At 45.4% G+C, this 247511-nt stretch overlaps 5 protein-coding genes, 4 non-coding genes and 2 pseudogenes across 19 annotated transcripts; 3 read left to right on the top strand and 8 right to left on the bottom strand.

Annotated features, from left to right (window-relative positions):
• The first annotated feature begins 13425 nt into the window (after positions 1-13425).
• Positions 13426-92793, top strand: MAP2K1 (mitogen-activated protein kinase kinase 1). Of its 3 annotated transcripts, XM_022579840.2 has the most exons (11): positions 13428-13904; positions 47780-47990; positions 49253-49399; positions 57129-57206; positions 57785-57836; positions 83712-83836; positions 86482-86683; positions 87873-87937; positions 90598-90659; positions 91063-91108; positions 91762-92793. In XM_022579840.2, the coding sequence occupies exons 1-11, from the start codon at positions 13825-13827 to the stop codon at positions 91873-91875; spliced, it is 1182 nt and encodes a 393-aa protein (XP_022435548.1). In that variant the 5' UTR covers positions 13428-13824; the 3' UTR covers positions 91876-92793. The 3 variants fall into 3 exon arrangements, with proteins under 3 accessions (XP_089763212.1, XP_089763211.1, XP_022435548.1); XM_089907086.1 differs by lacking the exon at positions 90598-90659 and having other exon boundaries at positions 13426-13904; XM_089907085.1 differs by lacking the exons at positions 90598-90659; positions 91063-91108 and having other exon boundaries at positions 13427-13904.
• On the bottom strand, positions 75507-98915 carry SNAPC5 (small nuclear RNA activating complex polypeptide 5). 6 transcript variants are annotated; one of them, XR_016392070.1, is made up of 5 exons: positions 97722-98915; positions 96326-96415; positions 82698-82744; positions 81730-81892; positions 79708-79816 (listed from the first exon to the last, which is right to left on the bottom strand). XR_016392070.1 is itself a non-coding variant. In XM_089907087.1 (4 exons), the coding sequence occupies exons 1-4, from the start codon at positions 97809-97811 to the stop codon at positions 79714-79716; spliced, it is 330 nt and encodes a 109-aa protein (XP_089763213.1). In that variant the 5' UTR covers positions 97812-98915; the 3' UTR covers positions 75507-79713. The 6 variants fall into 6 exon arrangements, 3 of the variants coding, with proteins under 3 accessions (XP_089763213.1, XP_022435549.1, XP_022435551.1); XR_016392072.1 differs by lacking the exon at positions 81730-81892 and adding an exon at positions 95416-95558 and having other exon boundaries at positions 79789-79816; XR_016392071.1 differs by lacking the exon at positions 79708-79816 and adding an exon at positions 95416-95558 and having other exon boundaries at positions 81829-81892.
• Positions 98916-99024: 109 nt separating this feature from the next.
• Positions 99025-104000, bottom strand: RPL4 (ribosomal protein L4). The gene is made up of 10 exons (XM_022579839.3): positions 103872-104000; positions 102314-102485; positions 102016-102122; positions 101513-101651; positions 100929-101053; positions 100525-100654; positions 100112-100268; positions 99738-99821; positions 99508-99628; positions 99025-99423 (listed from the first exon to the last, which is right to left on the bottom strand). Exons 1-10 carry the CDS (start codon positions 103872-103874, stop codon positions 99118-99120), a joined length of 1344 nt encoding a protein of 447 aa, XP_022435547.2. The 5' UTR covers positions 103875-104000; the 3' UTR covers positions 99025-99117.
• On the bottom strand, positions 100395-100465 carry LOC115802788 (small nucleolar RNA SNORD18). The gene has a single exon (XR_004023338.1). It is a non-coding gene; the product is annotated as a small nucleolar RNA SNORD18 (small nucleolar RNA).
• LOC115802787 (small nucleolar RNA SNORD18) lies at positions 101145-101214 on the bottom strand. The gene has a single exon (XR_004023337.2). It is a non-coding gene; the product is annotated as a small nucleolar RNA SNORD18 (small nucleolar RNA).
• On the bottom strand, positions 101713-101811 carry LOC115802791 (small nucleolar RNA SNORD16). Its single transcript, XR_004023341.1, has one exon. It is a non-coding gene; the product is annotated as a small nucleolar RNA SNORD16 (small nucleolar RNA).
• LOC115802789 (small nucleolar RNA SNORD18) lies at positions 102195-102265 on the bottom strand. The gene has a single exon (XR_004023339.1). It is a non-coding gene; the product is annotated as a small nucleolar RNA SNORD18 (small nucleolar RNA).
• ZWILCH (zwilch kinetochore protein) lies at positions 102461-149364 on the top strand. Of its 3 annotated transcripts, none has more exons than XM_022579846.3 (19): positions 102461-104478; positions 107653-107704; positions 110885-110980; positions 114037-114155; positions 117514-117713; positions 118240-118310; positions 118983-119138; positions 120424-120495; positions 124540-124633; positions 125146-125195; positions 125852-125957; positions 126488-126567; positions 127756-127912; positions 128425-128453; positions 132794-132930; positions 133959-134054; positions 138067-138179; positions 141323-141440; positions 142546-149364. In XM_022579846.3, exons 1-18 carry the CDS (start codon positions 104426-104428, stop codon positions 141409-141411), a joined length of 1770 nt encoding a protein of 589 aa, XP_022435554.1. In that variant the 5' UTR covers positions 102461-104425; the 3' UTR covers positions 141412-141440; positions 142546-149364. The 3 variants fall into 3 exon arrangements, with proteins under 3 accessions (XP_022435554.1, XP_022435553.1, XP_022435555.1); XM_022579845.3 differs by having other exon boundaries at positions 138067-138188; XM_022579847.3 differs by lacking the exons at positions 102461-104478; positions 107653-107704; positions 110885-110980 and having other exon boundaries at positions 114066-114155; positions 117518-117713; positions 138067-138188.
• LCTL (lactase like) lies at positions 142220-154562 on the bottom strand. Its single transcript, XM_022579848.3, has 13 exons — positions 154445-154562; positions 153871-154034; positions 153183-153270; positions 152765-152874; positions 151985-152113; positions 151787-151882; positions 150349-150403; positions 150092-150253; positions 146625-146899; positions 145786-145912; positions 145413-145612; positions 144471-144534; positions 142220-142822 (listed from the first exon to the last, which is right to left on the bottom strand). The coding sequence occupies exons 1-13, from the start codon at positions 154560-154562 to the stop codon at positions 142707-142709; spliced, it is 1704 nt and encodes a 567-aa protein (XP_022435556.2). The 3' UTR covers positions 142220-142706.
• On the top strand, positions 142666-198333 carry LOC149750172 (uncharacterized; annotated as a pseudogene). The gene is made up of 9 exons (XR_016391825.1): positions 142666-142773; positions 149377-167751; positions 170346-170398; positions 170616-170659; positions 181578-181756; positions 182790-182853; positions 185850-185935; positions 196391-196457; positions 196952-198333. The product of XR_016391825.1 is annotated as an uncharacterized LOC149750172 (transcript).
• Positions 198334-244674: 46341 nt separating this feature from the next.
• On the bottom strand, positions 244675-246741 carry LOC111177901 (adenylyltransferase and sulfurtransferase MOCS3 pseudogene; annotated as a pseudogene).
• Positions 246742-247511: the final 770 nt, after the last annotated feature.

The following is a 247511-nucleotide window of genomic DNA, read 5'->3' as shown; positions in this document are numbered from 1 at the left end:
TGGATAGAGTAATGACAGGAGGAGACTGAGTGAAGATTTAAATGAAGCTGAGCTCTGGATGGGGCCTAAAGTTTGTTTCCAGGAGAGCACTTGAGCAAGTAAGCGCATTATGGTCAAAGGGTAGCGTGATACTGTACCATGCAAAGGTCCAGACTATCAGTTGGGGTCTCCTTACTCCTCAAAGGTTAAGTACAATGAACTCAAATCCCCATCACTTCCACTTTCTGTGAAAGTTGAGGGCCTTCCCAAGAGTTTTATATATACCCAGTGAGACCTAGGTTCTCAGGGTCATCTGGGCCTCTGAGCTCCTGAATCTCATATGTTATTTCTGTTCTGAACTGTTTCAGATTAGGCCCTTTCTCCAGTTACCACAATAAAAGTCACTCATTCAGTAGATGTACCCTACTTTGTGGGGCTCCTAGAGAAAGGGTTATATCATATCTGGCAAAGCCTTCATCTCCATGCCATTTTCCCTACTTTTCTCTCTCCTTCCCATCTCCTCTGTTATGGAGACCATTTTCCATCTTCTTAAGCTTGGAGCCAATTTACACCCTCAGGATAGGGGTAGGAGGCAGTGTAGGTGGGTGCTCACCAACCTGAAGCACTTATTAAAATACAGTATTCTTCCCAGCAAGAGCACTTCTCTCCCTAAGAGGACTTTAGTGCCATCCATTAAGGTAATAAAATGCTCTTAACCTCCATTCAAATAGAATTTCATGGAAACAAAGGGTGATAAGAAAATATACTCAAGGTGTGGTGAACTAGAAGCAAGCCATCTGAGGGACTGAGACCAGTACTATTTGACTTTCAGGTCTCATGTTTTTAAATTATTTCTTCTGTGTTCCCAATAGTAAGGTATTTTGCACTTCTGAAAAAATATTTGATAAAAGGAAAAATGCTTTAGATCACTTTTGACGCTTTCATAATTTTTAAATGTTGTAGGTTCAAACGCTTTAAAGCGCACTCTCACCAGATGAGGGAGCTGGGGAGCCGTTCCTTAAGTGTTTTCATGACCAAGGAGCATATTTTGAAGATTCAAAGTTTAAGAGATGTTATTCAAAATATGAAAGAAAATTTCCCTAATGGCATTTGAATGGCAAAATTTCCTAGATAGATTACAAAAAACTATGAACTGCAAAAGATCAATAAACTGGACTTCATCAAAATTAAAAACTTTTGTTCTTCAAAGAAAATGAAAAAACAAATCACAGGCAGGAGAAAATAGTTGCAAATCATATATTTGACTAAGGATTTGTATCTAGAGTGTATAAAGAACTCTTAAAAAAAAAACAAACACAACTCAAGAATAAGACAAACAACCCAGTTCAAAATGGGCAAAAGAGGGACATCCCTGGTGGTCCCGTGGTTAAGGCTCTGCCCTTCCACTGCAGGGGGCAAAGGTTCGATCCCTGGTGTGGGGACCGGGGTGGGGTGGGGTGGGGAATGGGCAAAAGATTTAAACATTCACGTCACCAAAGAAGATAGACGGATATTAGATAAGCATATAAAAAGATGCTCCATATCATTAGTCAGTAGGGAAGTATAAATTAAAACCACAGTGAGGTACCAGTATGCATCCAATAGAATGACTTACATTTTAAAAGACTGACCATACCAGATACTGGCAAAGATGTAGAACACCTGGAACTCTCCTACACTACTGATGGGAACGTAAAATAGTTTAAACACTTTGGAAAATAGTTTGGAAGTTTCTTTAAAAGTTAAACATACACCTACTGTATGACCCAGCCATTTTACTCTTGGGTATCTCGAGAGAAATGAAAACATATCCATATAAAGACTTGTACACAGATGTTCGTACAACTTTATTTGTAATAGCCAAAAAACTAAAAGCAATACAAATATCCATCAAAAGGTGAATAAACAAATTGTGATATAGCCATAGAATGGCTTGCTACTCAGCAATCAAGGGACTATTGACACACACAGTATGCGTGAACCTCAGTAAGTATGCTCAAAGAAGCCAGAACCCCCAAAAAAGCATGTTAAAGAGTACATATCATAAAATTCCATTTATATAAAATTCTAGTTATGTATAGGATGGATAAACAACAAGGTCCTGTGATAGACCATAATGAAAAAAATATTAAAAATATATGTATAACTGAGTCACTTTGCTGTACAGCAGAAATTAAACACAACATAGTAAACCAACTATACTTCAATAAAACTTAAATAAATAAACAAAATTCTAGAAAATGCAAACTATAGTAGGGCAAAAGGAAGATGAGGGAGGGATTCTAAAGGGGCACAAGGAAACTGTTGGGAGGTAGTGGATGTGTTTTATTATCTTGATTGTGGTGATGGTTTCTCCACATATGTCAAAACTGTTCAAATGTCCTTTCCACGTTTGCCATCTATCATATGATTATGTCTCAACAGATCTGTTAAAAAAGGTTCAAAGTATAAGAGATGTTTTTTAAATACAGAAGAAAATTCCCTCAATAGAATTTAAACTAATTTGAATGTATTTATTGAGTTCCTGGTTCTCAAGGGTATATAGCACTGAATTTGAGACCTGTTACCTTACAGAAATTGAATGAGTAATCACTTTTTTTCTTCTTCTTATTTTTTGTGTTAAAAAAATAAATAAAACCGAAACAAAACCAAACAAGGGACTTCCCTGGTGGTCCAGTGGGTAAGACTCCGCATTCCCAATGCAGGAAGCCTGGGTTCGAGCCCTGGTCCAGGAAGATCCCACATGCCATGGAGCAACTAAGCCCATGCACCACAACTACTGAGCCTGTGCTCTAGAGCCCGCAAACCACAACTACTGAGCCCACATGCCACAACTACTGAGGCCTGAATGCCTAGCGCCCATGCTGCACAACAAGAGAAGCCACCACAATGAGAAGCCCGTGCACCGCAACAAAGAGTAGCTCCTGCTCACTGCAACTAGAGAAAGCCTGCGCACAGCAACAAAGATGCAATGCAGCCAAAAATAAATAAATAAATATATATATTTTTTTAAAGGGTCATGTGAATTAACTGATTATTTTATTTTATAATTGTTCTCTCCCATAGTCTTAATCCTTCAAGGTGAGAATTTTTTTTTTATGTTTACGTTGCAAATGGCTAAATGTCTTGAAGTAAAACAAAATAATTTCATGTGAAAAAATTATATATTTTTTATTCCCTATGAGGGCAGAAAAGTTAGGACAAAAAGTTTTGAGTAAAAGCCAAGAAATATTTCTTTTTTCTAAGAAGGCACTGCAGTACATTACAGATGGAGTTTTTTTAGAAACTCGCTAAGGATTTTTCCTTTTCTAAAACAGGATGATTCAACAGATAGTTTTACAGAGTATAGAAAAACACATGAAGAGGAAGGATTCTTTGGGTTCAGGGAGCTCTCAGGCAGTTAACACATGGCTATGGAAGGAGCCTGGGCAGGTGAGACACTAGATCCCTAAGGAGCCCGTGCCACAACTAATTTGCCACTGGTTTATAGTGTAAACCAAACTTTTCTGGTTACCAATATCTTCTAAAAACAGAGATCACACTGGATCATGCTGCTTAACTTATATGCCCTGAGACTTTGTTTATAGGGTCTGGCCAGAAAGAGAAGGTTTATCTATTCAACAAATATTTATTGATCGTCTGTATGCCAGGTGTGGTTCTCAGAGCTAGTGATGAAATGGCGAGCGTGACAGATGAGGTGAATCAACAGGGAACCAAAAAATAAACAAGTAAATAAACGAAGATAACGAAAGGAGAAAACAAAGTGGTATTGTGACAAAGAGTGACTAGAGGGACAATGTACTGAGGATGAGGAAGTGACACCCGGGCACAGTCTACAGAAAGAAGTAGGCAGCCAAGCAAAGGGTGAAGACTGCTCCACACTGAGTAAACAGGAACAAGCAGGTGTGTTCAGAAGGAGGAAATAAGGTCATGGTGGCCAGAGTTTGGTGACTAAGGGGGAAAGTAGGATGAGGTGAGGTCTGGTGCAGGCAGAGCTGGAAAGTTCTTTTTTTTCTTTTTTAAAAAATATTTATTTATTTATTTAGTTGGTTGCACCGGGTCTTAGTTGCAGCAGGCGGACTCCTTAGTTGCAGCTCATGGGCTCCTTAGTTGTGGCATGCAAACTCTTAGTTGTGGCATGCATGTGGGACCTAGTTCCCTGACCAGGGATCGAACTCAGGCCCTCTGTATTTGGAGTACAGAATCTTAATCACTGGGCCACCAAGAAAGTTCCAGAGCTGGTAAGTTCTGATGAAGGTTTTGGAGATGGAGCCACTGCTGGGCCTTAAGTGGGAGACTAATGTTTGTTTGTTTTTGAAGATCCTCTAGCTGCTCTATGGAGAATGGACAATTAGGCAGCCAGAGGGAAAGCAGAGGCCCAGTTAGGATTCTTATGTTTGGAAGATAGAACTTAAAGGCAGCCCCACTCCTGATGTTTGTGGGACCCAGGGCAAAAGGTCAAATGGAGGCCAAATACCAAATGCTTACCTATGCAAAAGTGATAAATTAAGCTGCAGTTCATGAAATAAAATATGTTTTATCCTCCTATCTTGAAAAATATACCTTCACAACAACATGGAAGTCTAAGATGGAATTGAGATTTCTCAGATTCCCTGGAATGCCATAATGCGCCTCAGGGAGAGCTGGCCCCCCAGCCTTCCTCCCTCTGCTCCCTGTTTTCATCTCCCCTCCAAGTCCATCCCACACTGCAAGGGTTTTCACCCACAGGTGCGTGGACTTCCAACCTATGAGCCAAGCTCTGTCCACACCTCTTTCAAATAGTTCCTTGGCCACACTTGGGCCTAGGGGAGTCCACGCCTGGGCGTAGTGTGCCACTTTGTTCTCAGGAGGATGGACAGGGAAAGAAGCCCTGCAGGCCCTGCACTGTTTAGACAGGGAATTCTGGAGTCTTGGGTGACCAGAGAATGGTCTAGAAGCTGGGGCACAGGCTTTGTGCAGGCATGACCCTTTGGCCCTGAAGACTCCTCATGGTGTGGTGAGGGTGTGGCCAGACAAGGGCCAGAGTGGGGGGACTTCCCTGGTGGCACAGTGGATAAGACTCTGTGCTCCCAATGCAGGGGGTGCCGGTTTGATCCCTGGTAAGAGAGCTAGACCCCACATGTGTGCTGCAACTAAGGAGCCCATGTGCCACAACTAAGGAGCCCACCTGCCACAACTAAGACCCGGCACAACCAAATAAATAAATATTTTAAAACAAAAAACAGGGCCAGAGTGGAAGCTCTGAAGCCCACGGCCAGAGCAGGACTCTTCAGAGTTTTCTGACAGTTTGGATGTGGGTGGTGCTGGGAAGAGAGAAATCAAGATGATTAGAGTGGGGTGAGGGAGTGGAATCAAGTGCTCCAGTTGAGATATTTTGAGTTTGTGATGCCCGCTGAGACATCCAAGTAGAAATTCCAAGGAGGCAGTTGGCTGTGTGTCTGAAACTCAGGAGGAGAGGTCTAGACCAGCAGTAATAAAATTGGGAGCTCATCAACATATAGATGGTGGAGGTCACGTAAGCAGAGAATGTAGACAACAAAAGGGACTGAGTGTGAGGCACTATCAACTAATAAATGCTCACCAACAAAATCTGGAAAATACTGAAAAGCACAAAATAAAAAAGAAAATAGTCTCACCCATATTTTACCTCCTAAAAATAAACACTGTTAACATCTTGAGATATTTCCTTTGTCTTCTCTCTCTCAATCTCTCCCTCTCTCTCTCCATCATGTACATTTACACTGTATTTCAATAATAAAACGGTGCTCATATGTACATAATTTTTATAAGTGCTTTTGTCATTATTTTTGGAACATTTTCCCATGCCATTACATTACTCTTTTAAAGAGAGATTTTTATGCTGATGCATTAAATTTCATCATGTAGATGTATCATAAAATCCTCTATTTTTGGACATTAATTTTTTAACATAATATAATTTATTACTTTTTTAACACAGAGAAATTCAAAGAAGGGAAGCAAAAATTGCCCATAATCTTCCTGCCTAGGAAATATCAGTTCATTTATATGGACAGAAAAATCTAACAAAATACCAAAAGGTACAAAATGAAAAGTGAAAGCTTTTCTTCCCACTCAGTAAGTCATTCTTTCTAAAGGTAATTACTGTTAACAAATTCTTGTATTTTCTTCCAAGGGGGAAAAAAACAAAAAGCACTGAATTCAATAAAAGACAGCAAACAAATTGAGTATAAAAGAAAAATTAATTTGTGTCTACAGCTTGTTATTATGAGTAATGCTGAAATATACATCTCTGTTGTATATGAATCTGTTGTCACATCTCTGATTTTTTCCCTAAAATAAATTTGAACTGTGTGCATTATGGACATTATATGAAATTTTTTTTTCAACAGTTTATAAACTAAGTTTGAATGACGTCTAGATTTGTCAGTTTCTAAGTTTGGCCCCAGATTCATAAAATTTAAAAGAAGTGTGGATTATGATCTATTCAAATCTATTGAACTTACGCCAAATATGGTTTGATACCACCTGCAATTGAAGGTATGTATCAAAATTAGAGAAAGGGGTGGTAGATAAAGGAAAAAGAATTATATTATTGTTATTTATGGCATGACCAAGACCTTTAGTGTCATTATAACTGGAGATACTTGAAAATGTCACAGCCAAACAAACTTACCTGACAACTATCAAATAAAACGAATTTTACCTATCTATTATTTGGCAAGGTACCAAGACATTTTAGAAGATCATTAGCCTGGCAATTAGAAGATGTGTCCCTGTTCTACCCCTAACTAGCTATGTAACCATAAAGGACACCACTAAACACACCGAGGCTCAGTTTTGCTATTTATAAGGGGGTGATTGGATACCCTGACCCCTATGGTCTAGCTCTAAAATTCTAAAATGAACTCAGTCTCCCATTCTCTTTACACAGAAGCCCCATATCAGATACTAGACTAGGATCTAGTTATAAAGGTCTATCTATTCAGAGAAAGCACATGCAGAAGCAAGAATAAATAGCTGTATGGCTCAGTAGTAATTCTAATGACACAACAGTGCTATCATTATAATGACAGTAACAATATTTTATATTTTATGAGAACGTACAGTTAAAACAATCTAGCACATCGCAGAGAAGAGATTCCTTGCTCCCTGAGAGTATATAAAACTCCAAAACACGTTGATGTATCAATCAATATAATTTAAAATATCTTAAAATATACATAAACCCAGATTACATGTCATGCACAGTTCATTGCTGGAGATGACACTTTTTAAGGCAAATCTAAACTCTCTATAAGGTGACCTGACCTCTGAGCAAGAGTGTGGATTATAAAAAGATTGACAGTCAGATGTTATGATGGCTCTACCCATGTAGGCCGGTATATGCTCTTATCACAGCTCCCAAATCTCTGTAGATTAAATGGTCACTTTCATTTTAAATTTCCTGCTTGTAATCTTTGCAAAGCACTTGGCAGGAAAAGGATGACTCAGGGGTTTTCCATTGAGTAGAAGAAAGCATGGAAAAAAAAAAAAAAAGTCCAGTGATGATAAGCATTCAAATAAATGTCCTGGGAAAGATCTGTTTCATCTCAAAACAGATTAGAGATTAAGAATGTCCGGGATCCTGGACTGTGATTCCAAAGGAAGTCAAGACTTCCTTCTCCACAGCTGCCATCTAGGAAGCTAGTATGTCCCAAGTGTATCTTCTTTCACTGTGTTCCCCAAGGGTGAAAAGCAAAGTACCACATCTCCTCTCTCGGATGCCAAGGCAGGGCGAGTTCCCAACACCCACTCCCCTTCAAAAAAAAGTGCCAGATCTAACATCCTGTCTCGTTGAAGCCACATCCTTAGAGAGCAATTGAAATTGCATCAGCCCTCACCTCGTTGAGGCAACTTTTCCTTTAAATGAAGGGCAAGTGACCGTTAAAAGCGGCTCCCAAAATAACCCAGTGGTTTCGTTGCATTTGGAGCGTCTGACCTCCAGAATTGGGGAAGCGGATGTACCTCCTCTGAAGGGGGAGGGAAGGGCGGTGTTACCCTTCCCACTGTGACCCTTCACTCAGTTACTCAATAGGAACAGCTGCCAAACTCGCAGGAGCTTAAAAATCTAGACAATGGTTTATATTCCTTAGCTATTTATTTAAACATTAAATAAAAATCAGCCCCACCCTGAACAGAATGAATTACAGGCAAAGAGAGTTAATGGTAGTAAAAGCCTCTAATAAAGAGTCAGAGTTCTCTCATGACTCGAGAATAGAAAAATGTGGTATTAAAATGAAGAAAAAATGTAAGGTAGAATTGCTTCATATGGATTAACTTCTGTTGACAATAATAACTTTTTTTAATTTTGAATTTCCCAACTGAATTTGTCATAATAAGAGAATAAAAGATCTTAATTTGTAAGAAGAAAATATGGACTTGCCTCTAAAATAAAACTCATAAATTGATAATATCATAAAGTTCACTGATCCTATAATATTAACTGTGTGAGCATGGCTAAGATGAATGAACTCCATAATGTAAAGAGAAATTATCATTGAGTAGTGTATCATGAATGGTTCTTATTATCTTTTTTATACTATTCTAGTTTTTTTTTCCCCACATAATAAGCTGATATTAGTTACATAATTTTTTAAAAACCCACAAAATTTGAAATAAAGCCCACAGGGACTTCCCTGGTGGTCCAGTGGGTAAGACTCTGTGCTCCCCATGCAGGGGGCCAGGGTTTGATCCCTGGTCGGGGAACTAGATCCCACATGCATGCTGCAAATAAGAGTCTGCATGCTGCAAATAAGAGTCTGCATGCTGCAACTAAGAAGTCCCATGCTGCAACTAAAGATCCCACGTGCCGAAACTAAGACCCCGCACAGCCTAAATAAATAAATAACCCACAAAATACTAAGAAGACCTAAATGCTTTAATGTGAGAAAGGCTGATATTTTCTTTCAATCTAAAAAACGAAAGATAAATAAAAATACATTTCAGTCAGTCTGACCTATTTTTTGAGGGAAAAAAAAGTTTTCTCATGATTTCTTTTTTCCACCTGCTTTATTGAGATATAATTGACATATAACATTGTGTAAGTTTAAGGTGTACAATATGTTGAATTGACACAGCTATATGTTGCAAAATGATTATCACCACAGCATTAGCTAAGCCTTCCATATTGTCCCCTAATTACCATTTCTGTTTTGTGTGAGAACATTTAAAATCTACTCTTAGCAACGTTCAGTTAAATATATAATACAATATTATCAGCTATAATCAATCACCATACTGTACATTAGATCCCCAGAACTTATTAACTATAACTGGAAGTTTGTACCCTTTGACCAATATCTCCCCATTTCCTCCACCATAGTCCCTGGTAACCTCTCCTCTACTCTCTATGTCCCTGAGTTTGGCTCTTTAGATCTCACATACAACTGAGATCATACAGTATTTGTTTTTCTCTGTCTGACTCATCTCCCTTAACATAAGGTCCATCCACGTTGTTGCAAATGGCAGGATTTCCTTCTATCTCATGGCTGAATAATATTCCATTTTGTCTATACACCAGGTCTTCTTTGTCTATTCATCTGTTGACCAACACTTAGGCTGTTGCCATATCTTGGCTCTCATGAATAATGCTGCAGTGAACACAAGAGTGCAGATATCTCTACCAGATAGATCTGGTAGACCTTTTTTTTTTTTTAAATTTTTGGCTGTGTGGGGTCTTCATTGCTGCACGTGGGCTTTCACTAGTTGTGGCGAGCAGGGGCTACTCTTCATTGCAGTGCGCGGGCTTCTCATTGCGGTGGCTTCTCTCGTTGTGGAGCACGGGCTCTAGGCACGTGGGCTTCAGTAGTTGCAGCACGTGGGCTCAGTACTTGTGGCTCACGGGCTCTAGAGCACAGGCTCAGTAGTTGTGGCGCACAGGCTTAGTTGCTCCGTGGCATGTGGGATCTTCCCGGACCAGGGATCGAACACTTGTCCAATGCATTGGCAGGCAGATTCTCAACCACTGCGCCACCAGGGAAGCCCTGGTAGATCTATTTTTAATTTTATGTTTTTTTGCGAAATCTCCAAAATTTTATGTTTTTTTGATGTATCAATTTGCATTCCCACCAAAAATACCCAAGGGTTCCCTTTTCTCCATGCTCTGCCAACACTTATGGCTTGTCTTTTTGATGACAGCCATTCTAACAGGTGTGAGGTGATAACTCATTGTGGTTTTGATTTCCATTTCCTTGATGATTAGTGATGTTGAGTAAATTTTTTTTCCTCTAGTAATTGTTTTATCGAAGGGTAACATAGATCCAGAACATAGATTGTTTTACTGAAAGATAACATAAATCGTAACTGGAACACTCTTTCCTGTGATCTCCCCCCAGATCAAGAAAGCAAACATTACCAGTACCCTAAAAGCCTACTTCAACTCATCTTCCTGTTACTTTCCTCCTCAAGGATAATGACTATCCCAACTTCTACCACCATAGATTAGATTTGTCAGTTTTGAGCATATATATATATATATATTTCTTGTGTCTTATCTTCTACTCAACAGGATGTTAGTGAGATTAATTCATATTGTTGCAAGTAGTTGTAGTCTATTTTCACAATGCTGTATTCCATTGCATGAATTTACCACAATTTATCCATTTACTGTTGATGGATGTTTGGGTTGTTTCCCTAATAAGTATTATGAATAGTGGTGCTATGAATGAATAGTCTTATACATTTTTTTTTGGTGAACATATATATTGATTTCTGTAGGTATATGTCCAGGATCAGAATCTCTGGGTCATAGGATAGATGTTCAACCTTATATTACATACTACCAAACAGTTTTTCAAACTGGTTGCTCAAATTTATACTCCCACCATCAGTGTAAGAGAATCCTGTCCTAGTTGCTCCACATCTTACCAACATTTGATATTATTTGTCCTTTTCAGTTTAGCCAGAATAGTAAGTGTAGTATTATAGTGTTTTTTATTATTATTGTGGTAAAATATACATAAAAATTTTACCATTTTGACTATTATCAAGTGTATACTTTAGTGGCATTAGGTACTCACATTGTGGTTTTAAGTTGCATTTTCCTGATAACTAAAGAAATTCAGCCTCTTTTCATGTCTTTTTCTAGTTAAGGTGTAGGAGTTCTTTAGACTTTATACATATGCGTTCTTTTTCCAATATATGTTGCAAATGTCTTCTTTCTTTTTACCCCCACCCCCTTTTTTTTTTTTTGCAGGATCTTAGATCCCTGACTGAAGATTGAACCTGGGCCACGGCAGTGAAAGCACCGAGTTCTAACCACTGGACCGCCGTCTTTTTACCCTTTTTGAAGGTCAAAATAATTAACTTTAATGTAGTCTAACTTATCATATTTTTCCTTTATGATTTGTGTTTGTGTGTGTGCATGTATGCCTTGTTTAAGAAATCTTTGCCTACCCTAATGTCATGAAGATATTCTCCAATATTTTCTTTTAAAAGTTGTGTTTATTTCTATAATCCATCTAGAGTTGATTTGTTATGTATGTGATGTAGTGGTCAAGACTCATTTTTTTTCCCATGTGGATGTTCAATTGACCCAGCACTATTTATCTAAAAGGCTACCCTTTCCCCCACTGCATTGTATTGTTATCTTTGTCATAAATCAGGTGATCAAATACAGATGGGTTTGTTTCCAGACTCTATGCTACTCCATTGGTCTATTTGTCTGTTCTTGTGCCAGTGTCTTAAATACTCAGTCTTAGATGAATCTTGATATATGGTAGTGTAAATCCTCCAGCTTTGTTCTTCAAGACTCTGTTAGCTACTTTATTTTTCCCCTGAATTTCCTTGTTGATGTAGTGGTTGTTTTAATAACAGCTTTATTGAAAGACAATTCACATACCATACAATTCACCCATTTAAAGTGTACAATTCAATGGTTTTAATAAATTCACAGAGATGTGAAACTATCACCACTATCAATTTTAGGATATTTGCATCACCTCCTAGAGAAATTCTTTACCCTTTAGCTATCATTCTATTATACTATTCCTTGCTCAACTGTCCCACCAAACTCTAAGCAATCACTAATCTACTTTCTGTCTCTATAGATTTGCCTGTTGTGGACATTTTATATAAAAGAAATCATAAAATATGTGGGTTTTTGTGACTTGCTTCTTTCACTTAGCATAATGTTTTCAAGGTTCATGCATGCTATAGCATGGATCAGCACTTCATTCCTTTTTATGGTCAAGTTATATTCCATTGTATGGATGTACCACATTTTGTTTATCCGTTCATCAGTTGATGGACATTTGGGTTGTTTCCACTTTTTGGCTGTTATGAAAAATGCTGCCATACATTTGCATAAACATTTGTATACAAGTGTTGTATGGATATATGTTTTTCATTTCTCTTGAGCACATAGGAGTGGAATTGCTGGGTCATATGGTAACTATATTTAACTGTTTGAGGAACTGCCAGATTGTTTTCCAAACTCTCTGCACTATTTTACATTCTCATGTTAATCTTTAAACAATTTATAAAAAATGTTTTAAATCGAACACTTTATATACATAATAACAAAACATTCAAACAGTACCAAGGGCTACAAAATGAAAAGGGAACCTTACTCTCTATATATTGCAAACAGCTGGGTGGCTGATACCCTACTCTGGACCACTAGGTGCAGAGGCTTACATTGTTTTACACACCTAATGCCTTTAGGACTGAATACTTTAGGAAGGGAAAAGGGAAAGAGATGGACTGAACGGGTATTCTGAATCACCTGAATCATCTTTTATCTCATTAAGCTCTTTATTCACATCTTATTTCTTCAAGTTTTATAGAACTGGAATTATTGGTCGAAAGGGCTTTTTTTCCCAAAGGCTTTAAAAATACATTCCCAATCTGCTCTCAGAAAAGGTTGCCCCAATTTAAAGTCTCATCAGCCCTGAACACCCATCTCCCTGTACCCTCGTCAGTAGACTAGTACTGTGTATTACCGTTTTATATGTATCTTTCTACTTGCCTGTTCCTTAGGCACAAGGAGTCTCTTGACAAGTTGTCTATTCCTCGACGTTGCCTCTAGAAATAAGAAGGGGTCCTTTTCTTTATTCGTTTTATTACTTCATCTCCATCAACGTGACTCGGCCCGTGGGCTACAGTCACCCCAGCGGAGGAGACCGCGTGGCGACCAACTGGGTCCAAGTCATCTCCCTTCCCGGTGGGTCCACCTGGGTGCCTCTGTGCGGCAGAGGGCGCAGTAGAGCCAGCGCCGGACCCCAACCCCAGGGTAGCACGCCGCGCCCCGTGACGTATTTCCGCGTCATCTGCCGCCGAGGCGTGTTCCCATTGGCTGCCGGCGAGGCAAAAGGGGCGGAGCCGAGTGGGAGTGTGGAAAACGCAGCTGCCCGGGGGGGGGGCGGGGGGCAAGGCTTCCCCCTTCCCTATCCCTCCCCACCCCTCCCCCGCCCTCCAGGCCCTCTGGGACTACTGCGCCGAGTCGCTTGGAACGCGGCAGTGGCGGCGGCGCACTTTCCCGGGCTGTGGCTGGAGCAGCGCTGTGGTGCGCGCGCGGCGGGGCCCCTCGAGCCCTGGGGACCGGTGGACTGAGGGAGAGCGGGAGGGAATCCCGGGGCTGCGGTGCTGCGCCGGCGGGGAAGCCCTTCGGTCCCCTGTGAGCCAAGCAAGTGGGGCGGGGGTCTCGTGAGACCGCCACTGGCCACTCGGCCGTGACGGGACCGCGCAGAGCGCGTCCCCCGAAGGCAACCCCCGGGCCCGCGGCCCTGACTTGGTCCCGCGAGGCGGGCGCGGGGCAGCTCAGAGGGAGGAAGCAAGAGGGGCCGCCCTCCCCTCGGAGTTGCGAGCGCCTTCCCCGGGTCCAAAATGCCCAAGAAGAAGCCGACGCCCATCCAGCTGAACCCGGCCCCCGACGGCTCCGCGGTTAACGGGACCAGCTCGGCGGAGTAAGTCTGGGGGGAGGCGAGCACCGGGGCCGGGCTGGGGAGGCCGGGGCCCGGGCTCAGGAGCCGAGTCGGGTGTGCGCGGCGCGCGGGGCTCCGCTCGGGTCGTCACGTACGTCTTGGGCTGCCAGGCGCGAGGAACTCCCGGCCGCAGAGGTATCGGTGACTAAGCACTGATTGTGCGCCTGACTCAAGACCAGTCAGTGGACCCAACGAATCGCGATGCCCCCATCCCCACCCTTTTCCCGACCCTTTCACCCATCCCTGATCTCTGGTCATTTTCCTTCTCCCTAAAGAGTAAAAACCGGTTCATCGCCCGCCCCTACCCAGCTCTTTGCCCCCAGATCCTCTGCATTCCTGGCCTGTAACCGGGAGAAGGGAGCAGATGTCTTGGAAAAATTAAGATCGCATCTGCGTCTTTGTGACCAACTCGGTATAGAGTGTGGAGTTGGGACCTGTGAGCAGTCCTCACCTTCGTACCTGACACCTGTGGGCTGGGAGTGCCTAGTTGCGGCCGCTGCCTGGCCAGCGGGGGCGTGTGTACACCGACATCACAGTGGATTTTCGCTTGTCGACTTTGGGGGCTCTCATTCCTTGGCCTTCCTGGAAACTCTCTTGTCTCGAAGGGAGCGGTTTTTCTTTTCTTCATCTGACTTTTTAATTCATTCATTCATTAAACAAATCTCATCAGTGTCTCTCCTGGCTGTTCCTTACTTGACCGTAAGCCCTAACTTCCGACCTGAGACATGACACCATGGTCTTGGAAATCACGCACAAGGTGCTCCATCTCTGCAGCTTACAGTGTTGCTCACAAACCAGTACTTTGTTTCGTTAAACAATGATGCGGCTGTTTCATGTATGTTTCTGAGTTCCCTGCAACTCTTGAGTCCTGGGTAGGGACAAGACTGCCTGAGGGAGGAAGACCCGGCGAGCTGGAGAAATAACCAGAAAAGATTTAGTTCTTAATCTCTTACCTGCACACTGGAGAGTTTAGGAAGCCAGCTGATGAAATGAATAGATTAGGCTTGGATCTTCTGCCCTTTGGTGATTTCTGTAACCTTCCTTTGACTCTCTCAATTTTAATCGCCTGGGGACCTGTTGGCTTGGTGGCTCTGTCCATCCCTGTAATGATCCCAAGGCCAGTGGTGGACAGACCTGTGATGTGAGCTCAACCACATTCCTCAGACAAACTCCTTTCTTTTTTTAAAAAAAATTAATTAATTTTTGGCTGCATTGGGTCTTCGTTGCTGTGCAGGGGCTTTCTCTAGTTGCGGTGAGCGGGGGCTACTCTTTGTTGCGGTGTGGGGGCTTCTCTTCATTGCAGAGCACGGGCTCTAGGCGCTCTGGCTTAGTTGCTCCGCGTCATGTGGGATCTTCCCAGACCAGGGCTCGAACCCTTGTCCCCTGCATTGGCAGACGGATTCTTAACCACTGGGAGGTCCCCAAACTCCTTTCAATACTGTAGTGTTTGTTTTGCATGATATTAACTTGTACAGGTTAGTGGATTACTTTGCAAAGATTGGTTCAGTTTTAGTGTGCAGAATTTTATCCCCTTAAAATAGTATGAAAGCCCCCCAGGGCAGGGAAGGACAGGACAAATTTTGAATGTTGTGGCCTGATCATCGTGCTCCCGTTTGATTTGGAGGAGGGTACTGAGTGGAAGTACCTTCTGTTGTTAATTGTGACACCACTGCTGTGTTCTTGCAAAGGGGAGGAGTTTCGTTATAAGAAAACAATACAGGGAGGAAAAGAAATTCTCCTGGAGTTGGTGGCAGATACGCTTGGGTGGGACTGGGAGATTCTAAACAGTGGTTAAGAGGTGGGATTCTGGAGTCAGGCTAAGTTTGTGGTTTTGTGACCTGGGACAAATCTCTCTCGGGTTAGGTTTAGTTTTTTCATCTGTGAAAATGGGTCTAATGATAGAACCTATTTAGAGTAGTTGTGAAGATTAAATGAGCTATAGTAGGAAACCTTCCATGAATGTTAGCTGCTGGTACCTTTGTTACTGGGTAGAGAAGCCTCAAGGAAGCTAGATGGTAGTTTCCAGTTGTGGTGGTGGATATGTGTGTTAAGGTGCCTTAGCCTCTGGATAAACGACTCTCCCTTGCTCAGTTTTCTGTGCCATGTGCACCTACCTCCATGACTCATTGCTGTGTTACAATAGGAGGCATCTTTGTGTAGGCTACCTGAGACAAACAGGGACTGTTCCCCTACAGTTCCTGCCACTAATGGGGGGAAAGCTGTATACATCTACATTCTTTTTTTTTTGCGTTATGCAGGCCTCTCACTGTTGTGGCCTTTCCCGTTGCGGAGCACAGGCTCCGGACACGCAGGCTCAGCGGCCATGGCTCACGGGCCCAGCCGCTACGCGGCATGTGGGATCTTCCCGGACTGGGGCACGAACCCGTGTCCCCTGCATCGGCAGGCGGACTCTCAACCACTGCACCACCAGGGAAGCCCACATCTACATCTTTCACCTTTTTCAAGCAAAGCTGATGTACTCATGATTTCTGTGATTAGACTAGGGCACAATTTTGAACATTATCATACAGTGTAAACAAAAGAAAAAAAATCCATTGACATTAAAGAACTCTTGGTCCTAAATTGGCAAGGTTGCTTCTCTGTGGCTTTCTGGCACCTTGAGACTGGTCTCTAACATAGCACTTACCCCTTTCAGACAGAGCTGGGTTATGTGGGACCTGATGTCTATGCAAGTTCTGGGGGTCCTTGAAGAAAAAGAATGCAAAAATATTTCTTCTGCAAGTCTGTAAAAATATATGAGCATATTGCAAGGGTGCCAAGTTAGAATGAAATAAATTGGAAATAAGATCATATCATTTCCTTGTTTAAAATGTTTTCATGGTTTTATTGCTGTTAGAATAAAATTCAAACTCCTTATATTGGGCTATGAGCCTGCTGCTATCCCCCTCCTGCCTGCCCCCCCACTCCATCTCTTTAACCATATTTCCTGCTGCTCCTTTCCTACATTACCCTGGTCCTCTTTCACTTCCTCCACGGGATGGTCCATACTCCCTCCAGACCCTTGCACATGCTGTTCCCTTTGCCTGGAATGAATCATCCCTTCCTGTTCCCAAGCTAGGAAGGAAGCAATCTTCACCTCTCTGCATAAATGTCATTTCCTCAGAGTTGTTCACAGACCACCTAATCTAAAGTAACGTCTCTCTTTCTCATGTCATCTGATTTTTTAATGACATTTCTTCGCTGTCCGTAATCTTTTTTAGGGTATTTTAAATATTTCTCTCTTCTGTACACCATAAACTATAAGCATAGGACTGCCCTTTTTGGATTCACTCTTCTGTAAGTAGTACCTAGAATAGTACTGGCACATAATAAGTGCACAAATGTTTGTGGAGTGAATCAGTGAGTGAATGAAAGTTCTAATATTTGCACGAGTTTAACAAACCTTTTAAAACCTTTTCATTTTTTTCTCTTATTTTCCCCTTTACTCTCATTCCCCCTTCCCCATTTACCTTTTTTTCACAGGCACCATCTCACCCACTCTAGGTTATTTGATATATGGTCTTATAATTCCACCCGTTTGTTGGCTGTATGTGTGCCTTTGGGAGGTATTCAGTAGATGGTATCGTTTCGTGTGCTTAGAGTGCTGAATGATACTGTACTGTTATTCAGCCTCAAAAGAGAAGGGAATCCTGCCATCTGTGACACCACGGATGGACCTGAAGGACAGCATGCTAAATGAAATAAGCCAGACACAGAAAGAAAAATACTGCATGATCTCAGTTTGTATGTGGAACCTAAAAAAGTGGAAGACATAGAAGCAGAGAGTAGATAGGTGGTTAACCAGGGGTGGGGAGGTGGGGGAAACGGGGAGATGTTCGTCAGAGGATACAAAGTTGCAGTTAATAGGAAGAATAAGTCTTAGAGATCTAATGCTTAGCATGATTACTACAGTTAATAATACTGTATTGAATACTGGACATTCGCTGAGAGAGTAGATGTCAGGTGCTCTTGTCACGCACACACAAAATAGTAACTTTGTGAGGAGGTGTGTATGTTAATTAGCGTGTCTGAAATAATCATTTCACTGTGTGTGTATATTGAATCATCGTGTTGTGCACCTTAATTATATTCAATGTTTATTAAAAATCCTGTTGTGCTATAAATCTACATCAGTTGGGATAGACTAGAAAATCTCAGTAGTTTGACATGCTTGCAGGTCAGTGGGAGGCTCTGTTGATTGGATTCCATCAGGGACTCAGGCTGACGGACACACCATGCCTGAAATATGCTTAATGAAAAGGGAATCTTGTGAACCACATTCTGGCTTTTAAAGTTTCTGCCCAGGAGTGACACATGTCACTTTTGCTCCCATTTTTGTAAAGCAAGTCACATGGCCATGTTGACCTTCAAAGGGGGCAGGGGCCTTCTTGGAAGGAGGATAATCAACAATATTTGAACAGAAGCAATGACCACCCTAAACTTTTATTTCAGTTTCTTTTGTTTTAAGCAAACACCATGTTTCTGCACTCTGTTCATGCTGTTATACATGTATCTAGTTCATTATTTCTCTTGGTTGCAGAGCAGTGAGTCTTGTGCATGTACCACATTTTACTTATTATTCCTCTAGAGGAGACAATTGTGTTGTTTCCAACCCCTTGCTGCCTCGAACAGTGCAGCCATCGCCATCCTTGTACGCGACTCCTTTTCGACTCCTGTAAGAGTTCCCTGTGGAATGTACTCAGAAGTGGGATTGCTGAGTCTTAGGGTACTTTGCCTCTCCTTCCATGATAAGGCACATACTTAATCTCTTTGTGTTTTAAAGGAACGCTCTTAATCTCCACAAGGAGAAGTGTGAGCCCTGAGTAGAATTCGTGGTGGCCATGCAGGGTACTTCCCGAGTCCTCACTTTTTCTTTGACCTTAGGCAAGTCCTTTGTACTTTCTCTCTTTTAGTTTCCTTATCTGTAGAGTGAGGATGAGAATGGTCTACCAAATCTTTGCCTTAGTGGCCTACAAGGCCCTGCCTGATCAGGTTCTTCGTTTTCCTCCACTGTCCCCTTCACTTATGTGCTCCAGCCATGCTGTTCTCTGTGCTGTTCCGCAGTCGGTTGGGCACATTCCTATCTCAGAGCTTTTGCTATTCCCTCTGCCTAGAATTCTCTTCTGCCAAATACCCACGTGACTTGCTCCCTCCCTTCTTTCAGACCTCTGCTCAAATGTCTCTTCACAGAGACCATCCCTGATCACTCTAATTATAGCACTCTCTGTCATGCTCTACTCCTTTATCTTGCCCTATTTTTCTTCATAGCACTTATCACTAATTAATGTTGCATTGTCCATAAGTATTTATCTGCACCTCACCCCGCCCGCACTAAAATGTATGCTTCGTGAAGGTGAGGGCTTGATTTGTTCCTTGCTCAGTGAGTAGATCAGTATCTGGCCCATAGAAGGTACTCAGTAGATATCTGTTGATTAAATGATTGAACCATTCCCACCTTGAAGGAGTATCATGAAGATTAAACAAGATAACACATACAGAAGTGCTTTGAAGGCCATATGGTGCTGAATAAACAAGAAGGTGCATTGCTTGGCCTTGGCGGCATCCACAGCTTTTGGATTTGGGGCTGAAACCCTCAGACTTAATTATTGCATTCAGAGCATCGTTCATAGCATCAGCAGTTTCTGCCACGTTTGTAGGGACACACATCTGTTAGTGTGAAGGTCCTTAAGGAAGGGGACAGAAACATTGAGACAGGTTGTTGTGCTTTTGGGGGATCTCTTATGGCCTTACCTGGGATGTACACCGTGATAACTAGAAGCTTTTGAAGTGGTTTTAACTGATTTTGTAGTTCTGAACTTGGATGCTTCTACTGGTTTGTTGCTGCAATAACTAATACTGGCACAGTCTTTTGAGAACAACTTCAGGTGAAAAGTAGGGCCAGCTGAAGCCCGTGTCCTTGGGAAGAATGTCTCTGCTGTTGTTGTAGCAGATACAGAAATGGCAAAAAGGTTCATAAAAATGACTTAGCCCAGAGCAAGGAGATGTGTGGGGTGCTTGTTTGAACATAAACACATACAACATTTTACTTTCACTTACTTATGCATCTTTGAAAGAAAGGCAGAGAATACTTCAGTTAGAGCTACCCATCCAGCTCAATTTTTCTCTGCCTGATCCCTTTATTGTCCTCCCATTGCCCCAGCACACTGCTTCTTACCTCTGTCCGGTCTTGCTCACATGGTTTCCTTTGTCTGGAATGCCCTCCTCCACTTTCCTGTGTGATTTTATTTTTGTCTTGTATTTGCCACCACACTTTCAGTGAGGGGAGGGACCTTGACTATCTTGTATACTGATATTTCCCCGGCATCTTGCCCAGTGCCTGGAATGAATGAATGCTGCCCATCTTTCAAGACCTAGCAGAGTTCATCTCCCATGTAGCCTTTTCTGAGTAACTCCATGCTATTCCAGGACCTGAGTTCGAGACTCAGTTATGCCCCTTCTTAATTGTCGACCTTTGGCATGTCATTTAACTTCACTGAGTCTTGGTTTTCCTCATTAGTAAAGGAAGGATGGTAATATAACACACCTGTGAGGGAAGGCGGGCAGGTGCGCATCATCCAAAATAATGTATATGAAAGCACTTTATGATTGTTGGAATGCTATCCAAGTGGGAAGTGTAGTTAGTGGTGCCTGCTTTGGTTTCTTCCTTCTCAGCTGACTATTACCTTTTGTTCTCAATAGCAAATTGCAAATGTTGATAAATCATGTTGATTTAGACGTTTTATATGCTGCCTGTTATTTAAAGCTTAACCCAAACCTGCATCTAATCAAGCCTTGAGATCTAACTTCCTGTTTACAGCAAATACAGGGATGGAGAAACAAATTAAATGATACCAGGAGGAAACAAGCATGCAAATTCAGGATGTGCAACATTCTCTAAGACAACTGACCCAGTCTCTTTAAAAAGTCAATGTCATGGGGGAAAAGTAGGGGAGTGGTGCTGTCAGAGAATTAAGAGACTAAGGAGACATGTCAACCAAATGTAATGCATGAACCTTGGTTGGGTACTGAATCAAAAAATGCGATAGCTGTAAAATGAATTCTTGGGACAATTAGGGAAATTTGAGTAGAGAATGAGGGCTAATTTTTTAGATGTAATAATGATATGATTATGTCATATGTTGTTGTTCATAGTTGTTGTTCATAGTTCATAGTTCATAGTTGATATGTGAAACTTACTTTGAAATGGTTCAGGGAAAAAATACACATACCCACATGGTAGATAAAGCAAACAGGGCAAAATTGTTCACAGTCGTTTAGTTGGTTAGTGTGTGAGTTTCACTGTTCTATTCTTTCCATATTTCTGTGTTTGAAAAAATTCATAATAAATTTTTTAAGAGTACCCAAGGATTAAAGTTCATCCTAAGCCTTATGCCCTTTTTAATTTTAACTCACGTTTTCTCTCTCCCCTTTTGTATTCTGGCCTATATTGTGTAACAAACATCACATTAAATGCAATATCATTTTGAAGTCTTATGCTTTCTAATTCTCTAAATGTTCCTTATGTGTCTTTTTTTCATTAATTTGATTATATGGGACCATACCTTTTTGAACCCCTGGGTCTATATCACTACACTCTTAATATAGTAAATCATTATTGGTAGATTGGAAAAAAACAAAATAATGTTTAAACAAAACAAACCACCACCAACAAAAAACCCTTCCTTGCGAGCTTCCCTCAGTCTGAATTGGTAGTTATTTCTACCACATCCATAGGAAGTACAGGTCAAGCAATGGTGAATCTTTCTGACATGTTGAGAAAACCTGGAGAACCCACAGACTGGGAAGAAGATGAGGTGAGCCTGAGAAGAAAGCTTAGCGTCCCAGTTTTGTTTCTTTTATTCCCTTCCAGAAGTTGCCAGTTTTGAAAAAATCATCTTGGTCTCTTTTGGCCACTTGATTGTGTTTTTTCTTCATGTCCTGTTCTTTGCCTGAAAGCCCATGAGAGCTGTTTGAAGGCTCACATACCTGTTTGCTAAGTTAACACCTCCCAGAATGAATTGCATTTTTGTTTTTAAAAGAGGTGTTTTCTGAATCCTGGTGCAGGGCCTACTGCTAAAAATGCTGATCTTTGCCTCTCATTTCTTGGTGAAGCTCCCAGGGGTATCCTGCTTTGATTCAGATTAAGAAGAGGTTACATGGGGGTTGAAGAAAAATCGGACAAAGGTAGAGTGATTTCTTTTCCCCCCAACTCCTTTTTGCATATTTGCCTGCTCAAGTACAACTTCAAAAGAAAATTGAATGTATCAACACCTTTTTAAAGAAAGAACCTCAGACATTAAATTTTCCAGTTTAACTTTTGGTTATTCCGTTATAGGCATATATAGATAGCTGTGATCAGTTGATGGGTTTCTCCTCCCCCCCATTTCTACACATAGACATAATTCTAATGCTTGTCATTTATTTTTGGCTAAAGAATAGGATTTGGCTTCACAAATGACACTTTGTTGATTATTTAGGTGGCTTTCAAAATTTTATTATTTATTGTTACTCTTATGAATGTTTTAAACCCATTTGTTTTGTTCTTTGAGATTAATTCATACACAGAATCAGAGGCAATGAACCATGTTATGGCTTTTGTTACATATTAACTGAATATGTTCCATAAAGAGACAGAACCAATTTACAATGTATGTTTGAACTGGTCCCTCAAGCTTCAGGAAGTTGGCTTTTTTTTTTTTGAAGTTTAATGATTTTTTTTTTTTTTTAGAGGGGGAGGACATATTACAAGCAAATGATCCTCATTTCAGTCCCTTCTTTTTTTTCTAAATAAATTTATTTATTTTTGGCTGTGTTGGGTCTTCGTTGCTGTGCGCGGGCTTTCTCTAGTTGTCGTGAGTGGGGGCTACTCTTTGTTGCGGTGCGCGGGCTTCCCATTGTGGCTTCTCTTGTTGCAGAGCACGGGCTCTAGGCGCGCGGGCTTCAGTAGTTGTGGCATGTGGGCTCAGTTGTTGTGGCTCGTGGGCTCCAGAGCTCAGGCTCAGTAGTTGTGACGCACGGGCTTAGTTGCTCCGTGGCATGTGGGATCTTCCTGGGCCAGGGCTTGAACCCGTGTGCCCTGCATTGGCAGGCATATTCTTAACCACTGCGCCACCAGGGAAGCCTTAGTGATTTTTTTTTGATAGTTTAATAGGACTTCTCCTCAGTCTGCTTTACTTTAATTGTTTGCCCGTCTGTATTTTTGAAATGGGATTATTTTCTGTATTTCATCGATTCAATCTAAACTAATATTTAATGAATGCTTACCAAATGTAATTTGCTATGCTGGATGCTGTAGGTGGTAAGATTGTCTTTGCCTCCAAGGATCTTAAAATCTCATATGGGAGGGGAGGGAGAGGTTGCAAAGACACAAGAAGAAGGAAACAGATGGCTGCAGAGTAAGAAAAGTGCCCCAGGAGAAGAGGTACAAAGAAAGTACTGTCAGATCATTGAGAGGAGGAAGAACGCACATCCAGTGGGGAAGATTAGGAGAGCCTTCACAGAGGAGATGACATTTGAGCTGGGTCTTGAAGGATGGCTAGGATTTCCATGGGAATGGGGGAGGGGGGGCATGGCAGGAAGAGAGCTCAGGATGAGCAACTTCACACAAGTGGGAAAGCTTGGGATGTGTGGAGGAGCCGGCAAGTAGTTTAGTGTGCTGGGTGCATTGCTGCAGGTAGCAGGAGATGAAGCTGGAGAGGTAGGTGGGATGGTTTTATGGTATCAGCTTAACATTTTGAAAAGTTTCACGCAAACTTTTCTTCTCCTCTGACCCTTCTTTAATAGATACGTCTATATAGCTTTGATGTGCTTTGTATTTTATTTATTTTTTGTTAGTTCATGTCTTTTATTAGCCAGTACAGTTACTTGTCTTCTGGTTTGTTGAAGCAATAGATCAGTGTGCTTTGTATTTTAAAGTTTTATAAATTATGTGGCTACTACATTGTCCCACTGCAATGTTTTCCTTTTATATTGTATTACTTAGGAAAAAATATTTTTTTATTTTGCAAAGCATGCCTTTTGTATGGTGTAGGCTACTTTTCTTTAGTATTAAGACATCTATCATCATGTCATAACTAATAGGAGTATGGGGCTTCATTTTCTTCTAGACTTTTCTCCCCCTTATATGGTCCCATCTAGGATTAATTAATGTTCTTGGTGTGAGGTATGGGTCTATGTTAATTTTTCTACATAGTGAGTTCTAATATCTTCATGGAGTTTATTAAATAGGATTTTTATCTGTTGTATTTTCAGGTTTACTTTTATTTGGTCTTTATGGTATTTTTATCTCTTTCTAAAATTTCTTTTTAACTCTTATTTAGTTTTGATAGTCTTTTTTTTTCCCTTTTCTTTTTTTTTTTTTTTTTGGTACGCGGACCTCTCACTGTTGTGGCCTCTCCCATTGCGGAGCACAGGCTCCGGACTTGCAGGCTCAGCGGCCATGGCTCATGGGCCCAGCCTCTCCGCAGCATGTGGGATCTTCCCGGACTGGGGCACGAGCCCGTGTCCCCTGCATCGGCAGGTGGACTCCCAACCACTGTGCCACCAGGGAAGCCCTTCCCTTTTCTTAAATTGGGTAGGGTTAAAGAAAACTTTAAGAATTGTCATGGTTTATCTTTCCATTTATTAATGTCTCCTCCTCTTTTCCTGTTACGGTTTTATAGTTTCTTTTGAATAACTCTCTTGTGTCCTAAGTTAATATTTCAAATACCTAACGTTTTGATGCTGTTGTGATTGAACATTTTTAAATTTGTGTTTTCTCTTGACTGTGGTTTGATTTGTATGAATTGTTTATATCCTGCAGCTTTTTAAAATTCACTATTATATCTAGTAATTTTTTATTTTTTTGGCTGCACTGCGCGGCATGCGGAATCTTAGTTCCCCGACCAGGGATGGAACCGATGCCCCCTGCAGTGGAAACACAGAGTCTTAACCTCTGGATGGTCAGGGAAGTCCCATATATCTAGTAATTTTTTGATTGAATATCAGTATTTCTAGATTTACTAGTATCATCTGCAAAACATAACTTAATTCTTCCCTCTCAATACCATTTCTATTTTATAGCCATCTCAGCTTGCATTGCTCTCAGTAGCAGTTCTCATGTCCCAGGGGACCACTTTTAAGTATAATGAGGCTTCCCAGGAACCTTCTGGGCCAGGGGCTTTCCTGCTGTCTCCAAGGAGTCATGAAAATAGGAAGCAGCCGCCCAGCTTTATAGAAGCAGAGCCTGTTAGGGCTGGATGGGACCTTACAGGTCCTCCAGCCCTCTGACTCCTTTTGCAAGATGAGGAAACCAGACTGGGGGGGTGGGGGGAGCAGTGGGGAGAACTTGCTGGGAGTTCACACAGCTGGAGTGGAAGAAGGTGCTTGAACTTTTATCCCAACTCAGACATATTTTCACTTGGGATACTTACTTGGTTTGAAAATTTTCCAAGTTTATCCGACACTGAATTTTGGTAACTTTACCTAGTACTCTTAAAAATTTTTAAAAACCTCTTTTCAAGTAATAATCTGAAACACTGGAAAAGGCTGTCCCTCTATATCACCACTCTCCTAAGGTGTTTGAGGGAAAAGGGAATGAGGAAATGGGGGAAGGAAAGGGTATTTTATTTTAGTCCAGGATCCTTAGTAGGAAGGCCTATTTTTAAGCTTCATAATGTCAGTTTTTAAAGCAGTGGCTTTCAAAATAACCACAGACAAAAGTCCCTCTGAAATGATCACCTTTCTAGACTTGACCTGTTTTGAGTTTACCTGTTACCAAGAAAGGTTCAGAATTTCAAATGCTCTTAAGTGCATTTACTTTTCAGAAAAAATGGAACAATTGAGTTGAGTGAATGATCCACATGAGTTCCAGATTCCAGTCAAATCTTGAAATTTGGGGAGTTGTGAGGAGAAGACAAGACTAATCAGCCACATTGTCGTATTTGCAGGTTGTCTGGATCCAGGTTCATTACGTTTCTTTATTGAGTTATAACTTACGTATCCAGGTTATTTTTTAAAAATTAGATTAGACCCTCACCGCATTTGAGAGTTCAGAGTCGAAATTATTTGCCCTGTTTGATTTTATATCATCCTTCAGTAAATAATCCTTCAAGAATATCCTTGTTGGGGGAGGCCTCAGAAGTTAGCAGGAATTCCAAGCTAACTGTAAACCTTTTGTCTAATGGCTTACTCAAATCCAGATCAAAATCCTACCAAAATGCTAGCCTGTATTTCAGCTCTTCTCTCTCTCTCTTTCTCTGAGTCTGAGGAATGCTAGAAAAACAAGAAGAAGAGGGTAGTTTAACATCCCAATAATTATTAACAATAGAAAATATATCCTGCTTATCTTAGGCATCCATTTGTGTCCACTGATAAAACTTGGGCATTGGAGCCACGGAAAAGTTCTATTCACCAAAGGAAGGACCAGCGGAACATTTGGACCAGGTTCATAGCTCATTATATTAGTTTAGATAGACAGTGCAACACTTTTATTATTTTACTAAAACACTCCTTTTAAATATAGTCTTTTGCCTTGTTTTATTTTGGTAACTAAACTAACGCTGGGTTAGCCATAAATGTAGCTTGCTGCATTTTTATTTCTGAATATTCTAAATCACTGAGCAATTATTTTTAAAAAGTCTTAAAGCATTTACAAATAAAAAGCTATAAAATATTGACTAGGGGAAGTCAAGGGGAGAGTTAGTGAGGAAAGTACCAGAAACCACTAACAGGTGTTTTGGCTGCACTGAACAAAGTTTCAGCTTGATAGGCAATCAGGGGGAAGGGTTTTGTGAATTCCTGAAATGTGAGGTGGAGGGGACACAGGGTAAATCAGCAGTTCCGGAGGCACAGAGGACTTGGGTACTGGAGGTGCGCCCCTAGCTGAGGATCTGGAACAGTTCCTGAGCAAGTGGCTTTCTTGAAAGAGAAGCGCTTTATCTGTAGGACCCAGGCGTGGGGTAATAAAGTATAGGTCCTAGATCAGGAAGGAACAGTAGGACGAAGGCAAAAGACATGAAACTTATCCCTGAAGGACATCATAACTGGAAAAATTACCGTTTATTGAGGGCGTATCTGATCTATTTTCATCCATTGTCTTGAATTTGCACTAAAAATCTGTGAGAAGGTTCATAATATTCTATTGTACAGATAAGGAAGATGAAGTTTAGGGAAGTTAAGTAACTTGCATAAGGTTGCATAACTAGTAAGTGGTGGAACTAAGTTTAGAACCCAGGTCTGTCCTTCTCTAACACCCATGCTTTTCCCACATAGCCCTCCAAAGATTGCGTAAAATGCTGAAGGTCTTCTTAGAGCTACACTCACCAAAACTATAGCCACTAGCCATATGTAGCTATTTAAATTTTAATGAATTAAAATTAAATAAAGGTAAGAATCAGTTCCTCATTTACACTCGCCACACTTTGAGGACTCAATGGCCACGTGTGGCTAGTGTTTACTGTATTGGACAGAGCAGATTACAGCATTTTCATCATTGCAGAAAATTCTGTTAGCATCTAGAAGTCATCCAATTTTACTCTTATTATTTTTGCCCCTTTATTTTGCAAAGGAGAATATGAAGGACAAAGGAAGGAAGTAACTTGTTCAGTGTCATACATTTAATTAATCCAGGCCTTTGGACTTATTGCCTGGTGGCTTTTCCTATGTTCCACCCTCTTCCTTAAAAACAATTAGCAGAATAGAGATGGGCAAAAGGAGTGACTCTTACTCCCTTGAGCTTTGCCTGGCCTTCAAACTAGATTCTTCCTCCCAAAGTACAGTCCTGAGTTTTCCCAAGTTCAAAGGGCATGTTATGATTAGCCCCCCAGGGAAACGAAGGATGTTTGTTGGAAAGGAATTCCATGCTTAATGTATGGAATAGCACTTCGATTCCCCTGCTTCTTTCTCTGCCTTCCTACCAAGAACTTTGTAATTGAACCTGCAGCTGCCCACCATTTGTCTTCCAAAGAAGGCCAACTTCAAAACCGTTCGAATGACAGAGGTATATATACTTTGAATGCCACCAGCTGCTTGTCATTTGCTGTTTATTCCAATGACATTTGTGTTAGGGTCAAATAGATTTAGACTGTGACCAGAATTACAACCATAGATTTCTAACTTGTATGTTTAGAAGATTAAGATGTATTAACGTTCATTTAACTGATATTTGGTACATATCTAATATGTACCAGGCACTGGGCTGAGAGATGGACAAAAAGAGGTTTTGCTGAAAATTGGAAAAGATGCCAGTGTTACTATGACTGAGTTGAATGCATTTTAAATACTCTGAGTTTTATTGTCAGTATTTGCTATCCACATATCTACTATTTAGTCCTAAAATCCAGTAAAAGCTCCAGTTTGGAGCATAGCTTTGAAGTAAAGTGAAGAATCACATGGGAATGTCCTTTTAGTAGATGCTATTAAAGACATTTAAATTATACATTCCAGTGTTTAAATGATAGTCTAAAGTGTATGTGTGTGTGCTTGGAGGGTGGGCATGTGGGAACGAAACCAAGGCATTGTGCTGGGGTAATATTTTTAGGAAGCCTAAATGTGATGTTTGATTTCAGTCTGACTCATGGCTTAGAAAGTTGTCTTTCAGAAACTGAGAAATGAAAGTTTTGGGCGCATGAGTATGCTCAGAGAGATTAAAAGCAAATCTGAATGTTGGCAAGGTGTCCAGGAGAGTGCCTGTCTTCCCTGAGAGTGCAAAGGTAGGGGCAGCGAGGACTTTAAAGATGGTGGGGACAGCTGGAAGGGATCCCAGGGAGCTTTGACATCTGGTCTTTCTGTCTGAGATCATAGGGGCAGACGGGCGGGGGAGGCAGAGCACCCAGAGGTCTTCCTGTATTGTTTTTTAGAGTAGGGTCTAATTTCTAGAAAGTTTTCATATCCTTGAGTCTGTCTCCACATCTGTAAAATGGGCACAACAACCCCTACCCAGCAGAAAGGATTCATATGTGTGTGTAAACTGCTTTTGATGATTAACTGGACTCATGATAAGGGCAGGACTAGATTCCCAGCCCAGGGTGCCTTATTTTCTATCAGGCGAGAAGGAGAGAAAATTCCCACCTCCCAAAGAACTTCCAGTGATGAGTCTCTTCAGCTGTTCTTTATCCACACAGACTTAGAATAGAGACAACGCCGGGCATACTTGCAATTTCTGGGGATGTGCAGGAAGCAAAAGAATTATTTTCAGTGAAACAGGAGGCTGCAAAAGGTGCCTAGGAAACAACTGCCTCAGTACAGCCTAATATAGACTCCTCCCAGCTTCTCTAGGCCGCCATCTGCCTGGCAGGCACCACCCAGGAAGCTCAGCTTTCTTCTCCAAGAGTTTAAAGAGGCTTTCCTGGACTGCGCGTGCGTGCATCTGTGTGTGTGTGTGTGCGTGTGTGTGTAGGAATAGGGAAGGGTAGTCACTGACATAAAGGGAAGGTAACACTCCCTTCCTGTGGCACAAACCAGATGTTGAGGGTCAGTTCCAGGTAGATCTAAGGTTCAACTTCTCCTTCATATTTCTTCCAAACATCTTCCTCAGTGGGCCCTGGCCTCTGCTCAGACTGTGTCTTCTACTGGGGATTCCCTTCTCCACCTTCAGTGCATGTTGAATCCTAATCTTGTTCAATTTATAGGTCAGCTCTTCTGTAAATCCATCACAGACTTGTCTTCCACCCCACTCCAGGTAGCAGTCATCTACTCCACCTTCCAGAGCACTCTGTACATATCCCATCACGTGTTAGTTGTTTGCATAACTCTGTCCAGTTGGACTGGACTTGAGGAAGCTTGGGACCGGGTCCTATTCATCATTATCTCCAGTGCACATCATGTTCCCTAGCACCTGGTTTGGTAAAAATTTTTTTTTTTTTTTGCGGTACGCGGGCCTCTCACTGTTGTGGCCTCTCCCGCTGCGGAGCACAGGCTCCGGACGCGCAGGTTCAGCGGCCACGGCTCACGGGCCCAGCCGCTCCGCGGCATGTGGGACCTTCCCAGACTGGGGCACGAACCCGTGTCCCCTGCATCGGCAGGCGGACTCTCAACCAACCACTGCGCCACCACGGAAGCCCTGGTTTGGTAAAATTTTGTTGAACGACTTAAGCCTTGAGATGACAGAGGGCAGAAGATGCTCCTCTCCCAAGGTCGAGACTCTGCTGATCCCTGCGAAGTCTGACTTTGACTTAATTAGTGGTTGACTCTTTTCAGTTTATAATATCTTGGCACAGGAGGGTCACAGTGTTGGTGGTAATCATAGCATTTGTTCTGCGAGGCTCTGTGTACTCTTTATTGTTTTTACATCTATTTATTTCCTCATTCAACCACATGAGGCAGGCGGGATGTGTGTTATCTCTACCCAGTAGATGAGGAAACTGATCCTGGTTAAGGGCTGTGTATGTCACACAGGCAGTTAAGTGCCTGTAGTCCTTTGTACTGCCTTGTCAGTCAATAGTCCCTTCCTAGCCCAGTGGGGAAACTGGCAGTGACATTCTGTGGTGTTCCCTCAGCCCCATGCCTGGCACAGAGGAAGGCTCAGGGAATGTTTGGGGCTGGGTGGATTGGCAGGCCTCTTTTGCATGCTCAGCTGAACACTTATTCCCAGCAACTGCTGGGCTCTTTGATGGATATGTGACATCGGTGACTGAATATACACGGCACCTGTGGCTTTTCACACTCTCCCCCCACGCCTCTCCAGGGATTGGGATAGGACAGATGGCCACAGACGCAAGATTCTCAGCTCTGCATCCTCTCTGCAAATCATATTTGGGGAAAAGTTAAGCCTGTGCAGTAATACAATTTCAGTAACATGGTTTCATACTGCTGGTAAGTACTTTAACACTCTGGATAAATCACACTTCAGCAGAACTCATTTGGGAAAAGAGTTTAATTTCACTGTAGGTGGCTGTGATTCCCACCCACCAGCCCTCCTGCACCCCCACCCCAATAAATCTAGGCTGATAAGGTGAACGCAGCACTAGGCCAGGCCATTTCCAGACCCAGGATAGCATTATGTTATATTAATCATCCTTTTCACCATCAACACCTTTCATTCCCTCTCCCCCAAGCACAGCCACCTGTCTGTCCTTATATGTTAAATGTGGAAAAGATTTTGATAGTTCAGTCTCCTGGATGTGTTGTGAAGAGATTAAGGTCCAGAGAGGCTGGGAAGCTTACTTGGTGTTGTACAGCTGGTGAAGACCTGAATCGAGGTCCGAGGCCCCCGACTACTCTCGAGAGTGGGGCTGTTTTCTGCCCTGTCCCAATGCCTGCGCTTCGATCTGTCTTACAAGTAGGGCAGAGTCTGTATGTTCAGTTTAAAATGAATAAAGGTGATCAGTTGCTCATTGTTAAAGGCCCCCAGCACAGAGTGAGTTCATTTCCTGTTGACCCTCACAGCCTCTCTTGACATACCTTTGGTAACGGCAAGTAAAGTCTTGACAGATTTCTGTAGAGCCAGTGCAGCCTAGGGGTAACCCTGTGTGGTTTTGACTAATAGGATTTAACTTTCAGGAAAAAAAAGAAAAAGAGGGAAGGATGATAAGTATATGTGGAGGGAGAGAAAAAACCGTGGTTAATTTTTCTCTTCATGGTGTACCTTTTGGCTCTTTGGATCTAGAAATCATCTGATTTTGATGTTTCACATATGGCGAATAGATACATAATCCAAAGTCAGGTGTTGAGACCGCCGAAGATTAGTAAAATGTAACAGTAGGTCCAAGTCTGGAGCGTGAAAAAAATAATACTCCTCATTTGTCATAGAAGCTTCAGTGTTCTACGTCTCCTGCCAGCGGACTCGGGGATGCTTGGGAGCTCAGCAGTTGGTGTGCCGTCAACTGGTCTCTGGTCCTCCCTTGTTAGGGGTGGGGCCTATTGTCTGAGTGGGTATTTTTGGGAGGGGCACACATGTCTGGCCAGCCAGAGGGGCCAGTTGATGATGTGCACTGCACTGGATGGTGTGTCTAGCAGGAAGCCCAGCTGTAACAGCAGAAGGTAACCGTTCTCTGCATAGGATTCACCTGTAGTAGGTGGTCAGTGTTTATTGATTTCTTGATTTAAAAATATATCTGTATCTTCCTCTATTTTCTTTACTACGAAGATCTCAAGTCTCTTTAATTTAGGGGAAGAAAGGAGCTACTGATGCCCTGCTCCTCTTTTGATACCATGACGCGCTTCCCCACAGATACAAACTCTGTTCTGGCTCTTAGTGGGTGCTCCTTGCTCTGCAGGAGTGTGATCTGCAGAGGCAGACGGCTGAGGTTGGAGTCCTGGCTCCACCCCTAAGTTGTTGTGTCGATTGGGCTCATTACTTAACCTCTCTCACCCAATTTTATTGCCAATGTTTGGGAGGCTACCCCTCCTTGAAGGCTGAAGTCAGATATTATTTCGACCGTGAAAGTTTGCGTGGTCTTCCTTGGAAAAGCTCCAGTGGGACTGTCCATGAACTACTCAGGAGACAAACCACTTGGGGGGGTGTGTATGTGTGGTGATCTTCACACGAGTCTGTTGTGTTTTACCACCTGCACCGTGAGCTTCTGGAGATCAGGAGTTCAGTCTTGATGCCCCATCTTTAGCCCAGGCCTGGTGCGTAGTAGGTAGTCTCTAAACATGGAATGAATGAATGTCGGTGTTAGCTTACAGAGCTCATGTGGGACAGGAGATTGGCTCCACTGGGCTTTCACTGATATCAAACGCAGTGTTATGTGCATTGAGTTTCTTGATACCTGTGCTTGAATCATTTCTACTTTTTGTCCTTTTTAACTGATTAAGCAAAGCTGGGCTAGTTGGAGACCCCAGATAGGACCAAGAGATGTGGCCTCTGCCTGACTCTGTTGTAGGTAAAGTGCTTAATTCCAAGCCAGCACAAAGAAAGTTGGGAGTATTAATTATGTGATCAAATAGAGTCTAGTTACTAGACTGTAAATGATGATGGTGGGCAGGGATGTCATAAATGTCCTAGGGTCTGGGGGCCTGAAGGAGTTAAAGCTCCTCTCAGAATAGCCCAGGCAGCTCTTAGGAAGTAGCTTCTGAGGCAGGATGTGGCAAACCAGTGAGTAAATGAGAGCCATTCTCCTTTGGAAGAAAAGAAAGTGGGTGGGGAGAAGTGAAGAGGAAGAGCCTGGTGGACAAATCTTTTTTATCTTCTGCTGTTAAGAACATGCTTCTCTTTTGAATGCCAGGCAGAGCCTGCAGAATTTTAACCTAAAGTGACCAAGGTCCAAAGAACGCTTAACAAGGCTGTTTTTGCCGTTGTCTTGTTTTTCTCCACAGCTAATAACTCAAGTTTAATGTGCAGTGGAGTACCATCTTAGTAAATTTTGTTTTCTAATCTTAGTCATTGGCGTATTCTTTAATGCTCTTTGAGGATTCGCAATTAATGTGAGGTGTCATCCACAGTCACACTCTTTTTTAACCAAGAATAAGTTAGAAGAAAGGTATTTTTGTTTGTTTGTTTTAGAAAAGTGTCTTGTTAGTGTGTTCAGCTATTTGTTTCAGAACACACTCTCACTGTGCGTAACAGTCTTTTGTAACACAGGACAAGAGGATGCTTCCATTTAATGCAGGTGAGAGATCTTGTTCAAGGATGGAAGGCTCCAGACCCGGGTTAATTCCACAATCTTGGTGTCTTTTGTTAAGAGCATGGTTATAGATTGGAGGCAAATTATTGACAGAGGGTGCAATTTTGCAAATAAAAATAGCCCTCTGGAATTCAGTAATGTGTATATGAAATGAAATAGGTGAACTGAATTTGTTGAGTTTCAGGCATCACTGGAAAAGCAACCATCATTTATAACTGTATTGCATAGATAGCAATAATGTAAATCAGTGTTGGGTTCAGGAATTGGCTCCAGGACTGTGGTTTGTTATGAGAGAAACACTTCTGTCCTTACAATGAGCTGGTATGCATGATGGACTGGATTTGACTTTACTGTCAAAGGCTTCTGTGAGCCAGTCTTTGGACCAGGTAATGAGAGGTTAATTATCTAAAAGAGAACTCCCCAGTGGACTTTCAAGGACCTGGAAAGCTGAACTCAGCAGTTTTTAGACTTCAGGTTTCTACACACTCTTTCTCTCAAGGAAGCCAATATCTCCTGAGTTGTGCAGCTCTTGATTCTATTTCTATGAAGGTTCCAAACTGGAATTTTTTTTAAATTGAAATATAGTCGATTTACAATAGTGTTAATTTCAGGTGTATAGTGTAGTGATTTGGTTTTTTGACAATTATATTCCATTATAGGTTATTACAAGATATTGAGTATAATTCCCAGTGCTATACAGTAAAGCCTTGTTGCTTATCTGTTTTAGGTATCGTAGTTTGTATCTGTTAATCCCTTATTCCTGATTTGTCCCCTCCCTTCGGTCACCATAAATTTGTTTTCTATGTCTGTGAATTTGTTTCTGTTTTGTATATAGATTCATTTGTATTATTTTTTAGATTTCACACATAAGTGATATCATATAGTATTTGTCTTTCTCTGCCTGACTTCTTTCACTAAGCTTTATATTCTCTAGGTCCATCCACGTTGCTGCAAATGGCAATATTTCGTTGTTTTTTATGGCTGATATTCTACTGTATACACGTACCACATCTTCTTAAGCCAGTCGTTTGTTGGTGGGCAATTGGGTTGTTTCCATGTCTTGGCTATTGTAAAGAGTGCTGCTGTGAACATTGGGGTGCATGTATATTTTCAAATTAGAGTTTTCTTTTTTTTGGATATATACCCAGGAGTGTAATTGCTGGATCATATGGTAGCTCTATTTTTCATTTTTTTAAGGAACCTCCACACTGTTTTCCATAGTGGCTGCACCAATTTACAGTCCCACCAACAGTGGGATGGAGCCTGGATGGAGTGCTTTTCCCTCTGTTGCAACAACTGATATCTTTCAGGTCTAAACGTGGACATGACATTTTCTCACCTTCACTTTCCCTTCCTCATCTTAGATGGAGTTGTCTTTTTTCTGTTCCCATACCCCACTGTGCCCACCTCACTTTCAGCATTATTGTCTCCCTTACCCTGTAGCTGTTGCTGTACTTGTTAGTACCATTCCCTGTTTTTGGCTTGCACTGTGATATCTCTCTCTGTCTCTCTCTCTATCATCTCTACATCTCTGTCTCCCTGTCTCTTACACACACACACACACTGCCTGGTGAGGGCAGAGACCTTGTCTTCCTCATCTGTACCTCCCTAGCCTCTAGCGTAGATGGTGCCTGTCACATTGTGGATGCTCCATAATGAATCTGCATTGCATTTTCACATCTGTAGACATCACAGCTATAAGCTAGATGTCTACTCCAGTTCCTTATCCCCTGCACTCCTCTAGATTAGAACGGTCTTGGAGACTTATATTCTCATGGTCACTTCTGCTTCTTTGGGGCTCACATTTCCCTTCCTGTGATTTTTCTCTTCTTTTTGCTCTATGTTGAACAAACTTGGAATTTGGCCTCCTTTCTCTGCTTTCCATCAACAGCAGTAAGAACAAAATATACACAAAGCTATTTGTGTGCATGGCAGATTGGACTGAAGGTCTGGGGTGGGGAGGATGTACTATAGCAATAAAGACAACTTAAAATCTAGTGGTATTAGGTATCTTTGGGCTTAAATGACCTTTGCCACTCTGCCATGGTGCATTCTTTTCTTCCTTTCTTGCTGCTTCACAGCCACTCCCAAAAGAAGTCTCTCCCATTTTATTCTGCAACGTGATTCAGCTCTCCAGCTCCACCCCTGCGTGCTGTTCAGGGCTGCTTCTGCCTATGCCAAGGCTCAGAAGCAGGCCCTTTTAAACTATGGGCCAGCCTTCTGGTCCTCTGGTATCCTCTGCTCCGAGGGTGTTCATTCGCACAAACACTTATTTCCCCGCCCTTTACCTTCTTTTGTAAGACTTAAGCAAGCACTATCAGTTTTAGTTTTCATTAAATTTCATTCTCTCTGGTCCATGATGTTACTTCTACCAGCTACCTTTTGACCCCACGAGGCCAACTGCTCTTAATTGGAGAGCCTGACTAGTAGTTTTCCACACTCTAGTTTAAGAAGTTGAGTGCCTAAGTGAGCACTTGGTTGGACCTGGAGCCCTGATCCTGATCTCAGGATTCCCTGAGAGTTGCTAGAAAGTCACCTAGGGAGTGGGATTTTCCCCAGAGGTGATGGGTGCTCAGAGGAGAGGTTTGCTGACCTCTCTTGTGTGTAACTTTGGGCAAGGAGAAGGGCCTAGCTGTAACAAGCATGTTGGTCGTGTATTTAAGGAGGGAAACAGGTCTGGAGAATTGAAAATTTCTCAACATGGACTAGTACTGGAGACGTGTTTTGAGTGCTGTGTTTCTCCTGACTGCATCTTACTGCTCTTAGTTGTGCTTCTGGGCACTAGCTGTTGGTCTTTTTGCCCTGCGGACTCAGCTGTCCTCATGGTTCTGGGTAAGACTGTGGTCACGTTGGGTCCTTTCTCCCTGAAGAGCAAGCTGCACCTCTCATTCACAGAGCAGCATGGACCATTATTACACAGGGAGTTTCTAAAAGGTCTTTCTCTAGAGCAGGGAGTGGGTAGGGTCAAATACATCATCTTAATAAGGCCACAGTACACCAGCTTGTCCTTTCAGGAGCAGTCAGCCACTCCCATTCTGTGGCCACCACCAGACCCAGCACTGCCTTTGTTTTTCTGATGGTGACCACGCGTTTATTGAATTTTCTACCTGGGTTATCCTTGGTGCTTTCTTCCTTTCAGCACTTCCTGCCCCGTCCCTGCCAGCTCTCTTATGCCACCAGACTGTTTACTGCTTGTCCCGTGTGCTTCACCTGGGCAGTGTCCTATTGCTTCCCTTCCCTCCCCAATCAAAATGTATCAGCCGGGCTTCCCCGGTGGTGCAGTGGTTAAGAATCTGCCTGCCAGTGCAGGGGACGCGGGTTCGGGCCCTGGTCCGGGAAGATCCCACATGCTGCGGAGCAACTGAGCCCGTGCGCCACAACTACTGAGCCTGCGCTCTAGAGCCCGCGAGCCACAACTGCTGAAGCCCGCGCGCCTGGAGTCCATGCTCCACAACAAGAGAAGCTGCTGCAATGAGAAACCCATGCACTACAAGGAAGAGTAGCCCCCGCTCGCTGCAACTAGATAAAGCCCGAGCGCAGCAACAAAGACCCAACACAGCCAAAGATAAATAAAAGAAAAATAAATAAATTTATTAAAAAAAAAAAGTATCAGCCTTGGATGTTCCGCTGAAAGAATTTCCTTTTTGGGTAGATTTAATTTGTTGTCCTCTCAGGGATTTTACCTTTTAGCAGAACACAGTTCTTACCTCAAAGGAATGGGTCACTAATGGGTAATTACCTGGTGTTAGGGATGAGCTAAGTGGGAGATTTGTTTAAAGGACATGAGCTCTTCAGCTGATGTGGAGAAAAGATCAAACTTTGGAATTCCAACTCTAGCCTTGGGTAAGTTACTTAACTACACCTGGCCTCCATTTCCATATCTGTAAAATGGGAACAACATGTCTTTTTTGCTGTTGTTTTTTAAACTATTTATTTATTTATTTGGCTGCATTGGGTCTTAGTTGCAGCACGTGGGATCTTAGTTGCGGCATGCAGGATCTTTCCTTGTGGTGTGCCGGCTTCTCTCTAGTTGTGGCCTGTGGCGTGGGCTCAGTAGTTGCAGTGCGCGGGCTCTCTAGTTGTGGCACACGAGGGCTTAGTTGCCCTGTGGCATGTGGGATCTTAGTTCCCCGACCAGGGATTGAACCCACGTCCCCTGCATTGGAAGGCAGATTCTTAACTACTGGACCACCAGGGAAATCCCAACATATCTATTTTTAAATGTTGTGAGGAACAAATGAGTTAATGAGTGTACCATGGCTAGCATTTAGGAAGCTCATCTTTTAACTGCATCTAAATTTTCATTCTTTATCAGACTGTTATATCCCTCTTTTGTCTCTGTTAAGTAAAGGTGATGCATCACTTTTTGTCCTCTGTCTTATCTTTTTTTCTCTCTCTCCAAACTCCATCACTTTTTCCTTTCCTTTTTGTGCTTCTACGGAAGACTGGTCCTTCAGGAATTAATTCACATGTGGCTAATATGAAACAAATTTTGCCCACTGGGGTGGAAGGAACATAGGCTGTCAGTTCTTTCAAGCAACAGTATGACACCCCCTCTCTGATTCAGGATGTTGTTCAGTATTTAAGAAGAGTCTATGTGAGTGGGTGGTCCTGTCACTCCAGAGGTTCCTTTGTGTGTGTGTGTGTGTGTGTGTGTGTGTGTGTGTCTGCGTGTGTTTTTCAGCGTGTCTGTCTGCGGAAACGTGCCGTGGGAAGGTAATTTATATGATTTCAGAAGGCAGTTTGATCCCAAGGACTAAGTGGGGTTTTTTTTGTTTGTTTTCTTAAAGGATAGGAACACAGGATTCTTATCTCTTTTTTTTTTTTAATTTTATTTATTTATTTATGGCTGTGTTGGGTCTCCGTTTCTGTGCGAGGGCTTTCTCTAGTTGTGGCAAGCGGGGGCCACTCTAAATCGCGGTGCGCGGGCCCCTCACTATCGCGGCCTTTCTTGTTGCGGAGCACAGGCTCCAGATGCGCAGGCTCAGTAATTGTGGCTCACGGGCCCAGTTGCTCCGCGGCATGTGGGATCTTCCCAGACCAGGGCTCGAACCTGTGTCCCCTGCATCGGCAGGCAGATTCTCAACCACCGCGCCACCAGGGAAGCCCCTTATCTCTTTTTAATTGAACTCATCCTCTCCACTTTTCATTTGTTTATTGGCTTGGAAGCTAGTTGATTTAAAATGAAATTAAAGATAAACATCTGTCCCAACTCTCATTTTCTGATTTTTTTAACTTTTTTTTGTTTTTTTAATTTGGCCGTGCTAGCTTGTGGGATCTTAGTTCCCTGACCAGGGATTGGACTAGCACCGTTGGCAGTGAAAGCGTGGAGTCCTAACCACTGGACCGCCAGGGAATTTCCTGATTTTTTTACTTTTAAGTTTTATTCCTCCAATACTCTTTGCTTATAATATTCTTACTCCCAGTTCTATACCACTGTCTACATTGTAGACCCTGTTGGAATGCCCTTTCTCCTTTTTTGCTATCTAAATTTTATATGTTCTAGACCAATTTAGGTCTCAAAATCCTATAAAATTTACCCTGATTGCTCAGCACATCCTGAACTACAGAGCCATCTGTGTCCGAAGCCCTTTGTGAGAATTGGGGGAACTGTGGGACTGTCATTGCTCCAGTCTTTTTTGGGAGTGGTGGTGAAACCAATTAAAGACAATAAAGGTAGTATTTAATTACATTGTGCATTTTTTCTAGATTACTTATTTATTGCATGAAAATGCAGGAATCTCATCAGTAAAATGGGGCTAACAGTGGGAATTACGTCATGGTGGTATTAGGCATTTAGGAGCTCATCCATATTTAGCAGAATACGTGGCATACAGCAGGTATACAATAAATCAGTAGTAGTAGGTACTATCAAATCAAATCTTATTAACCAATAATTACTTGACAACAACATAAAATATTAAATATCACTTTTGGTGATTCCAGCATTTTTTTTTTTTTTTTTTACATTGCACTCTCATTTAATCTCTGCAGTCACTTTTTTTTGTGTGTGTGTGGTACTCGGGCCTCTCACTGTTGTGGCCTCTCCCGTTGCGGGGCACAGGCTCCGGACGCGCAGGCTCAGCGGCCATGGCTCATGGGCCCAGCTGCTCCGCGGCATGTGGGATCTTCCCAGACCAGGGCACAAACCCGTGTGGCCTGCATCGGTAGGTGGACTCTTAACCACTGCGCCACCAGGGAAGCCCCTCTGCAGTCACTTTTATTTACCATCACATCATTGTCTTAAACTGCCCTTAGCTGTCTGTATTCCTTTCACTATTTCACTAAGGGTCTTGTAGTGTCAAAATGCATGCATTCTCACAGAAGACCTGGCAAGATGAAACAATTGATTTAGTATCAAAGGAAAAAGCAACGAGGATGGGATAACTGTCAGTGGGGTTTATATGTGGACAAGAAGTAATGACTAGGGCCTCTAACCATACAACACAGGAAGCCAACCACTGTGCTTACAGATGTCTATGGCCTTGGTACTTAGCTGCAGAGTTCTATCCTTGGAATACTACAGGAAGAATCTGATATTAGGATTGGAGAATTTTAACCCTGAAATGGACTTTAAACACCACTTAGCTTAACTCCCCTATTTTACCTATGAGAAAAATGGAGGGAAATTGACTTGTACAAGTTCACAGACCAATTTACCATCAGAGTTGAACCCAGGTCTTCTGCCTCCCAAAGCCTTCACACCTATTTCCCAAGCACAGAGTGTCTGGCAGCCACATGCATGTTTTTTTCCTTTCAAGTAGTTTCATGTGCATTGTGAAAGACCAGCTCTTTACTGACCCAGAAGCAGCAGATTTCCTGTATATATTTCTGGTCCTAGAAGTGGGTCTGGGGGCTACTTTCAAGAACAGTGACTTTGAAGTTTTTCTCATCTACACATCTGTCAGCAAGCTTAGAAGAGTAGGTGCCCAAGATGTGAGCAGCCAGCATCAAGGAAAAAGAAAAAAATACCTCTGCTAAATTCAGTGAAGCACATTATAAACGATACAAGAGAATGGCTGCACTGAAGCATTGCTTCCCATAGCTGCTTTAGAATATAAGCCCAAAGCTAGGCTCAGCACCAACAAGCAGAGATCTACAAAGGTCTACTATTGCTGGAGGAGGTATAGAAAACTTTGTTCTACCCAAGAACTGCCACAGACATGTGATAGAGTTTGGCTGCCATGGAGAGGAGGGGAAGTATATGCTCACAGGGCTTGCTTAAGACTAACGCTGGACAAGAGAGAATTTCTTTACCCCTACCATAAGCCTAGCACTAAATTAAAGTAATTGCAGTCTACCCCTGGAAGAGGGCCAAGAGCATGGAGAAAGACCCCATTCTGTGGCCAGGCATTAAGGACAATTCAAAGCTGAGGGAGGAGTAGGAACACAGAAAAAAACCTATGCAGCTCAGGCTTCACTCTAAGCACGAGATACGACCCATCACTGGAGAAATTTGTAGCCTGTGGTGTTAGCATTAACAAGAAAACCCCGACTCAGCTCAACTTTGACTAATAGCCTAACACACACTAACAGTATGACAGAAGAGTATGTCCATTACCAAGTATAAAGATGATTACCTCAGTCTCTGTTCTATCACAATGTCCAGCGTTTAATCAAAAATCAAGAGAGAAAAAAACCAACCTATTATCAAGAGAGAAGGTAATCAGCAGAACCAGACTTAGAGATGACCCAGATGTTGGGTTTATCAATCAGGGGCTTTAAAATAACCATGATCAATATCTTAAAGTTACACAGCATACATGGACAAATGAGGAATTTCAGAGGAGGTGGAAACTAAAAATAGATTCAAGAAGAAATTATAGAAATTTCAAAGAATATGACATCAAAGGTCCACAGGCTCATCAGCAGGCCGGACAGAACTGAGGAAAGAATCAGTGACTTTGAAGATGAGTCAGTAAAAATTATCCAAGGTGAAACACCTAGAGGACAAAAAAGAATAAAAGGAAATCAGAGCACAGCTTCCAAGACTGATAGATTGATCTGACTATCGAGAGATAACTGAGATTGAGAGAGAGAAAGGAGACAGACAGACACTGACTGGAACTTTTAAAGGAATTGGCTTATGTGATTGTGGAAGCCTGTTAAGTCTAAAATCTTCAGGTTAGGTTGGCAGGCTGGAGACCCATGGAAGAGTTACACCTTGAGTCCAAAGGCAAAATCTGCTGGAAGAATTCCTTCTGCTTCAGGGAGGTCAGTCTTTGTTCCATTAAGGCCTTCAACTGACTAGATGAGGCCCACTCATATTATGGAGGGTAATCTGCTTTACTCAAAGTCTACCAATTTAAATTTTAATCTCATTCCCCCCCGCCAAAAAAAACCAAACAAACCCAAAACCATTTTCGTAGAGACATCCAGAAAAATGTTTGACGAAATATCTTAGGCACTGTGGCCCAGCAGTGTTGACACATAAAATTAACCATCGTATGCCCCCTTCTAGTTACTACCCTCCCCCACCAAAGTGTGATCACTTTTTAACTTTATTTTTATTTGTTTTTTTGTTCTTGGATTTTTTAAAATATTGAAGTACAGTTGATTTACAATGTTGTGTTAATTTCTGCTATACAGCAAAGTGATTCAGTTATGCACATATATTCTTTTCCATTATGGTTTATCACAGGATATTGAATATAGTTCCCTGTGCTACACAGTAGGACCTTGTTGTTGATCCATTCCATATATGATAGTTTGCATCACTTTTTAACTTTATAATAGCCTAGATCAGTTTTGAATTTTACATAGAGGCAATGACATCGTATGTATTCTTTTGCATCTGGCCTCTTTCACAGAGCCTGTGTACATAATCCTGGAATTTTATTGCCTAGTTAGTTAAGCAGCCCCTCGCGGAGTGGCCTATAGGGTTGAGGTGTGAGAGGGTATAAGCCCCTTTCCACCATGTTGTCTGGGGCTGTCCCTGGTTGGCACACCTACACTCTCTAACACAGATGGGCTAGTTTAGTTGGAGTCTGGAAGTTGGTAAGCTACACCTTCGGCCCCCTTGCCTTCCTCGTTCAGGCCCATTCTCCTTTCCTTTCTTATTACTCTTTGTAACGCCTCCCATCTCCTGCTGTCCGTGGTTTGACTGTGTAGAAACCCCTGATGCCAGTTCTTATCTTTTCCTCACATTCTCCCCCTCTCCCCTCACCCACCCGGTTGAAGCTCCTCAACCTGAATACACCCTCAGCCTTATTCTGCACCTCCTCAGCTGGCTGTCACATTGGCAGACTTCCTTAGAGACATCTAGACAAACTCCCCACCCTACTCCCCATATACTTTTTTTTATGGGTATGGAAACAATGGACCAGAAAAGGAGGTAAGTCCCAAGATATCTCAGATGGGAATGGTATAGGGTGTAGATCAAAGGGTTGCAGCCTTAGTCTCTGGGTGCTGTTCCCTCTTAGCTTGGGTCTTTCTGCCTTTCCTTCCCTCTTTCTTCCCTGCCCTCTTGCCAAATGCCACAGGGAAGGGAGAACTTCACAACTCCTGGGCTCTCTGGTGAGGAGACCCGCCTGCACTGGGACCCATTCTCTCCTTCCAGCACAGTGATGTGTTGTCATCCCCTGCTCTTCCCTCTGTGCTTCCTCCCAGTGGAGGTGGGGCCTGCCACCTGTAGCAGCCTTGCTTAGGTTGGTGACAGACAGCTGGCTGGTGTTTGGCATGCATTTGTGGCCCATTCCTGTTTGGTGTGTGGCAGTTTGAAGACCCCATTCCTTGGTCTGGACATCACCTGTCTCCCCCTTCAGTCATTCCTTTAGGTCAGCTTCCTGTTGCAGTGACCATCAGAGTTGGATGTGGCAGTGTTGCGCCTTGAAAGGAGCTCTATTTCAGGAGTCGGGAGACCTGCCACCAGTAAGCTGTGTGACTTTGTCCTTTCTGGACCTCCGTTTCCTCACTTGTAAAATAGGTTGGATAGGGTGGTCTTTAAGGTCCCTCTCTGCGCTGCATTTTATACTGCTCCTTGATTTGAGCCATTGAGCCACGAATGAAAGATTCCTGCTGTGGTAGTGTAATTAGGCTGAGCAGATGGGTGAGATGAGAGAGAGGGAAGGAGAAGTTCTTGCCCAGGATCATCCTTTCCCTACCCATTTCATTGTGCCTTTCTGGTGTTTTCAGAACACAAATGACAACTTGTGTTTTTCTCCAAGTTCCTTGTTTTTCCTCTGCGTTCCCATTTCAAGCCTATAATCTTGTATCTGGATGAACTTGTGTTTACTGTAAGACAGCCCTGGTGCAGAATTCATGTTACAGCATGTTGTTTCCTTTCTGCTGTGGGGAATGTGATGGGGGTTGGAGCCATCAAAGCTGGTCCCTGGAGAGGGCTGTGTGTGTCAGAGATGTATTGTGCTGGGCTCCAGTTTCTTTTCTCAATCCCTAGTTCTGATTTTGCTGATTTCAGTTAAAACCAAAGATTGTGAAGGAGGCCAGTTCTTGTCCTCTGAGTGTTGGAGATTTGTGGTGTGGTTGAGGGGTGAGGGGCCACTCTCTTCCTGTTTCCTTTGCTTGAAGCATTTCACCTTGCGAGGGCACAAGTGAGCCTTGTTGAACACCATCCACTCCCTGGGTGAAAGGAAGCAGTACTGAATACCGATACCTCATTGATTGATTTCTTTTTAATGAGTCATGAAAGTCATTTTGATGCCAGAATTTTCCTTTCACCTTCAGATAAAATCTTTTGTCTTTCATTCCCTGAAAAATTTTTAGGGGGTTTTAATAATTATTAAATTACAGGAAAGACAGTAATTTTTGAATCCTGCTGTTGCTGCTGTGGCTTCTCCTCATCTTCCAACCCACTCCCACCTGCCTTAACATTTGTGTAGAAATGTGTCAAAATTCCAGGGTTTCGTCCCATTAGTTTTTTATTTTGATCCTCTCCTGGTGAAGTAAGCATCTTGTTACCCCATTTTACAGAAGAGAAAACAGATGTCGAGTTAAATGACTTGTTCATGGTCACACAGCTAGTTGTCTTCCAATTTGGGATAAGAATCCAGGATTCCTGATTACTGATGACTTGTTAATTTGGCAACTCTGTCCCCCCACCCCCCCATTAGGAAAGCCTTGCCACCATAAGTGTCTCTTCTCTCCCTGGCTCCACCCTCTGAAAGCACAAATTAGAAGCCAGTTCCTTAGCTGATGGGGTAGGCGGTTGGACCATGGAGCATAGGAGAGGGGTGGGGAGGAATGTGGCACAAAGCCCAGACTTAGGGTTTTTTCCCCCCGAAGGTGGGAGAATTCCTTCTTTCTGCGGAGTCAGGAAAATGAGCAGAGTCAGCATCCCTCCCACCTTCCCACCATCCCAGCCCCCCACCACCCCCAAATGGGTGTAGTTTCTTGCGGCCAGTGTTACTTGCAAGGCAGTTGTTCAGATTGATGTACAGGGGAGACAGGATTGCATCTGGGGCAAAGGACTCTTCCTGTAGGTACACCATTTTCATGTCTGATTGAGCCCTGGTGTGTTACGAGCTCCACACTAGGATCTTACCCATGTTTGCAAGTTGCCTCCCTTGGACGTATTGAACTTTTTGAAGAGGTAATATAGCATCATGATTAAGGTTAGAGATTCCCTCTGCCCAGGTTTGAATCCTGGCTCTGCCGCTTAGATGTGCGACCTTGGACAAGTTACTTCACCTGTCTGTGCTTGAGTTTGCTATGTGTTGTAGTCGTAAGGTTGTGGGTTAAATGCATTAATGCACGTAAAACACCTAAAAAAGTACAGTGTTGTAAGGAGAGTGATTGTCCTTTCATCTAGCCCTCCTTCCCTCTCGCCCTCGTACACATTCAGTGTGATGTGTGATTGTGTGTGTGTGTGTGTGTGTGTGTGTGTGTGTGTGTGTTCTTGACAGCAGCTTTTTGGAGTCTGCATTTCCAGTCAGACTGCTGAGCCCTCCAGGCAGCTGTAACCTCATCCAAGTTTTAGCTGTAGGGTCTGTCTGTATTTGACATGTGTTTCTAAATGTTGTCATCAATGGGCTCCTTTGTGGAGAGACCTTAGAGAAGGGAAACCAGAGGGTGTGCACTGTGCACTCCCAGCCGCACTGGTTCCAGTCCCCACACCTGAGGGACTGTGGGTAGCAGTGAGACTGAGTTCAGCCTTTTAGCAGGATGAGAATATTGACCAGCTGTCTTAGTCTGCTCAGGCTACATAACAAAATGCCATAGACTGGGTGGCTTAAACAACAGAAATTAATTTTCTCATAGCTCTGGAGGCTTGAAGTCCAAGATGAGGACTGGTTGGGTTGCCAGCATGGTTGGGTTTTGGTGAGGCCTCTCTTCCTGGCCTGCAGGCAGCTGCCTTCTTGCTGTGTCCTCGCATGGCCTTTCCTAGGAGTGTGTAGGGGGAAGGCCACCTCTCTTATAAGGCTATCAATCCTATCTGATTAGGACTCTACCCATATGACCTTATTTAACCTTAATTACCTTCTAAAAATCCTATCTCTAAATGTAGTTACATTGGAGGTTAGGGATTCAACTTACAAATTTTGGGGGGGACCAGGCACCAGGCTTCTTCCCCCAAGAGTTACCCAGTGAGGAAGGTTGGGAAAGTCAGCCTTGTGTCCTCTTTGGCCCCATGTACTGTGTTATTTGTAAGGCACTATTGGATCCTCCCATACCCTGGGGAGGCATTGGGTCTCCATCTCCTTGCCTTCTTAAGGTTTGGAGTGTGAATGAAGAGTGGAAGATTATGCTTGCTCCTACCCCGAAGCTCAGAAATGGTGTGTATATTGAGGGAAGGGGGTCACCAACATTCTGATGTGTAATGATTGCCTGTCTTGTCACCTGTGTTGTTTGTTTAGACTAGGGACAAAAGTCAAATGAAACACGGTGGAATCTCTCTTTACCACCCTTCTCTTAACAAGCTCCCAGGAGTAATGAACACCTCAGTTCTTTATGTAAAACACACTAGTAGGCTGCTGTCTGCCATACCCACTCACTCCGGCGCCCACTGGTTGAATTATGTGCTTACCAAGAGCTGGTTTGTTCCGAAAGTCATTTGTACAGTTGTAGCTGGTACTGTAATTAAGCAATGTATGTATTTAAATATCAGAGAAACTGATGAAATACGACTGCAAACGAAGTGGTTTTCTTTCTTTTTTTTTTCCCCCACCTATGAATACTAGTTAAAAGCTGTGGAAATACTCAGTGAGTCCAGGTCACTAAAAAAATTACTGTCAGGAACTTCCCTGGTGGCGCAGTGGTTAAGAATCCACCTGCCAGTGCAGGGGACATGGGCTCGATCCCTGGTCCAGGAAGATCCCACATGCCGCGGAGCAGCTATGCCCGTGCGCCACAACTACTGAGCCTGCGCTCTAGAGCTCCTGAGCCACAACTACTGAGCCCGCGTGCCACAACTACTGAAGCCCGTGTGCCTAGAGCCCGTGCTTCGCAACGAGAGAAGCCACCGCAATGAGAAGCCTGTGCACTGCAATGAAGGGTAGCCCCCTCTCGCTGCAACTAGAGAAAGCCCACGCACAGCAACAAAGACCCAACACAGCCACAAATAAATAAATAAGAAATGGTAATTAAAAAAAATACTGTTAAATTAGGTGAGCATTAAAATTGGGGGAAGTCATCAAACTCTTAAAGTTTTATTCTGAGATTACTCTGTCTACATTTTTATGCTAAAGAATCAGTATTTGGAAATTATAGACATTGTATTCTCTTCTGGTTTATGTAAGAAAGATGATGTGGGGCTCTTAAAGAGAGGGTCTCGCCTTGTGTTAGCAGGTGGGTGAATGAATGCACTTTCATATGTTTTGCAAAAATAAAAATTTAGGTGTATCCTTTTTGCTCTATTTTGATTGACGTTGTTCCTGATCTGATCACAATGGAAGGGAGGGTTTCTACTGTGATTCAGTTTAGAGCCTGTTTTGATAATGTGCTTTGGTTTCAATTTAGTGGTTTTAGGAAATAGATTTTATTTTGTATATGGTGTTGTTAAAACCAACACTAGTGGGTCTTTTGATACTGGGGTTTTAAAACAAATTAAGGTGGCTCACTCTGGATTTTAGTAGATTCTGCAGTTCGTCTCGTAGGCTCATAGCATACTGAGAGAGAACTAATTCCCCTATTTTACAAATGAGGAGAGCAGGCCTTGAGAGGGGAAGTGTGTCTGTGGTGAGTTGTGTGGGGTGGCGGAGTGCAGGGGGTAGAGCCACAGCAGATGGGACCTTCCCCCAAGCTTCCTCGATCAGTTCTCTCTCTGGCCCCAGAGCTGGAGCTCTCCACAGCAAGGGTGCTCCTCTGGGTGGACTTCTCTGATGACAGTGTTGACCTGTGCTTCCTACTTTGGGACAGGACCAACCTGGAGGCCTTGCAAAAGAAGCTGGAGGAGCTGGAGCTCGATGAACAGCAGCGGAAGCGCCTTGAGGCCTTCCTTACCCAGAAGCAGAAGGTGGGAGAACTGAAGGATGACGACTTTGAGAAGATCAGTGAGCTGGGTGCTGGCAATGGAGGTGTGGTGTTCAAGGTCTCCCACAAGCCATCCGGTCTGGTTATGGCCAGAAAGGTGAGGCCACTTTAAAAAAAAAAAAAAAAGACTGAATCAAGCTTGCCTTGGTGAACAGGTAATTGGATTACCTTTTAGAAGACCTGGGGGCCTGGAGACAAGGGTAGAAAGAAGACTGACTTTTCATTCAGTACCCTTTTGTGCTGTTTGAATTTTGAACTCATGTTACCTATTAGATTATAGATAAACACACTCATGATGTGTTAGGGTATTTATCCTGCTGCCCAGACTGGAAAATAACAGCAAGTGACCATTTGTTAGTTTTCTCTGTGCTCTGGAAAGAAATCTGAGATGCTCGTTTGCCATTTATCAAGAGCAGAAGCTGCTTTCATTTACCCAGCCCCAGGGACACAGAAAAAACACTGATTTCATGTTGTTTCTGCGAGTTCCACCCCTGCCAGTAGTTCCCCTTCATCTCCCTGCAGTATGACATCTTGGCTCCCCAACATGGCCTGCGGTCTTTGAGCTGGACTTCCCTTCCTGGTGTCCTCCTCTTTCTGGACAGCGAGGTTGGACTCTTGTGTGTTTCACAGCACGCCATGTTCATTTCTGTCCACATATTTTTGCTCATGCTACTCCTTCCATCTTTTCAAACACTGCCCATCTTCAAGGCCCACCTCCTGTCTAGCCTTCTCTAGCTGCTCCCACCCGCGCTGGTAACCACTGCTTCCATGTCCTCTGACACTCATTGTCCATGGCTCTTTTTAGAAGCTCAGCCTTATCTCGTAACTATTTCATGTATCTGTCACATGTCTCCCCAGCTGAAACAAGGGACAACATTGAGGGTGGGGTGGTGGGGAACATAAGGTGGCCCCTAAGGCCTTGGCTAAATCTCAATCACATCAGACCCCTAAGTCAAGGGTAAATCTCTAGGGCAGCTTAGATTGGCAGACCCAGTTCCTCATACCTTTCTGGTCCTACAACCCTTGAGTATCAACCAAGTCCTTAAGGCCACTTTCCCCATATCTCGCAGTTGCACAGGTCCTTTTGTTCTTGGGAGGGGTGAGCCCCCTCTTCCTCAGTCTTGGCTCCCAGGAGTAGAGGCACAGCTGGCCACTTCTCCAGTGCCAACACCTGCCTTGGTATGTTGGCACTCAGTGCTCTGGTTGGGCAGAAACTTGTTTGTTAAAACTTGCCTGTTTCCTCTCTTCCTACCTTTAAGAGTTTAAGCATTTAAGAAAGCTCCTATCCATCCATCCACCCATCCATCATCCATCCATATATTTTTAAAGCTTCTCTTCCTTCTACCTTTCTTTTCCCAGCTAATTCACCTGGAGATCAAACCTGCAATCCGGAACCAGATCATACGGGAGCTGCAGGTTCTACATGAGTGCAACTCCCCTTACATTGTGGGCTTCTACGGTGCATTCTACAGTGATGGCGAGATCAGTATCTGCATGGAGCACATGGTATGTGGCAACCTGTCAGCCTCTGAAGCAGCGGCCTGGGAAGTGGGTGGCTCTGGTCTAATCTTTGGTCTGAGATGTGACCGGCTGCTTCCTTGTTCCTCCCTGGATCCAGATCACTGTCTTGGGCATGTGGGAAGCCTGGCTGTAGAAGTTGGAATAGCCAAGAAGATGACAGGCCTCCTTCCTAGGTCCCTGTCTCTTCAAAGAGAGGTGGCAGCAATCAGGTGTCCCTGGTGGTTGTACCAAGAGCACATCTCCCAGTTTTCTTGACCCCAAGATTTTGATGTGGGTAAAATCTGGTTAATATAGTTTAAATCCATTTATTACATGCCATGCTGTGTGCTAGGTACATGTTCTGGGGTTATGAAGATAAGTGAAACAGTCCCTGTTTTCAGAGAGTTTATAACTGGCTTTAAGAGCAGGGTTAGCAAAACTATTACTGATAAGCTAGTATTTATTGGGTGTATATCATATCAAGCACTACCCTAAGCAAATTAATATTTTATTACATTTTTATAACACCTTATTGAGTTGGGTACATTATCTACATTTTAAAAATGAGGAAACTGAGGCTCAGAGAAATGCAATAACTTACCCAAGGTCATACACAATTCCATAAGTGGAATTGGTAGAATTTAAACTAAGGCTGTCTGACCCCAGTGTACTTTGTTGAATCTTCCGGATAGTGACTGGGGCTCTGTTTCCATCCTTGATGGCCAGAATTTCAAAGAGAGAGGCTGGCTTCATGGTTGCTAATGCTTTTCTGTCCCCAATAGGCAGCATGGCACAGGGGACTTTGGAATCTGAGATGTTTATTCATATCTCCCTTCTCCACAAAAATCCAAGTGGACACCTTGTCTTGTTTGCCATTGTGTCTCCAAAGCCACAGCAGGTGCTCAGTAATTATTTGTTTGTAGATTGTCACCTTCTTGTCATGACCTTGAGCAAGTTTCTTTATCTTCCTGATTCTCAGTTTCCTCATCTATAAAATGGCCATTATTATACCTGCCTCATTGTAGTGAGGATTGATTAAAATAAGAGTTGCAAGTCTTCCAGCACACTGTGTGACTCAGAGCATGCCTTCTGCAAACTTTAGCTTTTGCTTTATTCTCACTGGGGCTGACAGTTCAGAGACAAGGGCTGACATGATTGAGTCTACATGCTTCGTGGTTGCTCTGCTTTCAGTCCAGGCTAGTGTCCCTCAGCAACTTCTCCACTTCCTTTCTGACTCTCTAGACCTGCCCTCACCTCTGGAATGAGAGCCCCAGGGCCTGGTCTTAATGAACTCCAGGAGAACCCTCCTGAGAGGTTTGTCCCTTGCTGGTGCCCCCATTATTTTGAACATCTCTTCGTTTCAATGATCAAGAAGTGCCATACACAGTGTTGCAGTCATGTGCTGACTTTTGTGGCGCCATATGGAACGCAGATTCTGAAAATGTCTTCTGTGCATCTGAAGGTCACCGAGAAAGCTCTCGTTCCTTCTTGCTTCAAGGAGAGTGAAGCAGTCTCTGTGGGAAGCATGTGAATGTTTCTGGCTTGGTCCTAGCCCCGGCCTGGGGTGCTGATTATTTTCCACTTGGGTTTTAACCTCCCTTTGGTGGGGCGGGGGGAGGGGCCTGCTCCTTATCCTTTGGGTTTCTTGTGCTCTTTGTGCTGATGATGGTTGGTTTTCCAGCTTTAGCCCAAGAGTTGGATGAAGATGTGTAAATGGCACTGGAGGTCCTTGAAAACTAGAAGGGGAAGAGGGTGGAGGTGATGGTGGTCAACCAGTGATAAAACAAGAGAGGCCAGAGTAGCCTTTTTTCCTCTTGGGTCTTGCCAAAGTAACGGAAGATGGGTGGTGGCATGGCTGGACATAATAGTAACTAGCTTTTCCATCTTCTGCCACTTGTTGGGTCCTTTCCATGTTATGTGACTTCTTAATCACATCAGCCCTGTCATATGACATGGGTTGACCCCCACCCCCACCCCAAGCTGGTAGATGGAGAGAACAAGGCCTTGAGAGGTTTAGTAAGTAGTCTAAGTTATATAACCGGTAAGTGTCAGAGCTGAGCTCTAACCAGTGTCTCTAACCAGGTCCGCTTTCTTTAAATTTCATAGTCTCTCCATTACATAATGTAAGTCATATACTCTCTCAAGATTTTCTCATTTCTGCAGAGAAATGTTTGGACCGGATGTTCTCTAGGGACCCCTCCCCATGCTAACATTCTGTGTTTCTATGGTTTTTGGCACTTGTAGCCAGTCACTTGATTACATTAGTTAATCACCATGGGTTCAGCTTCACAAACACTTATTTTAGTGCCTATTAGGGCAAAGTGCCACATGAGCTGCCAAGGGGATGGAACCATTGAGAGCAGCGTCTCTGCCCCCAGAGCTGTTCACAGGCCGCATGGCTGTATTCTAGGGCCTTCTCAAGTGAGGAGTATCAGGGCTTCTGAGCACAAGGTATGCGTCACCTCATGTCTGCTGTCTTCTGAACCATCAGAAATTCTTTCTTAAGTAACCTCCAAGTTCTGTTCCTCTCCCTTTAATAGAGGAACCAGGAGGCTATCTGTAGGTTTGAGCATGGTTGAACTCCAGGGTGCTTGCTTCAGAGGTTAAGATCAGGCCCTAAACGTTGATAGTCAGTGCCCTATTCATTTATTTAGATCCTGCTGGAACCTCTTTTATTGGCCTTTTGTGGCCTCTTGCCATGTGGAGTTCAGTCTTTCTGTCTGTGTTAAATTGACCTGTGTTGAGGCTTCCTCATTCTGGAATCCTTTCTTTCCTTTTTTTTTTTTTTTTTTTTTTTTTTTTTGCGGTACGTGGGCCTCTCACTGTTGCGTTGTGGAGCACAGGCTCTGGACGCGCAGGCTCAGCGGCCATGGCTCTCGGGCCCAGCCGCTCCGCGGCATGTGGGATCTTCCCGGACTGGGGCACGAGCCCGTGTCCCCTGCATTGGCAGCCAGACTCTCAACCAAGGCGCCACCAGGGAACCCCTGGAATCCTTTCTTCACTCTGTATTCATAGACCTTGATCACAACCTCATGCTCCTTGCCCTTGTCCAGCCTTTCCCTCCTGGAGGAGGAGATGACACAGGATGTCACAAGGGCTGGTTTCCCATTCTCTTGGTCCATTTCTAGTACCTGCAGGTCAGTTGTTTTCCCCCATGGATTTGGCTCTCTGGGGATATTGAGATCCTCCCACGTAAGTCCCTGAAGCAGAAGATATCTCTGGAATTACCCTGGGAGGCCTGAGTGTGGAAAACTGGCTGTCAGAGACTGGGAGGGTCAAAACCTTTCTGAGGGCCAAGCAGAGTGTAGGGCACCTATTAGGTGATATGTGTTGAATGACTGGATAAGGGAAGTAGGATGGGAGAGTGCATGGTCAGAGCTCAAGAGAGAGTTAGGGCTCAAGAGAGAGTTAGGGTCTTCTGTTCTTGGGTATACACAGGCTCAGAGGGCAGCTGGAACTGTCTGCTAACCCTAGTGGAGAGGCTCAGAGTTGCCAGGGATGGGACCCTGTAAGGAAGCATTTGTGGCCTGAAGTTCAAGTAGCCATGCTCCAGAGTAGCTTTCTACTCTGGGCTGGGCCCTCTCACCTCTCCTTGGTCCCTGAGCAAGCCCTCCTGCAGGAGAACTCCTGCGCTGGCTGCTTGTGATAGGAAATTCTCTGACCACTGGCTGCCACTTCTCTTTAGGGATTTCTGCTTTGTCTCAGCTTCCACATTTCAAAGGTGTTGTCATATATAGAGCTCTGTTCATTAGCCATATCCCAGCTTCTAAGATTCTTTGGTTCTCTCCGTGTCACAGTCTTTGCATGATGTTCCTTGTCATTGGCATTTTCCCCCAACATTTTACTATGAAAAATTTCAAAAGTACAGAAAGTTGAAGGAATTGTGTAATGTACACTCTAAAGCCACCACCTAGATTCTACCATTAACATTTTGCCATATTTGCTTTACCACGTACTGTCTACTTACGCACTGCTCAGATTGTTTTTTGGATGCAGTTTAAAGTAAATTTGTCATCAACGTGTATGGAGCCCCATCTTCTTAATGCACCTGGCTAGGGGCTGACCTTTTCTAGACATAAGGTGTGTTTGCACTGCCCAGTCTGAGTTTTGAGACCCAAGGGGTACATGGATGCTGCCTGATCAGAACAGGAATGTTCTTGTCTTTGGGGAAGTAGATTCCTACTCAGGTGGTAGCTGAGCAACCAGAGAACTGGGGACTCAGGGTTGATGTTTCTCATGCAGGAATAAAAGCTTTTGAGCTCTTTTTTTCCATAAAGCATTTGTCTCTTCTGTAGAAACCTTCACAGAAGCACCACTGACTTAGTTAATAATTGGCTTCTAAAAATAAGCACAGTTTCAGCAGCTTTAGTCAGCAAAGGCAGGTCCTTGGCAACAGTGCAGTGGAATCGAAAGGTTGTGAGGTGAGTCGCAGGCAACACTGGCTGATCCTGATGTGGTTCATGCTTCTTAAATCCTGCTAATCCCGTTGTTCTCTCTGTAACTCTGCTTGTAGCGCAGAGGAGGTTAAAGGGTGGAGAGCCAGCGTTTCCTCCTTTTTGACAGAAATGTTTACCACAACCCCCAGGGAAAGTGTAAACCAAGACAGTTAGCTGGGCCGCCCTGTCCTGGCTGTGGAACCTGAGAACCACAGGCTAGCTCTTCTGCCTCGTTTGCATCTGATTTGGACAGAATTGCTCTGTTACTTAGTTTTAAGTGTATAGTCCTCCCTGATAATTAGGCAAAGTCGTTCAAACAAAGAGTCTGAAACCACATTCAACTGAAGGCAAAACAGAAATGGCTGGAAACTTTCTGCACTGGAGTCCCTGTTCCCGTCAGTAAGGGAAATTGAGAGGCGCTGTGGCATTTCTCAGAGCCTGCTGACTTGGGTGTGGTTACCTGGGCTGTGGCGCTGTCCTGATTTGGCCAACAGGGGCCTGTGTCATTGTGGAGGCAGCCAGGCTCAAAGGATGACTCAAACCCCAGCCTGGCTCACTGCCTGGGTTAGGGCTCTTCCAAGGGCTCTTGGAAAATGTGTGTTTACAGAGGAGTTCTCTTTGACTCTAGATTTATAATTCCATGCTCATATCCGTGTGGAGATTATGGCCCATTTGAATTTTAGGTTGAAGTTTGAAATCCTCTCCTGTGCTCCTTGGTTGTCTGACCCACCATTAGGTAGTTGTGTTAGGGAGTTTATTATGATGAGAAGTTTAACGTATTCAGGGGTGTTAGTGTGCATTTGAGTATACACCTGTACTGTTTTCTTTTTCTGTCAGCATCCATGATCCAGAGTTGATCTGCTATAGAAAGTCATTGGTCCAAACTATCCTTTTTATAAGCATAGAACTTTTAAGTTGATAATCTATTTTTAGCATTGTTTTAGGTAACATTTCCTGAGAGCTCTGTATCCCTGAACGAGTCTTACCTATTTTCTCACCTCCTTTAGGTAGTGTTGTAGCTACCTAATGATGCCTTTGTACAAAATGGGCGCTCAGTAAGTATCTGTTAATTGATTTATAGATTTAATTCTCCACTTTCATAAATGAGGTCAGTAATTTTAAAACGTAAGACATTTATTTATTGTAGAAAATGTATAAGCCATAGAAGAGCACAAAGAAGAAACTATCGCACAACAAAGACCCCTGATAATCTTACTATCTAGACTGGAACATTTTGGTAACATTTTTGACATTCTGGTTTTGTGTGAGTATATGCACACTTTTTTATTTTTATAAAAATGGGATTATTCTCTGTCCTTCTTTTCTTTATTATATTATGCATTCTTCTGTGACCTTATATTGCATGGCTGCATCTTAAAGGCTGGGTGGTTTTGGAGGCACGATGTCAGTGGGAACACCTCTCTGCTTCTCCGACCCAGATCTCGCCCACCTCCAAGGCTCAGCTTCCGTGTGTCACTCTTGTCGTGAGCCCTTCCCTTGGCCGCTTTGTCCAGGAATCGCTTCCTCCTCTGGGCACCTGTAGCAGTGTGTGTTCTCTTCATTCAACTGTTTGTTCCCTGCCTTGTTCAGAGGAGGATTTAAGGTGCCTTGCCCCTTTATGAATATGTTCTGTCTCCCCAGGCAGAGGGTATTTTTTCCTGTACTTACAGTTTTTCCCATTCCTAGTCCCTCATGTATCCCTCTGCCTTACACAGAGATGATTAAGAGATGATCGTTGACGATGGTAGCTGTCCAGTGTAGACAGTGGACTTTAGAAAATCAACCTGAGTTTGTAGGAATTATCTCTGCTTCTAGGGTAATTTTATATTGTGACTGATAATTGGCTACACCCGAAGCCATAGAGGCAGGAACATATTTCTGTCTCAACACGTGAGGGTTCCTTGAGTGAGCATTTTTTCAAGATCTCAGGTTAAAATGTAGCCTCCACAGATGGGAAGGCCCTTGTATGCGAGCCCTACAGAAGCCAGCTTCACTCCACATGTGTATCCCCTCTTGCGTACTCCCCTTCCACCGCCTCTGCCCTGGGTCCTGCTCACGTCATCCCCGCCTGATCAGCTGCTTGCTAACTGCCCTGTCTCTTTCTCTCAGCTGCTACGGTTTGGGTACCTTTCCTTCTGCCTCTGTAAAGTCAGGTCTTAGTTCCTTGGTGGGGCTCCATGATCTGGCTACAGATGGCCATATCCAGCCTGGTCCATCCCTGCATTTCTTCATACGCCTACAGTGAATGAACCGCATGTCACCCCAGGAGTACTAAGCAATTTAATGCTTCTCTGCTTTTGATCTTGTTGAGATACCCTGTTCTTGGGAATTCCCTGGCGCTCCAGTGGTTAGGAGTGTGCTTCCGCTCTGTTCTGTTGTCCCCTTGCCCCTCTCCTTTTCCAGGTATGGAAATCATGCTCATTCTTTGAGTAAGATTTCAGCTCAAATGCTATCTTCTAAGTGAAGGCAGAATTCTCCCTTCTTCTGTGTGTGTGTGTGTGTGTGTGTGTGTGTGTAGCACTTTTACTATACATTTATTCTGTTTTGTTATATTTTATTAAGTCGTATGTTTCTCCTACTAGTTTGTAAATTTATTGAGGACAAGAGCTAGGTCTTTTTTGTATCTTTATTCCCCATAGAACCTAACACAATGCATGGCATTTTGTAGGATTTGTGGAATGAATGATTGCTTTCTATGACATTTTTCTTTGGATTTTATTAAATATCATTTGTTAGGATAATGCCAAATGGAAGTTGTGACTTACACAATGGTGACAAACTGGCAAACATTTATTGAGCACTTACTATGGGCTAGACATTGTTCTAAGGGCTTCATATATATATGAGCTTGTTTAATACTTATAATAGCCCTATGATATCATAATAGCCTTATAATTATTATCATCCACATTTTACAAGTGGAGTAACTTGTTCAATGTCCACTAGATAGTAAGAGCTGGGATGCAAATTTAGACAGTTTGCCACTAGAGCCTGCACTCCTAACTGCTACTCTATTCTGTCAGTTCAGTAGAATTAGTAATTTGACCACTGCATTAGTAATTTTTGACCACTAAATTAGTAATTTATTTAATGATTATTCATAGGATTTGAGTTATTAGTTGTTTGGCAGCTCCCACAATGTTTTGCGTTCATGTCTTACTTGATATCTGGAACAAACCGAAGGGTGCCCTTCTAGGAAGATTTTGTCATGTGTGAGATTTACTTTCCTGCTGAAGTTTAACACTTGAAAGAGTAGTTAGAAACATTGTCACTAAATGGGCTGGTATTCTTGTTCTTAGGATGGGGGTTCCTTGGATCAAGTCCTGAAGAAAGCTGGAAGAATTCCTGAACAAATTTTAGGAAAAGTTAGCATTGCTGTGAGTATATTGAGAAGTTTTTCTTCCAGGTTCCCTCACTGATAAGTTGAGTTGGTAGGAAAAGGACAAGGAGGAAGGTAGGAAGTCAACAAAGGGAAGGTTTGTAAGAAAAGTTTTTCACCAGAATTTTCTCTATCTAGATTCTAGATACAATATCTCCCCCCCTACCCCCTGCTCTTTCTCGCTAAAACTAGCAAAGTAGATTTCTGTATTTTAAAATCTGTCTTGAAAAATAGGACAGGGTATCCAAAAGAATTCCCATTTGTGGCATCAGAAAGCCTCTTTTTTAGATTGCAGATTTGGAAATAAATGAATTCAAGCAAAGTGGGGTTTTTTTACAGTTGTCTAAACTTGCAATAATCAATTTTGCTTAAAAATCATACTCTATATACCATGTAAAAAGATGGTTTCTTGATAAAACAGGTTAAAAAATCAAAAGAGAGAAGAAAAATAAGGGAAGAAGGCAAATTTGTGATGTTAGATGAAATATTTCCTAGATCATTTTAAAATAGAAAGGTTGAGTATTTTCTAAACACCGCTATCTCAGTTTCCATCTTTTTACATTTCCTTTCCCCTAGGTAATAAAAGGCCTGACATACCTGAGGGAGAAGCACAAGATTATGCACAGAGGTAAGAATTTATTTGCTAGTTGTTACGTTTTGGATTTTTGCTGAAGTCTAAAAGTTGTTGCAGCCTCTTTTGTGTTTTGTTTTGGTATCAAAGCCATTTGCTAGTATTTTTGATTTTTACTACCACTCTTTGACTATTTAGTTTGATATCTGGAGCAGCAAGAACCATCGTCTTTTTAGTATGTGGTATACCTGTTACCCGGAGCTATGACAGACATAGTCACCCAGCATGCACAGACCAGATGCCCAGCTAGTACTTAGCTACCCAGCCCCCAGTGTCCCAGGCTGCCCACTGGACTAGACTGTGCATAGGCCCAAAGCCATGACTAACTGGATATGAGTTTGACTCTAAAAGAAACTCTGGGTTCTTTTAATAAAGGTACACATACACTTATCATATAACCATACCACTCTTAGATATTTATTCAAGATAAATGAAAACATATGTCCATACAGACTCATATACACATGCTTAAAGCAGCTATATTCATAGTAGAAATAACTAAAATGTTCTTCAACAGGCAAAGAGATAAACAAATTACAGTATATCCATACAAGAGAGTATTATTCAGCAATAAAAATAACAGGCTATTGACACATGTAGTTTTGATGAATATCAAAAACACTTCTGCTGGATGAAAGAAGCCTGACCCAAAACAGTACAAACTGTTTCTATGTATATAAAATTATAGAGAAAACAACACAGATCTATAGGGACAGAAAGTAGATCAGTGGTTACCTGAGGTAGGGAGAGATTAACATCAATGAGGCATGACGGGACTTTCTGGGGTGATGAAATGTTATATCTAGATTGTGGTGGTAGATACGTGGGTATATGCGTTTATCAAAAGTCAAACTTTCCGCTAAAGTGGTTGCATTTTACAGTATATAAGTTATACCTCAATAAAGTTTATTTTCTTTTAAAAGATGAAGAAGCCAAAGGAAAGACAGATGGAAAAACACAGTGCTCTCGGCCATGTCCCTTTAGCTACAGTGTGCTAATAGTGACAGGTCTAGGGAGGGATGGTGGAGGAAGAGAGGAGTGGACTGGTGAAATTGACTGGCCAGCTTATGAGCCACTATATATTAGGTAATACATTCTAAATTTTAGAATAGGTATTGTTTTTTTAATTAAATTTTTAAACTTGTAAAACATACATAACATAAAATTTATCATTTTAACCATTTAAAAATGTACAGTTCAAGTAAAATTTAAAAAAAAGAAATAAAATATACAGTTCAGTGGCATTAAGTACATTCACATTGTTATGCAACCACAACCACCATCAGTATTCTTAAGATGTCAGTTTTGCTTTATTTGATCTGTAGATTCAAAGCCATCCCACTGAAAATCCCAGTAGCCTTTGTAGAGTTGACAAATTTTGTCTAAAATTTATAGGGAAATGCAAAGAACCTAGAATAGACCAAACAACTTTAAAAAGGAAAAACGAAGTTGGGGGACTTAGACTACCTGACTTCAAGGTTTATTAGAAAGCTACAGTAATCAATAGAGTGTTGCATTGGTGTGAAGCTAAGCATAATAGATCAAATAGAACATAATGAAGAGTTCAGAAACAGACACATACATAAAGAGTCAATTGAGTTTTGGCAAAGATTCCAAAGTAGTTCAATAGGGGAAGAAGAATCTATTCAACAAATGATGCTGAACAATTGGATATCCGTATGCACAAAAATGAACCTCTACCATTACCTCACTCTATATACAAAAATTAACTCTCAGTGGATCGACTTCTAAAACTTCTAAAAGAAAACATAGGAGACTATCTTAGTGACTGTGTTTTAGCAAAGAGTTTTAAAATGGGACATAAAAAGCACAAACTATAGGACTTCCCTGGTGGCACAGCGGTTAAGAATCCGCCTGCCAGTGCAGGGGACATGGGTTTGAGCCCTGGTCCTGGAAGGTCCCACATGCTGGGGAGCAACTAAGCCCGTGCGCCACAACTACTGAGCCTGCGCTCTGGAGCTGGTGCTCCGCAACAAGAGAAGCCACCGCAATGAAAAGTAGCCCCCACTCGCCGCAACTAGAAAAAGCCCGCCTGCAGCAACAAAGACCCAATACAGCCAAAAATAAAATAAAATAAATAAATTTTTTAAAAAAACCAATGAAGTTTTAAAAAAAAGCACAAACTATAAAGGAAAAACCAATAAATTGAGCTTCATCTAAATTAATAACATTTGCTTTTCCAAAGACACTGTGACAAAAATGAAAAGGCAAGCCGTGGACTAAGAGAAAATATAGGCAAAACATATATCCATCAAAGGACTTTATCTAGAATATATAAAGACCTCTGACAACCTAATAATAAAAAGATAAACAATGCAATTTTTAAAAAATGGGTAAAAATATATATGCTGTCTACAAGAGACCCACTTCAGACCAAGGGACACATACAGACAGAAAGTGAGGGGATGGAAAAAGATATTCCATGCAAATGGAAATCAAAAGAAGCCTGGAGAACAGTATGGAGGTTCCTTAAAAAACTAAAAATAGAATTACCATATGACCCAGCAATCCCACTACTGGGCATACACCCTGAGAAAACCATAATTCAAAAAGACACATGCACCCCAATGTTCACTGCAGCACTATTTACAATAGCCAGGTCATGGAAGCAACCTCAATGTCCATGGACAGAGGAATGGATGAAGAAGATGTGGTACATATATATAATGGAATATTACTCAGCCATAAAAAGGAACAAAATTGGGTCATTTGTAGAGATGTGGATGGATCTAGAGACTGTCATACAGAGTGAAGTAAGTCAGAAAGAGAAAAACAAATATCGTATATTAACGCATATATGTGGAACCTAGAAAAATGGTACAGATGAACTAGTTTGCAGGGCAGAAATAGAGACACAGATGTAGAGACACAGAAATAGAGACACCAAGGGGGGAAAGTGGCGGGGATGGTGGTGGTGTGATGAATTGGGAGATTGGGATTGACATGTATACCCTAATAAAATAGATAACAAATAAGAGCCTGCTGTATAAAAAATAAATAAAATAAAATTCAAAAATTCAAAAAAAGAAAAAAGACAAGAAATAACAAATGTTGGAGAGGATGTTGAGAAAAGGGAACCCTTGTGAAGTGTTGGTGGGAATGGAAATTGGTGTAGTCACTATGGAAAAGAGTATAGCATTTCCTCAGAAAATTAAGAGTGGAAATACCATATGGCCCAGCAATCCCACTTCTGGTATTGGGGTATATCCCACTTCTGAAGAAAAGGAAAACACTAATTTGAAAAGATATATGCACCCCTATGCTCATGGCAGCACTATTTACAATAGCCAAGATAGGGAAACAGCCCATTGTCCAATGACAGATGACTGGATAAAGAAACTGTGGTACAGATATACAATGGAATATTATTCAGCCAAATAAAAAATGAAATCTTGCCATGTGATAACATGAAAGGACCTTGAGGGCATTATGCTAAGTGAAATAACTCAGACAGAGAAAGACAAATACTGCATGATCTCCCTTACATGTGGAATCTTTTTCTTTTTTGCATTACACGGGCCTCTCATCTGTTGCGGCCTCTCCCGTTGCGGAGCACAGGCTCCGGACGCGCAGGCCCAGCGGCCATGGCTCATGGGCCCAGCCACTCCGCGGCATGTGGGATCTTCCCGGACCGGGGCATGAACCTGTGTCCCCTGCGTCGGCAGGCGGACTCTCAACCACTGCGCCACTAGGGAAGCCCCATGTGGAATCTTTTAAAAAAGAAAAATCCCAGCTCATAGAATAGACTGGCGGATGCCAGAGGCAGGAGGTGTTTGGGGTGAAATGCCTGAAGGTGAAAAGGTACAAACTTTCAGCTATAAATAAGTCATGAGATGTCAGAAACAGCATGCTGACCATAGATAATAATACTATATCGAATACGTTAAAGTTGATAAGAGAGTCGACCTTAAAAATTCTCATGAAAGAAAAAAAAATGTACTTATATGTGGTGACAGATCTCATTTAGACTTATTGTGGTGATTATTTCACAATATATACAAATAATGAATCCTTATGTTGTACAGCTCAAACTACCATAATGTTATATGTCAGCAATAGCTGAAGGAAAAATAAACTATGATATCCTTGGAACAATAAAGTATCAGAACTAGTTGTGACTTCTGAAAACAAACGGGTAAAAGATTTGAACAGACACTTTACTAAAAAAGATATGCGAATGGCAAATAAGCACATGAGAAGGTATTCAACATCATTAGGGAAATGTAGGTTAAAGCCACAATGAGTTACTGCTACACACCCACTAGAATGTCTGTGGAGAGTAACTCTGTTATTGAGGACGTGGAACCACAGGAGCTCTCGGTCACTGCTGATAGGAATGTGAAACGGTGCCGTTGTGCCGGAAAACAGCTTATCAGTTTCATAAAATGTTAAGCATGTATCTATGATACATTCAACCATTTCACTCCTAGGATTTTCCCTAAAGAAAAGAAGAAAGCAGAGGTCCAGTCAGGCCCTTGTACCTGAATGTTCATAGTAGTTTTATTTGTAATCGCCGAAAACTAGACACAACCCAAATGTCCATCAACAGTTGAATGCATAAACAAATTGTGGTATATCCATACAATAGTATACTGCTTAGCAATAAAAAGAATAAACCGTTGATAACTTGCAGCAGTATGGATGAATCTTAAAAGAGTGATGCTGCATGAAAGAGACAAAGAGCTGTGTCACATACTGTGTGAATCTATTTACATAATTCTAGAAATTGCAGACTAATCTGTAATGACAAAATACAAATCAGTGGTTGCCTGGAGAATGAAGGAAGGGGAGGAAGGGAAGAATTGCAAAGGAGCATGAGGAAACTTTGGGGGTTGATAGATATGTTTATAATCTTGATTGTGGGCATGGTCACATATGTACTCATCAGGTGAGTATATGGAGTTAAGTATATGGAGTTTATTGTATGAAAATTATACACCAATAAAGCTGTAAAAAAGCAAGAAGCAAAAAAAAAAAAGAGAAGTCAAGTTGTTGAAAATCAGTGATAAAGAGAGATTCTTAAACACAGCCAGGGAAGGGAACAGTCTCTTTGGAAAACAGTTTGGTAGTTTCTTTTAAAATTAAACCGTACAACCCACCAACTCCATTTCTCAGTATCAACCTAAGAAAAATGAAAACATTTGTCCGCACGAAGACTTGTGCACAAATGTCATAAGCATCTTTATTCATGATAGCCTCAAACTAGAAACAACCAAAATATTTCACCAGCTGAGCAAGTAAACAAATTTTAATATATTCGAACAGCGGAATACAGCTCAACAGTAAAAATGAACAAATTGTTGATACACACAACTTGGACAAATCTCAAAAACATTATGCTGAGTGAAAGAAGCCTTATAGAAAATAGTCCACACTGCATGATTCTACTAGAACTGTCAGATTTAATCCATAGTAACACAGTAATAAAGTAGATCAGTGGTTGCCTGGGGATCTGAGGGGCTGGAGTGAGGGTGAACTTCAAAGCGGCATGACAGAACACTCTGGAGTAATCAAAACATTAAATTTTGATTTGGTGGTGGGTTCACAGGTGTATACGTTTTTTCAAAATGCATCAAACTATACACTTAAAATGCAAAACTGTAGAAAGCCTTCTGCTTTCTAACTACACTGGCTACATTTTGTCTTCTTTCCACTGACAATTAAGAAAGTGTCAGTAGGAGGTATGGTATGGCTTGAGGCGGGGAGCAGTTTTCCAGCAGTTTATGGACCTTAATCTGTGTTTTTTTAAAGACCTCTGTGTTTTATGTTAGAATATTTTAGTGTGTCAATTTCTAGGAAATAGGAGTAGCTGAGAGGAGAGGAGGAATCAACATTTCTTGAGCATGGGGCTGTGTTCTGGGGCTGCGAATAATATGGGTAATCTCACTTAGAGGGACCCATGAGGTCAGTGTTGTAGAAGGATCTGGTGGAGTAAAGGTGTTCCATTCCATTCCATCTATAAAATGGAATCCTCTTGCCTGCTCCTAGGTTGCTGTGAGGATTAATGAAATTACATATGGAAAGCATCTGGCAAGGTGTTTTGCATATAGAAGGGCCTAACAAATGCTAATTGCCCTTCTTATTCCTTTATATAAATTGTGAGGAAACTGAGATCCAGTGAGATTGAATTCCTTTTTTGAGCTGCACCTTTGCTCCTATTACTGCCTTTCCTGGCAATGCTGATTTTCTAATCCCCACCCCACCGCCTCACACTCATAACTTTGTTAGACTAAGTCTGCTCATCCTTTTTTTTTTTAATATATCAGTATATCATGTCTATGTTTTTTTTATTGAAGTATGGTTGATTTACAATGTTGTGTTAATTTCTGCTACACAACAAAGTGGTTCAGTTATACGTATATATGCATTCTTTTTTTTCATCTTCTTTTCCATTAGGGTTTATCACAGGATACTGAATGTAGTTCCCTGTGCTGTACAGTAGGACTTTGTTGTTTATCCATTCTGTATGCTAATCCTTTTTTAAGTATTATGGCACGGAGGCTTGGGAGTCAGCCAGTTAAAGTTGAAATCCTAACTCCCTTACAGATAGGGTGTATAAACTCTCTGAGTTATTTATTCATCTGTAAAATGAGGATAATTCATGCCAAAGAGCGATAATTGCAAATTATATACTTATATAGTCGTGAAAATTAGTCAAAGTCGTTAATGAATGATAGCTAATTGTAATAATGTTACTGTTTAGCTCAAACATCTCTTCTTACAAGAAGCTTTCCCATGAACCAGCCCCTTCCCTAAGTGGATTAAGTGTTCTGCCTCTGTATTCCTTTGACACAGTGTCCATCCCTTTCTTGTAAAAAATAATGATCATTGTTTACTGAGGACCTGTTATGTGCCAAGTGCTGTATTAGGTGCTTTATGCAACTTATCTCACTTACTATTCCAAACAACCTTCTGAAATAGGTGTTTTTCCTGTTTTATAGATGTAGAAACCAAAGCTCAGAGAGTTTATATGTCTCTCTCGCTACTCTGTGAATTTCTTCAAATCAGGGAACACGTCGAATTCATCTTTGTATCCTTAGTCCCCAGCATGATAGCAGACTAGCTCCTCCTGAAAGGTCTGTTAAATGGGTGGGTGTGTGACTGACTTGTGCCAGAACACACAGGAATCAACAGTGAAGCTGGGCTAAGAACCCACGTCTTCTGCTTTTAACCCAGTCATGAATCTAGTCCTGGTTTTTTCTCTACCATGTGCCTAGTATGTGCCATGCTCTGCGTTGCTGATGGAGGGCTCACTTTATTTTCCTTGCAAAGAGAGGAAGGTTTCAGCTCATTCCTGGAATAACCAGCTTGCTTTCCCCTTCCGCCTGGTGCTGCTGCTCCCACTCTCCCAGGAATTTCTTTTCTGGCTCCACCAGTTATTGCTGTTTGGCATGCAGAGCTGCTTTGTGAGCCAGACGGGTCTCTGGACAGATGTCTTGGTGGAGGGTTCACTCCCTACCCAGCCGAGAAGGGGTAGTAGCTAGAAGGACTTCTGCTCCAGTGAGCAGTGTGTGTGCAGGCAGCCCTGGCCTGGCCGCTCAGCTTTTCAGCATCCTGCTGTTTGTGGGTCTTCTCCAGAAAGAATCCTGAAAGAATTCACTGGAAGGCCTGGCCTGGAAATGGTACTCTTACACAACTCGATTCCTTAGCCAGAAGCACAATGAGTGAACGATTCCTGGAAGCTGAGTTAGGGTGAGAATGAGAGAGAGAGACTCTCTGCCTCTGTCTTTAGGCTTTCTCACTGCCAGTAAGTTCCACCTCTGCTCTAAATATATTCTTTCCTGATGAAATTTAAACTCCATTTCTTCTCATTCTGTCCTTGAGGAAAAAAGGGGAAGAATAAAGAGGCTTTTTCTCTGCCTCAGGTTTTTTAAAATTCTTTACTTGTTGATACTGACTTAGTGGGGATAGCTCAGTGATTATTTCAGTTAGTTTTTGCTGTGTAATAAACCACACCAACACTTAGTAGTTTTAAAACAACAACAGCTTATTACCTTGTACAGTTCTGTGGGATGGCAGGGCCTTCTTCCCCATGTTTTCAGTCATCCTCTGGGAGGCTAAACCCTTGGCTTCTTCCCATGACGGTCTTAGGGTTTCAGTAGCAAGTATTGGTAACCCCAATACCCAAGCACCATTTAAGCATGTGCTTGTGTCAGGTTTTTTTGTAATGTCTTACTGGCTAAAGCAAGTCACGTGGCCAAGCCAAGATTCAGAAAGTAGAGGGATGCACTTTATCTCTTGTTGGGAGGAGCTACAAAATATTGTGGCCAGTTTTTTCACCCTGTCACAGTGATAGAAGTTCAGGGTTCTAATGCTGACTGTGCTACTTACTGTGTAACCTTGGGCGAGTAATTTAACTTCTCCAAACCTCAGAAAAGTGGAGAAAATAGAGTCTACTTAAAGGTTGTGAGGATTGAGATAACGCCTGCAAAGCACTTAGAATAGTGCTTGACACATGGTAGACACTTAATGTATGTTAGCTGCTGCTTAGCAGATGAATTAGTAGGTTTTTATGACTGCCAACAACAGAAACCAGCCTAACTTGGTTTAGGCTTCTCAAAACATATTCACTGGAAGGAGCCTGGAAAAGTATAGAGAAGCCTTTGAAAAGCTGAACCCCCAGACTGTGTTGGGATAGGGACCAGGGAGGGCTGCTCTGGTTTGGGTGGCTGGGTCACTCAGGCAGAAAAGCAGCTGCCCGAGTCCATGGCTCCCGCAGGGATGCTGCTGCTGGGCCAGCGGGCCCTTCTTCGCCTCACTGGGGGGGGGGGGGGCTGCAGGCTGAGTCACCTCCCACAGGGGGCCACCGTGACTGCCCCTAAGCATACGCTCCCACGACAGTCATGCAAGTATCAAGCGACCATCCCTTCCTACTGAGTGTGGGTACGGGTTGGCACATCCGTGGGCAAAGGTGACAGGATTTTAAATTATTAGGTTGAAAGTGATGTCTAGGTGTGCCCTGTTCTAAGTAAAACTAATGTACAAAAGTAACTTTTAGCACAAGTTGCCCTAGGGGCACTTCTTTGCTTTTTCAAAACATTCACTAGAGGATTTTTCAAATCCAATTTCTCACAGACTCTTCAAGAAGGCAAGCAAATTATATCAGTTTGATTCAAACTTTTTTTTTTAGGGGGTGGGAATATGTCAGTGACACAAAATTAGGCATACCTGCACTTACAGATTACTTTTTAAGTGAGAGGAAGTACAATAATGGTATTTGGGGGGTGAGCAACTGTTTTCAGGTACCGTTTAGGTCCTGTTTTTCCAGCTAGGTAGTAGCCTCTTGAAAGTTTTTCAGTTTCCTTTCTCCGACCAAGTGAGCGTGTCCTGGTGCTAGTGAGCTGCACTGCTGTGAGTGTGCCTGTGGCTGCCTTTCCTATGTTTCTGATGTGTCCATGCTGTACGGGAACCCGGAGATCAGGAGGTTCTCACTTTGGTTCCTGAAGTGCTTGATCTCTGCCATCGCGGAACAGGACTTCTTGGGCAGGACAAGTAGAGGCAGTATTCCCCGTGTCTGAAGTTGTGGCCAGCTATTCTGGATTTCATCCATGGTGAAGCGGTCCACTGTGATCTGCCTTGGTGTCGTGCGGACATTGTATTCTGTTTCCTCCGGGTGTACAAAGGGAGCAGCCGTCTGTGCGGCTCAGCCTGGTGTGCGTGGCTTATGGGCTGTTGGTCGGGAGGTGGGGATTAGATCTGTGGTCCCTCTGGGAGTGTACGTTTTCTCTGAAATCTCTGGGTGACGTTCTGGTGGATAGTCGTGGGTAGGTACACACACATGTTCCTCTGTGTTTACTTGCCCTTCTCGTAGACGTTTCCCCCATCAAAGAAAAGTTAATTCGTATTGTAAAATATTCACTGAGTACCTACCAAGTGCAAGGTACTGGGTGAGTCACTGCAGAGGGCATAAAGATGGCTCATAAATGACTTGTGTCCTCTGGGGGCTTAGAGTCTAACAGGGGAAAAGAGACATATCTGTAAGTGATTCTAATGCGTGCGTGGTGGAGCACAGCCAGTGTCATTGTTCCGTGCATGAATTGCCATGCTGCCAACTGTCAAATAGAATCTGATGTGATATGATTAGTCAGGATTCTTTGGCTGTGTCAGGCACCTAACTCAAGATTACTTAATCAAAAGAGGGAGTGCATTGGCTTGAGTTACCAGGAGGTCCAAAGGCAGGGATGAATATGGGGTTGAAATGATAGCCTCAGGACTCTGGTCACCTCTTGGCTTTACTCCTCCTTATGTGGGCTTCCTTTTCAGTCAGATTCTCTCCACTGGGGGCAGCACGGACCTCACTAGCCCGATACTTCTAGTCCTTAGTGCTCCGTATCCCAGAGAAAGCTCCGCCCAGCCTCTCAGCATCTAGGTCAGCGCTTGAATCACTCGTTGGCTCTGCTTGGAGACCCCGCCCAGTCCTGGACCATTTGTTGTGTCCAGGGGACTAGAGTAGTGTGGTGGGCCATCCTGAGTTACGAAACCACCTCTGGGGCAGGATTGATGGGGTCCCTTCATTGGCACCTTAGCAGGAACACTCGCTATTGTGGAGGAGCATATCCCAAATGAAAAAGAGGAGTTCTATAACTAGACGATGGGAGGAACAGATTCTGAAAGCAAGCAAATTACGGTGAAAAAAGTTGTCCCACTATAGATAATATTAAGCATTGGGTCAGAAAGACAGAAAACTGCTAACACAGGATCAAAACAATAATTAAGCGTTTAAGGCAGGGGTGGGCAAAATGGGCAGCGCACAGCCTGCTGGCTATTTTTGTATGGCCTGCAAGCTAAGATTTGTTTTTCAGAATTTTGTGACACATGATAATTATGTGAAATTCAAATTTCGGTGTCCATCAAGACGTTTTATTGGAACACAGCCAGGCTTATTTTAAGTGTTGTCTGTGGCTGCTTTTGTGCTGTAATGGCAGAGTTGAATAGTTGCTTGTGAAAGAGATTGTGTGGCCCTCAAAGCCTTAAAATATTTGCTCTCTGGTCCTTTCACAGAAAAAGCTTCCTGACCACTGAGTTAAGGGGAAGAAGAATCCCCCAACTGAGAAAGCTTTAGAATTTAAGCACAAAAGTCAGCTGTGAGTTGATTAACTTGAGGTGCTTCATGAAAACGGTGTATGACATGGGTAGGAGAGAGGGTATTTCCCCGATCCTGGAGCTCTGAGAGGGCTTAGCTCCAAAGGTTTCTGTGTAGTCTTTCCACTTACTGTGGCAGGAGGTCAGAGGTCTAGTTCAACCAAAGCTGACCTAAGTAGTTAGGCTATGGGTTAAGGTGTGTATGGGGGGGCTCAGATGCAGCTGTGCTTCATGCCATTTAAAGCAGTGATTTGCATTGCCAGCCCACCATGCTTCTTAGCCCCCTGTCATTATCAAGATCTTGTTTTGGGACTTCCCTCGTGGTCCAGTGGGTAAGACTCCATGCTCCCAATGCAGGGGGCCCGGGTTTGATCCCTGGTCAGGGAACTAGATCCCGCATGCATGCTGCAACTAACAGTTTGCATTGCCACAACTAACAGTCCTTATGCCCCAACTAAGAAGCCTGCATGTTGCAACTAAGAAGTCCACGTGCCACAGTTAAGAGTCCACGTGCCGCAACTAAAAAAGATTCCCTCATGCCGCAACTAAAAGATCCCAGGTGCGGCAACTAAGACTCGGTGCAGCCAAAATAAATAAACAAACAAACAAAAAATCTTGTTTTGATTAAGACCCTGAAGAAGCATTACGTGATTTAGATCAATGCAGAGTTCATACAACTTAGCTGGTGAATAATTTCTGCCTTGGAGTTGCTGGCAGATGAAGAGCAGTAAACGCTGAGGACAGTGTTAAATTAAGTCTCAGCTTATTTTTCTCTAACTTCTGTCAGATGAAGCGGTGTGTAATCTCCCTGATCTTTATGCCCAGCACTGAATTAGTGGCCTGGGCTGTAGTGTACCGAGAAAGCTGGCCTGAGGGGACGCCCAGCCAGACTGTGATTGGAGCGAGCTGCGATGGTTCTCTGCAGAGCTAGAGTCGTTTGTACCTTGGGACCTTCCGGCTCCGAGGACCCTCCAAAAGAGTTCCTAATTGCCTGGGATGAAGAGTTCTGTGAAAACAGGGAGCTCTCAGGTCAGGATGAGATTTAAGCCCTCTGCAGAGACTATGAGAGTGTTTTTGGATCCTAGGCCTGGGGACAGCTGGGAGTCTCCAAGGCACTTCGAGGGACCCCAGCAACAGCCTCCAGAGGAACAGGGTCCTCACAACAGTCAGGATTTCAACCTCTAAAGTCTTCCTCTCCCTTCATTCAGACTTGCCATTGGCACCGATAGGCAAGATTTGAAGTGGCCCAAGTTTGTTTTTGTTTTGTTGTTTTACAAGCTGTTGGTGGCAGACGCGCATGTAATGAGTTTCTGAGTGGCTGCTTCAGTGACCCTTGCAAGGCACTGTCCTCCCTGCCAGAGCTTTCCTGGCGTCCTGCCAGCCAGGCTTCCCTGAGGAGAGTCAGGGTGGCCCCTGAGGCTGCGCACAGGGCTCTGTCCTGAGCACAGTCCCTGTCCGTGTGTGGCAGGGGAGAGTCATCTGAGTCTCAACCCATAGGTTGCCCGTGGTGTCCAGCGGGTGGCCTTGGCTACACGTCTGCTTCCTTTGCCTGCCACTCTCATCCCCCAGCCATGTGGTGACAGCCTCAAGGGGGCAGTGAATTTACAGGGAGAACAGATTTCTTTGGACTCTGTCTAGACTGCCCCACCTTACAGATGGAGAGAAACAGAGAGTGGCTGATTGATAGCTGGAATCCAGTATGTGGTCTCTGGTTAGAAATGTGAGTCACGGGGCTTCCCTGGTGGCGCAGTGGTTGAGAGTCTGCCTGCGGATGCAGGGGACACGGGTTCGTGCCCCGGTCTGGGAAGATCCCACATGCCGCGGAGTGGCTGGGCCCGTGAGCCATGGCCGCTGAGCCTGCGCTTCCCGAGCCTGTGCTCCGCAACGGGAGAGGCCACAACAGTGAGAGGCCCGCGTACTGCAAAAAAAAAAAAATGTGAGTCATGTTCTCTAGAATTACCTCAGTGCTAGACCCACAGCGATGGATTATGCCTCCAGACAAGTTTGTTTCTTAGCATCTCAAGTGAGGCAGATGGGACGCTGGAGGAGGGAAAGCGCTTCCTCAGATCCCTTTCGGGAAGCATCGTGGAGGAGGTGGTATTTGGGCTGAGCTCTGAAGCATAGGGAGAAGTTACGCAAGTGACAGTGTCAGTGAAAGGAATTCCAGGTAGAGGGAAACACATGAGTCATGATGACACACAGGCAGGGAAACATAGATATATGTCCTTGCAGGAAATAGCAGGTCGTTCGGGGTGTTTAGAACAAAGGATTCCTGGTGGTGATTGGTGGGAGTTAAGTGAGAATTAGTTGAAGCGATTGAGGAGGGTCTTCCCTGCCATGCGCAGGGACTGGATTTTAGCCTGGACAGTGGGGAGCTGAGGGGCACTCCTGCACAGGGAAGGGAGGCGGGAGGCAAGCTGTCCTTGGAGGAGGAGGCCTCTGGCTGCTGCAGCTAAGGTGAGGCGAGAGGGGAGAGAGGTCAGTTAGGTGGCTGTTGACATGGTTCCGGAAGAAAGAACGTGGGTCTGAGTCAGGGTTAGTCACCGAGTGGAGGGTGAAGAGGACACAGGTTGGGAGAGATTATCCTGCAAAGCCCCTGAGAGCAGAGGCCAGGTGCTGGTATGGACGGATGGGGAAGGCAAGGGAAGGAAGCCGCAAGGTTTGCCCCGTGGCCCTCCCCAAGGCGGGTGGTGGAAGGGACCCAAGGCCTAAGGCTGTGCCTCTTCACTCTAGGAAAGGCCTGCTACCCTAGGCTGTGAGGTGATCCCGGCAGAGCTGTGTCCCGTTCCTTCTCACATCACAAAGCCTCATTTCTAAGGGAAACTCGGGGCTGGGGGTACTGCCGCTCTCCCCAGTTACAGATAACTTCCTGAGGAGGACTGTGGGCCCAGGAGAGCCGGTTTGACTTGGAAGTCTGGTGACCTGGTGACCAAGGAAGGGGCAGATTTTGTTAACCACTGCCCTAGCAAGGCGGAGCCCAGCTCACCATGCCCAGCGCTACAGAGTGACAACGTAGTCTATTGGAGCGTCTCAGCTTGAGGGTGGGAACCAGCATTAGGCTTAACAGCACCGGGTTAATTAGAAACAAACATGGTGGGATTTGCTTTTTCCATTTGGAAACAACATGTTTCAAAATTTATTGTTGGAGGTGCCTGCCGCCTTGTGAAGTGTGTGCGGTGCTGTCATTGGCTGGTAGTGGCAGGCAGTGAGTCCTCAGAAAGCTGCTACCCGCCAAGTGGCCTCAGAGCCACTACTTCCCTTTCCCTTTAGCGTCCTGGCTGCGGACAGAACCTCATGGAAGGTTCCCTCAGGCTCGGCCATTGGCTCCCTGAGTGATCCTGTCAGAGTCCCTCATCACTTCTGAGCCTTACCTTCATTCATTTAGCGGTAATCTTGCTTCCTTCTCCATCTCCTGGAACTGTCCTCAGGACCAGATGAAGAGGAAACTCGTGGACCATGTGTGTGTAACAGAGTCAAGTTTGTGGCGTTTAAAAGCACATTGAGGGGCTTCCCTGGTGGCGCAGTGGTTGAGAGTCCGCCTGCCGATGCAGGGAACACGGGTTCGTGCCCCGGTCCGGGAAGAACCCACATGCCGAGGAGCGGCTGGGCCCGTGAGCCATGGCCGCTGAGCGTGCGCGTCCGGAGCCTGCGCTCCGCAACGGGAGAGGCCACAACAGTGAGAGGCCCGCGTACCGCAAAAAAACAAACAAACAAAATTTATGAATGAATTGACATAAGGTCTGGAATTTGCCTTAAAATATTTGTTCCCTCCCACCCCACGAAGGAAAAACTGAGGGTTTTGGTTGAAACAAGACTGGCAATGTGTAGATAATTGTTGAAGCTGATGTTGGGTACATGGTTACACTCTCTCTACTTCTGTGAATGTTTGGATTTTTGAAGAGGAAAAAATGTGACTAAAAGAAGGTGGCAAACCTACTGACATGATAAGTGACATACATGGTAAGAGCTCCAGGGAGAAGGGAGCCTTGTGGGTGTAGAGGGGTCAGGCGAGGCTTCCCGGAGGAGGTGGAAGCCTCTTGGTGAGGATTCTTTGTTACAAGTAACAGAAACCAACTTGAGTCAGTGTAAACAGAACAGAGGACTTCCTTATAAGGATCTGGGGGCCCTTGGGCAGCCCAAGGGCCAGATGTTGCCAGTGCTTAGGAAGGGACGGGGCAGGGATGGAAGACCACTGGGATCCCAGGCCACCTGTCTCCGTGTTGGGCCGCCTTGTCCTGCATGCTCTGAAGCTTGGCTTTCTCTGCTTTGTCCAGGGGCAGGAGGAAGGGCTCCCACCCCCACTGCAGCTCCCAGCGAGCATCACGTCCATCCCAGACACAGCCCAGGCCCAAGTCCCTGAGTATTCTAGCAAAACGTACCTGGAGCAAATAGTTGGTGGAGCTCCCTCCTGTAGGTGAAGGGAGGTAATTAAGGGGTTACTTTTGAGGTAACCCTTTCTCCCCCCTCCCCTCCGACAAACAAAAAAGACTAGAAGGATGGTAGAATAAATATGAATACAGAAGGCATCTGGATTAGAGACTAGCAAGAGTGAATGATTCAGAGACTATTGGGGAACAGCATGGATCCTCTTGGCACTGACGGGGTGGGGTGGGGGCTTGGGGAGGGCCCACATAGGTAGGAACCCCACCCAGCAGGACCTGATTCTCTCTGTTGCTTGTGTTTTTTCTCAAACAAATGTTAGCTCTTATTTTTCCCCCAAGCTTCAGAGACATTGAACTCTACATTCTGTGTATCTCATATGTAGTTCCTCTTATTTACTGAGCCCTTAGTACCTACCATCAAGTAGGAATTACTGTTCCCACCTGACAGCCAAGGAAACAGGCTTCAGGAGGCTCTGTAATTTGGCCTCCTGCAGGGTCACACAGCTCCTGCTGGTAGAGCTAGGATTCAAATCCAGATCTGCCTAACCCCAAAGTTGGTGCTACCATTTCCACACCACACTGTATACCTACTTAATGTAATTTTTGATGCCAATTGATGGTAAGAATCAGTGGATGTTAGGGTTCTTGGTTGTTGGTGAACACGAATTAGCTCAAACAATAAAAGAGGTTTTTTGTTTTTGCTTTTTGGCTTAGCTCACCAAACCTCAGGAAGAATAAGAATGCAGCCTGGCCTTAGGGAAAATTGTGTCCAAGCACTCAAATGCCATTAGCTGCTATACTTCAATTATGGTGTGCAGTCGGTTCTCTATACCTGCATCCTTGGATTCAACCAACCTGCAGATCGAAAATATTTGGGAAAAAATAATTCCAGAAAGTTCCAAAAGGCAAAACTTCATTTACATAGCATTTACATTGTATTTATAACTATTTACATTGTATTGGGTATTGTAAGTAATCTAGAGATGATTTAAAGCATTCAAGAGGACGTGCATAGGTTATGTGCAAATACTGCATCATTTTATATAAGGAATTTGAGCATCTGCAGATTTCGGCATCCCCGGGGGTGGGCGGGGGTGGGGGGTGGGGGGGAATGTCCTGAAACCTGCGAATTCTCTCTCATTTGTTTCTCTTCTGATGTTGGCTTTATTCTCTCAGGACAGCCGTCTCTACCACATGGGAACCACTGCCTCTGGCTTTAGTCTCATTATCAGGGAGGCAAGATCTTTTCCCAGCTTCTGTTAGAAAATCCTAAGGAAGGGCTCTAATTGGACTAATAGTGGTCACATACCCAGACCCGCCAGATCACCATGCCAGGGGATGGGGGAATTGGGAGTGGCCCAGCCTGCATCAGGGGACAGGGTTCCGATTGTCACGCGCCGCCTGGAGCAGCTGGTTGGAGTCAGGGAGGAGCACTTCTCCCAGCTAGTGTATGTGGTGGGGAGGGTCCTTCTCAGTAGGTCACACAGGATGTTCCCGCTCCACTTAGCTTACGTTTGTCCTTACCTGGCAAGAGCGAATGACTTCCTAGGCATTTCCTTTAGGGCCTGTCTCAAGCTAAGCTAGGAACGACTGGTGAGTGACCTTGACTTCACCGGTGAATCATGCTGACCCTGACCCAGGCACAAATGGCAATGCCTTACTTTGGTGCAGCTTGGATCACCATAACTATGGTGATATTATTAGAAATTCTCTCCCACTTTCCATTTAAAAATGAACAGATCTCCGACCTACCTCTACCGTTCCTTTTTCCATCTTTTTTTTTAAAATTTCCTCTCCTCCTGCTGAGCAAAATTAGCTTTCAGCAGGTCAAAGCAGGTTTTTAGCTAATTTCTCTTTCTTGAAGTACAGATAATAAGCATCCAAGTGAGCCAGTGTTGTTTTTCTGCCCACAGGCGGTTGATTGGCTTTGTGATAGACTGGATATCTGCTTGTCTCCTGAAGTCGCCCACATAGTCTAGAAGGGGAAGTATACTGCTCTAAGGCGTGTTCTTTTAATGGGAAGGTTACTCTGTGGTCTTTGGCAAGTGGCTTGTATTTGAGCCTTAATTTCCATATCTATAATATAGGGCTGCTCTGCCATGCATTAGTATGGGTTCATTAGAAATGAGAGATCAGGGAATCCAGGATCCATAAACTCTTGCCTTTACTGCCCCCTTTTCTCTTTTCTTTTTCTTTTTTTTTTGCGGTACGCGGGCCTCTCACCGCTGCAGCCCCTCCCGTTGCAGAGCACAGGCCCAGCGGCCACGGCTCACGGGTCCAGCCGCTCCGCGGCACGTGGGATCCTCCCGGACCGGGGCACGAACCTGTGTCCCCTGCATCGGCAGGCGGACTCCCAACCACTGCGCCACCAGGGAAGCCCCCCTTTTCTTTTTCTCTCTCCCTTCTCTCCCTCTCCCTTTATTGTAACCCCTATACCTTTTGCTGTAGCTGTTGTTACTACCTGATTTCAAATTTGTGCTGATGAAAACCAAATCCTGAACTCTTGCAACATCATCTCTTGTTTAATGGTCAGCATTTGTGTGTCTTTTGGGTCAGGGATGAGCACTGCATTTGCAGACAGGGGTGCACAAAGGTAGAAAATGAAAGCATTTCAAAACTAATGAATCAGGGACTTCCCTGGTGGCACAGTGGTTAAGAATCTGCCTGCCAATGCAGGGGACACGGGTTCGATCCCTGGTCCGGGAAGATCCCACATGTCTCGGAGCAGCTAAGCCTGTGCACCACCACTACTGAGCCTGTGCTCTAGAGCCCGTGAGCCACAACTACTGAGCCCACATGCCACAACTACTGAAGCCTGTGCACCCTAGAGCCCACGCACCGCAACAAGAGAAGCCACTGCAATGAGAAGCCCGTGCACCGCAACACAGACTAGCCCCCACTCGCCACAACTAGAGAAAGCCCACACGCAGCAACAAAGACCCAACGCAGCCAAAAATAAAAAATTAAAAAGAAAGAACAAAAAAAAACCTACTGAATCTTGGGAGGGAAGCAGAAATTGAAATGCAGTTGCTGGACGTGGTTGCAAAACTCTTGAAAGTGGAGAGATAAAAGTAGCTGCTTGTTAGGACCTGGCACACGTGCTCCGAAGGCTCACTGTTTGAACTCACTTGTTAATCGGGAGGTGGGAAACAGCCTCTAGTTCCTGCTGTCAGCACGTCTCTTGCAGTTAAACTTGTCAAGGAGGAGGATAATGAGCTGGAGCTGAGAAGGAAGCGCTTTGCTCACTAAACTGGAGCTCAGAATTATTTTCTCTCACAACCAGATTTTAAGGATTTCAGCCTACCCCAAGTCAGCTCCTATTCCCAGATAAAGCTTGTTTCATTGGTAATGTGAGTGACCCCCCCCCGCCTGCTTCCCAACCACAACTTTTTAAAAAATTGAGATACAGTTGACATATAACATTGTATTAGTTTCAGATATAGAACCTAATGGTTTGATATACATGTATATTGTGAAGTGATTGGCCACAAGAAGTCTAGTTAACATCCATCGCCTTACATAGTTACAGTTTTTTTCTTGTGATGAGAACCTTTAAGATCTACTCTCTTAGCAACTTTCAAATACACAATACAGTATTGTTAACTGTAGTCACCATGCCGTGCGTTGCGTCTCTAGGACTTATTCATCTTATAACTGGAGGTTTGTGCCTTTTGACCGCCTTCACCCACAACTTAGTAATGGCTTTTCGGAAACTTTGGAGTACCACCCACTGTGGTTTGCCATTTGCTCTGTTGTTGAGACCCGGATTAGCTAGCCTCTGGATAAACAATCTATGGCTTCTACTCTGGCCTCTGCCATTACCTTACTTTGTAACTTTGACAGATAACTCCCAGACTCTGGGCCTCGGTGTTTCTCGTCTGTGCACAGGGGTTAATAATGCTTACTTCACACCATTGTTGTGAGGATTAAAGAAGACACTATATTTAAAAGGCCTGGCATAGTAGGTGCTCAATGAACCAGAGCTGTTGTGACGTGTTCCGAGGTTGGCTGGCTTCTAATTGGTTGAGTTCTGTCTCCCCTGGTGGTGACAGCCTGGACAGGGACAGGGACCTGTCCTTCTTACTCATAGCTCAGTGCAGGTACTTTATTAGTGTTTATAGAATAAACAAGTGACCCCCCTGAATTCATTAATCCAAAGAGGAGTAGAAAATGCTTAGAAGTCGGGGCTTCCCTGGTGGCTCAGTGGTTAAGAATCCGCCTGCCAGTGCAGAGGACACGGGTTCGAGCCCTGGTCCGGGAAGATCCCACATGCCACGGAGCAACTAAGCCCGTGTACCACTACTGAGCCTGCGCTCTAGAGCCCGTGAGCCACAACTACTGAAGCCCACGCGCCTAGAGCCCGTGCTCCGCAACAAGAGAAGCCACCGCAATGAGAAGCCCGTGCACCGCGACGAAGAGCAGTCCCCGCTCGCCCCAACTAGAGAAAGCCCACGCGCAGCAACAAAGACCCAACGCAGCCAAAAATAAATAAATTAATTTAAAAAAGAAAGAAAATGCTCAGACGTCAAGTTAATATCATGTGCTCATGGGGGAAATATCAGGAGGCTTTGAATAGTGGTTATTTCTGGTGTAGAAAATATCAAAGAAAATACTTTCTTCCACTTAGTTTTTTCATAACACCTCCTTAATCATTTTTGGAGAAGGAGGGTTTATCCATCTTCATTGCTGCAGAGCCGGGGCAGGATCTGGGTCTCAGACCTTAGCATCTTGCAGGTTTCCTAGGGAAGCTTGTCGGCCTGGGAGCTGAGAGAGTGGTAGATGCTTGCTGCGGAATACAGAGTGTCCCACCACACGCTGGGGCTCCTCCCAGCCTCACTCTCCTAGTATTGGAGGGTCAGAAAGAGAACCCAAGGCCTGAAGAGGCCTCAGGGAGTAGAGAGGGCTTGCGCCTGTGATGTGAACAATGTTTGAGGTTGCTGCTAGGGAAGATGTGGCAGGAAAAGCCCGATTAAACCTCCCAGGGCTCCAAAGCATGGCAGTATTCCATGCTGGGAAGGGCACTCAAAAGAACCAGGCGCCTGGATGTAGAGGTGAACGGGTGGGTGGGAAAGGAGGAGGTTTTAGGGGTGGGGACCAGCACAGAGAGGCAGGCGAGCCCCAGCCTGGGGAAGGTGGACACGGAGACGTGCTGCAGCAAGAAGTTGCAGAAGTGAGCAGGACAGCGGGCTTGGAAGGGCAAGCCGAGGGGCCTGGACCGTACTGCGAGGCAGGCTGTGTGCGGGGGGCTGTCCCACGGGAGGAGTGCCGGTCACTGTGCAAGACAGGCTGGGGGAGGAGTTGCTGGGCACGGGAACAGAGGAAGGAGAGGCGGTGACTGTGGGAAGCATATGCAGGAGGCTGACAGTTGGAGGAAACAATCTCTCTGGCCTTATCTGATCTCTTTTCTGCCCATAGAGAAGAGCCCGACTTGGCTGGGGCTGCCGGGAAGGAGCATGTCCTGGCCTGGCTGCTCTGGACACACGCTCTGGAGTGGAGTGGAGTGCCCAGGTCTCCAAGCAACTTCTTGTCAGGCCTTCAGGGTCACCAGGAGGGGCCCTGTGTGTGCATCTGCCTTCCAGGATGGATGTGGTCCAAGCAGGGAGACCCCCCCTGAGGGTTTCCCTCTGCTCCACTCTGGCCCCCACCCGCATGGATCTCTGCAGCCTCTCAGGCAGCGAAGTTCCCTGGGGCAGGTGGCGGAAGCAGGAGCCATAGCCAAGGAGGGAGGAAAGTGGCGTTATATAAGTCTGCAAAAAGGAGGCTGGCTTGCCATGTGACTAGAAATCAGATACAAGGACAGTCACAGAGGCAGTGCAGCCGCTCCGGAGCAGCAGTTGTGGCCTGGAGAGTGGTGTTTCAGCAGCAGGGGGGAGTGAGGGAGTGGGTGTCTGGTGCTGTGAACTGCCTGTCTTAGAGGGCAACCCATGAAAGAATCATTTTTTGTGATCCTGTAACGTGTGTGCTATTTAAATGCCCACAGTTCATTCGATTGATCCTGGTCTCCATCTGGTGAGGTTGCGAGAGCTGGGATTGTTACCACTGCTTTACTGATACACAGACCACAGACTACAGAAGTGAAGGGACTTGCTGAAGGCTGGACGTAGAGCAGGCGGCAGGGCCAGGATTTGAATACAGGTCCCCTGTCTCTGTAGCCAGTGCCACTCTTTTGCTTTATAACAAGGCCTAGCAGGTCATTTCTAAACCGGCCATGGGAACGTTGGAAGGTGAGGGAGCTCAGGGCTTCGTGGTCCAGTTGCAGGAAGGAAAGGCTGGGACGTTCTTCGGTGGAGGGAGGGACTCATGTTGGGGCGCCTCCCTGTGCCCAGCTCTCCCGGCTCCGGCCTGTTACTCAGCCTCACTTCGCACACACTGAACACCGGCCTCCAGGGTCAGGCATTTGTCCTCTGTTGGAGAAGGGTCTTGGTGCTGTGGAGACGAGGACCAAGGGCTCCTCGGCGGGAAGTGTTTGTCGGGGCCGGTCCTAACCCCAGGCTTGGGAAGAAACAAATGAAAAGTTGGTTCCTGAGCCCCTGAAGTTTATAACCTCCCCGTGTGTTTGAAATAATTCTCCAGGAGGCCGAACGGTTCACCACGTGACTTCCCCCAGGTGAGTGTTCCAGGGCCGTCCCTGCACACAGGCCTTCCCTCATCTCCCTGTCGCGGCAGCAGCCCCCCCCTCACTGTCTGGGCTCTTACCAGGTTTTGTTACTATTTTCTTCATGGACTTGAGACCACCTGATGCTGCACATTGGTTTGTTGGTTTGCTTAGTCTGTCTCCTCACACTAAAGTGTAAGCTTTGTGACAGTGGGAACTGGGTTAGTTTGCTGGCTGTTGTGTCCCAGGTACGTGTGTGGTGCCGGCATGTGGCAGGAGCTCAGTGGACAGGGGAATGAGTGATGTGGCAGCAGGGAGGGTGGGGAGAGGACAGGTCCAGGCATCACAAGGTCTGAGTTCTGGTTCCTGCTCTATCCAATTTTTGCTGTGTGACCTCAGTCAACTTCCTGGATCCCTTTGGGCTGTAGGCTTTTCGTCTCCACCATGAAGGGGAGGAACCAGATGCCCTGTAAGGCTGTTTCTGACACCTGTGTTCTGAGAGTCTCTACATGAGAGACACGGGAGGTTGCCAAGGGGTTTGGAAAGATCTCGCATCCTGCGCTGTCGTGTCTTGTGACACGTTGAGGGCTGGGTCTTAGAAGACAGCACCCGTGGTGCTGAGTGTGTGCATGTGTACATGGTGAGTTTATCTCCATTCACTCACAGGCATTTTGGAGCACCTCCTATGTACCAGGTATTGTCCTAGCTCTGCAGTTACAGGGGCGAGGCAGATAGCCAACATCCCTGCCCTGGTGGAGCCTGTGGTGGGTGGAGAGAGGCTAGAGCTGGCTGGGGGCTGTGGTTAGGACCTGACCCAGGCTGGGGTTGATGAGGGGAGGTAGGCAGGTGAAGGACTTACTGGGATATGAGAGGGTGATTATTTTTTTTTTTTTCAGTTTACGCTTGGAAAGATACTTAAATGGATCTGTTAGAATCTGTTTAAGGATAAATAAACACATTCATATGAGTATTGAAGGGGAAAATAATAAAATGTTAATAGTGGCTCTGGTACGTTGGAATTATGGGGGTTTCATTTTTTTCCTCTGGTTCTCCAGATGTCCTATATAGTGTCTGTATTACTTCCGTCAGATTCCCTGGCAGGGTTTACGATTTTGCTCCTGGGTTTGGCCTGCTCTTGAGCCGGCCTCATTGTTTGCTTTGCTGATGTCTGTCCACAGAGCCCTGGGGACCTTTACCAAGTCTCAGTAAGTGAGAATTCTTGGCTCTGCTCTGCCTGCTTCATGGGGCAGTTGTTTGAATCAGAGGAGATGGTAGAAGAAAAACATTTGGAAATTCACCTCTTGGCAAAGGGAAGAGCCAGTGGACTAATATTGGTGATGGGAGCCAGGGCGGGCCGCGGGGATGGTCCGAGTGCAGGGAAGGGGAATGGGGCTGGTGCTGGGGGCAGTGCCTTCACCCTGAGGAGCAGCTTTCAGGCCTCCCTAGTTCTCTGGCCTTGGTAGCAAGAGACTCTCCCTGACTAACAGGTAGATGCAGTTGAGCAGGCTGTTAGGGATGTGACTTCAGTGAAAGAGAATCAAGAGCTGGCTCCCAGCCCCTGGCACACACATTTATAAAACCCACATGCTCTGTGCATGAGGTCAATAATAGGAGTTCCGCCACCGCAGCAACACACAGCTCTACCCACCACCAGCCCCTCCCATCAGGAGGCTTGCACAGGCCTCTTGGATAGCCTCATCCACCAAAGGGCATACAGAAGGGGCAAGAAGGTCTACAATCCTGCAGCCTGTGGAATGAAAACCACATTCACAGAAAGATAAACAAAAAGAAAATGCGGAGGAGTATGTACCTGATGAAGTCACAAGATGGAACCCCAGAGGGACAACTGAATGAAGTGGAGATAGGCAACCTTCCAAGAAAGAATTCAGAATAATGATGGTGAAGATGATCCGGGACCTCGGAAAGAAATGGAGGCGGGGATCCAGAAGATGCAAGAAATGATTGGCGAGGACCTGGGGGAATTAAAGAACAAACAGACAGAGATGAACAATGCAGTGACTGGAATGAAAAATACACTGGAGGGAATCAATAGCAGAATAACTGAGTCAGAAAAATGGATGGGTGACCTGGAAGACAGAATGGTGGAATTCACTGCCATGGAACAGAATAAAGAAAAAGGAAAGGAGAGAAGTGAAGACAGCCTAAGAGACATCTGGGACAACATTAAGCGCACCAACACTTGCATTATAGGGGTCCCAGAAGGAGAAGAGAGAGAGAGGGGACCCGAGAAAATATTTGAAGAGAGTATAGTTGAAAATTTCCCTCACATGGGAAAGGAAATAGCCACCCAAGTCCAGGAAGTGCAGAGAGTCCCAGGCAGGATAATCCCAAGGAGAAACACACGGAGACACATAGTAATCAAACGGACAAAAATTTAAGACAAAGAGATTATTGAAAGCAGCGAGGGAAAAGCGACAAATGGCATACAAGGGAACTCACATAAGGTTAACAGCTGATTTCTCAGCAGAAACTCTACAAGCCAGAAGGGAGTGGCACGATATATTTAAATTGAAGAAAGGGAAAAACCTACAGCCAGGGTTACTCTACCCAGCAAGGATCTCATTCAGGTTCGACAGAAAAATCAAAAGCTTTACAGACAAGCAAAAGCTAAGAGAATTCAGCACCACCAAATCATCTCTACAGCAAATGCTAAAGGAACTTCTCTACGTGGGAAACACAAGAGAATAAAAGGACCTGCAAAAACAAACTCAAAACAATTAAGAAAGTGGTAACATGAACATACATAATGATAATTACCTTAAATGTGAGTGGATTAAACGCTCCAACGCAGAGACACAGGCTCGCTGAATGGAAACAAAAAAAAAGACCCATATATATGCTGTCTACAAGAGACCCACTTCAGACCTCGGGACACATACAGACTGAAAGTGAGGGGATGGAAGAAGATATTCCATGCAAATGGAAATCAAAAGAAAGCTAGAGTAGCAATACTCATATCAGATAAAATAGAATCTAAAATAAAGAATGTTACAAGAGACAAGGAAGAACACTACATAATGATCAAGGGATCAATCCAAGAAGAAGACATAACAATTATAACTATATATGCACCCAACATAGGAGCACCTCAATACATAAGGCAACTACTAACAGCTATAAAAGAGGAAATCAACAGTAACACAATAATAGTGGGGGACTTTAACACCTCACTTACACAAATGGACAGACCATCCAGACAGAAAATTAATAAGGAAACACAAGCTTTAAATGACACAATTGACCAGATAGATTTAAGTGCTATTTATAGGACATTCTGCAAAAAAATAAAAAAATAATAGGAGTTCCTGCCTCCATCCCATCCTCCTTTAGTCTTTGGTCTGTAGCCTCAGCAAGCATCCAGGTCTTATTATGTCTTCCTACCTTATGATCCAGCGGCAGACATTGTGTCTTGCCAACAGGGGCAGTTGAAACAACAGAGCTTGAAATCTTGATTATTCATGGTAACTGACTCCTTCCTATGGGTCATCTGGCCCAGTCTGGATTCTCAAAGAGTGTAAAACACTGGCTTTTTGTCCCGCTTCTACAGCAGCTTGTCATTCCTCTGCTGACAGCCCTTCCTCGAACCCTGAACGAAGGGCAATAAGGGGCCTTGGTGTCCAGTGCTCCTAAGCCAAGGGCTGGCTCTGTGATGGGGGCTGGGGTGTGTCGTGGCATTCGTGGTCAGGGCTGGTCTGTCTGGGGAGTGCTGACCTTCCCCTTCCCAACCTACCTGTGTCTATTCTCTACTTTTCTGTTTTCTTTTCCCTACAGATGTCAAGCCTTCCAACATCCTAGTGAACTCCCGTGGGGAGATCAAGCTCTGTGACTTTGGGGTCAGCGGGCAGCTCATCGACTCCATGGCCAACTCCTTTGTGGGCACAAGGTCCTACATGTCGGTATGAGCACCTCGTTCCATTTTTCCAGCTTCTTATCTGATCAGGAATAGAAGCCAAGTGGGTGCCTTCCCCTACGGAGCCAGACCCTTGTGCTTGGGTGATGGGGGTGGGTGAGAAAGAACGAGGGATGAGGCATTGTGGTCCCCTCCCAGAGGAGAACAAAGTCTGATGGGGAGATGGTCTTGGCCTTTCACAGGCCTTGGAGCATGGTTGGGGCCCTGGGGCCCTGATTCAGTGGAAGAGATAGTAGGATCACAGCTTCAGCTCTCACTGGCACTTGGATGTTTCCCAGAGCTTGGCTTCCATCCTGAAGACATTGAGCTCCAGCTACCCTCAGGACCTCTGCCTGATCGTCTTCAGACCCTCAGACTGACATGCCCAGACATGCCCCCACCCCACATTGCCCCACCATTTCCATTAGCAGTAAATGGCATCACTGTTTCCTTAGTTTTTCAAGGTAGAAACCTGAGCATCAGCCTTTAACCTCTCTTCCCAGCTCCCCATCCTTTTAGCATCTAGCAACCCCCAACTCCTGTGAGTCTATTCAGAATTGTCTCCCCAGTCCAGCCTCTTCTCTCCCTCCTCACTGCATGTCTCCCAGTTACCTGCCCATCTCTCACCACAGCACACCTACCTGGTGTTTCCTGCTTCCAGCCCTGCTGGCTTCCACCACGCCCGGGGTGACATTGGCATGTTCTCTTGCTTCCCCCATACAACCAGCTCCCTGGGGGGCAGGGATAGGGCCGGAGGTGTCTCTGTTGTCCCAAGGGTCTGGTTTGGCTCCTGGCACGCTGTAGATGTTCAGGGAATTCTTGGCAAGTGAGTGAATGTTTGGTTGACTGAATGGGTGAGTAAATGGCTAACATGCTCGTCAGTACGATTCAGAAAGGGGAACTGTGGCTCTGGGTGAGTGCTGGCCAGGGCAGAGTAGAGGAGCTTTAGTTGGAGTGAGTGGGAGGCCTTCGCGGAGGTGGAAGGAGGGGCCGGCACGGGGGCTCAGGGCATCTTAGCGCGTTGTGTTTTCTGTACACTCTTCAAGGACTTTCACATCCTGGAGTGGTGATCCTCTTTGATCTATATGGTTGTCCCATGAAGTAAAGATTAGTGTACCCATTTTAGAGACAAGGAAATGTAGACTCAGGGAGGTGAAGTGACCTGCCCACTTCACCTTGCAGAGCCGGCGTTGAAAGCCAGGCTTCCTTGCCGGTCAGTCCCCCTTTGCACTGCAGGCTCTCACTTGCCTCTTAGGTAAGATTTGGCAGCTGCTCCTGGCCGCCCTGTGTGGAAGGTCCTGCTCACACCCTCATTCCTTCTTGTCTGTCCCCTGCCCACACTGGCTCCAGCCACTGGTAACATGACTTACCTGGCGCTGACCCGCATCGCCACCCCCTCCATTCCAGTGGCTAAAGGCATGAAGCCCATCAGCTCTTCAGCTTCTTCCCTAAATGTCTAAAAACGGAGCAGCTAGCACCCTGGGCTACTCAGCTGCCAACTATCAAGTTCAAAATCGATGAACAGGCCCTGGAACTTATATTGATCCAGGGTTTAGTGGTTTGGGTTTTTGTGGTTACATGGTCAGTTCCAAAATAGTTCAGTGTTGGGGTTAGTGAAAAATCCTATGGGTGAAATGAATTTGATGTCTAAATAAGTGCACGACGGTCAGAATAAAGATTTTTTTTTTTGGTAGGGTTCTTGAAATACATGTACTATTTCAATTAATGCTCAGTAAAAATAATTTTTGTATAGCACTATATATAATATTTATATTTATATATTATATATATAAGAAATATTTCTTTCTCTTTGACTATTCTCACCAATAACAACTCATATTTGCATAACATTTTGCAACATCTAACATACATTTTCATTTGATTTGACCTTTCCAGTGCCCTAGTTAGTAGAGCAGGTATTTTGTTATGTTGTTAGTCCCATTTCATTAGCCCCAGGAAACTGAGGCTCAGGATCACCTAGCTTGTAAGCCCCAGACTTGGGACTTGAACCCAGATCCTTTGCCTTTTCTACTCTTCGATGTTGCCCAAGAACAGTGAGTTAGTGGCAAAGCTGGTCTTAGAACTCAGCTTTCCTTACTCTCAAGGCCAGTGTTCTTTCTACCCACTGATACCTCATTCATGACCCATGTTCCAGAAGCTTCATGTTTTTGGACTCAGGACTCAAGATGAGCCTCTCATGCTGGGCTTTGGATAAGCTGTCCTGCACATGCAGGACAGTGACGAGGATGAGCAAAGCTGGAGCCACAGCTGAAGCTTAGCCAGGGCCCAGCTGGGTAGGATGCTGTTAGTTCAGGGCAGGTTATAGGGGAGACAGGAGTTAGGGGTCAGACCCACGGGAGCCAGGTAGGATTTGGTAGATACAGTATTTGGGGGCAGGTGGGAAGCCAAATTAAAGAGGTTAGTGGAGGTCCTGAAACAGGATGTGAGCTCTGGAGAGGAAGGGGCAGAAGAAGATAAAATGCATCAGTGGACCCAGGGCTGGGACCAAGCAGGGCAGCCCTGCACTCTCTTGCAGTGCAAGCAAGCCTCAAAGGGGCAGGAAGCCCCAGGTATTCATGAGGACTCGCCCATCCCTCTTCTGCGTGGGCCAAGCTAGCTCACAGGTGATAAATGTGTCTGTCTCTCCTGCAGCCAGAAAGACTCCAGGGGACTCATTACTCGGTGCAGTCGGACATCTGGAGCATGGGGCTCTCTCTGGTTGAGATGGCGGTCGGGAGGTATCCCATCCCTCCTCCAGATGCCAAGGAGCTGGAGCTGGTGTTTGGGTGCCAGGTGGAGGGAGATGCGGCTGAGACACCGCCCCGGCCAAGGACTCCCGGAAGGCCCCTCAGCTGTGAGTGGCCTGGTGTGGCCCCAGCTTGGCCTGTGGGTGGTCTTTTGCTGTCAGGGGTTTCTGGAGGTCTGATCCTCTGTCTCTGGACCCAGGCTGGGGCACGGGTCTCCAGGTGTAGGAAATTATTATTACCAACAACTTCCTACCATTTGTTGAGTGCCCACTGTGTTCCTGGTACTGCGCCTAGTATGTTTTAGGTATTGTCTAATTTTAAAAATCATGACTTTGTTTGAGGTAGATTTTTTTAAAAGTTGAGATAAAATTAACGTAACATAAAACGCACATTTTAAAATGTACAGTTCATTGGTTTTTAGTATATTCCTCCATGCTGTACCATCATCACCACTGTGTAATTCAGAACATTTGCATCACCCCAGAAAGAAACCATCTCCATTAGCAATCACTCCCAGCTGCCCCACCCAGACCCCCGGGCAATCACCAGTCTACTTTCTATCTCCGTAGATTTGCCTGGCGTTGTCTAATTTTAATAGCACTACTCTAATTTCCATTTTAGATGGGAGGAAACTGACACACAGAGTGCTTGACTCGCCACATGCGTTGATTTGTTAAGTGGCCCAGTCTGACTCTGAGGTGGTAAGCACTGTGTAGCGCTGCCTGCCTTTCTGAACTGGGAAGGAAACCTGGTGTTGGAAGGGGCTGGCCCAGCTATCATCTCCTGAGGTAGCTCCTGCTAGGACGTTCCTGTCTGACCAGGGAGGCCTGGTCTCTACCTCCATGAGGCCCACACGGGAGAGGGCATGTAGGAAAGGAAAAACAGGAGGGCCAAGAGGAAGAGACCCAAGTTCAGGGAAAATGAAAACTAAATAACTCTAAAGGATTTAGTTATTATCTCATTTGCTCCTCTTTGAGTGTAAGGAAGGGGAGAAAGGCGGACATAATTTTTACCCATCTCTACAAAACTCAAAACGAGGCTCAGTGGTCAGCTGATTTACCTAAGGTCACAAATCTTGGATGCGGCAGAGCCCAGACTCCAACCCTGGTCAGCTGACTCCGTGGCTTTGGCTGGTCCCCTCTGTGTTCAGGCCTTATCTGTGGCTCTTCTGTCTCTCTTTATCGTCCACGACTCTGTTCTAGTCACTAGGGTCCATGCCCACCCCTAGCCTCATATTGGCAAATAACCTTCTGTTTCTGAGAAGTGTTTTCTTTTCTCTTTTTATAAAATCTGTAGCTTATGGAATGGACAGCCGACCTCCCATGGCAATTTTTGAGTTGTTGGATTACATAGTCAATGAGGTAAGGTACTGCATGGCTTTTGGAATTTATTTGCTCCTCTTAAGAAAAAAACTCACAGTTGATTTGTCTGGGAAACCTCTGAACTGTTCCCACAGTGTGGGCTGCCTGGGCTTCAAGATTTGTGTGTCCTGGTTTGTGCATCATGATCCTGGAATTGAGTGGCTGGTTTAGAGGCTGTAGAAGTCCCTTCCCCAGGAACATCTTCATGCAGCTCTGAGTCCCTCCTCCTCTCTCAGATTCAGGAGCCTCCCCCTGCCCATTTACATTCTCATCCTTCATTCACCAGGCATTTCCTTTTTTTCACCTAGCATTTCTTGTGCACTTACTATGTGCTAAGCACTGTGGGGTGGCGGTAGGAGTGAGATGGGGATCCACAAATGGAAAAGCAGTCTCAGGTCTTCAAGACTGTTAGATTGTGTAGGGGAGGCAAGGTAAATGCATGTGTAACTGCAATATATGGTTTTCTCCATATAAAGCAATGAACATAAAAAGTGACAGTGCAGAAAGAGATATGGAAAATATCCACTACTAGTTGTGTGAAAAAAGCAGATTATAAAATAGTATGTATACCATGATTGGTTCTTTAAAGAAATCTATGTACGCATGTATGTGCACATAAAGCCTGGAAAGTAACATGATATAGTGATTGTCTTGAAGTGATGGAATAACAGGTGATTCAATTGCTGTTGGCTAACTTTAATACAAAGAAGATATATTATTTGTGAAATATATATACCAGTATGTTTAAATGTAAACAGGATCAAGGAAGGGACTGACAAGTATTCATCAGTTTGGGTGTGGGGGAGTGGGAAGCTAGGGACTAGCACCATGGCTGCTCAGAGGAGGGTGGGGCAGGGCTGGAGGAGCCTGAGGGCAGGACAGGATTTCAGATGATTAAGGAAGGCCAGCGCTCTCGGTCCGGAGCAGCACGGGTAGAGGAAGAGAATGGTCTAGCTCTGACCTGTTTGGGAGGCAGCTGGAGGCCTCCCACTCGGCTGAAGTGCATGGTAAAGGGCATCACCCCATTTTCTTCTCCCTTGAGACTAGTGGAGTTTCATGCTTTCTTACTGCTCTCTAAAACCAGACCCCCAAAGGCTCAGATAGGTCCCCTTGTTCATTACAAACTCAGCGGGGAAAATCCTGGCTCACCCCAGCAGTTAAAAAATCACTGTCACTGGTTCACAGTCTACTGGAGAGCTTAGTTCAGCTCTCTTTACTGCCTGGCTGCACAGCTTTATGCTAAGCACTGTGGGACACAGGAAGTTCGGGATCTGATCCAGGCTGCTTAAGGACTCAAGGAAGGCAGAATGTGTTGCATTTGTGCTCGGAAAGCCACCCTCTCCTGCTGGGACCTAAACTGGGTCGTGCTGGGTGGGAGCCACATTAAGGGAAGGGATGGCTGAGGTCAAATCGTTGCCAGTCACCTAGTGTGCACCGATTTCTTAGATATTTTCACATTCATTTTCCTACTGAGTGCTCCAAGCACTGCTCAGGTGGGCCAGGTTGGTTTTGTTATCCTTTTCATACAGCTAAGGAAACAGGCTCCAAGATGAAAAGCAGCTCAGGCCCGTCCCCCCTAGCGCTCTTCCTTCCTTCCCACCTTCTCCTCTTAGCCCTCATCCTACCTCCCAGGAGGCTGGGCTGCACGGTGGTGACAGGTGGCCTGCACCTCACACTCTGCTGGCACACAGCCCCTCCCTTGCCTGGCCTCTCCCTTGAATAGTCCCTTCGTCCCCCCTCAGCACCGTGGGCCCCAAAAGCTGGGCTTTAGGCCATGACCTGGGATCAGGCTTATTCACCTGCTGTTCTGATAAGGCGTTCAGGGGAAGAGGACTAGGCTGGACTCCTCTGGTAACGTTAGTGTTTGATTTTTAGTCTCCAATCACCTGTTGACTTGGGTTACACATCAGAGCAGTGTCTGGGAGTCAGCTCACAAGGAAGCTGCACAGAACCCCAGTACGGGTCACAAGAAGGGTGGGGGTGCTGTGTGGTGCACGAGCAGGGTGCCCCAGGGCCTTGCCCTGTGTGATCTCCACCATACACCCTGGGAAGACGAGGGCTACTGCCAGTGTGCTTGCTCTGATACCTGCAAACACCCTCATTCCTGCAGTGAGTGTGTAGGTAACATTCTTCCAGACCCAGCTCTCTGCCGGTTAATGTTTTTTTAACCTTTGTGTGCTCCTTCAGAGCTCAGGACGGGTAAACATTTTATTATTTAGCCAGCCTTACAGGTGCTGTCCGGGCTGGGCTATGCCTAGTGGTTTGCACACCCCCTAGCTGCTGTTCCTGGTAATTGATGGTTCTGTTTCCCTGCCACACTCCAAGATGTACAGTGGTAGAGCCTCCGAGCTAAAAAGGGCCCCAGGGATTGTTAAGCCCAACCTCCTCGTTTCACAGAAGGGTCATCTGAGGCTCAGAGAGGAACAGTGATTTATTCAGTCACTAGACAAGTGAGTGCTCAGAGCACTGACCTGGCCCCAGTTCTGACTGGTTTGAGACTGATGGTTCCAACAGGGTGACCCGGTAGCAGCCATTGGCCTCTCACCCGTGCCTTTCCTTGACTGGATAAGGGCAGCACTGCCCAGAGGTGGGAGTGGGGAAGGGAGAGGTGGGTGGAGCAGGACACCGGGCATTTCTTATGTCTTCACATGTACTCGCAGCCTCCTCCAAAATTGCCCAGTGGAGTATTCAGTCTGGAATTTCAAGATTTTGTGAATAAATGGTAAGTCACCTCCTGTTCTCTGAAAGTACTTTGGTTTTGTCAGGCTCCCCATCCATCTTGGAGAGCACAGCTTTGCCTTTCACCCTTTAGCTGCTGCCCTTCATCCAGAGTGCTAGGACTTCGGTGACCTATCTGACTGTAGCAGTGGGCAAAAGAGCTGCTGCGCTCAGCGCTTACTGTAAAGGGACTGGCATATTGCCTTTCGGCCTTAGTTTAATTCAACAAGCGTTTATTAACCTGCTGTGGGTGTGACGCTCTGCTAAGAACAGGAAGGTGGGTAAGGCTTAGGCACTCTTCCTCAGAGCCTATGGGGTGTGGGGAGGACGGGTATGCATGCACATGTAAGTAATCTGAATTAGAACCAGTGCCAAGCAAGAGCTCTCACACTCTTTCTTCCTTTAAGCTTAATAAAAAACCCTGCAGAGAGAGCAGATTTGAAGCAACTCATGGTAAGTCATTTATTTCAGATTCTTACACTGCCACCTGCTCACTCCTTTGTTCTCCTCTGTCAGTCATCTATCCAGTACTTCCAGAGCCCATACCCTGCTCTGCCTTGACCACTGTAGTCCAGCTGATCAGGGGCCTGCAGGATACCCAACATATCTCCCCTGTCCTCCTATCAGTTTAATGGAAAAGCCGGGATGACCCTGCAGCCAGAGGGAGTCCAGGGAAAAGGGCCAGCCCACCCCTGCAATGGGACAGGGCCTTTTTGTAGTACTATCTTAGATTCAGTCCCCTCACCAAGTAACTTTGTCTCCTACATGGTGGTGGTGGTGGTAGGAGGAGGAGTGGGATACTGAATGTCTGAACTCACGTGCCATGTAGAGCCTGGTCAGCGTAACATGCGCTTTCAAGTTCATCAGTTCCTTTGCTCCTTTTAACAACGCTGCGAGGCACTGCAGGCAGAGCTGCTGTCTCCATTTCAGAGAGAGCGGGCTTGGGGAAGGGGTAAGACCAGCAGAGCCAGGGGGTTGGGCCTGCAACTGGCCAAGGGCAGGCTCCCAGAGCACCTTCCAAATGTAGCACAACCTCCAGACCCAGGATTCTTGAATTTTCCTCCTTGGTTTTTAAATACACTTTCTGTCCATCTCCTCACACACAGGTTCATGCTTTTATCAAGAGATCTGATGCTGAGGAAGTGGATTTTGCAGGTTGGCTCTGCTCCACCATCGGCCTTAACCAGCCCAGCACACCCACCCACGTGGCTGGCATCTAAGCATTGGGGAAGAGCCGAGTCCCCTGCCCAGCAGCATGCCATGTTGCTTCTGGGCCTCCTTCCCATGCCTGTCTCTGTTCAGATGTGCATTTTACCTATGACAAAGGATGAAGAACACAGCATGTGCCAAAATTCTACTCGTGTCATTTTCAATATTTTCATCTTCATTCTTATTACTATCGTTATTCCCGAGTGGACTGGCTTTGTGCTTGGGGCTATTTTTGTGTATGCTGATGATCAAAACGTGCAATGTTGAACTACAGTGAAACTTTGGTGACTGTGGGTCGTCCTTCTTACTGAAAACTGCACTGCTCTCCCACACCGTGACTGGCTGGCTGCCTGTGTTTTCGGGATTCTTTGACACTTGGTGGTACTTCATTCTTGCCAGGCTTACCTTCTTTCCAATTGAGTAGGAAGGGGCCTTGTAAGATCCTTCACAGGCAGTGCATGTGAAGCATGCTTTGCTGCTATGAGAATGAGCATCAGAGAGAGTATATCATGTTATTTCATTATGTTTTTGCTTTTGGTGTAGAATTCAGCAGTTTCCATCAAAATCTAGCCAGAGCCCTTCACTGCCATGATAGCTGGGGCTTCACCAGTCTGTCTACTGTGATGATCTGTAGACTTCTGGTTGTATTTCTGTATTTATTTTTAAATATACCCTGTGGGATATTTAGTGCTATGTCTCTCTAAGTTTGGATTACTGTTTCTAAAATGGTGGAGTTACTCTGAATGTTACAAATGGATCAAGGCATTAACATGTATGAGATTTATCTTTCCCCAAATCCAAGTACTGATGCTATTGTAAACAACAGTGTGTATAGTGCCTAAAAACTGTATGGAAATCCTTTTACCATTTTAATCCAGACGTTTAACAAATCTAATCTCTTATTCTAATAAATATACTGTCAATTCAAAGGGTGAAAGGTATTTCTGCTTTTGTGGAGGGATTTTCAATATCTGTAGTGCATAAGAAATCAAGGCATTTAGCAGGCACACATTACTGAGAGGGAAAAGGCAAAGACAGGAAGGAGGCTGGAAGGCGGAAATACCACACTGAGGACAAGTTCAGTGCTTTGGACTAATGCGGCTTCCTGTAATTCTAATCTTTGGACTTTGTCCAGTTCTTCTCAGCAAGCACCCTTATCTTTCAACCACTTTTCCTGTGGACCTGTGAAAAGATGCCACTGATTCCTTCCGTCTTTTTATACAAGGGAAAAACAGTAGGTGGGGGTAGGACTGGGGGGGCGGCCGGTGCCTGACTGGCACTGGAGCCTCCACCCGGGACTGTGCCGTGCTGCTATGCTCCACTGAGCAATGGCTTCCCTTCTCTCTCCAGTTACACCTGAGACACTTTCCTGGAGAGGAAACAAGTGCCTGACCCTGGGTTTGTCCTGACTGTGGGGCGGCAGTGAAGCCACAGAAAATGAAGCTGTGTCCCAATTGGCTACCCTTCTTTCTTTGAACAGTAACTTCTGAGATTTAGGTTATATGTGAGGCTGCCTTCCCTCATTTTCTTCGAGAGCAGGTGACAGAAAACCAAAATAAATATATATTTAACAATAAAAGGCCTGAGTAGGTAGTTCCACTCTACATCTACCAGAGCCTGAGATACAACCAGGATTTTAAAAACTGGTCAGTGCTATATATACACAGCTGCCTCAGCCAGTCATTTATTTTTTCTCACTGCGAGGCTAACATCCTTTCTAGGTCAACAGCCTAACTTACATGTTTTCAATACACAAACATTCAGACGAGGTTTAAGACCCACACCCTACTCACACCCAGGGTCTTTTCCTAACAGAGAGGATGTCACCACCACTGAGAATGTCTCAAAGTGTGCCAACTAATGAATGGGGTAACCTGGTGTCTAAAACCTGGATCTGAACACTTCCAAGGTCAATTTCTTTTGAGGGGTGTTTTAAATCCTCTATTCACATCCAAAGGTATTTCATTTTGAGAGTCAAAAAGATTTCTTCCTCGTACTTTTCACCAAGAATGATCTAATTCTCAAGAACGATGTTCCCTACATCACTCTTGCTGTGTTTTTTGAGTTCCTCAGGCCAAATTCCTTACTCAAACTTCCTTACTGAGATGCCAATGATAGATTTTTTTTTCCCCAGCCGCCGCAAGGCTTGCAGGATCTTAGTTCCCCCACCAGGGATTGAACCCGGGCCCTCGGCAGTGAAAGCGCAGAGTCCTAACCACTGGACCACCAGGAAATTGCCAATAGTTGGATTTTTAAAGGATGCCTTGTGAGTGTCTCACAAGGACCTGTGAAACTGCTAGAGCAGATACGAGTACTCTCATTTTATAGATGGGAAAGTGAGCTGCAAAGGTGAAAAGCAAGCAACCAGTTGGTGGTCAAGCTAGAATTCATACCCAACTTTTCTAGCTCTTAAAAACCCATGATCCCAGGTCATGGCCTAAGTTAGACCCCAAAATGTGTACCTTGATGCTTTTTGTTGCAAAATAATTTTCACACTGTGTTTTCCAAGAAACATGCTCATTTAAACTTCTGGCTACTTCCTGTAAGAGTAGCTCAAAATAACTTTAATGAAATATTAACAAATATGTCTGTGCTCTCTTCTGGAACAGTTTTGTAAGGAGCTGTGCTTGAGGAGGTTGTTTGTGTTTTGTTTGGCTTTTCTGGGCAGGGCCAATTACTTTCATAAAATTAAGCAACTACTTGTCTGTACATTCAGTGGAAAAGGGACAGTATGCAGAAATGAGTCTCAACTTCAAATACGAAGTTTAACAACTCTTACTCTGTAACTATCATCTCTTTATTACAAAATCCAACCTCCAAGCCTAGTGATCCTTCAATGGCCCATTTCCTAAGTCCAGAAATGGGTTTTCAACCATCCTACTATATTGTTCGCCCCAGAGGAACTGACCCTTTTCTGTCTGGAAAGCAGCAAGCTGCATGACGACTATTTATCTTTATTTCTAAGCACATTTTACCATAGTGATGTCTCAACCTAGATGTGATAACAGCCATACAAAGCATGTTAGTAGGCAGTTTTACGATGTCACTGAGAGGTGGCAACAGCTTGTGCTCTCAAGTGGCCCTCTGTCCTCCTCTTTGTCATCTTTCTCTCCCACACTGTGGCCTTGCTCTCCTCACAAGGGTTCAATGGCATGCAAACAGTGTTTATAATTGGTTTTCTTAAAAGAGGCCTTGTTGATTGTAAAGGCTGGCTTGTAGTTAAACTCTGCCCTTTTTTGCAAATGCCAGACCTTCTCAATAGCATTTCAGAGGAAGTTTTTGGTTTTGGACACAATTACTGAATCTGACCAGAATATAAACACAGCACCACCCATATTGCTCAATATTGAAACACTGCATCTCAGCTTTTCTGTATGTCACTAATTTTGGTTAAAGCACTCTGAAACTTGAGTTATTGATGGAACCATTTCTACAACTATACATCCTCCTAAAGTTCTTGCTTCCTTTTAAAGGAGGCTACGGGGCCCATGGCAAGAATTCTTTGAAGAGAGAAATTTCCTGCGGCTTAGAACTTAACTCCTGTGACTAACCCTGGCTCTTCTCCCCTTCAGGAATCTGATTCTTCCTCCTCCTCTTCCTCCTCCTCCTCCTCTTCTGGCACATGGCTCCTTGTGCTCAACTCCAGTGCGGTCTGGTTGATTGATGCTTCATTGTCTACATGCACCAACATCTGCTTTAGTCAAGGACACATTATGGATTAGTAAGAACACCACTGGCCTCAAAACAAATTAATGTTTTCAAATAAAATCTCAATTGCATATTCATCCGCAATATTTATCACTAAGAACTGTAGCCAGTTTCCTGTTTCTCCAAATTCTACCCTGACCCCCCAACCCCCTTTGCCAAAATGGGAGCAGAGTAAATGCCCTAGATTTGATAGAATATTACCTGATATACAAACATGGTTTTTACATAAGAATTATGCTGGCTTAGATGTGCTGCTTTCCAATAGTTTTACATGCTTAACACACATCTGGGAGAACTGTTCAAATATGGTATATTTAGAAGATGATTTTCCTGAGGGCATTTGGTGAGAGAAGGATATGATGAGGACAAGAACTCATTTTTTAGCACTAGGCTTTGTAGCTGAAGCTACACTCTATTTTTAAATACCAAGCTTGCTTATTCACAGAACAGCAAGAGTTTTGACATCTTCCTGCAAAGATCTTCACACTCTCCCCGGTTCACTGGAGTGACTAGAGAAAGTGGATGAATAGGAAGGTAGAGGCAATATAAAAGTACAGTCAACCACAGTGTAGCTAGCTGGTAGATGTTCCCTGTTTAAAACAGTAATACAGACAATCCAGTTTATTAAACTGGAAAGTTCTTAACACCACTTCCCAGAGTCCTTTGGGCTTGATAATGTAATTTACAATTTTTGATGGCTAAGCAGCGTAAGAGCAGAATGGACTCCCCAGGCCCACACTTGATTAAGCTTACATCATGTGACTGTTCAGGCGCAGGTTGAGAAGACAGCATCTCCTCTTCTCTCCCAGAACTAATCATTGACTGGAGGGCCAGTTCTTCAACCTGGAAAAGAAGAGTCAAGGACACTTTCCTTACTGTGTCATTGGGCTACTGATGTAGGTGAGATGTACTGAGCACGCTGTAAGCTGTGGGCATCATGAGAGGAAGTGAAAACAGTGTAAGCTCTGTGAAGCTCCAGAGGGAAGGGTGGGCTCCTCGAGCTTCCCCCACCTCTTAAGGAAACAGCACAGAAAGCTTCCAGCCCCTTTCTCCTAGGGTGAACAGGTGGTCCAGCTGAGCCGAGGCTTCCACTCCCCCAGACCTAGCAGCCCAGGGGAGAAAACACAAGCATGCGCTAAATAAAGCCAGGTGTCTTCCGATTCCACACACCCGAAGCTTGTCTACCCCGTAATGAGAAATCGAAGGCAGGAAGACTGGAAAATGGGAGCGTTCCCCGGAGCACAAAGGAATCTAGGCTCTGGCCGCGGCCATCGTCAGCACGCTCACGTTAGGCACTGGTACAGGCACTGCGGTGATGTCAGAACATAAAGAAGTGCAGGCCATTACATGTACCCTAAGGGAAAGCGCACTGTTTTCATAGGTCGCAGGTGGACAATACTTCTCAGTTTACAAACAGCCTTCATAACCCTCATCTCACTTGGATTTAGAGAGCCTGGAAGTGCCGAACAGGAATTAGCAGGAGCGTCTCACTGAGGCTGAAGGGGGTGACTTCGGCAGAGGCCTGGGAACTGCCGCTGATGGGTGTCAATCTCAACTCCTCGTCAAGGCCATGGAGTCGGTAACAGCTCCGGGGATAAGGGCTACCGGGAACTACTTTGTGGCTGGTCTCTTCTCGCAGGGCCTCACCGTTTCCCTTCGCAGAGTGGGCGCATCCGCCAGCCGGTCGGCTTTGCGAGACTAGAGCTGTATCGAGCGACCATACTAGGTAGTAAAGAGAATAGGGGCTCGGGAGGGGAGGCCGATGGGGGGCAGGGGCAGCCTAGGCGAGCCTGCGGGAGGTCTCCCTTCCTCAGCGCGTGGTGCGGCCGCCCGCGTTTCTGGGGCTGCAGGGGTCCGGTGTGGGGGTGGGGGAGGGTGTACTAGCCAAACTGATGGCTGAGTCTCAGCCCAGACCTGCGTGATCAAGATTCTTAGAGGGGTGGACCCACAATCTCAAATCCAGCCCCCCAGACGCCGGTAAGCCACCAGGTCCAGCTGCGAAGGCCGGGTGAGTAAGGGCTAACCGGCGGCAGCAAGCGGGCGCCGCAGACGCCTAGGCTCCGCAGACGCCTAGGCTCCGCGGAGAGCCGGGCGGCCCGGGGCGCCGAGGCGACGGAAGGGAGGAGCGGAGTGGGGGGCGCAGGGTCACCTTGAGCCGGTTCAGCTGGTCGTGCAGGGCCGCTTTCAACCGGAGCAGCGTCTCCTCCTCCTTGCGCAGCTCCTGAAGCCGGCTCAACATCGCGCGTCTTTGCGCTGTCGGCCGGCCGGGCACTCGCAGATGACGCCACCTCCGCGCCGCGCTACCGGAAACGGAAGAGCGGGTCGGGCGGGGCTGGCGGCACTTAGGGGCGGGGCGGCCGCTTCCTCCTGGTGGCTGGGGTCGCCGCTCCTCCGCGGACGAGCTCGGCCCACGGACGAAGTGGGGTTTTAAACCAAAAACCTAGACTCCAGTGATGAGGATTCTTAAGGCAAAATGCGTTGGAGCTGTAAAGGACCTAGAGATAAAAATGGTCAGATAGCATGTGTCAGGTGCTTCAGTTGAACAGCACTGTTAGCACCCTTCCACTGGTGCTGCGTCAGGCGGCTGCTTTCGCTCCCGCAAACCTGCAGACGCGTTTGAAGGCAGGGACTATTGCCAGCGTATAGTGCATGGTATAGGAGCCCTGTGTTGAAGGTCCAGGCAGGCGAGGATTCCCAGTCACGTGAAAGGGGTTTCACAGGAGGCCTGCGCAAATTAAAGCGCGGAAGACAGAGCGGTGTTTTAACAAATTGGACGGTGTCTTTTCATGCTAAGGAACTGAGATTTCTTGATCTATGAATACAAGGATAGACTGCCAGCGGGAACAAAGCCAGATGCAAAACAAGACCCTGCCTGACATGACAAAGTAGGGAAAGACGAACGTTTGGGTACATTCTCTGCACTAGCATGCTCGGTCAACACATTCATGCCTACTGAAAACACACAAGTGGTTGTGAAAAAAGCTCCTAGCACTTTTCATACCAACGGTCCAAATATCAAAAAGGTGGCAAGCATTCCCTCCATCAACTGTATTCTAACACCAGGTTATAACACCTCTGAAGGAAACGTCAGTTTCTTACTGCTATACTTTCAAAAATGTATTCATTCTGCCCTCTTGTGGTTACTGAAAATACCGACATTTTCCAAGGTGTTTTTTTTATGGGAGAGGGGAGCTAAAGAGTTTCTGTGTATTTCTGGGATAAGTCTTTTAAACATCTGTTTCTCAAAACATTGTTACTTACAAAGTGGATTTTTTATCTGGATTTATGGAATATCCCACTTCTCATTCAACTTCGTGGATTTTATACTAAATCCAAGGCTCCATTTTATACCAGACTTAAAAGACTTGAATTATAGACTAAAAGGCTTGAATTATGAAGAACAAAGTGTCAGTAAAAAAAATTCTAACCAAGATTCACACAACACATCCAAGTCATGTTTCTCACTGCCTCTTTGATCATCAGGTCTTTATTCAAAATTAGCTGTCCAAAATGATTTGACCTTTACCGAATAAACGAATTTAAGTTTATGCAGCAGCCTTCTTTTCCTCTGTGGTGGGTTTCTTTTCTGTGGCTTTCTTTTCTGTGGGCTTCTTTTCTGTGGGCTTCTTTTTAGCAGGCTTTTTAGCAGGCTTCTTTTTAGCTGCTGGTTTCTTGGTCACTGCAGCCTTTTTTCCCACCAAAGGCTTCTTTGGCTTCTTCGGCTTCTTCAGCTTCTTAACGCAAACAGCCTCCTTTCCCTTCTTTCCCATCACAGGCTTCTTGCCTGGAATCCCCTTCTCATCTGATTTGGCTTCTAGTGCTGCTGCTACCCTATCCATCCGGATTTTGTGCTGCAACAAATTAGGAAGAAAATCTAAGAATCAAATCTTTCTAAAAACTCAACATAAATCAGCAAAACCCAAATTATTGCTTACGTTCCTGGCCTGGCGAAGAATGGTGTTCCGGCGCATGGTCTTTGCATATGGGTTTAGCTTCAACATGATTCTCAGGTTTTTCAGTGGATTCTTCTTCAAGACTCTGCGATGAATCTTCTTGCTATAAAAAGGTAGAGACTATATTTATAGTTTATTTACATTATCCATATTTCTGAAATACCCAATAGTGTGAGGCTAGGCAAGAATTACAGTGAATATCACAACTTTACCGTGGTGCTCGGAGGGCTCTTTGGATCTCTGGGCTTTTCAAGATTCTGCTAAGGTCTGTATTGAGCATCTTGTGCATGGGGAGGCTAAATGAAAACAGAAAACACTGACTATAGAGGCTCAACTCCTATTTCTCATGTAACTGACTAAAAACCATGAACCTCAACAAAAGATTACTTTTAATCATTTAAGCTCGACAGAATACAATCAGAATTTCCACTATACTATCACTTCTCAGAATCTCACCATTTCCACATATTGCATCTGTTTACAAGGAGGAAATGGCAACACAATCCGTTATTTAGAAAATATGCAAACCAATTTTGAACACTATCCACAGCATAAACACCATGTTCAATATATGAATTACACTCACTTGTAGTTACTCTTGAGGGAGGCAGATTTACGCCAAGTGCCATACAGCTCATCTAACTTGCGGAAAGCACTTTCAGTCCAAATGCAGAAACGTCCCACGTGCCCACCAGGAGCAAGTTTCAAAATGTTCAGTTTGCTTACATTAAGCAGAGTAATTCCTTTTAAAGGGAAAACAAGAATTAGGGAGCCTGTATTTCAACAGAAGAAACACAAATCATCTTTATAGCACCCAAGAAGTATTTTAATCATGAATTTCAACCATCAATGGCTCATTCATTCAGCCAAGAATCAGAAGTTCCACAAAATCATGAAGTTTCAGAAACACAGACCATAAAGTGGAATCTCATCATAATAAAAGCTGAGTAAGCTTGCATAGCATAGGTAATTAAAACATGTAAGCAGTACAAGATTTACCAGGGATGTTTCTGAAGGCCTTGATGATACCATTGTCCTCATTATAAATGATGCAGGGTCCCCTGCGCTGGATACGGCGACGGTTTCTCATTTTGCCTTTGCCAGCTCTCATTCGCTGCGAGGCGTAGACCTAACAAAGGGAGGTTTGGTATTTTGACTGAGATATGATCCCTGCAATAGATCTTCATAGTTTAAAAAACTTGATTTTACAGATAACCAAACTAGAGGCAAAAATGACTTGCCTAAATTTAACACAGCAATGATTTCAGGTTTCAAACTCAGGTAATTTGGTTCCAGAGTCCTTGCTCTCACATCCACTGTGGTTTAGTTATACTGTCCCCTTCAGTAATCTTTTGAAATTTAAAATCTGGCAACAAATTTGTGTGAAGGACCACAAAATCTACCTTTTTGATATCATTCCAAGCCTTAAGTTTCTTCAGGAGCAAAACAGCCTCCTTGGTCTTCTTGTAGCCTTCAACTTTATCTTCAACCACCAACGGAAGTTCAGGAACTTCCTCTATACGATGACCTGACAAAGCCAATTAACAGTGACCTGGTTACCTGCACCCTTTGAAAAACTGAATCGAACACACAAAATAAAAATGGTGTATACAATTTGCCAAATCAGAATTTCCACAAATATCATGTTTCAGAAACACGGACCAATCAAGTGGAATCTCATCACTTTGACAGTTAAATAAAAAGAGGAAGCAACATGACAAAATGGAAAAGTATTCGAACAATATACAACATCACTTTATTTGAATTAGTTCCCCCAGTTACACAGTATTCACTGATGATTGAGCTGGATACATAGTATTCACTGACGATTAAGACTGAAATGATTATAACTAGTATTTAGCAGACGGAAATTTAGCCAGACACTCTAGGATGAGGTGAACGTACACAGGTAACACCAATGAAAAGGGTCAGGTAGAGAAAAAAAGGGTTATTTTATATGACTCCTAGAATATAAAATATCACAAACCTTTAGACATGACCAGAGCTGGTAAAGCCGAGGCAGCCAACGCAGAGCAGATGGCATATCGCTTCTGCGTTGTATTCACTCTGCGGTGCCAACGTCGCCAGGTCTTGGTTGGTGCAAACATGCGGCCCCCACGACACATCTGTTTTCCCAGTTAAGAATCACATTTCTCAAATTTTAGGAATTAAAAACAGGTTATGCCTTGCTCAGTAAGAATTTTCGTCACCCTTCTGAACCAGCTTACTGACAGCAGGCAACTGTCGCTGAGAACAGAGTAAGGCGCAAATTACGACATCACTGCAAGCAAAACCTCCTACTGTCAAACCTGTTGGCTTTAAAAATTATGACGGAAAAATCTTCCAGATTTCAAATCTATCTAGAGAAATGTTTAATCTGGACACTAGCATCTTCAGCATAAATCATTTTGCAACTACTAACAAGAAAAAGACAGGTCCAGCCTGCTAAATGCCACAGCTGCCTAGTCTAGGTGGTTAAACAAAGGATACATTTCCAAAAGCACCCTGGCCAGAGCGGTGAGTGCCGCCACCTCGAACCCTGGGAATTCGAGCCACAGCTCTGCCAGTACCCCAGGACTCAGCACTGGTTTGATGACCTGAAATTGTGAAGAAACCCAAGTTTTAGCTACCCAACCACACCATTCTGACTACCATGCACGGTAGCAAACAGCATCAGAACATCCAGGAAAATCATGTGGTTCAGAAACACGGACCAATGGAGTGAAATTTCATCACTGCTGTTAAGTACCTCTTAAAAAGTCAACCCAGGAAAGATCTAAATCCGTACCTGCTAATTCACTGACAGCATAGGGCTGTCTGTTGTTTTTGCGCAAGTTGGTGTGAACAAAGTTCACAATATCTGGTCGAATGGGAGCCTTGAACACAGCAGGCAAAGTGACATTTTTGCCAGATGACTCCCCCTTTTCAGAGTACACTGATATCAGTGGACGAGCACACGCCTGAGAAAAGAAAAAAAAATTTATATTGACAAGCAATGTCAGAAGAACTCTTCTCACGTGCCAACAAAAGAATTAACGGTTCAGTTCCAGAAGAGACTAGAGTTTGATGAGGTAGATAACACTTAAACCAAAAAACAAAGGCTAAGTTACCAACACACCATCAGGTCTATTAACATCAGTAAATACTTGAAGGACACTGATGATTCTCAAGTTCTGCCACAGAATTTTCATCATTTTCAAAAAGAACGCTTTATGATTCAACTTTTAAATGAGGCCTTAGAAAGCAAAATAATCAAAACCATACTGTAAGGTTTGAAAATGCAATTTAATGCCATCATCCAAACTCTTTCATCCCAAATGTCAGCAAATCTACCAGGGCTCCACTCCTCCAAACATCCATCCTTGCCCCCTTCATCCCATTCCAAACACAGGTTCCAAAAATTACTAGTAAAAACAACAGCCCTGTTACTTCTTGCTCAATCTTCTCCAAAGACTTACCACCTGAAAGTAAAACATCCCAAGCAGGATGTACACAACCTGCTCAACCTCGCTTTCCATACTCTTCCAGATGCTCAGGCCTACACTCAGGGCCATCCCCGTCCTGCCTCAGATGTAACCGGTCTCCTACCTAAAGATACCCTTCCTCACCACCTTCAGGTTTCTCTGATCACTGTTTATAAAGCCCAATTATTGCTTTCTCTCCAACTTCCTATGTCTACAGCACTTACTATCATCGAACATTACGATGCATTTTGACCAGCTCAATTACGATCGAAGCTTCATAAGGATAGTGCTTTTTCCCTATTTTGTTCACTCAACTCCCCAAGGCACATCTACAGACGTTATTTATGCAATACATACACAACAATAAAGTTTTAAAGCAAGAGGACAAGAATGCTTTCAGAGGCAATTCTTAAGATGAACACACAATAATTTAGGAAAAAAGTGGAAATACAAGTTTTTTCTTTAACGAAATCTCTCAAAAGACGAAGTATTCCTTACTAAGCCGGGCACAGAGATACAAGACCCCAAACTGACTCTCACCCAGACTCAGTCTTAGGCCCTGCAAATTTCCAATTCTTCAGTGGAACCCATTCTTTCAAGATCCAAGGGAAGCCAGAATTCCAAAGGTCCTTCTGCGCCCGAGAACGATCTGCGGGTCCTCCTGTGTCGCTTCCAAACGCGCCCTGCGCCGGCTCGCACACGTTGCCTCTAAGATGGCTGCCGGAGAGCCTCACTTCCCAGATCCCAGCCACAGAAGCCCTTTGGTCCTCATCTCCTTCTCCTCGCTTCCCCTCATGAAGGTTTTATGCTCTGAACCCCCAAGCCCATTCCTGCCAGGCCCCAAGAGCAGAGGAAGGTCCAACGAAGAGAACTTTCACTCACCATGGCGGGGAGAGGAGAAGGCCACGCTCCTCTCAATCCGGCGGCTCCCACAGGAAAAGGAAGAGTTTTGCACTCCCACTCTGTATGTAACCTTCAACTCGTCCCCCACCCTGCCCCGTCTCAAAACCAATACAGGGACACAAAATATATCTCTACCAATCTAAAAAAATAAAAATAGCGTATTATTTCTTCATATATGTCAAATTACGGTATCTATTTACTTCCAAAGCCAAAAAGAGCACTTAGAAACAAGGGACTCCTTTTCGCGGAGTAATCCATAAGGGGGCGAGGCCAACTCTCGCGAGACGAGTGTCTTTCCCCCCTCAACCGTTACAACTTATTTTAACTTTTTCTTACGGGAATGGAAAACTATTGGGACAGGAAAAACAGCTGTATGCTATAAAACAAAAGTTTAACTTTGTGGACAAACGGGACCTGTTGAGGTGGTGGTGGTGGTAAAAGTAGTCCCGGCGGGGGGGTCATAACCCCGGAAGTCAGCGTCTGGCGCGCATTTCAGTTTGGCGGTTTCGGATCTGCAGTCAAACTGGGGTGGGATGTGGTCGCGAACCAACCGAGCTGCTGAGGAGTTTTACGCTCATCTCCTTCAGTGAGTAGTAGCCCATGATTTTGTCTTGGCTGTGAGGACAGCACTTCTCCCTCGGTGTATTCGATCCCTGCCCCAAGCCTCTTTCCACAGCCTTGGGGATTAGCGCCTTGCCAGTTTCCAGCGGCGCGAATGTTGTAGACGAAGTCCGCTTTCCCGGGAGCTGGGAGCTGGGAGCTGGGAGCTGGGGAGACGCCGATTACCTGCTACAGTGTGGGGTTGGCGCTGTAGGCCCTGCTGCTTGTAGTTTCGTTTAGGAGAAAACACGTGTACATTGTCTCCCGAGGTGGAAGGTGCCAAGTTTTCCAAGAAGCACATTATTCACTCTTATAATGCACACAACTTGTGGTATGTTAGGGGCACCTACCAGGATAGAGAAAACTAGATGTTGACATCTTTCACCTGTTTAAAGCCTGGCTGGCGTGAAACGTGTTGTTATAGTCTATTCAAGATAGTTATATGAGCAACAGTTATAATGATAACGTGATGGTGTGTCGGCTCTTTAAAGCACCTTTGTTTCACAGTGCTCTTAAGACTTCGTTTTATTCGTATAGTGAATACTGGTACTAAAGGGGATTCCATCCAGTTCTGTATCCAACATAAAAATCGAATCCAGTAGTTCTCAAATTTGATCATGAATCACTATCACCTGGCAGGTTGCCAAAACATATTGCTGGGCCCCCTTCCAGGGTTTCTCATTTAGTAGGTCTGGGGTGGGGCTAAAGAATTTCCCTTTCTAACCAATTTCAGGTGAAACAGATGCTGCGGGCCTGACACTTTGATAACTGTTGTAATCTAACCCCTTCTTTTCTAAATGACATACTTTTTCATTATTTTTCTTCATTGCTTTTATTTCCTGCTCACAAAAGTGGTAATGCTAGTCAGGTTTTTCAACATTATAGAAAGATCACTAGCTTTTTCTTTCTTTTTTTTCTTAAACAATGTCTTGGATAGCTTTCAGTATGAGAGCCTATACATCTCACTGTTTTTAACAGCTATATAATATTTCATTGTATGGCTATTTTATGTTTATTTAACCAGTCCCTTGTTGATACAACTTTACTTAGACCTTTTGCATTTCCTAATTATTTCATAGGTGTTAGTCTTTCTCTCCACCTGTATCCCTCACACTGCCTTTGTAGCTACCTGCCTACTGGAAATTTCCAAATGAGACCTCAAACTCAACGTCTGTGAAACTGAATTCATCTATTCCCCACAATCTGACAGTCTCCTGAATTCTGTCTATGAGTTAAGAGTTCCAAGTCCAAGACTGTCACTTGGTTCTCTTTTCCACTGCCACCCACCCCTGTCCCATCTAGTCAGTCACCAGGTGCCCTTGTTCTCCCTCCATCCCTACTGCTTTTGTTCACCATCATCACTTTTTTGAAGTACTACAAGTTATTCACAGCTATTTTCCTGGCCTCCAAGTTTATAGCCTCCACACCAGGAGGTCAGGGATATCTTTCTCATTTAAAATCTTGTAGTGAGCTCCTCTTGGCTTTCAGCATACAGTTCAAGCCCTCTAGCAAAACCTCTTCCTTTGTGCCATGACAGTACCCCACACTCCCCTCTGTTGGGACTCATCACCCTGTATTGCAATTGTTGGTTTGCTAGTTGGACTACAGTCAAGACTATGAACCAGAGGCTATGCATTTGTTTTATATCTTGGACATTTAGTAAGAATTGTTGACTAAATATTATGACATAGTATGTGCTTCGTGTTTGGTAATTGCAATCATGGTTGCTTTTGCTGTGGTCATCCATTTACAATGCTTGGTGTCAGTCTATTTATCTCTTGTAAAAATAAAATACAGTGTGTGTGGGGGGGGGGGGGAGAATTGTTGACGAAAAAAAAAAACCAAAACCCAAAAGTTACGTTATTTGGGGACCTTACTGAGGACTATAGCCTGGGAATCAGCTTCTCAGATAGCTCTGAAGAACTGTTCCAAAGAGGTAAGGGAGTAGTCAGAATATATAGGAGTTTTTGCTGGGGGAATAAACCAACAAAAACAAAGCAAAACAAAACAAAAAAGTAGTTGAACATCAAAAGTTTACTACTAATCACAAGAACAGACATCTCAAGTTAATGATTTTAGTGCTTTTCCATGTATGGGAAGATGTAAGAGTCTGGACTCATTGAAATTATTCCTTTGATACGCATCTTAACTGTCTAGGGCCAGTATCCTGTTTTTCTGCATCCTGAATTCCCCTCAGGGTGCACCAGGGTGGCTGCCGTGGCTGATGGTTTTATGGTGGGCAGCATTCGGTGTTTACCAGAATGGCAGGCAACTTTTTTGTCCACAGAGTGCCTTCCCATAATACACATACTGGTGACATGATTCTTGAATGATTGACTGAATAGCATCCCTGAGTTATGCATACATAGAAGTTAAACTTCTTTAAGAATAAGTCACAATCTTTTCCAAAATGTGAGTCATAGTTTTTATTTCAGTGAGTTATAGAGTGGATCAAACAATAAATGATATCCTGAAACCATTCTGTTGGGTTCCTTTAGGACTCTAAAAATTCTTTTCTTTCAGAGTGTAGGTCAGGCTGATGTGCATTTTGGTATGTTAATGGCTAACAGTTTACATGCTTTGGGATCAACTTTCTTGAATAAAATGATAATTATGAAGTATCTTAGAGTTTTATGCTTACATTTTAAAAAGGAAATGCTTTAGCATTATCAAATTTACTAATTTTTTAGTGACAGCTCATGAAAACAGGGAGGATAGATGCTTCCATTTTAGCAATAGAAATCCAAGGCCTGGGACCCTTAAATAACTTCTCCATGGTTACCCGCTGATTCAGTGGCAGGTCAGAATCCAGTCATTTTTACTTCCCAAAAGTCATGTAGTAACTTACACTTTAATAGTAATTGGTACTGTGTTTTAAAAGTTACAAGAGTAGAGGTAGGCAACCTAATTTCCTGCTGCCTCTGAGAAGCAGTAGTACCCACTTTGGGGCAGCTGTCTATTAATCTCTATCACATCTCTTTTTTTTTCCTTGTTAACCTAATACTCTTTTTCTGCTTTTTTCTCCCTTCTCAACTATGCCTTAGGACTGCCATGAATACTTTGCATTTTGCTTTTCTCTTGGAGAAAGTAATGGCTATCTCCTGAGTTTAAATGACAGAATACTATAGCTCTATTTCTCACATGTGGTTCTGCATTTCAGGGAATTTGATGAAGAAAAGAAAGGAATCTGTAAAGATCCATTTATCTATGAGGTATGAACATTTTATTTGGTTTTTAAACAACTCAATCATCCTAAAATTTTGAGTTTTTAAAAGTTGAGTTTACTGAAGTTAATTTACGTAGACTAAATTTCACCCTTTTAGAGTACAGTTCTATGAATTTTTACAAATGCATTTAGTCATATAACTACCCCCAAAATCAAGAACATTGCTATCACCTCCAAAAAATCCCCTCATGTCCCTTTATAGTCAACCGTTTCCCCTGTTCCCTGGCAGCTACTAATCTGTTTTATATCTCTGTTTTCTGTCTTCTGTATTGCCTTTTCCAGAATGTCATATAAATAAAACCATACAGTTTGTAGCCTTTTGGGTCAGGTTTCTCTCAATGAGTATGTAATGCATTTGAGATTCAACTGTGTTGTTGTGTGTATCAGTAGTTCATTCCTTTTTATTGTTGAGTAGTATTCCACTGTTTTGCCAGTTGATAGACACTTGGATTGTTTCCAGTTTTTGATAATTATGAATAAAGCTGCTATAAACATTCATGAATTTATTAAGTTTAAGCATATGCCAAGTGTTCCATAGGTAAACTCCCCATAGAACTTAATCTCTTAAAACAATTAGCAAACTAAAATTTATATTCTAAAAGACGAGCTGAGGAGAAATAGTCATAAATGGGCTAATATCCATGTGTGTAAAATATATAAAAAGCTCTTAAAATCAATAAGGAAAACAGACAATCATAATAGAAGAATAGGCAAAGGATACAAATAAGTAACCACAGAAAGAAAAATACAAATACTGTTGACCCTTGAACAACAAAGGGGTTAAGGGTGCTGGCCCTCTACAGTCAAAAATCTGATTATAACTTTATAGTGGACTCTCCCTATATGTGGTTCCTCCATATCCGAGGTTCTACATCTGTGGATTCAACCGACAGTGGGTCATGTAGTACTATAGCATTTACTGTTGAAAAAAATTTGTTTATAAGTGGACCCATACAGTTAAAACCTGTGTTCTTCAATGGCCAACTGTATAGTTATCTCTTACTATATGAATTCTCACTAACCAAACTCAAAAATCAAATATATCCAAGTAAATGTATTATTAATCCCTCCCTATCTGAATTATTACCAGTTGGTACCTATATTAGTTTCCTAGGGCTGCTGTAACAATGTACTACACATTAGTTTTCTTAAAACATGAGAAATGTATTCTCTTACAGTTCTGGGGACTAGGAGTCTGAAATCAAGGTGTGAGCAGGGCTGTGTTCCAGCTGAAGTCTCTATGAAAGGATCCTTCCTTGCCTTCTCCTAGCTTCTGGTAGTTTCCAACAATCCTTGGTGTTTCCTGGCTTGTTGAAATACCTGCCTTTGTCAGCACATGGCATTCTCCCTGTGCGTCTATGTCTCTAAATCTCTCTCTCCTTGTTAATATACCAGTCATTGGGTTTAGGGCCACGCCCCCCCCAACCTAGTTAATCTTCATCTTAATTTGATTACATTTGCAAAGATCCTATTTCCAAATAAGGTCACATTCAGAGGAATCAGAGGTTAGGACTTCGGCTTATCTTTTGGGAGGACTTAATTCTACCCACAACAGTACTTGATCAAGAACTTAGTAGATCAGAATAACAAAGCATCCTTTGCTCTCTGAACTTGGTATCTAAATGCTTCAATATCCAAACTAAGAAATAGGTTCAAATAGTGAGAGATATTTGTCAATAATAATAATATTAGAGGCTGTTCACTCTCATTAGTGATCAAATAAATGAAAATTAAAACAATAACAGAGGTAAAAATAAACAATGAAAATAATATGTTGACCTAAGTGATGGGAATGCAAATATGTGGGTATGACAGATTTGAAAGGCAATTTGACAATATAAATGTGATTTTAGATATTCATCTTAAAGTACTTAAAGGATGTCCATTATCAATTGTTTGTTATAGCATATAACTTGAAAATACCCAAATGTTGAATAATATGGAATTATGTGATGGTAGATCCATGGTACTAGAGAGCCTAAGGACATTTAATGGCATGGAAAGAAGTTCATGATATGAAACCATTAGAATGTTCTGTTTATTTTTTAAGCAAAATCCTATTGAGTTATCAAAATAACAGATATATTTCTATTATTTTATTTTATTTATTTATTTATTATTTATTTATTTTGGCTGAGTTGGGTCTTTGTTGCTGCGCGCAGGCTTTCTCTAATTGTGGCGAGTGTGGGCTACTCTTCGCTGCAGAAGAGTAGCTTCTGCAGGGCTACTCTGCGCAGGCTTCTCACTGTGGTGGCTTCTCTTGTTGCGGAGCACGGGCTCTAGGCACGCAGGCTTCAGTAGTTGTGGCATGCGGGCTCAGTAGTTGTGGTTCGCAGGCTTAGGTGCTCTGTGGCCTGTGGGATCTTCCCCGACCAGGGATCGAACCTGTGTCCCCTACATTGGCAGGCAGATTCTTAACCACTGCACCACCAGGGAAGTCCCGATATGTTTCTCTTTAAATAGATTTATTTATATGTCTGGAAAAAGATCAGGCAAAATATACACCAAAAAGACTAATAATAGTAGTGACTACTCTGGCTAGTAGAATTATAGATCAGTTTTTAAAAATCTCTTTTAGCTACCTGTTTCCAAACTTTTCTACAATAAATGTTTATTGCAATTGGAATGAAGAAATATGCAGTTCCTATAAACTGATAAAGTTCTAAATTCCATAGTACAATCAGAAAAAAGGATAATATTTAGTGAAGAGCTAATTTTATGGTTCATAACAGTAAATCCAATATGATTAGGGGAAGAGGATGTCAGCGTGATCCTAATTAAAAGGTCTTACAAGGCAGGGTGCTCTTTAGGTGGGCCTTGAAGCACATAGATAACAGATATAAGAGCTAGAATTTTTTTTTTTTTTTGCCCATGCCACAGCTTGCAGGGATCTTAGTTCTCCGACCAGGGATTGAACCCACGCCCTCGGCAGTGAAAGTGCAGAGTCGTAACCACTCAACCGCCAGAGAATTCCCCAGCTAGATTTTCTTAACATGAAAAACAACATGGACAAAGAATAAATGAAATTATATTTTGAAAACATTACGTCTTGTTCAAATTCTCTTTTCCAGTTACTTGCATAGAACTGGTCTTTATGTGTTTAAATATTTGTACATATATATGTGTGTATCTATAACATTGCTGGACCTTAATCCATTTTTAACAGACTGATGTTCAAGTGCAGTTGATCAGCAAAGGCCAACCAAACCCTTTGAAAAATATTCTAAATGAAAATGACACAGTATTCATCGTGGAAAAAGTGGTAAGTAGTGCTTGGGCTTTGTGGTTAATTCTTAACAGCCAAATTTGGTGTCTTGTGGATAATCTCAAATGTACACATTTTCTTGTCAGCATGTTAGTGACAGTGGATTCTAATATCTTTTAGTAGTAAGTACAGTGCTGTCCAACAGAGAGATAATGTGAACCACATACGTAATTAAAAATTTTCTGGTAGCCTCATTGCAAAAAAAAGGTAATTAATTTTCATACTGTAAAATTGACTTTTTCTTTTGTTGTTGTGTGAATTTTTTTTTTTTTTTTTTTGCTGTACGCGGGCCTCTCACTGTTGTGGCCTCTCCCGTTGCGGAGCACAGGCTCCGGACGCGCAGGCTCAGCGGCCATGGCTCACGGGCCCAGCCGCTCCTCGGCATGTGGGATCTTCCTGGACCGGGGCACGAACCCGTGTCCCCTGCATCGGCAGGCGGACTCTCAACCACTGCGCCACCAGGGAAGCCCCAGTTGTGTGAATTTTAACACATATCTACAATCTGGTAATCACCATCATAATCAGAACACAAAACAGTTCCATCACCCCAAAAAACTCCCTCGTGCTATCCCTTTAAAATCATTCCCTCTATAAAATGGATAACCAATAAGAACTTGCTGTATAAAAAAATAAAGTAAAATTCAAAAATTCAAAAAAAAATCATTCCCTCTTCTCCCTCACTGTAGCTTTATCTTCTTAAGAATGTCATGAATGGAATCATACAAAAGTGTGTAACCTTTTGAGTCTGGCTTCTTTCACTCAGTGTAATAATGCCTTTGAGATTCATTCAAGTTGTGTATTAATGGTTCATTTCTTTTAACTGCTGAGTAGTATTCTGTGGTATGGATGTACCACAGTTTCTTTACCCATTCATCCTTTGAAGGACATTTGGGTTGTTTTCAGTCTTCAACGATCACTAATAGAGCTACTATAATCATTTTTATACAGAATTTTATGTGAGCACAGTTTTCTTTACTGTAAATGGCTAGGAGTGGGATTGCTGGGTCTGAAATTATGTTTAATAATGCTTTTATTTAATCTAATTTATCTAATGTTATCATTTCAATACCTAATTCATATAAAAATCATTAATGAGATTTTAAGTTCTTTTTTCCATACTGCGTCTTCAAAATCTGGTATGTATTTTACACTTAAATCTCAATTTGATCTGGCCACATTTCAGGTGCTCAAAAGCCACATGTGGCTTGTGGGTGGCTACTGTTTTGAACAGCACAGCATAAGTAGCTATGACTTGTAAATTTCTACTTTAATTTTTGCTTGTTAAATGTAACAAGAGGGGACTTCTTATTTTTTGCATCACTTTATAATTACAGCCTTACACTTTTGTGGGGGTTTTTTTTCTCTTTTTTTTTTCAATTTTTGAATTTTATTTTACTTATTGTTCTTATTAGTTATCTATTTTATACATATTAGTGTATACATATCAATCCCAATCTCCCAATTCATCCACTCCCCCAACCCCCGCCGCTTTCCCCGCTTGGTGTCCATACGTTTGTTCTCTACATGTGCATCTCTAGTTCTGCCCTGCACACGGCACCTTTGTGTTTGAAGTTCGGGAACTGTTTTGGCAGAGCAGTAACAGTGATGTTAACTGAGTGCTGATAATGCTGTCACATTACACAGTTGCTTTGGGGCCAGGACCCATTCTTGGGTATATTGTTTCCCGAAGTAGATAGGAACAGGATCTAATAGGGGAAAGTGGATGTTCCTTTAGAAGGAATATCTTTGTCTGCTTTAGGGCCCACATGCTGTCTGGACCGGGATTGAGATGAATGAACAGAGAGCTCTTTATTTTAAATACACACAGAAACTTCTTTCTGAGGAGGGGACATATTTATTGGTCTTTTGTACTAATGATGCTTATCAGTGGTGGACAGATGCTTGGAAAATAATTATAGGTGAATTATGTGGTTGAATTTAGACTTTGCCCATAGAAGGGAAAATGTTTGTTGAGCAAAAGCTGAAAAAATGAAGTTGGTCTGGTGAAGATGAGTTACCTGGGAAAAGGTAAAGGTGAGCAGAGGAATTTGTGGAAATTGGTCGGGCTACTAGTGAGGATGCAGCTTGGAGTTGTGAGGAGTTACCTGGCGTTTTTGGTTGGGGAACAATTAAAATGGGCTTTATTTCTACAAAGATCAGTAGAGCTTAAAGCATGAGTTTTAGGTAGATGGATATTGAAAAGTAGAACGGAAGGAAAAATGACATTTCTTGGATACTTCTAGGAACTATTTGGAAACCCAGGCCTGGAAGGGAATAAAATCTGGAATCTGGCAGAAGAAATTCAAAGTTGAGGAAACATCTAGGTCAGATACCTATTAAGTATTGACTGCTAGAAGAGCTTAGTGGATAAGAACTTGAGTTTTGAAGTCAGACTACCTAGATTCAAATGTTAGTTTTGCCGTGCAGCAGCTGTGTTATTCTAGGCAAGCTATTCAGCCATTCACTAGCTCAGTTTTCCGGTCAATAAAACAGGGTTAATGATAGTATCTATCTCAGGGTTTTTATGAAAAATGAAAGAAAGCTTGCAACAGTACTGGTACATAGTACATGCTCAGGAAGTGTTAATTCGTAAAATTATTGTTATTATTGGCAGAACTGAACTTTTTAACTACTTAAACACATGGATATCAGAAACACAAATGAGAGCTGATAGCCCTAAGAGGAATAGACTTAAGCAGTAAGGGCTGTGAACCTTCAAGTTTGTGGAGTGACAAAATCAGGGAGTCTTCCATGGGTTTCCCTTGGTGTTTGTACATCATTTTGTACGTGGTAGAGCACTTCCTTTTCTGATGGTATCAGATACTTCCTTTATCAGTAGCAACTTAGATCAATATCTTTATAGGACAGTGCAAATGCTTCTGACGGTGGGATTTATTACTACCAAATTGATTTGTAGCTATGATTCTTGTCATAACCCAATCATTTTGTGCTTAAGCGTTTAGAAATCAGTATGTTATGTTCCAGCATAGTAAAGAGTTGACTGTTACCTTAAGTGTTCTTTTACCTGGTTAAATAATTAAACATTTTTAAAGCCTTTAGAAAAGGAAGAAACAAGTCATGTTGAAGAACTACAGTCTGAAGAAACTGCTATTTCTGATTTCTCTACTGGTGAAAATGTTGGACCACTTGCTTTACCAGTTGGGAGAGCCAGGTAAGTTTTTTCTTAGTGTAGGGATGGAGGGTAGGATTTAAATAGAAGTGTTCTTATAAACATTGGGGAAAAAATATGTATCTAGCTAGATCCCTCCCTCTCTCCTTTCGCCTCCCCCTTGATGTGTATACTCAGTTCTCTAAGGATAGCTCTACTTGACTGTCCCTTGACTGTACCATAGGTATCCCAAGCCTAACTAAGACGACTGCGGTGATCTTCCCTTTCTCCATTCCCCTATACTGTTTACTGTTGTTGCTTCGTAATTGTTTTCCTTATTTCTAATCTGGTTCCTTGCCAATCTTTTTTCCTCACTGCTGCCAGAGTGATCTTTATAAAATGAAAGCCTGATTGTATTGCTTCCCTGCTTAAAAATCCTTCAGTGGTTCTTTTGCCTCATGATAAAATCCAAATTCCTTATGAGTGACACATATGAGCCTTCAGCATCCAATCCAGTGGTCCTCCATGAGGGGTGCCATACTCAGCAGGCAATTGGAAATATGTAGGGATACTTTTTGATTGTCACAGTGATTCAGGGGAGCTTTTGGCCTGGGCCATGGATGGTAAATGTCCTGCAATGCATGGGGCTCTCCTGTCCAACGAGGAATTATCCCACCCAGATGCCAGTAGTGCCCCTGTTAGAAACCCTACCGCCTCTGTCTGCTTTGCCAGTTTCACTACCCACCCGCCAATATATGACTTTCTGTCTGCCCGGCCTCCCTCAACTCCAAAACCAAGAAGTCTTTGCTGTCAAGGAGTCCTGGAGGATCCGGTTATATATATAACAATATTAGAGAATAAGGACCATAATAACAATATTCACAAAGTCACTTTCTTTCATGGTGGGTTTTTTTTTAAATTAATTTATCTATTTTTGGCTGTTTTGGGTCTTTGTTGCTGCGCGTGGGCTTTCTCTAGTTGCAGAGAGCGCGGGCTACCCTTAGTTGTGGTGCGCGGGCTTCTCAATGTGGTGGCTTCCCTTGTTGTGGAGCACGGGATCTAGGCACAAGGGCTTCAGTAGTTGTGGCACGCGGGCTCAGTAGTTGTGGCTCACGGGCATAGTTGCTCCGTGGCATGTGGGATCTTCCCGGACCAGGGCTCTAACCCGTGTCCCCTGCATTGTCAGGCGGATTCTTAACCATTGCACCACCAGGGAAGCCCCCACGGTGGGGTTTTTTTGTTTTGTTTTGCTGTGTAGAAGCTTTTAAAATCTTTTGTAGTTAATCAGTCTTTTCTTTCTTGGCTTCTTGATTTTAAGTCATGTTTGGCCTGTTTTGCTTTTCTGTCCCGTAACTTGAACATTATTTATTTGCATTGTTTTCTCCAGCCAGTGTTTGTTTGGATTTATCCATAGGCTTATCATTTCTTTGCTCTCCATTTCTTCTTGCATTTCAGACCTTCCTTCTAGGATTATTGTATTTCTTTATTGAAGTACAATCCCTTAGAAATGCCTTTTCTGAACATCTGTTGGTAATAAATTTAGCTTTCATCTCTTTGAAAAAAAATTTTAAGCCGTATTTTTGGTAACTTAATTCTGATACACTCAAATTTACAGAAAAATTAAAAGAATAGTTCAGGAACTTCTGTGTACCCTTAACCAGATTGACCATTATTTACATTTTGCTGTCTCTGCTTTGTGATTCTGTCACTTGTTCCTCCTCCTCTGCTCCTGCCCACTCCCCCATCTGTATAACAAACACGTGTCACACACACACAGTTTTTTAAATGAAATATTAACGGTATGTTGGAGACATCATGCTCCTTCACCCCTAAATACTTCACTATGTATTTCCTAGAATCTAGTACATTCTCTTATATAACCACAGAACAGTCATCAAAATCTGGAAATTTAACATTGTTACAATATTACCATCTAATCCACAGACTATATTCAAATTTCCTTAACTGTTCCATGACTAATGACCTCAAGCATCTTTTCATATATTTATTGGCTTCTACTTTCTCCCACCCCCCAGGTTTACTGAGATATAATTGACATATTCTGTTATTTCTTTTGCTTAATCTCACAGCCTACTTCCACTCCCAATGACTGTCTCTCACATATTGAACTCCCTGCTTGTAGTAGCTACACTTTGTCTTTTTTTTTTTTTTTTTTGCGGTACGCGGGCCTCTCACTGTTGTGGCCTCTCCCGTTGGGGAGCACAGGCTCCAGACGTGCAGGCTCAGCGGCCATGCCTCACGGGCCCAGCCGCTCCGCGGCATGTGGGATCTTCCCGGACCGGGGCACGAACCCATGTCCCCTGAATCGGCAGGCGGACTCTCAACCACTGCGCCACCAGGGAAGCTCACTTTGTCATTTTTTTTTTTTTTGTCACTTCTTGATCTGCCTCGTGTACCCTGCTCCCACTTCTTCACTTGGTGAAACTTTTATGTATTTTGCCACTTAATTTCCAGATATTTGTTTCTGGGATTCTGTGATATTGTGATGTATAATAAGAAACATATTTGGTCTTTGTCTGCTGTTCCTGGCACCCAACTCCTGAAACCTTTGGAATTTTCTAGGTGTGGAGAACTATAAAGGTGTCTTTTTTTATGTTAATGAGGTGACTTTTGAACCCCACACCAGGTAACCTAAGAATGGGGGCTGCTTGCCAGGGGAACCAAGCATGTGACTGGAGGGTTGGAACTTTGAGTCCCACCCAACCTCTGGGGGGGAGACGGGCTGGAGATTAAGTTCAGTCACCAGTGGCCAGTGATTTAATCAATTGTGACTATGTAATGAAACCTCCATAAAAACCCAAAAGGAGAGGGTTTAGAGAGCTTCTGGGTTGGTGAACACATGGAGGTGCTGGGAGAGTGGCTTGCTAGGAGAGGCCGTGGAAGCTCTATGCCCTTTTCCTCATACTTTTCCCTTTGCATCTCTTCCATCTGGCTGTTTCTGAGTTCTACGCTTTTATAATAAACTGGTAATCTAGCAAGTAAAATGTTTCTCTGAGTTCTTTGAGCAGCCCTAGCATGTTAATTTAACCCAAGGAGGGGGTTGTTGGGACCTGCGATCTATAGACACACAGATGACAACCTTGACTTGGAATTTGGCAATTGGAAGTTGGGGGGAGGCAGTCTTGTAGGACTGAGGCTTTAACCTGTGGGAGCTGATTCTATCTTTGGGTAGATAGTGTCAGAATTGAGTTGAATTGTAGGATACCCAGCTGGTGTCAGAATTGCTTGGTGTAAGGAAAAACCTCACACATTGGAATTGGGTATAAAATCTTAGATGGTGATCAGAAGTGGGATCAGAGTCAGAATCGTAGCTACTGTTCATGATATCTTTGGAAAAGAAAACTTTTGACTGATTGACAGTCTCTACGTCTAATTTATTCTTCCTACTGTTGTTTCCAAGGCAGTTAATTGGACTTTACACCATGGCTCACAATCCTAATATGACCCATTTGAAGATTAATCGGCCAGTTACTGCCCTTCCTCCCCTTTGGGTAAGGTGTGATGGTTCAGATCCTGAAGGTACCTGTTGGCTGGGAGCTGAGCTTATCATAACCAATAACATCATCACAGGAATTGTCTTGTGCATGGTCACCTGTAAAGGTGAGAGCTCACTTCTCTTACTTTTGTGGGTGTGTGTGTATATATTTATTTGTATAGTTATTGCTTTGTGGTCTTTACTGAAACTTGATATTGTTAAGAGGGAAGTGCACACAGTGGAACTTGTTTTAGCCACCATGAATCTACTGCAATGTGTAACTTGCAGCATGTAGGAGATAGTCCAGAAACAGATTTCCAGAAGTCCGAACAGAAGTTTATGGCTGTTTTATTTGGGTTTCATTTCATTTATATGTGTGTATTTTTGGAAGTTTTCGTTGGAGGATAAAAAAGTTGAATATAATTCCAATTTCATAGTGGGCCTTTAATTATACTTTTGGTAGTATTATTGACCTCTGTTCCACTTTCCTTCTTTTAAAAACATTTCATCTGTGATTTAAAATTTAATTTCAACAATCATTAGTGTTAAGTTGTGATACCCTCAGAATTTGAGGGATTATAATTTTCTAGTTCTAATGATGTAATTTTGAATTGTACCTGTAAACTATTTTCTTTCTTTCATGTCCTATAGCTGATAAAAATTATTCTGTAAATCTTGAAGACCTCAAAAATTCACACAAGAAAAGACATCACTTGTCTACTGTAAGTATTTCTCTTCTATTCATATTATTTTCTTCAAACTGCTACCAATCTGCCTTCCTAGTGTAAAGGTTTTTTCACTCCTAATATGACTAGATATTTTTCTGTAGTATCAAAATGTTTATTTTCATATCAACTAATGACTGAAAATATATGCCTTGCCTTTTAGCTAATCTTTGTGATGAAAAAGAATTGTCATATTTTTCCATTTGGGATAAAAGCATGGCACTTTTTTTTTTAACATATTTTATTTATTTATTTTATAAATTTATTTATTTATTTATTTTTGGCTGCGTTGGGTCTTCGTTGCTGTGCGTGGGCTTTCTCTAGTTGTGGCGAGCAGGGGTTACTCTTCATTATGGTGCGCAGCCTTCTCATTGCGGTGGCTTCTCTTGTTGTGGAGCATAGGCTCTAGGGCTCACGGGCTTCAGTAGTTGTGGTATGTGGGCTCAGTAGTTGTGGCTCACAGACTTAGTTGCTCCACGGCCTATGAGATCTTCCCGGACTAGGGCTTGATCCCGTGTCCCCTGCATTGGCAGGTGGATTCTTAACCACTGTACCACCAGGGAAGTCCTCGACACTTTTTCTTTTGGGAAAAGAGTCAAAGTCATTTTGATAATGGGCCTTTGGCCTTGTGAAAGCATAGCTAATGGTCTGCTGGATGCACTCTTTCAGTTAACAGCCAGCGGCTTTGCCCAGTATGAGCTCTTTAAGTCCACTGCCTTGGATGATACAGTTGCTGCCTCACAAACTACGATCACTTTGGATATTTCCTGGAGTCCTGTGGATGAGATTCTTCAAATCCCTCCACTCTCTTCAACTGCAACTCTGGTAGGAGCAAACCCTTCTTTCTGTTGCGTTTACTCAGTGTGGATTTACTTTGAACTTGCCTGTTGCTAGTGCTCCATGCTTCCAGCCCAGCCCCAGGCTTAGCTCTCCCTGGGCATCTCTGAAAGGCTCAGCTTGCCCCTGAAGTCTCACCAGAGCAGCCAGTGGAGGTTTTGCCAGGTGACCTGATCTATCAGTTATCCACAGTGCTGCGATTATGATTAATAAAGTCTCTTGAGTGGGAACTCAAACGGAATCATCACAGTGACTTATAGTCTCTGCTTTTCTTAAAGGAGTGCATATATTGGCAACACATCAAGAGTCATTATTCTATTCAGACCTTTCACCCTATATTTACATTTCTAGAATCTCTCTTAAGAAATTAATCAGAATTGGTAACAAAAATATATGGACAAAGATATTCAATGCAGTCACATAGCTGTGTTTAGAAAATATTAAAAACAAAACCTGAATAGTCAGTAGGAAAATGATTTAAATAGGTTTTCATGATGAAATAGTGTATATATATTTTTAAAATCATGATTTAAAGTATCTTTAATAATGAGAGAAAATGCTTATTATTAAGGGAAAAAAAAAAGACCCAAAAAGTACAAAATTATAATGTACAGTAGGATCTCAACTATGGTTTTTAAAAATGTGTACACAAAGGCCTGTATAGAGTTACAAGTGGTTTCCACAGAGTGGTGGCTCATGGATAATTATATTTTTAGCGCTTTTCTTTTCCTGCAATAGGAATTTACGTACTGGCATTTACTATTTTCTTCTCTTTCAAACCATCCCCCCCGCGTTTTTTTTTAAGGATTTAGGCTTATAAAACTTTGACCTCTGGCTAAGACAGCACATTGTAGATTTAACACTTAGAAGTCTAATGAGCATATTTATTGGGGGAGGGAGTGTGTTGTTTTTGGTGTGTGGTAATGCTAAGTTTGTCACCGAGTCTTGAGATGTATTTATTTATATTTCTACTCCTTGTCCTTTTGGAAATTCAGTGGGACGGAGTAGGAGAGCATGTGTTCCATGTAGCTGCAGTTGTGGTATAGAGAGGGGTTCTGGTGGCCTGAATTTAGGGTACTGTATTGGGATGGGCAGGGCCTATGGTATCCCTGGGGAAGGTGTTCTAAATGCAGTATTGACCTACTTTTTCAATTCACTAGTGCTTCATGAAATATATTTTTAAATGTGTGGGTAGTTTGAAATGCAAATAACTGTGACCCTGATGCAGAGAAGATGGGATTACCAGTGAAAACTGACTCTGGGAACTTTTTAGAATATTAAGGTGGAATTGGGAGAGCCCAGAGGTCCTCTGAATCATCTTCACAGACAACTGAAATTTCTCCTTGTGAGTATCCTTCTAGAATTTGTAACTTGTATTAAATCTCATGTTTTCATCAAAATGTTTGCTAGTGTTTGTTATTTAGTTTTGTGTTCTTCAAAATTTGTTCCAAATGTTACGTGCTTGGCAATTGGGGCAGCGTTACTGTGTGGTAATTGTCCTTGCAGTTAAAGGGAACATTCATCAGTTAGTAGTTAATGGGTAACAGTTCTTTTGCCTTTTCTACGAAGTATTTGAGTTTTATTCATATGATGGATTCCCCTCTTTCCGGGTGAGTCAGTTGCCAGTTAATTCCAAATGTGTGTATAATCTGCTTGTTACTAACTGGGATTTTGATTGATGCTGAAGATTAATGAGCATGTGTTTTTATGTTTCAGTAGTTTAAGCTCCACTCTACAAATTCCATCTCAGGGGTGTGTGGGGGGGGCGCTCATTTTGTTTATTTATGTGTTTATTTATTTACTTTTGGCTGCATCGGGTCTTAGTTGCGGCATGCGGGATCTTTCCTTATGGCTCCTCTCTAGTTGAGGTGGGCGGGCTTAGTTGCCCCGTGGCATGTGGGATCTTAGTTCATTGGAAGGCGGATTCTTAACCACTGGACCACCAGGGAAGTCCTGGTGGGGCATTGGGGGGAGTCATTTTAATGCAGTAGAAATTCCAAATGTCTTAGCTTGGCGTACAAAGCCAGTTATATCCAGTCACTGCCCTACTTACTTCTTTTTTCTTTTCTTTTTTTTAACAGCTTTATTGAGATAGAAATTACATTCCATAAAATTCACTCGTTTTAAGTATACAATTCAATAGTTTTTAGTATACTGACAGAGTTGTACAACCATGACCATATTTAATTTTAGGGTATTTTCATCACCCAAAAAAGAAACCCCATACCCATTAGCAGAAACCTCCCACCCCTGCCAGCCCCTGGCGGCCACTAATCTACTTTCTGTAATACTTTGTTCCTTTTTATTACTGAATAACATTCCAATGTGCATATGTACTACATTTTTGTTTATCCGTTCATCAGTTGATATATGTTTTGGTTGTTTCTACTTTTCGGCTATTTATGAATAATGCTGCCATGAATAGTCGTGTATAAGTTTTTATGTGACATATGTTTACACATCTCTTGGGTGGAGTTGCTGGGTCATATGGTAACTCTATGTTTAACCTTTTGAGGAACTGCCAAACTTTCTTTTCCAAAGTGGCTGAATCATTTTACATTCCCACCAGCAGTGTATGAGGGTTCCATTTTCTCCATATCTTTGCCAGTGCTTGATACTGTCTTTTTTATTGTTGTTACAGCCATCCTAGTGGGGGTGAAGTGGTATCTCATTATGGTTTGTTTATGGGGTTTTTTTGTTTTGTTTCTTGGGCCCGTGCCGCTAGGCATGCGGGATCTTAGTTCCCCAACTAGGGATTGAACTGGTGCCCCCTGCAGTAGAAGCATGGAGTCTTAACTACTGGACCGCCAGGGAAGTCCCTCATTATGGTTTTGATTTGCATTTCCATGATGGCTAATAACATTGAGCATCTTTTCATGTTCTTATTGGCTCCTACTTATTTCTTTAGCTTAATCTCACTCCCTACTTTGCCATACTGAGCTCCCTGCTTGTAGCAGCTCCAGTCCCATCACACTGTCACTTTGTGTGTGTGTGTGTGTGTGTGTGTGTGTGTGTGTGTGTGTGTGTGTGTGTGTGTGTTGTTCTGCCCTTCTTCCACCTCTTTGCTGGGTTAGCTGTCTGTGACATCGTCACCTCAGATGATTGCCCTGATCCCCCAGAATAGCTTATGCTGCCTGTGCTTCGTGCTGCCGTAGAACCTTACGCACCCCCCTTGTCAGACGGTTTATCAAACAGTAATTTATTGACTTCTCTGTCTCCCCTACTAGGCTTGAGTGCCAAGTACCCCATTGTGCCTTCAGCTTCTAGCACAGTACCAGGTGTTTTTCATACTTTTACCTCCTCTCATTATTTCCCCATTTGTAAAAAACTTGGTACTTTTTCTACCTTTCTCACCTTTCTTCTTTCTTGAGAGCTCCTCTTTCAGGACCCTTCCTGTGGGCTTCCGTCATACTTCTACCTTCCTGTTGCTGCCCTCCTTTCTCCACCCCGGCATAGAGCTTGTCCATTTAGTGATTTGACTAATGCCTTTACGAGGGAACTCCAGACTTCCATCTTTAAGCTGCTACCACTTCTGATCTTTCCCACTTCCATCAAATTAGTTCCCATTTGAGTAGAGGGCTCTTCCCTCCAATTCAGTATGTCCAAAATGAAACTTGAAATCTCCAGACTAGATCCCCTTAATAAGCCCCCCATTTATTTCTGCGATTTCATCATTCCTTCAGTTTCACAGGCTAGAAACCCTGTCTTTTACTTTAGTAAGAAGTATCTCTAGTTACTGCCACAGCTAGAAGCTGCCACTCTACTGTGTGCCCAGCATGTGGTGCTAGATGGTTCGGTTATTTTGCCTGAGGTGTCAGCAACTGGTAAGTGGAAGGGCTGGTTTAAAACTCATTCGAATACATGTCTGTCTGTCGGACTTGAAAGTCCATTCTTTGTTATAATCTCCCTTAGAAATTCACAGACTCTTAGATGTGCACGTGGCCATCGTCTCTCCAAGTTCAATCCCCTGTATTTTTATAAATAAGTAGGATTTTTTTCTTTTCTTCTATTCCTTATATATTTCTGTCTGCCCGTCTGTCTCTTTCTGTCGAACGTACTGTTTGTTTTTTGTTTTTTTCGCTTTGAGGTATCTCACTGTGCCCATCTTAGTTAAAGCCCTTATTACCTCCCTTCTGGACCACTCTAATGATCCTTCATTGTTCTCAACAGGGACACACACTCTGGGCATCTTGGCCAGGATCATTCTTTGTGGTTTGGGACCATTTTACACATTGCAAGATGTGTAGCATCCTTGGCCCCCACCAAACTAAATGCTCAAAGTGCTCCTGTACACACAGTCACTGTGACGCCAAAATTTATCTTCACGTTTTTCCAAAGACTCCCTGGGATAGAGGATGATCTCACTCTTATTGAGGAACACTGTACTTTCTTTTTTCCTTAGACTCTATCCTGAGTATTTCTGACGGGAGAATTCTTAGCTGCTTGATCATGTCATTTTCCTGTCAAAAAATCAACAATGGCTGTTGTCTTCCAAATGAAATAAAAAATCTTTTTAAGTTTTAAGACCACTATTTCTGTCTAATCCCTATTCCTTGTACTCTTATTTGCCGCTGTTTCCTGGGTGTTTTCGCCACCCTTGGCGGAAGCATCCCACCTTCTTCATCTTATCCCCTGCTCTGTAGCCAATGGTTCCTGCATTTGAGTTGAGCTAATGTTTCACATCGTTCCTCTGGCCATTCCAGCCTATCTTGACCTCGACCTCTTTCCTTAGTTCAGTTTAGATATTGTAGGTGTAGGCATACACATTCATGGTATTTTTATGTAAACTTCCACTCAGTCTCACATTTTTGTTCCCCAGTTATTTCGTCTGTATTATCGGTCCTTCTTAACCAAAATTAGAAGTGTCTTCAAGGCAGGCTCATAGGTCTTGAATCCTTTATAGCACCTATGCACACATAATGAGAGTTCAGAATACCATCTTTAGCATAAGACTGCTGGATATATGTACTGGCACTGTCAGTTACTGTGTGACCTTAAGCAAGTTAATTAACCTCTTAGTCTCAGTAAAATGGGAGTGCTAGTAGTATCTGCCTCATAGGGTTTTTGTGAGGATTAAATAACATACTGCATATGAAACATTTAGAACAGTTCCTGGCATCTCATTAAACATTGAAGAATTCAAGGTACTAGGAATTCCCTGGCAGTCCAGTGATTAGGACTCCACACTCTCACTGCCGAGGGCCTGGGTTTGATCCCTGGTCAGAGAATTAAAATCCCACAAGCCACGTGGTATGGCCAAGTAAAAACGAAAAAAAAAGTGTGTATATATATATATATACGAATATTATTACTAAATACATTTTACTGATTAAACTATGTTTTTTGCTAACAAGTTTTTTGGGTTTGTTTTTTTTTTAATCTCTCACAGGTTTTAGCTGATGGTTTGAGGACTGGTGTAACTGAATGGCCTGAGTCTCTGGAAGCAAAATCTGCTGTTGAACTTGTGCAGGAATTTCTGAATGGTGTTTGTTTTCCTAACTCATGCTTGTTTTTTGTTTACTTTCCTTAACTGGGTATTTAAGCTTGCTATATTTAAATGTAAATTGTCTTTTTATGCTTGATATTCTTTTTGGTTGGGATATATCTAAAGCTATGAGGTCTGTCATGGTGAGAGGGGCAGCTTCCATTCTGAATTGCTAACTGTAAAGGTCTCAGTGATTTTAAGAATTAATAATACTTATTTAATTTACATTTTATATACTGCAATCATATTTGAGATTGTAACCTTTGAGCACCTACCATGTGCTTGACATTGTGTGTCAGGGTCTTTCATTGTATCTTAGTTCATCTTTACGCCCCTACCTAGTGGGTATCTATTTTGACCTCCATTGGAGAGTTAAGTAATTTGCTAAAATACCTGGTTATACTTCTACTATCCTCATTTGCCATTTGAAAATAGGATTAGGATGGAAATAATTTGGAATGAAGGACAATAAATAAAATCCAGAGTTAATAAGCTTTTGCCACTTTCTAGACTTAAATAAGCTGGATGAATTTGGTGATTCTACGAAAAAAACCACAGAGGTAAGTGATTATTATCGGAAATGCACACTGAAAGAGCTTGTAAAATTTGGTTGTACTGTTGTCTTTCACGTCATACAATCTCAGATGGATCTGCTACAGCCAAGGTAGCATTTTGAGAGTAGTTTTTTGTTGGTCTTTAATGTCAGCACTAGTGATTATTTTCCTTGAGAACCGATGAATATTTTTAAAGAGAACTAGTACATATTTATTATTAATCACTTAACTGCAGAGAAATGGAAACGAATATGTTACTGTACTGTGGGGTGATATTATTATAGTATATTAATGTTATGAGATGGCATGTTAATATGCCACAGGTGGTACTATTAAATTACACTTAATATGTTGTCATTTGACAAATAGGAAAATGAGACAAAGGTAATTTAATTAAATATTTTTCCATGGGAGGAAAGTTGAATGCTTGTTTTTAGGCATCAGAGTTTAAAAACAATTTTAGAGGTCCCGTTTTTCACTGTCTATTTATTTGTATCTCCTCATTAGCGGATGAAATTGTAGAAGATGCATTCACGTCTCTCTTTGCATGTGTTCATGACCCCACCTTTTCTCAGAGTAGCATTTGAAAGCTTATTGGCCTTCAACTGTTGCACTTTTTAAAAAATAAACTGAGTATTCTCTGACACTCACTTCTTTTCCAGACAGTGAAACATGACTCTGCTGCAGTTGATCGGTCCATGGAGTGTCTTCTCACAGTACGGGGTGATCTCGATTTTGCTGAGCAGCTGTGGTGCAAAATGAGTAGTAGTAGGTGTCCATCAGGATTGTGAAATAAAAATTTTCCTGTTATTTCTTAGGTTTACTTTTAAGTCTTTTGAAAATAATACAGCGTGTACTGCTAGTCTTGTGTGGACATCTGGTTCCTGTTTTATCAAACTCATTTCTAATAATGCATTGGCACATTTTACTCAAGAATTTTCCTAAGACAAGGCAATTCGTAGAACCTGTTCTTTTCTCTTGCCGGAAGTATAAGACCTAGGTGTTTTTTATGCTGTATTTATATGAGCCAAAACATATACCTTAGTGAAATTATAATTATTAGGAAAAGATATTCCATAATATTGTACTAAGTATGTTATTTTATGGCAATGGGTTTAATTTCTTTCTTTAAAAATGCTCTTTTGGGGGGGAGGGGGGCTTTAATTTCTTTCCCCCTTCCCCATCCATAAAGTTCAGATACTTGTCTTCCACTTCATTTGTGTATCCTTAAAATGAATGACATATTTGATCTGCAGAAATAACCATGAAAGTAATGTTAGACTGACTTGCTTTCCAAGGTGTGGTTTCTTACCAAGACTTGGTGAAGTGTTTCACGTTGATCATCCAGAGTCTACAGCGTGGTGATATACAGCCATGGGTAGGTTTAGTAGTGTGTGTGAGAACCTTTTCTCAGCAGCATAGCAAACTGGTTAAGGACATAAGCTCTGGAGCAGACTGCCTGAGTTTGAATTCTAGCTCTGCCACTTTGTAGCTGTGTAAACTTGGACAGGTTCCTTAATTCATGTGAAGCACTTAGCACCTAGTTCATACTTAAGTGCACAGTATTTGTAAGCTACTAATATTGTCGTTACTGTTGCTATGAATGATTGTTCTCATATACTACTTATGAGAGTACAAATTGGAACACTCTCTAAAAAGCAGTTATGATAATGTATTGAGATCCTCGAAATGTAGCCATCCTAAGGCCATACACAGGAATATGTATCAAGATTTTATGTATCATGATAGTCATTACAGCCTCATTTACAGTAGCAAAACTTGTAAATGACCTGAATTTTCACTATTAATGGAATGCCTAAGTAAATAATGATATAGCCACATAATGGCACATGTAGTGCTACAGATGATGTGGAGAAATGCTTACAGTGTTCAGTAAAAAGAAAGGATTATACACTATTGTATAAAAAATATAAATTTTGGAGAGAAAAACCCGGAAACAAATATACTAAAATATGATAGTCACCTCTGGTGGTAGGGTTACAAATGAGTTTCTCAAACTGCATTATACATTTCTGTACTTCATGGATTTTCCATAATGAATTTGTGGTTTTATAATGAAGAAAAATCTAAGGTAAAAGCTAGAAACAAAAAGATTCTTCATCTAATAGGAATTATTTTAAATAACACAACTGCCAATTCATGACAATGACAGAAACTTTCCGAGGTGTGAACGGAGATACACTCCAGAGCAGAAGCATGCAAACCCTACCCCTATTTGGCATTAGTCATTCTATGCATTTTAGTCTTGCCCATCGAATTTTTCTCTTGAGAGTTTCTGTGTTTGTGAGATATTTACAAGTATATCGCTACCATGTACAACAAGTGCAAAGTGAAAATAGTATTAAAAAAAAAAAGAAAATGCAGAAGATTGTGTTGGAAATTAGAGATAATAGAAGGACAGTAATGAGAAAATGTCAAATATTTTAGGTGATGAAAAACGTAAGGTTATAATATAAGTTTTAGCTTTTAGCTAATGCAGTTTGTTTCTCTTTTGCTTACTGGACTATTTATATTTGTGGCTTTATAAACTTTTCCCAATTTCTAGCTTCATAGTGGGAGTAACAGTTTACTAAGTAAGCTCATTCATCAGTCTTACTATGGAACCATGGACACGGTTTCTCTCAGTGGGATTGTTCCAGTTCAGATGCTTTTGGAAATTGGTTTGGATAAACTGAAGAAAGATTATATCTGTTTTTTCATAGGTAAGGCCATTTCCCAGCTCAAAAAATTAAAAGCTGCATCACAAAAAATTAAAAGCTACATAGGTATTCTCAGATTTTATCTTTGTACTTGTCCCTAATTGTTTGTAGTCCTGGCTTTGCCCCTGGTTCACTGTGAGACAAGCACTCCCATTTTTTGAGCCTTAGTTTCCTGCTCGATAAAGATATTATATTAAAGTTAGCTATAGTTTTTGTTTGTCTTTAATTCAAATGTTTTGAGATTCTTTGAGGTTAATGTAGTAAATAAAAAACGCTTTTTATTTTAATACCCATTACTTGGTTGTTTTTATTAGGGGCAAACTGTGATCATTTTTAGAATAAGTATTAATTTATATTTATGGTGTAATGTACCAGAAAATTTGGCTTTTTGTGAGAAACTGTTTAGCTTGAGCATTTCTTTTATATATGAACTATGAAATTTTTTTCTTAGGTTGCTTAATTTGTAATAGATAATACCTAAGGCTTAATTGCATATATGTGTTTTTTCTTCATAGGCCAAGAACTTGCATCTTTGAATCATTTGGTGAGTTTTTATTCTAAAGTTGGTTTTTCTTTATTCGGTCATTCTGCATACAGTTATTAAGTGTCTGTTCTGTGCCAGCCTCTGTTCTAGGAAACAGATAAATTAAGACAGGCAATTACACTGTCTAATATGACAGACAAAAAGTAGCCTATTCAATGTCACTTCTCATTCTTTATAAATGTATGATACTGACATAAAGTTGTATCCTGCTTATTAAACCAATGTACTCCCACAACTCTCATTTATCTAAAACGGTTAAGGAATGCCTTTCTTTGATAGGCCTTATAAGGGAATATTTGCTTTATATTCTCTTGACCCATTTCTTTTACACATGAAGGATTACTTTCCAAAGAATTTGTTATGTTCCTTAACATATTGATTCAAAAGATGCTTCTGATATATGTGGAACCTAGAAAAATGGTACAGATGAACCGGTTTGCAGGGCAGAAATTAAGACACAGATATAGAGAACAAACGTATGGATACCAAGGGGGGAAAGCGGCGGGGGGTGGTAGTGTGATGAATTGGGAGATTGGGATTGACATGTATACACTGATGTGTATAAAATGGATGACTAATTAGAACCTGCTGTATAAAAAATAAATTAAAATTTTTTAAAAAAAGATGCTTCTGGGTTTCAGGGTCATGATTATGAACTTTTTTATTTTCCTAGTGTCTTGAGTTAGAAAGTTAAGGAGATTAAAGAGCATCCATAAGGACCCTTGACATTTGTTGTAAGATTCTTTTAGAAAATGGATCTTCAAATGACATCTGATCTCTTATAAAAATGCCAAGATAGGAAAACTCTAGCTTTATCTATTATGCAAAGTAAGACTCACCTGGACTCTTTTGAGGTTAATTTTTGCTATTCAGAGTTTAAACATTTTTTAAGGGTGTATATTTTTAGTGGAAACTTTTAATACATTTTTTTATACTTAGAAAAGTAATAACATTTTGAAAATTAGAATATAATGCCAATACACCCTTAATCTCAGCACTCAAATATGAGTACCCTCATTTTTATGAATTCCCCTCAAGTCATTTAATATGCCTGTTTTTTAAAATATGGTTTGACTCCAGACTTTTTTTTTTTTTGGCTGCATTGGGTCTTTGTTGCTGCGTGCGGGCTTTCTCTAGTTGTGGCGAGCAGGAGCTACAGTTCGTTGCAGTGCGCGGGCTTCTCGTTGCGGAGCACGGGCTCTAGGCGCGTGGGCTTCAGTAGTTGTGGCTCATGGGCTTAGTTGCTCCCCAGCATGTGGGATCTTCCTGGACCAGGGCTCGAACCCGTGTCCCCTGCATTGGCAGGTGGATTCTTAACCACTGTGCCACCAGGGAAGCCCCCGACTCCAGACTTTTGACACAATAGTTCTTAAACTTTGAGAATCTCCTAGAAGGCTTGTTAAAATGCTAATTCCTGGGCCCCAGTGACTCAGTAGGTCTAGGGGCTCTGGAATATGTCTTTTTTTTTCAGCCGCACTGCACAGCTTGTGGGATCTCAGTTCCCCGACCAGGGATTGAACCCGGGCCGCGGCAGTGAAAGCCCAGAATCCTAACCACTAGGCCACCAGGGAACTCCCTGGAATATGTCATTTTAAACAAACCATCTCCATCTCCAGATGGTTCTGATGCAGGTGGTTTGCAGATATATTAGTTTTCTATTGCTGCCGTAACAAATTACCACACACCTAGTGTCTTAAAGCAACACACACAAATGTATTACTCTGTAGTTCTCTAGTTCGGAAGTTCTAGTCTGGGTCTCACTAGGCTAAAATTAGGGTGTTGGCAGGCTGTGTTCCTGTCTGGAGCCTGCCTGTAGGGGAGGATCCATTTCCTGCTCATTTGAGTTATTAGCAGAATTCAATTCCTCATAATTATAGGACAGAGGTACCTTTTTCTTGCTGGCTATAAACTGAGGACTGTTCCCAACTTCCAAGGTCCAACCCATACCTTGGCTCCTGGCCCCCTTCTTCCATCTCCAAAGGCAGCTATAGTGGGTCAAGTCCTTCTCGTGCTGTGTCTCTGCCTCCCTCGTCCAGTTTTAAGGGTTCATATGATTCGATTGGGCTCACCTGCATAATCTAGGATACTTTCCCAATTTTAAGGTCAAATGACTGTGTACATCTGCAACATTAATTCCTTTTGCCATAAATGTAACATTCACAGGTTCTGGGATTAGGACATGAACATCTTTTGAGGGTGGTTTTCTGCCTGTTACAGCAGGCCACACCTTGAGAAGCCCTCACTAGGCTGTACTGCCTCCAAGTAATCAGTAACATCAGGCTCTGTCACCTCTTCTCTGTGCAGGGTCTTGGGGACAGACCGAGGTAGACCAGGCGGGGTTGTAGCACGGGCAGAGAGAAAGGGGAAAGGCAATCTGGATCTGTTCCTTTGTGAAAAAGACCTGGGTGGGCCACTTCCAGAGCTGTCAGGGGACCACAGGGAATATGGGTGGCAGGTGTGGAGAACATTGTAATCTGTAGCCTGTGGTGAGTGGGGCTGCTTTGGGGTACTTCTCTGCCTGGGACCATGCCTATTTTCCTACTTGTGTTATTTTCACATTTTGGAATAACCTGTGTAAGACAATTAATATGTCCCTATATTTTGGATTTAATTATAAATGATTTTGCATTAAATTAGTCTATCACATTTTGCATAGCTTCCTTTAAACTGTAATTTAGGATTACCCATGGATCTCTCCTACTCCCTTGCCATTACCTCCACTCAATTAAAAGATGACCATAGGGCTTCCCTGGTGGCGCAGTGGTTGAGGGTCCGCCTGCTGATGCAGGGGACGCGGGTTCGTGCCCCGGTCCAGGAAGATCCCACATGCCGCGGAGCAGCTGGGCCCGTGAGCCATGGCCGCTGAGCCTGCGCATCCAGAGCCTATGCTCCGCAGCAGTGAGAGGCCCGTGTACGGCCAAAAAAAAAAAAAAAAAAAAGATGACCATAACTTTTCCCTTACTGTATTAGTTTTCAGTCACCACCTAACAAAATTTAGAAGCTTAAATGAACACAAATGGATTATCTCACAGTTTCCAGGAGTTGGAAGTTGGGCACATTTTACCTGCGTCCTCTGCTCAGGGTTTCACAAGGCTGAAATCAAGGTGTCATCTGGAGGCTTGATGAGGGAAAGATCCACTTTCAAGTTCCCTCGCTTATTGTTGGCAGAATTCATTTACTTGTGGCCCTTTGATGAAGGTCCCCATTTTCTTGCTAGCTGTTGACCCAGTACTGGCCTCAGGTCCTAGAGGTTACTTGTGGGTTCTTACCATGTGGCCTTCTCTATAACGTGGCAGTTTGTTTCTTCAAAGCCAGCAGGAGAGCATCTCTAATGCTTCAAGAGCTCACTGACTAGGTCATAGTAATGACCAGGCGATGCTCTCCCTTTTGATTAATTCAAAGTCAAGGGCTTCCCTGGTGGCACAGTGGTTGAGGGTCCACCTGCCGATGCAGGGGACACAGGTTCGTGCCCCGGTCCGGGAAGATCCCACATGCCGCGGAGCGGCTGAGCCCGTGAGCCATGGCCGCTGAGCCTGCGCGTCCGGAGCCTGTGCTCCGCAACGGGAGAGGCCACAACAGTGAGAGGCCCGCGTACCGCAAAAATAAATAAATAAATAAATAAACAAACAAAGTCAATCAGTAACCTAATCATGGGAGTAACAACCCACCATATTTATAGATTCTGGCCTCGCTCAGGGAGAATGGATTATACAAGACATGTATTCCAGGGGGTGAGAATCTTGGGGGTCATTGTAGAATTCCACCCACTGTATTTACCATGGATTATTTCCTTAGGATTGGGTCTCAGAAATAGATCTGAGCATATTACGGTGGCTTGACATAACATTGCCAACTTTCTTTTCCAAAACCTCATACCAGTTTACCAGTAATATATGTTAGTGGAAGCTTATCACTACACTTGCTTAATTTCTTGCTACTTCAGGTTTACTATCTATTTTTAGACATGAGTACTCCCATCAACCTAGCAAGTTTGTTGAAGTTAAGAATTATCTTGTGGATTTGCCATTCTTTCCATCTGGAGAGTTTGATGGGTAGTACTAGTTACCTACTTGGACCTCCTTGGTGAAGCAGTTCTGCGATTTGCCTTTACCAGAGAATATGTATAATGGTTTGCTTAGAACATTCTCAGTGGAGACTTGGAGTTTAGTTTAAGGAATAGTATTGAAAGGAGGAAGGCTATCTAGCTGCCTCCTGTCTTCTTTTTTCCCTCCCTATTAATCAGGCATCCACACTGAGGTTTAGTAGGCACGGTTAATTCTTTCCAGAGATTCCTCTTGTTCTTTGACTCCCTATTTTCCTTGTCCTTTTTTTCATTCCAGGAATATTTCATTTCTCCATTAGTAGATACACAAGAGCAGGTTCATCGTGTTCAAAAACTCCACCATATTCTCGAAATAGTAGTCAGTTGCATGCTTTTCATTAAACCTCAACATGAACTCCTCTTTTCTTTAACACAGTAAGTGTTTCTGTTGTTTACTTACATAAAAATGTACTCTCTTCTGAAATAGTTGCAGCCAAAATAACTGCCTTTTTTTTACTATCAGTTAGGATAGAATTTTTGTACCCTGTCTTCACAGTAACAGAAAGGTTCTAAGTCACTGCCATGAGAAGGAAAGGCTTTGGATTCAGGAGGAGTCAGGTTGGACACTTGGATCTAGTACTTCCTTTCTAAGGAAGTTTCCTTTCACTACATCTTGTTTTTCATCTGTAAAAATGGTGTAATGTATATAAAGTACTTGACCCTTGAGGTGCTTAATAAATATTAGTTCCTTCTCTTTTCTTTATATCCTTATAAATTTGGGTCAAGCTAATCATTGCCAACCATCTATATGGTAACTGAATGGAATCGAATTTTATTATCAGACCTCTGTCAATAGTGTTGCTGAAATTTTAGAGAGTTTGTCAGTCAGTTTGACTAAAAACAGTTTGGAATAATCCTTACACATGGATCGCTGGTGTCTTACATGTATTTTTTGAGGCTTCAAACTGGAAATAAGTGAACCATCCAGTGGAAGAACTGGGTTTATTTTTCCCTGTGGAAGGAAATGTACCATTTCCTTTTCCAAAATTAGAATTTGACTTACCTGTAAAGGGAAAGTTTGAAATTGTTACTGGGTTTTTTTGGGTTTTTTTCCATTAAAGATCAGTAGTATATGTGAGTTAACTGTTTAATTCTCCATACTTGGAAAACAATGGAGACTATATCTTTGTCTCTCTTTTGCCTTTTTGTTTTTCTGATATCTCTTTCTTCCCAGTTACGCCTTTACTTGAGCTCAACATAAATATATTTTATATTTATGAGAAATATGTCCACTATTAATTTTTTTAAAGTGAAATTTTCTTTCAAAAAAAATTAATAACCTAAGTGTTGTTGGGATGGGGGTTTAATGTTTCCTTTATGAGCTTTAGACTAACAGAAAGCCTTTATCTCCAAGTGGCATTTTTTTCCAAAAGCAATTCTTATTTCTTTTTTTTTCTTTTTAGATCCTGCATAAAATTTTATGAACAAAATCCTCTCGATGAGCAACACATTTTTCAGCTGCCAGTCAGACCAACTGCTATAAAAGACTTATATCAAAAGTAAGCAATTTAATAATTAAATTATACTTCAAGTCCAGCCATGATTCTAGGCAATTTCAGTGTCTGCTCCATGGGGACCTCGTGACCCAGAGTTGCTTCACCTCTGAAACCATAATCATCTGATTCCCATCCCCTGAACATAGTCTGATAGAGTCCTCCCTCTTCCTTCTCCCAGGCCTGTGGTCTGCTCTCTTTAGACTGTTGGTCCTCTACTTTCATTTTTCTCTCAATTTGTAATTTCTTCACAGAATAGGGCAGAAACTTTAGCCAGAAGGGAAGTGACAGGTTGGGAAGAACACGATCGGGGTAATGACAGCGAAGTCAGAGGTATGGCTGTGGGAGTGAGAGAAGGATCTGGGATTGGGGATTGCGGAGATATGGAGCTGAGGCTAAGACGATAGATCGGCCATCCATGCGGGACACCGAGGTTGCCTCAAATCACGATCTCCACTGACTCTTCTCTCAGCATATAATAGACTTGAAATTTCTCTCACACTGAAGCCACTCCATTTATACCCTCCCTCTATATAGTTCCCTCTTAGCCAAGCCTCATCACTCCCCTGAAATTGTTTAGCAGAAGTTGCCAGTGGCCTTCTAATTGGCAAATGCAGAGGACACTTTCCAGGAGAAGAGTTTTTTGACTCCTTGTGTAATTAGCTAGCCCACTAATTCTCCTTCCGTAAGCACTTGTAAGGCTCTGTGGCGTTTAATACTATTGCTTTCTTGAACCCATCACCTTCCTTTGTTTTCATGGCATAACGTTCTGTCTTAATTTTAACTCTACCTCTCTGGCCCACCTCCAAGACTGAGAACGGTCCTCTTTTCAAATTCTTCTCCCTCTGCCTCATTCATATGTGAGTTTCCACCAGAACTCTACCCTCTGCCCTCTTTTCTTACTTCATGTCTTCCCTGGGTGATTTCGTTCACACCCCAATCTTCAATTCCTCTGGGCTAATGATAATTCATAACCCATATCTGCAGCTTCTCCTGAGCTTCACACCCATGTTTCTAGGTGTCTGTTAGACATGAATTCTCAACTTTAACGTCCTGTAGGTAGTTCAGACTCTAAATCCCAACTCTTCACTCCCCTTCCTAACACGTTTCCTCTTCCCATATGACCTCTTAAGTGGCCATCATTAATCTCCACCTAATGCCCAAAAGAGAAACCTAGGACTTATCTTCCACTTATTGCTGTCACTTCCTTCCTCCTTGAAATGGTTTCCAAGTCCTGACCTCCTTGGAAGCTCTTGAATCTGTTCCTTTCTCTACATCTTTGCATCTATTTCATATCTGCTCATCTCATACCTGGGCTGAGTGCAGTAAAATCCTTTTTCCTAGCTGCTCTATCTGCCTCCATTAACTTCCTTCTCTGTGACCGCCAAAGTGATCTTCCTAAAATCAGATTCCATCATGACTTCCTTCTGTTTAAATGGCTCCCTTACCTTTAGGACAGTGTTCCATCACCTCAGTGTGGTCTGTGAGACCTTCTGTGCCCGGCCGCTGTGCCTTTCTGGTTCACGTGCCACCACGCCTTCCCACTCTCCTTTTGAGTCAGAGACCCTATGTTACTGCATTTCCTCAGACACCGCACACGCTTACCTGACAGTGCCTACGCCTGTGTCCTTCTTTCATCCTGGATCTTGTCCGATTAACTAGCTCCTCCTTCTAATTTCATTATAAGCTCAGCTCAAAGACCACAATATCTGAGGATTCTTTTCCAACTCTACAATCCCAATCTGAGTTAAATTACCCCTCGTGTATTGTCCCCTCCCATGTCTGATATTTCTCTATTACAACATTTTTCAAAATTGAGTTGTTATTGTTTATTTAATTTTTATTGAAATAAAGTTGATTTACCATATTGTATTAGTTTCAGGTATACAACAAAGTGATTCAGTTATGCATACTATTTTTTTTTTCAGGTTCTTTTTCATTGTAGGTTATTAACAAGATATTGAATATAGTTCCCTGTGCTATATAGTAAATCCTTGTTGTTTATCTCTTTTATATATAATGGTGTGTATCTGTTAATCCCATACACCTAATTTATCCCTCCACACCCCTCTCTCCTTTGGTAACCATATAAGTTTGTTTTCTATGTCTGTGACTGTTTCGTAAATAAATTCATTTGTATTATTTTTTATATTCCACATTTAAGTGATATCATATAATATTTGCCTTTCTCTGTCTGACTTAATTCACTCAGTATGATAATCTCTAGGTCCATTCATGTTGCTGCAAATGGCATTATTTCATTCTTTTTTTTTGCACACGGAATGAATATTTTATTACTAGATTATAAAAATAAAATACAATAATTTTAAAACAGAACTTAAAACACTGTACAAAGCTTTAATGTGACACAAATGGGAAAATTAAATAAATTAATTACACATTTATGTACAGATGGCCTAGTACAAAAGCACTCCATGTTTCTGCCAATACTCAATGTCCTTGTTTGCCTGGACAAAAATGCATAAAGAGGGCTGCTTGGAGGGGAAAGAGGTACAATACAATACCTTTAGAGGTATTTGAAAGAGCCGTTTCTCATCACTCTTGATTTCATGAAGAGGAGAAGAAAGGGAGAAAACCATGGAATTGTTAAATTATTCTATTCTAACTTACTGGTCTTGCTCAACAGGAGAGAATACTTATGGTTTGTGGTTCCTTCTGATTTAAGAGCTGCCAATAGTTCAAAACTTTCAAGATTTATATCTAATTTAAAAAGTAGGTGTTTCCCAACTCCCTGTTTTTTCCTAAAAGCTGTGAACTTGTAAGTAAATGATCCAATGACATCAGCACTTGGTTATTTTAGGAAAGGAGTCACAAGGGGGACCAGGAACTGTGCATGAGAAATGAGGGAGCTCAAGCCTGGGTCATCTGTTTGTTTTCTTTACTCAGTTCATCCAATCCAATTTCAGAGCCCCAAGTGGCACAGTGTTACATTTCCTTTAGCTTCCTATCTTTGTATCTCTGAATGCTTTTTACCTTAGTGAACTAATTTACCTAACTGGTGAATAGTTTAAAAAGAAAAAAATCCCAAGGGCTTTCCCTTCCCTGGGTTGATCCCTAAAATAAATCACATTCAAGCTCTGGTAGGTTTGTTTATCCCTTGTGGATGAGAGAAGAACAGACAGACAGACCCCAGGTATGTCAAAGTACTATGCATGAATTTTTAAGGATTTAAACTGTATATTTTAAGGGGGAGAAAAGCAACATATGGCAAGGGTAGTCTATATAAAAATTTGGTTTACCCAGTGTTTTTAACTGGGTGAGTGAACACTTATGTACACAGTATGAAACAATGTTAAACTACTGAAAAGAGAGATAAAATTTCCTATTGTTATTGTGTAAAATTATGTCATCAGCAAATTCTGTAGTCACATGGGCTCAAAGTTCTGCCTCGCTGAATCCTATTCTCTAGGTCAAGGAATCCAGAACCCTGGCCCAGGGTATCTGAGAGATATGTCAGTATCATCTATCATCAGTGATACATACTGTGCCCATACTGTTATGGCTGAGTAGTATTCCATTGTGTGTGTGTGTGTTTGTGTATATATACATATATATGTATATGTATGTATATATATATATATATATATAGGCACACCACATCTTTATCCATTATCTGTCAATGGACATTTAGGTTGCTTCCATGTCTTGGCTATTGTAAATAGTGCTGCTGTGAACATTGGGGTGCATGTATCTTTTTGAATTAGAGTTTTCGTCTTTTCTGTAAATATGCCCAGGAGTGGGATTGCTGGATCATGTGGTAATTCTATTTTTAGTATTTTTTAAGGAACCTCCATATTGTTTTCCATAGTGGCTGCACCAATTTGTTATCATTTACATTCTTGTTTCTCTCCCTCTTTTGACTGTGCTTCTTGAGGGTAGGAATGTGACCTCTCCACCTCTTCTTCCTCAGTGCTTACCACAGAAGGACTTCACTATGTGACTATAGAAAGAAGGAATTGGATTGGTTTTTTTTCTTTGCTTTTTTTTCTTTCCTTAGTGAGAAGCCACAGAAATGGAGAGTGGAAATAAACAGTGGTCAAAAGAAGGTGAAAACAGTTTGGCAACTGAGTGACAGCCCACCTGTAGATCATCTGAATTTTCACAGACCTGGTAGAGATGGTTTGTAGTCTATTCATGTAAATTATTCCAAAAGAAAATAAACTAAGTTTACTAGTAGAGATTATTATTAGAGCTCTTGCGCCTAGTTTTAAATAATTTTCCTGAACTCTAGGTATAAACCTATTTATTCTGGGGGAAAAAAAAACATGAAAGAGTGCTTTTTCTCATTATCCTAGCTAGAGGAAATTTTATTAAAAGACACCAAGCAATAGGGACGTAGGTGTGAAAATAGGTTATAAAATGGAAATGCCAGCTCATACTTCACACTTTTCTGCACCATTTAAAACAGTGATGATATTTCTGCTCTAATACCTTCTCCGTGGCAGGAATAAGGGTTGAGATTTCTAGTATTGTATCAAAGATTATGTGTGTCAAAGAATGTCTTTTTGCCCCTGGTATAATTAGCTGACCCACCAGTTAATTATACCTCCTTCCGTAAGTACCTATAAGACTGTTATCTTTATGCACATGGATTGTGTGGGGCTGTCATCTCTTATTTGTATAAGTCTTAAATGGCTGATTCAAATATTGCAAGGATTATCCAAAATAAAATCTGATAGTTTTAAGATAGAATTCAAGGGAATTTGAAAGCTGGGAATACAGATAGTCCTATTGTAGTGATTGATATTTTGCAAAGTTATTTCCAGAAATTGTTTATTCTCCCCCCCCCGAGTATATTTTGATTCAGGCATAATGGGAACTTCTCTATTCATATGGCTGAACTGTAAAAGTCCTAAAGAAATCAAATGTTCCTGAGAACCATCAGTTAATATCGTGCTATATTTTCTAAGTGTGATATAAAAGCTGGAGCCTATAAAAGATTGAAAATGAACTGTATAAAAATAAAAAAATTTCTGCGTGGCAAAAAATACCAGAGGCGAAGCAACAAACAAATAATAAACTAGGAAAAGAAATTTGCAGCTCATGTTCAGAAAAGGGGCTATGTTCTCTAGTATATAAAGAACTTTCAGATCTGTAAGAAAAGTATTAATAACTCAGTAGAATAAATGGGCAAGTAATATGAACCGTTTACCAAAAAGGAAATTTAAATGTCATCTTAAAAGCAAAAGGTGATCAACCCCACCTATAATAAGAGGAATGCAAATTTATATTCTGTAGATACCATCTTTCACCTGTCAGATTAGCAGAGGTCAACATGTTTGGTGTCACAGCGCTGGCCGGGATTTGGGGGAACCTCACGCACTGCTGGATGGAGTGTAAAGTTGTATGGCTTTTGTGGAGGGTGATATTCACCAAAATTTTAAAGAATACATTCTTTGGACCACCAGTTCCATTAATAGGAATCTATTCCACATATATAACCAGACATGTGCAAAAAGGCCTGTGGACCAGATCACTAATTGCAGTATTGTTTACAGTAGCAAAACCATGGGCCTGGGGCATAGAAAAACCTCTGAAAGGAGACAACTAAAGCTCAACCCTGAGGTGTGGAATGATGAGGGCAGGGGTGGGTCTCAGCTTTGATCTTTAGAAGCATCTGGGGAGCCTTTAAAGTCCTAATACCCAGACCAAGTGAATCAGAATCGCTGGAGGTAGAGCCTGGACATCAGAATTTTTAAAGTTCTCCAGGTGATTTCATTGTGCAACGAAGGTTGAAGACCACCAGTTTAAACATTTTATTTTATCTATATTTGTTGTTTCAGGTTTTTTTTCTTAAAGACATGTGTGTTATGATTTTAAAAGTTTAAAAGACATGAATAAATGTGATACATTTTTCAAAAATGCCATTTTAAAATAAATTTTATTACATTAAGATTAAACCTGTTAGGAGATTAATACAAGATTAAACACCTTTTCCAATGATGCTGAATAAGTGAAGTATACAGAACCTATCTTCTAGAGTCTTTTTTGTTTTTTTAGAGTCTTTTTAATGCAGGTTGCTTCAAAAAAGAATGAAAGTTGTTTTGAATGTTAGAGTTAAAACTATTTGCTAATGTATTGGTCCAGTGACTCTTTTTATGAAAATAAGGAATTTTTATGAAATCATATATTTACGTGCTTGGAAACACACTCACACTCCATTTTGACTTGAACTTCATAACCTCTTCTACCCATTATGTATTCTTGATGTGTTTGTCTAGAAATTATTCAGTGACCTTTGGCCCAAACCAAGACCCACTGTTAAAGGAGGACTTCATTTGTAAAAGTCATAGATTATTCAAACAAAGCCTCAGTTGTAGATATTAAAGTCCAATAATCATTTATTTTTGGCCAAAGATCATAGGCATTTACAAAATTAGACTTTCTATTTCATTGGACTGAGCACTTAGGTCAAATACTAGCTTTTCAAGATACCTAACGGTATGATGCTCTTGAGTAAAACAGTTGACATCAAAAGCAGGAAGACTGAAGAGAGAAAAGTGTACTTTAGCTGCCCTGGGAAAAGAGAATAATGACTTGGAGTTAATGGGGGAGAAAAACAGTGTCCAGTAGAGTGCTGCTCACCCAGTGGGTGCTCGGCAAATGATTGCTGGTAATGGTGGGAATATGGAAACCAAAATGTTGACCCACAAGGAAGTGGACATGATCTCATCTAAATGTTAATTGTATCATTTGATTTTGAAATACAACAATCTTCAGGAGAAAAAAATGGATACGTGTCTAGCCCTAAGACTATAAACCCTAAGTAGAAAATGTTTTCTGAAATATATATTACAATTGGAAGAAGACAGTTATATTTAACTGTAGTGGAGGAGGCATTAAAAAATAAAGCAGTAACTTACCAAATTAAAAATATATAATTTTTTTTGGGGGGGGGGCTGCTGCACTGTGCAGCCTGTGGGATTTTAGTTCCCTGGACCAGGGATCCAACCTGGGCCCCCAGCAGTGGAAGTGTGGAGTCCTAACCCCTGGACTGCTGGGGAATTCCCCCTGAATATTATAATTTTTAAAAATCTACTTTAGTTTGTTTAGTCATATTTTCAATGCATCAAGAGGGTTGACTATTAAAAGGAATTGTCTTTGCTGATTTTTGTCTAACAAGTTCTTTTAAAGTAGAAGACACATCATTCAGACTACCTCTTGATTGTTGTAAAATTCAGCAGTAACTTAGCAGAAAAACAGTTCAATGAATTGTTGATGAATTCAATTCTGATCTCTCTCTCTGGTTATAGATTTTTCTGAATTAACATTAAACGGTAGCCTGGAAGAAAGGATATCCTTTACTAACATGGTTACCTGCAGCCAGGTGCATTTCAAGTGAAGTGTGCTGATGGGGCCCTCTGTAAGGTGGTATGTTCACTTTTTGTCCTCTGCAAATACTTTATAATGTCTTAAATACCTTACTTTTTTCTTTTTTTCTTTCTACAACATAAATGCTGATTTAATACATTTGGGATATGGATTATTAGTAATCACAAAAAAGTCTTACCAGCTGTTACTGAGCAGTGCAAATCTTTAATTTCCTTTCTACCTTCTGTAGTCAACTGACAATGTAATCCTAAAACCGGAGAAATGAAAAAAAAATTTTTTGAGTGGTAATGTCTTTGCATTTGAAATCTGTATATATAGTAGAAGGAGAGTGTGGTCTCAAAACCATTGATGGAAGAGAAAAACCCTAAACAGGCATGCCAATTTGACATTGAAAGCAAAGTTTTGTTAAAAACAGTTGTAACCAGCCCAATTGTAGGACTAAGTCCCAGATGTAAATACCCTTTTTAAAATGTTTAACTTGAGGTAGTATTAACCAAAAGAATTAATGGAATAGCCTTTTCTACGATCTTACTGTTTTTGTGTTTCACAAACAACATTAAGTAGAATCAGATAATGGATAAAATGCCTAACATCATTCTTTCTCTTAAGCCATGTTTTGTACCCAAATAGATGGATATTAATTTTAGCATTTTAGCATAGTTAAGAATAAAATGGACTTAGAAAAAACAGAATATTTAGTTACAGAGAAGATATATAAATTAAATAATCAATATATAATATTTCTTTGAGGTATTTCATTGAGTAAAGGGTATTTAGCATAAGAAAATTTCTTTTAGAAAAATATATATGCTCATTTACTTGGTACCCACCTAATGCTTTTTCATGGTTGCCTGATAGGATTTACAGTCTGAAAGGACTGTTGTATCTAAAGGATTGTTTTTGTCCGTCATGTGTAGGGCAGTGCTAACGTGGCAATCATTTCTACATTAAAATAATACTTCCAGACAGATTTTAAAATGAGATAAGTTACAAAACAGTTTGTGCACTGTGATCCCTTTTTGCAAAATGAAAATCAATGCATAATATACAGCAAAATATTAACATTGACTTTGAGAGGGGTGAGATTACAGGTGATTTTTATTTCATTTACACTTATTTTTATTTTCTAATTCTTCAATCCCAGCTCAAGCCAAAAATGAGAGAGAGAGGTGGTGGGAAGGTAATTATCACAGAACCTGAAAACAGATGTATGTAAACCTTCGAAGGAGCAAAAGGAGGAAGATCCTGAAGAAGATCCCGAAGGTTCTCTGTGAAAGATGCAGCTACAAAATGGATGACCCTGTCTCAGCTCAGGCTCCTCAGCAGAAGCATCAGGAGAACTGCAGCGATTAGTATACAGAGGGTGCAGACTGTAGGTACCATGATCTCCGTCATGATCTGCATGTAACTTAGAAAAGGCTCTGCGGAGGGGGAGAGAGCAACATGGCAGATGAGAATGTGGTCATTTTGGCAAATGCAGCTTCATCCTGAAAGCTTCAGTTGTCTGGATAAACTTGGAAAATGGCATCATCACACTTGCTAATTATTCTCATTTGCTATAAAAGAGAACCTGGTAAATTAAATGTTATAAAAAAATTATGTGAGGGCTTTGTAAGATATTTCAGAAAATATGGATTAAGAATGCTTAAATTTGGTTCTTCCATAGGTACTGTAATAAAGTCTAAATGTATGTCAATGCTAGTGCTTACTCAGAATATTAGCAGCCAATATTCCTCAGTTTCTATAATTCTCTTTGGGGGGATTTAGGAAAGAAAATGCCTTGGAAAACATTTGCATCCTTTCAAAAATGTTTATTGTATATCTTAAGAGGTATAGGAATTTCTGCATTGAAAATTTTCATGGTCATTCTTAACACAGCTAAACAGTCTTTAAGGGTTAAATGATAAGCATATTTCAAGTGCGTTAACGTTGTAGTGGACATTTACGAAATACCTGCTTTTAAGTTTTGTGCCAGGCACCCTTGGTTACTGAGATAAATAAGGCACAGGCCCAATTCTCATGAAGCTCATGGGCTCAACAGTAAATTCTACATCATGTCTCTACATTAAGTTTATTTTAGTTTAATGGAATATACATCTTTAATATTTGCCTGATTATTTAGATGAGGCGGGAGGGGACAGTGGTATATGGGCCTGTAAAAATAGTTGAATTGGTAGGATTTGGTCTAGCATTTTCCACCTCTGATACCACATGGAAGATGAATTCATTAAAACAGGAAGTGTATTTCTCTGGTTGCCCTTATATAGAGAGAAAGACAAAATTCAAAGAAACAAATGATATGCTTTGGCATTTCTTGATGCATGGTTACATCCTGGTTGTTCTACATCTCTGATCCTTTTAGATCCTGTTGCATTAGAAATGCCTTCTGTGAGAGCAGGGACCTTGTTGTTTATTGCTATGTCCCCAGGGCTTAAAACACCCTTGAGTCAATAGTGACTGCTTCATAATTACTTGCTGAATGAGTGAATATAATATCTAGAGTGTTTGATTTTTCTTCATTCCATTTGGTATAATGGTTGAATTTCTCCCTCCTTCCAACAAAGCCCACTATAACACAATAGTAGATTTATAAATTTACAGTATGATTCAGAATCAACCTAGAGTAGATATTTCTTTTTCATGGTAGATTTTTTTTTTTTTTGGTACATGGGCCTCTCACTGTTGTGGCCTCTCCCGTTGCGGAGCACAGGCTCCGGACGCGCAGGCTCAGCAGCCATGGCTCACGGGCACAGCCACTCCGCGGCATGTGGGATCTTCCCGGACCGGGGCACGAACCCGTGTCCCCTGCATCGGCAGGCGGACTCTCAACCACTGTGCCACCAGGGAAGCCCATGGTAGATTTTTTTTTTTTTTTTTTTTTCCATGGTAGATTTTTAAAACATATTTTAAGTGCTGATAGAAATTTGACATTGCTTCAAAGTAAAGGAAAGTCCATTTCTAATCATGTGATTTTGGAAGATTGACTTAAGGTGGGTCCACATTTTGAGATTTTGGTAATACCATTACATACGTAATTACATGGTTTAATTATCAAAGAATTAAACTCACCTGCAGCAAGCATCTGGTTGTTGATAGAGCAAGTTTCCAAGGCTTTGAGGTACCAACTTTCCACCTAATAAAAACCCACTTGATAAGTTGTCTTAAACTAGTTTTTTGCTGTTTGAAATCATGTTTGGAATAATATGGGGTAAGAAATATATTTTTTTAATCTGCTCGTAGTTTAAATCAGTTAATAGTTATTGAATGCCTATGTGCATCATTGTGAGGGAGCCAAAGAACAGTTTTTATTCTCGAGCTTATAATCTAGCTATCTTTTTCTAATAATGAAATTACTGTCTTTTCTAGTAATGCAAACTAGTGAATACCTGATAGTTATCAGTCACTGCTTCTATTTATAGTCCCACTAGGCTCACTCTAAAGAATGTGGATAAACAAATGAGTTTTTTTTTTTAATTAAGACACTCTAAATTACAACTTATAGTCCCTGCCATTAGGTGCAGCAGCATACAGAATAGAGAGCTGATAGAAGAATTTGTAGGTTATTGAAAATGGGAGGTTTTAAAGGATTTTTTTAATGATTACTTTTAATCTCATTTTGGCACCAGTGCATTTGTATCACTGTACAATTTGGTGGGAAAAGAAGTGAAGATTATACGGTCATTATATATTCAATTTACTTAACTTTTCATGTATGTTGAAGAATAGGTAGTATTTGTTTGCATTAAGATACAACATTTAGGATAACATTTAAATCACAGTTTCTGTTGACTGTCATAACCTAAAGTAAACAGGACTCCTGCATAACCCTAGTCTGCCCTTAATGCTCTGTGTGCTAGGATTGCATTTTACAGTGTCCTTACCCCATTCTAAGCAAACAAGCAGAGAGGTGGTGAAAGGGAAAGAAACAATGGGCCCACTTGCCAAACTCTACACCCCAGCTACCTAGCTCTTCTAAAATCCAGAATGAGTAACACTGATAATTATTCCTACCTCTCGAGGATTGGGAAACCCATTGGCAGTGATAATCTTCTTGTAATATTCAACTGAAGCCTTTGGATAGCGCGGCCTGTTTTTCTTGTTGAAATCGACATAGTAGAATCCATATCTATCTGAGTATCCTCTCTCCCATTCAAACTTATCCAACAGAGACCAGGAAGTATACCCTTTTATATTAGCACCATCTTTGATAGCTGCAAAGACATTCCATTTTTAATATATTTCATTTTCTTGGAAAAATAGTATTGCGAAGATAATCTTAAATGTTTTCATCTATGAGATTTAGAAAAACGTTTTAGTCAATCGTGTATTATCAGATTTTGCCCAAGTTAAATAGAAAGATATGTGAAGACTGTTTGTATCTCACCTTTTAGCATTTCATTTGTGTATCCTTTAAGGTATTGAATTCTCCACTCATCACATAATTGGGTACAGTGTAGTTTTTGAGATGCTCCATTTTCTGTCACATATATGGGTGGATTGCCGTATTGAGTCTGAAAGGAATCATGGGAACACATATTGAAAGCTGCCATATTCTAATTGGGTGTGTTTAGCATTTAGTAGATGCCACTTAACATGTTTATTTAGAGAGAAGTGTAGGCAGGAGGCAAGTTCATATAGAAGAATATATTTCTTGACAAAGCATCATTTTAGAGAAAATATGCTTCAGGTCTTGTTCTTTCCCACATATTCCAGTACAGGTGAGAAGAGCAGCAAAATAACTAAATATGAGATAAGAATTTTAAAGTTTTATATATAAATATGTATATATATATACATATATAGTCATATGAAATATGTGCATATTATATTACATGAGTATAATTTATATAATGTATAACAACCATGTATATGATCTATATATATGATTATTCATAGTAGGCATTCATCATTTTTTTTTTTTTGGCCATGCAGTGCGGCATGCAGGATCTTACTTCCCTAACCAGGGATCAAACCCGTGCCCCTTGCAATGGAAGCACCGAGTCTTAACCACTGGACCACTAGAGAAGTCCACATTAGTCTTTTTCGTTGTTGTCTTTCTTTCTTTCTTTCTTTTTTAGTCTTTCTTTAAGGCCTATATCGAGTAGCTTCTGAAGTATAAGTAACTGGGTTTTTAAATTAACTTTAAAATGTAGGCACCTGAGCTTATACTATAAGAACATGAATTCAGGTAAAAAATGTCCTTTAGCTTAATGTAATAATCACCTGAGCAAAGTTGAGAAGCCTCCTAAATCCCCATGGCACAGAATGTAGCCATTTAGACCCCAGATCAGGCCAGTTTGGGTCAACCAGTTCAACTAGGTCACGATCGTTCTGGTAGCTGGGCCCCTGGCGAGAGGGGTAGTTCCTTTCTGTGATGTACCGAGTCGTAAAATGACCTAATCCCAAGAAATCAGATGTGCCTTTAATGTAGCTCTTTTCCTGGAGTGAGAACGCTGGTAACCTCGACATATCCAGGCCTTGCTCTGCACTCTTTCTTCCTAATGAGAGAAGAAAATAGAATTTAACCAAGTTTTATTTTCTCACAATCATTCTCTTGTCATGTACCATGATGATACTGGCATGTTGACATGAAAGCTGTTATCCAGATCCTGGGCTTTGGAATTCATCTGTGTGGAAATTATGACCTTAGCCTTTCAAACTGGAATTTTGACATTTGAATGCTAGCCAAAAATTTTTAAGTTTATGTTGCTTAAAAGTAATATTTTTACAGATTACTCAGTAACGTGTGTGGACAATTGTGTAGCTATCTGGAAAAAAGAACTAGGTTATTCCTTACATCAAAAATTGGTAATTTTGCTTGCCTCTGGGAAGGGAACTGGAGGAGGCCAGTGGTAGCCTGGGGAGAGACACGGTCACGTTCAGGCCTTGTTGTAGTGTAAGCTAACATCACCTCTGTGTTGGGCAATGTCCTATCTTTCAAAATTGTAAAAGCGTGTGTCCTTTCACCGACCAATTCTAAATCTGCTTATCCTACACTTTACTCATGTAAAAGGATGTATGTACAAGGATCTTCATTACAGATTGAGTAGTAAAAGATTAGAAGCAACCTGAAGGTCTGTCAGGAGAGACTGGTTAAAAACATGATGGGATATCCATCAGTACCACATTATGCAGCCATGAGAATGAATAAGGCAGTGCTTCATACACAACAAGGACGAGTGCCAAGACGGATGCTCAAGTGAAACAAAGATGCAGAGTGTTGCATACATACAGTACATGCAAGTATATACACATACCGAGCAGCAGTGTTCTTGCGCACACGTGCACAATGCATCTCTGGAAGTGTACTTCCTTCTGGGGAGGATAGGAGCAGTGGGTGGGGGAGGGAAGGAAGCTTAAATTTTTTCACTTTTTTGTACTTCAAAACATGTGAAACATGTCCTTGTATAATCTATGCAAAAAAAGTTTTAAATCAATGTATAAAGAGAAGTAACATTTTTATGAGTTGATCTAAAATGTAGCCATAAAAATGTTTCCAAAGAGACTGCTGGCTTAGATTAAATGAGTGAAAAGATTGCATTATTAAATTCCTTTAAATTATTAGCATGTTATTACTTTCAGTTACATGTAGTAACTTGAGTAAAACCACAGGAATTGTCACTGTAGTGTCTACTACAATAGCCATTCAGCATATGTGGCTACTGGAATATGGCTAATGTGACTGCAGCTTCAACTCAGTCACGCTGAAGGATTGAATTTTTAATTTTGTTTAATTTGAATCTGAATAGACACAAATGGCTACAGACTATCATATTGAACAGCACAGATAGGGGACATGCAGAACATTTCCATGATCACCAGAAGTTCTACTGGACAGCACTCGTCTAGAACTACCTTTCTTCATATATTTATTGTGAATGAAGGGGTGCTTCTGAGATGCCTGGAAGTAATTTGTGAATGAGATTTCAGGCAGAATGCTTTCACTACTAAAGAAAATATTAATTGTCTTATTTGTCAGTTATACTTAATAATGCTGAAACAAAAGAAAAAGAAAAAACTACTTAAAGGATCCTTCTTTCCACATTGTATAAGGGAAAAATTGAGCCCTGTTCCCACTTGAATTATCATGGAGTTGGAGTTGGTGGGGTCTGGGATTATTGGCTTTAAGCCCAAGAATTGTTCTATGATAGGTAATCAATTTGGCTTTTTAGTACAATCTTGTAGTGCCTGCAGTGGCCTCTGAGGGTCCCAAGAGAGCAAACAGCATGTGAATGATGGGGTGTGTCTGTAGGAATGTTCCATATGGGCATTGTCCCATTGTGAGGGCTTTTTCCTTACGCATCTTGAGGAAATCATTCTCAAGATTTTGAGTGTATGTGTACAGAACATGTCACAGAACTGGTTATTGTCAAAAGATTTTTAGAGATTATTCTGTCTAATCCCTTCATTTTTAGGTGATAAGACAGACAGGACGAGGTGAAGCACCTTGCTTAGAATCACTGGTTAGTGGCAGAGTTGGAATTAGAACTTGCTGCCTCCTATTCCAGACAAGTCTTGATAAATGGTGCTTTAGAAAGGGAAATTTTTGAAATGTTGAAACATTCTTAGTCAAACATCTAAAATAGCCTTGATGTATGAGATATAGCCTATTTCACTGTTATCCTTGTCTTTTTTAGGGAGGTGTGGGCTGATACCTCTAAATCACAGTTATATGTTTAGATTCCTATGGCCAGACACTGCTGGTTGCCTACCCAGTAGACCCATGCCTGTCTTCTTCCATGCCCTCTTTTCTCATCCCCTTCCAAAGGGCCACATCCTTTCTGGGAGTCTTGACCCCTCCCCAGGCTCTGAGGCTCTCTAGCCCTGGTGGTCTAGGGCACCTTGGGGCATTTGACAATTCTCTCCCTTGAGGCACAGCGGGAAGTCAGCTGGGAGTAGATGCTGTTTCCTGGGAAGATTTTTCTTGTTCTTAAAAACAGATATGATAGTACTATTCCCTTTTTTTCTGCCTCAGGGTGTTGATGTGTAAAGGTGATGCCTGGAGCTGCTACAGCCATCTTGTGGCCTTGGGGAATGGCTGATGAGCTAGCTAAAAGTGCCAGACAGAGTGGAAAGATGGAATGAGTCTGGGTTCTCAAAGACAACCCTGAGGGCTGGATTAATTAGCTGTGGATTATCCTTTTCTGGATTTCAGGTGAGATGATAAATCCCCTACTTTTCAAGCCATTTTATTTGGAGTTTTCTGTTATGTGGCAGTTAAAAGCGTCGAAATTAATACAGCCTTGTGAGCTGTGTCTTTATTCTCTGACACTGTGGAAACTAGAGCTTGGAAAGTATTTCTCAAGTGGCAGAAAGAACCAGCAATAGGACTGACTCCACCCATGACTGTGTCTTTGACTTCTCACTCCTACTTCGCTACAGTTGGATGGAGTGGAGTGGGGAGGAGACAGGAGAACAGAACACAAAAGAGAGCAGCCTAGAGAATTGCTAAGTTTTTTCCCCTGGATTCTGAAATTCTCAATTTCCAGGTCTAGGAATTTGTTTGGATGTCCCCCACCCTCCCAGTTTGAATAACCAGTTCTAAATTCTTTGGGAGCTGGCTTATCCCTCGAGTGCCTCACCCAAACCAACCCAGTGTGTTCTTCTATCCCCCTGCCTTTTGGTCATTTCACTTGAGCTCAATACTGTTGCTGTGGTATCTGGAGTCTTAAAAACGTGACGTGGCTCACCAATATGGTCCTTCATGACTTGTGGGTAGTCACCGGTGTAAATGGGGTTGGCAAACCAGCCCAGGCAGAACTGTAGGTATCTCTCGGCAGCCTCTATGTCCTTGGGGTTAGTAATGTCCACAGGTTCCCCCCAGTCGCAGTTTAATGAAATCCCCACCAGACCTTATAAGAAGAGAGAGAAAAGGGGGTGGCACACAGAGTGACATTGCTCCTCTGGTCACCCGTCTGTTCTCAGCGCACATGGTGGCGGGGCTCACCTTGCTGCTTGCTGCGCCATGTGTTGTTGTAGGAGTGCCAGGCTTGGGCATGGGCCTGGAAGAGAAAGGAGCCCATCGGAGATGCCTGCCTCATTCATTTCTCTCCTCCCTTTCAACCCAAGGTGGCCTTTCTCTCCTTCCTAACTCTAGAGATCATTTTAAGTCCTACCCTTTTCATGAGTCCAGCCTTGATTAGCCTAATCCATAGTCTCCCTTCCTCTGACCTCCATTTTCTTTGTGCTGTGGAGGAAACTTGCTCTAAATCTGGCATAAACACATAAGCCACCACTCTGTGTTATTTACTGTTACTAAGATTTTTGCTAACGTGTCTTGTTTCATTCCTGGTCGTCCTCTGTAGTAACTAGGCAGTGCTTTCAGCATAGGTGCTCAGGAAGTTAGGAAAATATAATACCAGGCATCTGGAACAGTCTTGAGAAACAGAATCCAAAATATGCCAACCTGCCTTCTCTCCATGTTCTCTCCCAGGGACCCACTGATACATTCAGAGCCCTGCCCTTTAAATAGTCACAGTTTAAGAAACCCTAAGCCAAATAGGGAAAGATGAGAAAGTTTTCTTGCTGACATGAATTTGAGGGTCTGGTATGTCCCCAGTGATCCCCTGCCTGCCCGCCTGATCAGATTGTCCACCTTCTGTTGAGAGTCCATTGGGGCCAACATGCCTCGCACCCCTGTTCCCCAGTCATCATCACCTGGACCCTCATATATGTCCTGGAATGTGACCAACCCCCCCACCCCCCGCTTCTCAAGCCTTTCCAATAGCCTTGTAATTCGCCCGTCGTTGTCTCCTCTCAATGTCCCCCTCAATTTCTGCCCTAACTGAGCCTGACTGCCCCTAAAGACCGCAGCCACGGCAGCTCTTTCCAGCAGACGCCATTTTTTTCCCCTCACACCCCACACACCTTAGGAGAGTGCCTGTCTTGCTCTTTGTTGCGGCTTCCAAACGACTTCTCTTCCCTCCTTCAAAAACTCCAGGTCCTTTGGAGTCCATGCTATCAGACAAGCACTCCTAACCCCTTCCTGCTGCTGTCATTCACCAACCTCCAGTTACTTCTGCTCGGTCACTGAAGATGTTAGCCCCTAGCTCACTGTCATCCCCCCACTTCCTCCTGTCACCGTTCCTCACAAAAGAGTTTAGACCTGTAGGTGACAAGTTTTCACATGCATGTGCTCCAGCCCCTTGGCTAGATTGCAAGCACTATAGGGAGCAGTCACGCTGTCATCTGGGCTGCAGTGTCCAGCAGAGTCCTGGATGGCAGGACACTACCTCATAGATCCTCATGGAAGGGAAGGGGACCATGTTAAGGTGAGGTGGCAGACGACTGGGCTCAGACTTGGGCCCTGGGGTGGGCTCAGCTGTCACCGGGACTCACCCTTCCACCTTGAACCCAGCCTTCACTCCCGGAAGGACCCACTTCACCTTAATGACGTGATGTGCTGCCTTGTATAGGCCCGTGCCATGGAGCTTCAGTCCAGGTGCGTGGTGGCCCGTCTCGTAGCCTTTTTCTGCCATTGTCTGCAGGGATGGCAAGTGGGGACCACAGGACCCGTGAGAAGTGACAGGGTACACTCCTGCCTGGAAAGTGGGTTTTCCCACCTGGAGCGGGGCCTTGCTTACCCGAGGGTCACTGAAAGTGACCCAGTGCTTCACCCGGTCCCCAAAGGCCTCGAAGCATAGGCTGGCGTAATCACTGAAGTAGTTGGCCGTGCTCACATTCTGCCACCCGCCATAGTTGACCTGGAGCAGCTGCAAACAGAGGGGTGGAGAGAGAAGCAGGTGCCCCACCCTCTAAAGCATGGATAGTACTCCATCTTCTCCCCATCACCTCCCTGAAGCCAATGTCTTGTCCTCTGACCTCCCACCACCCTGTGTCACAGAGAGGTACATAAGCGGCTCCTCTGCCAGCTGGGCTGTGATACCACAGGGCCTTGTTGAACGAATGAAAAAAACTGCTTGAATAGTGATGTCTAACTGTGAGGTTCTTAAGCATGTTGAGGCTTTATGGAAATCGCTTGGGAGGGGGCGCTCGTATATGAGCACATACAGTTCTAACAACCTGGGGGAGAAAAGGCTAAACAAACTTGCTCATTATTCCATCAACTCTTACTCAAAAGATGCTTCTTTCTTTATAGTCTGAGTTGTCGTTTCCAGGCCAAATGTTTTGGAAAACATCAAAATCTGCGCTTACCACTTATTACAAACGTCAGTTAAACCAGTGGGACCTCCCCGCCGTGGGTAAGTTGGGAGATTTCTTCTTCACTCCCTGCCATCTTCCTGTCCCGAGCCAGAGCCCAGACCCCAGGCTTTGCCTCCACCTTGGCAACCCCAAGTGCCCAGATCAGGCTCCCTCCTGCTGAGCTGAGCTCTCCTTGGGCCTCTGAGCCTGCACAGCCTCACCTGTGGGAGATCCCAGTGGTGCAGGGTCACGATGGGGGTGATGTTGCTGTTCAGAAGGGCGTCAATGAAGTCACTGTAGAATTGGATTCCCTTCTTGTTCACCCCGTCAGCTGAAGGCGAAATAAAAGTGGGGACTTGATGAGAAAGGACCTTGGCCTTGACCTTCTGAATGCACTATTCCTGGGCCCTGGAGCTTTCTGTAGGCCTGAAGGCGCCCTCAGCCCACCAGCACTCGGGTCTCAGATGGTGGAACAGCTACTGCTGGGAGCCCAGCTACCTGCAGAACCCGTGAGAGCTGCTGCTAGGGAAACTGTGCTCATGGGCTGTTCTCACCGCCCAGGACTCTCTGGTGTCCCCACAAAGCCAGCACGGCCAAAAGGGGCCACTCCTGGGCTGGGGCAGTGTGGCCTTAGCTCACCTCGCACACCCGTGGGCAGGAGCCGGGGCCAGGACAGGGAGAACCGGTAGTGGCTGACGTGCAGCTCCCTCAGCAGAGCGACGTCCTCCTGTGCAGACAGAGGTGGGTGCAGGGCAGGGTCAGCCGGACCCCACTAAGGCCCCTCCTGTACGTACTCTTCATCTACGCAACAGGCGTGACGCCACCTGCCCCTGCTTACTCCTGGGGCTATGCCAGGAGTCAAGTAAAATGCAGGATATGAGGATGCTTTGAGAACTCCATCAGGGTGATGGATCCCCAATCCAGAGAGGAAAGTGGGTGCTGAGCAAAGGGACAGAGGATGAGCTGGTCCCGCTCTTCCCACAGGGGTCCCATTCCCATGCAGGGACCAGGGGTTCAGGCTACTGTGGCCTGTAGGCCCTGGGGTCATGGCCTCAGCCCTTCAGCTGCCCATCGCTTAGACTAAGGCACTGGCTCAGGTGGGGCCCAACTTTCCTTTCCTCCTTCATCCACCTTCCCACATCCTGGCACTCCCTCCCCAAGCCCCAGTCACCACCGACCCCTCCCCGCTCAGCTGCACTGGGATTGGGGATGTTTAGCAGAGCACTTGGTTGACATTGTCACTCGGGTTCCCCCAATATGTCTGTCACCTCCCACCTCTCCCTAGGTGATGCTCAATCATACACACACATGCACACCCATCACTCACCGGGACCTTGTAGTAGCCGTTACAGGCCATGTCTGCAGTCTCCTCCCCAAGCACATTCCCTTTCCTACTGTGCGTGAAGGTGTCCCAGATGCTGGGCCCTTTCCCGTCCTGGTCCCAGGCACCCTCAGTCTGGAAGGCGGAACTGCCCACGCCCCAGGTGAAGCCTGCAAATGGAGACCCCAAGCTGGGCTCTGAGTCCCCTCCCACTCCCCACCCAGTACTGGGACCCTGGGCTGTGCCTCCCAGGCCACAAGGCAAGCCCCCTCCCCAGCAGCCTGCGCTGTCTCCCTAGGAGTGGGAGCATGTGTGGTAGGGCGGGGGGAGGGGGGAGACACAATTCGTTAAAAGCATTTATCTGTACCATTTTAGCTCTGATTTGCATTTACTATCTATACAGTAACTTAAAAAAAATTCTGTTAGGAACTTCTTTTATTTCGGAACAACTACATGGAGTTATTTTCCCCATCCTACCTATAAGGAAGCTAAAACACCAAGCTCCTTGACAAGTCAGCCAAGGTAGGCAATCTGACAGACAAATGGACAGATGGACAGACCAATGGAGGAGTGGACATACCAAGTGGGAAGGTTCCATAGTAGAAGGAGGCCTCTTCTAGGGATTCCTTCATGGTGGCCCCCAGCCTGGACACCAGCAGTAGCACCCACCAAAGAGTGACAGCCCTCACTGGCTTCATGGCACCCGGCTCTCCCCCATACCTGAAAAAGCACATCTGACAGGTGTAGGCCCATGCAGCCAGGGCTTGGGGGGGAAGATCCTGGCTTTGGGGAAAACGGAGGGGAGGAGGTGGGACGGGGTGGAGGCGCTTTATCTAGAGAAGCGTTGGTTCTTCTGGGGTCAGCTAGTCCCTGGCTTTGCTGGGACCCACCAGCACAGGCTGAGGCTGTTCTCCAGATATGATTCCCAAGTTAAACACTAAGGAGGACAAAGACCGGGCGTGGGGAACTCTGGGTCTGATAGGCAATGCTTCAAACCACCCCTGTCCCTATCTTATGGGGGAGACCCAGCCTATACCCTGTGATGGCCTCAGTCTGATGGGGAAACCACTCTGCCTTAGGGACACTCCAGTCTGATGGGGCTGGCAGGACAACCCACAGAGCCCCTGCAGCACCCCACCTACACACTGTGGCCTATGCAAAGAGCCAGACCCCTCCCCAAGCCGGGGGTCATGAGCAGGGTCACCATCCCAGGGTCTTCTGTCCTAAGGGTCAGGGCAATTTCCTTTCCCTGGGCTCCCCTCTCTGATGTCAGCCTAGCCAGCTTACCCAGGATTGTCCTCGGTCCCAGACACCCCCAGAGTAGCAGCTGGCGGCCAGAGCACTGTCAGACTGACCCCCTCAGGGCCTGTGCGCCCCCCCCCCACAAGAGCAGAGCCTCAGCCCAGAGAAGGCTCTGGTTGGGGGCGTGACCAGTGGCCTAACCCCCCCTACAAAGAGCTTCAATAGCCCCAATTCAGTGGCGAGGGCAGGAATGCTGAGCTGGCCAGCGGGTCCTGAGTCAGCAGCCAGGGAGCTTGGCCCTGGGCCCGGGGCATCCAGTCAGCCCCCTCCCAGGGTAGAGGAGCAGTGACCCAGTCCCCTGGTCCCTTCTGGGCCCAGTGTGCTGCCTTCAGCCCATCTCAGCCTATGAAACTCCAGGTGGTGGCTGGGCGGGGAGTAGTGTGTGTGGGCATCTGTCTCTGTGCCAGAGAAAGTTCACTGGAGAAGGTAAATTTGGTTCTCCCACATCACCCTCCTCTCTTTGGATCCCTCATTCATTCCTTTACTGACTCACTCATTGAATCATGACTGTCTGGGGAATTCCCTGGCGGTCCAGTGGTTAGGACTCGGCACTTTCACTGCTGTGGGCCTGGGTCGGTAGAGCCCTGGTCCGGGAGCTAATATCCCACAAGCCTCCCCGTATGGCCAAAAAAAAAAAAAAAAAAGATATATTGAAAAAAAAAAAAAAGCACAAGTGGCAGCTAGATCACACCCTCCCTGGAAGCTCAGTGCCTCCTGCTCTCCACCCAGGCTGCCAAGGAGGCCCCCACTGTGCTCCCTTCACTACAGTGCCCTCACCTCTCCATATCCCTCCCCTCCCTCCCCCCACTTGCGGCTCCCTGCATCTCACTCAACCTTCAGCCTCCCTGCCTTCAGCTAAGCCCCACCGTAGATCCTTAACGGGACAGGTCTTATTACCCCTTTGTGGCGGATTAATTTCTTTCTGCCAGAGTGAGGTGGGACCTGGTCTGAGTCCTCCAGGGGTTGGGGATCTTGCGGGACAGGGAGGCCAGAGGGAGTGTGAAAGCAAGGTGGTTTTAAGCGCTGTGCAAAAATCAAATCAAATCAATCAATCAAAAATAAACACTGTGCCAGGGATCAGGGCTCTAATGGAAGGATGGACAGAACACTATAGAGGCGCAGGGAGGGAGGGGACATTGGACAAGATACTTGAAGGATGTGGAAGCACTCGCCAGATGGCGTGGAGCACGTAGGGCATGGGAACTGACAGAGGGGACGGCGTGAGCAAAGGCTCTGAGGCGTGTTGGGGGACCTGGCAGCTTGGTATCTTCTCTCCTCTTGCATCTGTCCTACAGTGACCAGGCAGGGCTGCGTCCTCAGGTGAGCAGACCACTGGACGTCACCCTCGCGGCCTGTGGGTGGACTGCCGTGAGAGTCCAAGGCCAGTGGTGCGTTATCTGCACTGGCGCTGCTACCTGCCCCACCAGGCCTGTGGGCCCTGGGGACTCTGCTCTCCAGGCTGAGGTTGGCAGGAAACATAAAACTTTAAGACCTGATGTCATCTGTGAAAAATGCCTCCTTCTCTCAGAGCCAGGGGCCTAGTGTTTGTGATGAGGGAGGGGCTAGTCAGCCTGGCCTGGCCAGGGGCTGCTTGGGGTCTGACTGCAGACCCAGTCTCCACCGTCTGATCCCCGTTCTCCTCCACAGGCTCCAAGCTGGAAGGATGTGGGCCTCACAGCTGGGTGACCACCACCACCCACCCTCGCTCCTCCCAACCCCATCCCACTCCAGGGCTGCTTGGGCCCTGCTGGAGGCTTGGAGCAACCAGGGTAGAACCCTTCCCTTGGGTGGGTGGGGTGTTCTAAAGTCCCTGGAGGCCAGGCCTGGCTGAAGAGCAGGCGTGTTGGGGGATGGGTGGGCCTCTTTGTCTTCCCCCTCTTCTCTCCCTGCAAGGGGCTGCAGAGTGGGGTGTCCCTCTGCCAGCAGCCTCTGTAGGGCCCAGGCCAGAGTCTAAGCTTTATGACTTTTAGGAAGGGACTTGGTAAAAGCAAAATGTCTGGTCTTCCGTCCTGGGAGCACTGATGGGTCCAAGGCACAGGGGCGCAGTGGGTGTGGGCATGGGAGAGGCTCAGCTCAGCCCGCTCTGTACCTCTGGATACTTCCGAGGGAATCGAGGGGCTGGCGTGGGAAGGACACTGGGGATCCATGTCGCCAGGAACTGGCCGTGGGCTCCAGTGACAGGCACTTCCTCTCTCCCTATCTAGAATGAGAGCTACTATCCCTGCTGGCACTGCAGGGCCCAGCCATTCTATTCCCTGGTCCTAGGAGCTAACCTTTCTCTCTGGAGAGGAAGGGGCCTCTAGGCCCCATCCAACCCTCACTTCTTCCCACCAGCTCTGCAGCCCAACTCAGCCCTGCCCAGCCTGGAGCTAAGGGGACAAGTCCCAGGAGACAAAGTTTAGTGCCGTGTGACATTGGGCCAGCCACTGCCCCTCTCTGGGCCTTCATTTCCTCCTCTAAGGAGGCTGGCTACCAGCTGTCTGGAGTCTTCCTCAGCTCTGGGTTCATTAAAGAGGTGACAGGCTGTTTTCAGGTTGTCTTGTCTCTGCAGGAGTTGGGCTGGGATGGAGGCAGGGGATTTGCAGGGATCAGAGTGGGGCTGGTTGAGCCCATCAAGGTGTTGGTTGGTGTTGTGTGTGTGTGTGTGTGTGTGTGTGTGTGTGTGTGTGTGTGTCTGTCTGTCTGTCTCCTTTCTCTTGGGGAAAGGAGCCCATCCTGGGGTGCAGAGCTGTCCTGGGAAGCAGGAGTACAGGGGCAGGAGTGGGGTGCTTGGTTTATAAGGAGCACTATGGGCCTGAGTCAGACTTTCTCCTGAGTTTTCTTCTGAGGATGGAGCAGACAAGTCCTTCTGTGACAAACCACTGGGAGAAGAGTGGGGGAAAGGTGGGAGGGATGAGGAGAGTGGCCTGTGGAGCGGAAGAGGGCGGTGGTTAGGATCAGAGTCTCTGGAGTCAAGTACATCTTTGAACCCCAGCTCAGCATCTGCCCGCTGAGTGTTCCATACAAGTTACTGAATTTCTCTGAGCCATTTTTCATATATAAAAGGGGATGACAGGGACTTCCCTGGTGGCACAGTGGTTAAGAATCCACCTGCCAACGCAGGGGACACGAGTTTGATCCCTTGTCCGGGAAGATCCCACGTGCCACGGAGCAACTAAGCCCGTGCGCCACAACTACTGAGCCTGCGCTCTAGAGCCCGTGAGCTACAACTACTGAGCCTGCGTGCTACAACCACTGGAGCCCGGGCGCCTAGAGCCCATGCTCTGCAACAAGAGAAGCCACCACAGTGAGAAGCCCACGCACCGCAATGAAGAGTAGCCCCCGCTCGCCACACTTAAGCATTAAATGACGTGATAGATGTAAATGCTTCATGCAGTGCCTGGCAGAGAGAAAAGCCCCAAAACTATCTCTGTGGGAGTTCCCTGGTGGTCTAGTGGTTAGGATTCGGCGCTTTCACTGCCGTGGCCCAGGTTCAATCCCTGGTCCCAGGACTGAGATCCTGCAAGCCACGTGGTGCGGCCAAAAAACAAAAACAAAAACAATCTCCATCATCAATGCCATCATATTGTGAAGGCTGAAATCCAGCTCTGCCACTCACAAGGGCCCTCTGGGCGAGGCACAGAGCCTCAGAGGGTAGACGCTCCCTGATGTTCTGACAAGGGGTTTCCATGATCGGAGAGCTTTGGGAGATGCCAAAATCCCTCTGTGCTGTGGGCTCTGCAGGAGCCAGGCCTCTCTGTCCGTTGAGGCCAAAGCTCCGCTCCCCAGAACACCAGTCACTGCCTGAGGGCAAGGTGCCTAGGGTGTCGGCAGATTTTGAGGGCTGCTGCTAGTTCTGGCTCTGTGAACAAAACCCAGGGCCTTTTACCTTCCGAGTGTTGATGGTAACTTCCAAGGTCCACTTCATTTCTCTGAGCCCCTACCCTGTATTATAAAAATGTGCAAACACAGAAAAATGGAAAGTGTATACTGCCCACACTCTGTGCCCACCACTGAGACTATACTTGCTTCATCACACGTCCATCCCTCTTTTCCTCTCTCCACCCAGCAATTCATCTTACTTTTTGGATGCATTTCAAAAGTAAGCTGCGAGTGTCAGTTCACTTCACCCCTAAACCCTTCGGTAGGCATATCATTAACTATATTATGGTTCTTTTGTTTTCGAGGTAAAATTTGCTTGCAGTGAAACTCACAAATCTTAAATGCACTCTTCTGTGAGTTTTGACAACTGCAGTCACGTGTAACCAAACCACTGTTAAGATATGGAACATGAATTTGTTTCTTTCGAACTGAGTCATGCTGCATCTTTCTGAGGACTTTGGGGGAAATTCCCATGGGTCTCAGAAGCAGGAATCCATGTCATCTTCTTTCCCTCTGATTTCTGGCTGCTTGGAAATTCTGAGATACATTTGTGGCCTGCTTCCAGCATGTGTACAGGACATGTTATGCGTTTCTATGTCATCTTACTCTCCCTTCTCTGCGATTTCCTTGTCTGTTATTTTTAAATCCTGCTGAGGTATATACAACTCTACAAGCTGGTTCTCAAATCCTTTTTTTGGAACAAGACTGAAGGAGTTCTGCATAATCATAGTGGAATTTTCAAGATATTTCAATGGTTTGTGGTGGCCAAATATGTGAAATTGAGGCTGTTCCAGTAAATCTGGAATGAATTGATACCCTATCCACAGAGTATGAACCTGTGTGTAGAGTATGCATGTGTACACACACACACACACACACACACACACACACACAGTGTTGGAGGGCACACATACGAAGAATTCTTTTCTTGGTCCAGACACTGGCATTGGCAGTGAAACCATCAATTCCAAACCCAAAGAGCCCACTCACCAGTGGCCTTGCTGCCTGGGACCCCTGCAGGCGGAAGTTTGGGAGGGCATGGCGGTCTGAATAGTGGTCTTGGAGGGCTGGAAAAAGCCATGATGATGGTGACGTGTCCGGGACCAAGCTGCCCAGCCAGCCAGCGCTTCCCCACCGGAGCTCTTTGGTCTGGGCTTCTCTGCTGGTGATTTCCCAGGTCCTGCCTCGCATTTTCCTCCCCTCATTTTCGCTCGTGGGGAGCCCCTGGACCAGCTGCCGAAGACCTCCCACACAACCCTTCAGGTTCCAGGTCATGGAGGGCGGCAAGGGTGAGGATGTGGGGTGTGGAGAGGGGAGGAGTCTCAGTAAAAATGGAGGAGAAACCTCCGCAGCTCTTCTCTCCTCAGAACATTCTCTGAGTCTGTCTTCCAGAGCATCTGTGGCAGACCTCATTTCACTCCTATTTAGGAGACTGCTTGGAGTCCGTCTCTTCACTAGACTCTAATCTTTTCTGTTTTTATCCAGCATTGAATACTAGTTGTTTAAGGAATGAAGGGTTTTTTTGGTTCGGTTTTGTTTTCCCTCATCCTTGCACAGAAGGTGTGAGAGCAAGCGCAAGGGATCATCCCTGGGCAGGGAGCAGGCTTGGTGGGGGAGGTCTGGGGTCCTGGTCTGACAGGTCTGACAGAGCTACACAGAGCACATCACCTGGGATGAGGCGCCATCTTGGAAAAGGGGAGCCTCGGTCCATCTACAGAGAGGGTCTTACGGAGCCCTGCTGGCGACTCCCTCCTAAGGAGGAAGTACCCACAAATTCCAAACATGGGCTCAGAAGTTTTCTGAAACAATCGCCAGGGATCCAAAATTTCAAAGACAGTGAAAGATTCTAAGGCTTTTATATATTACATATATAAATAGAAATATATATATATATTTATTTAAGTTTAAAAAACCATACAGAAAACATATGAATATATTCACATTGCAAAGAAATGGCAACCAGCTCTGAAATATATGGAGTAAAAAAGGGTAAGCCCCTTTTCCTTGTTCCCTTCTCCCACCATCCCTCCCCCAGGTGGCCACTTCTGACAACTGGCCACGGTCCCTCCCTGCATTTTCTCTGTATTTTCATGGAAATTGGGTACATAGAAGAGGTTTTGTTTGATGCTCTACATTAGCAGAGCTAGATTGGTAATATTGTTTGGCAACATGCTTTTTTTTTTCATTTTATAATATATGTTGGAGATCTTTCTGGATCAGTGCACCCAGCACTGCCTCATTCATTTTAATGCCTTCACAGCATTCCATTGTATAGATGTTCCATAACTGACCTAACCAGTCGCCTGTGGATGGACATTTGTTTTTCTTTACAATGCTTTGATCTCACAAAAATGCTGCAATGAATATGCCTGTTCATGTAATTTCATACCCGTGTGTGTATTCCTAAACGTGGAATTGCTGAGTCAATTGATCTTTCGATGGATGTTGCCAAGTCGTCTTTCTCTAGAGGTAACCTCGTTCTTTTTTTTTTTTTTTTTTTTTAACCTCGTTCTTTTTAACTGAAGAATATTCAACACCAATATTTAACCAACATAACCAGTTAGAGATGAGATGGAACCGTAGCTCAGAATGTGGGAGCCAACACTGCCTTCTGCCCATGGTTGGGGAAGGACTTGACTCCTGCTGGGAGCTCAGTGGCAAGAGGCGGGTATGTTTGCTCTAGGTAATCCCTGAGGAAACCATCACTGGTCAAGAGCTTTACAGTTTACAGAGTAGATTTCTGTGCATAATCAATCTCACTTAACCCTACTGAATGAGGAAGGGCCATGTTACTCATTTTCATCCCATTCTACAGATGAGAAAACTGAGGCTCGAAGGAGTCACACTCAAGTGACTGGCATGACCAGGGTCTGAGACTCCAACTTTCAGGTGTTTTTCCACTGTGTCAACAGCTTTCCCCTTTTTCTCTGGGTCCCTTCCTCTGCCTGTCCAATCCTTACCACCCCCTATACACCAAATCCTCCCCAGACAATGCTGCCCTCAGGATCACCCCCAAACGCAACTCCTCAGGTTCCAATAAACCCAGGAATATGCAATGAGATTAGAAATGGTTCCAATTGGCCTGGAACACATCCCTGAGGCTGTCTCAGTGGGAGAATTTATACCTTCTTATTGCTCAGACAGGCTTAAGGACAGATGTGAGGCCTGGACTCCTTCCTACCCAGCCCCTCAGCCCTCAGGGGCAGAAAATTAGTTACTTAAGTTTAGAGGATAAATAACTGGGAGGAAAAAGATGCATAAATGAATTCATGTGTAGAAAAGCAAAAGACATAGTTTATAAAGGTGCCCACTCTTCATCAAACCCAACGTAAAAACACTCAGGACTTTTTTCAGGTCTTCATTTCCTTATGCAGGCTCCTGTGTCACGTAAAACTTAAATACATTTGCATGCTCTTCTCTTGTTCATCTGCCTTTGTCAGTTTAATTTTCAGATCCATCCAGGGACCTTAAGAGGGTCAGGAGAATTCTTCCCTCCCCTACAGTCCCCTGGTATTCACACACTTGTGTAATTTTTGTTTCCCCTTGAACCTGGGCTAGACCTAGTGACTCACTTCTAAGGAAGAGAATACAGCAGAAATGAGGGGAGGTCACTTCCGGGGTCAGGTCACAGGAGGACTGAGTGCTTCCCAGGTCACTCACTTGCTCTGAGGAAAGGCAGCTGCCATATTGTGAGCCGTGCCACAGGGGGGCCCACAAGCTACAGAACTGATGTCTCCCTCAAGAGCCAGCAAGGACCTGAGATTGCCAACAGCCATGTGAGTGAATTTGGAAGTGGATCTTCTCCCAGCCAAGCTTTGGGATGACTGCAGCCCCAGGCAACTCCTAGATTGCAGCCTCCTGAGAGACCCTGACCCAGAGGCCTGGATGCCTGAGCCACAGAAACTCTGAGATAATAAATTCTTGTTAATTAAGCCACTAAGTTTGAGGGTAACTTGCTACTCAGAAATAGGTACCTAATACACATTCTACAGCCTATAGTTTCCTATTACTGGATGTCTGGGCTGTGTTTAACTTCTCATTAATACAAAATCCACTTTAGTGAATATCTTCCTTTCCAACATGCCTTTCCTGAATTTAGGATCACTTCCAGATCAGAGGATGATCCCAGCAGGGAGATAGTTGAGGCCAAGATTCCAATATGTATCGTTTTTCATAAGCATCCCCAAATTGCTGTCATGTAAGGAAGGGAGTGACCAAGTTGGGCCACCAGGAGCATCCAGGTCCCCGTTCCCACACGCCCTTGGCCACATCTTTCTTGGTCTTCCTGGTCATCTATGACTCCAATAGCCATCAGGTAATGATAGCACTTTCCCCTCCTACCTCTCAGGGTAGGCAAGTTGAAATCAAAATCACGTCCATGAAGAGTCCCCCAGAGCCTGCACAGTGCTCTGAAGGCTGAGAGAGGTTAGGGTTTTTCTTAGACTCTCAGGATCTCTCAGAGCTCAGCCCCTTTCCATTTCATAGAAGAGGAAGCAGGGACTCAGAATGGCCAGGGCTGTGCTGGGGGTCCCACAGTAATTCACGGCAGGGCAGGGACAGGACAACCCAGGTCCTTTGCCTCCCTGTGTAGAGCTCCTCCTGACGTACTCAGTCTCCCAGCTTGCCTGAACCAAACATCCAGACAGAAGCGGAGGTCTCTCCTTCAACCCCTAAGGACTCAGAAAATCTACACATTTTAAGAAAAGCTGGTCCCCAATCCTCCTTCTTTTGCTGACCTGGCCACCCAGCCAACCACATCTCCACCCCATGTGGCTCTGCCCGGCTTGCTCCCACATCTCACGGCAGGGGGCCCTCAGCTCCCACCTCCTCCTCTCTCCAGGACCCCTCTCTTAGGCCATGAACCCTGCCTGGGCTGTCTCCATCCCCTTGTCATTGTAGCCAAGAAAACAGGAAGTGTCTGAGTCACCCGCTCTCCCCTAGGCTTTAGCTGTCTGGGCCCGAGTTCTGGAGTCAAAGAAGGACAAGGAGGAAGCATGTTGGCCTCACAGAAGCCAAGACTTGTCTGTGGAGCCCACGCATCCAGCACTGCCTTGCAGCTCGTGGGACCCCAAAGAGCCAGTGGTCGAGGGACTCCCCAATTCTTGGGATGAAAGAAAGAGCACTCCCTTGAGACATGGAATTCTTGTGTTGGCTCTGCTTCCCACCAGCTATGGGCCATGGGCTTGTCTGATGGTTTTTAAGCTTGGTTATATCTTAGAATCACCTGAGCTCCACTCCCAGAGATTCAGACAAAAAAAAAAAAAATTACTTGAGGCCTAAAAGGATGTCATTGTCCTTCAGTTAGGATTTTAGTGAGCTTCTGCCAGGCATCCAGGATCACCTCAGTCCAGTTTCAAGGCTGAAGAGCTCATGACTTACCCAGATAATCAAAGCCAGAATATAGAACTTGTGAAGGTCAGTTTGTTTCTGGTTCACTCTTATCCTTTCTTTTTTCTTCTTCTTCTTCTTCGCGCCACGCGCAGCTTGTGGGATCTTAGTTCCCCAACCAGGGATTGAACCCTGGCCCTTGACAGTGAAGGTGCTGAGTCCTAACCACTGGACCGCCAGGGAATTCCCACCCTTACTCTTTTTCAAAACAAAATTTTAAAATTTATTTTTGGTTGTTCTTCGTTGCTGCCGGCGGGCTACTCTTCTTTGCAGTGCACGGGCTTCTCATTGCGGTGGCTTCTCTTGTTGTGGAGCATGGGCTCTAGGCGCGCAGGCTTCAGAAGTTGTGGCTCATGGGCTCAGTAGTTGTGGCACATGGGCTCAGCTGCTCTGCGGCATGCGGGATATTCCTCGACCAGGGCTCGAACCCGTGTCCCCTGCACTAGCAGGCGGATTCTTAGCTACTGCGCCACCAGGGAGGGAAGGGCCATGGCCAGTTTTTTTAAGTTGCCTTCATTAGCAAGGTGGGTCTGAGTCACCTAAATCTGCCTTTACGGAAAGTAAAGTTCCTCTCCAATTCAATTCTAACATGATAGTGTTCCTACTAAATTTTTTGATCCTATAACTGTACCCCATTTTTTTAAAACTGAAAAGATGAAAAAAATGTACATAAAAATGTACTTATTTGCTTTTTCTGAAATTAAAAAAAAATTCAAAACAACAATACCAATATGAATTAAAAAAAAAAAAATGCAGCCAGAGGCATCCATCCAGTATTGCCTGATGTGACGGCCCGGGTCTATGCAGTTCTTTGGGACCTCACTATAGTCTTTCCTCAGGCTCTTGTGGCTGGCCCAGTGCAACACCTCTCCCCTCTAGCTAAAGGGCAAGTGAAACTAGGGGTTTCCTTCTAGACTTTAAGTTCAGCTTGCAAATCTTGATATTCTCTTTATGTGCAGCAAATTTTAACAACCTCCTTTTAGAGGTCTTGCAATAATGTTTGGTCCAGTGTATAAACTCAATCAAATATCTTAAAGTATTTTAAACTTTGTTTAAAAATGAGACTTCTGGGCTTCCCTGGTGGCACAGTGGTTGAGAGTCCGCCTGCTGATACAGGGGACACGGGTTCGTGCCCTGGTCCGGGAAGATCCCACATACCACAGAGTGGCTGGGCCAGTGAGCCATGGCCGCTGAGCCTGCGCGTCCAAAGCCTGTGCTCCGCAACGGGAGACGCCACAACAGTGAGAGGCTCGCGTACCACAAAAAAAAAAACAAAAAAAAAACAATGAGACTTCCTATTTCAGTACTCCATTTCTAACTTAACCAAGAAGAGCTTCCTTCCTGAGTACTAAGTAATCCTTACAAAACCAATTAAGTTAAACTCATAAAAAAAAATCTAAATTAAATAATAGTAAAAGTTAAAATATGGTGAATTTAAAGTTCTCTTATAGGTTCTAGTATTGTATATAAACTCGTTAAGCGTTCAACTTAAAACCCTCAGTTTAAATTACTCAGTTTTACACTTTCAATGGTTAAAGGCCGTCACTCTAAAAGACCGAATTATCTTATACATTACAAGCATTATAAGTGCCGAACATATACAGATTACTTCTTAATATCAATGTCATGGTCAAGTAGGTCATATCCTTTTTTTTTTTTTAACTATTTAGTTATTTATTTTATTTTTGGCTGCATCAGGTCTTAGTTGCGGCATGCAGGATCTTTCATTGTGGCGCTCGGGCTTCTCTCTAGCCGTGGCGCTCGGGCTCTGTAGTTGCCGAGCACAGGTTTAGTTGGCCGGCGGCGTGTGCAATCCGGGTTGCCCAACCAGGGATCGAACCTGCGTCCCCTGCACTGGAAGGCGGACTGCCAACCCCTGGACCACCAGGGAAGTCCCAAGTAGCCCGTATCCTTGGTGCCAAATTTTACACACACTTCCCAGTTCTGGTGCAGCTCCCCTCTCAGGCTGATAACCTGATTGCATTTTGACTGTTAAACTGGGTGTGGTGGGCGGAATAATACCACTGCCCCAAAGTTGTCCATATCCTAACCATATTCACCCAGAACCTGTGAATATATAACTTACATGGCAAAAGGGACTTTACAGACATGATTGTTAAGGATCTTGAGATGGGAGATTAGCCTGCATTATCCAGGTGGAGCCAATGTAATCACAGGTCCTTATAAGAGAAACAGGGAGGCGGGAGAGTCAGAGGGAGAGTGGTGATAACAGAAGCAGAGGTTGGAGTGATGTGATTGCTGGCTGGCAGGGAGCCATGAGCCAGCATGGCTCTAGAAGCTGGAGGAGGTAAGGAAGCAGATTCTACCCTAGAGCCTCCAGCAGGAATGCAGCTCTGCAACACCCTGATTTTAGTCCTGTGGGACCCATTTGGGATTTGTGTTATCTGGGACTGTAAGTTAAGAAATTGGTTTTGTTGTAAGCCGCTAAGTTTGTGATAATTTGTTACAGCACCAATAGGAAACTAATAACTCTATACGAATAGAATTTTTCATTTAGCCCTAAGGCCTCTGAATTCTATGTGACCCTAAGATGTTTAAATATCCATTCCATTGAACTTTAAGGACTTGGCCTCATTCAGTGTGGCCACGTAAGCGCGTACTGACGTGTGATTGTTTTGGTTCATTTCTAATCAGAAGGCGTTCGCATCCTACAGCTGATAGACCTAGGTTCCTGGAAGATGATGTCTGCCGCTACTGGGCTTCTTGATATTCAGGCACCTGAGGACAGCGTGAGAAGTCGGTTCTGGTGGCCACTTGATGAGACCAGTTCCCCCCATTCATTCCTCAAACACTCCCGGAACACCGTGCCGAGGGACGCGGTGGTGCAGGAGACCGGGTCTGGACCCTTAAAGCACTCAGCTGTGGAGGGAGCCACAGACAGTCATCCTGACATGGTGCGGTCAGAGCAGGGACAGCCAGTGTGCAGAACATTACTTAGCACAGAGGAGCGGGGGAGGAGGAGGTGATCAGGGGCTTGGAACACATGGGCTGAGAAGGGACAGCACACAGGCTGTTTGAAATGGGGCCTGGCCGGGCTGGGAGACACAGAACCAATGGCGGTCATTTCCTTGGTGGGGAGGGGAGGGGGCTGAGGAGACCCAGGCTGGGGCTGGTGGACATCACACTGGAGCCTGGTCCTTCCATCAGCTTGCACTCAGGTAAGCTGGGTTCCAGTCCTGGCCCTGTCTTGTGACCTCAGTTTCTTCATCAGAACAGTATCATTCATGCTAGAATCTTCCTCTCCACAGGGAGGCAGGAGACCACCAGGAGGATGGAGGATGGCCTTTGTCCAGGAAGCTGGACTGCCAACTTCAGAAGATAAGCCGGGCCCCAGCCAGTGCAGCCACTGGGGGTCTGAGCCCATCACTCACCTTTGAGGAAGTCCCCTGCCTGCTTCCTACTCCTCAAGGCCCAGATCCAGGCCTTAACTGGCATTGATGACAAAACTGGCAACCCAGTGAATGGTATGTGAGAAATAGGAGCCAGCTGCCAGCCCCGGCTGAATGAGCCAGAATCTGGGAGTGGGGTGTGCTTGTGTGTGGAGGGGTAGTTCTGGGAATCTGAACCCTAGAGGACCCTGGGGCCCCACTAAGGTTGAGAATCTCTGGGTTACAGGCCCAGGATTCGAGGCTGGGTCCACATGGGCTAACCCACCCCCTTTCACTGACAGGCACGCGCCTCATGCCTGGCCTTCATTGTGGTAGCATTTTCCATGTGTTCCTTCCCACGGTGACTTTGGGGTTTGTGCATGGCCCCTACACACTCACACAGTCGCACTAACAATGTTGTGTCACACAGACACATGGACTTGTTTTCTAAGGAGGGGTGCCAGAATTAGCAAATAAAAATGTAGAACACCCAGTTAAATTTCAATTTCACATGAGCAACTTATACTTTTTTAGCATAAGTATGTTCCAAGGATTGCATAGGACATATTTATACTAAAAATATCATTTGCTGTTTCTCTGAAATAGAAATGAACTGGGCATCGTAGCCCTACTCCTTAGCCCTGAGGCACCTTCCTGGTTTTTCAGACACACTCACGCCCCCTGTAGACACACGCTGATGCTGCAAGCTCAGTTAGGTGGTGGGCGCATCTCTCTGCCTCTGCCCTGGGAGATGCCCAGCCTGAGCCCAGCATCACTGGCTGAAGTACCCAGGGAGGTGTTGCAAAAATCTTCGGCCTTGAAATGGCCTTGAAGAGTGGGAATTAAGCCTGGAAGCTGTCCCCATGAAGCGGGCCAGGCTGGGAGAGGCCTGCCTCTGGGCTCCAAACTCCATTAAGCTCCCATGGAAGGGCGAGGGGGCCAGCTCCACCTCTCCCCTCCCCCGTCACCCCTCTGCACCTCCACCTAGGTCCCTAGTATGGTAGGAGGGCTCAGGATCAATGACGGTGAATCTGGAGGGTGTTTTGGAAACAGACATGGCGAGATAAGGATCACTCCAGTTGGCTCTGTCCCAGATTGAATCATCAAATCCAGGGCTTCCTTTGGCCCTGTTTTCCAGAAAGAAAGGCTGACAGCCTGCAGAGGGCACCCTCCCCCCACAGGTCCTAAAGCCCACCTCTCCATGGTGGCGGTGGTGGCAGTGGTGGGAGGTGATGGGGTGAGTTTGGGAGATAGGTCAGGCCCAAGATGAGGACGCACACCCAGGTCTGAGGATGGGTGAGACCCATCACCTTCCTTCTAACATAAAGTATTGTGGGCACCCCTTTTATCATCTTGAAAAGAAAGTCACAGATATTACAACCAATCCAGATACATAATTAAAAAACAAATATACTGCCTTAATTGTAAAGTAAAGGAGAAATTAAAAGAAAGTCATTGACAATAAAATAAAATTTTTTTCAGCCTGTAATGTTTAAGCATCACTACACTAGGAAGACCTTGGCATGTTTAATGACCCCTGGCTTTAGCTATAAATAGAAGCATTAAGAACATAACAGGTGAAACGCAGGTGAATTCAGGGGTGTTGTTCTGGTGAGTCAAATACCTGACACAATTTTCTGAAAGGATATTTCTTGATAAAATTCCAAACTAAGCCAAGTACGCATCTCCCCTTGATTGTAGTAGCTGCATTCCTAGAAAATTAGGTGTATGTTTTTAAAGCCGTACAACAAAACACTTTGTGTTTATATGTAGAACAGAGTTAAGTTCTCAACTTGGAGATTTAGAAAGGTTTTTCAACAGCTGGGGACCAGGGACAGTTTTTTGTTGCAGGACAATTCCCCTGCCCACTAACGGTGCCCCATGCCCCATCAGTGTGACAACCAACACACAAACCCACAGCTCTATAAATCCTGTCCTGGGGGCAGTATTTGCTCTCTGAGGACCAGCATCAGGAGGCCATGCAGGGAACCCAGATCGCCGGCTTCCAGCTAGACCCCCCCTGCACCCCAGCCTGGGCTTACCCCACCCCCAGCTTACAGACACCCTCTGAACTCAGCTAGCCCTGGGGTCTGTGCTGAAGATGGTGGCTTTGGAGGTTGTTTGAGGTGGGAGAAGGGAGGCAAAGGTACAGCGCTGACTCAGCCTCTAGGTTCGCTTGCCTCCAGGGATTGTGCCTGGAGTGGGCGGGGGAGGTGACAGCCATGTGTCAAATTGTGGTGGACAGGGAGATGCGCCCAGATCCTCCTTCTAGGAAGGACTTGCTGCCCCAGCGGTTGGGAGTACTGTCAGGCCTTCTGGGATGGCTCCAGCTGCCAAGAGCTGCTTCACTAAGGTTACAGCCCTTCCCAGATGGCCCACATCGCCTGACTCACTGAGGCAGGAATATAAAGACCTGTCCATCTCAGCCCCACTCAGGACACCCCTCAAGGGCACATGTTCTCCAGAGCGCCCATGGGGTTGGATCTGCACCACAGCTCAACTTCTCCCTCTGCCCACACCTGGTTCTTCCCCTCCCTTCCACAGGTGTTGATCCAAGGGCCTCCTTAATAAACACTCTGCACCTAAAGCTCCATGTTTTTTTTTTTTTTTTTTTGCAGTGCGCGGGCCTCTCACTGTTGTGGCCTCTCCCGTTGTGGAGCACAGGCTCCGGACGCGCAGGCTCAGCGGCCATGGCTCACGGGCCCAGCCCCTCCGCAGCATGTGGGATCCTCCCGGACCGGGCCACGAACCCGTGTCTCCTGCATCGGCAGGCGGACTCTCAACCACTCTGCCACCAGGGAAGCCCTAAAGCTCCATCTTAAAGCCTTCTCAGAGAACCCAACCTGTGACACCTGGTAATGAGCCGTGTTGATGAATTGTGTGACCCAAGTCCTAGAAGGTGAGCAGAGGAAAGGGGGGCTCGTGCCTGCTGGGAGCATCTGGGAGGGCCTTGTATTAGGGTTCTCCAGAGAAACAGAACCAATAGGATGTACAGGTAGATATATAGAAAGATTTATTATGGGGGATTGGCTTATGCAGTTACGGAGGCTGAGAGGTCCCACAACCTGCCGCCTGCAAGTTGGAGGCGCAGGAGATCCAGTGGTGAAGTTCCAGTCCAAACCCCGAGGCTTGAGAACCAGGGGAGCAAGTGGTGTACGTCCCAGTTTGAGTGCAAAGGCCCTAGGACCAGGAGCACCGATATCCAAGGGCAGGAGGAGATGGCTGTCCCAGCTTAAGCAGAGAGCAAATTCACCACCCTCCGCGTTTTATTTCTATTCTGACCCTTAATAGATTAGATGACGCCCACTGCATTGGTGAGGGCATCTTCTCCACTCAGTCTCTGATTCAAATGCTAACCTCTTCTGGAAACACCCTGAAATAATGTTTTACCAGTGATCTGGGCATCCTTTAGCCTAATCAAATTGACACATAAAGTTAACCCTCACAGGCCCCCAGAGGAGGTGGGATTTGGGCCATCTGGAAGGACAGGTAGGACTTAGATTAGGAGGAGAGGTTGTTTCAGCTGTTCACGACTGTCATCATTGCTAATAATGTGCCTTTGTGGTAGGTGCTTTATTTACACATTTCACCTGAGCAGGGAGGCCTGTGGGGGAATGGTGAGGTGTGGAACACCACTGAGGCCCTGAGGGGCTCTGATGGAAGAGAAGGGTGGACTGAGTGGGAAAATGGGCTTTATTTGGAAGGCAATGGGGAGCCACTGAAGGCTGTAGATCAGGGAGAGGTGTTACAGGATCGGCATTTTCAGAAAGGTCTCCGAGGTACAAATACATGGTGTGTTAGAAAAGTGTGAGGCTATTGCTGACTTCCAAGTGAGATCCTATGAGGCCTGCCCAGAGCAGTGGCCGTGGGGATGCACACGGGAGATGACTGGGTGTGGAGGTGAGAGAGAAGCAAGGGTCAGAGGTGACCCCAAGCCCGGCCCCAACCCAGAACTGAGCATGTGGAGGATGCCACTGGGCAAATGTGGACAGCTACAGGGACCTCCATGGTTTTCCTTAGTCAGGGGAGGAGGGGAGCTTACCCTGTCCAGGAGACCCATCAGACCTGAGGCCCCCCAGCCTCTCTCTATGGTTGACCTGAGAGGAGGGGCCAGGAGAACAAGGGCTGGTATAACAAGGTAACACGAGCTAATGTAACACAGAGCACCCTCCAACACCCCATACCCCATTTAAGTGGCTTAATCCAATAACAGTATTCATCCTCATAACAGTCCAATGCAGGTGTTCCTGGTTGGCAGGTGGTTCTTCTCCATGGTGACCAAGGCTCCTTCTAGCTTGTGGCTCTAGGAACCTCTAAGGGCCTTAGTGTTCCATTCACTCAGTGGATGGATAGGGAAACAGAGGGACACACCCTCTTCTTAACAACCTTGTCTGGGACATGGCACACCACTTTTGCTCACATTCCACTGGTGAGAACCAATCATGGGGCCATACTAGATGAAAGAAGAGCTGGGAAATGTAGTTCAGGCCAAGGCAGCCACGTCCCAGGGACAACTGTGCCCTGAAGGGAGAGAGCATGAGTGTTTGGTTGACAGGTAGCCACCTTTGACCCAGTTGGGAGCGGACCTGGCAGCAGGAAACGCTCTCAGTCTCCAGCAGGCTTCTCGGAACACTTTACACAGTGAGTGTTGAAGGCACTTTGAGGCACCTGTGGGTGGGATGGGCCTGCAATAGACTGGGGGGTTGTGGTGTGTGTGGATCGTGGGCCCTGTATGCTCCAAGGGTGATGTGGCACTTGGGGGCTGGCACTTGTGGGCTCTGTGTGTTGTGTGTGTGGGCTGTATTAGTTTTCCGTGGCTGGGTATCAAATGATCACAAACTTAGCAGCTAAATCCACATGTATTGATCAGCTCACAGTTCTGCAAGTCAGAAATCCAGGTGGGGATGGTTGAGTTCTCTGCTTAGGGTCTTGCAAGGCCAAAATGAAGGCGGGGCTCGCCCTTATCTGGTGGCTCTGGGGAAGAATGCACTTCCAGGCTCATTCAGGTTGTTGGCAGTTTTCAGTTCCTTGCCGTTATAGGACTAAGATCCCATTTCCTTGCTGCCTGTCATCTGGGGTCACTCTCAGCTCCTAGAAGCCACTCTTTGGTCCTTGTATGTGACCCCTCCATCTTCAAAGCCAGGGATGGTGAATTGAATCCTTCTGGTGCTTCAAACCTGTTTGATTTCCCCTTCTGCCACCAGCTGGCAAAAATTCTGCTTTTAAAAGGCTTGAATGATTAGATTAGGCCCACCTAATAATCTCCCTTTTGTCATATAACATAACATAATCATGGGAATGATATCTCATCATATTCACAGATACCACCCACACTCAAAGGTTGGGGGAATCCTACAAGGTCAGGGTCATTGGGAGTCATTCTTAGAATTCTGCTTCCCACAAGGGCTGGGTCTGAATGCCTTTTGATCCTAGCTTCCTCCTTTGCAGAGTAGATATTATGAGGATTAAATGTATTCATATACTTAGGTATTTGTCAAGCACCTACTCTGTACCAGGTGCCGTTCTGCACACTGGAAATACAGCTGCAGACATGACAGGCAAAGATGGCATGTGCACGAAAGACCCCAGCAGCATATCTGACATCCCCGTCTGCACTCGGGCAGCGGTCACAGAGTCTCTGGCTTTACCCTGACATTTAAGGCCCTCATGCTGAGACCATTTCTCTCCCCTGGCCTCCATGCCTTCACCATCCCTCTTCCTCCTGCCACCTGGCACAGATAGCCTCCTGTGCCTTCCCCCAGGCCCAGAAGCAGACATCTCCCTGTCACCGGGAGGACATAGTTGCCTCCCCTGAGCTCAGGCACACGAAGTGATGGCAGTAGCAGTGTCTCCACCATCAGCTCCAGCCAGGGATTCAGAGAATTCATCCCCAGATGTCTCCTGGGACATTTAAAGCAATTATGAAATATATGTATGGACTGACTACTATGTACTGGGTCCACTTCCTTCAGGTAGCCTTCCCAGACTGCCTGCAGCAGGCCATGATCCCTCTGGGCAACCACAGTCTGACCTGCCTCTTTCTAGCAGCGCTTTAATCCCTCTGCCCCACCCCACTGGGGGTCCATATCTTATCTCCATTCCTTTTCCCTGGCTGGGAAGGCTGCTACGGAAAGCTGCCTTTGGAGGCCACTGATTGGAGTCCTGCAAATTCTAGCCTTGGTCCCTGTGCCTCCCAGCACTGGAGAAAATGGAGGCCAAGAGAGAGGCATCTGCTTTGGAGCTGTAGTTCTAAGGCCCTAAACTCTTCCCTTTCTCCCCTGCTAATCCAATTGAAATGGCTCCTTAATCCACATCTACCTCCCTCCCCTTGTATCCCCTTCTCTTCTGAATCTTCAGTCTTAGTCCTATTCCACTGCCTGCTATCACACAAACTCAAAGATCTTCTTCATTTCCTCAGTCCTAAAAAAATCCTGCCTCCATCCCACCTCACAGATATCTGACTGAATAACTGACGGTGGTTGATGAGCACTGTGGGGAGAGGGCCAGTTTGAATCCTGGCTTTGGCACTGCCTGGCTGTGTGACTGTGTGGGCATCACTCAGTTGCTCTGAGCCTGTTTCCTCATGGTTAAAATGGGGGAAGCTTATGTTCATTGTTGTGCGGGCCCTAGAGTGAGCTGGTGCTGCCCTGAGATGCAGACGTGTTTGGGTGCAGAGCTGTGGAATGGGCACTGGGTCAGAGAAGGCTCCTGGACAGGGGTCGGGCCGAGGGACATAGTCCAGGACAAAGCTTGGCTCTCAGAGAGGAGGGGTCACCTGGGCACAACGAGAATCCTTAGATTGTCATTGGATCAGAGGACTTCTTAATTCTGGCCAATGGAAGCCATGGAAGAATGGTACACTCTTAAAAGGGTAGAAAACCCCTTTTAAAAGGAAGGCCTGTGGTAGATATCCAGTAGCCACTTCAGGAAAGGAGCAAAGCCCTGCCCCAGATGCTTCCACCCTTTCTCTACCACCAAACAAAAGGTGCTTAGGGAACAAAGGGCAGTGTTCAGGGCACAGGGAAAGATCTATTGCAACTAGGAGGAAGGGAATAGAAAAAGCCTCCTGAATCCATGGAGGAGAGACAGAAAAAGGAGTGGATCCAGATCATTACAGATTTCTTACTGCTGAGGGAGGGACAGGATCACTGAGAATAAAAAATGTGAACACCTCCACTCCTAATCACCAAGCTAGCAAGCAGTAAATAACCAATGTCAGCAGTAAATTGCTGGAGGAGAGACATTCTGAGATGAAGGACAAAGGGAAGACCTAAAACAAAGATACCCATTCTTGCTGTTCTCTTCAACATTACAGTGGTTGTTTCAGGAAATGCAATAAGGCAAGAAAAAATAAAGACTCACAGATCGAATCACTATTCACATATAAGATTGTCTACATAGAAAATTCCCCCCATATCTACAGAAAAGCTACTAGTACTAATAAGTTTAGTATGATCACAGGATACAGGGTCACTGTACAAAAAAAAAAGTATCCTATTGCTGTATACTAGCAATAACTATTGGAAATTGAAATAAATTTTTAAAAAGCACCATCTACAACAGCACCAAAACCCAGGAAATGTAATACTAGGTGCCAGATATGTATGCTGAAAACTACAAAATGATGAAAGAAATCAAAGAGAACCTAAACAAATGGAGAGATATACTATTTTCATGGATTGGAGGACTCAAGATTGGTAAGGTGTCAAATTTTCCCAAACTGATCTATAGATTAAATACAATTCCAATTAAAGTTCCATCAGGATGTTTTCAGTAGAAATTAAAAAGTTGATTCTAAAATTTATATAGAAAAGCAAAGAACTAGAAAAGCCAAAACAATTTGGAAAAGAACAAAGTTGGAAGATTTATACTACCTGTTTTCAAAACTTACTATAAAGCTACAGTAGGAAACAAAAGAGAGGGTAAAAAACTGATGTTTATTAGCTTTTCTTTCCTGTGAGAGCATATGAAATAACTTTGGAAAACTAAGACACAGGAGAACTTGCCGAGGGATTGGACAGGTGGCCTTGGCAGGTGGGGAAGATAGCTTGTGAAACATGTATGGATTATACACAGATCTGAGCTCTGAATGACATGAGGTCACCAATACTGGCCTCCTTTCCTGAGAGCAGGGGCTGCTGCTTCTCCCTGTTCGTGGGTCCTGTAAGACCCAGCTAAGTGCTCAGCCCATAGTGGACACTCATGGTTATAGATAAAGGGGATATATTTACATATGTACTTTGTGTGCTGATCACATTTTGGGGGACCGTTTCTCTGCTGCTTTTCCTTCAGCCCAGATAGTAGAGAGCTCACCCAGTAGAATGGACCATTGAGTATGTGTAGTTTCTCTGTAACTGGCCAGGACAAGAGGCTGCTGACTTCAGGGAGGAGGAATGCAGGCTGTCTGAAAAGCAAGTGATGACGGACGGAAGGGAAAAGGCTGCATTCTTTCCTAGCAGAGAGCTGCCAGGAGTGAGCACACACGTGTGTGTGTGTGTGTGTGTGTGTTGTAGTAGTAGTAGTAGTAGTAGTAGTAGTAGTAGCAGCAGCAGGAATCCAGTAGAATGACATTTCAGTGGCTGAGCTCCAAGTCAACTCTCAAGAAATTTTTAAATTCAGAGACACTTGGTCTTGCTTCCTGCTGTATTCCCACTCTCTGGCTGGCTGGCTCTCAGGTATTGAGACAGGGTGGGCAGTGCTGTCAGGACTCCTGTTTAGAGTGTCCCTGACAGGTACCCTGCCCTTTGCCCAGAGGCCTCCTGAGGTTCCTCCTAGTTTGTGGTTCTGTCATTCTCAGTGCCCAGTCTCCATCTCGAAGTTGACTGTTCGTCATGTCCCAGCAGTGGGAAGTGTTAGAGGGGGGTAGAAGTTGTGCCCTTCCCTGTTAAGGGCAGATGGAAGCCATGCCTATCACAAGTGCTCACACCTGTGAAGCCAGATCTCAGTCCCGTGGTCCCACGTGGCTACAAGGCAGGCTGGGAAAAGTGCCCAGACAAAATGCAAAGGTTGGGAATGGATATTGGAAGAACAGTTAACGGTTTTGTCCACAAAGCACGAGATATGGAGAGTGGATTGGAAGGCCTGAGCGTGGAGGCAGGAGCAGCAGGTAAGAGGCCATTGTAATAAACCAAGTGGGAGATCATAGTGGCTTGGACTAGGAGGTGGCAGCTGGGATGAGACAAGTGGGAGGATTCAAGAAGTACCAAGGTAGTACCAATTTAGTAATACCAAATCTTGTTGGAGGTAGAACCAACAGGATTTGTTATCAGTTCAATCTTGAGGGTGAAAGGGAAGGAGAAATCAGGGACAACATCTATGTATCTGGCCTGAAAACTGGGCACATTTATTCAGCAAACGTTTATTGAGTTGGTCCCACATGGCAGGTACCATGCCTGCAGACGGATGGCACCATCTCTGTCCTCAAAGGGACATTGGAGGGGAAAGAGTAACCCCCAGGAAACACGGAGAGAGCTGTTAGATGCTTGGAAATGAGGTAGGACCAACAGTGGGCGGACAGGGTTTTAAGGGAAGCGTAGTTCACCTTCGTCCATGGGGCATTTGGCACGGCTGAGGTCTCCTGGAAGAGGAGGCAGGCCTTCCAGGTGAGTGAGCGGGAGGACCCAAGATGCAGAGGTGGCCTTTCTCGAGGTGGCAGTGATGGTCATGGTGTAGCAGAACAAGCCCTGGCATTGGAGCCAGATGGACCTGAATTCAAATCCTGGCTCTCTGCTCACGTGTTACAGGTGGAATTGTAACCTGGATCAATCTCTATCATAGACTGTTTGGCATTATCTTTCAAAACTACAAACACAGCAATTCTACTTGTAGGAACTTATCCTACAGATATACTTACATATGTGTGAAGCAACAAATATATCAATACAAGGCTATTCATTACAGTATTATTTTTTAATATTTATTTAGCTGTGCTTGCTCTTAGTTGTGGCACATGGGGTCTTTAGTTGTGGCATGCAAACTCTTAGTTGTGGCATGTGGGATCTAGTTCCCTGACCAGGGATGGAACCCGGGCCCCCTGCACTGGGAGCGCGGAGCCCTAGCCACTGGACCACCAGGGAAGTTCCATGCAGCATTATTTTTTTAACGGCAAAAGACTGGAAACAGCTCAAATGTCCATTAATATAGGCTTGGGTAAATAAATCATGATATATTTATGCAATGGAATACCATGTGAAAAAGAATGACATTACTCTCTATGTATTCATATGGAAAGATCTCTAAACTATATTGTAAGTGATAAAAGCAAGACACAGATCAGTGTATACAGTTTACTACCATTTGGGTAAAGAACAAAAACAGGGAGGGAAGGATGGCTAACTATATCTATCTAAATATGTGTATGTGTATTTTTTCATATTTGCTTGAATATGCACAGAATATCTTTGGAAGGACAAACAAGGCCAGTTGCTTCCAGGACAGAGAACTAGGTGGCTGGGAGTCAGGGTTGGGAGTCTGACTTTTTACTGCACTCTTTTATACATTTGGAATTTCAAATTACGTGAAATGTGTTATATATACCTCCCATTCCTGCCATTTTGTAGCTGTGTGACTTTAGGCAAGTTACCTGGCTTCTCTGAGCCTTAGTTTCCTCTTCCGTGAAATGGCAATAACACCGTTGGCCTCATAAGGATCATCAGGGTTGCCTGGCACAAGGGCAATGCCACACACATCGCCCCCATCTCTTCTTTCACTGTCTGGCTGCTAAGTCTTGCCTGGTTCACCTGCTTACATTTGTGAGCTGCCACCCCAGACTCACTGGTGTTTGGAAGTTATGGTGAGGGGCACTTGCCAACTGTCCCCACAACTCCCTAACATCACCGGTCAAGATGGGGGGCTCAAGAGGAAGAGCAGGTTTGGGAGCACAGAGCGTGAGGCCAGTTCTGGTCAGGCCAAATATTGGCATATCTGCAGGCGCTCAACGTCTGGGCTGGTGATGGAGATCTGAGGGTCTCCAGACTCTTCCACTTACAAGGCATAATAACTGTAGTAAGGATAATTGCTAACATTTGTCAAGCATGTACATACATTATCTCACCTTCAGCCACCCTTCAAGGTTGATCCTATTATTATCTCCAAAGCTACCCAGTTAAGAAACGGTGGGCTGGATTCCCACCCAGGTCTGTCTGACCAGAACTTGGGACCCAGATTTAGAGTAGCTCCTCAAAATCAGTAACTTTTGGGTTGGCAAATGTTTCTATAAATAATATTTTAGGGTTTGTGGGCCACATAGCATCTGTCCTAACTTCTTAACTCTGTGCTAAAAGTAGACACAGACAATCCATAAATGAATGAGCATGGCTGTGTCTCAATAAAACTTTATTTAGGGAAACTGAAATTTGAATTTGATAGAATTCTCATGTGTCATAAACTTATTCATCTTTTGATTTTATTCCCCCAACCATTTAAAAACGTAAAATTATTCTTAGCTCATGGGCTGTACAAACAGGCCGTGTGAGGCTTGAGCTGTAGTTTACTGACACTCCCCCCACCCCACCTCTCTAAATCCTCTGATAACAAAAAAGAAACCCCCTTGGCACCAATGCCTTCTTTGGTCTGAGTCTTGCCTCGTGGGGGCCATGATGCTAAGAACCGCCCCTCTCTGTCTGGATGCTTGTCACTAGAATAGAGGAGGGAGAGATAGGACCTGGGTCCTGTTCCCTGATAAGTCCAGGCCCTTTGAAGACCCAGCTCCTTCTTAAATGAGAAACAGGCCTTCTCAAGGGCCTGACCCTACCAAGTCCAGCATCTGTCTTGGGGCAGGAAGCAGGGGCAAATGTTGGCCCCCAAGGCTGCCCCTCTTCTGCCCTGTTCTCCACCAGTTCCAAGACTGCCTCTGGGCCAGTGCAGACAGGGCCAGCTCAGGTGGTGTCAGGGGCTCTGGCTCAGGGAGGGGTGGGGGGGAGACTGGGCTGCTGGGGGAGGCCAGCAGTGTCACCTGGGGCCTCCCTTCCTCTGGGAGGAAGAAGGCTGGGAGATTTTCTCCAGAATGTGTGTGTGTGTGTGTGTGTCTGAAATGAGCAGGACTCCTTCCCCCGAAGTAACTTCCTTCAAAGACAGCTACTCTTCTCACTGTTCTCTGTTTCTGGCTGGTCTCCTCTTCCTAACCCTTTTTCCTTCCCCTCCTCTCCTGGCCTTCTCTCTGGTCCCCTCCCAAACAAGGCCTGACTCTGCTGCTCCTGAGTCTTTGCTCAGACAGCTGCCTCCACCTGGATGTCCTGTCCCCCTTTTCCCACCTGAACAACACTCTCCTTTCAGATACCACCTCCTCCTCTCCTTCGTGGGGCCAGGGTTGGCTCTGGGAGTGCATCTTCCTAGGTGGCACGTGTATGGAGCTGACTTTATAAGAACCGCTTCCCAGATTCAGTGCTGCCCAAAGGCCAACTCCAGACCCCTCGGCCTGGCGTTCAAGACCTTTCATGATCTGTCTCAGGCTTTGTTCTCACCCAAGCTGCCCTTGCTGCTCTCAGAGAGCTTATAACCTAGTAGGGGAGGGAATGCTTGAACCCAATGCTGTCCAATAGAAATATAATTTAAGCTACAAGTATCATTTTAATTGCTTTATAGCCACATTATAAAAGTAAAATGAAATAGGTAGAGTTAATTTAAAAAATATATTTTCTTTAACCCATTATATCCAAAATGTTATAATTTCAATATATAATCAATATAAAAATGATTAATCAGATATCTTATATACTTTTTTATCTACCACATGTTTCGGATCTCATGGGCATTTTACACAAACAGCACATCTCAGTTCAGACTGACCACATTTCACACTCTCCAAAGCCACACATGGCAGGTGGTCCCCATGTTAGATAGCTCAGGCCTAACCTAACCCTCACCCCTAATACTTAACCCAAAAAACTGCATGAGTAGGGACTTCCCTGGTGGCGCAGTGGTTAACAATCCGCCTGCCAATGCAGGGGACGTGGGTTCAAGCCCTGGTCCAGGAAGATCCCACATGCCACGGAGCAACCAAGCCCGTGCGCCACAGCTACTGAGCCTGCGCTCTAGAGCCCGCGAACTACAACTACTTAGCCCGCGTACCACAACTACTGAAGCCCGTGTGCCTAGAGCCTGTGCTCCACCAAGAGAAGCAACCACAATGAGAAGCCCGCGCACCACAACGAAGAATAGCTCCCGTTTGCCACAACTAGAGAAAGCCCACGCACAGCAAGGAAGACCCAACTCAGCCATAAAGAAATAAAGAGGACTTCCCTGGTGGCGCAGTGTTTGAGAGTCCGCCTGCCGATGCTAGGGGACACGGGTTCGTGTCCCAGTCTGGGAAGATCCCACATGCAGCGGAGCGGCTGGGCCTGTGAGCCATGGCCGCTGAGCCTGCGCATCTGGAGCCTGTGCTCTGCAACGGGAGAGGCCACAGCAGTGAGAGGCCCGCATACCGCAAAAAAAAAAAAAAAGCTGCAAGGTGGGTCCCCAGAAGAGACCAGGTGGCTTCACGGGGGGAGGGGCTGCTGTGGGCTATTCATGACCCAGGAGGACAGGGCCGTGCGCTCGTGGCAGGACGCAGCTTTGAACCAAGCTCTGCATCCCTGTGGAGTGCCAGCTGAGGGCAGCGACTTCCTGTGATGGGCAGCAGGGAATGTTTCTAGAAGAGTGCCTGAGCTGGGTCTCTTTCCTGCTCCTGTCAGCACCTCTGTCCATCCTTTTCTCTCTCATGTACCCTCCCTGTCCTAGCCCCAGAGCGAAGGTGAGTGCCCCAGTGAAAAAGCCTATTTCTCCCTGGATACCCAGGCTCTGGTCAGCTCTGGAGGAGCATCCTGCAAGAAGTGCTGGCAGATGCTAGATTCCCTCCACCTGGAGGCCTGGCTGCACCTGAGGGCGGCCCTACCCCCATCCGTGCCTTGTGACTGGGCAGGCGGCCCAACCCACCTCTTTGTGGCTTCAAACACTCAGGGTCACTCAAAATGTGTGTGAGTGTGTGAAGGGGGACTTCCAGACTAAGGGTGGCACTGGGGGCTGTCTGGGGTGCAGGGCTGACGGCTGGGGTCTCCAGGACGGGTCTGGTATAAAGGGTCATTCATTCCTGACAGGTGTGTGCGGGGCATGGGGCCTGGCCAGGGCCAGCCAGAGCTTTCAGCAGGATTTAATCAGGGCTGAGTGGGCCCTCCTGAAAGCTGGAGTTGTGTTCTATCAGAGGTTGCTGTTTCATGAGCCCCGTGTGGGTACGGATAGCCAGCCTGACCGTAGAGCCAGAGGTCACCTGGGTGGCCAGCTGGTGCAGCCTGCTCAGGTACCGAGGGCCCTGGTGGAAGGAGGAAATGGCTCCGAGTTAAGGTCAGTGTATGGGAGTGAGCACATTTGTACCTCAGAAGCTTCATGAGCCTGGCGCCAGCTCCTGGCGGGTCGGTGGCAGAGTCGCTGTTCCAACCCCAAGACAGTGATGCCGATGTGCCTTCTGGGCTTCTCTATCCTTCCTTCAGAGCTTTGTTTGATGGCATTTGGGGACCGGAAGGGAGGATTTCGGGGAGTGAGTCGGGCAATGTGTCTGGAGTAAGTCTCAGGCTAGTGGTTCAGTTGGGCAAGAGATAGAAATGTGTTTTTCTGTGATTCCACTTGCTCTCTGTTGGGAGCCCTCCTTGCGGAGGGGAAGCAGGAGAGGGGAGTGGTACAAATCTGATCTCAGGTGGTTTGAGTTCTTCCCTCTTTCCTCACGGAGTGGGGGGGGGGGTCTCACTTCCATCAAGCAACAATCTCCTGACTTCAGTGCCTCTGTCGGGGGCCTGAGAATCATTTTGCTGATTCTGAGGCCTTGCTGGGGCCCAGAAACTTCTGTGAGGTGCTCACGGCTCTGTCTAGATGTGCTCCCCCAGAAATTCCCCTGTTGCGGGGGGCTCCCCTTGCTGCCTGCATGCTTAGCAGCTTTCCCGGGACATCTTGGATTTCATCATTGGTTTCCATTGTCTTTCTTCCCTGCGGCCCAGGGGCTGGGGGCTGGGTGGGCAGCAAGGGATGCTGTCCTCTGGAATCCTGGGGACTGACCACCAGTGTAGGCCGCTCTGCTAACAGGGTAAGGCAGCAGTGATCTGAGGGTCCTCGAGGGTCAATGTGGCCTTCCATTCTCTTTCTTGGGGAGCAGGTCACATACTGCTCTGATATCATTAGTCAACTGTGTGTCCCCAGGGCCATGGGGGTTGGTGGCCCAGCTCTGCTTGGGAAGACCTGATCAAGCCCAGGGAGGTGGGGCTGGCTGGCTTCCCTTGTTTGCCCAGACTGGAGAGGGGTGTTTCCTGGGATGAAGGCCTCTCGATTCTAAAGCTCGGCCAGTCCTGGGTAAAGCAGGATGAACTGTTACCCTATCTTTTTCCCTCCCTCTTTCCCTCCCTCCCTTCCCCTCCCTCAGCCTGGTATTACTGGTGGGTGAGGCGGGGGGACAGGATCAAATGCCCTCCATTTCTGTGCTCTATATTCGGGATGGGGTACCAGGCAGACCAGGCCTTGGAAGTTGATTTGTGGGGATTAAGACTCCTGGGTGAGGCCAGCTCCAGCCCTCCCCACCCCCAGTAAAAGAGTAAGGTTTGTTTTTGGCACTTCCTACCCCCAAGCTGGCAGCCTGCCAAGACTGGCCTTCACTGAAGGTGGTAGGTAGTCCTAGGGGCTTATGGATCAACAGGGCCAGGAGGCAGAGCCCCTGGGCCCATCCTGTCTCTGTGGCCTTAGGCAGGTCACTTCCCTTCCCTCTTGCCCCAATCACCTTGCCGTGAAATAGAGGGCTGGCTTTAGAGGGACTGTCGAGCTCCTTCCAATTCTCAAAACTGCTGTTTGCACCCACACTGGTGAGAACGCCTGCTGCTGCCCATATGAGCCCCGGAAAGTCTGGAGGGGACAAAGTCTTGAGCTCTTAGACTTTGGAAAGGACACTGCCTGTGGGTCTGGACAAAGGAAATATGTTGGTCCTGTACCAAGAGGGCAGCAGTTAGAGCCAGGGCCCCTGAGGACTTGGACTCAACCAATGAGACCCGCCCGCCTCACTGCCAGAGGAAAACTGAGGCCCAGAGAGGGAAAGTAGATTGTCCAAGGTAACACAGCAAGAAGTGAGCCAGCGGGCATTAGACGCCTGGTCTCCTGGCTCCTCGCCAGGGTGTCTCGCCCCTTCTCAGGGTCATTTATATGACTAAGTGCTCTTCATGGGGATTGTCTCCCCCTCCCCGCCACCTCTTACCCAGCACATCTCACTCTTTGGCGTTCTGATCCAGCAGCACTGAGCCCTTCAGATCTGGCAGGACCCCACAAACACGGAGGGGGAGTGTTCGGCTGTGGCTCACCTCTGAGCTGCTGGAGGCACTTGTGGGCCCTGGTGCTCCCATAGAGTGTGGGAGCTGGGGAGTGACTGGGGGACTTGAGTGTGTGTGTGTGTAGAGCCTGGGTTCCTGATGGGTGTGGGGCTTGAACCCAGGTCCTTTTGTTTAGTGAAGGCTTGGCACCAGCAGAGGTTCTCAGATGGTAACACCTAAGGCCTTCAATAATAATAATGACAGTAGTAATAGTAACAAAAGATTCCATTCGTTGGGCGCTGACTCTGTTCTGGACTCTGTTCTGAGTGCTTTACATGTATTTAACCCTAACAACAGTCCTATGGGGGAGGAAGTAGTATTATGACCATTTTATAGCCGAGAAAACCTGGCAGAGAGGGGTCAATACTATTACATGGTCACCCCCCTGAAGTCAGGGTAAACACTCCTATTGTCAGGAGACTGAAGTAGCTTGAAAGGTTTTGTCCTAAAATTTAGAGCAGAGTAACAGCCATTTTAGAACATTGTAACACCCATCTTTGACAATTTTAATTTAAAAACAGTATGTTAAATGACAGCTCTTCACTAAATTTTGGCATCAAATTAAATGCCAGTGAAGGGGGTGGCTCTATATTTTCTGGGACTTTTGGATGAGCTGCCCCCAGGGGGCACTCACGTGCCATCTGGGCAGCACGGCCTGGCCAGAGATGCCTCCCAGGATGGTCTGCAGGCCCCTCAACTAGAGATTCTCTGGAGGGGCAGGAGATACCCTGGGGGGGCACTGAACTTTCAACTCCATAGCGTGAATCCTCGCCTTTTAAAGGAGGCTCCTTGGGAGGGTCTACCACTGCCCAGCATGGTGAAGGATGGGCTTCAAGGAATTTGTGTGCAAAATGATGTGATGGGGACAAATAGGGCACAGTAAGCCCCCTATATATGAACGAGTTCTCTTCCGAGAGCACGTTTGTAAGTCCAATTTGTTCGTAAGTCCAACAAAGTTAGCCTAGGTACTCAACTAACACACTCGGCTATATAGTACTGTTCTGTAATAGGTTTATAATACTTTTCACACAAATAATACGTACATTAAAAAAAACACAAAAAATAAAGAAAACATTTTTAATCTGGCAGTACAGTACCTTGAAAAGTACAGTAGTACGGTACGACAGCTGGCATACAGGGACTTGCACACACGTTCGCACCTTTGAAAGTTTGCGACTTGAAGGTTCGTACGTAGGGGACTTACTATATTCTTAGAGGGTCCATGGTTTCCATTCAGTATCACAAAAAAGCCTGGTACCCCTTCATGGTTATGAACTCCGCTCTGGGTACCAGAGTCCCACGACAGGGGTGCTACCACCTGAATCAGGGCTGGTCCTTTTGGCATCCCCCAGACAGGGCAGGCAACGTGAATTTCTCTGAGCACCCTGAGAAAAAGTCAGGGGAGCCCCCTCTCTCCTCTCCAAATGTGGGAGCCTGCAGAAAGTGCACCCTGTTCCCGTTGCCCCACCCAGCCTGTCCCTGCCTGCATGGTGTCCAGGACCCTGGCCTGAGGGCAGGAGAAAGCCCAGTCCTGATGCTTACTTGCCTGGTGTCTTCACCTTCTGGGTCTCAGTTTCCTCACTTGTAAAATGGGTATATGAGTATCTGCTCAGTGGGGTGGTTCTGAGAATCAAAGGAGAGGATTCTCATGGGTGGGGGGCTGTTACCCCTGCAGAACTGGGCACTCAGGAGCCTTTTGGGCCATTCTAGACTGATGCTCCTTTTCCTCCAGGGGCAAGGCCCTCTGGCATGCAGAGCACAGACATGGGCAGAGCGTTTTTTGCTGACCAGGTCTTCCGGGCTGCAGCAGGACAGCATGTCTCTCCCCCCTCAAATATAACAGGTAGGTAGTGGGATTAAGGTAGAACGTCAGCTCCACGGGAGTAGGAGTTTTGTCTGTTTTGCACACTGCTGTGTCCTCAGGGCCTAGAACATTATCTGGCAAATCGCAAGTATTCAGTATTTGTTGAATGACAGACGGGGCCGTGGGGAGGGGGCAGCCAGGCATAATCCAGAAAAGTGTGGGGAGAGGCTGTGACATTGTCTCACTCAAAGGCCCAGCTTCAGCTCTGCCACCAACTTTCTGGGTGACCCTGGGCAAATCCCTTCTCCTCTCTGGACCTGTTTTCCCATCTATAAAATGAGGGGATTGGCCCAGGGGGTCTCCAGGTTCCATCCAGCTCTGATGCCCTGTGCATTGGTGGGAAGAATAACCCACTGTGTCTTGAAGACAGGATGTGTCTAGAGAGCAGAGAGGGACCAGGAGGGGCTGCTATGTCATGGGGGCGTGGCAGCAGGCACTCATCCTATGACAAAACCAGATCCAGGGCTCGGCAGCTGGGGACTGTGGGCAACTTTCTGCCGCTACCCACAGGAGCAAGTGTCCCTCCTCCTGTCCCCAGCCCTTCCTCCTGAGGGGCCTTTCACCTGCTCAGCAAAAGGAGGCGCTACAGGCACTCCTTTCTCAGTTTGCAAATTAAGGCCAAGACTTCCTGCTGCCCTGCTTGAATCTCCGGGGAGAAGAGGTCCTATCTCTAGCTGGGACCCTCCTCCACCCCTTGGGCCCTTCACAGCCCCTGGACCCTGGGAAGATAGAAGTTCCAGTGTGTTGCTCCCCCACCCCCAGAACTGCACGGTCTCCAGCAGCCACTGAATTCATAGGAAGCACAGCCCAATTGCATGAAAAATTACTTGTAACAAACGTAGTATGTGCTTTTGAGTGAATATTGCAGAATTATATGAGATTTTGTAAAAAATGAAATCCGTCCCCTTCCACCTCATTGTCTAATACTAGCAGTGTTTAAGTCCAGACATTCCTGTGCATATATGAGCTACACACGTGAGCGTTCGTGTAAGTTTTTATACAAATAACATCATAATCTACGTACTGTTGTGCAGCACGTAGACCCTTCCAAGTGGGAACACGTGAGGCTTTGTCATTGTTTGCATGACCACATTAATAGACATTTGGGTCCTTTCCAGTTTTCCATTATTGCAAACAATGCTGATATGACACTTTGTACCTAATCTTTGTGCACTTGTATGAATTTATCTGCAGGGTAACTTTCTAGAAGTGGAATTTACTGAGTCAAAGAATATACAAAGTGAAATTTTTGTACATTTACATGTTCACACACTGTGTGGGCAATTGCTTATTTCCCCACCTTATGGCCAGGCTGTCTTTTCAATCTTTATTTATCCAATAGGTGAGTGCTGTAACCCAGTGTTTAAAATTTGCGGTTTTTTTCAACCGCAAGTGAAGTTGAACACCTCCTCTTACATTTATGAGCCCTTTATACTTTTCCTGATATCCACTGCCCACTTTTAAGTTGTCTGTTTCTACTAATTGTAAAAGTGCTTTACATATGAAGGACATCATGAAATGAATCTTTGGCATGTCATAATTACTGGCAAATATTTTTTCTTAATTTATTTATGTTTTATCAGTTTAGGGTTCATTTCCAGCATCTATGTAGTAACAGTTATCAGTATCCCCTTCATGGAGTTCTGGTTTCTTGCCGAGCTGCATTTTTAATACTATAACCCCAGTGACTGAAAAGGTCTTCAATCCACATTCTGAAATTTAGGGGAGAAAGAGTTTTGCCATTTGCAGCTGAAAAGTGAGCAGTGCACAGGGCTTGTCCTTTGCTAGGTCTGAATCTGACATTTGGAGGGAGACGAGGGCAGCCGAGAGACAGCTTGCTGTGATGGAGACGAGTCCTAGACTTTAGTGCCCCTCCCTGCTGTCCTGTCCTCCCTCAGCCTCAGTTTTTCTCAATGCAAAATGAGGGGGTTGAACTGGTTGAACTCCAAGATCACTTGCTGTTGGGAATTCCCTGGCGGTGCAGTGGTTAGGACTCCACACTTTCACTGCCAAGAGCCCGGGTTCAATTCCTGGTTGGGGAACAAAGATCCCATGGTGCAGCCAAAAAAAAAAAAAAAGATCACTTCCTGTTTTAATAATTGATGGTCTGTTCATACATGATGTGCCCTCAGATAGGTTGCTGTCCGTTTTGGGAACTATTTCTGTCTTCCATAAAAGGTGGCAGTCGAACAGGGTAATGAGTCAGGTCTTTCCAGCACTAAGGACTCATGACTCCATGGGTGTTCACTTGTGGAGCTCCAACCTTCACTGTGCCTCAGAGGCACCTGCAGAGCAGTCAAGAACACGGATGCCCAGGCCCCACCCCCAGGACAATTAAATTAGAAACCCTGGAGGTGGGCTCTTGATAGCTTTTAAGAGCCCAGCTGACGAACGCTCCATATGCCTGGGGTCGACCTGACATTCTGAATTTCCACTGAGCTCTAGATGGTGCCGGTGCTGGGAGTTCAGGAGCACACTTGCAGTAGGAGGCTGGCAGCACCAGCGACCCCAGGGAGCTGCTTAGAAACGCAGAGTCTTACACTGATTCCCTCAGTCTGGCTTCCCCAAGTGCTTCTGTGCTGCTTAGGTGAACGTCCTTATTTTCAAAAGCAGAGTTTTGGAGATTATACTCTTGTATTTGCTTTTTGGTAATTCATCCAACCTATACACTTATGATCTCACCAAGGAGAAAGGGACAGGACCAGGTCATCCTAGACCCCAGAAAGGATCAGGAGCCCTGATGCAGCTGATCCGTTCATTCGGCCTCCCCTTTTGCACAAACCTGCAGCTGCTCCGTGCCCACTCCGGAATCATCAGGCATCCTCCCTTGTCTCACTTTTTGTTGTTCCACCTCACTCTGCATATTCTCTCCTTACCCAGGATCTTTCCTTTCGGCCATGATGTAGCCTTCCCCACCTCTCTCCTTTTGTGTGGGTGTACTTCATTCCACATTAAAATCATAAAACACCTGAAGTATTCACTAATACTCGGTTTGCCCTTATAAATGTCTTTAATATATCAAGAGCACAAATGAGGCCAGTGAACCCTTGCAGAGCCCCTTGAGATATGAACCAGCTAGCCATCTTCTTCATTACTTGATTTTTATTGGTCAAAGTTATATGCTGAATATTGGGGAGAGAGAGGAGTACAGGCGTGAAACAAAACACAGTTGCTACCATAATGAAATGAAAAGTAGAGTCACTATTGCAAGTGAAAGTCTAATCAAGTATTATTCAAGTTGCAATTACTTATACACTACACAAATCCCAAAATTTAATCTACTGGAAATCAACAGACCAAAATAAAAAGTGGGTTCTAAAATATCAAATATCCAAAATTTTCACAACATGCTCAGTTACCCTAAATTACTTACTGTCCACATTTTGACAGGTTCCAATCCAACTGGCTATGGATAGGTAAGATAGAAGTATAGGCAGCACACGTAGGGGCATTATTTGGGAGTCAAGAGGATGCCTTCGGGTGCTTTTGTTCTCTTTCTTTTTCTTTTTGAATTGAAGTATAGTTGTACAATATTATATAAGTTATGGGTGTATAATATAGTGATTCACGATTTTTAAAGGTTATACGCATTTAGAGTTATTATAAAATATTGGCTATATTGCCCATGCTGTACAATACATCCCTGAGAGGGCCCTGCTCAGCTACTAAAGAGTACCCTGGGCCTGTGGGTATTTAAAGTGGATCTTGGGTGAGCCTCAGTTTCCTCATCTGTACAATGGGGCTAGTGATGCCTCCTTCTCTGAGTTATTCAGTTTTAGGTCAAATGACATTCAAAAAGCAGCTGGCCTAACCCATAGTAGGTACTCAAGTCAATCCAGTCCAGCTCTCAGTGGGGGCTTACCATGAAACAGATAATGGCCGGATCTTGGTGCTGGAGTCATGCGTTGCCCTTAGTGCGGTCAGACAGACCTGGTTTGCCCCTCACTAGTTGTAGGACCTTAGATGAGTCATTTCATCTCCCTGCACCTCAGTTTGCTTGTTCAGTGCAGACTGTCGAACCACTCTGGCAGGGTTAAAGTGTGGAGGCCTGTGCCAGGCCCGGAGCCAGCCTGAGTTCAGGCTGTGGGTAGCCACCTCCCTCCCACCCTGGGGGAGCCCTGGCTTCAGAGAACAGTGTCCCCTTTGACTCTGCCAGCCACCGCAGTCACTATACCACAATCACTGAGCGCTGGAGAGCAAATAACCCCTGTCAGCCCAGCCTTCTTCTTGGCCGCTGCCACTCTGGCCAGCCAGGTTTGGGTTGGCGGGCAAGGTGAGTGGCTCGGCTTTGATGTGAGCTGCGCTGAAGCTGGGAGATGGGGGTGTGGGGATCCCAGCCTGCCTTGATGGCTCAGGGCCAGCTCCTAGCCTTTACCCCAGAGCTTGGCAGAGCCCTGCTGCCTGGGGCTGGTGGAGGGAGGTGACTGGACACCAGTGGGTCCTCACAGCATCCCTAAGACATGGGTATCCATTTTATAGATGGGGAAACTGAGGGAATTACTCCCCAGCTCTGGTGACCACTAGGGTGCATGGGTGGGTACCCCCATGTGTCCTGATTTGCTGTGGGTCTGAAGGTCCAACCCATTCCTGAGAGGGGCTTGGTCTCCAGAAGACCCCCGCGCCCGCTGTTTAAATGCGCATGTCAGACCCCACACAGGTTTACTGGGCATCTGATTCATGCCTGGCCCTGTGGCTGGCTAAGGGAGCAAGGAGAATGCATAAGACACAGCCCCTCAGAAGCACAGGTTCAAATCCCAGCTCTTCCACTGGCCAGCTCGAGGGACACCCCTCTGGGCCTCAGTTTCCCCATCTGTAAAACGGGGTGTAGGGAAAATTAAAGTATTCTGTGTGAAAAGCGATTTTTAAAACTGTACTGTTTATGCAAGTGAGGGATTATTAGCACTCCTGAGCTAAAACCCCAGTCTCTGACACTGAAATAAAGCACAGGAGAGAGAATGGATGGGGGTCTTTGGTGAGTCACACAAGAGGGCATGTACTCCTAGTCAGAAGGCTGGAAGGGGCAGAAGGCTGCTCATTTTTCAGAGGAGGAAAAAGGGGCCCAGAGGAGGGTTTTGCCCAAAGACTGGAGAAGTAGGATTGACCCCAGCTCTTGGTGGGAGTCCCCAGTCTGTACTGCTGTGCAACCCTGGGAAACTGCTGTAACCTCTCCGGGCCTCAGTTTCCCCCTGTGCCGTTCACACAGGGGAACTGCTGGGAGTGTTTTTCTTCTGAAGCGTGTATGCATCACTTGGCTCCTCTGACTCTGCTCTGGACAAGGTGGTCCTGGGTCCTTAGGAGGTGAGGAGGGCAGTGAGAATCCCATCCGACCATCCCAGGGTGGGAACCAAGGCAAGGAGAGAAGCCCAGGTTGCAGGCATACAGGTCCGAGGTGGGGAGGAAGAGGAGGCAGGAGGCTGTTGCCAGCCAGGAAGTGTCTGCTGGCTGGCATCAGGCATGCTTGAGCTAGCGTGCTTCCTGTAAGCAGTGCACACGAGCCTGGGGACCTCACCCCTCAGACATTCCGGGACAGCCCCCCCAGTCCTCAGAGGCTGTCCCATTGTCCCCTGGAACAGCAAACGGGCGGCAGTGCCAAACTCCCAGCATCCAATCAACATCCATTCATTCAACAATGTTTACCGAGCAGGCACCGTGCCAGACACCAGCACGCAGAGAGAGACTTCGGAGCTCAGGGCCAGTGGGTTCACATTTTCCAGCTGGGCCCCCTGTACCTGGAGCGGGAGGTCATCATTGATGAGGAAGACTCCCCAGAGTGCGTGAACCTTGGGGGCAGCGGGGAGGTGACCCCTGAACGTTGATTTGGCTCCACTCATGCCAAGCACCACATGGTGGGGGGGGGTATGCATCCCTTGTCTCCTTTAGGTTTCCCAGCAACGAATAGGTGTCATTATCCTCATTTATAGAGACATAGCCTCAGGTGAGCGACCTTGCTCCAGGTCACACAGTTCATGGGAGTTTGAGCCAGGATTCAGACCTGGGTCTTTCCTGGGCACCAAGCCCTCAGATACTGAAACTAGTACCTCTGAGCCCCTGGTCTCAGTTTGGATCCTCTTTTGGAAACCACCCGCTAGCCTAGTGGCTTTGGGCAAGTCACTTGGCCTCTCTGAGCCTTGGTTTTCTTATCTGTCAAATGGGGCTCGGGGGTCTAATTTGTAGGATGGCTGTGAAGTTTAATTGGGACGGTGGATGTGAAACAACCTGCTCACTGGCTGAGGCAAGAGGCTGCGGGAGACCTCGTTCAGGGGGTTTCGTCTCCCAGAATTCTCCGGCCACGGAGGACTTGGAGAAATCCCAAGCCCCTTCCTCTGCTCCCAGGCCTAATCACTCTGAGCCGTCAGCCGGAATTGACGGAGCCCATCCCAGTTTGCTAGGTGTAGTGCGCAGGGGCAGATGCGGAGGAATAAGAGGAGAAGAAGGTACGATGAAGAGCAGGATGCAGTGGCTGTCCCCTTCCTCTCCTCCCTCAGGGACCTGAGGGTTTCGGGGGTGAGGAAGGACTGTTCTGTGAAATAATGAGACCACTACAAGCCACCATAACGACCGTCTCTCTGCTCCCATTTCACTCTATGAACATATTTCATGTCTTAAGTCATTTCAGCCCAAAGACGGCTCTGTGACTGCACGAGCAGACGAGGAAACTGACTCTTGGACAGATTTACCCGAGCCCCTGAGTTAGTAGGCCAGTGGGATTTTAGCCTCTGCTGGTAACACTGACTCCTCTGCTGAGGCTTCCAGAGCCAGGCAGTGGAGGGGAAGTTTCTCAATAGAGAAAAGGAGAAGGCCTTGCTTTTTACAGCTGTGCAGAAGTCTTGCAAAAGCCTTGAGACAGGTGAGATAGAAGCCACTGGAATAAAAAACCCTTCAGGGGACTTCCCTGGTGTCTGGTGGGTAGGACTCCCCACTCCCAATGCAGAGGGCCTGGGTTCGATCCCTGGTTGGAGAGCTAGATCCTGCATGCATGTCACAACTAACAGATCCCACATGCTACAATGAAAGATCCCGCGTGCTGCAACAAAGACCCGGTGCAGCCAAAATAAATAAACAAATATTTAAAAAAAAATAAAACCTTCAGATGTTTGTCCCTCTCCTGTGCCTTTCATTATAAGAAAGGCCTCTGGCTGCAGTTCTCACAGCCACGCCTGGGCTGACAGCCTGGCTGTTCTGTGGAATTACACCAACCCCAGGCTGTCTAGATAGTGCTGGGGGTCTGACAAGGGTCCTGGCTGCCACCATTAGCTTGATGACCTTGAGCCCATCACAACCTCTCCAAGCCTCAATTTTTCCATCTGTTAAATGGGGATTTTAATGAATGTTGTGATAGGAAGATTGCACTGGGCACGGCCTGGAACTTCTGGCACAGCAAGCTTCTGAAGTTGACTTCCATCTTCCCTCCCACTTTCTTCTCCTGGGAGATGGCATCAGATAAAGGGGAGTTAGTACAACTCTGTGTGAAGAATCCTAGGCATTAGTTGCAGATGCCTGAGTTCAAAACCCATCTCTTGGGAATTCCCTGGTGGTCCAGTGATTAAGACTCCGCGCTTCCATTGCAGCAACTAAGCTCCCACAAACCATGCGGCTTGGCACAGCCAAAAAAAAGAAAACAAAAAATCAAAACCTGTCTCTCCTTTGTACCAGCACTGATCAAGTGTGTCGCTTCTCTGAGCTGCAGTTTTCTCATCTGTAAAATGGGGATATAATGTCAACCCTCCAGAGGGAACTCCCTTCGTTCACCTGGAGGTAGAGAGGGCAATGCTTAACCGAGGAGAATGCCTCAAAGTTGGCGACCTCTCAGAGGGGTGGGGAAGATGTTTCGGGATGAGGTTTGGAGGAGGGTTTCTAGCACCTCCTGAAATCAAATCACCTACATTATTAGTTACTCAGATAGAAAACCTGGTTCAGATATTCATAAAGGAAAACCAAGTTGCTCCAAGAAGGAACATGGCTCCCAGGTCACAGAATGCCAATGCAGATGGGGACAGAGGCCCTGAAAGGGGAGTGGGCTGAACCCCGGGCTCCTTGTAGTTTTCCTGCCCTAGTTTAATCCAGGTCAATGCAACAGAAACTTTGAGCTTCTACTATGTGCAGGAACCAAGCTAGGCACTTTGTAAGATCAGGTGGATCATGAATCAGACATTAACTCTGTCTGCCTGTAAGAATCTTATAGTTGAGTCAAAAGAATTAATGATGATATGAATAAGCTATCTTCATGCACCCCTGTCTCACAGGCACCTTGCACAGAACCTGGTACATAGTAGGTGCTGCGTACATGTTAATTGAATGTAACAAAACTACAAACTACAATGGGGGGCAGACTCTGAGGAGGGGTCATTTATATTGGGCTTTGACGGCTGCCTAAGAGTCTTCTGCTCCTCCGTTTGTCCATTGATCCTCCATCAAGGCTGATGAAGACCGCAGCAGAGCAAAACCCCAGCTTCTCCTCGCTCCTGACCACCAGCCCTCATCTGAACTCTGAGGAGTCTCCAGATGTGAGGAGGAAGTGGCCAGGCTGCGGAAGGCAGGCTTGTTTCCAGCGCGGGGCCGGGCCGCCAGGTCCAGGTCCTGTTTACACAGCAAGGCGGACAGGCCGACAAGATTTGGCGGCCAATGCACCTCTGCCTCTGAGAACAGAAGGGGCTGGCAGAGCCTGGCCAGGCGCGGGGTGGCCTGTGCCAGAGGGGAAAGTCAAATGTAAAGAGCATTTCCTCCCGGCCAGCCGGCCCCAGACTTTTGTCTCCAGTCTGCAGGCAGTTCCTCCAGTGATTCATAATCAGCGGGAACTTATAAATAAACCCCACCTCGGCCTCGCACCACAGCCTGGCTGGGACCTGGGCGGGAGCGAGGTGGGGGGTTGGGAAACAGGGAAGCTGAGGAGAGGCCCTGAGGAGGCTTGGGGGACCGGGGTGATGCTGGCTGCTGGGCAGGGGCACTTCTGGCTTCCTATTGAGGGACTGCACGTCTGTTGCCAGCAGTCACATCCCACTGAGGACTCAAGCATGGGGCCACCGGTCAGAAGCAAAGAATGCTGAGAGGCCGGGATTTTCATCTGTTCCCCAGGAGTGTGGTAGATGAGACTAGGTAGAATTTTGAAATAGCTGGCCTTTAAAACATTTTTTGGGATATAATTTCAAATTCATGGAAAAGTTGCAAAAAAATAGGACAGAGGGGACTTCCCTGGTGGGGCAGTGGTTAAGAATCCGCCTGTCAATGCAGGGGACGTGGGTTCGAGCCCTGGTTCGGGAAGATCCCACATGCCACAGAGCAACTATGTCCATGCACCACAACTACTGAGCCTGTGCTCTAGAGCCCGCAAGCCACAACTACTGAGCCCATGAGCCACAACTACTGAGCTTGTGTGCCATAACTACTGAAGCCCGTGTGCCTAGAGCCCGTGCTCTGCAACAAGAGAAGCCACTGCAGTGAGAAGCCTGCACACCAAAACGAAGAGCAGCCCCCACTCGCTACAGCTAGAGAAAGTCCGTGCACAGCAACGAAGACCCAGTGCAGCCAAAAATAAATTAATAAATTAATAAATTAATAATAAAAAACATAGAACAGAGAACTCCTGTATAACCTGTAGCCAGATTCATCAATTGTTTACATTCTGTCCCATTTTGCTTCATCATTCTCTGTCTCCCATATTTCCTTTTTTCGGAACCATCTAAAAGTAGGCTTCCAATTGTGGAAAACAGTATGGAGGTTTCTCAAAAAACTAAAAATAGCACTACCATATGACCCAGCAATTTCACTCCTGGGTATATATTCGAAAAAACCAAAACCACTAATTCGAAAAGATACATGCACCCCAATGTTCATAGCAACATTACTTACAATAGCCAAGATATGGAAGCAACCTAAGTTGTCCATCAACAGATGAATGGATAAAGGAGAGGTGGTATATATATAAACACAGTGGAGTACTACTCAGCCATAAAAAAGAATGAAATTTTGCTATTTGCAGCAACATGAATGGACTTGGAGGGCATTATGCTAAATGAAATAAGTCAGACAGAGAAAGACAAATACTATATGATATCACTTATATGTGGAATCTAAAAAATATAACAAATAAGTGAATATAACAAAAAAGAAGCAGACTCACAAATATAGAGACAAACTAATGGTTACCAGTGGCGGAGGGGGACAATATAGGGGTGGGGGAGGGTACAAGCTATTGGGTATAAGATAGGCTCAAGGATGTATTGTACAACATGGCAAATATAGCCAGTATTTTGTAATAACTGTAAATGGAGCGTAACCTTTAAAAACTGTATAAAAATAGTAAAAGTAGGCTTCTAGCATCACACCTCTGTGCCCCTTTTGCCTTCAGTGTGCATTTCCTGAAATAGCCGGTGTTTGGATTCCTGACCAACCACTTACTAAATGTATTCCAGGGCAAGTTGTTCAGGTCCTGCATCCTCCTCTGTGAAGCGGGGCTACGAGGACCCCTTACCACGGAGAGGATCAGGAGAAGTAACAATGGAAACATCTGCCAGAACAGTAATGATAAGCACAGCTCATTATTATATGCAAAGCAGCTGACATACATTATGTCATTTGACCAGCATAGAAGAAACAGGCTCAGAGATGGTGTGTAATTTGTCCAAAGTCCCACAGCAAGTTAGGCTTTGATGTACACAGTAAGCACTGAAATAATCCTGGAGCCTGCCCTCATCCTTATTTGCTGTATGATTGTAATCAAGGGCTGGCTTCCTAGGCCTTGGTCTCCCCTTGTGCTGTGGGCACAGGGATCTCAGGGCAGGGGATGTCGGCAGGGGTGGGGTGGGGGTGAGGCAGGGGAGAATGCAAGATGCTTCTGCAAGCGGCCCAGCTCCCCAGGTCCCTGGAAGAAACACTTCTCTTGTCAGGGCCAGAGTGGAAGCTGCTCCAGCAGACAAACCAGCTTCCCTGAATTCTTCAGGTCGCCTTATGATCCAGGCTCAAACCTCTCTTGCAGATTGTCTCTGGAAACTGGGAAATTGGACCAGAAGGCCCTGAGCCTCCCAGCCTCTGAAGCTTCTGCAGTGATGAGGCCTGGCCACCAGATGGCCGCACACAGACCACTGCGCTCTCAGGGAAGAGGAGGTGTGTCTCCATCAAGGGGCCGTTTTAGCGTGGCTGCTCCCGAGAGAGAGCATCCACACCACCATCCCTTTAGTTTCGGGTCGCAGGGAAACAGCCCAGGAAGGGCAGCAACTCACCACGGTCGCTCAACCTGCACTTTGTGCTTCCAGGGGTTCTTACCCTGGTTGAGCAAGGCCCTGGGACTGTGACAGTTGCTGGATTTCTCTAGACCCCAGTTTCCACATTTGCAGAAAGGTGCAAGTCCCTTCTGCCTAGCTTTCTTCACGGGATCTGTATGGCAGGTCAAACACGGAGCCTCCGTTTCCACATCTGTGAAACTGGTATAACAGTAGAGGCTGTTTTGTGCTGTCATGAGGATGAAGAGCTGCCCACATCTGAAGTGATTTGAGGGTTAAGCCTGCAGGCCAAAGTCCAGCCACCTACATGTGTGCTCTGGGTCTGCCTACAGCTCCCAGAACGGCCTTGTTTATAAAGTGCAGTGAGTGCAGGACTTCAGAGTGGGAGGAGACCTCACGGCTCATTTCGCCGGTACCTTCCATTCCTCAGACAGAGGAAAGTCCAGAGAGGGCCAGTGACTTGCCTAAGGTCTCATAGCCCCACCTGACCACACTGGAACCCAGATCCACTAACCCTGGGGACAGCCGTCATTAACTCTTCTCTCCCCCCTGCCCAGAGACCCACGTTGGGAAGGGCTGGTACAGCTGGGGCAGGAATGGGCACAGAGGGGGCCACCATGAGCTGGAGGCCACGCTGCAAAAGAGTCCAGCTTAGAGCCCAAGGAACCTCCCTTCTCCTGAGGGACAGCCAGTGCCCCTGCCCCCAGGGGAAAGCCCTCAGGGTTCACCTGCCCAGACCCTGGGGGGGATATTTTTAAAAGTTTAAACACTCTCCAGGGAGCATTCTGCATTTCTATTCCTACAGTGTATCTGTGCTTTTATTTATGAAACAAGGCTTCTGTTCTCTGTTAATTAGTGGGCTCCTATAAACTCTCTCCCCCAGCTCAGGATGTGGAGGGCAGGGGGGAAAAAAACAATAAAAATATAAAAATATGGAACTCCAGATGCACTGGGCAGGACCAGCCTTCCTGCCTGCGGAGAGGGAGAGACGTATTACCCCAAATTAGTAACCGTCCAGAATCCTAGGCTGATAACATGCATATTTTGGGAAGAACATGCTACTAACTTGACCTCATTCATATTCAACTGTAAGAGACTGATGGAGTGGCTTTTTCTTCAGCAAGTTTGAATGAGGGAGGAGAGATGGGTCATGAGAGCCTGGGAGTGGGATGAGGAGGAACGGGGCAGAAGGTCAGGGGCATGCGCAGAGAGGCTTCGGGCCCCGGAGACTGACAGTATTGCCCAGGCACCAGAGGGAAATGGAACACTGACTTTCAGGAGAGGCCCACCTGGGTGGGGGTGGGGCACAGATAATTCAGTTTCCATGAGGCGGTGCTTTCTCCTGGGGGAGAAAGAGGGGATACCGGTAACCTGCAGTTTCCCCTGGAGGAGGGGCTGGCCTGCAGGTCCAGCCTCATGTCCAGCTCTCTGCAGAGTCCCTCAACTGCCCTGAGAAGCAGGAGCTGTCATCTCCATTGTAATCCAGTAGACTGAGGGCCAGAAAAAGAGAGGGGCTTGCCCAAGCGCTGAGTTAGTGACAAAACGCCTAGAAGAACCAAGGTCTCCTAGTCAGTTGCTTTTTACTCACGTTCTGCCTGAATCTGGAGTTAGGCCAAACCAGTTCCTGGCTCTGTGACCTCTTGGACCACTCCAAGCTCAGTTTTCCTCATCTGTAAAATGGGAGCGATATCTCTTATCTCCTGGGGTTGTTGACAGCATTTGATACTGTATGAAACGGCCTGGCACACAGTGGGCATGCAATCAGCGGCGGCTGTATTACAGAGGAGTCAAATCTTACTCGGGGCACGGCTCTGAAGGTCATTTAATGCAAAGCACAAAACGAAACAAAACATAAAAACCAAACTCTTGAAAATCCTGTAGGAAGGCACCATGAAGAGTTAAATCCTGGCTGGGGGTGAGTGGGGGAGAAAGAGGAAGGCTTTAGGATTGCCAAGGAGCCAAGAGGGTGAGTGAGACATTGAGGCAGGCAAACTGCATCAGTGGAAAGTGTGCCGTGGAGGCCTGGCAGGTACAGGAGGGTCCGTGCCAGGATGCGCAGGGCTTTGAATGCCAGGGGGAGAAGTCAGCGCCGGCTTGCTGCTGTCAGGAGATGTTTAATTTTGGCAGTGGGGTGATTAAAGGGAGGTTCCCTGTGTGTGTGTGAATTTCCACCCACTCCCAAAGTTGTTTCTCTGCTGGAGAGCTGGGGCCAGTTTATGGCTCCTGGCTGCCCCTGAGAGGCCTCTCCCAGCCCTCCTCCTCCCTGGCTGTCTGGCAGCCAACTGAATTTTATGTGGGGAATCTGAGGAATTTGAAAAGGCAGAATGCAAATGCCACTGTTGGAGATTTCCTTGTCAGCCTCGGAGCAGGGGGGAAGGCCCCTCTTTGTGGGGTAAGGAAGTGTGGAGCTCTGGGTCCTGGACCCTGTTGGGATGCTCAGGGGCCAGGTGGCCAGGGCCAGTTCCTTAACCCCCATCTGTGAGAAGCAGGCAGTGTCACCAGAACTCTCCTCTGGAGCTCTTGGAGAGCCAAGCTCGGTAACAGAGAGTGGCCCTTGTACACTGTAAAGAGCCTGTCACACGCCCTGTGTTGAGAGGTTATTAACGATTCCCCAATGCCCTCGTTTTACAGAGGAGGGAACCGAAGTCCAAGGGGAGACTTTTGTCTGGGGTCACGGGGCCGATCTGGGCCGAGGCCAGGGTCCCAGCGCTGATGGGGGCCCGCTGGGGGCCCGGCGCTGCGGGCGCGCTGAGGTCGCGGGGCGGTCCCGGACCTTGCGCGGCCCTAAACCCTCCGGGCCGTGGGCGCGCCCGCCGTCCCCGGACCTGCCCGCTGTGGGCGCCGGGGGGCCGGGAGCCGGGAGCCGCGCCCGAGCCCGGGCGCCTCTATCTCCCGCGGCCGCGGCGTCTCCGAGTCTCGGCGGCCCGAGCGCCGGGCGTTATCTGCTCTCGCCCGGCCGGGCCCCTTCCCGCCTTCCCGCCCGGCCGTGGCCGCCGTGGCGACGGGCCGCTCCCGCCTTATCATCGGCCGGCCGGGCGGCCGGCTAGCTGTGGCCCGCGTCTCACCCCCGCCCCTCCCCGGGCGGCCCCCTCCCCGACACGCTCACTCCCCAAGATGCCTCCTCCCAGGGTAGCCCCCTCTCCTGATGCCCCTCTCAGAGTTGCCCCCTCAGGGGCCAAGCTGCAGGGAGCGCTTTCCCCAAGGGGGACCGCGTCACAAAATGGTGTCAGATTTGTCCTCTTCTTAAAAGACAAGCCTAACTATGCTTAATCCCATTTTAGTCACGTTTTAAAGGATTTCATAAGAGAGGCAAAGTTATGCAAAACAAAACAAAAAACAAAACCCACTATACATCAGGGCTGGGCGGGGGCGGGGTGGGACAGAGTACGTATCCATCAGATCGCTCTAGAATTCTTCTCCTCAGGGCTTACTGTGTTAGGTGTGACACCCCTTGGAAGCGAAGTTTCCCCACCTGAGTATGGGAATCTGTAAGCCATGAAGCTCCCTACAGTGCTGGTGGCAGAAAACATGGGTGCAGCCCTTTGTAATAACAATTTGGCAGTATAGATGGAAAGCCATAAAAGTATTTATACCCTTTGACTCAGTAATCTCACTCTGGGAATGTATCCCAAGGAAATAGTTCAACAGCAGCGAAAGAAAAAGACAAAAACAGAAAAGTATGGGTTCATCAATGTGTTATTTGTAAAGCTAGTGAGCACATCTTTCTGAGTGAAAAGTTGGAATACATGAGTCGCATGGTACTGGGTTCAAACTCACCATGGTCCCGCCATGAACCCGCCTACAAACCTTGAATAAGTGTCTTAACCTTACCGAATTTCCCTTTTCGTTTCTGGGAAATGGATAACCCCACCACTCAGAGGACTTTTGTAAGAATTCCAGGAGACAGCTTGTGAAAGCATCTAGTAAAGGGTTTGAGGGTAGAGGAAGAACATAAGAAATGTCTATTTCCCCCCTTTCTTCATCCTTACAGAAATGAAAATATGGAGTATTTCAAGTGACATTTGTAAATACTAGAGAAAGTGCATATGGTGGTTAAGAGCTTGGGACTTTTGAGTCCTTCAAACTTGGATTGGGTCAGAATCCTAGCACCACTTATTTCCTAGCTGTGCAATCTTGACAAGATGTATCTCCTCACTTATTAAAAAATGATAATAGAATTTACCCTGTAATTGTGGTGAGGGTTAAATGAGGTACTATGTGGAATGTGTTCAGGTCCGTGCCTGGCATGTAATAAGCACTCAATAACTGGTAGCTATTATTATTATTAAATAGCATTTAAAAGTAGAAGTAACTTCAATACCCCAAAGTACTACAAGTTAAATAAGTTAGGGTATCTTTTGTGGAATAGAATGCGGCATTTAAAAAGAGTGAGATAATCAACATAAACTAATGAGGAAGGATGAACATGATAAGTGAAAAAAGACAGTTGCCTCCATCTGGATAAGTGACCTAAATATGAAAAATTAGAAGTAAAAATATAAGTTTAAGGAAAGTCTTATATAATCTTGGGGGGGGGTGCGGTAATGAGGATCTTCTCAAGCAAGCCAGGAACCGTAAGGAAAAGACAGACCATAAAGGAAAAGACAGATTAGACCATATCAGATATTTAAATGTCTACATGGTAGGAGACCCCATAAACAAGTCTAGAGACAATCGTAGAGAGGAGAAGTATTTGTTACATACAGATAAAAGCTTCATGTCCTGCATACCCCTCAAGACCTCTCATATGGAATTCCTACAAACTCATTGGAAAAGTCAAACAATAGAAAAATGGACAAAACCACTTCACAGAAGAGGAAATGCAATCATGAGAAAGGCAGACCACCTCCCCATTTGTTGGGGAAATGCAAATAAAAGCATAAACAAAATACCATTTTCCACCAAGCATTAACAATTAAAATAGAAATAGGCATGCCCTTTGCCCCACCAATCCCATTTTCAGAACTATCCATAAAAAATACATTTTGTTTTTTTTTACTGTAGTGTTCTTCATGCTTCATAGTGACAATTCCAGTGTCCACCTCTAGGGCATGGGTGGATGAATTTGGTTACAGCCATGCTAATGGATACTGTAGACTGCTAAGAAGGAGCTTCTTGAATCTGTATGCAGTGACTTGCTGGGTTGTCTGTGATATTCTGTCAGGCCAAAAAAGGCAATTGTGCAGCAGTGTGTAAAGTATGATCCCATTTTGTGTTTAAAAAAAAGTGTGTGTGTCTGTGTGTGTGAGAGAGAGAGCGAGACAGAGAGAAGCTTTCAAGCCTTCACCAGGGTAAATATGTTGGTTCTGTTTGCATAAACCTATAGAAAAGTGGGTGTATATATTGAAAGAAAGGGGCAAGTGGTTTTCACTAGTTTTCTTTTTTTCCAGTTTTATTGAGATATAATTGACATATAACATTATACACGTTTAAGGGACACAACATAGTGATTATATATATATATACTTTATATATATACACACATATATATATATGATCACCACAATAAATTTAGTTAACATCCATCACCTCACAGAATGACAAATTTTTTTCTTGTGATGAGAACTTTTAAGACCTCCTCTCTAAGCACTTTCAAATATACAACACAGCATTGTTAACCTATAGTCACCATGCTGTACATTCCCAGAACTTAGAACTGTAAGTTTGTACCTTTTGACCACCCTCACCCATTCTGCCCACCCTCCGCCTCTGGCAACCACCATTCTGTTTGCCCATTTGTCTAGACTGACATTTTCTTTTACGTTTGTAGGAATTCTGGACATGAGGGATATGAACCCTTCCTTCCCTGCACGTGAGCCTGTGGAGAGGCTCCTGCCAGCCTGTTCTGCATTTACTGGTAGTGGGAGGAGAGAGGGGCGTTGTTCTCAGATCCCCATCTCCCTGTGACCTTTGGCCTGCTGCAGCAGCCTATGTTGTTGTAGTCTGGAAAAATGGCAATTAAATAGATTTGATCACATACGACAAACGAAGAGAGTTTGCAAAGCAATATGTACCCCCGGTTCAGTTTCTGTGAGAAGGAACAGCCTGTGTTTGTAAATATGTAGAGGAAGGGCTGAGAGAGGGTCTGGCTGACTGTTGGAGGTCACTTCTGAGCAGTGGGCTGTGCTGAAGGGGGTTTTATTTTTGCACGTCTCTTGTTTGCATTTTTTACAATGAGCATTATTGCTTTTGCAAGGATAAGACAATGGAGTATTTTTTCCCCTCAAGTGGACGGTGGTATTCGTGTACTGTGACTGCAGGGAGGAAATGTGAACAAGCACCAGAAATTGGGTTAGGATGGTGGGACCCCCCCACCCCCACCAGAATTTTTTCTTTTAGATTTGTAACTTTTATTTTTTTATTGTGGTAAGAAACTTATAATATAAAATTACCATCTTAACCATTTTTAAGTGCACAGTGCAGTAGTGTTAACTATGTTACTCCAGATCTCCAGAACTTTTTCATCTTGCATAACTGAGGCTCTATACTAATTGAACATCTCCCCATCTCCCCCGGCCCTCGGCCCCTGGAAACCACATTCTACTTTCTGTTTCTATGAATTTGACTACTTTAGAAACCTCATATAAGTGGAATCATGCAATATTTGTCTTTTTGTGACTGACCTGTTTCACTTAGCATAGTGTCCTCAGGGTTCGTCTATGTTGTAACGTATGACAAGATTTTCTTCGTTGTGTATTGGGTTGGCCAAAAAGTTCCTTCGGTTTTTAAGTAAAAATAAAAGACTCATTTTCACCAAGAACTTTATTGAACAGCATATTCATCGTTTTGTTCCACTACCTTCTGCCATTTTTCAGGCAACTTCATAATTCCATCTTCCCAAAACTTTTTATCTTTTTGAGCAAAGAATTGTTACAGGTGTCTTTTACAGTCTTCCAGGGAATTGAAATTCTTTCCATTAAGAGAATTTTGTAAAGACTGAAATAAATGGAAATCCAAAGGTGCAATGTCTAGTGAATATGATGGATGAATCAGAACTTCCCAGCTAAGCTGTAACAATTTTTGCCTGGTCATCAAAGAAACATGCGGTCTTGTGGTATCCTGATGGAAGATTATGCGTCTTCTGTTGACTCATTCCTGACGCTTTTCTTTGAGTGCTGCTTTCAGTTGGTCTAACTGGGAGCAGTACTTGTCAGAATTAATGTTTTGGTTTTCCAGAAGGAGCTCATAATAGAGTACTCCCTTCCAATCCCACCATATACACAACATCACCTTCTTTGGATGAAGACCAGACTTTGGTGTGGTTGGTGGTGGTTCATTTCACTTGCCCCACGACCTCTTCCGTTCCACATTGTTGTACAGTATCCACTTTTCATCGCCCGTCACAATTTGTTTTAAAAACGAAACGTTTTCATTACGTTTAAGTAGAGAATAGCGTGCGAAAATACGGTCAAGAAGGTTTTTTTTCGCTTAACTTACGTGGAACCCAAACATCAAAACCTTTAATATAACCAAGCTGGTGCAAATGATTTTCAAGACTTGATTTGGATATTTTGAGTATGTTGGCTATCTCCCACATGGTATAACGTTAATTGTTCTCAATTAATGTCTCGATTTGATCACTGTCAACTTCAACTGGTCTACCTGACCATGGAGCAACGTTCAGTGATAAATCTCTAGCACGAGACTTCGCAAACCACTTTTGATACATTCGATCAGTCACAGCACCTTCTCCACACACTGCAAAAATCTTTTTTTGCATTTCAGTTGTGTTTTTACCTTTCTAGAAATAATAAAGCATAATATGCCAAAAATGTTGCTTTTTTCTTCCATCTTCAATATTAAAATGGCTATCCAAAAACTCACCAATTTTGATAAGTTTTTTCTTAAATGCACCCTGATATGACAGCTGCCACGATACAATCCAACAAAATTGTCTCGAATGAAGTTAAAGACAGCTAAGCGCTACTAGAGCCATCTTACAGAAAAAACCAAATGAACTTTTTGGTCAACCCAATATATATAACTACATTTTGTTTTGTCCTTCAAAGGAAACTTAGGCTGCTTCCACATCGTCTCTATTGTGAATAATGCTACAATCAACATGGACATGCAAATATCTCTTCAAAATCCTGTTTTCAATTCTTTTGGATACATACTGTTATGGGCTGAATGTTTGTGTCCTTCCAAATTCATATGTTGAAACTCTAATCCTAATGTGATGGTATTTGGAGATGGGGCCTTTGGGTGGTAATTAGGCCATGAGGCTGGAGCCCTCATGAATAGGATTAGTGCCCTTATAGAAAGAGGCCAGGGAGCTAACTAGCTCCCTGCTCTCTGCCACGTGAGGACACAATGAGAAATCAGCAATTTGCAACCCAGAAGAGGGCTCTCACCAGAACCTGACCATGCTGACAGCTTGATCTTGGACCCTCCAGCCTCCAGAAGTGTGAGAAATAATTTTCTGTGGTTTATGAGCCACCCAGTTTATGATATTTTGTTATAGAAGCCTGAGTGGACTAAGACATATACTAAGAAGTGGAATTGCTGGATCATATGGTAATTCTATTTTTAATTTTTTCAGGAATTGCCATACTGTTTTTCACAGCAGCTGCACCATTTTACATTCCCCCCAACAGTGTGCCAGAGTTCCAATTTCTCCACATCTTTGCCAGCACTTGTTATGTTCTGCTTGTTTGTTTTTTGATAGTGACCATCCTAACGGGTCTGAGATGATATTCATTGTGTTTTGATTTGCATTTCTCTCATGGTTAGTGATACTGAGCATCTTTTCATATCCTTATCGGCTATTTGTATATCTTATTTGGAGAAATGTCTATTCAAGTCCTTTGCCCATTTTTTACCTGGGTTATTTATTTATTTATTTGCCATTGATTTGTTATGGATATTAACCCCTTATCAGATATATGATTTGCAAATATTTTCTGCCATTCTGTACATTGCCTTTTCACTCTGTTGATTGTTTCCACTCTGTTTCCTTTGCTGTGTGGAAGTTTTAAAGTTTGGTGCCATTCCACATGTCTATTTTTGCTTAGGTTGCCTGTGTTTTGGTGTCATAGCCAAGAAATTGTTGCCAAATCCAATGTTATAAAGCTTCTTCCCTGTTTTCTACTAGTAGTTTTATAGTTTCAGGTCTTACATTTAGGTTTTTGATCTATTTTGACTTTTGTATATAGTGTAAGATAAGGATCGAACTTCATTCTTTTGCAGCCAGATACCCAGTTTTCCCAACACCAGTTGTTGAGGAGACTATCCTTTCCCCATTATGTAGTCTTGGCATCTTTGTTGAAGATCATTTGACCATGTACACAAGGGTTTATTTCTGGGCTCTCTATTCTGTTCCTTTGGTCTATACACCTGTCTGTATGCCCCATTACCATATTGTTTTTGTTACTGTAGCTTTGTAATATGTTTTGAAATCAGGAAGTATGAGGCCTCCAGCTTTGTTCTTCTTTGCCCCTGTATTTTAATGTGGCAGATTTCCATCAAGTAAATTTTGAACTATTATCCCTGGGTGGCAGGCTGGGAAGATCCAGGGGAGGACATGGGATTGGATTCTCATCTGAGGAAGCTCCTGTAAGCACAGACAGAGTGGATGACCACTGATTGTTTGCCCGCCCAGCCATCCGCCACTATCTCTTTTGGTCTGCTTAGCCTGCGCCAGCCCACATTGATTGGCTGGTGGGGGGAATGTTACTTTCTTTTTCTTCTTTTATTTCCTCCTGTTCTTCCTGTCTCCCTTCCCCTCTTCCTTCCTTCCTTCTCTCTTTCCTCTTCCTCACTTCCTTATTTCTTTCCCTCTCCTTCCTTCCTTTTCTTAGCCCAGCTGCATTGGATGACACAAGGAGTGTCAGGAGTACACAAGGCCCAATGCTTCTGACCTTTGTCGCTCTCCTCAGGGAAGAGAGGAAGGGAAGTACCGTGTCTGTAACACCTACCAATGCCTGGGCTTCGTGCTAGGTACTTTGCTCTAAAGCACAGTGTGAGGTAGGTTTATTGGGTCCATTCCTTCATCTGTAGATCTGCAGAGGAGGAAACTGATGCTTAGCTGGCTAGTACTCTGCCTGCGGTTTCACAGCTATAGTTTCGTTGCCCTTCATGTGGATCGCCTAAATACGTCTTCCTAACAGCACTCTGAGGACAGTGCTTGTTTCCCTATTTTCCAGATGAGGAACAGGTGGCTCTGAGCCCAGGGTCACCCAGGAAGTTCACAAAGTTCACAAACCCAGAGTCAGACCCTTGACTCCATTCTTCTCATCACCACACACTGCTCCGGACTCTGCTCAGGTGCACCCTCCCTCCACCTCCTGACAGAAGCCATTCAGCCAGGTCTCCACAATCGTTGTCATTGTGTTCCCAGCAGCCATTTTATTGTAACTGATTAGGTTAAGGGTTGATTGTGTTCTCGTTGTCCTTTTACTATGAATGATAGTTGAGGCTACAGCTTCTAAGGTGCAGAGTATCCCCTAATCTCAGACACATAGGGGCAGGTGTGAGTCGCAGGGGCAGGAAAGCCGTGAAGAGTGTTTCACCAAGTTGTGGGCAAGGGCATTTTAGGAAGATAGAAGAACATGAACATGAAATAATACCATCAATCAACACCTACCCAGCATCTACTCTGTATATATACTCTGTACCCACGACTATTCTAAGTGCTCTGTATATATTAATTCATTTAATCCACAAACCATTCTGTGAGGTAGGTACTATTATTAGTCTTACTTTACAGATAAGGAAAGAGGCTCAGAGAGGCTTAGGAACCTGACCAAGGATACACAGCTAGAGTGAGGAGGGCACTGAGCCAGGGCTGAGGCCCCAGGACTCCATGTTAGAGAAGAGGCTGTGTGTGTAGGAAAGGCTTTTTTTCTTTTTTTTTCCTTCTTTAAAGAAAGAGGGGGTCCTTTGCTGAAGGGGCAGCTGTGCAGAGCTCTTAGGCCTTCGCTAACCCTCTATAAACCCTCTTGTAAAACGGGGACAATGATTATTGCTCCCCTAATTTCCCTTTCCAAGCCTCTCCCTTTTCTGACAACAGAGAGAATTCTCAACTTTGCAGCAAAGCTCTGGGGCATGAGGGGTACTGTTCCCAGGAGGACCCCCACTCCAGCAGCGCAGGCCTAAAATGAGTCCTCCCCTTAGGCCCTGCTAGCCTGTGTCTCTGGCAGTGCTGCCCACTGCAGCTCTCCCTCTGCAGGAGCCTGTGCAGGTCAGACCGGGAGACCCAAGAATAGCCATATACCCAGAGCAACTGAGATAAAGACCCTTGAATCCCTGGCTCCACCCCTCACGCGCCATGTGACCTTGGGCCAGTGTCCTAACCTCCTGGAACCTTTGTTGGCTTCACTGGGTTGTTATGAGAGTAAATGAGTTTATATGAGTAGGGTGCTCAGAACGGTGCCGGCACAGAGTAACTGCTACATAAGTGGGCTATTATTTTTATTTTTTTTTAATAAATGTATTTATTTATTTATTTTTGGCTGCGTTGGGTCTGCGTTGCTGCACGGGCTTTCTCTAGTTGCGGTGAGCAGGGGCAACTCTTCGTTGCGGTGCGCGGGCTACTCGTTGCGGTGGCTTCTCCTGTTGCGGAGCACGGGCTCTAGGTGCGTGGGCTTCAGTAGTTGTGGCACATGGGCTCTAGAGCTCAGGCTCAGTAGTTGTGGCGCACAGACTTAGTTGCTCCGCGGCATGCGGGATCTTCCTGGACCAGGGCTCAAACCCGTGTCCCCTGCACTGGCCGTCAGATTATTAACCACTGCGCCACCAGGGAAGTCCCTGGGCTATCATTCTTATAATGCCACAAACACTGTGGAGCCTGTGGGTGTTGGGGAGACTGGGGTGGACAAGGCTGAGCTCTCCCTGGCCCTCGTGGAGCTCAGCATCTACTAGGGTGACCAGCCGTCCTGTTTGCTTGAGGCCTTTCCTGGCATGTGGGGTTATTAGTGCCCAAACTGGGAAAGTCAGTGGTGAGCTGGACTGGTTGGGCACCCTACTGTTTAGTGGGGCACAGATAATTAACAGGCCATCCAGGTTGGCCTGGCAGAGAAGTTCAGGTGTCACGGAAGCACTGAGCCAGGGAGGAGTGAAGCCTGGGATCAGGGAGAGCTTCCAAAGGGAGGGCATTTAAGCTGGGACCTGGAGGGTAAGAAAGAATGAGCTGAGCGAAGAAGGAAAGGAGGGGTGCGGGAGTGGGCTGGAGTGGGCAGTGGAGGAGAGTGTGCCAGGGAGAGGAATGCGTGCGGGCAGAGCTGGAGGCCAGTGAGATTGTGGCTCGTGTGGACCAAGATGTGCCCAGAGACATGGGCACAGGCCCTCAGGACAACACTGCGTGGGAGCTGGGGGAGGCTGCGAGGGGTGGTGTGGCAGAAGTATACGCACATATGTTTGCTTGTATACGTGGTCGCCTCTAGGGAGAGCACTGGGGGAGGGGGCGCTGGAGATAAGGGTTAGAAGTCCTCTGGAGCTTTTTGAACTGCGAGAATGTAATACCTACACCAAAAGATAAAATAATCTAAACCAACACATGCGTGCCTGTGCTCACCCCTACCCCCAGGCCCAGCTCATCCCAGCCACCGTGGCTGCAGGACCCCCTGACAAGGGCTGTCCCAGTCCCAGGGGCACCAAGCCGGCCCAGGAAGGGGAAGCGGCCACAGCCACGCTGTCTGCCGCCAGGGCCTCCCCCAGGCCTGCCGCAGACGGACAGCTTATCAGTTGTTGCCACTGTGTCCCACCCGGTTGAGCTGGGCTCATTGCTGGGAAAGTGGCCCCCAGCCCTTTGCCAGGGACAGCACTGGCCCAGTGTGGGGAGCCAGCAGGGATGTTTTCCCAGGGGTTGGTCTGTGGTGGGGCCATCTGGTGAGTGTGCAGAGCCAGGCCTGGGGCCCAGGAGTCGGTCTGCTGCAGACTCGCTCTGGGGTGTTAAAGAATTAAGTTTTGGTGTTTTCTTAAAATTATACAAGTCATCCAGAAAAATGCATTCTCCTTATAAAATAATCACATAGTTCTTCAGTGTATGAAGTACAAGTTCCCCCTCTCTGGAAGTGGACCTGTTGGGTACCGGGTCTGGGCTGTACCTGTAAGGTCCACACCCTCATTCAGTCCTCATGGTCTTTGGGGAGGTGGGCACCTCGTGCTCATTTTACAGATGAGCAAACTGAGGCCCAGCTGGTGAAGGTTTGTCCTTGAACCCAGGGCAGGGGAGTGGCAGAGTTGGCTCTAAGACTCCATGTCATATCAGGTGGGCTGGGACAGAGGGCCTGTCCTGGGGTCAGGAGAGCTGGGGACCCACATGGCCCTGAAAGGTATGTGGCCTTGGCCTCCCTTGGCCTCTCTGGCTTCCAGGTGAGGAAGGGTCTGGGTGCCAGCTCTGCTCCCATGTACTCTGTTCCAGCTTCTGAGCCCAGTCCTGGGTCACCAGCCTCTGCCTCTTTCCCACGGTCCCATCCCTCCCATTTGCAGGAGGCTGACCTTGAACTCTGGACCGTTGCCCCCTAGAAGGGGTTTTTGTATGATTTGGGAAGGACAAAGAATGCCTTTTGTCAATAGGGCAGAAATTACATGGTGGGTATTCCTGGCAGGTACAGGGGAGCGTGATGCTAGTCCTAGGTGTGGTGCAGCCACCACCGAGCCATGGAAGTGTGTTTCTAATTACAGGATGAATGTGGCCAGCTGGACCCAAATATTTCACAGGATCCTAGTGAAAGGATGCTAACCAATTCCTCCCATGGTGGCTGGTCGGGGGGTGGGGGAGATGGATTCACAGATTGGAAGGGAAGTCGGGGAGGAGGGGCAAGACCTTCTCAAAGAGCAGTGAGGGGTGACGTGATACGGAGGAGAAGAGGGACAGAGCCCTGCTTTGGGAGGCAGACAGGCCTGAGTTTGAATCTAGGCTGGTGACCTCCCAGCTGTGTGACCTTGGGCAAGTCACTTAACTTTGTCGCCTCCCAGAGTTTCAGCTCCTCAACTCCAAAAGGGAGACAATAGTCTCTTTCTTGCAAGGATATCATGAAGACTATAGATAATGTGTATAGTGTTTAGCATGGAGCCTGTACATGGGAAGTGTAAAGAAAGAAACTCTTTATGTCCCAGGGTAAGAATGAAAGCTTGGACTTCTATGAATTTTATAATTTTGAAAAACTATTTTTCTTACTATAAAACAATATATGATCATTGTCAAAATATTAGTACATAGTGATAAGAAAAAAAAGCCACCGGTAATCCCTTCACCAATTATTATTTATAATTGTTACTTATTGCTATTAAGTGTTAATGGTGGGGTTTAAGGTATCAGAGGCGGGCTGATGGCCTAACCAAGCTCAGCATGTCTTACATCATTCTGCTTAGGCTGAATGTACAAGCTGCCACCCTCCCCCAAAGGAAGGTAGCCGGGGGTGGCTGACCCTTGCTTTGGTGATGTCGGAAGCTGACTCTGCCCTGGGAGGACACCAGCCTCAGCCTGAAGGAGTGGCCCACCCAGGCCACCTCCCAGCAGCATGTCAGTGATGTGTGACTGAAAAGGGCAAAGAATTAAGGGTTTGGAGCCCCGCAGACCTGGGTTCCAACCTGGCTTTGGCCCTAAGATGCTTTATAAAGAAATTTTTTTAAAACTTTCTTTCTGTTGAGATGCTTGCAGATTTCTTTCTTTCTTTTTTTAATATATATTTATTTTTATTTGGCTGCACCGGGTCTTAGTTGTGGCAGGCAGGCTCCTTAGTTGTGGCATGCGAATTCTTAGTTGCAGCAGGCATGTGGGAGGGATCTAGTCCCCTGACCAGTGATCGAACCCAGGCCCCCTGCATCAGGAGCGCAGAGTCCTAACCACTGTGCCACCAGGGAAGTCCCTATAAAATTTTTTTTAAAAAACATTTTGAAGAAATTGTACAAGTGATTGTAAAAAAAAGTTATTATTATTATTATTTTTTGCGGTACGCGGGGCTCTCACTGTTGTGGCCTCCCCTGTTGCGGAGCACAGGCTCCGGACGTGCAGGCTCAGCAGCCATGGCTCACGGGCCCAGCTGCTCTGCGGCATGTGGGATCCTCCCTGACCGGGTCATGAACCCGCGTCCCCTGCATCGGCAGGCGGACTCTCAACCACTGCGCCACCAGGGAAGCCCCCCCCAAAAAATTTTTTAAGTACAGAAAAGTCTAAGGAGAAAACTACAAACTCTACCACCCAGAGGTAGCCACGGTTAACTCCCTGGGGAGCATCCTTCCTGTCCTGTCTCTATGTAGATAGTTGTATGCATTTATTCGATTTCCCATAAGCAGGGTCAAATGATGGATGCTGTTTGCACGGTGTGTCGTGGCAACTGCCTAATTCAGCCACCCGTAGAGGGGTAGAGGGGAGACAGACGGCACCGCTGCATCATGGGGCCTGATGTGGGGCTTAACAACGGGATGCTGACCTTGTATTCCTTTTTTTTTTTTTTTTCCTGGCCACACTGCATGGCTTGTGGGATCTTAGTTCCCGGACCAGGGATTGAACCCAGGCCACGGCAGTGAAAGCGTGGAGTCCTCACCACTGGACCTCCAGGGAATTCCCTGACCTTGTATTTTTAATGTGTTCCCTGATCTGTTGTGTCCCAGTCAGGGGCTGGGAAGTGCTTCATATGTACAGGGAGAGGAGCAGCAGGAAGGCTTGCCAGCTGGGACAGGGATCAAGGGTCTCACGTATCCTAGACCATTCTCTAGGGATCCAGTACAGCACAGTGGTTAAAGAGTTAATGCTGGCACCAGGTTGCCTGGGTTCACATCCCAGCTTTGCCCTTGCTGGCTGCCTGAACTTGGGCATGTTCCTTGACCTCCCTGTGCCTCAGTTTCCTCATTTGCAAACCAGGGGATCGTAATAGAACCTCCCTTATAGGGTTGCCTGAAGTTTAAATGAGTTAATTCAAATAAAGCACTTAACATTGCTGGCACAAGGTGAATGATTCATAAGTGGTGGTTGTTATTATTGTCACCCTTATTATTCTATGGCCACATTTCTCAGTCTGTGGAGCCAGCAGGCAGCTCCAGCCCTCCCGGGGGCCACACTGGCCTCGGGCCAGTTGCTCTAGGCTCCCAAATGGCCCTGCCCTCCCTCCTTGAAACTTGCCCTTTTTGGGTCTCATTCACCAAGAGCACCCAGCCTTTAGCAAGGTTTGGGGGGGCAGCGATCACATTGGTTATTTGGGCCCACGTAAGCCCACTGTTGTTCTTGGCTACCTCTGACTTTCCATCCCCTAGGCCAGAAGCAGAGCCAGAGAAACTGTTGTTCTTGTGGTGGTTGTTTTATAAAAACTGGCCATCTGGGGCCCTCTCAGTGACCTCCCATTTCACATAGAGGAAACCCGAGGCCCAGAGAAGTGAAGTACTGTTCAGTGGCGAGCGAGCCTCCAAGTGCAGACTAGGAGCTCTTCTCCAGGCCCTGGGTGGTAATCTGTCCAGACTCCTCTCTGTGTCCACGAGGCAGTCATGACGCTGTCTGAACTTAGCTTGAATCTCTGTTAAAGCAGCTCTGTGCTCAGCTAATACTTGCTCTGCAGGACTGTGGACGTGCATCTCTCACCCTCTTGTGCTACAGAGGAGGAAACTGAGGCTCAGAGAGGGAGATTGGTTGGCGGCTCTGGATCACACAGTGAGCTGGAACGGGGGGCCACCAGAGCCCAAGGCTCCCGGAGCCTGGGCCAGAGCTGTGCCTGCTTCCCAGCCCCACTCTTCCGTCCAGTCAGTGCACTGGCTAAGCATGTCCACAGAGAAGCCAGGGCCCTGTGGGGAGTGTGTGGGCACCAAGAAGAGGGGCCAGGCCTGAAGCAAGGATGGAGAACAGGACATGGCTCAGGCCCAGATCATATTCCAGGAGCGGGTCCCTCCTTCCACCTTAGGATGAAGGGGTGGAGGATGGTGGAGAAGGCCAGGCTTGTGCTTTTGCAGTTGAGAACTCCTTGTTCTTTTGCAGTCAGGGAAACTGAGGCAGAGAGCTTCAGAGCAAGATAGAGATTCATCAGGTCCAGAAGAGTCCACAGCTGTGCCTTCTGCTCTCAGCCCCCTGACTTCCAAAGCTCCGGCCCAGGCACCCAGGTACCCTAGGGCACGCCCAGACCAGAGGGATCTAGAAGAAGGGGGTGAAGCCCACTCTGCCTCTCACTTGCAGGGTGACTTTGGAAAAAGCCACAGCCCTTCTCTGGGCCTCAGTTCCCTCATCTGCACAATGTATTAGTGGTCATCATCGGCCTCACCCATCCCATGAGGACCAACATAACGGGTGTGACTTTTCTTTGAAAATTATAAAGTGAAGGGCATGTGTGAGGTTCATGAAGAGAACTCAAAAAAACTAGAGGGTGGAGGGTGGTTACAATATCTAAGGAGAAAAGTTATTATGAGAGGTGTCCAAACTCTGTATTATTTATTTATTTATTTATTTATTTATTGCGGTACACGGGCCTCTCACTGTTGTGGCCTCTCCCGTTGCGGAGCACAGGCTCCGGACGCGCAGGCTCAGTGGCCATGGCTCACGGGCCCAGCCGCTCCGCAGCATGTGGGATCTTCCCGGACCAGGGCACGAACCCGTATCCCCTGCATCGGCAGGCGGACTCCCAACCACTGCGCCACCAGGGAGGCCCAAACTCTGTATATTTTTAATATTACTCTATTGTTCATATTTTCTTATAAAATTAATTTATCTTTTTATTGCCCCCCCGTGACTTTACCACAAGTGTAAGGAAATAGAAGCAGAAAGAAAAAAGGAAGAAAGAGAGAGAGAGTGAGAAGGAGCAAGAGAAGAAGGAAGGAAGGAAGGAAGGAGGGAGGGAGGGAGGGAGGGAAGGAGGGAAGGAGGGAAGGAATTCATAGTTAACATTTTGGTAGAGCTCCTTTTTTCTGTGCATGTGTATCAAAATATCTACATGTATACGTGTGCTGAAGACTATAGAATAATATTTTATATATATTTTTTGTTTGTTTTGTATTTATTTATTTATTTATTTTTGGCTGTGTTGGGTCTTCGTTGCTGCGCGCAGTCTTTCTCTAGTTGCGGCGAGCAGGGGCTACTCTTTGTTGCAGTGCACGGGCTTCTCATTGCTGTGGCTTCTCTTGCTGCGGAGCACAGGCTCTAGGCGCGTGGGCTTCAGTAGTTGTGGCACGTGGTCTCAGTAGTTGTAGCATGTGGGCTCTAGAGCGCAGGCTCAGTAGTTGTGGCGCACGGGCTTAGTTGCTCTGTGGCATCTTCCTGCGCCAGGGCTCGAACCCATGTCCCCTGCATTGGCAGGCAGATTCTTAACCACTGCGCCATCAGGGAAGCCTGTATATATTGTTTTATACAGTTTTCTCTTTTCTTCAGTTGCCAATGTTTCAGTAACATTTCACCTTGTCGCCAAAGGTTTATGTGCAGCATCCTTTCACCCCTCACGGCTGTGGAGAATCTGGAGGATACTGTGGTTTGGTGAGGCAGCCACTATAGGTCCAAGCAGTTTAAGTGACAGACAGTGTAACACCCCGAGGTTCCTACCTCCAGGTCTCTTTCCCGGGTGGGAGGCTGGGAATAGAGCCAGACGCATAGGAGGCCTTCCGGAGGTGAGGTCTGTCCCCTGAAAATGCCAGCTAGGGGGCGGCTTGGGGCAGGGTCTTGGGGGAGAAGCTGCACCCAAGCCCTCCTCTGCCAGCTCATGAGGCCTCCTGCCCCGTGATCTGGGGATGGCTTTCCCCAAAAAAGACTACCACTTTGCTGCGTCTGTGGAGTGCTGCCCCTCCTGCCGGGGCCACCTCAGTGTGGGCCATGCAGTGGTGGAGGGTGCACAGAGGCACCTGTGGCTAGGGCTGGCCTCATTCCTTGCTCTGCCCTCTAGACCCCGAGTCCCCAAGAGGCAACTTTGTTCCATGGCAGTGCGGCTCAGGACTACTCTTCTGGACCTGAGGAGGGCCTCAAAGGGGCAGGGAAGAGGGAAGGGGGTAGTTTGCCTTGGACGCAAGGCATCTGATCTTACCTGTCCTATGACGGGTGGGGTCACTGAGGCCCAAGGGCCCCCCGGCAAGTGATGGAAGTGCCAGGCCAGATGACCAGCCTACGGGTTGCCCCATGCCACCTCCCCCGCCGTAAAGCTTTGCCACCGAGATCACAATCCCTGGAGGCAGACTGCTTGGGCTTGAGTCCGCACACATTCACTGTCAGCCTGTGTGACAATGGGCCAGTTACTTAACTTCTCTGGGCCTCAGTTTTCCCTTCCTGCAAATGCTTATAGGACTTGTCACATACTCCATAGGACTGCTGTGAGACTTCAACAAGTCAACCCACGTGAAGCACTTTGAGAAGCGCCCGCATGCAGGAGGCGCACGTCAACACAAGCTGCTTGCTTTCTGGCTCCACAGAGAAGGGGTAGGCTGACGTATGTCCCCTCCCTGCTCTCACCAAAGTCTTCCATCCCACAGTTTTCTGAGCTGGCAGAACACAGCAATGTGACAGCTTCAACTGTGGGTGCCCTCAGCTGAGGGACTGGAGACTGTCCTCTTTCGATCGCCTTCTCTCTGGATGTGCCCTCCTCCAGGGACCTGGATGTTTTCCTTTGCTGTGTCACCTGGGATAATCACTTACCCTCTCTGGAGAAAGAGGAGTTGGACTTTAGGACAGTTACAGCCCCATCCAGTGCCAGGGCGGAGGGCTCTGGGATGGACCCCAGAGCAGAGTGGGGTGGCGTGGTAGATGGGAAGTTGGTGGGTGTTATGGGCTGAATTGTGTCCCCCCCCCGCCCCCATTCATATGTTGAAGTCCTAACACCTAGTGTCTCTGAATGAGACTGTATTTGGGGAGAGGGTCTCTAAAGAGGTAATTGGGTTAAAAGGAGGTCATTAGGGTGAGCCCTAATCCAATATGACTGGTGTCCTTATGAGAAAAGATTCGGTAGGACAGACACACATTGAAGGCCACAAGAAAACAGAGGGAGAAGACAGCCACCTACAAGGCAAGGAGGGAGGTCTCAGAAGAAATGAACCCTGTTGACACTTTGATCTTGGACTTCTAGCCTCCAGAACTGTGAGAGGCTTAAACAAATTTTTGTTGTTTAAGCCACCCAGTCTTTCGTTCTTTATTATGGTAGTTCCAGCAAACGAATAGGTTAGAGGTTGTCTGTCTGGCCCCATAAGGACTGTCTTTGATTCACCAGGCTGCCAGGACCCATAGAGGTCAAGGACCTCGGAGTTTTGTTGCTTCCAAAAGAGGAGAGAGTACTTCATTGTTGGGCCAGTGGGCCCTGGGATCTCTGCAATGATTAAAAAATAGCCCTACTGTGTGGCCAGCCCTGGCCATTCCTGTCTCCCTTAGTCTATGTCATCAGGGTATGTATTCTTAGTCACACTGTCCAAAAGGAGAAACAGAGGCTCAGAAAGTCACCTGCCCAAGGATTCCCGTCTTGGTCTGGCTGGCCCCCAATCCATGTTCTTTCCTGCATACCCTAGCACTTCTCCAAGAAGGCCTCCCACGGTGCTCTCGGTGGGCCTGTGCCCCTGTCACTGTGTGGCAGCTGGGACCCCAGCATTCCTGCACCCTGGGGACAAGGGAGAGCTGGGAAGGTCCCAGGCTCCAGGCAGGAATGCCCTCCCCCAGCTTTGCTCAGTCTTTTTCTGTTGTTTCTTTGCTCAGCCGGGCCCTGTTATCTTCCTCTGAGTCTGACGCCTAGTTCTTCCTGTTTAAAATTCAGACCCTGGACTTTTCCTTTGGGGGTGGTTGTGTGTTTGTTCTGTGTTTTGGATTCTCCCCCAGCCCCTATCTCTGGCACTTTAGGTCACCAACCCCGTTTTCAGTATCCCAGGGTCCCAGTGAGTGAGGGTCTTCTACCCAGTGCCCTGACTGGGGGCATTTGGGTGGCAGGGGAGGAGGGAGGAACCTGTCACTTTTTCCCCATCTGTAATATGCAGGGTCCGACAGCCCGGCCTTGCTGCCCTCTTCCCACCCACGGCCCCTCCTGTACCCCAAACCACACTGAGGGTCTCTGGGCTCCCTGCAACGTTCTGCTTTGAGTCCAGTGCACTCCAGGAAGGAGATTCAGCCATAGAACAAGAAAAAAACGTACAGATGTGAGGTGCCCTGATGAGCTCTACTCCTGAGAGTGGAGACAGGGCCCTGGGGAACCTGGCCCGTGCTAGCTGTGTGGGACAGAGCACTGAACCGGGAGTCAGGAGCCCTGGGCTCCTACCCTTGCTTTCCACCTCATGCTGTGTGAGCTTGGGCACTCAAGTTCCTCTCTGGACCTCAGCTTTGTCACAGGAAGGTGGCTGATGACTTGAGTCAGCTGCCCCTGAGGGTCTTCCAGCCTGATGAGCTGTGATTTTAGGGCTTCATGAGATGCTCCTAGGGACTCCATGTGGCGTGACTGTGGGAAGACATGGGGCACAGAGAGCAGTCGGGGGTGAGGTGTGCATGGCCTCCAAGGAGCAGACCCAGCACCACCTCCTCCAGGCAGCCTCCCTTCTCTAAGCCTCTCCAGTACTTCCTGCCCCCACCAGAAACCTTGGGAAGGCTTCAGGCTTGGAGTGAGACTGTGGGAAGGTTCATAACCTCCCTGAGCCTCAGTGTGCCCCTCCATCAAATGGAGATGATGTCTGTCTTCTAGGGCTGCTGATGGCTCCCAGCACACAGGAGATGCTGTGTGAATGATGGGTCTGAGGAGAATGTAGGTGAGGAACTATGAGTTCCTAGAGGGGAGGCGTCAGGTCTGACCCGTCCTTGGGTCCCCCTGGCCCAGGGACCACTGATTGAGAAAGGGGGTGCCTCAGGGTACATGGTGTCAGGCACCTCTCGAGCCCAACCTCACATCCCCTCGGCTTACCTCTGTATTCCAGCTCCTGCCAGGGAAACTAGCTCTGCACAGGTGTCAAGTGACGGCCCCTTGCCTTGCAGCCCACTGAGCACTTGCCTTTGTCCCCAGGTGATGAGAATAAATGAATAATATTCCCCTTCCAACCTGAGCTACCTTCTTCCCTCTGAGGGCCCCAGCAAGGTAGAGCCCAGTTGCCAAAAACTTGACTAGCTTGTTAATGCCCCTTAGGTTGACTCTCCTTCCTCCCCTCTTTCACTCATCCCAGTGCCTCATTTCTGACTTTGGGAGGCATCTGAGAGAGGTCAGAGGCCTTGAGGAAGGTCCCCAGGGATCTAAGTTGGTGGGTGTGTGAGCTGCAGCCGGCATAGCCTCAGGCTGAAACTTCACACTGAACCCAGCCCGAGACCAGTCCTGCCCAGAGCCTCCGGCCAGGCGAGCTTGGGTGCGCTGCCCTGCCTTGTGGATGGAGCAGCTGGATGTAAGTGGCAGAGGGGGGCGCCGTGCCCCTACCTGCAGATTCCCAGTCCATCCATGTGTCATTCACCCCCCTGGGTCCCTGAGGAAGGGCCAGAGCCAGGCCAGGCTGCACTCCTTTTCTCCTACTGTTGGCAGGTTTTAGGATATCTTTTTTGGTTACTGATTTTAGAAAAAAAGGCTAGCTATTCTTCTCCACCTCTCAGCCCTTCCCCTTTGAACCGTCAGGGAAGGCCGCCTAGCTCAGGGGCAGGGGCCTCCACCTCTCAGCCCTGGAGCCCGTGGACAAGGGGACAGCAGGCTCCCTAGAGGACCTTGCAGAGGCCCAGCTGTTAGGAGCATGGACTTGTTATTTAACCTCCCTAGGTTTCAGTTTCCTCATCGGTAAAGGAGGAATGATAACCCAGTCAACCTCAGAGGGCCCTGCGAAGATGCTCAGATAACAGAGAAAATGCCTGGTACTTCGTGAGCTGGGTCTATTGGATTTCTGTGTTCTGAGTGGTTCCCTCCCTCCTCAGAAAACAGCATCAGGTTTTGGCAGACTTGGGTGAGGAATGGGGTAGAAGAGGCCTGGAGCTCAGAGCCAGAGAACCAGATCCCAGCCTGGCTTTTCACTGACTGGCTGTGGGACTTTAGCCCCTGTCAGAGGCTTCAAGATACCACTTGTGCATGGGGATAATTGTGGGGAGGCTCCAGTGGGACGGAAGGGCCAGTGTGCTGGGGCCTCTCCCCACCCCAGCCAGCTTGGACACTAGGACAGGCAGGCACAGTGATCACCGGGCAGCCGGCTCCCAGCATCCTGCCGCCAGCTCCCCAGGCCCCCTGTCTGCACGTCCTGCCCTGCCCAGCCCGCCAGGGTGGCTGAGGGTTTGGAGCCGATGGAATCAGCGTGCCCTTCCCTCCTTTGTCTGCTGGTGCTTCCTTCCCTTCACAGCATGCTTTCTTTTTTCTGGTTTATCAGGCCCTGGGGAAAGCTGGGGCCAGCCAGGCTCCCAGCCGAGCACCCCCTGGGAAGCCGCCAGCTGGGAGCACAGCAGACGGCTCCGTCTCTGGGGCCAGCAGCTCAGCCATCCCCTCCCTCCGCCTGACCCCAGCAGCTCCCACCTGGTGGATAGGACCTCTCCCAGCATGCAGGAGGCCACCCAGTGTCCCTGGCTTCCAAAGCCTCCCTTTCAGAGGCTTGAAGCCTCTGGGGTGCTTAGGATACACTGAGGCCCCCGTCCTTACTTTAGAAGGAGGAAACTGAGGCCCAGAAGCAGGAAGTGCCTGGAGGGTCTGACTCCCAGCTTGGGGCTCTGACCAGCAAGCAGCTGCCTGTCATCTCCCTCAAGACAACAGGCAAGTCAAGGAATCTGTGTCCTGAAAGTCCTGGCTGTGCATCCCAGCCCCGCCACTCACAACTAACACCTGTGCCTCAGTTTACAAGTCTGTACAATGGGGATAGTGGTGCCGGCCCCACAGGCTGTTTTGAAGGCTAGAGGTGATAATACAGATGACTGCCCACCCTAGAGCAGGCATTCCCATAGGGGCCGTATTGCCCTCCAGGGGGCAAAAACTGGCCCAGGGAGAACATATGAAAAAATCTTGAATTATAGATATATGTGCGGTACTTAAACAGACATACAGTATATCTGGGGTATTACAATGTTTTCGTGGGAAGGAATTGGGAAAAATTGTCTATAAAGGATCCTGGGGCTTCCCTGGTGGCGCAGTGGTTGAGAGTCCGCCTGCCGACGCAGGGGACACGGGTTCAGGCCCCGGTCCGGGAAGATCCCACATGCCGCGGAGCGGCTGGGCTCGTGAGCCATGGCCGCTGAGCCTGCGCGTCCGGAGCCTGTGCTCTGCAACAGGAGAGGCCACACCAGTGAGAGGCCCGCGTACCGCAAAAAAAAAAAAAAAAAAAAAAAGGATCCTGGAGGGTGGGAGCGATAATGAAATAAAGGTTCAGAAGCACTGCCACTGCCAGTTAGAATTGAGTTAGTTAGTTTGTCCCTGTGCTCAGCCTCTTCCTCTCTTCTTTTGCTGGTGCTGCCCAGCACAGGCTTTACAGTAAGATAAGAAATCAGGTTATGCTCATCTTCTCAAAAACTCCTGAGAATGAGCAGTGGGATCACCCAAGTTTTGACATTGAAAACTCACTCATTTGCCCATTCATTCATCCATTTGACATTTGCCCGAGGTCACAAAGCTGCACCTCAGAGCAGGGTGAAAGGTGGCAATGACCCTGGTTTCGGCTCTCAACAAACAGGGCAAATGGCAAGGCAATGTATAGCCTGGACTGAAGGGAGACCAAAGCCCTGTGGGCAGGCTAGCTATGGTGGCAAACTTGTCCAACTAAGAGAAGAGGGGGCATTTGGGGTGGGCTTTGATGGATGTGTAGGAGTTTCTCAAGTGGAAAAGAGCAGAAGGAAGTGCCAGGTAGAGGAAACAACCTGAACAAAGATACAGAAGTGAGAGTGAGGGCTGTGCGTGGGACAGGAGCCATCACAAAGAGGTGTCAGGGGTTGGAGAACCACCACACCTAGTGTGGCTTCATGGGCAACCTTATTCATAATTCCTCTTCGGTTCTTCCTCTCCCCTGCAATATCCTTTCTATATACAAGTGACTTGTGTTCTTTGTAGAAAGGTTGGAAAGCCTTGAAGAATGAACAGAAGCCTTGGTCTTCCACTTTGGAGGGAATTTTTGCAGGTGTTTTTTCTTTCTTTATGTCTCTTGCTATCTCTGAAGAGCCTGCCCTTCAGTAGGGAGGGGAGGACACACACAGGCACCCTCTGCCTCTCTGTGTCCAGTGCTTTCCATGCATTAATCAATTTCCTGCCACACACTGTGGGGAGGGTGATCTTACCTCCCCTTTCACAACGGGGAAACTGAGGCCCAGAACTGTCAAGTGACTCAAAGTCACACAGCTGGTGAGTGGTGGGGCCCCTTGTTGGAACTCAGGCCTCTGAGCTTCCTCCCTCTGCACGGGGGTCCACAGACAGGTCTCAGGGCTCCAGGAACGGCTGACACTGCAGATGAAATCTGGACAGGTGGAGAGTTTTTCTGGGATGGGGTCGACAGCCTTTATTAGACTCCCAAACAGGTCCATGTCCCAAATCTGTACCACTGTGGGCCCCAGAAGAGCCCCCAGATGTCAGAGCCCTTCTCATGATTGACATGGACACGGAGCTCCCTTAGGGGTAGCAGGGTGGGCACCATGGTGCGCCTGCAGAGGGAGCTCAGGGTGGGGAGAGAACTGGGTCCTGTCGGGGCCTCTTCTCTGGTCTTAGTTCCACTGGCTGACTTAGTCTACCCTCAGGAAGTTCTCCCTCACATCTGCCCTAAAACTCTCTCGTGGAAGCTTAAGCGTATTTTCCTCCTGCCCTCTGTGCCACCTAAAAGTAGAATAGAGCTCCAGGTTCCTGGGTACTTATTATATTAGTAACGATAACTAACTAACCAAATAAAGGGGGCATAAGAAAACCAGACACACCAATGATTCCTTGCAGGTCCCTTGGGAAGAGCCAGGCTTTGCCTGGGACACCTATCTTCAGTTGCCCCTGAACATCAAACCTCTGGACAGCTAAGCCTGATGATTCACATCATCCATAGCCAAGGTTTCAGGTCCCTCCCCCTGCAAAGCATTGCCAGCTGCACTTGGGCTCTGCCCAGGCCTCAATCTCCCCCTGTAACATGAGGGGATGGGACAAATTGATGTCTTTGTCTTTTTCCAGTGCTTGCTCTGTGATTTCAGTGATCAACTCACCAATCACAGCTTTTGTTCATGCTGTACCCTCTGCCAGGGATGCCCCACCTGTCTTTTCTGTCTGACCGGCTCCTACCCACCCTGCATAGCCTTCTTCAAAGGCCACTGCTTTGGGGAAGTCTTCCCTGATCTCCCAAGCTAGAAGGGTTCATGCTTTATTCTGGATCTCACCTTGCAGTGCTGGAATCTTGACAGCACCTCTGGGATTTACGCCCTCGCCAGCCCAAGAGCAAACTGAAAGCAGGGGCTGTTTTGCTCAGTCTGAATCTCCAGCACTAGCACAATGCCTGACATTCAGACAATGCTCTGTGAGTTTACTGAATGAATGAAGCAGTGAATGAGTGAGTGAGTCAGTAAGTGGATGAATCTCTATGTACCTCCTTCCCCAGCGCCTAAGGGTCTGTGGCCTGGAAAGCCTCCCCCACTGCCTGTGTCTCAGCATCTTGGTGTAATTGGCCTATAGTCGGTATTTGATGTGGCTCAGCTGGGAGGGCTGGGTGCACCCGTTTATTTGGCTTGGCTAGCCTGCTGCGGTGCACAATGCTGCCTTAGTCTAGAAAAGCTCATGGGGGCCTGGGGAAGTGGGATGGGAAAGGCTTACCATGGTCTAGAGATTCTGACTGCACTCAGCTGCCCGGGTCACCAGCAACCTGGGCTGGCCTCCTGGCCATCCAGCATGTCTCTGCGGGCCAGGGCACAGAGATGGTCCAGCTGATGCTGGAGGCCACCAGCCCTCGCCTGCAGACAAAAATGACTCTGAGAGTAACTGCTTCAGCCCTGAGCTTAGAATACAGACATGGAAACTGAGGCCTGGAGGCAAGAAGGCCCCTGCCCCAGAACCCACTGACATGTTGGAATCATAGAAGCTGAAAGACACAGGATCTCAAAGGTTACTTGGTCCAATTCTATGAATTCTTTTTCTCAACATTTGTCTTAAAAAATGGGGATGGTGTCTGGAAAACCGCACATCAGGAGAGTATCACCATAACTGCCTTTTGTCTTGTGGTTGTTACATATCAGGCATGAGGCTAAGTGCCCCACTTCTAGAATAGTCTATTTTATAAGTGAGGAAACTGTGGCTCAGAGAAGTTCAGCAACCTGCTGAAGGTCACACAGCTGCTAAGCAGTACAACCAGGACTGAATTCAGATCTAGGTAGACTCATGTGCTTGCACCCCTGACCGCTTGGCAATACTGCCTCTTTGTTGCTCAAGGTGAACTTGTGGCTGAATTACATTGCTTGATTTTTGTTGATTTGTATTTTCTAATTTTGCTTCAATGACTATGAAATACTTGTATAATAATCAGCTAAATGAAAACAGCAGTTGTGTGTGTGTGTGTGTTTAAGTGTGTTTTAGTGATTTTAAACTAATAACGGGGAATTTCTGCAGTTCTGAGTGTCTGTGGGCATCTCTGTACACCCTCCTCCAGGCCAGATGTATCATCCTTTAAGTAGCAGCCCCATTCCAAAAGTTATTAGAGAGAGGCCCTTCAGTCTTCCCTCCCCACAACTTAACCAACTCTAAAGTCACTGGTGCCTTTTGAAAACACAGCTCCCACTTAATTCTGAACGTTTCCACACCCAGGTGCCGAGGCATTAGGGAGAACCCTGGCCTGGGAACCTGGGATCCTGAGCTCTGGCCCATCACCCTGCTCTGTAGCCCTGAGCAAGCCCTTATCCAGTTCTGGGCCTCAGTTTCTCCATCTGTCAAAGTGCCAAGTGAGCTCTGAGGACCTTCACGCCCTTACAGCCCTGTTGGAGGAGCGTCCTGTCAACCCCAGAGCCAAGGCAGAGACTCAGGCACCCTGAGTTATCCCAGTCTCTCTAACAGTAGGAATTTCAAATAACTTTCTCCGCCAAGCTACCCGCAGAGCAAAGCAGGCCACTTGCTCTGGGTAATAGCCCACTAGGTAATCCCTCCAATGTGTGTTTGTGAACACAGAGTTCCTCAGGGTCCTCCTCTGTGTACATAGAGTATTGAAATGTGAATACCCTCCTACAATACAGCCCTAGACTGCTCACCAGCCTATCGGGTTTGGATGCTGTCTTGAGGGTTGATCTCTAAGGGGGATCTAGCACGAAGTGGCTGTTCCATGTATATATCCCTTCTTGGATGGTTTGCAGTTGATCAGGGAAGATAGGAGGACAATGCTTATCAGAAAGGAGTGGAGATCTAAGGGGATTTTCGGGATGAGGGACAGGCAATGCAGGATGTCTTCCTGTGGTTCCCACAGCACCTCCATGTAAGCCAGTCCAGCTGGCATGAAGGGGTCTGGGCCAATGGGGATGTCTCCATCTTTAAACAGGCTCCCATTGCAATCATCCTGCTGGTCTAGCCTAGGGCTATGCCACTTATTCTCTGTCTGTCCCTGATGTCCCATCTTTCTGTGGCCATGACTCCCTCTTCCTCATGGTAGTCCTGACCATATAGAAAGGGCAAAGTTCTGTCTTTCCCATCTACCACCAACACCAAGTTGGAGAAATACAGGGAGCAAGCAGAGCCAGGAGTCAGGGGAAGCTTCCTGGGGGAGGGGGTCTCTGAGCAGAGTCTGCCAATCACCACGCAGAAGAAAGAGCTTGTGCAAATGTGTGTCTAGAGAATGGCAGTGTGAGGGATGTGGAGGGCTGGCCAGAGATGGGACTGTAATTTCTGGACCTTGGAGACCATGGAAGCCGTGCCAGGAAACCTGGGCTTGTTCCGGGGCTGATGGGGAACCACAGAACCAGCACAGAGAGGAGAGCTGGGGACAGATCTGTGTTTTAGAAAAGTAGTTGCTACGGAGAAGGAGAAGAGTGGATGAATTTGAGATAGGAGGGGGATGGGTGGGGTCGTGTGTGTGTGTGTGTGTGTGTGTGTGTGTGTGTGTGTAGGGAGAGAGAGAGAGAGAGAGAGTAAGAGGGGTCAAGGAGGACTCTAAGTTTCTGGCTGTCTGGCTGGGGGGGATGCAGGAGAATCGAAACAGGTCCTCTGGGGGCAGGATGCCTTCAGGGAGACCAAGGAAAGCCAGGTGGGGTGTCTACTGTGCAGCAGACAAAGGTATTTGGAGCTGAGGGGGAAAATGTATGAAAGTCATTTGTGTCCAGGGGGTGGTTGAGTCCGTGAGCATGGGTGCGGCGGCCTTGACAGAGCGGGGAGAGGGAAGTGAGCCTGAAGCCAGCGTGTCAGGTTGCCCAGGGGAGGCATTCAGGGAGGGAGTGGCCAGCACAGAGGACCATGTGGGGTTTGGCTACGTGGAGGTCACCTATGAACCTGTCAAAAGTAATTCAATGGAGGGATGAGGCAGAAGCTGGATGGACCAGCTGAGGCCAAGCCCCTGGCATCTCTTTCACGGGCACCTACCACAGCCTCCTGTCTGGTCTCCCTACTCTGTCCTCGCCCCTCGAGTTCACTCACCACACGGTGGCCAAAGCACTCTTAAAAACACACCCAAGTCATGGCGCTCCCAGATTTCTAATGCTCTCTGCCATCCCATCACCGTTCTGACCACGGACCACCAGTCTTTGATGCCTTTTGGCCTCTGCCCCCTCCCCATTCATGTTTCGGGCCCCTGCTCTGAAAAGGGGGCATGTTTCAAGCTTCTCCGACCTTTGAGGTCCCCCACCACAGCTTCAGCACCTCCACATGGGAGACCCCTATGGCCCACACCCTTGCCCTCTTCTCCTGGGTCTGCCCAGTCGTCGGATCTCTGGGCAAACTGCCTTCTAAAGGAAGTGTCCCTGAACCCCTCGCCCCGCTCCAAAGTAGGACAGTTCTCCTGTTTCGTATACACTGTACCCCACTGCGAAATACTCCTCACAGCTCCAAATAAGTTTTTAATTGTGCTCTTTATCTGTCTTTCTCTTTAGAATGTGAAGTACTGTGGGGGGCAGAGGCCAGTTCTGCTGTGTCCTCCATAAATTGCGACACCAGCACAGTGCCTGGCATGGAGTAAGTGCCTGGTAAATTTGAATGAATGTGTATTAATGAATGAAAACACATACAAAAGGATGAAAAGAAAGATATGAAGCAAGGGCAGCCTATTGAGCAAGAACTTGTACAAGGATGGAGCGTGATCCTTGGAGGGGACAGGGGCCTTCGTCAAGCCATGTCTCTCAGTCTATTTCAAAGGATAATAATGATAATAACTGTTGGCCACAGTGTGTGGTCAGTCAGTGCTGATAACCAGACATTTGCCAACCTCCACAGTCTTAAAGTGCACCCCTATTGGGTTGGGGGAGGTCCCATCGAGCATCATTTCAGGATGGGTAGTCCCCCAGGGCAGAAAGAGTCCACTCCCGACTCCCACCCCAATCTGACTGCTCTCTTGACCCCAGTCCCTCCTTCCCCCAGTTGAGGACAGCCTGCTGGCAGTGGGGTGCTAGGACCTCCTGGCTTCGGGCCCCTCCATTCAAAGTTCCTCGCGACCCCTGCCCGCCCTAGTTCCTGGACCCCACTATCCTCAAGAGTGAGACCCCTGTCCCCGGCCTGTCCCAGTGGGATGCTGTAGGGTGGACCCCCCAGCCTCGGAGGCGGGGGCAGGGTCCTAACAGGGTGAGACCACTGAGGGAGTCCTGTGCACCGCACCCACCCAGCCTCCCGCCCTGCCAGCCCTCCCCGCGCCCGCCTGCCCGCCTGCCCGCCGCCTGCCGCCGCCGCCGGACGCTGGAGTTCGGTTTTCTTGACCCGGCGGGGCCGGGGAGGGGCCGCCCGCGGAGCCGCCGCTTTATCGCGCCCTGTCTCCGCGCTGTCTCCCGCCGTCGGCCCCGGGCTGGCCGGCCTCTGCCCCCACCGGCTCCCGCTCTCCCGGCTCCACGCTGGCGGGCCGGTCCCTTTGGGCTCCCCGAGGGCAAAGCTGGGGTGGCGGTGTCCCAGAGCAGAGCAAGGGGCCCCGCCTGCCCCCAGCCCCTTGGGCCTGGGGAGGGTATGGGAGATGGGGCTGCTGATGGGTGGAGGGGCCTCTGAGCGGGCAGGGAGGCCCTAAACGCCCCCTTGGCAGCGGATGTGGGAGGAACTGGCCAACTTGGAGCCGGGAGGGGCTTTTTGGGAGATTGCCCCATCCCCATTTTATAGAAGAGATACTTGGGGCCCAGAGAACACAACTGGCCCAAAGCCACTCCCACGACCCCCATCAGGATCTTCCCCATACCGGGTCTGGAAAGTCATTCTTCTCCCAGTGGCTGGGTGCCAATGGCAAAGAGGCAGGGCCAGCTGAGCCCCTCAGTGTGCCAACCACCAGTGAGGTCTGCGGGGGCCCAGGCCCAGACATAGCAAAAATGGCTGGGTTCTTTCAGCAGTGGGGATGGAGACAGCTGGGTCCCCTCTCCTAGCAGGTCTTTCTGTTCCCAGCACACCCACCCCCTTGCTCCAGTCGCTTCCTCTGCTTAGAATGCCCTCTTCATCTTAGCTTACAGAAATCCTCCTGTCTCTCTAAGGTGCCACCCAAGACCACCTTTGGCCCCTAGGTGATGGGGGGACGGGAACCTTACACATGAAAGCAGAACAAGAAGGCACCTCTCTGCCCCCTCCCTGCTGCAGTTAACCGAAGTAACCCAGGAGGTTGCAGGTAAAGACACTTGGGATGGGGGCAGGTGGTCTAACCTGCTCTCTGGGGCTGTAAGTGAGGTCAGCCCTGCAGGGGACACCTGAAGGAGAGTCTGAGTACAGATTTCATGCAGCCAACAACGGACCCCCTGCCCAATGCCAATGCCATGTGTCAACCAGGGGCATGCAGAGCTGAGAGGCAGTGGTGAAGAATTTGAGCAGGGATGGAGCAGGCATTGTGGAGTCCGGGGGTGGGTTGTGGGGGGGGAGAGAAGCTAGGGAACACCTGGGGTGGTTAAGAGGAAGACGGTAGAGAGGCGGAAGGCAGAGGGCCCAGCACAGGCAAAGACCTGGAGGCCCAGCAGTGGAAAGATGGAGGGGGGCTGGGGGAGGTAGAGATGAAAGGAGCCAGATTGAGGAGGTTCTTACACCCCAAGGCAAGGACAGAAGAACAGGTTTCATATTACATGACTGTTAAATTACCACACACAAAAAAGATAAATAATAATAGCAGGTTTATACCCATCTTATAAGTCAAGCAAACAGCGGCTCAGGCAAATGACTGGGGCAAGACCACATCAGTAACTGGGAGAACCGGATTTTGAACCTAGACCATCCTGTTGCAAAAGCCTAGGCTGCTGCCTTCCTGCCAGAGCCTCGGGGGATTGGAGTTATGGAGAGGCCTTTGATTCTGTTTGTCCTGCCCTCCTCCTGCCCTATTTTTATGAATGAGAACACCCAGGTCCTAGAGGGGCCAGGCTTAGCCCCGTGGTCCTTCTTCCTAATTTGACACCCCTGATATCCTCCTGATGTTCCCAATCCAGGAGCTGGTTAATAAGGCAGACTTTCATCTCCCTGTCCGACTTCCTGCCCTCCTACTTAGTGAGTCCTAGGCAGGGCCTAGGAATCTGTATTTTTGGCGATCATTTTGGTGGTTCTGGGTCTGCCGTTTGCCCACAGGCATTTGGGGCCCATAAATGTTTCCCTCCAGCCTCTCACTGAGCCCCTTGTCGGCTGGCTTCCTCCCTTCCCCCTCAACTTACCCCCCATTCCCCTCCACTTGTGTGCACCCCAGGCCCTTCCTCTTCGGGTGCCCCTTCTCTCAGAAAAGTGAAAACACATGGTTTCCTAGGCAACTGCATCCCTCCTCCCAGCTTACCCTGAGACCTCCCAGCGTCTCTCAACTGTTCAGAAGAATATTTCAAATACCAGCCTCCCCAGGCAGGGTCTGACAAAGGCTGAGTTCCCCTCAGAGCCTTCTGTCTGAGGGGCAATAGCCCTGCTCCCCTCGAACCTGGAGGCCGGGGGTCTCAGGGGCAAGTTCCAGACCATCGCCTGGGTTACCACCTAGGCCTGCTCAGCTCAGCCAAGAAGCTCATTACTATTTGGCCTTAGAGATCCCTTTAGATGGGGAGGCTAGAAAGGGAAGGGACTCACACAGATCACATGGCAGTAACGTGGTCTGAGTAAAGGAATTAGGATGGATTGAGTACCTGCTACCTGCCAGGCACAGTGCTCAGTGCTCTGGAGACATTAACTTATTATTCCTTCCTCCAACTCTTTGAGGTCAGTTTTATTCCCATTTTATAATTGAGAAAACTGAGGCTCAGAGAGGTGAATTACCTTGCCCTAGGTCACCCAGCAAATGAATGACACAGCCATTTAGAGCCTGTTTCAGGAAGCCTGATCTGTCTTCCCAGTAAGCCCGCGGTCTTAGCACTTGCTATTCTCCAGGCTGGGCAGGGCTCAGGGGAATGATGGGGCTGTGTGGATTCCTTCCTGATTATTATTTTTACATTTCCTTATTAGAAGATTTAGTTGACGTTCTTTGGGGGCTGGGCTCCCTATGAGTTTCTCTTTCCTGCCTTCTCTCAGCCTTGGATCCCCTGATCAATATTTCTCATCCCAAGACATCTTTCACCAGGTGGGAAAGGATAGAGAGGCACATTTGTGCAATTCATGCTTTCTCTCTGGGCCTCAGTTTCCCCACTGGTAATGTGAGGGGAGGTTGGAAATGAGGACTTGGACGTTCCATCCTAGCTCAGATATTCTTGGATTCTCACGTCAAGTATATGCTTGTGACTGTGTGCATGATTGTAGGCAATTAGGTATGTGTGTGTGATTATGTGAGTGGCTGTGTGTGGTTAGGTGTGTGATTGGATGTGGGGGATGGTGAGTATGTGGGTATAACTGCATGTGTGAGAGTAGACGGATTATGTGTGCATGATTGTGTCTGTGGGTGTGTGTGATTGGAGTGTGTGTGTGTGGGATTATATGTGTGTATGGAGAAGGATGATCATGAATGTGTATATGTGTATTCGGGGGTGAGTGGATGTGTGTAATTGTGTGTGTACATGTATGTGGGTTGTGACATGTGGGTCTGGGTGCAATTTGTGTGTCTGTGAGTATGTTATTGTGAGAGATTTATGTGTGTATGTGGACGTGTGTGTGTGTGTGTGTATATGTGTGAGAGATCTGGAATGACTGTGTGTGTGTCATTGTGTGTATTGGAGGGCCGTGAAGCCTCTACTAAGCCTGGTTGATCAGCACACGGGGTGGGTACGACCCCTCCTCCTTGAATGCCCATGGGTGTAGTCAGGCCAGGTAGAGGAGGGGACCCCATAGGCACCCATGATGCCAGCATGGCACCAGAGCATATCCCTCTTGTAATCAGCTCCAGACACAGCAGCGTCACCACCCTCTGACGGGAGGGCGCTGGAAACACATTCTGGCCCCAGCCAGGTCTCTTTGGGGGAAAAAACTAAAGGGGGAGGAAAAAATCCCCGAAAGGCAGATTTTTATTGAAGCATTTCGTGACACGCACACCAACTAATTGATTTCCTTATTAGTAGCAGATTTTTCTCCCAGCCTCTTCTTCTGCCTGAACTTATAAAAACGAAGGGTGGAGAGCCAGCTCGGTACAGACCCAGGGCCAAGTTTCTCCCTGCATCCTCCCTTGGCCAGGGAGGCAGCAAGGGATAGATGTTTGTTTGCTTTTCCAGGTCTAACTACAGGTAGACGGGGCAGAATCACCTGTGGGATAGGGTTTCAAAAGCCTGGGAAAACCCCCTTGCCATCCCTCAATTTCCTATCCCACTTTTTTGGCCTGAAATCCCACCATTAGTGAATCATTCCATTTACTTTGGGCTTTCCTTCAGGTCAAAATGCAAAAGCGTGTGAGCAGGATCTTTGAGCACTCTTAGTTATCTACACGTAGTTCATGCTGTGGGACTCTGGGAACCTCAGTTTTCTCATCTGTACAATGGGAGACCCCTATGATTGATGTTACAAGGTGCTTGTGGAGATAAAGATCGGATTTGTGACTCCCAAAGCTCTTGTAAATGTAAGTTGTTCCCATGATGATGACAATGTAGCACATACGTCAGTGGCACAATTCAAGGCCTGGGAGTTCACAAAGGGGGCATGGGTCTTGCATTTAGCAGAGGGGGAGGGGATTGGGCAGCAGCCAAGTTCAGGTGAGGTCTCTCAGGAGACCTCTAACCAGAAAGCCAAAGCTACCTCTCTGTCTGGGCCTGTGACAGGTGGTTGCTCAAGCTTCATCTAAGGGTTAGTAAAAAGAGAAAGACGGACACTTTGCCCAAATGGTTCCAACTGATGCTTTAGGCAGCCACTGGTAACCCCATTTGTCAGAGGAGGAAACTGAGGCACAAGGTGGTTTACAGAGACCAAAGAACACATAACTATGAGGGGGCGGCAGGGATGTAAACCCAGCCCTGATGGGTTCTGGACATATATAATGCCTTTTATTCATTTAACATAAAAGTGCAGCCCTTTTCATTGAGGTAAAGATGGGAAAGACAGCCTGAACTCCTCTCCCCAGGATATCTCAAGGGACAGACAGATAAGGGAATAGGTGTTGGGGGTCATGATGTGACAAGTGCCACGATAGGGGTAAGCACGGCCACTGGAAAGGACACCTAATACTGGCTGGTGTAGTCAGGACTTCCTGGAAGGGGTGTCACTTTGAGTAGGCAGAGGGGATTGAACCTGCAGGGCTGACCTTCAGCTGGCTTGTGTGGGCATGGCCATACCAGTCGTTAAAATATTGATGCACTTATATATGTGTTGCAAATACATATGGTCCCCTTCCCTCCAGTGCTCAGGCTGCCTGGCCCATCCCCCAGGCCCTAGACGTCCCCAGATCCAGAAACCTTAATGGCACATCCAGGACCCTGATAGAATGGTGGGTGACACTGTGACTCTAAAGGCTCAGAGGGGGGCCCAAGGCCAGGCTGGTGTCCCTTGTTCTGATCTTGTTACCACCCTCTGGCATGGGGGCCGGGGGCGGGGAGGCAGTGGCTAGAAGCTGGAGGCCAGGCTGAGCAGACAGGCCTGCCGCTGGACATGTCCACTTGCATTCCACGTGGACTTCCTGGGAATGACCAGGGGCCTCTAAGCAGTTCCTGTTCCCAGCGGCTCACAGTCGCCAGGCCCAGGGAGACAAAACGTCCCTGAATGTGGTGGGGCAAGGAACAATATGGGGTGGGCGGAGGAGGGCCACAGGAAGCATGGCAGGGACAGCCGGGGAGCTGGCCGCAGGGCTGGGGGTGACTCAGGGACTTGTGACTTGATAAGGTAAGATGACTCCAAAGGAAATCAGCTGGAGTCCAGGGGGTGCCTAAATGGCCGACAGAACAAGATTTCTGGCACCTGTTCAGACATTAGTTTTTGAGTCCTCACATGTCTCCACACAGCAAAGGACCTTGAATACCATCCAACCAGACATGTTACAGTCATTGACCCTGTCGGGTAGGTATTAGGATCCCAGCTTCACAGAAGAAAGTGAGGCTCAGAGAGGTAAGATGACATTGCCCAGGTCACACAGGAGTGGCAGTGGAGCCAGGATGTGGACCAGACAACTGACTCCAGAGCTTGCGTGCCAAGCCAGGCTTCCTGGCAGCACTGCCCCCACTGCCCCCGCTGTCCCCAGGAGCCAGGCACGCCTGTACTGGAGCCCGGGGCCTCTTCCTGGGTCTTCACCTCCACAAAGCTACTACCCTCATCACACCCCCAACAAATAGGGCCACTTTGCCCTTAGAACTTAGAGCTTAAGAAAATGTTAGAAACTGGGGAAAAGAACATATCTTGGCTCTCAAATGCAACAAAACACTGCAAATAAAATGAATAAGCACACTAAAAACCATAATCACTATAGGATCTATTGATTTACTATAATCCTATAGGATCTATTGATTTACTATAATCACTATAGGATCTATTGATTTACTGTGCCTTATATGGAGTGGGGTGGGATTTCCAAAAGAAGAGTGCCTGGGGTTGAGAAAAGGCTTCAAAGGGCCCCTCAACCACTGGTCCTCCAGCCCTTGTGTGTGTGTGTGTGTGTGTGTGTGTGTGTGTGTGTAACACCCAAGAGCGTGCTGTGCCTCGGGGTAGGGGGATGCTGTCAGCTCTTATCCTCAGAGCAGTAGTCATTTCACCTTTCTCAGCCTCTGCTTCCCATCCCCACCCCGCCCCAGTTTCTTTATTAGTAAAATAGGACTGCGATAACTAGCTCATACTGGGGTGATGGGAGGGCTAAACACGATAAAGTGTGCAAGAGAGCCTGGCCACATACTTGGGGCTCTGCTATTGTTCTTGCCTCCTCAGGCTGCCCTGCCCAATTTCAGGAAGTCTTTTTTGGCTGGAAACATCTTAGGATGAAAGAATGTTGGAGGAGAAGGCATTCGAGATAAGGCAGAGCCAGCCTCTCACGTGGGAGGGTGACTTCAGGAACTCAGAAGGCTCTGTGTCTCCAGCTCAGATTCCCGCCCTTGCTCTGTGCTTAAACTCCGCCCTTCCAGCTTCACCCTCCAGCCTCAGGCTTTGATTAGGTTACAATGCACAGCCCTCCTCCCCCTCCCCATCAGGGTGCTAGAAGCAGAGTCCAGGTCAGACTTATCTCTGTGTTTCTTTCTTTCATGTTTTAAAAACAGCTCTGTTGAGATGTGGTTCACATGCAAGAAATTGCATGTACTTACAGTGTACAACGTGATAAGTTTTGACATATGTTTACAGTCATGAAACCATCACCATAATCAAGAAAATGAACATGTCCATCACTGCCAAATGTTTCCTCCTGCCACTTTGTAATCCTTCCCTCTCTCCCTCTCTCCCCACCCCCTACCTCAGTCCCCAGGCAACCACTGATCTGCTTCAAGTCACTTACATTAGTTTGCATTTTCAAGAATTGTATATAAATGGAGTCAGACAGTATGTATTCTTGGGTGTAAGGCTTCTTCCACTCAGCACAAGTATTTTGAGACTCATCTATATTGTGTGTATATCAGTCGTTCATTCCTTTTTACTGTTGAGTGTTCCATTCCCACAATTTGTTAATCCATCTGCTGATGGGCATTTGGGATGTTTCCACGTTTTTACTCTTATAAATAAAACTTCTGTGAACATTTGTGTTCAAGTCTTTGTATGAACATAAGCTTTCATTACTCTTGGGTAAATACCCAAGGAATGGAAGGCTAAGTCATATAGTAGATGTATGTTCAACTTTTTAAAGAAACTGCTAAACTATTTTCCACTGAGGTTGTACTATTTTCATTCTAACCAGCAGTGTAAAGAGAATCCCAGTTGTTCCACATCCTTGCCAACACTTGGTATGATTGGTCTTTTTTGTTTTAGACTTTCTAATAGGTGTGTCGCGATAATCTCATTGTGGTTTTAATTTACATTTCCCTAGTGACTAAGGATATTGAGCATCTTTTCACTTGCTTATTTGCTATCTGCATATCTTCTTTGGTAAAGTGTCTGTTCAGATCATTTGCCCATTTTTAAATTGGGTTGTTTATGTTCTCATTATTGAGTTTTGAGAGTTCTATATATGTTTTGGGTATAAGTCCTTTATCAAATATCTGATTTGCAAGTGTTTTCTCCCAGGCTGTGGCTTATCTTTTCATTCTCTTACTAGTGCCTTTCAAAGAGCAGAAGTTCTTACATTGATGAAGTTCAACTTGTCATTTTTTCTTGTATCAATTGTGTTTTTAATGAGTATCTAAGAAATCTTTGCCTAATCTAAGGTCACAAAGATTTTCTCCTATGTTTTCTTCTAAAGTTTTATAGTATTAAGTTTTACATTTAGGTCTATGATCCATTTTGAGTTAGTTTTTATATATGGTGCAAGGTATGGATTAAAGTTCTGTTTTTATTTATTTATTTATTTATTTATTCTGTTTTTATTTTTGCATATAGATATCCATTTATTCCAGTACCGTTTGTTGAAAAGACTCTTGTTTCCCCATTGAATTACCTTGGAACATTTGTCAAAAGATCAATTGATCGTTTACATGAGGTCTATTTCTGGATTCTATTCTGCTTCATTGATCTCTATCTTGAGGGCAATGCTACAGTGTATTGATTACTGTGCAATAAGTCTTGAGGGAAGGCAGTGTAAATCCTCCAACTTTGTTTTCTTTTTCTAAATTGTATTGGCTATTTTAGGTCCTTTGCATTTCCGTATGAATTTTAGAATCAGCTTGTCAATTTCAACAAAAAAATGCCTGCTAGAGTTTTGATTGGGATTGCAGAGAATATATGTCAATCTGGATAGAATTGACATCTTAGAAATGTTGAATCTTCTGATACTTGAAGATGGTATAGCTCTCCATTCGTTTATATATGCTTTAATTTCCTCTTAGCAATGTTTTGTATTTTTCACTCTACAGATCTTGCACAGCTTTTGTCAGATTTATCTGTATTTCATATTTCTAAACGCTGTTTTATGTTTAATTTTAAAAAAATTTAATTGAAGTTTAATTGATCTATAATGTTGTGCCAGTCTCTGCCCTACAGCAAAGTGACTCAGTTATACACATACAGACGTTCTTTTTTTAATATTCTTTTCCGTTATGGTTTATCACAGGATACTGAATATAGTTCCCTGTGCTATACAGTAGGACCTTGTTGTCTATCCATCCTATGTATATAATAGTTTACATCTGCTAATCCCAAACTCCCAGTCCTTCCCACTCCTACTCCCCTCCCCCTTGGCAACCACAAGTCTGTTCTCTATGTCTGTGAGTCTGTTTCTGTTTTGTAGATAGGTTCATTTGTGCCATATTTTAGATTCCACATATAAGTGATGTCATACGGTATTTGTCTTTCTCTTTCTGACTTACTTCACTTAGTATGATAGCTTCTAGTTGCATCCATGTTGCTGCAAATGCCATTATGTTGTTCTTTTTTATGGCTGAGTAGTATTCCATTGTATATATGTACCACATCTTCTTTATCCATTCATCAGTTGATGGACGTTTAGGTTGTTTCCATATCTTGGCTATTGTGAATAGTGCTGCTATGAACATTGGGGTGCACGTATCTTTTTGAATTATAGTTTTGTCCAGGTGTGTGCCCAGGAGTGGGATTGCTGGATCATATGGTAATTCTATTTTTAGTTTTCTGAGGAACCTCCATACTGTTTTCCACGGTGGCTGCACCAACTTACATTCCCACCAACAATGTAGGAGGGTTCCCTTTTCTCCACACCCTCTCCAGCATTTGTTATTTGTAGACATTTTAATGATGGCCATTCTGACTGGCGTGAGGTGATACCTCATTGTAGTTTTGATTTGTATTTCTCTAATAATTAGTGATGTTGAGCCTCTTTTCATGTGCCTACTGGCCATCTGTATGTCTTCTTTGGAGAAATGTCTATTTCAGTCTTCTGACCGTTTTTCGATTTTTTTTTTTTTTTTTTGCGGTACTCGGGCCTCTCACCATCGCGGCCCCTCCCGTTGCGGAGCCCAGGCTCCGGACGTGCAGGCCCAGCGGCCATGGCTCACGGGCACAGCCGCTCTGCGGCATGTGGGATCTTCCCGGACTGGGGCACGAACCCATGTCCCCTGCATCGGCAGGCGGACTCTCAACCACTGCGCCACCAGGGAAGCCCTGTTTGTTTTTTTTGTTGTTAAGTTGTATGAGCTGTTTGGATATTTCGGAGATTAAACCCTTGTCTGTCTCATCATTTGCAAATATTTTCTCCCATTCCATAGGTTGTCTTTTCATTTTTTTATGGTTTCCTTTGCTGTGCAAAAGCTTGTAAGTTTGATTAGGTCCCATTTGTTTATTTTTGTTTTTATTTCTCTTGCCTTGGGAGACTGACCTAAGAAAACATTGGTACGATTTATGTCAGAGAATGTTTAAACACTATTTTATTTTATTTATATTTCTTTCTTTCTTTCTTGGCCGCACTGCGCAGCTTGTGGGATTTTATCAATAGTTCCCCAACTAGGGATTGAACCTGGGCCCTCAGCAGTGAGAGCAAAGAGTCCTAACCACTGGACTGCCAGGGAATTCCCTTAAATGCTATTTTAAGTAGTACTGTTTTTGTTTTCAATTTCAAATTCCGATTTTTGACACTTTCACTTTTTAAAAAAAAAAATCCAGGAACTGAATTTACCCTGCCATCTGAAACAACCGAAAAACCAGACAAAGTATAGAAAACAATGACTCTCAAGATGTTGGATATAAGGCAATAGAGGACAGTGATGGAAAACAAATGAGATGAGCTATGATTGCCTCAGCTTACTTCCTGGAGAGCATTTCCATCCACAGCAAAGGGAGAGTGACTCATGTAGAGCCCAGAAGTCATCTTGAGAAGATGGAGCTGAGAGTCCCAAAAAGCCAAGGTAGCTAGAATTCACAGGGAAAAATACTAGAGAGGAGAAAGCTACATAGGGAGAGAAAGTCAGAGTTCCCTGTAGTATTCAGTGTGAGAAAGCTACCCAAGGCCAGAAAAGAACCCCAAAAGGTTAGAGAGAGCAGTACCTGGAGCTCTACAGGGCTCAGAATAGTGCCTATTTGCAAAATCCAGAGTGTAAAAGATCATAAGATGCCCATAACCGGACATCAGTTAGAGTGCTGTGAAAGGTCTCATCTCAGTAGTGGGGACACTTAACCCTGGACTAAATGCTACTTTTGTCCTGCCTAATGAAGCTTAAAATCAAAACCTAGAAACTCTTCAGACTTTTACCAGGGACTTCCCTGGTGGTCCAATGGTAAAGAATTCACCTTCCAATGCAGGGGACACGGCTTTGATCCTTAGCCGGGGAACTAAGATCCCACATGCAGCGGGGCAACTAAGCCCTCATGCCACAACTACTGAGATCGCGAGCCTCAATGAGAGAGCCCACGTGCTCTGGAGCCTGCTCTCCACAACTACAGAGCCCACGCGCCCTGGAGCCCATGCGCCACAACTAGAGAGAGAAAACTCACACACCACAACTAGAGAGAAGCCTGTGCACGACGATGAAAGATCCCACATTCCTCAATGAAAGATCCTGTGTGCTGCAACTAAGACCCGACGCAGCCAAAAAAAATAATAGAGAAAAAAAAGGATCCAAGTCTTTCCAAGTAACTTAACCATGTCCCAGAACTAATCTCAAGAATAATTTTAGAAATACAAAAGGATTTTACCCCAAAAGGTAAAAGTCACAATGCTTAGCATCTCATCAAAATTACCAGGCATACAAAGAAGGAAAATCCAACACTCAACAAAGAGAGTGTCACGGGACTTCCCTGGAAGTCCAGTGGTTAAGACTGCACACTCCCAATGCAGGGGGCATGGGTTTGATCCCTGGTCGGGGAACTAAGGTCCTGCATGCTGCACGGTGTGGCAAAAAAACCAACCAAACAAACCCCAAACAAAACAAAACCACAAAAGAGCAAAGAGAGGGTCATTAATGCATAATGAAGAAAGTGTATAAAAACAGGTATTATACTGGTATACTGTAAATTTAAGAAGCTAACAATTGAACATGTTAATTAGAGACATATAGGACAAAAAAAATCCAGATCAAATTTCTAAAGATGAAAACTACAATGTGTGAGATGAGAAAAGTACTGCATAAGATTAAGGATAGATTAGATGGATGTTATAGAAGAAAAGAATAGTGAATTTGAAGACATAGTTAAGGAAACTATCCGAAATGAAACACAGCAAGAAAAAGAATTAAGAACAATAAATGGAGCATCAGTGAACTGTGGGGGTGATTTCAAGAAGCCAAATATACATGCAACTGAAATTTCTGAAGGAGAATAGAGAAGGACACTGATAAATGATTTTAAAAAATAATGTCTGAAAATTTTCCAAATATGAAAACTCTAAACCTAGAGATCCAAGAAGTTCAAGAAAGTCCAGCAAAAGAAACATAAAGAAAACTGAACCAAAGCACATCAGAATCAAGTTGCTTAAAACTAGTGATTAAGGGAAAAATTTATAAGCAGCCAGAGGAAAAAAAGACATATTACACACAGAGAAACAAAGCTAAAGATTACAGCAGATATTAAATTATGAACGATGCAAGGTAGAAAACAGAGGAACATCTTCAAAGTATCAAAAGAAAAAAGAAAAAAAACTCTACCCAGCAAAAACATCTTTCAAAAATAAAAATGAAGGAAAGACTTTTTATGACACATAAAAGTAAAAAGAATTCATCACCAGTTATATCTGTCCTACAAGAATTTTTCAAGAGACGGAAAATGATGCCTGACGGATACCTAGATCTACACAAAGGATAAAGAGCACTGTAAATGGTAACTACAGTTATCACTGCTTAATATATTTAAATATAATTGAATATTAAGAGGAAAAATAATTACAATGTATTGTTGAAGTAACAAATTTAAACAAAATATCTGACAACAATAGCACAAAGGCTTGGACAAATGTAATTATACTATTATAAGATTTGTGTACTCTAAAGTGGTACAGTATTATTTGAAGGTAGACTGTGATAAATTAAAGAGGTACACCAAAGAAACCACTAAAATGTTACACAAAAAGAGTTACATCTAATAAGCTAGAAAAGGAGATAAAATAGAACCATAAAAAACTACATAGTTAATACAAAAAAAAAAAAAAAACCCAAACAGAAAAGGGGAAAAAGGGGAAGAAATAAGAGTTGGGACAATTAGAAAACAAATAGCAAAATGATAGGTTTAAACCCAACCCTACCAATAGTCACATTGAATGTGACTAAATGTGAACACCCCAAATAAAGCCAGAGATTGTCAGATTGGATAAAAAAGACCCCCCAAACTATGTTTGTTTCCCCAACTACTTTTATTATTTAATTTTAACATAAAATATCACTGTTTACATGTTTAAAAAATAAGAAAAGAAAGAGCAACACCCAACCATCTGCTGCCTACAAGAAACCCACTTTAAATATAAAGAAAAAAATAGCTTAAAAGTAAAAGGGTAGGAACTTCCCTGGTGGTGCAGTGGTTAAGACTCTGCACTCCCAATGCAGGGGGCCCGGGTTCAATCCCGGATCAGGGAACTAGATCCCACATGCATGCTGCAACTAAGAGTTTGCATGCCACAACTAAGGAGCCGATAAACCACAACTAAGAAGCCTGCCTGTGGGCTGCAACCTAGGAGCCCGCCTGCTGCAACTAAGACAGCACAACCAAATAAATAAATAAATATTTTTTTAAAAAAGTAAAAGGATAGAAAAATATATACTGGGGCTTCCCTGGTGGTACAGTGGTTAAGACTCTGCACTCCCAATGCAGGGGGCCCGGGTTCGATCCCTGATCAGGGAACTAGATCCCACGTGCATGCCACAACTAAGGAGCCTGCCTGCCACAACTAAGACCCGGTGCAACCAAAAAAAAAAACAAAACGCGAGTTATTATTAGCATTATTTTTGTTCAGATGATTATGACATAGTTGCTGTCTTTAGGTGGTGAACAATCCAGTGGGAAGACACACTTGTATGAGCTAACAAGTGCAAGGATGGGATGGGGAACACAAAGCAGGAGGGAGGGATCCTTTCTCTTGGGATCAGGGGTTCAGGAAAGGATAGAGGTCCACGGAACCTTGAGCTGAGTTTCTCCATCTCACATCCACGCTCCTGTTCCTTTAGTCATTCAACAAACTTTTAATGAATTCCTCTATGTTCCAGGCACTGTGCTGGGAGCGAGGGTTACAGCTGTGAATGAGACAAAGTCCTGCCTTCACACAGCAGACCTCACAATCTGATGGACAACTCAGATAACAGAGACCAAGAAAGAAATGCAGAATGTCAAGGGGACACAAATCCCATGATGAAAACCACAGAGGGTAAGCATTGGTGGGAGGTTTGCACAGAAAGCTTTTTTATACTGGATGGTGAAGGGACGGGCAAACCATTCGAATGGAATAAGAGTTGAATCCCAGAGTTTCATGTCCTAGCTCTGCCACTACCATGAGGCCTTGAACAAGCCACTTCTCTCTATGACTCAGTTTGCTCACCTGCACAATAGGGATAAGAATAGTATCTACCTATAGGGTTGTGGAGAGGATTAAATGAGTTAATACATGTGAAGTGCCTAGAAAGTGCCTGGCACGTTAGTAAGGGCTGCAAGTGTTTGCTTCTTCTCCTTCTACTTTTCCAGCAAAGGGAACAGCAAGGGTAAAGGCCGTGAGGTGGGAAAGGGTTTGTAATGTTCCAAGAAGAGCAAGAAGGTCAGGAGAAAACAAGGGAAGTGTGGCAAGGGATGGAGTTACGAAGGCAGGGGTATGGGTAGGCTGAGGCAGCTTCCTACCGCCCCTCCACGGCCGGTCATCGTCCAGGTTCAAGTTTGTCGACCCCCTTACTGCTCAGAAGCCTGCCATGGCTCCCCAGTTGGCCCTCCATTTCCATGGCACCCAGCGCTCTGCACCTAAAGGTTCCTTGGGTACCTCCTCCCGGCCCACCCGGCCTAGACCCTTGAGAGAGCACAGCCATTTGGGGTTGAAAGACAGGCTCCACATAATGGGGTCTCTTAGAGCGAGCGAGTGACAGCTAGTCACTGCCGACAGAATAAGAAGCCCGGGCTTTCCTGTCTGCTCAGGACTGTTCTGCCTCTGCCCGGCGTCGGCGCAGCCCTCCTAACCCCGCCCACCCAGGTCCTGCCCCCACGTAGCCTCGCCCACTGCTGGCCCCGCGGCCCCGCCTCCCCGCAGCCTCGTCCTACGCGGCTCTCGCGCTGCTGGTCTGGCTGAGTCAGGCTTAGGCTGCCGCCGGTATACTGACCCAGGATGGCTGGGACTGGAGACTGCGAGGAGGAACAGGAGAGGCAGAAAGGGGTGCGGCCAGGTCGGGGAAGGAGCGCTGGACCGGAAGCCGGACAACCGGGCTCCCCATGGGGGCATAATCTTGAAGGGCACTGCTGTGTGGCCTAAGGGAACTTGCTGAACCTCTCTGGGCTGCATGCATTCAACGAAAATTTACTACAGGCCAGGTGCTGGGGATGTGGTAGTGAACAGGAGCCATGTGGTAATACAAGCCTTGGTGAAGAGTGTGATGAATCCCTGAATCGCTGCTTTCCATCCTACTGACTGGGTGACTTTGGGCAAGATACTCAGCTTCTCTATATTTCCCTATCCTCATCTGTAACTGGGGAGTAAAACGCCCACCTCCTAGGGTTGTGAGGGTTAAATGACTGTATACTTAGAAAGTCCTGGAAATTGTGCCTATTAAGCAGTCTCACTAAGAGCATAACAAGCTTCATTATTAGCTGTTGTTATCTGCACCCTCTTGGAGCTTATTCACTGACTTTTTAAATTCACTGTTTTATTTAAAATTTCCTTTTCATTATGAACTATTTCAGACATATAAAAAAGAGTAGAAACAGTGTCCCCATCACCCTATTTAAGAAATAAAGCATTATAAATACATTTTCTCTGCTCGACTTTAATCATACCTTCATATCCCATGCCCTGGAAGCCTCCACCCCATCCTCTACACTGCTTACAGTTTGTGAGAGATCCAGATAATACACAAGTCAGATCCTGCCATAACCCTGCTTGAAAACCTCCACTTAAGAAAATAAAATCAAACACATCCGCTTGACATCCAGGCCCTTTGCTTCTGACCCTCCCCCACTGACCCTTCCTGTTTGAACTCTGCCACCCAAAACCAGAATTCCCCTTAGCATTTCTTAAGTGTCCCTGCTCTTTGTATATGTCGGCCCCTCTGCTGGGGTTCCTGTGTATTCCTTCTTCTCTCTCCTTCACTCATTCCAGGAGAAGCAGCATCCTTTGGTCCCCCAAGGCTCCCTGAGTACTGTCCCACTGGGATGTATGTGTGTGTATCCCCTAGGCTGTAAGCTCCTGGCAGCAGGTCCATGGCTGCTGCATTTTCATCTGCTCCTAGTAAAGGCAAGGCATACACTGGACACCACAGTTGTAGTTGAGTGTGTTTGGGGCACTGTGCTAGGGTTCGGTTGGGGTGGTCATCCAGTGACTCCAGCCCCATGCTTTTCATGGGGAACTTATGGTCCATCAGCTTTGAAACCTCTGGGGAAGAATCCAGAGGTCCTTAAATGGGGGCCTAGTTTTGTTTTGTTTTGTTTTAATACAGAAATTTATTTAATCTGATAGGAGGTATTTATCTACAGTAAAGCAATAACAAGTAATACTGGTCAAATATTCAAAGTTCTTCACCTGAAACTGCAAAGGAGAGAAGAATGTTCATTATTTCACTTTAATTCAATATTGTATCTGGCATTCTGGCCATACAGTAAAGATAAAAATAACAGGTTGGAGAGGGACAAAAGAACAGGGGAGGGTAGAAGGCTGGGACTTGGGACTTGAAGATTCCAAAGCAAGCCAAACCATACAGTTTAGAAATTTCTGTACGTGTACAACATAAGGTGGACCCTGAAGTTAAGTCTAAGAAAAAATCAGCAATTTATAAAAGAAACTGACATGCTACAAAGGTGGTTTCTATCTTGCTAGACTGTAAATATCTTACTTGGCTATTAATTGAAAATATTTAATAGAATGACCACTTCCCAGCTAATTTTCATTTTAATGTTTTAACAATTTACATTTTAAACACTGATTTCTCTAGGGCATGTTCCATCATTTGAATTAGAAATAACACCCAAAGAATGTCTTAGTAAACAATAAACTTATCTTAACTATATCATCCGTGATCAATTCAGTAAGTATATTACAGCTTTCCAAGCAATAAAATGGACAACTTTAAAGAGCTTTTTAATTGGGAGATTTAAAAAAAGAAAAAAAAGGCAGGACACGCAAATGACCTGCAGTTCAAAACACAAAGTCCTATCACTTACATTCTATCCCACCTGTTCAACACACCATCCAAGTGCTGCAAACACAAGGCAGTTCAGAGGAACAGTGTTATAACCCCTTAACTGCTACATCACCCAGTAAGTTACAATTAAAAAGCTCCTTATAAAAAGAAGTCCACCTATCCGCAGATATTGGAGAATCCCAGGCTCTTCCGTACATTACTGAAAAAAATGCAAATACATTCATAAAGGCAAAAAAACTTTAGGTAACATGACAACCCACATCTTTCGCTGGTCAGACTCTACCGGCCATCTCAGTATTGCGGAAACGTTCCATCGATTTTGGCAGCCCAGGCCATGAGGCCTCCCACAACATCCCGAACTGTTAAAGAGTCTAAGTCTGTCCAGGACTGCAGGATCTTCACGGCTTTCTGGGAGTCATTGCCCAGTTTGCAGATCACATAAATGGGGAGAGATGCCCCTTCCTGTGTGCCCTGCTTCCCTTCCCGGATTGCTTCTCCCAAGAGTTTCAGGCTCTCCGCATTCCTCCGTTCCAAATGTTTCAAAGGGATGTGTAGGGAGTGAGGCAACCGACACAGGTCCACCTCCACTGGAGGCCTGACGTCCAGCAACACGTGGGGTGACCCGGAATCCAGAAGTCGCTTATAGTAGACGACAGAAATTCGCTCCTCCGGGCTCAGCAACTGTAGGCAGCGGCACTTATCGGTGGCTGAGGAGCCACAGAAGCTTTCGTAGTCCTGCAGATCAGTCACAGTGGGCCGCTCCCCGCAAGCTGCACAGTCGGGCCTGCGCCTTCGCAGCCGAATACAGCGGAAATGACCTCCGAGGGCATCAAAGAGTAACAGGCTGCCACTGTAAGAGGGGCCCAGACCTGCAGCGATCTTCAACACTTCCAGCGCCTGCAGGCAGCCCAGGACCCCGGTAACCACACCAAGCACCCCGCCATCCGCGCAGCTGGTCACCGTCTCCGCCGGAGGTGGTTGCGGAAACATGCAGCGATAGCAAGGCCCACCGCCGTAGTGGTAGACTGTGAGTTGGCCCTCGAAGCGCAGGGTGCTGGCCGACACGAGGGGCCGGCCGGTTAGCACACAGGCGTCGTTAACCAGGTAGCGAGTGGGCACGTTGTCGGAGCAATCAGCCACCACGTCATAGCGGCCGACCAGGTCTAGCGCCATGGCTGACGTAAGCGCCTGGGCGTAGGGCACGCACTCCACCGCCGAACTGAGATGGCGCAGTGTAGCGGCGGCCGAAAAGACTTGGCCTGGTCGGCCAGCTCCTCGCCGTGCAGCACCTGGCGGGCCAGGTTGCTCACTTCTACTACATCGTAGTCCACACGGCCCAGGCGGCCGACGCCGGCCGCTGCCAGGTACTGCGCCAGTGCGCAGCCGAGCCCCCCGCAGCCCACGACCAGCACGGACGCGGTCGCCAGGCACAGCTATCCCTGTACGCCCAGCTCAGGCAGCACGAGCTGCCGGCTGTAGCGCAGAATCTCATCTCGGGACAGGGCGGCCTTCGGCGGCAGGGGAGACACCGGAACCAACCGCTCTGACTCCTGCTCGGCCAGAAGAGCCGCCGCCAGCCTCTGCTTCAGGGAACTCAGCTCCTCCTCACGCTGGGCAACTTCAGCCTCCAAAGTGAGCACCTCCTCCCTGGCCGCCATTGCAGCCTCTTTGGGAAGTTGTCCGGGGGCCTAGGGTTTTTTTTGTTTTTGTTTTTTTTGCAGTACGCGGGCCTCTCACTGCTGTGGCCTCTCCCGTTGCGGAGCACAGGCTCCGGACACGCAGGCTCAGCGGCCATGGCTCACGGGCCCAGCCGCTCCGCGGCATGTGGGATCTTCCCGGACCGGGGCACGAACCCGTGTCCCCTGCATCGGCAGGCGGGCTCTCAACCACTGCGCCACCTGCCTAGTTTTAAAGAAACTGCAGCACGGTGTGATTTCCTGCAGTGCCCACCTTCCCCCTCCCAAGCCCCTTCCTACTCCTTCCCTCTTCTCGCTCAGTCCCTGTTTCCTCTCTCTGAGGACCAGGCGTTCCTCATGATGATTGGATCATCCCCAGGGGCGAAGATGTGAACTATTCAGTGACCATGTCATGGATCCAAGAGGCTTGTGGGTTTGGGGAAACCAAGTGGATGCCAAGCCTGGCTCCAGACAACCTAGGTTCTAGGAGCAAAGAGGAGATGCTTCCAGAGTGGGGACTCCTGGCCTGTTTTCATAATGTCAGATGTATGTGCAGTGCAGATTCTCTTCACAGAGAGAGGAGAGCCGAAGTCTCCATTGGAAGTAAATTGATAAGTGCACTCTGACTCTATAGGGAGGAAGCTGTGTGCCGAGCGGGGGTGTGGGGATGGCGGGGAGAAGAGGGACACTTGCCTCTATGGACAGTTTGAATTTTGTACTATGTTCACATCGGACCTATTTTTTAGTTTTTTGTTTTTTTAATGAAAACATATATTGGATGGAAATCAGAAGAGCTGGGTTCCAGTATTGCAAATACCAGTGACAAGCCTGTTCACCTTGGTCTCTCTGAGCCTCACTATTTTTAACCACCCAGTTCTCAAGCTCAAAGAGTAGGCACAAGGGAGACCTTTGTAAACTAGATGGGGCTGAGTGTACTTAATTATGATTTTCTCTTCACTCAGTTCATCTCAATAGACAGTCACTGAGGCCTTCTCTATTGGCATAGTGTGTGGATCTCTGTATACAAGTTTGGGTGTGTATGTCTGGGCATGAGGGTCTGGGTCTGTGTCTGTCTGTG

The sequence above is a fragment of the Delphinapterus leucas genome, chromosome 2 (assembly GCF_059928025.1).
Source record: "Delphinapterus leucas isolate spDelLeu-1000000601 "Yukka" chromosome 2, BTC_Dleu_Yukka2, whole genome shotgun sequence".
Lineage (NCBI taxonomy): Eukaryota > Metazoa > Chordata > Mammalia > Artiodactyla > Monodontidae > Delphinapterus > Delphinapterus leucas.
Note: the sequence above shows the minus strand (reverse complement) of the source record. Positions and strands in the feature narration are given on the sequence as shown.

Coding starts and splice junctions, on each gene's coding strand:
- MAP2K1 (XM_022579840.2), top strand. CDS start 13,825: ATGCCCAAGAAGAAGCCGACGCCCATCCAGCTGAACCCGGCCCCCGAC. Junction 57,837..83,711: donor GCACAAGATTATGCACAGAG/GTAAGAATTTAT, acceptor TTTTCCCTACAG/ATGTCAAGCCTTCCAACATC. Junction 86,684..87,872: donor TCCCGGAAGGCCCCTCAGCT/GTGAGTGGCCTG, acceptor TAAAATCTGTAG/CTTATGGAATGGACAGCCGA.
- SNAPC5 (XM_089907087.1), bottom strand. CDS start 97,811: ATGTTGAGCCGGCTTCAGGAGCTGCGCAAGGAGGAGGAGACGCTGCTC. Junction 96,416..97,721: donor ACCAGCTGAACCGGCTCAAG/GTGACCCTGCGC, acceptor CTTCTTTTCCAG/GTTGAAGAACTGGCCCTCCA. Junction 79,817..82,697: donor TTAATCCACTCACATTTAAG/GTAATTATCATT, acceptor TTTCTTCCCAAG/CCTGGGGTTAGGACCGGCCC.
- RPL4 (XM_022579839.3), bottom strand. Junction 102,123..102,313: donor TGCTGTCAGTGAATTAGCAG/GTACGGATTTAG, acceptor TCACAATTTCAG/GTCATCAAACCAGTGCTGAG. Junction 100,655..100,928: donor CTTGGAATGATATCAAAAAG/GTAGATTTTGTG, acceptor TCCCTTTGTTAG/GTCTACGCCTCGCAGCGAAT.
- ZWILCH (XM_022579845.3), top strand. CDS start 104,426: ATGTGGTCGCGAACCAACCGAGCTGCTGAGGAGTTTTACGCTCATCTC. Junction 114,156..117,513: donor TTACCAGTTGGGAGAGCCAG/GTAAGTTTTTTC, acceptor GTTGTTTCCAAG/GCAGTTAATTGGACTTTACA. Junction 119,139..120,423: donor TCTCTTCAACTGCAACTCTG/GTAGGAGCAAAC, acceptor GGAACTTTTTAG/AATATTAAGGTGGAATTGGG.
- LCTL (XM_022579848.3), bottom strand. CDS start 154,562: ATGAAGCCAGTGAGGGCTGTCACTCTTTGGTGGGTGCTACTGCTGGTG. Junction 153,271..153,870: donor ACGGCTACTACAAGGTCCCG/GTGAGTGATGGG, acceptor CTGTCTGCACAG/GAGGACGTCGCTCTGCTGAG. Junction 142,823..144,470: donor CAACCAGATGCTTGCTGCAG/GTGAGTTTAATT, acceptor CCCCCTCCGCAG/AGCCTTTTCTAAGTTACATG.